The sequence below is a fragment of the Rhopalosiphum padi genome, chromosome 2 (assembly GCF_020882245.1).
Source record: "Rhopalosiphum padi isolate XX-2018 chromosome 2, ASM2088224v1, whole genome shotgun sequence".
In the NCBI taxonomy this organism is placed as follows: Eukaryota; Metazoa; Arthropoda; class Insecta; order Hemiptera; family Aphididae; genus Rhopalosiphum; species Rhopalosiphum padi.
Genome location: NC_083598.1, coordinates 60,805,011 through 61,048,803, shown reverse-complemented (window position 1 = coordinate 61,048,803; position 243,793 = coordinate 60,805,011). Strand labels below are relative to the sequence as shown.

General features: G+C 27.5%; 9 protein-coding genes across 14 annotated transcripts; 3 read left to right on the top strand and 6 right to left on the bottom strand.

The window, feature by feature from the left end:
* The first annotated feature begins 937 nt into the window (after positions 1-937).
* LOC132921504 (cytochrome P450 4C1-like) lies at positions 938-26,988 on the top strand. Of its 2 annotated transcripts, none has more exons than XM_060984562.1 (14): positions 938-1,096; positions 17,834-17,962; positions 22,331-22,557; positions 22,627-22,736; positions 22,951-23,041; positions 24,539-24,727; positions 24,793-24,862; positions 24,932-25,058; positions 25,144-25,225; positions 25,303-25,409; positions 25,477-25,545; positions 25,721-25,889; positions 25,954-26,139; positions 26,249-26,988. In XM_060984562.1, exons 3-14 carry the CDS (start codon positions 22,332-22,334, stop codon positions 26,431-26,433), a joined length of 1,611 nt encoding a protein of 536 aa, XP_060840545.1. In that variant the 5' UTR covers positions 938-1,096; positions 17,834-17,962; position 22,331; the 3' UTR covers positions 26,434-26,988. The 2 variants fall into 2 exon arrangements, with proteins under 2 accessions (XP_060840545.1, XP_060840544.1); XM_060984561.1 differs by lacking the exon at positions 938-1,096 and adding an exon at positions 6,708-6,862.
* A 15,337-nt stretch (positions 26,989-42,325) lies between these two features.
* Positions 42,326-71,362, top strand: LOC132919410 (uncharacterized). Of its 2 annotated transcripts, none has more exons than XM_060980996.1 (3): positions 42,326-42,878; positions 64,768-65,002; positions 68,596-71,362. In XM_060980996.1, the coding sequence occupies exons 1-3, from the start codon at positions 42,849-42,851 to the stop codon at positions 69,432-69,434; spliced, it is 1,104 nt and encodes a 367-aa protein (XP_060836979.1). In that variant the 5' UTR covers positions 42,326-42,848; the 3' UTR covers positions 69,435-71,362. The 2 variants fall into 2 exon arrangements, with proteins under 2 accessions (XP_060836979.1, XP_060836977.1); XM_060980994.1 differs by lacking the exon at positions 42,326-42,878 and adding an exon at positions 48,694-49,248.
* A 79-nt stretch (positions 71,363-71,441) lies between these two features.
* LOC132919409 (uncharacterized) lies at positions 71,442-78,966 on the bottom strand. The gene is made up of 8 exons (XM_060980993.1): positions 78,199-78,966; positions 74,918-75,217; positions 74,692-74,837; positions 74,514-74,610; positions 74,288-74,440; positions 73,668-73,843; positions 73,075-73,240; positions 71,442-72,474 (listed from the first exon to the last, which is right to left on the bottom strand). Exons 1-8 carry the CDS (start codon positions 78,661-78,663, stop codon positions 72,283-72,285), a joined length of 1,695 nt encoding a protein of 564 aa, XP_060836976.1. The 5' UTR covers positions 78,664-78,966; the 3' UTR covers positions 71,442-72,282.
* A 2,388-nt stretch (positions 78,967-81,354) lies between these two features.
* LOC132921646 (uncharacterized) lies at positions 81,355-91,056 on the bottom strand. Its single transcript, XM_060984783.1, is given in 6 exon segments — positions 81,355-82,378; positions 82,380-82,457; positions 82,800-83,035; positions 86,046-86,345; positions 86,802-86,944; positions 90,913-91,056. Coding segments are annotated over 5 exon segments (993 nt in total). The 5' UTR covers positions 86,856-86,944; positions 90,913-91,056; the 3' UTR covers positions 81,355-82,053.
* Positions 91,057-98,411: 7,355 nt separating this feature from the next.
* Positions 98,412-123,219, bottom strand: LOC132921381 (D-beta-hydroxybutyrate dehydrogenase, mitochondrial-like). The gene is made up of 4 exons (XM_060984377.1): positions 122,851-123,219; positions 113,448-113,832; positions 100,172-100,324; positions 98,412-99,233 (listed from the first exon to the last, which is right to left on the bottom strand). Exons 1-4 carry the CDS (start codon positions 122,917-122,919, stop codon positions 98,833-98,835), a joined length of 1,008 nt encoding a protein of 335 aa, XP_060840360.1. The 5' UTR covers positions 122,920-123,219; the 3' UTR covers positions 98,412-98,832.
* Positions 123,220-129,339: 6,120 nt separating this feature from the next.
* Positions 129,340-136,033, top strand: LOC132919287 (nuclear cap-binding protein subunit 1). Its single transcript, XM_060980723.1, has 14 exons — positions 129,340-129,672; positions 130,949-131,046; positions 131,259-131,444; positions 131,535-131,728; positions 131,793-132,186; positions 132,257-132,354; positions 132,442-132,681; positions 132,746-132,883; positions 132,951-133,054; positions 133,724-133,971; positions 134,089-134,267; positions 134,601-134,910; positions 134,971-135,084; positions 135,692-136,033. The coding sequence occupies exons 1-14, from the start codon at positions 129,630-129,632 to the stop codon at positions 135,803-135,805; spliced, it is 2,460 nt and encodes an 819-aa protein (XP_060836706.1). The 5' UTR covers positions 129,340-129,629; the 3' UTR covers positions 135,806-136,033.
* LOC132919288 (fructose-1,6-bisphosphatase 1-like) lies at positions 135,941-145,885 on the bottom strand. Of its 3 annotated transcripts, none has more exons than XM_060980726.1 (9): positions 145,728-145,872; positions 144,530-144,605; positions 138,165-138,408; positions 137,762-137,906; positions 137,282-137,388; positions 136,703-136,856; positions 136,481-136,618; positions 136,299-136,415; positions 135,941-136,216 (listed from the first exon to the last, which is right to left on the bottom strand). In XM_060980726.1, exons 3-9 carry the CDS (start codon positions 138,350-138,352, stop codon positions 136,037-136,039), a joined length of 1,029 nt encoding a protein of 342 aa, XP_060836709.1. In that variant the 5' UTR covers positions 138,353-138,408; positions 144,530-144,605; positions 145,728-145,872; the 3' UTR covers positions 135,941-136,036. The 3 variants fall into 3 exon arrangements, with proteins under 3 accessions (XP_060836709.1, XP_060836707.1, XP_060836708.1); XM_060980724.1 differs by lacking the exon at positions 144,530-144,605 and adding an exon at positions 138,574-138,673 and having other exon boundaries at positions 145,728-145,860; XM_060980725.1 differs by lacking the exon at positions 144,530-144,605 and having other exon boundaries at positions 145,728-145,885.
* Positions 145,886-148,500: 2,615 nt separating this feature from the next.
* On the bottom strand, positions 148,501-155,308 carry LOC132919289 (fructose-1,6-bisphosphatase 1-like). Its single transcript, XM_060980727.1, has 8 exons — positions 155,148-155,308; positions 151,090-151,333; positions 150,698-150,842; positions 150,273-150,379; positions 149,460-149,613; positions 149,232-149,369; positions 149,050-149,166; positions 148,501-148,971 (listed from the first exon to the last, which is right to left on the bottom strand). The coding sequence occupies exons 2-8, from the start codon at positions 151,275-151,277 to the stop codon at positions 148,798-148,800; spliced, it is 1,023 nt and encodes a 340-aa protein (XP_060836710.1). The 5' UTR covers positions 151,278-151,333; positions 155,148-155,308; the 3' UTR covers positions 148,501-148,797.
* Positions 155,309-182,471: 27,163 nt separating this feature from the next.
* On the bottom strand, positions 182,472-210,089 carry LOC132920873 (activating transcription factor 3). 2 transcript variants are annotated; one of them, XM_060983596.1, is made up of 5 exons: positions 209,902-210,089; positions 205,362-205,407; positions 189,177-189,881; positions 187,829-187,936; positions 182,472-183,901 (listed from the first exon to the last, which is right to left on the bottom strand). In XM_060983596.1, exons 3-5 carry the CDS (start codon positions 189,744-189,746, stop codon positions 183,368-183,370), a joined length of 1,212 nt encoding a protein of 403 aa, XP_060839579.1. In that variant the 5' UTR covers positions 189,747-189,881; positions 205,362-205,407; positions 209,902-210,089; the 3' UTR covers positions 182,472-183,367. The 2 variants fall into 2 exon arrangements, with proteins under 2 accessions (XP_060839579.1, XP_060839578.1); XM_060983595.1 differs by lacking the exon at positions 205,362-205,407.
* Between the last annotated feature and the right edge of the window lie 33,704 nt (positions 210,090-243,793).

The window sequence follows — 243,793 nt, the reverse complement described above, 5'->3', positions numbered from 1 at the left end:
AATAAAATATTAAAATGATATGAAGGTTTGTTTATTATGACTGTATAACATGTAATAATGTATCAGGGGTGGCTAATATGAATGTGCTTGCGAGTTACATGGATATATTACAATGATAACCTAACCTGATAAGGAGTGAGAATGATACAAATCATATTACATTAAAATATTAAAAAATCAATTTAATGTGACAAATTTTATATTGGTCCGGGATAGTAATTTTGCTTAATATGACAGTGTCTTTAAAAAATAAATTATCATCGTACATTGAAATTAACTTTAAGATTTTATTTTTTATTATGCTTCCTTAATAAAATAATTTTTGTTTTTATTAGAACAATACAATTTTGAATCAATATTAATGATCATTTTTTTAAATGTTAAATGTAAATTTATACTGTACAATGTTTACATTTTTTTTTAAATATTGTAATCGAGGTAAGTAAGATTTTAGTATGGGCATAAGTAATAATGAGATTTAATTTTAATTTAATTTTAGTGCATTTTAATATATTATGAATGCAAATGAAACCCAAAACTGGTATCTTAAATATATTCATTAAATTAACTTTACTACCTACGAAATAGTTAAGTACTGTAATAGGTTTATAGTAGTTTAAATATGAAATTAAAAATATAAGAAGGGTATGCTAGCGAATAAAAATAAAGAACTATTTTTTTTTTATTCAGTTGTTGTGTATTATGTAGTACTGAATAGTAGTGAATATTAGTATGGATAAATAAGTTAAGTTAAAAAAGATCTAAAATTATAATTTTATAATTTAAATTTCTATGCAAATAAATATTTTTAATTTTTAATTTATTTTTAAGATTTTTAATTATAACCAGTAATTTAAGTAGTTAGTAAAACATTGTGTAATATGTTTTTATAATGGACCGCGCTTAACATAGTTAGTTTAAATCTTAAATTGATTATAACTAAAATAATTGTTAACCTTATTGTCGTTATTCTGTGGTGTTGTGGTGCTATACCAAATGGAACAACAAGTACTTTGAAAAGAGGCAGCTAAAATGCTGAGACCTTTGTCATACTTAATCATAGTAATAGAACTTCAATTTCTTGGATCAACAGAAAGTAAGAAAAATAATATATTTAAAAAAAATATATATACCATCAATTATGTACCAACATACATTTTTTTGATATTCCTCAAAGATCATTAGCAAAATAATTGATAATGAGAAAGATTATAATCTAGAGCCATTTAGAGTTTGGATAGGATCATATCATTTCGGAATTGTTATTTTTTAAATTAGAATATGTACAAGTTATTAATTTTTTTATTTTATTATTTAAAAATATATCGAACTTTTAAAAATATTTTTGACAGAAATTACACTTTTTTTTATTAAATTTAAAATTTTTATAATCACTTGGACAATTGCCGCGAATCTTAGTACATTTTATAAATAATATAAAATTATTTTTTCGACATTGTGTGATATTTCTAAATAAGCTAAGACTTCAAATGGAGAGTTTATTATGATTTCTTGGGATGAATAATATGAGGCTTTTATGAGTATGGTGATTTCTTCACTGGCTCGGTTTGTGTTGTCTTATTTTCGTATAATATACTCGTATGTTGTGAATCCTATCAACGTGTTTTCTCTGTAGCACGTGAAAATTTGTTTCTTGTAGAGTCTATTATTCGATTCCGACCAAATAATAATAATTGTATAGATTATACCGGCTATAAAACTATATAGCATAAACCATTAAACCATAAAGTATAAATGATTAGATTAGATTTTATTTATAAAGTCACAAGAATTAAATTAAATGAAAAATATTATTGAACAAAAATAAAACACAAAAATTAACCATCTATTTGCAGGCCTAAAAAATTGTATCGCCGGCCGAGGGCTGCCGACCTCTGCTGACATATAATACATTTTTGGAAAATTTTGTTGATTATTATTTAATGTTCACTGTTTATTGTGTAGTGAGTAGTGACCATTTAAGTTCTATTATAAGATATTATAGGTTGTATTATTATTATTATTTTTTTTATTTTTATTACTTGTTCGTACTTTTAATTCGATTGAGTTATATAATAGTCTTCATTGTTTTTGAAAAATGAGCTAATCTATATTTGATGCTATTGTATTTTAATTAAATACTCACGAAATAATTAAAATCTATTAGTTGCAATATTATTCATAAATGCATAAAAAATATCTTTTTTCTTTGGTAAAAGTGTATGAATGCATTATACATTAATGCATAATATTACTTCCGTTCGAATACACAACTTATGTATAAATACTAAATGTTTCCTAGTGTTCAATGAGTAAAATCCAATTCTTGTTGTATCTATACAAAAATTTGATCACTGGGAGACTGAGACTATATTGCATAAGCCATAAACCTATAAGTCATATTACTATAACTTTATATAAATTATATATAAGTATATTATATAATATAGACTATAGAGCATTTAATATTCCCAATATTATGGTACATTATACTATATATTAGTATATTAATATTTTATAATTTTAGTTGATTATGTTTTGGAAATTAATTTGATTTGTTTTGTAAAATAAAAATTACAATTTAATTAATTTATTCTTATTAAATTTGTATGAATATAATATTGCTATATTGGTATTTTGTTTTTTAGGATATGCCCCTGCGTATAGGCAACACTATTTGCTTGATATTAATAAAACTTGCTGCTGATATTTTAGTTTTTTTTTTTTACTTTTTCAAATTGGAAAATATATTTTATGCAAATTACAGGTAATATTTAATAAGGTAATATTACAGGCCAATTGATATGAATATTACCGACTTTGCATAACATAGTAGTATTATAACTTATTACATAGATTACTTAATATAATAAAGTTAATACTTATACTAGCATTTTAATTACATACAATTATACGTAAAAGCAAATATTTATGATTATTATTGCTGTGAGATTTTTTTCATGAGAAATTATAGCTTATTCAGTACGAAAAATATAATGTAAAAAACATACATTTTACTGATAAAATGATTTAAGATGGTGACGAGTGTATCTGTATTTCAAATATATCTTTAGATTTAATTAAATGTTCCGAAATGATTGTCTTAGTAATTTCATAAATAATATTTGCATGCCAATTTTAAGTCTAGAAATTAATAAAATAAAATTATGTTTATCAAAAATATAGGTTTTGTGCACCTTGCTGTAAATGATTGTCAAATTGTCAGAAGTACTCTTAAAAATTAAATTCTAATAACTAATATTATTCCAATAATTTTTATTATTAAAATGTTGAGATAAAATTGTAAATATAATTATTATTATATAAATTATTTGTGTATTCAATTTATATACTGTAACGTCTGTAACATTACCATATTCAAACTTAGTATAACCAATATTGTTTACATTTTTTATGTACGTAGGTACAGCAATATATTCCACTATGGTAAACATAGTATTCTATATTTTTATTAGGGTAGCCAGTGTTTTGGTTTCTTGAAGTGGTAGTACAATAATTATTTAATTTACAAATTATTTTAAAGTTAAAATTTCCGAATATTTTTAATTTTCATAGCCTCTAAGGGGATTCAATACCGTGATTTTTTGTTTTTGTCTAACGCACGTGTAACATAGGATTTTAGACGGATACTTTGTCAATCATACCAATTGATCCAATGAAGCGATAAGAATTCTAAAAACAGATTTGAATTTGCGTTGAGTCTACTTGAAATTGACTTTCCCAGATTTTGACTTTTTGATTTTAACTTCTCCAAAAATTGAAATACGGCAATTTTTAATTACTCTAATTAACATAATTTTTTTAGGAATTTGGAGGAAAATATCAAAGCTGTGAGAAAGTCGATTTCAAATAGACTTGACGACAAATTCAAATCTGTTTTCAGAATTCTTATCACTTTGTTGAATCAATTGATATGATTGGCAAATGATCCGTCTAAAATCCTATGTCGCGCGTGTATTAGATAAAAACAGAAAATCACGGTATCGAATCCCCTTAAAATATATTTGAATATTTTTCATTAGTGCGAAATTACTGGAAGTAATATTGGAGCAACACATATTGAATACATTTTTTCTATAATAATTAAAAATCCATGATGAATTTTTTTTTTTATTAATTTCTTTATAATTAAAATATACATACAAAATTATAATTCATATTTTGTATTTATTTGCAAAGTGTGTAATATTTATTTTGCTTAAGTGTTTTACAATAAGAGTAGATGTATTTTTAAAATTAATTCCTTGTACTGAAGTCTAAAAATGAATTTTTATGAATAATTATGATACATTTTTGTTAGAAGAAGCCGGATTAATTAATAATAAATAATACATTTACAGAACGTCATAACTCATAATTGATTAGGAAATGTATTCTTCAATGTAGGTATTTTAATAAGAAAATTATTGTTTTACAGGCTGTAGATTGGCTATAAAAGATAACTATCCTCATCTGTTCGTTTTCCCGGTAATTTTAAGTTTATATGTTGTGTCTATTATTAATAAAATTAAAATTTCAATCATAAATTAATATATATTTAAAATAGTATTTATGGTTATTTTTTTCAAAAAATATTCGATGTTTGTTATTTAAATAAAAAAAACACATACCTAGGTGGCTACGTAGTTTGTATTTTTATTATTATTGCGTACTTATTTTTAAGTACTTGAAATTTTGAATAATTTGAACTTATTACAACCTGTTTGAATCCAATGTTTTTAATTATCTGTGTCTTCTCTTCTCAATAAATCATCAGAAAAATACATACATTAGATATGCATAATAATGTATTTTTCATTTGAATAAGAATTCATACAAAGATGTTTTTTACGCATATTTTTGTACGATGTTTTCAAAACCCTATTTTAATTATTTTAGTTATAACAACTATGGCGGAAATCACTAAAGCATTACTTCCACCTCAGTTGCATTAGTCTATTATAAAATAAAATTAGGATACAATAGATACAAATACGGATATATACAATATATGCGCCGAGATGGCTAGAGTCTGCGCCAACAATGGAGCCTCGTTCAGTTTCCTCGATGGTGCTGCAGCATCTGCACCAGTCGCTCCTTCTACAGCTCTTCCTTTTCACTCAGAATACCTTAACTATCATGTTTCCAGTGTACTTAATCATTAGACTGATATCATTGTATACATATGGAAATGGTGTCTTGTTGTCTCTCCATACTAACCAATGCCTATATTAAAAATTTATATTATTACTTTTAAAAAGGGAATTGGAACATAATCCATCCTAAGGAGTAAAAACTAGTAATTAAATCTACAGCATATAATGTGGTATGTATAATATGTTACGGTCCAGGTGGACAAATCAGTCATAGTTTACAATGCTAATACTAGTACCGGTAATGTGCATTTTAGAGTTATTTTATTGTGTTATATTTTATAATATCTTTTAAATTAAGGTATGAAGTGAGAAGTAGTAAAATTCAGAAATGTTAGGCACTGCTTCTTACAAGTTGCCTTTTATTAGTACTGTCACTTTAGATAATCAGGAATTTTTTAGGTATTCTCAGCGTAGGTACGCCACATGGCTATTCGTCGTCCATCAATAAGGAAAAATTTGTTTCGCAATTATTATTATCTTGAGATTTTATGTTGCCATATTTATCATAGCCAACCGAACACATATTGTCGTTTGTACGTGCAATTTAGTGCCATTTTATACTTGTGTGTGCTGTTTTAAAAATGGAAAATTATTTTATTAATCATTTATAAACCTAACATTTAAAAGAAATAAGATAAAAAAGGAAAATTCGTTTAAAAAGAAATACAATTTTATATTCAATAAAAATTAATATACATTAAGTATTTTCCATTTTTTTTTTTTTTACTTATCAAATTTTTTAATAACATATTAAGCAATTATAAAAATGTCAATAATTAATGTATTTATTTTGTTCACTTGGGACTTTCAGTTTTAGTCATAGTATACAATGTCTGGTCTATGTGATATAATTATCTACATGGCTTGAATAAATTAGACATTGTAAACTTTGTTTAGTCAGTGTTTCATGTTTACATCATTTATACCTACTATTTAAATTTAAAATGCCTTATAAATAGTTAAAAAGATATTAATATCAATTAATAAATAAATTAAATAATTTTTTATCAATATTTTAATAGGTATTGAAAATGAGCTTAGAAAAATTTAGTGAAAATTTCAAGTATTTACGGTTGCTTGTTTTTAAAAATAAAATCGATTTTGTTGAATATATTGGTTTTGCGTAAAAATACCAGTTATCCTCAATTTTGTTTTTGTTTTTCCCGATTATTTAAAAAATAATGGTAATTTTAAATATTGACCTCCCTAAAGTACAAACTACATTTCGCTCCACATAGAATCGAAAACGAATAACAAATAAAAAATGTAACCTTATATGTTAGGTTAGGTTTTATTTTATATTTTATTATTTTATTTTTACAAAATAACCTATTGTAGTTGTGCGGAAGAAGGTAGAGAAGTGGTCGATACAAAATATTTATGTTTATATTTTTATAGGTAGCAGTAGTAAATATGGGTTTGCATCAATTGCATTATGTTATACCTGTTGAACCGGTCACTTGCTAATAAATAACGATCCTTCAAATGTTTACGCACGTTATGTTTATTAACAAGGGCAATTTTTGTTCGTTTATTCGTGTACTTTATTTGACTGGATTACATTTAATAAATTCTTTACAATGATTCACTTTTATAAATGGTTAAAACATTTTAACCGCAAATTATAATGTTTAACCTTAAAACTTGGCAGTGTTACAAATAGGAATTATAGGTATAAGTACTTTGTTCCAAAAACCGTATAGCAGGTAACATATTTATGTATTTTATTTAATATTTATACTCAAAATTATAGATATTTGTAAAGTATTATCAAAAAAGACTATGACGATATTAAAAATAAAATTACAAATCAGAAAGACCGATAAATTATAATTTAGAGTTTATATATATATATAATTAAATTATGATTTTTTGATTAAAATAAATTATATTTGGATCCCACATTAAGATTAAGTTTACTTCATCATAATACAGCAGTAACTTATGAGAAGTAAAAACCTATATTAATAAAAACAGTAATTCAATATAAATAAAACTTATATTAAAAGATTTTTGTTAAAAATAATCATACTCTAATAATAATACGTTAAACGATAAATTAATTTTATAAGTAAAAGAAATCAATATACTTAAAATATTTTTAAAATATTAAAATAATATTACTGGACATTAAATGTTTAATTAATCTTTTTTTCTAGGTTTTTACTTGTTCATTTTACATATTATTCATATTATAAAAATATTCATATTCATATTTAATTATTCATATATATATATATATTGAATTGATTGATACATAACTTAAGGTCTATAGGTCAAATTCTTTTTTTACACATTTTTTTTATCTTTTTATAAAAAAATTCAAATCACATCATGGACTTTAGTTTTTTTTTTTTAAGAATACTGAAATAGTTTGTTGTTTTTTAAATTTGGTTTTAACGATCCAATTATATTAAATTTATTGTTACTTTAATTTTACCACAAGAAGTTATCATTGTTCAAAAAAAATTTTCATCAGCTTTATATTTTTATATTTTAACACAATACATTTTTGTGGCTGTAATAGTTAAATATAATGTACAGTTAATACCAAGCCTTACCTAACAAATATAATGTATTATTTAAACTTGGATTAATGATTAAACATTATAATAGTAGGCGATTTTATAGTCAAATTAGGTATGCAGAGTATTTTTTTTTAACGTACAGTATTTTTTATTTGATTTCTTTTTCGGTCAAGTTCTAGAATAAAAACAAAAAAGTATTCGTTTGAAACATTCATAAAAAAAAAAACACAATTAAATTGTTAATTTTTTTCATCATATTATAGATTCCTTTATTTTAATCAGAATTCTTATTTTATTTATCTCATGCTTAGATTTTTGAAGTCATCGTTATGGAATTTTTTTTTGTTTTTTTTTTTTATTTTATATAGGTTAGTCTCTCTTACTATGAATAATTTATTTTAAAGCTGAGTACTCATTTTGTAATAATTTTCAAAATATTTTACTTATTGGTTTTCAAATTTGTAAATCATTTTCCGTCTAGTACAAAAAATACAAGTGTATATTATATATATATATATATGCGTGTGTGTGTATGTTGTTATGTTTCTGCACGATAAGGCTATTAAGTACCTTTTTTTTAACCAAATAAAAGTTTTTAAACCGATAATTGATTATGAGCACACGGCACTTGGCATTCGCTGACCATAAATCTGATTATTTTATTTTTAAATCGTTGTAGAGGTCATACTTATAATAATAACAGACTTCGTTTGTTATTTTTTTGTTGAAGAATGTTTCGTCATAAAGTCAAAAAGTAAACTGTTAAAGTCAAGCGCATTTATATTATGTAAAAGTTTGAAGAAAACGTTGCGACGTATTACCCATTTTGGGCTGAATCGGCGTATGACGTCGGAGCATAAGAATTTTATTATTTTTATTTTCACTACAATATGAAAGTTTAAAAAAAAGGAAAATATGAATAAATAATAAAATTATTATAACTATGTAATAGATTGATAAAAAAAAATATGATATTATGTTATTAGTGATTATATTTTCAATAAAATCACTCTCTGTCAGTTTGTTAAATGTTAGTAATAATAATAATAATACTTGTCCGTATGGTGCAAAAAGACGTTCGTATAATAATTTTTAAATATGTTTAACATTTTAGAAGGGGTACTACGTAGCTGACTGTACGCACTTGTGTCGTCACCAATCGGTTCGTCTCGTCGCTAAGGCGTAAGCATTGAAACCTACACGTATTAACAAAATTGATAAAATCGAAATTACTTACCCATTACCCATATAGTAAGCGTTTCATCGTGGAAACCGGTCATCTTAACAATCGTCCGGTATGCAGACGCGGCGCGGGAAATAAATTCGGTCGACTATTTCGTGGTGAGGTTTAAGATCATTTAAAAACAAACAAAAACAAAAATTCACGTGTTCCGTGGCCGTGAAGTGTAGACAGTATACGCTTCGGGCGAAGACCAAGACAGAAAAAAAAACTCGTTATCACGGTGATTGTGTCTACAATATTTTATACTGCACATAGGGCTTTACCCGTGACTCGATAAATAATGACTTTAATTAAAATTCATAGGTATCAAATAAACTTGGATGGAAATGTAAATGATTATCAGATTCATAATACTTGACATATTTTATTTATTATAATTTATAATAATAAAAATAATAACCAGAACCCAAACAGTAGTTAGTTGTTTTTTGCGTCACAGTATATTTTTTACGGACGGATCAGTTGTGTTCTACAAGGATGCTGTATTAATGCTATGATGCGGTTTGTGTATGTATATATATTGCTACACAGCACTTACAATCTATAAACAACCGAACTTTAAATCATCATTAAAAGTTCAACAATAATTTATGTTATTCTCAGAAAAATAGTAATGTTTTCATGATTTGTGCCGATACTGGTCTCCGTTAACATTATCCCTAACAATTTAAATTAACAACTAGGATTTTTGTTCATTTTTGGAAAGATTACCGCTAAAGAAAGTTTATATATGAAAACATTTTGCATAAAAGCCACATAATTATTTTTTTCAAGGTTTTTGACCAAATTTTTTCGAAAACTTGTTTTGCTTAACAAATTCTCGTTTTACCTTTTAAATGACTTAGTATTTTAAATAAATTATCTTATTAACTTTTAAATGTTGATATTTGAATCTTATTGATAATAACAAAATAGGATTTAGTTAATAAGTTATTATAATATCTGAAAAAGTGAACATGAATATGATATTATATGTGTATTAGTATGTTAAATAAAATACAACGTTTAGCCGATAAGATAGAAAGAAAATGTCCCAAACGGCTAAATGTGTTCATACCATACCATTATTCTTATTAAACGGAATCATATAGTAAATTCATTAATTGAAAGAAATTCGCGATGTATGGTTAGAATATCGATCATTGTTGTAAATATTTACAAAAAATAGTGTACTATAAGAATAATTATATTTGTAATCTGTTGTTGGCCATATTTACCTAGATATCAAAGTGAATAACATAATTTTATAAATAAGATAATTTTCGTAAGATATACATATAATGTTCTTATTTATTACGCAAATAACACCTTACTTGTGTCTTGTGTACTTATATCATTTATAAAAAAAACCAGTTCGATCAAGTTAAATATTGTACTTATTAATATAAATACATAGGATTGTGTATTAGAATGAATGAGAGATTAAATTAACGAGGTCAACAAAAGTAATTGCGTTAACTTTTGAATCAGGATATTTTTATTATCAAAATATTATGATATTATACTTTGCATCAGTACCCGTGTAATAGTGTATCTTAGGTGATAATGCTTTACCTGCAGTAAAATTGTATAAGAACATGAGGGGGGGGAGGGCAAAGACTATGCTCTAATTTTCCAAGTCACAACTGTTATCATATAATAACTTACCGATAATTCTTAATGTAAGCTGTATACCTATATGATATGCACCATATTAGAAAAAAATATTTTTATTAGTCGTCGAATTACAAAATACATTTTTATTGATTACTATAACTATCCAAATAATACTGATTTCTTATTGTTTAAGAATATAGTATATTATAGATGGATATGGGCCAAGATGTACAATACTTTATAATGACGAATAGAAATCGGAGATACTTAAAATACAATTATATAACTATTAATTTTTGGAACAAAGCATTGATAATTGCAAATTAATTCCATCATATCCGTATTGGTATTGAAATAACTCCGAGGTGTTCAAATTGGGATTGGTAAATTGTGTCTCAAATGACCTTATCACGGTAAATTGGGCCCCCCCAAAAATGTTAATACGTTAAATATAGAACGTCAAATTTTATAATTATGATATAAATTAATATATATGTGTGGTTTTATAATATCATGCATAAGTCATAACATGTCATCGGTAAAAACTGAAATGATAAAGATTTAACAAATTCAAATTCAACATGATATATGATTCACAGCTATTTGTTGTACGCAAGGTGGTGGCTGAAAATTCAGTTTAAATATTTGGGGGAAATGTAGCAACAGGTGAGATATAAGTGTCTAGTATATAATCGCAAAATATCTGTATTTACTTATCATTTGGTTGTATGCCTATTAAATCTTCTATAAAACTTTTGCCAACTTCTTCAGGCCTTAAAAATGGCAAACCAAAGAAATATTTAAAAATATTGCTGAACTGTTGTATAAATATAAAACAATAACGTTTTAATTTTTTAATATTTTAGACTTAGTTGCACCAATGATTTATACCCGGGACTCAATTTACCACTTTCGAAATGTATACCAATTATCGGGGACCCGATTCACCAAGGCCGTTAAAATCGGGGAGGAAATATTAAAATATCAACTATTCAAGTAATAATAAAATGATAAAATAATTACTACAGTTTAATTGTGATAGACCACATAAAAAAATGAAAATTTCGCTAGTCCGTGTAATACTTACCTTTGGAATCAAAATACATGATGCTCTTTCGACAAAGAACTTACTTTTGGTTGTGTATTTATATTTAACCTTAGTCAGATACATAATACATGACTAAACCTCAATATCATGTTTGTACCTACATAGACAGATACTGAAATGAGTGACATTAAATTTAAATGATAAACTTCTTGCAAGTAATAATGATGTAATGATGTATTATTATGATAGTGTTGGATTTTCGTGCCATGCAAATACGTATATGTAAACCCACCAGTTATAAAAGAATAAATATATTAAAAAAAAAGTTTTCGTTTGGAACTCTGGTTGAAAAGTTTATCTAAAGAAATTCCAGCTCAAAGCCACGAAGTTTTTTTTTAATAAAATTCTGTTGGTACTTCATAAAATGTAAATGGAAATAAGATAAAAATATGTTTAGTGTATAGCAGACGGGTATAGAACAAAACCACGTACTTACTAATGACATCTAAATGATATAATAAAACCTTATGAAATTCAAAAAATCTCTTTTTAAGTAGCATATCTGATATAATAACATACTAAAAAATTATGGATTAGTCTAACCCGTGAAGGGCCATACTATAAACGTATATATTATATTATACCTACATTGTACAGAGCAGGTCACCGTGTTTAACTATTTTCCTTTGCAGGTAATAATATTGTGAAGAAAATAGAAAAATATTATAGTTGGTCTTATATATATATATATATGTAATAAAATATACTATATAGTACTTAAGTATTTTGCTAATTTTATTTCCTATGAAAATATATATATTTTGTTATTGTCAGTAATTTACCTTGAGAATGTTGTACGTCGATAACTAGTTATAATTTTAGTATGTATTCTGGTTTGTGACGATATTAATTTCAAATTTATATCTTAAATGTTTGTAGGAAGTATAATATAATATATTATGAAATATAATCTTAGACATTTTGGATTGTAAAAAAACAAATTAGAATCATATTAATATTAAATAGAGGTTTTTTTATACGCATTGGAAACAATATTTTTACCCTTATTTTATATACATTGTATGATTGAAATTTTAAAGTATTTTTTAAATTATTTTTACTTCGTATATTAATGAAAATTTGGCATAGTAATTTGTTGTATTTAATTTTTTCTATGCTTCCAATTTATAGTGATTATTTCTTTCTTTTAAATCCATTTTAATTTCAACTTTCAAGTTGCAAAAATTTCACAATATCTGTTTGGACAAATCTTTATAACTTTTTCTTTAAAGCTCTTAAATTCCTACTGTACGATATTCTGAATTTGTTTTCAATAAACATATAAATAGTTGTATACGTCGTAAACATTTTAAATTAAACTATTGATGTTTCATAGTTAAATTACGCATAAAATACTACTACTATAAAAATTATGGTTGTAAAGCTGAGTTTACAGTTTAAAGCTCTCTAAATTAGTCTAAAACTAAAAATATATTTATCAAATATTCTAAAAATTAATGTTTATAAACAGTATTATCCTAAAATGATGGGGGGGGGGGTTGGATTAATGTATGTACTACGCACAACTAAAATACAGCGAAACCTCCCTTAACAGATACCTCTAAATACCGAACATTCTATATAACAGATACTTTTATGGCATTTTAACTTTTGATTTTAATCATTTCTATTGTAATTTTGAGGAATTAGAAAATACATTAACATACGAAATGGCTTCGCGTCAAAATACGAAACAATCTAAAGTAACTGATTTTTTTAATATACAAGTAATATGTTAGTTTTAATTTTTATATTATCAATATTTTTTATGTTTTTACCTTTGCATTTTTAAAAATACATAAAAATAATCAAAATATAAATAAATTAAATTTATTATGTACCTATAATGTATATGAATAAACTATAAATAACTTTAAATTAATAAATCAATTTTTTTTTTATAATTTCAATTTTTTATTTCTCCCTCTAAATACCGGACAAAATTTCAGCGACCAAGGGTATCCGGTATTTAGAGGTTTCACTGTGTTAGTTTTCTGTGGAGTTTCTGATTCAATATGAATTATTAATCACCGATTACCGCTATATGTAGAAATTTAAAAACCATTGGAAGATACTAAAGGTATTAAAAATAAAATTTTACATATAATAATAAACGCGTAAGGTTAGGTTATTATGTATATGGTAACAATTTATTTGATATGTTTTTAACGAATTCAAATCTTGAAATATTTTTGTTTTCATATTTCAACATTTCTTGTCTCAAAAAAATATTGTTTCTATTGTTATTTTTTTCATTTTAATTACCGCTTTGCTATGTATTTTTATATATGTATCTATTTGAATGTATTTAAGTAAGCAAATCGGTAATCGATAATCATTAATTGGTGACTAGCCACTATACAGTACTTATCGAATGTAGAGACTTTTTATTTTTAAGTAGGTACATCGTCGTTATTTGTAAATTATTTTTTTGAAAAATATTATTACTTGGGACTCAGTTTACCTAGCACGTTAAAGTTTCCGGACTCAATTTACCTAGCCCCAATATCCACCCAATTATTTGGGACTCAGTTTACCACTCCCGGGTTCACGCGTGTAGTTAAATTCACAAATTCACGTAATTGCATACGTGAATTTTAATTTTGCATGAACACGTGAAATACTAATTAAAATTTACGTTGTGCGTAGGATGTACAGATCAACTCAAATATTTACGCCAAAAAATCTAAAAAAAAAAAAAACGATGGTCAAAAAATCCATGGCCGACATGTGCGAATACCTCTTGCCCATACGCATATATTTTCTACCGTACAAACAATTCGTGCCGAATACAACACACAATGTAAATATTTACCATAGTGGACCCGGCTACGTATTAATATGCGACTTTTGTAAACATTATTGGTTTGTGAAAGTAGGTAGCAATTGACAAATAAAACATCGGACTCAATAATTATCATAAAAATAATACCGTAAATAGATTCTGAAGTTAATACGAACCGTATTTGTTTGATAACCACTTAATATGTAATTGTTGATACATGCGTTATTATTATATTATATAATAACGAACATTTTTATAAATATAAAATAGCGTAATATTAATATTTTGATGGATTAAAAAAAATGTGGTTTAACTATTTTTATGTAACTTGGAAAGTTATAGTTTAATGGAGGGTTGCATGAATAATTACTAAACGCTTAATAAATCAATAGTACGCCTATGGTTCCTTAAACATGATTTAGTCACCTGTGATCCTATGATCGGTCAATTAAATTTTAATAAACCATAGAATTATCATACATTTTTTATGAAATCCAGAATTATGACCATAGTAACTAAAATTATTTATTTTAATATTAAAAATATATTTATTTATCTTTATGACTTAGAAAAGTTATAAATTCGGTACTTAATCGTATTTCATCAATTGACAATATTAATAGATAAGATCTAAAAATATATTAAAAGGTCAGTTTACTAGATTAAAATGTCAATATTTTAAAGATTAATTATCAAGACTCAATGTTGTTCATCATTTTAAAAAATGAATAACATAATCTTTTCAAAATTTGGCTTATATTGCATATTTAGAGAAAATCCTTTGTTTTTTCATTTTATTGAATTCTAATTACTGGCACCCATTTTACTGACAAAGGTTAATTAACGCTTAACCCGAAATTAAAAAAAATACTTAAACTATTAAACCATTATTTTGGTATTTAAAGATTAATTTATTAATATAGTTTTGTATTGAATATTTATGTTGTTTGTAGCCTTGGGCGATAATAATTTAAATTATATTAAGTATACCTATATAGATTTTAAATTACCATTTCATTGTGCCAAAAGTCAAGTTCAACAAATTGTTAATTATTTTAATTTTGAACCATAACACTGAAATGCGCCACTGTGTGGTATCTTCATCAAATTAACATATAATTTTTTTGATTTTATAACATTTATGCTCATTATATCATTAGATTGTACAATTAAAAAAGGTTTGCAGGAAAAGTAGGTAATAATGACTTTTATTGTACCGTTGTTTCAAGCTTTAAACCTTTTTATATACAACCTATATATTTGTATGTATGGTATAATATTAAAAATATTTTGAATTTTTTTTGAACTATTTATAGAAAATTGAAATTTTCGATTTGTTTATATATAAATATTGATAAAAAAATAATTACAAACAGTTAAAAATGCTTTGGTAATTTAATATATGGTTCCTAGTAAGTGTTTCATTACGCGTTTAAAAATGGGCGAAATTTTTTTTTACAAATTTTTATTGAAAAATATTCACTGCGTCAAAATTCCTGAAATTAAATACAAGACCCCTCATAAGTTTTCTAATAATATATTTATACAAATATTAAATATACATAGGCACAATTTTTATTATATGCATTTGAAGTTAAAATGTTGACGAAATTTGTCATTTTAAATTATTTCGTAGTTAGAAATGCATAAAGAAACTTTTTGTTTTATAATTAAGTCTTGAAAATTGTATACAAAATTCATTTGAATTAATTAATACTGAAACCATCATAAAATCTAAGATATATATAAAGATAATTGTTTTATAAATATTTTAAATTTAAATTTGGTTAAAATTACTAATTATTTAAACGATGATAATTATTATTCTGTTATAATTTAAAAGCATTATTAGTGGGAACTTAATGTTTATATACATATATTAATATTAATATGGATTTTTCTCTATGTTATAATACTTATAACATTTTTGATGCATTAAAAATTATCATCAATTTAGAGTATATGAACTTATTTTTACTGTATTATGGTATTTACGAAAAGACAATATTAAATTTGCCATTATATAAGTTGATATAATATGGCATACATTTAGCTATAAAAATTGAACACTTAAACATTTTGAACTAAAAAATAATTTGCCAATGTTTATAATCGATGAATGTATTGAATTTCAACGTTAACCTTAACAAGTGTTTGATAAAAAGGCTTGAAAATTTAATAAAAGGTTCCTTATAAGTTTTTATTATAGTTTTTATTGTACATATAAGGTGTATAGATATATATATATTTTTTAAGCAATTGAAATTCAAATATTGATAATATTCGTTTATAAAATGTTAAATTCTTATAGTTAAAGATTAAAAATGTAATATAAAAGGTTTCTTATACTATACTATAGACCAGCAGTTCCAAAACATTTTTGGTTGACGCGTCCCTAAAAATAAAAAAATGTAATCACGCCTCCCTTTAATAAACGAAACAATTTTTTTTATTATTTTATAGTGCTATTTTAGTACTTATAATGTAACAGTACAATATCAATTTTTACTTCGTGCCTCCCACGAGAGAGGTATGTCTCACAGTTTGAGAAACCCTGCAATAGAAAAAAAATCTAAAATATTTGTAAACAATTTTTTTTTATAAACAATATATGCTGAAATTGAGATAAAATTAGATATTAATCAAAGAATAATAGTTTTAGTTATTTTGTTGTAATTTGAAAATACTATAACTTAGAACATGGAACTTGAAACTTTTAGTCTAAACGTCCATTATTATATTTTATTATGGTACTCACAATGAAATTTCCAATTCAGTTTTATTTTATCAAAAATAATGGTTTAAAGTTTAAACCCCAAATTAAGCTTGTAACTTCCTTTGCCCCCTTGGATAGAACTAACGCGACCAAGTGGGCGATATCGCCCACTTTGAGAAACGTTGGCTTAAACCATATAAAACATGTTTTATTTTTATTTTAGAAAAAATTTAGAACATGTCTTTTTTTATTCAAATTAATACTATTATAGGTTTTTTAAAATACATAAATCATATTCGCAAATAATTTTGTAAATTAAGTTATTAATTAATTAATTTAATATTAATTTATACATAAATAAAATTATATAACAGATAAACACAAATACAATACAAATAAAATAGATTAGATAATTAGAATAGAAAATTACGCATCATAATATTATAATTTTTAAATTTTTTTTCTATCAATATGTTTTATAATATAGCTGGTCTATTAACTATTGTTTTGTGATTCTTTTATGACATCTGTCAATCAACCGTCATTTTATTTTATTAGAACAGAATAGAATGTATGTCTATTATTATTAAATAACCCAAATGAACTATTAAAATGTCTACTAAAATGTATTTTATTAACAGGGGGATATTTTATAACCCAATAAGTAACTGAGAGTTATATATTTTTTATTATATGAACAGGTTTCACTGAACAACTTACCGGCTACTGGCCTTGTCGTTAAGGTTGTAGGGGACATCTATTTGGAAATTTTCTACTTTAGTCGTGGTTGGAACATTGACGAGACGATTTCCTTCCTAGGACGTTGCAAAGTAAGTACACGTTATTATCATTTTTTTTTAAACTAAGATTACTAAATCATCGAAAGATTACCTAGTTTAAAACAATTTAACATAGTATATTAAAAATTAATTTTTCTTGTCAAACAGTGTTTTGAGTATTATTCTTATTATTATTTTTTAGTGATAATTTACTAAATTTATTTAATCTTTTCAATATTTATACTAAGAAAAATAATATTAACGGATCCTTAGCGTGCTATATTATAAAAGTATATTTAGTTCTCTATATTAATAACCTTACTATAATTTGTGCCGTGAATTATTTTAATTTTTCAAAATAATTTAATAGGTATAGTTTTTTTTAAATAAATTCACCTTGTAAAACAGTGTTTTTTGTTAAATTAATATTCTTATTATTATTCTTTTTAGTGATTATCTATTTAATTAAATTAATTTTTCAATATTTATACTAAGAAAAATTATATTAACGGATCATTAGTGTGGAATATTTTAAAAGTATATTTAGTTCACTATATTAATACCTAATTTTAATATAAACTGTGCCATAGATTATTTTAATTATTAATTAAAATCGTATTTATTGATATTCACTATTAAAATATAAAAAAAATGTTTACACACTGTTTGCATTTTTTGACGCAAAAAATTTTAAAATCCTGATACTCTGATTTAAATATATTTTAACAATATACAGAATAATAAAAATATTAATTGAATCTATAGAAAAATTTAAAAATTGATTTTTATGAAAAAAGTGAATATGTTTTTAATTGCCATTATGTTATGTATATACAAGTAAATTTTATAATTTATTTTCTAATATTTCTAATACTAATATTAATATTTGTATGATTAAATTGTTAAAATTTAACAATAAAAACAAAACAAAAAACGATTATCTATCATTAATGATATATTTTAACTCAAAATCACTACATTTTTAAGAAATGCCTATACATTATTTATTTATAACAGTTATTCAACTTTATTTTTATACTGATTAAAAATTAATTTAAATTAACTTTGATGATGTAATTTTACGTGATACGAAAATTGATCGTATATTAACTAACGCGATTTCATTTTATTGAACGACTATGAGAAGAATACAAATTATAGAAACTAATGACGAAATACTATAGTCTATATTTGTGTATCAAATAGTCGTGTAACACTTTCGATTTAATAAAGAAAAATGTATTGATATATTTATTCAAGTCTAGTACTTTTTAATTTTTGTACAAGATAACAATTCAGAAGTTTTATTTCAATATTGTCCATAAAATCTAATCTTAATGATTCCAGAGAAAATTAGTTAAACCGACATATTTCATAAATTTCAAGAAATTAAAAATATTAAATAAAAATAGGTTTGGCTTTGTAAAGATAAATTACTGCTAAAGCTTGATTCAAATCGTAGTAATAATTGCATTGTCGAATACATGTTTGTACTCGTATAAGTCTTATAGAGTAGAGACGTGGCTGTCTGTTATTTCCTAATATGCATAGTTTCGTTATTATTAGTCCCTAAAAATAGTTGTTCTCCTTTTACCTTGAAGAAGATAATTTTTGTCGTTGTATCGTCAAAGTAGTAATCGATTATTTCCAACAGCCTGTCTACCTTGTGTACACGTATAGGAATGGTAAGAACAACTTTTTGCGAACGTGTGCTTTGGAACTTGACAATTCATAATACCTACGCAGAGGTATAAAGATGTATTGATATTGATTATTAATATTAATGTACTAGTATATATATCCAAGGAATTTTGCGTACATAGATATCAGATTATTCGAATTAAATATCATAAACTAGAAGTTCACAATAAATACGAGTCGTTCTAGTTTTTCCAGTACACGATCAAGGCCATTAAATTTTAAAATAGTCTAAACTTCTTCAACATGGATATATTTCTAATGAAATATTGTTTGTTCAAGGTGGTTTAATTCACTTGACTCCTGTTGTCCTGTGTTTCAAATGTTCATTAGTGTGTGTGTAATCATTAAATGTAATGAAACAACTATTATTTTGATAACTATTTTAATTACGTTAGACGACCAATGTTGTTTCATTAAAACTTAGATGATATATATATCTGCATTTAAAATTGTATGTATAAGGCAATTTAGTCGAAGTAGAAGATACCACAAATAAATAATACATTTAATCTTTAAATTTGCAATTGTATAAATTATTTGTAATATAATGTGATTGTGGCTCGTTCTTTTAAGCAATGAAATTTAATAATATTTAAATTGTATAAGTTACTTATTTAATTTTATAAGATATATCAAAAAAAACTAAGGATAAGGTTACATATCTGTAAGAATTAAAATCTTTTAACAATAAAATTGATGTTTAAATGTGAATAATTTTATAAATAATTAAATTTACAATGCAATTTCTGAGTATGCTATAGTAGTAATAGTACAAAAGAAAGGCGAGCATCTGTATAGTTTCATTAAATTGTGCATTATACTGTGTAGGAGATATTTTAAAATTTAAAATTGGTGACAGATAATGATTACGAGTAAAGCTTTGTAGTTATATTATTTAGTGTTAATTTTAAGCGATCTTAAAAATGATGAAAACTAAAGATTATTGATATTATGTCATGAATATATAATATAGTTTAAAGAAGTTAAGGAAGCGCACCAGTGAAATATTCTTCTCCGTTTTAAGGTTTATATACGAGTATATACGTAGACGTAGAATATACTAAAGACTTCATTTCGTATTTCTTTAATTATGATTACACAATTTAAATAAAGTAAAAGCCATTGCCTATCATAACAATAATAAAGAATAGTATTTTATATATTTTATCAGTTGTTTATTTTCCAATAGATATTTTAATTTTATAATTATCAATAACTTTCCTAAGAATAAAAAATAAAAAATATTAAAAAACTTTCGGAGAAAACACATATAACGTAGTTATGTTTTTATTTGTATATGTTAATGTAGGTATCTATATAATTATATTAATTTTAACAATGCAATTGTAATAAGTGATTTACGGAGAGAGGTTTAAATTTTTAACTACCTATATAACACTTGTGTAAGATAGAGAAAGAAAATTATGCTGCTGTGCTCTAAAGAGTATTCAAATTTCAAGCAGGTATATAACATAATACAACTATGAATTTAGGCAAAATAAAAAAAAACGAATTAAACAGTTACATTGAGTTTTGCCTTAAATATATATTAAGATATGATATTTAATATGATCATACTTTTCAATTGAATAATATATACAAATTTGCACAAACTTAAAACGGCAATGTTTTCATCTCTGGGAAAATCAATTAATAATTTGAATCTAGAACAATATTTAGTAGTTATATAAATGTTTTTAAATGATATAAAAATTAAATATTGATAGTAATTTAAATGTATCTATGTTATAATTGTTTTAATAACATACAGTTCATCAAGTGTGGTAAAATAAACTTACTAGTACAGGTGAAATTCATATAAACATAAAATTAAAAGATATTATTTATTTTATGTATTCAATTTTATTTTAATTGATTGTTAATTAAATTAATATCAATGGATCAATTTAGGATTTAGAAAATTAAAACTTATTATGAATAAAGTTATAAATTTAAATAAAAATAATATAATTATATTATATTCTGCATGTGTTTTATTAAAAAAATATGGCAACTAAATAGATTTCAAAAAGACTTTAATTTACGTGATAGACAAAAGTATTGAAAACTTTAGAAAGAAAAATTAACAGCCGTTCGATGTATTGCAAAAAAATCAAAAACCACAAAGAGAAAAAATTCGTTTTAGATTCTAATTAGAGTGATGAAATTATGTATATTTATTTGACAATGATATTTGTTTTTTTATTATAATATTTAAAAACAGTTTTATTTTAATTATAGTATAATAAATGCTTAATCTTAAAATGCGAAATTGAAATCCGGAAGGAAATCGTATATTGTTGATACTAAGTAATGTGAAAATTCCCAGCACCTCTTTTAATAAACGAAAAATATTTAAAAAATAATTATGTTGAAACAGGATCATTTAAATTTTCAACAAAATTAATCTCGTTTTATTGTTATAATTAAAAAACGAATATAGTAAGCATTTTAAATTTTCAACAAAAATATTTTATATTAGAATTTTATGCATATAATACATTTTTAAAATGTGTAAATCTACGAAATATTTACACATAAAATAATAATTCCTTTGCAAATAGTTGATGTTATAATGTTATAATTTAAATAATATTTATTGTAAAAATTGTACTTAATTGCACTAAATGAAACTGTCGGTGTAAATAACATTTATAATTTTTTCATTGAATACACGTTTTGAAATTACTATGAATTTTATGTTTGTACTATTTTTAGTATGGAAGTGTCTCAAGATTTTCGCGCGACTTCTAAACATTCAGCGGGTGGGCTTCGAATGACAAGTACCGAGTTGACTGCCTATGCAATAATTTCTTTTATTGTGGTGCTATGGTGTCATTACAAATGGAACCGCAGACACTTCGAAAGAGTGGCTGCCAAAATGACGGGACCTCCGTCATATCCAATTATTGGCGCTGGGCTTGAGTTTGTTGGTACACCCCAACGTAAGATAAACAATAACAAATAAAAAACAATGAGAAATAATATTGACACTCGTTTTAATTTTTTTTCAGAGGTCATAAAGAGAATTATTAAACTGTTCGAAATCTATGGTTCCGAACCGTTCAAAGTATGGTTAGGTACATCTTTGGGCGTAACCATAAGCAAGCCAGAAGACGTACAAGTAATTATTTTAATAAATAATGTTTTATTTAAATGAATTAAAGAGATAAACTGGTTTGATGAAAACGCAAATTGAATAAGGGTGTGGGAGTCAGGAAATGAGAATGCATGTGCTATTTATTCTACAAGTAACTCAATAAATAATTTCCAGACGTGTCATAAAGCATGACGGAAATTCAATAGGTATTTAGTGTATAAAACCTGATTTGTTTCAGATAGTATTAAACAGTTCCAAGGCCCTGGAGAAAGACAAGTTTTACAAATTTTTCAAGAATACTGTAGGTGAAGGCTTGTTTTCAGCCCCAGGTCAGTATAAAACAGTGTAATCCTTGATAATTTGCGTGTCAATTTTATTTATACCTTCCATAATTGATATTTTATTGATAGATTGCTCTTGAAAAATAACTATGATGAAATAAACTCGCTGTCGCAAATTTTAATTAAGTGTGAAATAACAATTAGAACAACGTTATAAAAGTACAGTTAATATTTATATAAGTGCATATATTATAATTAATAATATTTACTATTATTTAACGAACAACGATGTACATAATTATGTAAAAGTGTAAAAATATGAATACAGAAATTACCGTGTATTGACTAACATAATACGTATCAAAAGTCTATATCGTGAACGTATACCATAGACGAATTTTTATTTTTTAAATCATCTATAACAAAATTAAAAACCTGTTAATGAGCTGAGGATTTGAATTAGTTTAATTTTTGGATTCCTAGTGTAGCGATGAATGATTAATTTTACAATGATGTGTACTTTTGTTTTTATGTTCACGATAAGTAGTTAAAAAAATGCTTTGATTTTAAACTTTGAGGGATATAAAATTGAATCTAGTCTGTACTTTAAAAAAGTTAAAATTAAAAATTCTCAGTAATTTTTTTTTTGTAATTAGGATAAACTAACAAAAAATTAAGGAAAAACGGGAATTTTTACATTAAACCAGTTTTTGACTAAATTGATTTCTTTGTTTGTTATAATTTATTCAAAAACGAATAACTGCAGAAACTTGAAATTTTTATTTGTCCACTTTATTTTTTTTTATATGGTATAATTTTGAATTTCGTTGAGCTATTTATAGAAAAATTATTGTAAGAAGAATTGTACATTATCTTATTATTATTTTATATGCAATTACGATTTTTTTTATAAATGTTGAATGATTATAATAATGATTTATGAATGTGTAAGAATACTTGAAAATTGAATAAGTTCTTAATGAGCGGTACATTACCCAATTAAAAAAATGTTGAAAATTTAGTCACAATATTTTTTATACAATAATGTATAATTGAATTCACACCAATTTAATAGTGACCCATTACATCTAATGTACAGCAAAGCGGTACCCACTTAGTATACTTTTTTTTTTACTTAAATGACGTATTGAATTAATTTGATTGCCATCGAGTTTATACTTTCAAAAATTTAAGATAAATAATATAATATGTAAAAGAGATAACTACTCAATTAGTTGAAAACTTATAAATTGCTACATCAATATTTTGTTGATAAAATAAGAATTTAATTTAATGAAATTTATAGTATTATAACAAAAAACAATAATACTTATAATAATATTGTGCACGTATGTATGATATTATTACATGTAAAATATTAGTGTATTTAAACTTATATAGACTAGAATCTTAAGTAATTCAAAATATATATTTATTAGTATTCAAATACTGAATTAATTAAAATCAATAGATCATTATTAATTATAATTTAATTTACATAGCAATTTATCCTATTAAACATAACAATTTTAAAAATGTTTTCAGTTCATAAATGGCGAAGACATCGACGTCTTATTACTCCAGTATTTAACGCCAATCTGCTCGATCAGTTTTTCCCTGTTTTTAATGAGAAAAACCGAATTCTTACTATAAATCTTAAGAAGGAATTAGGTAAAACTCAACCATTTGATCTTTGGGACTATATAGCGGATACCACTCTTGATATAATCTGTCGTAAGTATTTTAATATTTTAAATATGTTATCTATATTGGTATTTACATAATATTATTTACTTTAGAAACTGCAATGGGTTACAATCTCGACACACAATTAAATAATGAGTCTGAATTTGCTGAAGCATTAACAAAGTAATACAATGCAATGTATAAAATAATATAAAGAACATATTTTAATATATATAAGTTATTTATTTTTAGAGCATCAGAATTGGATTCGATGAGAATTTACAAACCATGGTTATATCCCGATATAATATTTTCAATTTATGGAAAACTTACGGGACTACACAAGGTCTACAAAACGTTGCACAAACTTCCAAATCAAGTAATTTTATAATTTTATATACATAAATAAACACATTTTATGCTCAGTATTAATATGTTTTAATAAATTATTTTTACAATTTTAGGTGATCAAGGAAATGAAAGAAACATACGCGGAAAGGAAAATAGAAAATAAAACTAACGCCATAAACGTCAACGATGGCGATAGTGAGTGATTCGGGACTAGAATAAAGTGTTATATTTTGAAACATACTGTTTTATTGTTTATTTTAATTATATTTTAGAAAAGCGATTAAAAGTGTTTTTGGACACGTTATTGGATCTGAATGAAGCTGGTGCAAACTTTTCTGATGAAGAACTTAGAGATGAAGTTGTGACTATGATGATTGGTGTAAGTGTAACTAAAAATAGTTAAGTGTGTAGACAATTTTTAAATATTAATGGCATATTAATTACAGGGCAGTGAAACCAGTGCTATTACAGTCTGCTTTTGTCTATTAATGTTAGCTATCCATCCAGAAATTCAAGTAAGTGTGCCTGTGAATTATAGTGTTTAAAATATTGAAACAGTATGGTTGAAAACATATACCATAGAACCATATGTAATATGTTCGAATTTTGTATGAGTTTGATTTGATCATAATTATCAAGTTAAAAATACATTATTGTATAAGTACTAATTGTTACTCTTTTATATCATAGGACAAAGTTTACGATGAAATTTATGAAACAGTAGGTGACGGCGACCAAACAATAACTATCGAAGATACTACTAAATTAGTTTACCTCGAACAATGTATTCGAGAAACTCTTCGATTATACCCTATTGGGCCGTTGTTACTTAGACAACTCCAAGATGATGTTAAAATTTGTAAGTGAATATTAAAATTGTTATATCATAGTAAATTACACGTTGTAATACATTTATAATTTAGTTTCCGGTGATCACACGCTGCCAAAAGGAACAACATGTATCATATCTCCAATATGTACGCACCATATGCCTGAGTTGTATCCAAATCCGTGGACGTTTAACCCGGATAACTTTGACGTTGAAAATGTTAATAAACGCCATAAATATAGTTTTATAGCTTTCAGTGGCGGCCCGAGGGGTTGCATAGGTAAAGTAACATATTATTGCTTATAAGTTAAACATTTAATATAACAACGAAAGCATAGTACATAATTTTAATATATAATATACGTGTATTTAATTTATTTAAATGACAGGATCAAAATATGCGATGTTGTCAATGAAAGTTCTAATATCAACGTTTTTGCGAAACTACAGTGTACATACAGATATTAAATTAAGTGATATTAAATTAAAACTAGATTTATTAATGAGAAGTGCTAATGGTTATCCTGTGACTATTCAACCAAGAGATAGAAGACCTACATATAAACAAAATTAGAAATATTGGAAGGACAATTTGTGATAGATAATATTATAATACATTATCAGAGAAAAAAACAAGATTAAGTTTATGAGAAGTTTGTAAATGGTTTTACAAAAGAAGTGTGTTAAATTAAATTTTGAAATATGTGTTATTATTTTTATTTATATTATTGACTTGTAATTTTATTTTATATATTTATTTCAAGTGTTAATATGTATTTTAGTTATAATATTTATCATGGAAATCGTATACAATTGTATAAAATCGTCAATAGATTGCTATTGATAGTAGCACCTTTTATTTTGTCGTCGTGTTAATAAAACTAAACTAAAAGGCCTAATTAAAACTGGTGGGTGCTTCTAATCTCAACTATGTGTATCCTATGTGACTTGTGTCCACCCTCAAATTATGTTTTACTTTACTACACTTTTCAGTAGCCGAATAACAAACACCAGGCCTATATATTTATTTCATCTGTTCCTTGTAGTCTTGTAAAAATAATACCAAACAATTACTGCGTGTATCTTAATAATAATACATTTTATTTATATATATATATATTCAAAATTACTTCAGTTTTCTATTTATTCTATGAATAGTATATTTAGTTAAGTCATATTGATATACTTATGTTCCATATGTTAAATAAACTATAATATTTTGGGAAAAATGTATTGTAATAGTACAATTAAGATTCATTTGCAAATGGACTATACTATTATACTTTATCATACTCATAATATTAAAAAAAATATATATATATTGTAAGTAATAAAAAACAATAATGTTTTTTATGGCCATATTCATTAATCATTATTCATCTTGTAAAGTAAACGTATTATTTTTCTTACATAAACTATTTTTATGTGCTTATTAAGCTTATTTAAATGCCTATTTCATAAAAAACTAAAAGCAATATTACATTCCGTAAAAAATAGTTAAAGATTCTAAGGCTACATTAAGTTTAATAATATATTTAGGTATTTATAATGAGTTAACGACGGAGTACTTTTGATACATTAACGATTAAGTATAAAGTAAAATATTTAGCAAACATAAATATAAATAAAAACTGTAGCTACATAGGTATTATTATACAAATTTAGGTTATTAGTCATGGAATTTTTTTTGGTATAAAACTTCATACCAAGTCTTAAAATTTCAAATTATATATTTGATCATTACAACAGACTGCACAATGACTGTGAGTTGTGACTCGCAAATTTAACACATTTTACTCCTAATATTTTATTTTACGCAATATAACTTTATTTCTATAAAATATGTTGCCTATACCGCTATACCTCAGGTTTTTTTGTATTTTAAATAATTTCAGCAATAAAGACCAATATTATAGCTGAACATAATATTTAGATTTTTTACATATTATAAGGCAAATACATGGAATACAACATATTTACAAACTTGTTGTCTAATTTATTACATTTTAGTGATTATCTATTGGACTTTTGTGCCGATTGATTCTAAGAGGTTAGTGGGAATGTTGGGTTATCTCTTAGGATGATACCTATATGGCAAAAATAAAATTGACTTTTTTATCGTTATTACGTGCTTATTTTGTTTTGGTAACACAACTAACCATGGATGCAATGATTGAAAAGTTTCAGAGTCAAAAACTTACTCCTTCACCCTAAAAATGTTCAAAACGTAGTATTTACCTAAAAACAGATTTTCGAGACCTCTAGAGGTAAATTTTTTATTAATCGCAATTAAAACTATTTCAAAAGGTAAGGTGACGTTTCGTCCAACGTTCTAACCTATTTGTAACTGTCTCATGAATACCCTTCATTTTTAAAACGACCTGAAATTAGTTTTTTTTATACGTCCACAGGTGGCCGTGGCCCATATGAAAAAAATAAAATAGATTAATGTATATAAATAATAGAATAACAGAGTAATAGAAATGATTATGTTTTTGAAAATTTAATTTATATAATTATAATACAAGTATGTATTATAGTAATGTCATCGGTTGTTGTTTGTGCATCACTATTGTTATTTTTCACTTTTTTTTGGAAGATAGTTGTGCACCGTTCGATTTTTGGGTTATACATAGTTTGCGCATGGGCTGTTAAAAAGGTCATACATAATTTGCGTATGAATATTATTTAATTATAGAACTAAAAAAAAGGTCTATACCGACTATACTCAAGAGTGCTAGTGGTTTTCTTACTTTGATCTTAAAATTCGCACATTTCCAAATTTACTCTCGTAATATTCAATTTTAAAATATTTTATAGCTATTTCTGTTTTAAAATATATAATATGTATAATATTGTATAGTTTATAAGTTAGCAATAACACGACGAGGTTAACAACTAAAGTGTACATGTGACCAATTGATTTTTATCACATGAGTATTTCAATCTGTATAGTAGATTGCTGGATAGTAAAACGGAGACCTGTCGAGTCATACGATTGTAACTATTACTGTAATGTGGTATCCATCCAATTTATTTTTAATTATTTGTTTATTGTATATATTTCTTACATATAACAATCGTTGAATTTTCAACTAAAAATTATTTTATATACCCTGCTATTTTTCAGAATATTGATACTCATTTGATTTACGATAATTTAGTGCAGCTAAAATGGACAATAATCGGTTGCTGTTGCGTAAACGATGTATGATATTTTGGCATAGATAAACAGACGATGCGTAAATGATATACGGCCAGTGAAATTTATGAACCACTACTTAATTGACAATTGTATACGAGAGGCTATTAGTGTGAAAACTCTTAGGAGGCAACTAGTATGTACCGTTCACCCCGACACCATAGCATAGTAGAGTAATCACACATACATATGAATCTGATGAACCCAAAGATGCGTGAAACGTGCAAAGGCTGTGCCCATATTTTGTTTAGAAGGGATACAACCAGAAATAGTGGGGAAAGAACCCTGTTTTAATTCTTTCTAGGTGACTGTACAGTGTCCTGCAACCGTGTTCCGACATGCATCAATGGGGCACGTCCGATGAGTTTCGTATACGTGTAAATAAACTTGAAAATTGTATAAATATAAACACTATATTAAATATTCGCGATTTATTTGTGCGATAAGACCAACCTATAAATTAGCTGAACGTGCTAGAAATAGTAAGTCTAAATTTTGTTCGTAAGAATGTAGGCCTGTTAAATTTAACTGCAATATATTATTTTATTTCGATTTTTGATGATAAATAATAAAATTAGGTTGAAAAACTTAATTTGTTATGAATACATATTGTCACTTATTTACCGTTCTAGATATCTTGTTCCTTTGTTTCTGGTCAATATTTTTAAGTAAGATTTAAGAATTTAACCATTTATATTATTAATCAGACCATGTTAGTTCCAATAGTTGTTTCCTTGTAATTATTCTCGTTGTCATATTATTCACATTGTATGTGTGTGTGTGAACTAAGATCAAATTGTTTGAAAACATATTATACGATTGTACATTTATTTTATAGAATATTTTTATTTGTCTTAATAAGAAATAAGAAGTATCACACACACACACACACACACACACACACACACACACACACACACACACACACACACACACTGCACAGTTTAAACGACATAGTAAGGTAAAATAAAAATGTATTTGAACGGATGTTGATGGAAGACATATTTTAATGCATAGTTTGGAGTATTACAGCTTAAATCTTCGCCTACAAAAACTAAATTATGCACAAATACTTTTCTCGGGACAGTATTATAGTGGTCTACTGTGGGCGAGGATCAAGTTTTTATTATCCTTATACATTACACATAGATTCTATGTTATAATATCAAAAATATGATTGAAAAATTATTTTGTTGGCGAATATTTTTTTGAAAAATATAAAAATAACAATTTAATTAGTGTATGAGAAAATAAAGTTTGCTACATTTAGTTTTCATCAATGCGTAATCCAGAGGTTAATATACAAATTAATGATTTATCATTTAATCACATATGTTACAACATGATTTTAATAGATTAAATTCCTTGTTAGTATTTCAACAACTTCTCAATAATATTCGGGAAGTCAATAAATTGCAATTGAAATACATAATGTAAATTTATTAAAAATTATTGTTTCATGTGTATAGGTCAATAAGAACTTTTTGGAGATTAAACGTGTTCCGGATAAATAAACGCGTTTGTCAATGCAATGTACGTTAAAATTGTATTATTATTTTGAAGGTCTTACACAAACTCCTACGTATGAATATGTACATATTTGTATATATAAAAAAAAAAAAATAAAATAACAATAATAACCATTTAACTGTTCTTTCTACCTACTGAATCAATGGTAGGCGTCTTGAGAATGGTTCAGGTCGTCGTACTGACATCTGCGGTCCCGACTGCAACCTCGATAGTGGTCAAAAATTGCCACAAGCATCGCACACACACAAAAAGTATTATAATATTATTATATATTGTAGTCTAGTCAACAGGTCTATAGGGTATTACCCTACCTATAGGCTATAATATATGCGTATTACCCTTTACGAACGTGTTTGAAATCGCTATAATAAGTAATTTCATAGAAATATACCTAACTAACCTTTAAAATATTAGTACTGATAATATTATTAAAGGTTTGTTGATAATATTTCTATAAAAATCCTATTATATAGATTCCAAACACGTTCGTATAGGGTAATACGTCGATAACATCGAATAATTTGTACGTAAATGCAGATCTTTGTAGATCTACGAGTATAATATACACAACCTGAACCAATTCCTATTACATTTAGTTGAATATATATTTATAATTAAATAAAATATTTTAAACGTAATGTTTAATTTATTTTCAATGTATGTATAGAAAGATCAAAATCAACCAATTATCCCATTTAGTATAGCAGTGAACAGGAAAGAATATTATGATTCTAACGTGGGATTCTATATAATTTAAGGGAAATAATTTTTAGGTTGTCAAGGTCAAATCGTATACCAAATATTTAATTTTTATTAAAATTAGTCTTTAATTTATTAGTCTAAATATCCACAATATATATAATATTACATATTGTAATATAATGATTAAGAAAGGGCTTCATCCGCATGTGATGTCTTCGTCTTATAAACGTACAACATAATAAAAACTATTTCACGCGAACAAGAATCACTAGGATAATAGTTCAAGTTAAACAACCCAATTTTTATACTATAAAAAGGAAAACGTTGGCTATGCAACACCGTTTTTATTTTTTTGATATCACCAATACGAAAAAAGTTCTTATCGTTTCAAAATCCAATTATTTTTGTATTTTTCAAACTTGAATAACTTATTTTGTAGTTCTGACATCGAAAAAATACGTAAAACAATATTGCACAGTCCAAAATCTTCTCATTCTAGAGTGAAAATTTGGTTGCTTAACCTGGACTATAGCTTGAGTGGTCCTTGCCCACGTGAAATGGATTTTACTATATGTTATACGTTTATGAGACGGAGTCAACGCATGCATGTGAAGTGTCGTCTTAATGACAAAATATTAATATTCATCAACTAATTTATAATTATACCCTGCAGCTAAAATATAATCATACACATTTAGTAACAGGTATCTAATCGTATGTTTAATTATGGAAAGAAAAAAAAATGTTATTTATGGCATCTTATATTCTTATCGTATCGGTTAATTTACACGTATCACATTTACATTTTACCACTTCTGTAATTCTACTACTTACTTTTCGAGAAGATTATATGTAATTACTAATTATAGTAAAAAAAAAAAAAATGATTTATGGAAACATAAGTAGAAAAATAAGCACTATAAAATATACAATTTATATGGTTACTACTTACTACTGGAATTCAAATATACTCGTATGATTGTTGTTACTTTGATAATTTTTCGGTTTTATTCAGTAATTTTCCTAATAAAAATTTAAAACTGACAAAAATATTATAAATTTATTAGAATTTCATCTTTTTTTCTAAAAATCAATTTTAGTACCATTATTTCCAGCGCCGAATCAACTCAAGTCCATTTTAATTCAAAGTGCTTATGTTAAAAATGTTTACATAGGTATTTAATTTGTAGAGTAAAATCATACAGCCCAAGCTTATTACCATGTAATCACACATTTTGCTTTAGACCGGACTGGTCCTGTTTATTTCTAATATCAGTAATAACGTTATACAATTGATACATTTGAGGGAATTGGACATCAATAGAAAATAAGGATCGGTTTTTAATTATAATTATTTGTTATATTTATCATTGCTCTAAACTGTAATATATCAACAGAAAATTAAATTCTAACACTCCTGGCTATGCAAGGGCTTAAAATTGTAATACAAGGATAAAGATAGGATTTACTCATACTGTATTTTCCTATGTTTGTCTTCGTAAAATATCAAAATTAGTTTTTAATAATTTTGATTTTTTTAACGATTATTTGTAATTTAAACTCATCGTGTATTTAAAAATCTAGACAACTCGTAATTGCTTAATATTTTATTGCTATGTTTTGGCCACGTACTTATAACGTTATAACCCGCAATCGGTCTAAAGTTAGATCCTCAACAGGTGGCCACAATAATGGTAAGTATTTCCACTTAGTCATGCACTTATGGTAAGTATTACGTAAAATATAGGATGCCACTATACTGTATACGTCATGAATCAAGACGCATTTAGTCTTCCGGTATTGACCAGTTACTCGACACGATACTCATCAACAATTGTATGTATATATTTATTATTTATTAATAGAAATAAATTACGTACGAGTTTTCCATATTTTGCATTGAATTTCAGTGTAATTGTTGTGACGATATAAGTACATAAATTGAAAACGTTTTCAGCACCTTTTATATGTAGACTGCTATAGATATTAAAGTTCTAGGTTGTAACTCTTCCGGTTTCCGACTATTACGATCAATGTTCTGCGCAATAAACTTAGGTTTGGATGACTGTGCATCACGTCTTTTAGTAAATGTAAAAGTTATTTATTTCTGTTAATTTTAAAACTTCCAATTTTTAACCATTACTCGGGTTGCTGGCATAATTATTAAACTATAGCTAAACATAAAATATTTTACTGAATATTTTTTTGGTGTTGTTTGAATAATAAAGAACTGGAATAAAGATATATGTTCTATATCACACTAAGTCTTCTGTTTGGACTGATATATCGGAAACAAACTGTTTTAAAAAGGTCGTATTGTTGTTGAACAATCTACATTTTAACTTACAGATATATTATTAGCGAAAAAACTCGATAAATAAATTAATACAAAATATTAAAAAATGAAAAAGTTATAGTATTTTTTTGTAGTGAGTACATAAACGGATATGTACTCACTTTTAACGCGTTTTGACTTAGGTCCCTCGAATAGCGGAATGACGCTATAACGAAATGAAGTTTTATACTGTACATAAAATAATATATAATATGATTCAGAACGCGACTCAAGTCGAGTTCGTCGAACCGATTGACAGATCGGCTGCTGCGGCGGTCAGTACCTATATGTATTTATAAACGCACAATCTCCTGTAGCTGTTTGTTGCGATAACCGTGTGTGTGTGTGTGTGTGTGTGTGTGTGTGTGTGTATCGTGTGACATAACATTGATTTCAAGAACGTGTTGAGGTCAGCCACCCACTCACCAGCGCATACCTATATATGTATATATATATATATTATAAACACCATGCCGTATTATTATTATTATTATTATTATTACTATTATTCGGTGCGAGCCCACTATTAGGTACTGTTGTCTAATATATCGCCCGGCACCACAGACGCGTGGCGCCCACTCCCGTGCCTGGCATTTCGCGACACATCGACCCCCGGCGGCAGTGGCCCGGTAATGCGACTTTATGACGTCTCTTCATAATATTATACACACAGAATATTTCATTAACATTATATTTTATTTTTTTATATTGTATATCATTTAAACCACTTCGTCCATAATAATATAATTGTATGCGCGTTTTGTAGTCTGCATTGTATTCGAAACGCCGTTTTCATCGGTGCACGCCGGAACACGCATCGTCCAGGCCGTCTCGTCGAAGAATTTATGTAGACATTACAAATTATTACCTACCTATATTAGTTTATATTATTATAATTATTATCCATACCCAATACAAATATTCTGCATAACATCATACGAGTATAATATCATAAACTATACGAATTATACTATAATCTTAACTTTCATATGTTATAATATTAAATATATAATATTATATCATACGACGTATAGTTATTGCATTAGTTCGACATAAAAAAAAAACGTATGCGGAGTTGCAAAATGAGTTAAATTTGTCTGATTTACACAAGATAAATTTTAAGTAGTAGAGTTTGATTTTTCAGTAATTTATTAAAAGTTGATTTTTAGAATTTGTATGTTCCTTAGAGCTGTAATCGAAATTAAATTAAAGAAGAAGTTAATTTAGTACTGCCTACTCAACTCCTGTATTGGTCCAATTTAACACGTGGGATAATCAACAAAAAATTGTAATAAATTATTGCTGTGTAAAACTTACAATTTTCCGGTGCAATTTAAACACAGTGTGGGTATAACTTCGCACACATGAAAACAAGTTCAAAAAATAACAACTGCAGTTATATTATGACTACATTTTTTTTTATAACTAACGAAAAAAAAACAAATTACGGGGTGATCGTTATTCAGTATGATTTCGTTCGACTGATTTATATGGATTTATTGAAAATTATATTATGCTATACTCGCATGTTGCATTTATATCAGACGCATTTTAACACATTTCCATACGGTTATTGGTGTTAGAAACACAATATTATTTTTAAATAAATAACAGTTTGCCGTTTTAAGAAATAATAATAAAAAAATTATAAGTAAAGCCTATAATAACGTTGCCATCACTAAATGGGTCAACTTGTCAATTTGATTTCTTAGTTCTAAGATATTATATACACATCACATTTGTTATTATCGTGTTTACCTGAGCAATTATAAATTTATAATATATGTATTAAATATTATATGATATATGTAAATATGTCCACAATACATACGTAGATACCTAATTGTATATATAATAATATATTAATAGACACCAGGCACGTGATTGATGGACATTTCCTCCCTAATAATGTCTCATCGTTTGATAATTATCTATGCACAGCAAATAATTTAAGTATTTATTTACAAAATAATTATAAAATATAATTGAAAGATCTTGCGTGATCAAATGTTATTTTAGAGCAAATTATTTTGGAATAATGGAAAACAATTAATGTTTTCATTGAAGTAATAAATATATCTGTGATATCTAAAAGTGTCGTAAATTTCACCATTTTTTTTTGTCCAAATTTTTTTTTTCTAAACAATCCATAATAAATTGTCTTTGTAGTAAAGCGATTAAGCAATTAATACTTATTTATCGTTCGAATACAATAGGTTAGGTTAAAGTATAAAATCGAAATATCTATTATTATCCCTAAAATAATCATTTCTTCTCGTTGTAAATAAAGTTTGTATTAATGAAGAGTATAAGATTTATTATATTTAGGTATTCAGGCACCTTGCCATTTCCTAATCCACGTTTATAAGAACAATATTATAATAATATATCGATTATTGATGTATAGAAGCATTAGAATTAATTTATTCTGTATATAATTTAACACAGGTCATCAAATACGTGCTATGTCGATTCAATATTTATTCATCTGTGTTTTTCTTAAATGTCAACAGCTCCTTTTTATCACATTTGGTAGGTACTATTTGCGTATAACAGGTACTTACTTTTTTGGGCAGAACGCGTGTGTGGAACTGTTAATTTTTGTGGGGGCCTGGCGACGACGACCGGGACGTTAACAAACAAACCTGGAGCTTATACTCGTATTTCCTACAATGGTGATGAATACATATTAATATATCGTATCCACAAAAATAATACTGTGATCTTAGTAACTATTTGTAATATTTAAAACTGTTAAGGTTTTTATATTGAATACGATTATAATTATTTACGTTTTAAGTATTTTTAAATACCTAATATAAAAGTCAAAATAATATATCTAGAATTCTAGAATCTAGATATTTATACTGTATGTGGTGAAAATATTGCTTTTATAAACTATAATTGTATGTATAGAAATATTAACAGTGTTTGAAATTCAAAAATATGTGAAGAATTGTTATTTTATACAATTTAAAATAATAAAGACATTTTTTAATATTTAAAACTGTGAAATTATTTTAGTTAGTTTAAAGTTTAGTAACGTTTTAAGGATTTATTTGTATAGTCTAAACAGACATATTTTAGCAGTTAATACTTAATAAGTATTTAATATTTATAATACAATTTATACAACCTAATTCTTAACATTTAAAATGAAATAAATAATTTATCGTTTTTTATAGTATCATTACAAATAAGGAATTGTTTTCGAACAATAAGTGAAATATTATATGTTGATTACAATGATTTTGGATCAATTTAACTTTGTATACACTTTTTTGATATTAGAAAGTTATAACTTTATGCCTCATTTGCTTAATGTGGCCATTGGCTACATATTATACCTATGTATGCTATGTATGTATGTTTATGGTTTCATAAAAATGTTTGGAAAGTTTCATTTTATTTCGATAATAATTTTCAATACCTTAAAATGTATTAACATTATAATATATTATCAGTTATTACATAATTTAAGAGTAGGTACCTACTATAAATAATATTTTTTCTCAGTATAACATGTAATAACTGAGTTTCAAAATTCAATGACTTAAACAAATAAAAAATTGACATTAAACTCTTTAGGTCTCGTAAATAAGTAGTTTTAATAATAAAATCTAAATTTTACTATATAAAACATGTTTTAGATTATTATCATTAATATAACAATAATATAAAAAATTTACAACAAAATCAAAGAAGCATAGTAAGAATAATCTTAAATAAAAAAATCACTAGAAGGCTCCACTAAATTAAATTATAAAATACTAGGTGCTCTGCCAATAAGGTTTTTTTTATAAAAAAAATCACAATACTTTTCATATTTAAGAAAATTGTTTCATTAATAATGCATAAAATAAATTTTAGTAATATTAGAGAACACAGAGCTTATGATCTATCTGTAAAATATTCTAAACATTTTTTAGTCAATATTTTGTTGACTACCTGGGTTCCAATTTTTTTTAATCAAAAGCCAATTACAACAAGAAAAGATATCCACTCCGGTGCATTAAAAAGGAGAAGAACATTTTATAGTTGGCTATTTTCTGTATTATAATTACGTAAAATTTTTAATAGAATAATTTACGTGTGTTGATATTTTTAATATTTTGTTAATAAATTTTATACTTTGTTATTAATTATGTAAATATATGTTCTTATTTAATCTGTATACGTATTTCCAACCGTAACTTATTATTATTATATAATTTATATATAATTTTTTTTCATGATATTTAATATATTTTAATAAGCAAAATTATAACTGTCTACAGGAACACAAGCTACGGTTTAAAGGAGCAGATATTATTGTATTTATATATTATATTATGTGTATTTTATATAATTAAATACATTTCTAATAAAAAAAAAAAAAAATGTATTATGTAATATTATTATGTAGAGTAAAATGTAATAATTTAGGTTTGAATTAGATACCTACTAATATTATTATCTGCACCAATTTAATATTTATAGGTAGGTATATAATAACTGGTGTATCATATTAATATTGCAAAGGTATGATAATTGGTATTTATTAATTTTTAGAAGTGCCTAAATCGCGCTTATAAAATATTGACCAACACAAAAATAAGATAGACACGAATCGATCAATAATATTACAACAGCTGAGATATTATATATAAGAGTAAATGCGATTATCTTTAAAACCACAATACTATATTATACGCGCGAATTGCACGTTTGGTAGCTTATAAGTTATAATCATAATTTTAAATCTGCGTAAGAAACTTACACAACATTTAATGCAATTTTATTGTACTATATTTTTTCGAAATATGTAGCGACTTGACAATATAATGGAATTAATGGTTTACGGGTAACAGAAAATAAATATGTTATAAAGTAATCAACAGTCTGCAATAACCAACAGGGCGTATCGCATATACCAGAACGTGTCCGTTTATTTGGATACCAAATAGTAGCCATATTTAAATTAATTAATATTTATTAATACCTGAGGGGTATAGTAATAATACTTTCAGAAAACAAGTGCTTATTTTTTTTCATGCACTCTATTTATAACCATAATTTCTTTCTTGGAGATAATATAATATCGCCGTCCATACGTCATTTCAGCCGCTATGACTTTGTTGGCGTAATTTGGAGATTGTGCACAATTATTTCTGCTTTTATCAAAAAATAGACGATTATTCTGTACGAGAATAATTTATTTTGAATCGATTAATATAAATAGTAATTAAGTGTTTATTTTAAAGGCATTTATAATATAAATATATAAAATCGAAGCCTCACAAAGTTATTGTTTTTGCAATGGGCCATTTTTGTCCTAAGTACGGCCCTAACGTAAATACTTATCTGATTTAACTGTCCTAAACGAATATTTACATGTATTTTTGTTCTGATGAATATGTTGCATGCATATACGATATACATATATATATATGCATATACGATATACATATATATATAGACTAGGATTATTTTGTCGCAGATACATATTTCCAAGTAAGTTTCATATTAGACGAGTATCAAAGTATTTAGTTTCGGACTATGAATAATATAAAATATAAGTGGCCATTTGAAAAACAAACAAAATTTGATCGGGATATCACCAAAAAACGTCTAACATGTGTGTAAAAAATATGCACTACGCGTATAAAATATGATTATTGCGCATGTAGGTTAAATATTCAAAAAAGATAATTTCTTATGAATCAATACTTCTCAAAATAATAATAAGTTTTTATTGAAACAATATTCATCGTGTAAATTATAATGTTATGTTTGGTTCATCAAAAGTATTACAATCATTAATCAATTAAATCAAGTATCAACTTTATAAAATGTATGCTTGGATCATGAGGTTAGTTTTGCATTTATATTGATAATTTTTTTATAAATGCAAATGACCCTTTTTTTAAACTAAATAAATGTAAATTATAAATATTTTGTTCTGTTTATTTTTACGCAATTATTGTTTTTCCAGTATAATAATATTACAATGATTATTTTTATAAAAAAACACAGTTTACTGACTACAGGTATTAATGCACTATATAGACGTAACATAATACAATTATTGTAGATACACTAAAAAAGTATGACAATCGCTCTAATTTGGTTTTTGCTTATATATCTTAAAATAATTTTACCTTGTTGACATATTTAAATTTAAAATAAATAAAAACGAAAAATATATATATTTTTTATAGAGTATATTTGTGAGAAACATTAATAATTGGAGATATATTTTTCAATTTTAAATACAATGTTTTAGCAAATACGACAAATTTAATTATTTATGGATTAATCAAATATTTTATAAATTATTATAATGGATAAACATTTAAAAAAAATATTGTTTTTATTCTATACAATATTATTCTGATAACATTACGTTATTTTGAAACCGTTAATCATATAATATGTAATACAATTAATTATAAGAAATCGAAAGTTGGATGAGTTTTCCTAATATAGGTATATATCCATTTTAACTTTAATTAAAAAATAACTTCCTTAGTTTTCTACGAGTTTATAATAAACTAAACGGAAGAAATCAAGCTAACTTTCTTGTTGTACGTGTATTGTATGTTTTAAATTAATAAAAATATACTTTTCAGTTGCAATTATAAAAATAACGTTAATTGAATACAATAATGTCAATAATACGTCAATATATTTTCTTACATTGCAATAAAATTATATTTTTTATATTTTTTTTGCCACTTTTTTAGTATATGAATTAAAATGAAAAAATTATAATTAACTGAAATTAGATACTTTAAAGTAATAATTAGTACTATAGTATATTTAAATATTAAAAAATTTAATTGACCGTTATTGATTTTAATAAGGTTACCTTGACGTGATAGAAATAGTGATGGAATGTCAACATACTATCATTAGACCTGTCAAAAAAACGAATAAATTTGCGACTTATTTGCTTTGTGACACTGTACATGTACACCCACGTAAGTACATCGTACAGAATGGCTTTGTATAGTATAATTATTATTTTTTCGGCCAACAAAGAATTAATTATATTTATTATGAATGAATAAATAAGTCTCTAGTAATCATTCAAGTACATACTTTAAATGAAATTATAATCTTAATATAGAGAAGAGTAAATTTTTTAGTCTATACCTATACTAAATCTGTATTTTTTATCTTTTTAATTATTTTTTATGTTTAAAGTGAAATAGCAAAAACTCAGAATTCAGTTCACTTAACTTTAACGCAATGGATGATAATTTAAAGTTGCGTCTTATCTATACATATTTTAATATTAATAATATTATTACTTCTATGGCTGTTAAATATAAGTCACCAATTACCATGAAACACTTTGAATTGATATTGTAAATATCGAACATCATATAAAATAATCTAAGAACATGAATAATAACAGTTAACAATGTATATATACCGAGTCTTTTATAACGGGTAAAGAATAAAAAGTTCATATTTTACCCGAGAAGATATTTTTAGCGCGGTACACTTTATTTTGACTAACATGATTGATGTTTGTGGTAAAGGTACATTTACCATGTTATTTATGCTTAATAGTATTCGCTGTACGCTTGATATAAAATACAACTGATTTAGTGTTTTTGCTCTTTGAATAGATGACAATGACGAATCATCAGTGTTTCACATAATATACAAAGGGGTATTAAATATTATATTATGTGTAATCCATGCAGATTTTTATATTATTATATACGATGATCTATAGAGGAAGGACCAAAGATATTGATTTAAATGGCACTAATTTATCTTATTAAGTAAGAGTAAAATAATAAATAAATTAGAACTTTTTACCTTGTGCATGTGCATATTATATATCATAAACATATAACTGATATAATGTGTTACGTATTTACCATCACAGGTCGTTTACAAGCGCGTAACTGATGGCTGAAATACCATTCGTTTACATGTATACATTAAAATAATAATATACCTATATAGTATATATAGGTAATATCAAAATAATATTATCATCTAATCCGTATATTAAGGAGAAAAATAATAATAATTATCGTCAAAGGATAATTCAGTGTAAGGCTTGTGGGACCAGCGATAAAAGTATATCGTATTATTTAAGTTATAAAGTTTTCGACGCTCTCGTGTATTCTTATTTCTTAAGTATCGCCCCCTCCCCAAATCGAGATATTTTTTAAACGTATTTATATTTATGGTTGTCCCAATATACGTTGTGCATTGTGTAAGTCCCCAGACAAAGACTGCACAGTTTCTGGTAATAAAGATACCTATTATAGTTACTCATTTCCCTCTGACCACTTTCTCTCTCTCACTCCTCTCCACCCCCACTGTATCAATCAAATAAAACGATAACTGTGCATAAGTTTTGTCGAATGGTCAGTGGCGGTGGCGGCAATAATATGTAACATAGGCGTTACGTCATGGTTGTACCCGCTGTTTCCTCGTGCAGTCGTTCCTACAGCCGCGGCTTGTATCCGTTTCATCAAATTCTCGTCGGCCGTCGTCGTGTGTTTATACGAAATATAAACGTGTTGCCCCGGGTCAAGTCGCGAGCGGACCGTTGTCGTCGGCGTTGGCGTTCATGTCTCTTTACTTTCTTTCTCTCTCTCTCTCTCTCTCTCTCTCTCTCTGTATCTATATCCATCGGAGCTGTTACTGTAATATGTATAAATATATACATATATACATGGCATTGTATTTTTAAGTAGTAATATCGACTAGACGGATAATATATTATTATTATATATGCGAATAGAGGTCAAGACGATAAATCGGCAACGACGGCGACGGTATTATCGGGTGTTATACAACAATAACAGCTTCCAGACAATAAAAAACAAAAACGATTATTTTTCCTATTTATTATATAGATTTACCGCGAGTGCTGGACATTCGCGAACCGGGCGTGCCCCTGCGTGGGCAGATATATCTCGAGTGGGCACGCGACGACCACAGCCGCTGGTTCGAAATGGCACACACCTGGACATCATACCGTCCAGACCGGTCGCGTCGCGTACTCCCGTGTCGCCCATGTGTTGTCATTTTTGTGTTAATAATCGCAATAATATTGTGTCATTATAGCGCGGTGTTGATGTTTGTGCTACCGCTGACCAGTGGCGTGTAGTATTATTATCCTCTTCGTCTTAGTTGCATCACTATATTGTTGTTTTCGTCGTTGATTACCGTCGGAAATAAGGAAGACTTAACAGTCGACGTCGAAATGGATTTCGGATTGTATGTCGTCGTAATCGTAAGTCAATATTTTATTGTTATTCTTATTGGGCGGGCATTTGTTTTTTATTTCCATTAATGTTTTGAACTTTAAAATTTTTTTTAAAAAACACTGGAAAAATGAATGCTAATAATTAAAAATTTGGAACCTTTAATTGTATTTTTTTATAATCATTCAGATTATTATTTTTAGACTTGTACGTAAAACTTGATCAATCATTTTTTTTAAATATTTAATAGATTTAATTTTATTTGAGGAAATCATAATTATATTACCCATAATACTGATAATTTAATTATTTGTATTTTCCTTGATCGAGTAAAGTTTGTTTAAGTGCATTTTTAACTATGATTTACACTGTACTTAAATATCTATCCTTTCTTCAATTGAATCAACCCTGATGGCAGTCATAAAGAAGCAAGTTTCAATTTAATTCAAAGTTTATAGTATTTTAAAAAAGTATTATCAACTCTTTTAAGTCTTTAAAATCTGAATAGTTTTAACATTATAATACCAATATATCAGTTGTATATCGTAATCGTACACATATTATTCTTATTATATTATATTATGAGCTTAATCTAGTATTCTATATTATACTTTTAAGCTTTAGAATGGTATTTAATTTTTTTTAAATTTATAAAATAAATTGAATACAATTTTTTTTTGGAATTTATAGTTTTTATGATATAATAAAAACCTGTATTTTTACTTACTACCTAGTCTAATTTATGAAGTACGTAATATTTATAGTCGTAATTGAAATTGATATTTGTCACCTACATATAGGTGGCATGAAAGAAGAACACGTTCTTCTTCTGTTACGTACACATTTTTCTGGGTTTTATTACCTATTTAGATATTTATATATATAATTAATAATAAAATGTATATTATGTAATTATGAGAAGATAATTTTATTGGTAATTAAATGTGTTACATCTTACATGCATGATGATGCATATTATATTTATTTCTCGTTAGTGCATCGCATAATACAATTGTATTTTTTATAATTTTAGCTATGTTAGGCCTTGACGCCTTGTTATATATCTGCCAACATAATGTATGTTAATTTAATAAATATATCTTGTTGGTCCTAGATAAGTATTATAATAAGTTACTATATACTTTAAGAAAAATTTAGTATTATTAATAATATAATAAAATATTTGATTAAATAAATCACCTGAGAGTTGAAATCTGACTTGTAATTTGTTTAGTTAACACTTATAAAATATAATCAATATTTTTCATGAGTAATTATTTTATATTTCAAAGTACTAATAGTAAAATAAAACGGATATTGATTAATTTTGTATACAATTTAGAAAACATATCACTAATTTCTCAATAGTTCTCTTTTCTCTTTAGAATATTATACATTTATTTATTGGTACATATATCTATTTCCATAGGGTATACTTGAAGTTCTGAACATTAATTAATTTGTAACGTTAGCTGTAGGCATTAGAGTGAATTTCAAAATAAATTAACAATGTAAAAGAAATATACATTACTTATTAGACTATTTAATTAAAAGTTTGACTAACAGTAATTCAAATAGTGTTTCTGATTTTAAAAATAATGAAGCTGGTCGATGTCTGATCAAATTATACTTGGACGACTATATTATTATACACAATTTAAAACAATCGGTTTATTGTTTACGTATGAATTCACAACTGAAATATTCTTGGAATGTTAATAAACTAATAATTTTAAACAAAGAATTAAATTCTCGTATTAAATTTCTATTGTTTCTCGATTTGTATAATTTTTTTTTGCGTTTTTGCAATCAGCTTTTTGCTAGTTAGTGCAAATATTTAATATTAGATATTTCATAGAACATAAATTTTATATATTTATATGTGTTGGTTCTAGATTTAATGATGCTTGATAGCCCGTTATACAAGCAAAAGTCCTTGGAACTATATTATAGTGTCCAACACGATCTAATAACTGAAACAATATACAAATACGTATGAGCCCTATAATACATTAAATACACGCAGGCCTGAAGGTTCACTTTCACCGAAACATTATATTGATTATTTATCATGAATTCATGATCTATTGCTACATTTCTAAGTTCTTTACAGCATAAATGTAATCGGTAAATCAGCTCTTATTACAATTTAAATCAGAAAAATTTAATAGTTTAAGGCATTAACTTCTTGTTTTCAACTTAAAGCAATTAACATATTATGTTATTATTAGATTCATTGTTTGATATGATATTATATATATGCCTACTTAAAAATATTAATTTACACGCGTAGAAGAGTTTAAATAGAAATACTTATGAATAGTAAATACATTTTTTGATTTAAACTTACAATTGCATTGGACATAGATTTTTTTTTATAAATTATCCTTGAAACGTTTCTTAATTTGGAACCCTGTGTTATGTATTCGAAAAATGTATTTTGTGTGCATTTTGATTCAATAAAGTTTCTGAATGAGAATACTTCAAGGATTTTCTCATTATTAGGTATTATAACCTAGGTATATTTACCATACGTTTTATTATCCCACGAACGCCATTCCTAAGCTCATTATTACTTTTCTGTTTGTTTTTGTATGATACATGTTCAATGGGATCGTCTTGAACACGGGTGTTTCTTGGAATAACAACGTTGAATGAAAAACATTTTGTCACCACATTTGCGAGAAAAATAACTTAAATCTGTTTTTTCAAGATACAAGGTCAACATAAATTAAGAGCATTTATTATTTTGCATCCTACTTTGCGAAACCGCCTCCAGATTATCATCCTACATATTTACCAAACACGCGGATCCCACTTTTTGACACAACGTGTTATTTAACATTGACATTGATACAATTTGATGTCTGTATGTATAATATAATAATAGGTAGTAGATACTTAATATCTTTCTCTATCTTTAATATTTAATATCTATATACAATTGAAATGAGTAATGAGTTGCAACAATGCATACACAACGTCTATGTTAGGTGCGTTCCGATTGTGTAATCCCTGCACAAGGACAATAGTATGGACAAGAAGGTGTATTTATGTTTATGATCTAAGTACATCTACTTAGGTCAATTTCCTTGATGATATGAAATTAATTTAGTTAATTTGTAGCAATGGATAATAAATATTTGCTGTAAATCAAACTAAGCTAAAATAAAGGTTAAACAATAGCAAATTATTTATGTATGTAATTATTATTTATTATAATTTACATTCCAGTATGTATAAGAATCCCCATTTCCTCTTAATCATTAGTTAACTACCTATTGGTTTTTCACTTTTGGCTACTTCCTACATTAATGAAAACATACCCATATTAATATCTGAACTAAGTATAGAACATTATTTTAAAGGTTTTTTATTTATAAAATTAATTTAAACCATTCTTTATCATGACATAAAATATCATTCGTTTTAAAAATGTTGGCAAATAAACTTTAATAATTCAGTAAAAATTATACCTACTTATAAATTATGAAAAATTTCAACTACGATACAAAAATATTCAAATTCGTTGAGTTGTTTAGAAATTTTCAGTAAATATAAACACATTTAGTGTAACTAATGCTTAATAGGTACATAAATTGCAATGCATTTCTTAACATCCAAACATAATATATTCATTATGATAATTTATAGGCTAACATAGAACCCCTATCACTATGCCTATATTATATTGTTTGAAACAATAGATTTGATCCGTGTTATTTTTTAATTTGATTATGGTTTTCTTTTTTTTTAAATAATTTGTTGCTAAATAGGTATCTGACAACTAAACTGATTTAAGAGTAATTTTTGTTAGGAACATGTACCGATAAAATGTGATTGTTCAATAATAAAATTCGACACACACGACTACCATATTAATTTCAAAAGCAAATAGAACTATTGTAAAATTATATTTATTTTGAATTAGTTGTAAGTTTTGGTACAGTACATATTTAATTTTTTAAGACTTATAGGACATAAATAAAGCTTAATATAAATTATTTATAAATATTATTGTATTACAGTATATAAATTGTATTCATTATCAATATTTGTGAGTTTGATTAGCTTATATCTCACAGGACTTTTAAATGTTGGTAAAAAGTGTAACGTATATAAGACCTATTTAATTCCTATTCCGAATATGTTTCTAAAATACTAATGTTTCAACAATATTATTGTTAAAATATATTTAAAATTTAACGAGTTGAAATATTCAAGAAACATTGAAACCTATCATTTTGTTGGCGCAGACGCATAATTACTCTCTAAGGGTGTCTACCATAGATATTTTGATATTCATACTATAACAATAATTATTACTATATATTATTTTGCAAATATAATGAGTTTTACGCTCAATTAGAAAGATCCAATTCATCGCATTGGAAACGGTCAATATATACCTATATAATAATATTACCATTCATCATGATTAGTATCTGCTCAAACTGTTCGTATTTATTGCTTTAAAAATTACTTTTTAAAATCGTTTATTTCATTGACATTATTTATGGAGAACATTTTAACGACGACCGGATAATCGCATGGTATTAGATAATCTCTCTTGGTACTTCCGCGGACAATATATAAGGAAACCACTGTTTGTTTTCTATAGATTGTGGTAAACTAGTAAATACCGCGGTCCGCGTGACCTCGTTAAGGCAACGACGGCACCTGTGTTCGGTGATGATAGTATTAGTTATAACGATCAGTGACCAATGACGGCATAGTTGATTACACCACAATAATCAATGGAAATCCCGAATTTGAAATTTCCAAGACATTGCAAGCTATCGACAAGTTAATATGATATATTAAAGTGTAACTTCCTATCATAACGGGTTATTTATTAACTTAGCTTAGTTGTGCAATTTATATAACTCAATTCATAACAATTAACGAGTTAATTTTATTTTAAATCCTCTAAGTTTAATACTTTAATGGGTAACTCGTATGCTAATTTATTCTGCTGTTGGTATTGATCATAATCTTGATGCGAATAAAATTTACTCATGTCAACAAATTAATTTTCGAAGCGTTTCGTAGCGAAATACTTAATAATATATCGATAGCATATTTTATTACTATATAATATATATACATATAGGTACTTATGTAGATATATCCCCATCACGTGACCCGGACACGAGGGACACGAAACAATCGTGGGGGAAAGGCAAATCCGATTCGCATAAAATGTGTGAAATAGCATAATTATACATTATTAATTGATAACTAGTTGATATAGGTAACTATAGGGTCAGACTACACAGACACTATTTCGTCATCGCGTCGTCGCACTGTAAATGAAAAAATGCATAACTATTTGTATAATAACTAATAAGTATAGGTTTTCTAATACATTTAAATACGTCTTTTTGTCGTTATGCAGTAATTACCTATATATAACTTATTTGTAATTAAATTTACATTTAATCTGGCATTTAAACGTACGGGGTAAAGATGCGTTCAGTGCGATGCATCCACTTCGTATTTGTTCGAAATGTAAATATATGACTATAAAGTATTTAAATAGCGATTACGGTGTAATGTTGTCGTCATCGAAAATATAGAGCGGACGACGAGACATGGATACCGCGGTCCTGGTTATGATAATAATATCATAACGTCATAATATTATATATAAATATATAGCCAATACATAATATTATTATATGGCGATGCAATCGGCCGTCGGAAGTTCCGCTTTCGATTTCCACTGTCGCGGCGACAGTAGCTGCGGGACGACGACGACGTGTTGTAGAGGGAACGGGCGATCGAGTCTGCGGGGACCGGTTCCGCGTGTGGCGGTCCGCCGCAGCGAGTTTGCGGCTTTCATTCGTCACGCGACAACCGTATAGTGTATAATATTGGTACGCGCGACGACGACGTCACCCGCGCACACGTCGCCGACGTTAGACTCGCGTCCCGTTCAATAATAACAATTTTCCGTTCGCGGTTCTGCAATTTATAAAATATATATATATATTGATTTACTCGGTATTGCCGGCCGTCAGTCGTCAAGACGCACGCGACCGGCTACACAACAGCACGTTTATTTCGGTATCATATTTTATTATTATTTATAATATTATATTATAAATAATAATAAAATAACAACAATATCGCCGTCCGTCGGGTACGTCTGTACGTTTCCGCCGTCGAGTGGCACACTATAATATAACCACTGTATACACGCGCACGTGGTATACCATTATATGCCCCGCACTTTACACGATTCGTTTTTAATGGGATCGCAATAGCCGTCCGTCAGTGTCGCTCCCGCAGCCACCAATTATGTCGACTCGGGCCCGTGATGTGACATCCCTCGCTGATGTTCGGCGTTCGTCGAGAGCAGCCCATTTCACGTACGTGTTCTACTGCGTGTTCCAGGTGAGTGAAAACGCGAGCGCAAGTTCGGTCCGTCGTGTACCCAACGCTGCACTATCATGTTATATTATCGTCACGATCGGATATCGCGACCTTTGTCGCACTAAAAACGCCTAAAAAAAAGCATGTATCTACTATAATATTTAAACATTACTTTTTACTTTTACGCCATTAAACCATGAAATATAATAATTTTTTTTTTTAAATTGTGGAGTCAACTTTACGAGTACTCTGGTTGCGAGTTAGAGCGATTTCGTTTATTCCTAATGACACTTGATCAATAATAAATTTTCCACAAAACAACATAGTAAACACTTTAACCTTAGATGTTTTATGACTTCAGTAGATTGATATTTAAACATTTTTAATTAAAGCTCGTAATAATATTAAACAATTTTGAAGTAAGTTGCAATTGCAAAAACATTTTATTTTCTTGTTATGTAAATTGGATATTTATAATTTTTTTTAAAGAATTATATCTGTATGCGTTATTAATAACTATTACGAAGTTAGAAAATCAATAAATAGTTTTAGAACTTAGTAAAGTTAAAATTTATTAGCATTTTAATTTATTAACATGAGTTTTTTATTTTTTTTTATTGTTACATAAATTTGAAAAAATAGCGGATTGGAGTATCACTTCTTTCTAACAAAATTATCGGGGATGAAAATTTTTATACATAAATATTTAACTGTAGTGTAATAAAACTCAAAATATTCTCAATAAATTAACTTATTTCAACGTAAAAAATAAAATAAAATTAATAAAATCAAAAGTTATGTGCGTAGGATAAAATATTACACTATTTTTATTTGTTTGGTTCGGTAGAAAATGGTTAATGTCCAGCCAGTATAAATTGTTTGGAACTACCTTTTAATATTATTATTAAAACTAGTCTAAGAACATAAGCAATAACCATGCAATTTGCTTGTTGGAAAAAATCGCAAAACTGATTAAATTTTAAGTAATAATAGTGTAAAAAAAATTTAAATGAGTAAAAAAAAGTTAATTATAATTTTTAAATAATAATAAAATAAGTTATAATTTTGAATAAAAATTCTATTTATAATTGTTATAGTTTAATATACAACAGTATGACTTGTTGGTGATTAATTTGTAAAATATGTCAATAAAAATTACTGAGAATTATTAATTTGATATAATTGTTATAATTTACATATTATGATGTTGTGTATTTTTGATATTTTATTTCAAAAAATTAGTTTTAACATTGTGACATTTAAGCATATTAAAAAATTAAAAATACTTTATAGTACTAATAAATAATTTGTACACAACGAAAAATCAATTATATATTTATATCTCTAAATTAGTAAGTACTTTACAAAGATCTCTTTTCGATTTTCTGTCATCTGTAAAATGTATTTATTTTACCTCTGATAGCATATGCTATTATTTTTGCATACTAGAAATCTTCATACAACTGACATTAAATATTTTAATATTCCATAGTTTAATATTTTTCACTATTTCACATGATGCATGACAATAGAATGTGACCATAAAAGTAAATCGTCATGTGAGAAAAAAAACATAACGATATGACGGTGTACCTATTCAGTTGTAATGTACTCACTCGGTGTATTGCAAGACAAATCATATGGTATGAACTATGAATACAAAATTATAACTTTCTAGTGACTTAGAAGACGGAATAATTTTTCGGAAAAGTCGATAGTTATTTATTGTACCTACGTCTTATTAACATCGATTTTAGAATTAATAAATATATTTTTCATTTTGATTGAGTAAATTCGATTGTTGTAAAACTATAGCATACCTATATATCATTATCATAACTCATAAAATAATGAATAGGATTTTTAATTAAAATCAGTTTCAATATGATTAATCTATAATTAATTTATTTTATTGTGATTTGTATAGTATTATAGTGACTTTTCTGATCGATTTAATAGTAAAAATTAGAAATAAAAGAGCTGTAGGAATTTATTATTACATAATTGAACACGTGCCTAGAGTTCTAGATTGTTGAGATAAAATAACTTGACCACCGGGATCATAATTTATTTAACTTGAGATGGTCAAAATCGATTATGCTCGAAACATTTTTGACTAATAATATTTTTAAGTCATGTAAAAATTATAAGACCAAAATATTTCCTTTTGCATTGTAAATGCATTCCAATTGATTCACAAATAATTTCCATTGTAATGTTAGTCAATTTTTGAATATACGTTATGTATGCAGTCGATATATTGAATCATTGATTTGAAAAGAATTTTCCTACATCGCCCTTGGGGGTATATAAAGTCGTATGAAATAATTCCAACAAATAGAAGAAGAAAGAATAGATATTTGCTACCAGCACTTATATATCTTATATAGTTATATAGGGATAAGTATTATTAATTATACATTATTAACACACGATTATATTCTACAATATTATTTTATTTCAATAATTGAAAGTTGACATTTGGTAATACATTAATCGTTTGTTAAAATAGGTACGTTAATTTACTTTTTGTATTAGGTAGCAGATTTTATAGTTTGTTTTTATCGTCATTATTATGAAGCATTCATCTGGTGTCCTATGATGATCGTGTGACATAACCACGTGAGATAATGACTCAGAGTCAGTCCAAAAAAATTACGTTTTGATGATCACAACATTATATTACAGCATCTCTTTCACCTCATACGTTCGTAATATTTAAGTAAACCATGTTTTACACATGAGCAATCAATTTATTTAAGCCTCGAGGAGTTTAGTAATAGTGTCCACACTTCATGCTATCCATTTAAACGGAAGTATACGCACGTAGTAATTTCGCTGTAAAAATAATTTTCTAAACTGTATTAAACTGATTTATATTTTTCTAGAATAGACGAATAGATTATTTTCACGAATCAATAGTACCTACCTATAATAATATGCTATGGTTCTAGTTTTGATTAAAACCAGGTTACATGAAATACACAATTTGATATGTTACGGTTACTAATTATTATTGCGCTTTTATTTTATTTTATCGTTATAATACTTAACTATAATAGTTTGAGTTCATTATTATGTCACCAATTTGAATTTATCAATTATAATAATACAAAGTTATATCTAATTATTTATTTAAAATCCTTGCTGTTTGTATATTTTTCCAACCACCGTGGTTCTTGAAATTATATCCTATAACTTACCACAGTATTTAAAAATGTTAAGTTCAACAATAGTAATAAATTATTATAGTTTATAATTTAAATAAAATGGATACCTGCAGTGATATTTTAAACTTTTGTGCTGAGTATTCCTATAATCCCACGTCAATTGGTCTCGTAAATTAGATTGACTGTTTCTTCTGTTGAGCTAAAAACAATAAAAACCAAATCTTTTGTTTTGGAAATGTTGCACCCGTAAGGTGTTTCATTTTGGCATCATAGGCAGGGCCTACGCAAGTGATGACCTTCGTCCTGCACGGTGGTCTGTCTCCATTGTAAACAAAAGCTGTCTCGGTTGGAAGCAACTAGTGATCGACGGCCTGGAACAGTAGGTGTCTCCTTCGGTGCACTAAATTAAGAACAAATTAAAAAATAATAATAAAACATTACGAGCAGTCGATTTAAGTTCGTCTCACTACACCGTAGATCGAGGACAAGGTCGGATCATTAAACTCGATCGACTTAAACTTAGGGAATGTAGTTTTTTTTTTATTATATATGACACTTCATGTCCGACGATTTTGTTGGGTGTGACTATTTATAAATAAGCTTTGAGCATAGTTTTTATTTTAATAACTATATTATGATAAATTAGTATTATGTTAAGTAGTTAGCTACCATAGTTCGTTTAAAATTTAAATGATGTGATTCAAATTAAATTAATATATTTCAATAAATTGAACTTTGCACAAGTATATATATATTCTTAAATTCAAATTTTTACTTTGATGTATTATGTATAATAATGTTGATTAAATATTAATGTACATTTTCGCACAGCATGAAATTGTACCTTTATACTTTCATTATCTTTGAACTTTTACGCGATTTTACTCATCTCTCTAATTCGTATTTTATCTCAATTAGCTGTAAAATATAGTTGGAATATTAAACATTTGAGTCACGACATTATTATTTTATTCAGAATAACTGGTTTAGTTTTAATAAATTACTAACTATCAATTATCTTTACAAAAAGTTTATTAATTACCCCCAGTGAATTAACTATGTATATAAATATACATCAAATACAAGTTCGAGGTCTTCTTTTATATTATAGTAATTAATTTTAAATTTTCTTTTTATTAACATTAGATATTTTTTCTTTTCATTAAGTATATTATATACCTGCGTATTCTTGAACTATAAAAGAAATATAAATATATCGATTCATTCTTAAATTTCATAATTTATAATTTATTATGCCTACTTTTAGGTAGTTTATTTACACAGATTAAGCAAATATTATAAAACAGTTCATATATACTTTTCTTTGATTGGATTTATATAAAAAACAATGTTAATTCATTTTATTGAATTTTCATAGTAAAAATCTTATAATACCTATAATCTTTAAAATAAAACCAATTATTAGGCCATATGTATAAACGATAATAAAAACTTTAATGTTAATTACCCGTTAGTGATTAATTACCTATATCATTATTAGCTTATTTAAAACCTCATTTTTTAATTAGAATACATTTGTTTTTCTATCAACTTCCTTTACTGTTTATTCCTTAAAATCACCTTGATGTTTTCCTTTATCTGTTTGAAGATAGAACATAATTATCTATGAATTTGGCCTTTTTTTTACAAATTAAAACAATTTACGATTCATGTATTATAGTAAAAATAAAAAAAGCATATAGTGTAAATCAAAAATATGATTTAGTATTTTTTTTCCTATAATTTCTGGTTATATAATGACTATAATGATGGTTTTGTACTATTTTTATGATTATTTTTGTCTCACGTCGATGTTGAACGGTACAATTACATTATGTTGATATATTTAGTGTACATATATCATAATGAGTACCTATATATTGTACTCCAAATTGATTTTCATAGTATGAGTGTTTTATGCTAGTGTTTATTGTTGTTATTATATCTTATTGAAAAATAAACTAACGCAATGCCCAATTTAATGTGTGTATAACGTTTCGCGGTTTCCGGTGATGTAGCACGTGCGGTACTGAAATCGAATAATATATAACATTGTAAATTATAGGTGTTATTTTTGATATGTTACCTGGATAAGTAAATATTAACTCTTTCGATATTATTTTTAATATTAGTTGTTTTATATTTAGTTATCATTGAGAAAAATATTTGATTCATAATAATATGGGGATCATTATAATAAGGAATTTTCTCACAGTAGAAAATTGCACTTTAAAAAAATAATTAAACAAGACAAATTGAATCTTAAATGAATGGTAGTAATTAGTTTTTTAGTTGTAACACAATAATTTTTATACCTCGTTTGGCCATTGGGATTTAACAGTTTGTAGAGAGGTATTAATTAATTCATTTATAGAGAATTTATTGAATGGTACAGAATAAATCCACGATAAAAATAATTGGATATAGTAAAGTTAAATATAAATACAGAATTAAAACTATTTTTTTAATGAGTTTGCATTATTTTGGATTTTTACTTTAAAATAGAGTATACAACGACTTGGAATAAAACTGATGCATATTAGAGTCATTCGTTATTATTAATAATAATTCTGTACTGATGAATATTTTTGGCGATTGAGCCGGTGCGAGGGGTCATGCTTTTACATAACTACGCAACATTGGCGATGGCCGATGGAGGAGTTAACATGAACTATTTGTGCAGGTCAAATTGTGTAGCCTATTATTATTACCCTCAAATCTGTACTATTGTCTTCAAATCAGCAGAATTTAATACATTTGCCTGTATATGACCGTATAGGTATGCTCGTATAATATTATATAGGTGTTGTAATAATGACCGTCGATCGTGGGCACGCGATTATAATATTATATACAGTGACGGCAAAAGAGGTAAAATGCGGAAAATATCATGTGGAAAAAAATATAAAATATACTGTCTTTTCTGTAATGGGCCATCGCGCGTTTGTACGCTAATAAAAATAATAACAGGTACAGCTGGTACAGGACAGTGTAAGCGTAATGAATAGAATTCTGTCGTGACTGAAGCTGAATTATACGCCGAGCACGCGATCCGCCGGTGTTCGCAGTAGTACACTGGGGCGCTTTGACCCGCAAAACCGTCGGTGAACCATATGATCGTATTATTACTACAATATTATTATGACGCATGTATAATATTATTATATTATATTGTTATGTACGGTCCCGTATGCATATGCGGCACCGTGATCGGGTTTGCGACATAACGTTCGTTTCCCTTTTTCCTTTTTTATTCTCAGCAACACATTACACGTTAATAATATTGTCCGTATTGCTGCTGCACAGTCGTATACTTACACGTATAGAATTGTAGTGTAATATTATGGCGGGAGACCGGTCAGACGAGGATATAATAATAATAATAACAATATATTACTATCGACTGCAGATGAGTGATCTAACTCGATATACATCGGTCGGACCTAGCAACGATGTCATTTCCGCAGTGTCTACCATGAGGGCAAGTTGTAACACGTCACTGTGCGTGGAACTCGAGAGCTCTGCACAAACGGACACACATACACACACACATAGGTACGCGGTATGACGTCTGTCGCAGACGACGACGACGAATTCGTTTCTATTCCTGCGGTGGCTTATTATATTATTGTATATTTGAATATTTAAATTCCAGCGCTGTGCGTTACCGCATTCTATCCAAAATATATAGGTATTATAATAATATAATAATATACGGTTGGTATATTTTTATATTCAGATAAAGTTAATGGAGGCAATATTTTCGGTTCGTGTTCGCGGCACACAAAATAGGTTTGTGTCACCTTCCGCGGTTACATAATATATGTAATATATATATATATATATGGTAGGCTTATTTCCAAAACGAAACGAAACCGCTTAGATGCGTTTGTGGAAGTCAGTATTATATAGGTATATGTAAAAAGAAATGTAAATTTTATTGTTGAAAATACGTGTATACACTACATACTGAGATTTTGAAACGTTTTACTATAATAAAGAACATACCATTAACGGCGGGTAAATGTATAATAACTGCATATCAGTAACTATATGGAGGAGCATACTAAATATTTTTGATTTTGTAATACCAAGTCAAGTTGGCATTCGATTTTCATTTCGTCTGTTTTGAAAATTCACATTCTTCAAAACTAAATATTTTAAATAAGTAAATCGGTACGACGATATTTAAAATTATTTACAATATTAGTACGATCAATTCGACGTCTTAAAATTAAGGACTCATTGTGTTTAGAATGAAGAAGAAATGTTGTCCGTTAAGCGAAGTAATTTATAAATGCTTTATTCCGGCGTGAAAACGAAACAAATACCAATCAAAATCCCGTACCTAATTATATCTATAGTGATAAAACCGTAAAAGAGTTATGGAGTATAGGTACTCACTATATACAATCAATGTTTACCGACTATAACGTTATTGCAGAGATTATATAAGAGTTTATAACACCCGATGTGTTAGAAATGTCAAAGGTGGTACAAGCTCATTGATGTATTATGTTCCGTAATCGTGTTGACAGGGTCGTCACACATGTGACGAATGATCTCGTACAGAGGTATATCAAATGATCATATTATATTAACTCATGACACTAATGGTATCCTTATTGATATGTGTAATACAAAATATTATACAGTTCGCATACAATGTAGACAGTTTGATCTTTAAGCTCTATTCTTTTGCTTTTTTTTTATCGTCGTCATCATGATTTGTCTTTGACTTTATAATAATATAATAAAATCGGTCGCCCACTGATTTTCTCGTAACTATATAATATGTGTATAATATTATAGTCTCTTTAGACGTATTAAAATGCTTTCGAAAAATGTTCAAGTCTTTGGTCTGATCATAATTTTACTTGGAATTTACCAGTTGGGGTTTAATTGAATTTATACACTGTTGATTGTAAATAATAACAAACACTTTTGCTCGACCTAAATTACAGCTAGTGAGGTCATACGAAATGGAAAAATGTCGAAAGATTGCGATAAATTACATAGTTGAAACGTTTATTTATTTAACGTTTTTGTTTATTGTATAATTTAGTACCTATATATTAGTCGTGATTCAAATCGAAAAACTTTGATTATTTTTATGCATTTGTAAAAAAATTCAGATAATTGTTAAGCAAATATAGTATTATTAATAAAAAAGTATACATAATATTAAATGATTTGCTTGTGATAGTTATATACGGTGCAGATCCTTGTTGTTTTACTATAAGTATTCGACTAGCAATATAAAAAGTCTAATAGTTTGCGCATTACCATGATGAATCTACATTATGGGACTATAATATGGGTATTATGGTTATTAAATTGTTTTATTGTGGAGTTAAATATGCATGACAGCATAATGCGTATACGTAAAAAAATACCGCCTGAAACGTAGGCACTAACTATCTAGTATATAACTATATATAGGTACTGTAATTTGGCATTTTTCATTACATGAATTATACATTATTATGACGACGGGTTTCGGTCTGATTTCTATTTAAATTCGATGTATAATATTATTCATTGACCGGCAGTTTGCCCGGGCAGCAGTGAACACAATAAAATGGCAATAGTGGCGTGCAACCGTCCTGCCAAAGTTGCATAACTACAATTGTGAAGGAAAGAAAGATAGAGAATCGCTCCGATGAAAAATCTAGTATCTAAATAAAACATGTTTATACTTTGTACTTAATGCTGCGACGACATTATACGCGTACACGCCTATAATATAATACTGCTGTGATGTAAATATGCTATTTTATTATGATACAATTTATTATTATAATATATCTATACGATTTGCCGCGTGTCTTATACATATTACAACAACAGTATTTGATTCCACCGTGCCCGTTTATAATAATCATAACCGTATAAAAGGCGTACGTCTTAGATTTCGACGGCGGCAAAAGTGACGTAAAAAAGTAAATAAAAATTGTCTTTGCTAACACGTGCGAATTCTCAATTAGGCGTGTCATGTATTTCGTGTCGTACACACACACACACACATATATATATATTTATGATAGAAATATAATATATAAGACGGGCGTGCGCTCGCGAGCGATACAATCATCATCGGGGCGGTAAACAATAGGCGCCCGCCGATCTCTCATGAATTATTCAGGACGCCTCGCTCCACTCACCTAAATACTTACATTTTCGCGCGTTCATCAAATCAACAGAAAAAAAAAATGAAAATAACGATAATGATTTTAATCGTGTAGAAAATACAGCCCAAATAGCCGAGTACCTGCGTCACGGTGTGCCTGTACTATACTTACCAACCTATAAAATATATATACACTGCAACATTATATAGGCAGGTATCACGCTTTATTATAACCGTGTGGTGTAGTAATGTACTTACTACACAACGACACTAATAAGATTAAATGCACGTGCAAAATATTGTAATTCATAACACTATGAAATATTGGGCACGTTGTCACATTCGTTCGCGCGTGGAGGCGCTTGAGTGTTTTGAATCGGACCCGAAACGAATCCGGTCGGTCACGGGAAGAACTTGACATCGATTATATTATATGTATATACGCGCGACGTGTTTACTTTTTAGTCTTGTGTTTTGTATACACAATATAAGTGTAGTTATAAACCTATTATACGCTCGATGCGTATAACAATCATTTATGTATGTGTACTACCCACCCGACTGCCACGAGGGTCAACTATGTATTGTGTATAGCTAAATAATAACTATGTAATATTTTTTAAAAAAAATAAACAATAATATTATTATTTTAATAATAACGTATAGTGTCGCTGCAATCAATTTCAATCGATCGCAATTGGTATTCGTCATTAAAAATTGAGCTACTTACTGAGACTTTTTCTTTTCGTTATTTTAATCATTCAAAAGATAATACTATCGCGTCACTGACGATATAATGTATGTATTATATATATATTCATTGCGTACATTATAAATATGTCACACTACATTGATGACGTTTTAGACAAAATGTATTCTTGACTTACGTTGAAAGTTCAACATGTTGTCAAGTAAGTATATCTATAATCGATGTATAAGTAAAGTCGGAACGGAAGTTTCTTTAACAAAATCGTAAACTGCTGTTATAATCACTATGGACGGCATTAGCAAATTTTTATTATAAATCAAATAATAATTAATATCATAACAAACAATCAACACGTAAGCTTAAATACTGCGTTATTTTTTAATGAAAATTTATTATCGTGATTCGTCACCCACGCATAATATTATATTATTGTTTCGTTTATACAAAACAAAAAAAATTATAAATATATATTTAAATATGATCGTAATTCGTTGCCATTTATGGGAACTCGAATAATATTATAAAAGGTGGGTAATTACGTGATGTCCATTATAATATTTTGCAATTAAGTTAAATATTACTAAATAGGAAATTATAATGAAGCAAAAAAAAAAAATAGTTTGGCCGACACAGACCAATGTTGAAATATTTACATCATGGTAGGTAGGTACTCGTTATGTTTTGGTTTCAAGAAATTTTAAAAACTTTAGATTAAATTGAAACTTTTAGAAATTGTTGTCCGAAAAAATATTTACATTTAGCCGCCGGACAATTATCACATTCCGTTCTTTTGTACGATGTGAATAAAATCATAATGTTAAATTAGATCGAACGTTGATTTTAAATGTGCGACGCGTTTCGAAATATAGTGTGAAAAATATAAACACGAAGTATAGATATATTATATAGTCTACTACCGAATCGGTTGCGACGACGATCGTGACCGTACTCGAAACTTTCTACTCTAGTCCTCTCACGGAAGTCGATGGTGTTTTTTTTTGTAAATAATATTGTTACGTTTTGACACCCGTGGTCCACAAGATTTTTCTCACAACACTCAAGCATATAATAATAATAATATATAAAAGTACATACGAGCACAGTATATAAGTAAAGTTGTAGAAATTGTTGGTGTTATTAAATTGCTACATTATTCTTTTCTTTCATAATTAATAGCTAGGTAACCATACAATATTAAATTGCATAAATTAGGACTATAACACTACATATTATTACTTCTCCTTTACAAAAAATAGTCTATACAATAGAGGTATAATGAAATAATATTATAACAGATGTGAACGAAAACCAAGTAAAAATTATCAATTTAAACACAACAATTTGCTGATTAACATTTTCGTAAACATACATATTATATTTTCAAGTAAATGTATTCTAAATATTTGATTTTCCACTCTCATAATAGTTTTGAATTTTAAAAGAGTTATAACACACGTAGTTTCTAGGTATATTCAAGTCTAGTTATTAATTTACTATACACTATTAAAGTTTTATTTACTCTTTGGTGTATACTTACGTTATTTTTGTGAATAATTTGGTACCTATACAATATTTAATATGTTCCCAAAATACGTCTGTGAATTTAACAAAAAATAAAACAATTAATTAATTTAACATTATTATTTCAATATATTATTTTGAATTTGTTAAGTTATTTAAATTGGATGACCTAAAGTATTTAAGAAAAATAATTCAACGTGGTTGAGTGGGATGAGACAACAGCATTAATGATCGAGCCTAAATTACGGTGTTTGAAACACGATATGTTTACAGTATTATTTTATCCATTTGATTTTTCTTATTTATTTATACACGTTCTTAAAATTAAATTTTATCAAATTGCAGTTATTTAACATTATAGTGATTATTTAAAATTTATCTCGTAACAGTAAAATAAAATGGTTATTTGAAAAAATATGTAATAATTTTAGATTTTTTTACGATCTACACATTGATTTCAACAAACTTGAACGATTACATAAAAAAATATGTTACCTAATTATAAGATGTCAATACTAAAATACGTATATAATTTACATACTATAATATATTATCGTGAAGAAGTTTCGCGACAAGTCCCTATCTAATAATATATAGTATAGTAATATTTCCTGGTATACATATTTTAATATATACTATAATATAATACACCTATAAAGCAGCATCTGCAGTAGCATTGCTACACAATATTCATGTAACATGCAAGTATGAACGTACGAAATATCCATATTATACATCTCCCATAAACGAAAATGAGCAAACAGAAATATCTATTCGAAGACTTATTTTTCTCGTGGGTGTGAAAATTAGTAATGAGTTCTTCTCTATTTTGTAAACCGGTGTAGGCTGAACATATTGACTATTACGAAATGTCGCCTTGCGGTTAATGTATAGCTATACTGCATGCTGTGAATAATATTGCCGGTGACGTAAATTGAACAAATATAATATAATAATTTATATTATATTATGCATATTGTGTACATAGGTGTTCCTATACTACTTTTTTTTTTATTATTTTTAGAAATGAAGATGAAAAGTAAATTTGTCAAAATTACGAAATCCCCAATATTATTAATTTGTGTAAGGAAATATAATTTGTGTAATTTATATATATATATATATATATATATATTCTATGTATAAAAAAAATAAATATTCGTGATTTTCCTTAAAAGGTAAAAATCAATTAATCATTTTCTTATTATTCATGACAATGGCTATGTATTATTATATCACTGCCGTAGTTGCGTATAGTAATAATTTTAGTTCCCAAACCAGATAATATAAACGATTTACGTTTGTACCAGAAACCATAACAAATTGTATTAGCTAAAATATAGGTCTCCTATACGTCGTATTCCATAAATTATAAAAAGGTAATACTTACTTAATATGTATAGAAATCGGGACTTCTTATGTTTTATATTTTTTTTTTGTGATGTTTGTAAAATATAAATTTGTTTTGTGAAATGATGAAATTATATATAAAAGCTTGATACTTTCATATTTCATAAAAAAAAAATATGGAATATTTAACAAATTTAAGCTTTTTGTAAAAAATATTTCTTTCATATATTATTATATACATATATACATTTTTTCCCAGTTTTATTTTTGTACAAAATTTTAGAACACTTTTCAGTAAATTTTTGAAAATTGTTAGTGCAATGAGTTCCAAGTCTTGGGAATAATTAATAATAAAAAATCAGGTAAGTAGGTACCGCTCTGTTGTTAATTAGGTGTCGAGTAGGACACTATTTGTGTTAAATTTTAATTCAACGATATATCATTGTATACGAAAAACGATTCTGAGCGGAAACGGTCTATCAGCCTATACCACCAAATAATGTTTTATTTAATATAGCTACTAAAGTCATTTATTATAATATTATGTTATATTATTATTAGTATTTAATTATTATAACACTATATATTCATACCATATTCTATCAACTTATATAACACAATATTTAAAACATTATTTTGTAAATATCGTAAAAATAGATTCAAGTATCTATAAATAGATAATATTTTAAAGAAATCAAAAAAGAAATTGCTTATAGTAAAATTCATAATGATATAAAATACATCAGTTTAAGATGATTAAGTTTCTACAAATAATGTTTTTAAATATATATAAAAAAAAAAATAATAACATTGTTATTTTATCGTTTAATTAAGTTATTGCACCCAAATTGGAACTTAAAATATCTATAAAAAAATAATGGTCTTTATACATGTTTTAGATTTTATACTTTCAGTATGAGCTACTTGTCTTATAAGAATCTTGTATTAAATTTTTAAAACAAACTGTAGAAGTTATTTAATGGTAAAACAATATTTCGTATTGACGTGTAACGTTAAAAACAATACTCTTATTCTAGTTTCTGAGGTTTTAATATTGAACATATTTTAAGAATTAAGTAAAGTTAATCTCTAGTATAAATTAAAAAAAATCAATTAATTAATTTTACTTACTAATTATTAGTATATTAGTAGGCAATGGGCTTAGTCAAAGATGTATTTAATTCATATTCTTCTTATTATTTTGTTAACTCTTAATAAGTACTTACTCTATGTTACGAATACAATAAACATATTACATACTAGTAAAACGATAAATATTATATTAAAATACATTTATTCGTTTTATTTAAAAAAAAAATTTATAAACAAACTTTTGAAATAGCTATACATATTTGTTTGTACGTGGATGAATTACAAGTTTAGTTCTCTTCAGTCTTGACGTATGTGTGTATTTATAAGTGTGTACGAAATGACACGTAAATCAGCTCCATTGACTATCGAGTGTATGAGTATACGCTGAATACACAATGAAACAATACGCATTCTCAGGTTTTAACAACATATATATATGTAATATATTTTTTCACTCTATGTATACAATTTATAGTCGCTTATGTTACTCTGAATAAATCGTAGTATACATTACTACTACTACACTATTACATGTCTACATAATACCATAACTTGTCATAAACCAGTCGACTGCAGTAAAATAAGATAGAAAAACTTCCATATGAATGTTTTGTATTTTCGCAGATCCATTTTACGAGTAGCGAGTACCAATACATAGGTAAATTTGAAAAACAACGCTCACTGTAACGTCTATAACTGATTAAAAATGTCTAATTATAGGTACTATTGGTATATGTAGTATATGTACATACAAATATTTTGTATATTATGGTGTGTATTAAAGTTCAAAAAGAATGAAAATATTGTAAATAAACGTAAACGTTAGGAAATGTACGTAGATACCTAGTATATGCATTTTAAAGAATAAGTTCTTTGACGGACAAATACCTTAAAAGGCACTGGACCAGCTATAGGCAAGAAAATATGTGTGTATGTGTACCTACCCATCAAAGGTATACTCGCACTACATGTTGCTTGGTTATGGTTTGCTTTGTCTTGTCCAGTCGGCTATACCATCCGCCCGTAATGTAATAATTATTATCATCAATAATTTGTGAGTCAAATGTTTATTGTAACCGGTTGATTAATATTATGTATCAGATTGGAATTTTTCGTATTGGTATAACCAAAAGATATCTATTGATAGAGGAATATTGTTGACTATTTCAGGATGAACAATATAATGTTTACATACTACACATAATATATTCATTAAACATGATAATGGCATAATGCTATTATTTTATTCTTGAAACGCATGTATAATATAACAAATTCTTCTTGTTTCATGTCGCTGAAGAGTCGCTAGTTCAGAGTCCGATACTCTATGTTGGGTAGAAGGTTCCTACGTCATCGTACATAATAAATCCGCCCGAAGTGCAAATTGATAGGTAGTGAGTGCAAATTGATGGTAGTTTGAATACAGTGTGTGAAGAAAAAAAAGTCCAAATATTTTTTGTATTATCAATCGAAAAACTTATAATTTCTGTGATACACAACATCCTATATCATTATTCTTATTTACCAACTATTAAACCAATTAAATATACGAATATTTTCGTTTTCAGCTTGCCATTTTGGGAACAGTAGCATCCAAAATTGATGGAGGATGGGACACGGAGCCAAACACACAATACCATATACAGACGGACGAGGGGCCCGAAAGGTATTTCAAGTATCAAACCATTAGTGGTCAGTACCGTAAAGAGAGGCGACTACAAGATGGAAGTGTGGTCGGAACTTACGGCTGGGTAGACGCAGATGGGTATTTGAGGCTTAACGACTACGTAGCCGATTCGAAGGGTAAGTCCGTGACGCATTCGGTGTTCAATATTTTTTCTTGTACTTTACTAATAAAATAAACAACACATTCCATTTAGAAATTAACGCAATATTTTGTAAGCGTATTATAAATTATATTTCTTGAATTCTCAATAAGCATAATATGATGGATTTACGTAATAGCAATAACACTTTTTTTTTTTTTTAAATCGTGACTAAAGTGTAATAATTTTATACTAAATTAGTTGAGTGTAATATATTATAATATTGTGTACTCTAAACTATAATGTATACAGTATAGTGCATACATTAGTTTTTGTGGTATATTTAAGACTGAAGTGTTGAAAAATATGTCTTACAACAATATTGCATTATAGAGCAACATTACATGTACGTTATGCAATTTCGTCAAGATCTTTTCGAGGCAATTCTAAACATAATTTTTGAGTCAGTTATCGTTCGTACTTCTTCACTACTTCACTACACATCGTAAATCTTTCATAGTAATGTTAAAAAAAAAAACGTGTTTTTGTATTAATAGTTACATAATTACATAAAAAAGTATAATTCTCTTATAATTTTTTTTGGGATCAAACATTTATGAAATTAGAGTAATCGACTACCATTATATGTACATGACTTGAATTGAACTGTTTCTTTTTTTTTAAAAATACCCCATAATTTGTTACCTGCTCAAGCCTTAAGTCGTATACTTATACTATACTTACTTTTCTAACATAAAAATATTTTTTTATTTTATTACACTATAAATTAATTTTACATTTGACACCAGTTTTTTATTTTATTTACATGCCTATAAATCATCAAAAATAAAAGCACGTTTTACTGTTTAATTAACAATAATATTGTAATTAATTGCAAATTATTAATTACTTAATGTACTATTATTTTTTAATTGTTACTGTATGTTTTAATGAATCAATTGCATAAAAACAATATCTGAAATAATATTGAATTATTCGTACATATTAAAGCAAATTTACAATATTAAACAGTACAAGAAAACGTATTATAAGATTTTAAATTATTACTTGAATTTTATAATATTTGTATACAATAGTTAGTAATTACACCTCAATGAAAAAATGTAACTCAATTTAAATCGGTATTAATGATAAAAATAATTAGGTGGCATATACTCTATATACACACACGCAGAAACTAACTACTTATTTTTTCGCGTAAGATATAAGTATACTGTAGGTATATTTATCATGATTGGATAGTCACAATTATTTAAATTTATAATCCTTATAAGTTATTCATCTTAATGATCTAAATAAATAATTTTTGTTTTTTTTATAAAACACGAGTTTCATTTATTTTCACAACAGTGTGTTGAAATGTTATAGTAAAAGTTATTAAATTACGCACTACACGCATTATACACATTTTATGTAAATTACAAAGAAACATTTTTTAAATGTGTAGTTATTAAAACAACAACATAAAAATTATTTTCCATGAACATAATAATGTGTAATATTATCAACCTATATAACTCTCGATTAAAGTTTTATACTAAAAAAACAATAATATAATTCAATTAAAAATTATTAAAATATTAATATAGAAATAGTATATTCTATAAATTAAATAATAAATTTATATAATATTTTTCAAATATCGATTACAATATTTAAAATTAAACGTTTCACGTCTTCATTAAAATGTATGATTAACTCTTTAATAAATATACATTTTTATTTATATATTTAGTATTTTTAAGGCAAGTAGGAATATTTTCAAATACTTCTAAGTTCAATGTAAAATCTATTGTTGCTATACATTTTTTTTATATGTACTTAAAAATTTTTTTTTAAAAGTATTTTGATTTACTTTTTATGTTCATTTAACATTTTACCAATGCTATAATAATAGGTAGGTATTAAGGACACGACCATTGACCAATTGACTTGTAAATAAGTTCACTTTGTATTCAAGACATGTCGATGGTATTATAAACATAGTCCTAAATTAAATTAAAAAATATCCTCAACAACAAAACAAATTATAGCTTTTAATACGTATTATTAAGTGAAAATAATATAAAAATAATAAAACATGTACAATATAATAATAAACTGTGGAAAAGTTATTTTCGTATCTAACAATACGCTACATCTATATTAAGATGATAAATTGCACATTTTTATAATGTTTAGAACAAAAACAATACATTTTAAATATCACATAAGATTGAAATAACTTAAAATAAATTAAAATATTTCAATCATTAAATAATAATAAACAAATAGAATTAATTAAAGGATAAATTAATGCTAACAGACATTAGACCCTTTACTATAGGCGCATACTAAATTGTTATTAAATTAAAAATAGTTTATTTCAATATTACAAATATAAATAATATCATTATTACCTACAGTAACAAATTCAAATTTTTTATAAACTTAAACTTGACTGAGAAACTCCATTTAAAAATTATGAGCGTATAATTTATTATTAAATATTGTAAGAATTAAAAACTTGCTTTTGATTGAAAAAAATAACAACGAGTAATCATCATTAACAATTTAATACAGATCACCGAGGAAATAAAATTAAACTAAAGCCTTAGGCTTTATAAACTATTTTAAGTCCCTTTGTTAATCCGCTTCTGTATATAATGTAAAAATAATGTTATTTTTAAATCTTACGTGTATATACTTAAATGCCTAAATATATAATCGGTAATAATATCACAAGTTAATATATTATGACCACTTTATATGGTACATACTAAAAATGGAGAACGTAATTTTAGTATTATATTGTGTTGCATGCGTGGGATGGGCGGAAACGAGAAAACTTGTCCAATATAACTATTAACTATACCTATTTTTTGACAATTTTATAACACTGCAGCAGTATTACACGGTTAAGTTTAAATTATAAAAATTTATAAAAAATATCTATTTAAACGTTTAATTTAAAAACTATTCAAATGATTGCCTTTTAAATAAAAATGTATTTAATGTATGCTTTATGTATGCTATAAAGATATACGAAATCTGTTAAATTTATGTGGATTTAAATCGGCGTTAAAAAGTGATGATTTAGAAAATGAAAAATTGTAGAAAAATTACAACTCTTGTATGTATTTATATAGTCACAAAACATTACATTTTTTTACTTAATCAAATTAATTAATTAAAATAATTTTCTTTGACTAAACAAAATCCAATAACAACAAACTATGATCGATGAAAGCAGTGTATGATTAACATTGTCTATGGCTTAACCACTAACTATAGTTAATACGTTTATGCTATACAACATCCTAGCCATTGCCCATTATGATGTACAGCCTATGCATTTAAATATATTTGCAACGTTTTTCAAACAGGAATGAAGCCTTTTAAACATTTACTATAATTAATAATAATAATTATTAATTCACACGACTTTGTTAAATTTTATGAAGATATTCTGTCTTTTGAGCACACCTATTAATCATATTTTAACAGTTCATAATAATATAAGCAATACAAATATTATTATTATTACACTTATACAATATAATATTTTCGGATTTTCTGAATTTAAATACGCGTCGAATAACCATTACCGTGTGTTTGTATGTGTCACAGGTTACAGAATAGTGAAGAACAAGAAGCTGTTCGTCGGCACCCAGACGCCCGTCGGACAGGCCGTTTCGGTGGCCAAGTACACGGCACCGGTGGCTGGCACGGCCGTTTCGGCGTCACCGTACCGGTCGGCCACGGCCACGGTCGTTAACCGGCCGGCGGCTGTCGTAGCGATCACCCCAGCGCCGCCCAGGGAATCGTCGTGGCGCGGCTCGCCGTTCGTGTATCCGTCCGACACTCAATCGTCGCCACTGCGATTCCCCGCGGGTGGTTCGCCACCGCGTTCAGTGGCGTCACAGTTCCGGCGGCCGCAGCCGAGCAGCACACCGTCGCCCGCCGCCGAATACTATTCCGTGCGGCCGGTGGACGTCAACTCGATCGCGGCCACCGGCGATAGCGGCGACGGCGACGAGGACGCGCGACGGCCTTACCGACGACGGTCGTCCTCGTCCACCACGGTCACGGCCTCGGCGTCCACGGCCGCGGAACACCAGCCGCTGTACGAACAACCGTTGCGGCCGCACACGTTCCGGCCGGCGTACCGGAAGGTGGTGGACTTGTCGGCCGGGACCACGCCGGGACCGCCGACGGAACAGTCCGAGTACGACGGCGTGTCGTTCGTCCGGAACGGCTTCAAGTACTACCTGCCCCGGCACTACCACGAGGAACAGTCGGACGACGCGGGCGACACGCGCGCCGGCAGCTTCGGTTACGTGGACCCGTTCGGCATCAGGCGGGTGGTCTACTACAACACGGCGCCCGGCACTGGGTTCGTGCACCGCAAGAACAACCGTTACGTGGGCCTGGACGCCGAGCCCTACGACCCGCGCCCGTCCCAGTGATCTACGTCCACGTAGGTCCGGTCCGGTCCGATCAATAGGTCGTCGCCGGGTTAGGTGGTGTCTGCACGTAATACGCGTGTATAATACTATTATACAGCAGAACCGTAACAAACCATAATCACGCAGCCGCGAGCCGGGGGACGCGCGCGCATAAAATAATATTGTAGTCGTGTGACCAGTGGCGTGTTTGGACCTAGGCACACATGTCCAACTCGAGGGGGCGCCGGGGCTTTTATAGTTGCATTAAAAAAAAAAAAAAATACCGGACAATTATTTTCATTTTTTTTTTTTTTTTTATTTAAAGTATATTTATGTTGAAAATAATTTGACTTTAAATACGGAAAAAATATTTCATAGCGTCAAATTCTTTCTCACTACCACTATATATTTTAATAGTTTAATCTCTGCGTTTAAGGAGACCCCTATACTTCCTATAGGCCTTAGGGCCAATACGTTTCATAATACGCCACTGGTTATATACACCGTTGCGTCATACACATAATATATACGTATATAATGTCGTATAGACGATGACGGTTGTATTATTATTACTATTATGCACACGAGCCATAACACAAAGTTTAGTTTAAGAGTACGCTTTCCTCCGGTGCAGCGACGCTCGTAGGTACCTAAGTAGTTGTAATGATGATTAGTGTTAATGTTTTATTTTTTTCTCTCCTCTTATTACTATTTTCTTTTGTCGCCTATATAATAATAATAATGATTTAGAACTTAACTATAGACGTAGCGCGTCGTTATATATAGAAAAACTCGCAATTTATTAGAATATTATACTACACACTCGGAGACTATAGGTGGGCGTGCGTTACGACTAGAGACTTGATGCGGACCGCACAGTAAAATACGTAATATTATGTGTATAATTATTTTCAATACATCGCCATTATAAAAAAAAAATAATGTCACCGTTCTTAACGGTGGTGATAACCAGTATAGGCTGAGTTTAGACTATATAAGCACTAATCAAAGTGCAGGATAGTAATTTATTTTAACTATTATAATAGGTGTTGCAGCGCGCAGTGTTGTATTAATAAAATGAGTAGATGAAACAGATTGACCGCCGATGACGATATTTATAATATTTTGTCAGTTGCTGAGAGTCAAAAATCGTTCTAAGGAATTATTTTATGATTTCGAATAAAACAATTCTTTTGTTTTATTGATAAAAATATTGATACAATATCCGTAGTGTATCTGAATGGTCCTAAATACATCACTGGAACGTTGCGGCACGTATTTTTGCATAAAATAATTCAAGTATTTTCATCAATCAAACGTTAATACGAATTACATATTTAAGTCTCTTTTTATAACTATGCCTCAATCTCGTTTATGTGTGCACAGCTAGTCAAAATGAGTATAACTTTAATTTTATTTATTAATTAAACGATCAATGTATTTTAATATCTGTTTTTCGAGGCTACTATTTTATACCGTAGATCCGCCGCATCGCCTGATCAGAATTATCGCGTATAATCATATTTGGTACTCCCAAATACTAGGTAATAGGTATTATCTATTCGAGTTAATGTATATTTTTTTTTTAACTATAATGATACATTGTCAAAACAGTTCTCGTCCGGTCTAAGCGGACTTGAAACAATAGAATCACCAATGTTGAAACCTGTGAATGTAATAGGTACGAATCTCACAGATTGCACAACTACGGGTGATTATTATAGCCATTGTGTACCACAGCCAATAAATCTATACTCCATTGTCTTCAATCGGCAACTGTTTGCCATAGTAAATTACACTTATTATATAGTATTATTTTAGAAATTCTTGTAAAAATGTGCCACGCAAGCGTGCTCAATGTTGAGCAAATATTAATTTATTTTATACGTTTAATTAAATAGTTATTGAATTATACTAATATGTTACTAATATACGTACAAATCAGCGTTTGTGATTTTTTTTTTTATATATATATATATAGAAAACATAAAAATAATTAATGATCATAATAATAAAAAAAAATAATAATAATAGTAATAAATATATATATAATATATTTAATATTTATAGATAAAAAAATATAAATACAAATCGTACAAGAAGTGAGTTTTGTTTTGCAAAAATGTTTTTCTCTTTCTTTCTTTTCCTATTGTACCTGAACGCTGGGAAAAAAATACGCGAATCTATACATACGACGAACGCACGTTTTATTGTATGCAAATGGTTATATATTTTATTGTGCACAACAGCTGTTACCAAGTAGAAAGTATAAGCGAAGAGTCTATTACAGTGTTTGAATGACCAAACAGGCTGTCTCCTATTTTTGGTTTGAAAAAGTAAAACAGGTATCCTAGCCTAAACTCATCATCATCGTCCTGTCGTTGGCATTCAAGATTTTTTATTTAACTTCATATATTATGTTTATATGATTATATTGCGCGATTGAGACGCATAATACGCTAAATAGTATTATTATCTATATGCAAAATGTGTGTGTAAAATATTCACGTTAAGTGATCTGACGTAGCAAAATAAACATTTGAATAACAATATATAACTTATCTTTTTTCCGAATACACTGAAGTAAAATCTGCTTGTACTCACATGTGTAATAGAACTTAAATAAAATATTACGATTAAAGACGGTTTATTAAAATTATTATTTCGTATGATAATAAACGTGCAGAAATTTAAGAGGCAGAATAATATTGTTAAAAATCATCGGGTCTTATTAATTATTATAGAGACGTACTTTGATTCGTTTATCCGTAATTACCCAGAATATGGTAATCACCTTAAAAGTGATGGCAGTTTAAGTAGATATTTTAAGTTACCTACATATTTCCTTTGTATATTTGTCCCTCCCCCCTCAATCGTAACAATTATATCTATCACCCTCGTAGTTGGTTCTGTTTTGTGTACACCCGAAAAATTCCAAAACGTTAATTACAACGCCTCTGGAGAATGGGTTGTAGTATTTGCCTCTGCTGTTTTTCAAGTACGTATACTTTTTATGGTTGATCATCTCGTTTCTGGTTAAATTCATCAATGCGTTGATACACTGTGTAGAACAAAAAAAAACACAAAAATATGTATTAATTAAAACGTCGGAGAAACTTTATCCGTAAATGCTGATACAGGTAAGCATATGAAATACATATAATTATATTATTATATATAAATAATGATAAAAAGTCCATGTTAATAGAATGTATGCTACTTACATATTTTTTTATTTTTTTGAAACATGGTTTGGAAAATCGTTACTTTATTAAAAAGCTAAAAATCTATTTTATAATTTTATAATATTTTTTGGTCAACTTTTACTCAAAATAGGGGATTTAAGCTTTTTTTTTAAGTTTTATTAAAATATATACAGTTTATAAAAATATGTAACGAATAATACAAATAGAAAATGCATAAAGCTAATTTAGTATAAATATCTTAAAAGTTAGATTATAAATTTCTTTAAAGTATTAAGAAATAGTATTTATGACGTAAATTTTAAAACTTAAGACTTAAGTAAAATTCTGATCGAAGTATGTAATACTATACATAATAAGCAGGTGTGTGTACACATGAGTAAAATCACATACATAGACACTCTATAGGTATTATTTTATATGAGTATATAATATGGGTATTATAGGTATATACTTACGATCGTCGCAGTCAAGGCCCAACTCAAAACACCAAACGCGAATGCTTGCAATAGTGCCAGGACGTAAAATACGTTAAACCCTTCCACGTTGATCGTGCAGCACACCAAGTAAATTATGTACGAACAATTCATGGCTAGACTGATGACGAACCAGAAGAACCATGACCTATGAACAAATCCAAATAAGCATATTCACGTTACACGTTAATGTAGGTCGGAGGGTAGTATTTTAATACACTTATGGTATATACCAAACTACCATATAACGGAATATTATATGTTTTATTGCTACAAAAAACTCAAAAATATAAATATACCAAACCAGAACAGTGGGATTATCTTTTCAATATTAAACAATAATGTTCTTATACATCAATGATTATTTCAGTATTATATTTCCATAAGAAATAAAATATTGGATTGATATACCACCCTAACTATGTAGAGATCAATCATATATAGAATAAATTAACATGAGTTTTGGATCTTGTATACGTTTCACTTCCTACTATATTTTTTACGTAGAACTTTATGAGCCCTTAAACTAACTAATCTTAGATTATAAAAAAATGAATACTTTGGTTGAACTTTACCTGTTACTAAGGCCAATGCAATTGATAACGAATTGACAGTGGTGGTCAAAATGTTGGACACATCTGTTGCACAGTCGGCAGTGTTTAGCTCGCAAGGGTCTTACGCAGCGACACGTGTGACAAAGTCTTGACAAAATATCTCTTTTGGTACCCATGTCACACGGATAAAACGGCAACTAAATAAATTCAAGACAATTTTTGAAAAATCAACAAAGTAACACGACTTCAGATAATATAATATATTTTTAAATTAATAATAATAATTATAGGTGATATGTATACATAGTAGTTAACCATAATTAAATGTATCATATAATTTTAATGTTGGTATAAATTAAGTGTATTTTAATATTCTTATTAAGCCATCATAGTATTATAGCTATCTTGTTTTTTATCTTTGAAATTAATATGATATTAAACACACCTTTATTATTTACATGTTAAGATTTCACGTAGATTTGTCACGTCATGTATTGTTACCAAATTCGGATACCGGTTTAATTTATATAATGCATTAATAATAACTAAGAATTTACATTTTAGGATACATAAAACAATATTTCTATTTACGAACTCCACACATAATATTGATAATGTTTTTATTCAATAAATATAATTACTTGTCTAATGGTTTGAATGTAACTCCCTGAATCGATTGGTAAGAATCCGGGATCTGATTGTTTCGTAGTAAACCAACATATCCACATGAAAATATTCCAGGCTATATACGTGTAGTGACAACCTCTCGTTAAGTTCCACGTAATAGGTACGATCTATAGTACAGCCACATAAGACTATTAAACATCGAGACATACATTTTACAGGTAATTAAAAACACTGTCTCACTCTATATATGTAAAGAGGATACCACCAAATCAAGAAAGAACACAAAAATAGCAGCAAAGGACCTTTTGAATACGCCGAACTTCCAAAAATTGCATTTCTGTAACAATAATATTCAGATATTTACGATACGTATTGTAAAAAAAAACTTTGAATCTGCAATGTATAATAATAGTCTTACAGCGCTTTGTGGAGAGGTACCATCCACTTCTTTCTCTTCTTGATCTCTTTGTTCAGCAGCCCTGCGATGTCCTCATATCTGTGGTTCACGGCTAGGCCTAATGGAGTTTTGCCGTTTTTATCCCTAGGTTGTAACGATATTTGACTCTGTAACGGCCAACAGACTAATGTCCATAAATCGGCGACTTTCGATCGATGATGTTTTTTTAATTTGTTTTTTTACGTACGTTCTGACAAAGTATTTCAACGCATTTGGCACTTCCGGAAAGAGCTGCCAAGTGCAACGGCGTTGACCCAAAATTGTCAGCTTTCGTCAGATCAGCTCCAGAGTACAACAACAACCTTATCAGTTCTGAGTGACCTTTGTACGAGGCCCAGTGTAATGCCGTGTCACCATTTATGTCGGTCAGGTGATGTAGAGCACCCATACCTAATAGGAAACTCGCCGTGGACGTTTTCCCAAACATGCTGGCTGTCATTAAGGGTGTGAGGCCTTTGAAGTCTGATACGTTTGGATTTACTCCGGCCTTCAAAACATACAAGAGTTACGTTTAAATAAATTTATATTTATCTTATTTTTTTTTTTCACTCACATTTTATATAACATCTAAACATTATATATAATATTTCGTATTTCGTTAATCATTTAAAATAATTGAATCGTGAGTCGTGATTTTTAAAACTTTTAATTAGTATTATGATAAATTACATATGTAAAAATATTGTTTTAAATAATATAATAGTGTAGTATATTATATTATTATTATGTGCTATAGTATGGGTTTGGTCTTAATGTTAATCTGTCATCTTAGTAGCATTTCAAGGTTCTCAAAATATCAACGATTTACATTCAAGATAATTATGAATGTTACGTTTTATTTGTATATACCTACATGCAAATTGTATTTTATGGGTCATGGTTTTTATATCATCGAATAATAAATTCTTCACAAAACAACAAACGTGGAATTACTGTACTACAACTATTAACTATAATTATAAATATTGCGCGGGTTACGTACAACTGTACAAGTATACCTCTTAATTTATATTGTCATAACAAATTATAGAAGATTATTGTCATTGATAGTTAGGCTATCAAAATATTTTCATCAGACTTATTAGCATAATAATACCTAACATTCAACAATCAACAATAGTTAATAAATGTTTACATACTCGTATTATGTAATAATAATATTTTCGAATTCCTAGCTGGGCAAAGCTAACTACAAGAGAAATATTCTATTATTTACAGTAATAATACGTAGTTTATTAATTATAAATTATAGAATTTCACTACTTTTTAGGTTATAAACAGCTAGGTTACTATATATAATGATCACAAAACTAATATTTTAACTATAGAAGAAAAATCTAAAAATTTAATATTAACGAAAACCACAGGTTCGCGTAGATTAGTCAAAATCGAGTCAAGTCAATAAATTCGTTTATTTTGTGAAGGTAATTCACTACTTTGATATATTTGTGGCCATAATTAATCTTTTAGGTACAATTATTAATAACAATCGAGAGTTAACGCCTGAAAAATCGACTGGAATTATATAAGTAGATATATTCAATACACATCGTGACGAAACGATCGATCATAAATATTATCTATTTAATGATACTTACTCTGTATAATGTATATTATGTATTATTTAAAGTATAACAAAGATGTAAAAAATAATTAAGTAGGTACCTATTAGAAATTTACTTTTATGAGCTATTATGAAGCTTATAAATGTATACAAGAGTTCACAATTTACTTAAAAAACACACGTACTTACGAGCGTATTTAATGATAATTTCACACGTTCTTAAACTCAATTAAAACAACAAAAAAAAACAATTTCACTTAAACAATATTTTCTAAATTTTGTTTATAGTTATATTGGTACCTATATTACTATTTTCGGATTGTATTGTAAATAGTTCTTTGCTAAACAATATAATATATGTATATATTCTAAACAATAATATTTAGGTATCAATATTAAATATAAATACGTAAATAGACATAAATTCTTAAAATTTTCACCTTAATGTAAAAATTTGTACATGACGCTAATATTATAATTTATAACACTTTTTATGATATAATTATTTTAAACCAATGGACCGTATGTTTACACACACAATATGACATAAAAATTGTAGATATTATCACATTGATGTTTATACAATTGCAGAGTAAAAGAAAAATATAAACCAATTCAACCAATTTCATTTTGTGCGGTGAAAAATCGAAAAATAAATATACTTCTATAGACCTGGGATTTTGAAAATGGATACAATAGTTACTTTTTAATATTATACAGTGATACTAAAAATAATTAACAAATTAAAAAGCTAATCTAATTAAAAATTTCAACTTAATCAGTTAATGTGTTCAATGTTCATTATTTTATTGTAAAGTTAACTATTTCCATTTATCTTTAAATATAATAAGGTATGTTAAAATCATGTTTGTACATATTATCTAATACTGCAGTTAAAATTATAACTAAAATGAAGCTATGGTCTTAATTTATAGCATTATGGAAAATATATCACATATAATTGCACGTATAATTTCAAAACCCCTTTGATAATAAAGATGAATTTTATAGAAGAATATATTTATAAAAAACGGTTAGTAATTTCTTATTTTTCATACCATGTGAAAGTTGGGCGTTCGTATAGCACGTGATCTAACTTTTAATAATACCTATAGTTGATGATCTATCAAATTTTATAAATATTTCTCAACAGTTGACTTCACACTTATTTTGCAGTATGTTGTATGTATTACATAATATTACTACTTCCGAACTATTGCCTCGATAGTCGATATCCTGTCGAAACATAATGAAGCCGTGGAGTGTCATCACTCATCATATAATAACAAAAAATGTATTCAATTTTTAATTGGTAAACAAAATGTTTATTGTAATCGAATATTATTATTTGTGATTGCTCATTTTTATTTCTTATTTAACGTTCGATTTATTTATATAATCCGTTAAAATTAATAAAAACCAGCTATAGTAATGATTCATTACTAATGAATAATATACTTTATATTATTCAAATTTTATGGCAGATCACTTACAATGAATTTAAATGATGGCCGAAAGTAACTCAAGCACTATGTATAACCCAGTCACTCGAGGGTGGTAATCAAAGCACGTTTTTCTAACCGAGTGAGTTAATAATTTCCTCGTATTGACTTTAAACTATACATAGATAACTATAGTGTAACATTTAAGTCGAATATTATATTGTACTATAATGTAGAATATCGTTTGACGTTAACAGTACAATATTGTTTACGGGTATCTATCGTGTGACTTGTCGTAACGTCGGCTTATGGCTCGCGAATGACTCGTGTGGATTTTTTCCGTTAACTCGCCCACACCCGTACCGCGATTGACGGTCCGGAAAGTGGGTGTGCGCAGCGACATGGTGTCACCCACGTCCATACAATCGTACGCGCGTATATAAACGATCATATTCTATATACCTGCAACAGCACTTGGACGGCGGCGGTGTGACCTTTGCGGCATGCCCAGTGCACCGGCTTGGAGCCCTGGATCCCGTAGCACGACATGTCCACGGTCACGCCCCTGGCCACCAGGTACCTGAGCACCTCGGCGTTGCCGTAGAGCGCGGCCCAGTGGGCCGGCGTGTAGCCCCATTCGTCTCGGAAGCTGAGCGCCTCGCCGCCGCACTTGTCCACGGCGAACTCGAACTCGTCGTAATCGCCGGCTTTGATGGCCTCCAACAGCGGCTTGTACCGTTGGTCCTCGGAGGTGTGCACGTCCAGCGAATCGGCCGAGCAACCATCGTGCATGCCGTCGTTGTTGTTCGCGTTTATGTCGTTGACGTTGTTGTTGTTGTTATTGTTGTTGTTGTGGTTGTTGTTGTTATTGTTGTTGTTACCGTTGCCGTTGCCACCGGCACTGCCGTTGCAACCGCTGCTCACCATGGTACGTCGCGCAGTGTTATCGATTTTTTCCAGCGTATCGCGTCGTCCGCCGAAGTAATAATAATATACAGTTATTTCGTGTAAAATCAAGTGCCTGTTATAATGCACACCTATCCACCGGCGATCGGGTAATAACGTAAAAATATTATAAAAAAACGCCAAGTACGACCGACTAACGAATTAACCTGAAGATAAAAATAATATAATAATGATACGAAATAATATACGTTTTTAGTGATTCGGAAACGAGTGTTACTCGCGGGTTCCTGCGCGCATTGCGCCGCGAGTCGTAATACGGTCGTGTGTCGAGGAGCGTGCGCGGATCGATTGTAAAGTATTCGTCCGCCGCCGCCGCCGCTTCAGTTTGACCATTTCACTACACGCCTATACGATAATAATATTATACAACGCAAGTTACCGTTGCAGTTCAAAATTATGACTTTAAAAAGCTCAAAAGGATAAAAAAAAAAACATATCAACAACAATAATTATAAATATATGAGCTACTTGTGCTTTGTGCAGGTCTGGTTAGTGCGGGGTGGGGTTACTCGACATGTTAAGATAATAATCACGACTACGGAGTATAGTCAATGTATTTGTTACCCCTCGTAGGAGGGTTTGAACTTTCGTAGTTTATAGTATGCGTTCTGTTTACAAAGTCCAGAATATTATAAAAGGCGATAGTGTGGGCAATTCTTATACCGATGCGACAGTTATATTGCCGTTAAAATTTATTAGGAGATCACTGTTACTAATAATAATATTATAATATTATAATATAATTTATTGAAGATTTTATTATATCACTGATGTTATAGCCTATAAATATTGTATATCTACTTATAACTGAGAATATAACTTTCGACTTCAGATTTAGATGCAGTATACTTATATATAAAAGCTTAATACAACTTTAGTTAACTTGATTAGTATAAAATGTGTATTAAATTAATAGATTCATAATAATATATGTTTACTATTTCGGTAAATAAGTTTTAACCAATTGAACTAAAAGGTATAATATATTATACATTTGCATAAAAATTAATTATAATTCCATTTATATAATTTAATTTTTAGCCAATAACTATAGCATGTTAAATGTAGTAATATTAAAAGTAAAATTAATTAATGCTAATATAAGTTAAGTATAAACTCGTATAGATCTATAAAATATATATCTAATAATATCTTATTATATCTATAGTAAACATATTAAGAAGAATTTCATAAAACTTAATTAACTAAGTTTACCACAAATTAAACACCTATATTACTAAGTCGTATTACTATTAAATGGCCAATAATATAGGTAATTAAATTCTTACAAAAACATTATATACATATACCAGGAACATAAACCATAAACAATATTAATAATAAAAGTCATAATTCTACCTATATAAGTACAAGTAAAATAATTGTTTGTATATTGAATTTCAAACTTTAAACTTTTCATTATTAACAGATACCTAAATTACTATTTTATATACACAACAATGCAATTTTCCAAATATTTAAATTAATTTTAAACTATGTATGCACATAATTCATAAACCTAAACTATTCACACAGTTCTACGAGTACTTAATATGCAACATTGACTTGTATAAACTATAAGTTAATAGCAATAAAATAGTTAATAAAATTAGTTATTTAATAAATAAAAAATTACCTTGAGTTAATTATATACGTATATGTCACAAATCAATTGTGAAGTCAGTGATATGAATGCTAAGTTATAAATATACATAATAATAATATATTATTTGTTATAAGACATATTGTCTAACATATTGTTCAACTCTTAAAATTTTAAGCTAATATAGAGAATAATATTATACCTATTAATTTGGTTAAAAATAAGTAACTTAGATTTGTAATGAAGACATAAGTCATATATATTTATAATGATTGTCAGATTGTGCATCTTTAAAATATTTTAAACAATAATCAAACTTTTTTAATTAAAATGCTGCCTACTATTTTTTTTTTTATAGTTACTGAATCACGCATTTATTTTGTGTCAATAAAGTCATTAAATTGGAGAATATTTATTTGCTAATTTTAATTTTATATTTTTAAACCATTTAAATTACCTATACAACATAAAAACAGTGAAAACACATTTAGTTAGTTTAGACAATTTAAACTTTTAGATAGTTATATTATTAATTTATTGATGTATGTAAAGTACTAAAGTGTAAAAATATTTTTAATTTAACGTATTGTTTTTAAGTAAATTGAAAAAATGAAGTTATTATAAAAGATAATTTATTTAGTTAAATTATTAAGTTGATTAAAATTAATATTTAGTTAGTTTAAATTATTAACTATAGTAATGCCCCCTTTTTAAGTAATTGAACTAATTATTGATTATCAGACATATTGAACAGAATAATATGTAATATTTATAGTATAAATGTGTAATAGTGTTATAGAAGTATTTTGAGAGTTTCAAATTCAACCTATTAAACAAAATAATGTTTCCAATTTTTTTTTTATTATTAACCTGAGTTATGATCAATGTGAAATAAATTCTATTAACAACTTTTTATTATAAAATTATGAAAGAAAAGTCACTAAAGGTATGTAAATCATGATTATTGTGCATTTTTTTGTCACATTCTTCATTTATGACCTTTCGTAGGTATATTATAATAAAAATTGAATAAGTACATTAAAACAAAATAGTTTCAATAAATTAACATATAATTATTTAATTCTGTATATAAATAAATTATAAATACATTGTTATGATATTATAATTTGCTGAGACTCGACATTATTCGAGCTTCAACATTATACAACTTAAGTTCCTTAATCATAAACATATTTAATTTAGATTTTGTATAATTATATAGTTATTTAATAATCCTTATGTAAGTACAATAATTATTACAAAAATAATATAAAATGTATTGCATAGGCCATAGGGACTGGTGTACAAATTAAATGTAATATATTTATGAGTATTATACGCCTAATGCATTTCTAGAGTGTCATTGCTTTTTCTTTTCCAGTAGAAACTAAAATAGCTAATAAGAAATAATATAATATAATAATACCTAATAAAGTGAGCTATTCAAAACTATTGCTTCTTTTTTCTTCTCTAGGTACTACTGCCAAGTGTAATTTTTTCATATATATTTAAGTCTAGTTATATAATATATAGGTATGATTATATTTTAATATTTAAATAATAAAAAATATAAATATTATAAGAATAATAGTCTTTTTTTATAAAAGTGTAACCTATACAAATATATGGGATAGAAAAATAGTTTTCGTTAATTAAAAATAATAATAAAAAAAATTAGCACGTCTGTCTCGTGGAATGCACGCAACCGTCTACTGCCCCAAGTCTAGTCTAGTGCGGCGATGACCCGTTTATGCAGCGTCCACCGTTTGGTACTGATTGGAATACGAAGGCGACGCGTACTTATTGCGATTCTTTTCAGACTCCTCTCTGAGTTGGTGTAACAGTGGCGATTCTTTGGAATTTTGGAACGATCCGGCCGCAAATTGCGTGTACAGTTTGCCGGGCGGTTCACGTTCGCTGGACTCTTCGACGTAACCGCCATCAGTGCCTCCCGAGTGTTGGTAATAAGTGGGCGATGGTGGTGCCGGTTGTGAGTACTGCGTGGGCAAAGATTGTGCAGCCGGATACTGAGCTGGCGGAGTAGGATACTGAGCTGGCGGAGCCGGATATTGGGGGCGGTGGCGCTGAGTACTGTGCTGAATACGGCTGAGGCGCCGTCGGATTCGGAGGATAAGACGACCACGGGACGAACCTATATCGTGATGTATGCAAACAAACTGTTGTAATTATGAATGATTTAAGTGTTTGATCAAGTGTGGTCGGAAAATTGAAAATGGTCTTTTTCTTGGAAACGTTTGAAAATAATCTCATCATAACTTAAAATATAAAGACGTATCGTCACACACTCATTTTCCGCCAATAAACCCTTTTTAAATAAATATATACTACATATTATTATACTCATGAGTTGGGATGATCGAATACTATCAATTATACTTTGTTAATAACAAAAAGGCTATCAAGAAACGCTTGATCGTTCAATTTATGAATTTCGTTCTATATAAAATTTGAATATTGTTGACACCAATCTCACCTAACTGGCGACGGCGCTGGCGCGGGGCCCGCGGGTATGGCGTATAGCGTGGTGACGAACACTGGTCCAGCTCGGAGGAGATCCACTGGGACTGGCGCTACAACCATGCCGACCGGGATTGACATGCGGTAACCACCGTGCAAGATAGTAACTGACTTTGGGAACGGTATGAGCGTCCGTTCGTCATACAAGTAGAATGGTTGCTGTAACTGCACTTGCACCGCGGGAGTAGCTTCCTGTAACCGTAATAATATTAATAACATTACAATACACACTAAACCTTGGAATTGACTTCGCTCATTCGTTTAATGTTTTTAAAATACAGAACGAAAATAAATTGTAAATTAATATTTTGTTTGATTTAAATTTATTTTGAATTGTATTCATAATTTTGATGAACTTCAAAACTTGAATTTTATTTAAAACAATAATTTTTACTTCATAATTCATAGTTGGCGGTATCAGTAGAAAACGTAAAATTAGAAAAATAAGTATCAAGTACCAATTAATTGCTGATTTTATCGGTGAATAGTGATCGCGATAGACAATAATATAGTATGTATATTAAATTAATTTAAATTCTGATTATTTTTCTTCTGGGTTATTTGTAGTTGTTACTTACTATTACTTTTCTCCGACTGAATAATAATACTCATCAACAATCCAATTTTTTATTTTTATAGGAAAAATTTATATTAGTTTATTTATGATACAAGTTATTTAACTAAAAGGAACACAATACAAAATTAACTAACTTTAGTTATATACATTTAGTATATAAAAAAATAATTTATTTATAGATAATTATAAATTCACAAATTTTAGTTTAATATTTATTTTAAATGAACTGTCTCATAGATACACGTTTATTCAATATTGTTGTGATGTCTACCATATATAAAAATTACCTAATATACAAGCAAGTAAAATGCAAGTTACTATTTCATTAGTGTCTCGTGTTCATAGAATAAGTAAATTGTCTTATTATTAAATAATAAATATAAAAAATATTTTTCACATTTTTAGTTTTTTTAATACATTTTTTAGCAAAATCTCTTTAGTTTTACCTTTTACTATTATTATGACATTATTATAAGTATATAATATGATATGATAAGATAAGATATGTGTTGTGGGGGTTAAGGGTAGATGCTTAGAAGTACCTATCTAAAATAATACGCATAATAATTTGTTTGAACAATAATACTAGTTACTAATATAATTTTTCACATAATTTAGTTTTTATGAATTTACACAATTTTATATTTTCATATTTTATAGTTTAGACGTTTAGAGTATTAAAAACTTGGCAACTAAAAAAAAGTAATAATAATAATAAAAAAAACATCTCATATTGAAATCATAAAGAGAAATAAAAAAAAATACAAACACTTAAAAGTGTGAGATTATATAATAATAAAATTAATAAAAAATACATAATTGAATGGTTTTTACGTATAAATTATGTTCTCAAAGCGATTTTCCAGTTTAATTATTCAAATATTTATCTCATATCAATATTATTACTATTATTACTTGATACTTCATCTAAATTCGATAACTGTTTACTATATTTTATATTATATTAAAATAATTCTATCATTGATTTAGGTTATAAAATATATTCTATTCTATAATATAATATTATAATATTTATAACCTAAATCAATGGTAATGTAATATAACATATACCTAAACATAAATCTATAAGAAGATAGTTTTTTGACATCATATTGTCATATATCAAAATCAATAAAGTAATAGCAAATTTCTTTATTATATTGAAATAACATAAAATTAAATGTGTATTTGAATAATTACACTTCTGAACGGGTACCTAAAAATGCAAGAGTACAAAGGATAATTAGTTAAATCAAGTCTAAAGAAATCGTTATTCTTTAAATAGCTAGACTAATAATTCCGTGAAATACTTTTTATTGTAAGCTTTATGGACAAAGGACGTGATTTGTTGCGGTTTAGTATGTGCTTGTGAGGTAAAAGTGTTTTATAAGTTATAACCCATTTATTAAGTGTACTCAACAATTTCGTAATCTTTCGCCGTTCGAAGTTCATACCGTTTTTTGTCCACTATTTATTTACGCTTCATAAATTTAAACAAACGAAATTTCATTAAAACTTTTGAAAAACTTGTCCTTACTGAATAAATTAAATATTATGTATCTACATTTAATTAGGTTGTATTTTTTTAACAATAGTATTTTTTATACACTTTCCTTTTTATAAAATGTTGTTTTCTTATATTTATTTTATAATATTTAATATAACTTTGAATATTTAGACCACTTATAATAGTTGTCAGTTCAAATAACCTAAACGGAATAAAAATCACCGTTAATCAAATATTCGCATAACATATCCATTATATTATATAATATTCTAGTAAACTCAAATTATATAATATAACTACAATAAACTATAGCCTATATATTTATCTAACAAATAATAATACTCTGAGCTAAAATTTAGGCCTATAGGGAAAAGAATTTTCTTGTTTATGATGATGGGCCTCTTGATTCCATACTTATTTTTTTTAACAATAATATGTTAATACTATAACAAGACGAACATTTGGTATTTGCTTAAGTATCTTAAGCACAATGTATAAGTATAAATAATATTTTAAATTATTATAGGTAATATAGTACTGAAATACCAGACCACGAACACTGCACACACTTATCCCGTTAAAAAACGCAAACAAAATATACTTCATACTTTAAAAAAAAAGAAAATGTTTTATTATCTTTAATTACTTTAAAGTAAAAAAAAAAATAGTATTTACTATTATTTAAATTGTATTCTTATGTATGAATTATTTTTTATATTTATCTCTTTATTTAAACTTGTTTCAGTTTGGCGGGCCTTAAAAATATTTCTATGTAACAAAAATACTACTTTTCACTCTTGTGTAACACACTTATATCAAAATTTAAACGATTCTATACTTGAATAATGTATTTTACTATCAGTTAATTCATTAAGTTATTATGTACAAATTTTTTATACACTAACAATCATCATTATTGCAATAGGTAAAACTTATAGTCGTTACTTTTTTTCGTACACTAACAAAATAAATATTATATAATACATTGTAAGTGATACTAAAATTACGGTTTTTATTGTTATTGTTCTGTATTTATTAATATATTATAGATTGGTTTAAGGAATTATCTAACTACCTAACCTAAGAATTATTATTAAAAACAAGTTTTAAATACTTACAAATGATTTTGTTAATGATTTACACATTATAACTGGTTCGGTTTTTGAAACACTGTCGATTTGTGGCCGATAAATCATCCTTAGATCTGAGGACGGCACTTGCACAACTGGAATTAGTACAAAGTTAGCCACATTCACGGGTCTTTCCGTGAATACAGCTAACGGCCTTTGAAACTCGGGTTCATAATTATTTTGGTAGTTGTCGTTTGACGGAGTTGGCCCGTACGATTTTGGTGGATCGGATCCCCAACATACGTCTACAGTGATCACGAACAAAACCACCGTCCGAAAAAGCATTTCCTCAAAAAATAATTTAATTGTTTAAAATCATTAATCAATATTTGAATGCATTAGTATAATATACGTATTATATGTATATATATTTATATTTAGTATACGTTGGAATGTTGCATTAAAATGAATTTACGATTGTACATAATATATCGCATAATGTAATATTACTTAGTACCTATAACCAATATAATATATTACTGAAACAACGTATCAACGTCTGAAATGTACTTAGCATAATGGTTATACCTACATATATATATATAGATTAGAGTAACGATTCTAAAGTAAATAATATAAAACTGTTTGATTACAATGCGTGCACTGTACACGAGAATCCAAATGATTATATTTTATGTTCGTTCAGGAAAAACGTGAACACCGTGATGGTTTAAAACGCGCGACATGCAGACGGTTGGAAAAAAAAATAGAAAGAAAAATAGCATGAAATCGAAAATCACTTACCTTCAGTGTTACCGTCACGTCGCGGCCGTGGGTCACCGTCATCGTATCACCCATATAACGACGTGCTTATGTGTGCACACGGATGACGTTGCGCGTTGTCTGAGCCTGAAGACCAAATGGTTCGATGTGCACCGAGTCACCGCCTATAAAAAGGACACGCGATGAGCTTCAATGGCAAAACGGTCGCGTAACAGTAGTATAAGCCGAGTACCTAATCATTGGTACCTAATTTATATATGTGTAGTACATATTACCTAGGTGTTCAGTATGCGCAAAGCGTGCAAAAGTAAAAGTTTTCCCGAAATTTAAAAATAAACGAAATGCGACAAAAGAAGCGAACAAAACGGTAGACTTGTAATATATATATGCACGTATGTGTATTGTAGTAGTATAATGTTCGCGCTTTCGTCGACCTTGCGTCGACATATATATTATACTGTATTCACGCATTCTCTCGAATTATAATGGCCACGAGTCTCTGGTATTTTTTAACAGAAAAATAATTATAATTTTGAGGTATATTGGTACATGATGCAGAAGGCATAAAAAACGACTTTAGCATTATTTCCCGGCTACGTTTGTACATATTATAGCATATAGAAGTATATTATATATTATAATAAAATATATAGGTAAATAAATAGGTTAGGTTATAAATACTTATGCACATAGTTGGTGATTATATATCTGTATTCAAACATCATATATGTGCATTGTGCATCGTTTCCAAATCACAGAAAAAAAACCTGTAAAGACGTCTTTTTGTACGTATTATTTTCCGATTTGTCGGCTTTTAAGTTTTACAAAAATAAATTAATAATATTATTACTATCGCAATATGGTCATTCGTCGTTTTACGCGTAAAATTCAATTACCGTTTACTTGTGCTGTTATATCGGCGTAGAGACATTTATTGTATATTATTTATTACTAGCACTAAAAATGTGGTTTTAGTATTAAAATAACGGTCTGGTTATAAATGTAATGCATATTTTAAATAAATTTATAAATTTAAGTAGTAATTGAATTGAAATATAATGTGCATGATCTATGAAGATATCTCTAAAAACCTAAACACTTTATTTAATAAAAATTATAATATATTATCTTTATATTATTATTATTATTTTGTATTATTTATTGATATTAGCTTTAAAGTTTAAATAATCTTATAAGTTATAACACACTTCATACTTTATACGCGTATAATATTTATATTGCTAGACAAACGAGTTGTCTGGATAGTCTAAATTGTTCGTCAAATACATACAATTGATATACAATTTTTTGCGTGACTAAATCTAATATGTTCAAGTTTTTAAATACAATTATTAATTTTCAAGACAAATTCGATTTGTTTATATGCTTGCATTATAATATTATATATAATAATTAATAGGTATACATAAAGTATAGAGTATTATGTACCTACTATGTATGTGATAATATTTTTTTTTATGTAAATCGAATTGTGAAGTTGAACAAATCTCGAAAACAATCATAATGCGAATGTGCGCAATGCATACGTTTAGACATATGTAAATGAATGCAATTTAAAATACATTAGGTATGTAATAAAATATACGGTCTCCGTCTTTTCCGTTTATAGTTTGTACCTACATAGTGAATAAACACCACGCGTACAATGATCAACGGATGAGTATGAGTAAGTATATATTTATTACGTTGTGCGCGTTGTAAGCCGATCCAAAAGTGGGATTAATATAACATTTATAATATATTATACGTAGGTACATTCTTTCTACAATCCGTTAAAGATATAATATAAGTATAGGTAAACACTAAGCATAGCGTCTGCGGTGGACGCGAGCATCATATATATATATATATTATTATAACGTTCATAAAGTATTATTGTGCTGTAATAGATAATGCGATAAAAAGTTGCAGCTTGAAAGAAATAAATAAAAATATGTCTAATCTGTACAGGTATGTGCTATATTCCTTATCCTACAAATGGACAATTATTATTATATATTATTAGATTTACAATTTGTTTCTCTACTTAACGAATATTATGTATAACATAATGTCGAGTGTTTGATATTTGCAGCAGTCGTTGACTGCAGAGGTCCTCGACACCGAGATTTGCCCACACTTTTATTACTTTTATTACTGTATACCTACATATAAATATAGGTAGGTATAACGTGCGACCTAATAGCTGAACGCATTATAGCAACACACAAATATTAAATGTTTTTATTTTTTTCGTACATGGGTAGGTTACAAGCAACAGTGATATATTTATAAAAATTTAAACATGCGTAGGACATACTCGTAATATTATTTATTATATGTATTTTATCGTAGGTACGTAGGTACAAAATGTATGCGTGAACGGACGTCTTTCCTGAACGCCGGAAAAATGATAAAAAATATAGATTTAAGCACCGGACATTGTGTCACGTCAGTGTCAAGTTGAAGGACACCACTGTAAATCGTATTATAATATTAAACGTGATGCCATGAATGTACAAGGAAATAGATAATTTTCTATTTATGTTAAAAGATCACACGAGATTATAATATAATAACGCGAAAGTTCATAGCCCATTGCTGCAGTAGTAGCTATATAGGGTGATCTAAGACTTTTAAAATCATATATACGTGCTTGGTCGGTGTATTGACCTCTATTATTACGTATTATTTTATATATATATATATAGGCCTACTCTTTACCAATATTAATGTTCACAAATATTCCAAAAACCAGTTTCTTTGAGATTTACGGTTAGTAATTATACACCACTTTATGATGACAGAATATATTTGGTGAAATGGCAAAAAGTCAACAAAAAACATACAAGAATATTTCATTTGGAATTCCAAAAATTTCGCGAAATATAAAATTTGCATTTTAAACTGTAAACTTGTATATTTTTGTTTATTGGGTACATTTAGGATGCATCGACGTCATTCTGTACATGTTTGGTCTTATGTAGGTATATATAATATAGGACATAGGTGGATAAGTATCTGTATGCTTTATATATTTTATATTAATAAGACAACTTATATTAATTTTATTATACCACTAAATACACCAAGAATAATATATTAATATTATTTCAATTGTATTAATGATTTACCTGTATATACATATATAAGTATACTTTAATAGTTTCAATATGAAACTAGATCTTAAATAAAAAGTATTAAAAATAATTTAAACATTTCATATTACTTATAAGTTATAGGTTTAAGTTGGTTTATATTTATAGAAAACAAAAATAGCATGATTATAACGCCTATTAAGTATTAATATAAATAAATTATATTTTATATTATTATAGGTGTTTTGTGTTTATAATTATAAATTATTAAGTATAGTCGGTAATGTTTATACAAATTAACTCAATAATTAATACTATTTTTATATTATTTAACATTATATATTTATACATGAATATGTTCAGAATTTCTTATTTATTTATTTTTTTGAATTGAAATATTAAAGCGATATCAAAATTCAATTGTATTATAATTGAACTTTATAAAAATATACATACACATATATGTTTTACCTTATAATATATTATATAGATATTATATTATTAATTATAAATGACAAAAATTGAATGCACTAAAAATTAACAACTATCAGAACAAATAAATTAAAAATGTTTAACATTAAAATGATTTAAAATTTTAATTAGATAGTCTTTATTTAATTTTTTTAATCATAGAGTAATGTTTACTTACGTGTCTATAAGATATACATATTATATGTAAGTAAATATATAAATAACTTTGTCACATAATTATATTATTTAGATTTGAAGGGTAATACTTAAAAAAAAAATGAAAACTACAAATTAAATTTTGCTAAAATATACTATACGCATTATTATAAGTCGACTTTTATTGAATCAACTTAAAAAAATTTAAGAATTTAAAGTTTGGAACATGTAATCGAAAAATGACAAATTTTCAAAGTAAAATTGTGTATTTATTTGTTTAGGCTTTTATGATTTATATTCATGTATAACATAGTTTTATCTGGATTCTCTAGTATGAACAATTAAATACATCATAATCAACTTTCAGTTCTTAATTATAATAAAAATAAAAATAAAATAAACATTACCTGACAACAATGTATTATGTTATAATATTATAGTACACTCCTCGGACCTGTTCATCTGCGAAAAATGTACTCACTAGTATCCAGAACCGGAACCAACATGAAATTAAATTCGAATTCGAATGATTCTCAGTTTGGCAGGTCACTTGTTCTACCTGACGCTCGCAAATACCCCCACTATAGGTATCATTTTGAAATGTTAGAAGATACAAAATTATAGTCATTCAGCAGTAGTAGGTAAATGAAAATAATGTTAACACTTAAATATGTAATTTTTTTTATCCATCCCGTTCTTGACATCAAATAAAATGTATTTATGTAAACCTTAAAACGAAATTTATTTTTAATCTGATTTAATGGCGTCGTGTGTTTCATTCAAAATTTACCAGCATCTCTCTATAGAAGTAAGTCTACTATAATTTAGTCTTGAACTTATGATGGTATTATTATTTATTAAATTATTATATCTATAATTTACCCATCATTTCTGATAAAAAAAAAATATAATGCATCACTACAAATATATATATATATATACAGTGTACTTGTTTGAATACAAATTTAAATAGATATCCATAATGCAATGTTATTAATGAATGCTTATATCGTGATGTATATTTTAATAAATACCTACAATATTTGTGTGTGAACGTCAAACATGTTGTTCTACTAAAACTTTATATTCCCGACGGGTCAATATCCTTTATAATATAATGTTATTATACAGCATACCAATTTTTAAATAGTGATCACTATTTTGCTATGTAATGTGTAGAGTTAATAGAATGTATTATAATGGATTAAGTATCGCTCTAGCCGGTTATGACACCATCGAATCGATAAATCCACTAACGAATATATAATATTTGATTGTATGGACTGTAGTAAGTAAAGTACCCATCTAATGTTTATATAGCAAATCTTATATTATTACTGTAATATTTTACTGTAAGAAAAACCGTATTTATAATATATTAGTTTATATTAATATAATGAATTATTGATATTATACTAATATTTTCAATTGTTGTAGGTATAAAAAGTAAGTATATGTTTATTTATTTTACAGCATCCTGTCCTCGTTGAAATAATATATTCATATATAATACCTATACAAGCAATAATTATTAGGTACTCACTAAACACGCATAGAAATAATGGATTTAATTTTACTTAGTCAATAAGGTGTTGAATGTATGAACTATGAATATTAAATTAAGATTTTAATGTGGTTTGAATAATGGAAACAGAGAGTTAAATTAAATAATATTGTTTAACAACACTATGTTTTAAATAACCAACAATTAAAAACATTTCAGAAGTAAATTATATTTAAATCAATTTTTGGTAAGTATTCAGTTTTAGTAATAATTATGTTGTTAATTTTACTTTCATTGAGAAATTGGATATACAAATCTTAAATTGAGTTTTCTGTAACTTGTATACAAAAGTGTTAAAATAACATTTGTATACCTAATACTAAACAATGGGTTAGATAACCTAACCTAGGTAAGTATTCAGTTTTAGTATAGTTTTTATAATGTTAACTTTTAAATGAATTATCCATAGAATCTATTGTTTATTGATAAAATGAAATTGCGTTTGCTTTTATTCCCTAAATACAATACTCGTTATTTCTATTATAAGCTTTTTATAATTTTCTGCATATACCTATTTGTGATAATTTTGAAGTGCCTATCTTTATTATAAAACAATGTAACTAAATTTTACTTACCTTTTGTTATTTTGTATTTAAAAATGTTTAAAAAAATGAATTATATAAATGACCATAATAAAGATACTCAAATAAATAAAAAATAAATTAATATAATTATTTTATTAATTAGTACGTTATTTGTTATAAATTTATAATTTTTTAAAACGATTTACTTTATTGTGTATATACCCAATACAACTATACTAATGTTTATAGTTTTAATTTTTTAAACAAACAATATTGAGAATGATGATGCACACACTTATATAATTTAAACCAATCTTGAGAAAGACTTCGATAAAGCAAATCTTGATTTATTAATAATGAAACTTAAGCTATAAAGAGTACATAGAATAACAATATACAATATATATTACTATCTTTGCTTAGATTGTTGTTAAAGAATCGAATTCAGATTATCAAATACACAAATTTTACTTCAGAAATTAATAAGTATAAATATTTTATCCATCGAAATTACTTGTTCTCTTTACTTTTTTTTTTATTGCTTATGAATAATGAATTTGATAAAATAAAATAGTTCAAATTGTAAATATTTGCATATTATAAATTGATTAGACAAATCAAATATTAATTTAATATTAAATATTTGGGGATAGTCGAATTGCACTTATTACCTACAAAGAAATGATCGAATTGCACTTGGATAAAAAAAAGGTAATGGTCGAACTGCACTGGGTAAAAAACAGGTAGTTGTTGAACTGCACTCGTTCAAAAAAAAGAGTGAAAATCGAAAACGCATGGAAATTTGTTACAAGTCGAACATGTATAGTAAAAACCCGTCAGACAAACCCGTTAAAAATATTACGAATCTTATGTTTACGAACGCTACGGGCTACCTTTATTTTTTAGCATTATAATATATTAGTTCGTTAATGCCATTTAGATAACGCAGATAATTTATTATTGTCGCCAAAACTTGACGAAAAAATCTAACCTAACTGGATAATACATAGTTATCAACAAAAATATAAGACTAATACTTATATTTTATACCGTGTACTATTTAGACCTATCACCTATGTAAACTACACTTTTACGTCGCTATGTAAATATGAACAATTTAAAAATTATTAAAAGTGATTGAGGCCGTGTCTTAACTGTGTAACAAAGTTATACATTTTACAAAAAAAACCATGATGGTGTTAAATGTCGTTGTACCCATTGTGATTGTCTTTCAAAACTATATATCTACATGGATGTTCTACAGTTATTTTTCGGTGTGAGTTAATACATAAACACGAAGAACCACTTAATTTACCTCAGAAAATGATTTACCCCTGCAAATTCAACACGGTAGATTGCTCTGAATTAATAGAAAAACGTCATTTTAAAATCATCACAATTTATTCCAGTTAGACTTATACATTAAATTAAGTTATTTTTTTTATCGAAAATATTAAAAAATTATTTGAAATTTTCATCTTCAAACATCCTAATGTACCTATACCAAATTAATTGAATAATATAGAATTTTTTAAGATTAAAATGCCTACATTGCTAATTAATTGTTTCTTTGTAATATTATGTACTATTATTGTTGAAAATTGTGGGTGAGCTATGAGCATACTTGGATAATAATCTTGTATAATATTAAAACGTGATGTTGATATATAATACCATATAATTAAGTAAATAAATAAACTACTTACATTTTAAATTATTTTTATATTTGAAATTAAATACATACAAATTATACATTGTTTTATTGGATATAATTTAATTATGTAAACGCACGAAAATATTGGAATACCGATATTTTATATTATATCTCTTAAATAGTATCGCATAACAATTAATAATATTATACATACATAAAGATATGAAAAATTGGAATAGAAATATTAATGTTTCTATCTGTTTAATTCTTTTTGAATTTGATTACTTTATTTTATAATTTATAACCACACCAATCCAGTCAAAGGTAAACAAGTTTATTTGTTTAAATCATTTATAAAAAATTGGATATGAATACGATTTATTCGCGTATAATAAATAATATTAAAAATATGCAGTAGAAGTATAGCACCATCATAGTGACATGACGTAGATATACATTTTTGATAAATGAAAAAAATAAAAACATTATTATAATACAATATAACTATGTATTTTATGTTAGCGTTAAAAAATAAAATGTAGTTATTTCATAAGCTCTCTAAGATTTTTCGGTTATATTATGTAGGTACATTGAAAGTAGTTAGGATACAATTATATTTCTGTCACCCGTAAACTAGTTCGTATTATCTTCGTTATTGTTAAGAGGTAATACTATACAATTTATTATTGTATTTAATCATTTATTTTAATACATCCATATTCAAATTGTCAAATTGTTTATATATTTTTTGTTTATTTCTATTTCAAACTGAATGTAAATATATAGAATTAATTTAATTTAAATGTAAATACTTTAACTAAAGCAGTTCATTAAATTATAAAATAACAGATTTTATAGTTTAATGGAAATCATCATGGTTTAAATATAAATTAATAAATAGCTATAGTTGGATAGGATATAAATTTGGTAGCAGCTATCAACTATTCAAATAATTATAACATTAGATTTTCACCCGAAAAATAATTATTTCTCCTTAAGCAATTTTTGATATATTATTGTATTTAAAAAATACCAACAATACATATTTGATATTTTCAACTAATAATTATATTATAATATTTTTTATTATGTGATAAAATGTTCAAACATTTTTTTATAAATTTTTTTTTATAAATGTCGATAAAAAATTATTTGTCGGCTTAACATTTTTGAAAATTTATTACAAGATCCTACAAAAATTATTCTTGTATCTATAAATAATATTAAACATTTATAGGCAATTTTTTTTTATATGCATATGAAATTAAAATTTTGACAAAACTCGTCAAAATTGCAAAATATTACTAACTATTTTGTAGTTAAGAATTCATAAAAACTTTTCTTTTTATACCTAAGTTTTGAAAAAATAATACAAGATTCCTCATAAACTTTCTATAATGAAACTGTAAAATCTAAAAAATATAGATACCAGTTTAATGACAATTACATTTTATAGACATTTCATTTTAATTAAAGTTATGTAGTAAATTTGAACAAAATTACTTATTTAAAAAATAAATAACGACATTAGTTATTTTGTTATAATTTAAAAACATTATTTGTGGAAACTTCAAACTTTTACCTATATATTATATTATCATAAATTGTACCATACGCGTAATGATATTTTTTATTTATTTTAAGATAATGTACATATTTATAAATATTATGAATCTATTTTTGCTGGTTAACAGTATTTACAGATAAAATTAAATTTCGAGTTATACACATTTTTATAGTATGGAATAAAAATATTCAAATACTACATAATAGGCATTATCCAAAAAAAAAAATTGTACCTATCAACCTATCCTAATACTAAAAGTAAAATAAATGACTAAGATTGCTATATTAAAAAAAATATATGGTGTAATAGACTTAGTGATGTAGAATGATAAACCGTTTTCGTTAAAAATAATTTTTCGTATACAATGATGTATCAATAAACTCGAATTTAACATCCACATAATAGTGACCCACTCAACATTTAGGTAATGTATAGCAGAGTGATACCCACTAGCCTACCTTTTTAACTTATAGTGTAAAATTAATTAAATTAAAATATTATTTCAAGAATTGATGTTAATTTAATTTCATAATTATAATTTAACCACTATAAATTAGTTGAACTAAAATTATCTTAATTATATATTTTTGAATGTTTGAATGAATAATAGGTACTGCCCTAAGATAATATTATTTTATTCACCAATGAAAAACATAACCAATGTATCAATTTAAATTTTTTGACAACATTTTTTTATCTTAAAATTATTAAGCTAATTTAAAACTTATATTATTATAATATTAAATTATATTTATTTATAATATTATTTTGACTATTTTCTAATTATTTTCAAACTCCTTAAATTTAATTATGATACAATATACATTACACTCTGATATGTTAGGTTATATTCATCATTTTTTTTTAAATAATAAGTAATATATTTTATTATAGTTGTATACCCAACTTTATCCGTGAAAAAAATGAACAATTTATTATAAATTACAAAACTGTATAAGTGTATCTCGGTTTAAATATATCTTAATTCACGAGAAATTCGGCGTTGGTTTACCTCACTTTGTGAACCAATTCTACCGAGATGTGCAAGTCGCATATAACGAAACCAAATGTATATATTAGTATTTAACATTTTCTATGCATGGAAACATTTTTAAAATATTCTGTGATATTTATAAGCTTTAATATTTTCGATTTTTAAAGCTTTTTGACGATTTTTGTCAAAATCGAAAACATTTTCAAATTATTTTATGGATAGTTTAAAATGCATAGTTTAATTTAAATATTTATACTAAAGATTTGAAAATTAAAAACAATATTTCATAATTTATTATTAATTAAATTAAAAGAAAAAATTGAGATTACTTTTTAAAATATTTTTTATGAACATCTAAAGTTTAAATTTTGATGAAATTGAATATTCACGCATTATATAATTTATGTGTAATGTATATAGACATAAATCAATACAATTTTAAATCATTTTATTTTGCGTTATTTTATATTCTAATTATTTCTCTTCGCCTTATATTTTGTTTGTTTTGTTAGCCATAAAACTAATGTGTTTCATGGTATTTTATTATTTTCGTTTAAAACTTTCTTTTTAAGTACAATTAAAATTTTGATTATTTGTTATCATGTAGATATAACATTTTAGTCATGACGTCGTTGTTTGCAAGTTCTGATTATCTGGTAATGATTTAAATATATTTTGAGAATAATTCCAAAAAATAATTATTACATGGTTGATCAGAAGCGGCTCCAGAAACTTAGTTCATAGAGGTAGAGCTAAGTCACAATATTCATAATAATAATATCATACCATAGTAAAATCTATTAATAATAATACTTCATGGTAAAGAACATAGGATTGAATTCAAATTTAACACTATGTCGTGTAACCTTTAAAATACGTATACATTATACAAGATCAATAAAATTATATCAATTGATTTTTTTTTTTATGATTATTCTGCTTTAGAAAATTTGTATACAGTAAAGATTAATGATTTTAAGTAAAGAGATCAGAATATTAAATTTATATATCGGTAACTATTGATACATTGATAATCCACATATCAAGAACTATTTTACAAAAATATTTTTTTCTGTATCACCTCAAGATTAGACTTTTCTGGTATACTCATAAATTCCACTGGCTTATGATTATACACTTAATATTATTTAAATTGATTACCAACACAACTAAATTTTGAATAGTTTTAGCTGTCTAAATCTCCCATGGTTTGTGTATATGTTTGCATAATGGATTTATGCTAGGTTACTTACAGACTTATATAAAATATAATTACTGGATTTGAAGTGCATTACTGCATTAGAACATATTTTACGATGGTACCTATTAGTTCTAATTGAATAATGCAAATAGTTCTTCAACTTAAAATGTTGCACATGTCCAATAAAACCATTCAAATAAAATATGTCTGTTATAAGCCAAATATTATTACACATTTTGAATACATTTATTCGATATTTTTATAACTATTGCTAAAGATGGTATTATTATTTTTAATAATATGAACCACGGGAAAAATTATAGGGTATCCACCTAATTGTTATAGCAACATGGCTATAATTATGACGGATTATGAACTTTTATGGTATAATAAGATTATTAATTACAATAGAAAATATATTATTTTATTTGATGATTGATACATAGTTCATAAAAATTAATGTATAATTCTTTTTAATTGTTTTACAATACCATTGCATAACAACGATAATTATACCTATGATATTTAGGCACGAATTGACGATACATTGGCGGAGTTTTGAATTAAATCAGTATGAACATTTATTTTACAATAATAATACAACATACAAATAATATTTAAAAACATATTATATAAAACTATACTGACCATTTAATAATGTTCTTTGGATAACATTTAAATATTTTATATTTATTTTAATGTTATGATAATAATATAAAACAGTTATGTAACTTTGATTAGTTTCAATTTCATTAATACCATAAGTTATAGTATGTCAGAATTTGTACACTATTTTGAAACTTTATCAAGGATAGGTATTTAGTTAAATATTTTCATAACCGACGTAACGTTCAGATTTCAGAATTCTTTTTGAAAAGTTATTATAATTAAACATCGATGGTTTTTCAAAAGCGTACACGGGTTTAGGATTGGACTCGAGTAGTGCGTCCAATATTGTGTGTATGGCATACTCAGGTAAAGTCGTTTTCATAAACATTTCATTGAGCGTTTGTTCATTAGCTTTGCCAGAAGACCGCACCGGTTCGAACATGTGTTCCGGCTGAATGTGATTTGTGTTTATAACGATTATATGTACACCCAAATCCTTTAGATCTTCCCTTAGCGAGGAACTAGCACCGACCACGGCATGGCGCGCAGAGTCAAATGCAGTCATCCCTTGTCGGCGTGGATGTCCGATAGATGTACCAAAGTTAATAAAACGACCTGAAAATACATAAAAATTTAAAAAAAAATTCAATATTATAAGCATTTATAAAGTGATTTCATTGTATTAATTAAACTAATCTATACTTAAGTGTGAACAGTAAACAATATTCATCATTTACAGCTAAATAATCTAATTAAAAATACGTCAGATATACTCAGAATTAAAAACGAATAGTTAAGTAGTCCAGGAGCTTCATGTTCTAAAAACGAAGGTATTAATAGGAAATATATTTGGATTTATTTATATGACGGAAATAGAGAATAATATAACAATATAAATATTGAACTCACAAAATATGTATAATATTTATGAATAACTAAAAATATCCTCTTATTTGTACAAAATTGAATAGTAGCATTTGGTTATGTATGGAAAGCCAATGGACAAATAATTGAACAAGTGACAGTATGAGAAATTTACAAGAAGCCTCTTGAGAAGTTCTTCAATGAAATATAATTAAACAGTAATCAGATATTTAGATAAGTTCTAGAAAGATATACAATTAGAAGATATAGCGAAGTCCTACTAAGTATTTGAAATAAGAAGAAACAAAATAATAAAAAGAAAAAAATAGCAACAATAAATATAAGAATGTAATACAAAATGTATTTAATTTATAATTAATTACAATGCGTTTGAATATATTTATTCAATTATTAACCAATTAATATTAATAAGATAATTCTTTTTGTGGTTATTAATGTTTTATCGCACAAACTAGGAGTTTATAAATCTCATTTTTTTTTCTAGACCATATAGTCATTATTCAGTATAATTCAAACAATACGCATTATTGTCAGTTTTAATATGTTAGATAAAATTATCATTTAAGAAAATTGCAATAAATTATTGAAATATTACGCAAATAAATATTAAAATATGCCATATTCATATTAGTTATAAAATAATTTTTGTTTAAATTATATTTGTTTACCTTTTTGGCTCACTAGTAGAGGATAAAACGTTCTGGCGGCCTTGAGTGTTCCAAAAACATTAGTCTTAAATAACGTCTCCCATTGGATGCTCTCCTGCATTTCGATTCTTCCCTTCAGGCACACGTCTGCAGTATTTATGACAGCCCATAAACCTAAAAACAAAATAATAAACTGTAAGAAAATAATATTGTTAAAATACATTAGTTATAGAAATTATTTTTTAGTAACTTGTTTGAAATCCTCGATAGATTGTAGTTTTATAGTGATGATAGTTTTTTAACTAAAAATACAGTATTTATGGTAGTGGAATATCATAACTTCTCCATAAAATATATTAAACATTTGTAAATCAATATCTGTTTTTACAGTTACAGTAATTTAAAATTTTATAAATATTTAAGCAAACAGTGTATATAGTATACTAGTATACATTGTATATTAATATGTGGAAACAAATCGTAATATTATTAGTATAATTATAAATTTCGATTATAAATGTATAACTAACATTTAAAATTCATTAAACATATCAGTGGTGTAGAGATCAGACCTCCCCCTCGAAGAAAAATCCTGGTTACGCCACTGAAACATCTTAGTTATGATAATATTAGCAAAATATTATATTATTTTGTTAGAAATCATTATTTTTAATGCGCATTTTTTTCATGTCCTTTTTATATTACAAATAATTGTTATTAAATTTAAAATTATAGGTAAGTACCAATTATATAAGTATTAAAGATTTTTAAATTAAAACACCCCATATATGTTGATATTTATTCATTTATTTATTGTACTTGCTATTAAAATACTTTCTGAAAAAAAAAACATATAAAATAACTTGAAAAATATAAAAAACCCATTTATACGATAAATTAATTTAAAATGACCATCAAAAAGTATCGATTATAAAAACCATTAGTTGAGATTAGTAAAAGTAAAGACTTAAGAATTCAAGGATACGTGCAACTTAATTTAGTCTTATAATACATTTGATTATTAATTTAACATTAATATTTTTAAATAACTGCAGTTGTTTATCTGAACTTGAATTAGTTTTATAAACGCTATGTACGATAATATACATGCCATATTATAATATGTAAATAGTAAATATGTGTACATTTAAAAGTAATAACTGCTAAATATTGACAATGAGTTGGTAGATAGGTTATTATTATTGATTCAATATGTATATTTATAACTTATAGGTAATTTATAAGTAATTACTAGTATTTACTAGTGAATGAATCAATTTTATAACATTTATAGTTATAATGTCATATTTAAAATTACCAAAAAATTATTGAAACCGTTTACCTAATACAATTTATTATTAATCTTTTTTGTAAATCCGTAAAAAAAAATCAATTATCGTGGTACATATTTTAATAACACGATAGATGATATCTGCATTTAATTAGCTTATAAAATTGCAAATAAATACTGCAAACACTGCAACGGTTACTAATTCATACGTATATTAATGTATCATAAATCATAATATTATTGTACGTTGGGTACGTAACGAGTATATCTCATATGACTTTACTATCGCCCTGATGAATGTATATTGTATATATTATATAGTATATTGTTATCCTTGTATAGTTGTTGTTTAATATTATTTGTACCTAAGGGTCGAGCAGAATGTTAATAGCTGTCACAATCACGTACGAGCAATTGGGCGATAGTCGCCGTTAAGAAAATAAGATAGCCAGCAAGGTTGCCGCTTAGAATGATAATAATTATTAATGTATAACTTGTTCACAAGGACTGTAGCGAGGTACGCCCGTTTGCTTAAATCTATCTCGGGCATACACATTCCTCCGCGTGACTGACATTACATACACTGCTTATAAGTAGTATTATACTGCAGGATTATATACATACTATATACTCGTATATATAATATATTATGTACTATTATATTATAGGCATTGCCAAAGAGTAGGGTATGGCATCATTATACTGATGCATATAGGTATAGGCTGAACAGACATCTGGCCAACAGAAAATAATAATGTGTGTACTGTATGTGTGTGTGTGTGTGTGTGTGTGTGTGTGTGTGTGTGATAGGGAGAAAAAGTGATTTTTCAACGTATTTACATAGGAAATTATACTATAAGACCTATACCAGCTATCTTAAATTATTCAACTCTTACGATGGCTTCATAAATCGTGTACTTTGTACATACGATACACATAATATACATTATAACTTATGAGGTACACGCAACACGTACAATGTACTTTACACATATTATATTGCGTAATAATATATAAAGATTTGTTTGTAGGACTATATTATACTTATCGTCATGGCGATGCTTTACAATGACTTGTCATGATAAAGGTTTAGAATGAAGTTAACTTCCTGTGCAAGGTTCGTTCAACGGTGGCAGTGTGGCACGAATCACGCGGTCGCCGGTCAGTATACCTACCGAGTTGTTTTTCTCTATCATCTCCAACCAATTATGGTTTGACCGTAAAATTGTAAAAACCACTGTTGTAGTACTTATTATCTATAGAACGTTTGACAACAAACAATAATTACTTCTCATTCAGACATTGTCAGGATGTGAAAACCTGAAATATTCGCGAAAAGACGTGTACCATTCAATATTGTCGTTCTACAAAAATAATATATATACATAGGTATAAACTATAAATAGTATACGAAATAATACAACGTAGATGAAAAAAATTACTCTAGGCTATCATTGTTCAAAATCCTATTTTCATTTCTTACATTATATATTATACACATGTATATTATGTAGTATATATATAACCACTAGCCATAAGAATATTTTGATAGTCATCAGACTAGTGTATAATATCGCTGCAGTTGTATATAATGCTCGTTATACGATCCGATATTAAAATTATTATGGTACAATAACCAATTGAACATTGACGTTTCATCAATAGGTATATTACCTAGGTACCTATCCATATATATTATCCTATCCGGCTATCCATTGACGTAGTATTTCGCAGTATACATAAATGTATATATTATATTATAGTGTAAATAAATTATAAGTGTGCATGTGTGCGTGTGTGTACTAACCTTCTAGTTATTAGTTAATACCTATATAGTATATTATATTAATTTTAAATAGTTACCCTACAAAAACTAAATAATTTGAAAATATATAAAAATCTAGTTTTATGAACTGCTTGTAATTTAATAGAATCAAGGTAAACTTTGTATCAGTAACGTAAGAATTTTTTATTCTATATAAAATTTAGGCGTAGTTTATATCATATTATATGCGATCACCAATTAGTACAATTTTGTTGTCATGAAAAAACTGTTTTGAAAGATATTATAAGAATTTAGAATCACGTTGTCCAATAATCAATATATTATATTATATTACATTATTGATGAATATTAATTGGTGTCTGTTGATAATTGATAGGTCTCAGTATTTTACAATTTCGTAAACAAGTTTACTGTACAGTAAGTGTTTGTATTTCTAAGATATAGATTGTTCGGTCCAATGCTGCTAAATTTTTCATGGTGACATTAAATTACTACACTTTAAAAGAATACTGTTAAAAATATATAATTATATGGTTGGTTAACCTTTCTCGATTTTAAAAATATATCTTATTAGTTTTAAATATTTACCATTATGTATTTGTGTGTATTTTAAGGTAGGTGCATTTTGTCAGTCTAAAAGTTATTACCTATCTCATACCTAACGTGACTTTTTTTAAGGAGTGTCGAAGACGCATTATATCATGATGCGGGCGTGTCTTATCCTGTAGTATATGAGTATAATATTGTTATTGTTTTTTTAATCGCATATGTACATTAAAAGATCGCCAAATCTCGAAAGAAAAAAAATGGTTGTTTAAAGTGTGTAATAAGTATATAGGTACTAATCTATTATAGGTACACGAGATTTTTAAAATATAACGGGTAGCTAAATATGTGGTTAACGGCAAATAATCTGGTTTAAAAATATTTTATGTATCTAGTCGATGCTCTCTCAGTCTCTCTTTATATAATATATTATAATGTTTATTTTTTTCTAAATCATACACGTTAAAATATGTACCGAATTTCAAATAATAATAATAATAGTAAAAATAGCTATAAATTTACCCAAATAAATGTAAATTTTGCTTAGAAACACATTCATATATTACGCTTTATATAGAAACAGATGAGTAAACATGTATAATATTCTTATACGAATAGAAGTAGATAGAAATAAGATTATGGTTTTGTGAAAAACTAATCGATTTTTGGATTAAAAAAAAAAAATGGTTACGATAAATTACAAAGACCCGCTATAAACACTATAAACAGTGCGGTATTATTATATTAACACAGCTAGGGAATATATAGGAAGTAATCGTAAAAGTCCAGATGATTATATTATGTACCTATATACCTATACCGATTGATTTGATACACTTTGCTTGGCCAGTCAACCGAATTCGATTAATCAGCCAATACCTATAATATTCATTACTTATTAGTACCCAAATTACCGCGACAACGTATATATTGAAAGACCATAGACAAACAGAATGTTTATGCATAAGATTCGGAATTGTGATCAAGAAAAAAAATAAACGTTAACTACACCGTATTATTTCGTCTATTGTTGTATAATTGTTAAATTCATCGTCCGTAAACAATTTATTGTATTTTTTTTAGGATAGCATAATATAATTACCACATGGTAGTGTGGTGTACGCTTATATTATTATTATATATATCTACTGATAGGGCTTATAATTAATATATAGGTACGTGTACTGGTGTGCATACTGTATTCATAACAATCATCTCCTATGTAATCACACGACCGATCTTTCGGAACACAAACACACACACACACACACACATAATCATTAATCTTATGTGATAATAAATATAAGCGTACTGTGTGCAGGCTCAATCGAAACGCAATATACACAACAAAAATTGTTGTATTACCTTCCAAAGAGAATGCACAAGGAATAAAAGTACTAATTAGTAATTATCGTAACAAATAGAGCACAGTACAACATTTTTTTTCCATTCTATTCTGTAATTATAATTTCAATAATATACGGTCGTGGACGTATCAGATATTAATATTTTATTGTATTCATAGTGTATACAGATATAAGATACATAATATGTATACCTACGATCATTGTATTACTTCTTCTAACAGGGCCGGTCACCGATGTGAATGACCGAGTAGCCTAACAGTACACAACATACCAGCACATGGTGCGGCGGTTGTCAAAGAGAAAGTATATATAGCGTTTCGATCGTGTAATTTTTTTTTTCTTGTCACTTTACTATTTAGATATTTTCTGTCATAATCTACGCGTGCGATATATGTTCATTATATATATATATATATATATATATATATTATATATGTGTATGTACTGTATACACACACATATAATATTATATCCTATTATTTAGAAAAAAAAATGTAGAAGTTAATGTGTCAAACTGTGACAAATGACATCATCTGTTAAAAGTATAATAATATAATATAATACCCATAATACTACACAAAATAACCAAACGAATAATATGCGAGACGAAAAAGATGAAAAATAGAAACACGAACATTTTAGCGTTTGTTGCAATATTTTTAAGAAGGGAAGATATCTTTTTTATTATTTTGTTTTTCCACATTTACAGAAACTCACATAGATCTAAATATTAAAATATTATTATGATTAATTGTTTATCGGTAGAAAAACATTATTTCCCAACAATGTTCTATGTTAACCCTAGGGTATGGTATGCCCTATATAAACATAACGCATATTTGCTCGTTAGCCAAATGCACTAGATTCCTAGTTACATAAACCAGTTGCTTCTGCTAAGAGCAAAACAAACTCGTTTTATAGTTACAAACGTTTACTCAATAGTGTAATTAAATTTTTATATTCAAGAACGTCAATATAGGTTAATACACGCAGATGATGAAGATTCCCATCTGAATGAAAATACTTCCTTTAGATGATTAATAATTGATTATAGTTACCTATATAGGTATTTACTATTTATTATTGTGTATATACACAATAATAAATAGTAAATACTAGTATACCATAAATATGTATAAATTACATAATATAATAACATGTAAATAAAACTAGAAATAAGTAAATTTTGTTCTAATTTAGATATTTTTGAAAAGTTATTTGAAAAAATCGAATTCACATCTATTGTGTGAGATCTAGTAAATACTAGATATTAGTAGTTATATAGATATGTGTATATAAAACAAACCAAACTTAATCTTTTTATTATATTATATTGATTTTTTATGTTTTTGGTATAATTACATAGCAATAGAGTGGTCCATATTAAATAATAAGCTATTAAAAATAAATTTGTATTATAATTATTAACGTACAACATTCTAATGTATTATTATTATTGTTATTGTTGTTAGCACATTTTTAGACTCTGTAAGCATCTTTTTTATTTTAAAATATTTAAATAAAAATATTATACAAAATCGTTTTCTATACCTTATACCGAATCATTTTCAGTATTTTATACTCGCACATAATAATGTTCACACATTAAGCTTAAAATTTGTTAACACTGCTGATTTCGAATAATCAGAACGAATCGTGTATCATATAATAATATTTTCCTTTTGTGTACGCGCATCAAAACAATAATTCATTGCATAATACTCGTTTTGAATCTTTTATGCCGTATGGATAAGACTAACATTTTACTGTAATAGAATGGTATTCAATGGCAATTTGCCAATAATTATAGTTTAATTTGTAGTCTATTTTATTCCATCACCATATGTCCATATCCATCATGTGCAGTAGAGTCTGACTTGTAACACCATCTATATTTAAATACGCTGTACACGAAACACGAATAGAACTACAAATTATTAGTGTGTGAAATTGTAAAATTTAATTTACTAATTTATAATATAATGTGTGTTGTACTACTGTGCGCATAACAATAAAATAATGAGATGGGTAATGTCGCTCTGTGGACAGACTAATTATGAATCTACTTATAATTTAATTATAATATTTTATTTATCTGTGACACATTTGTTTTTACCGTACAAAAAATTGAAGCTATAGTAAAACTATAAAAGTAAATTTTATAGTTTACAATTATAATAGGTATACAATGTATACTATACATTTTAATATATGGTTTTTAAAAACAATTAGAACGAAAATTATATTCAATCATTGGGATAATTTTTATCTTGTGAATGGTTTTTATCCTTCGTAAATCAGTGTAAGCAAATATACCAATCATATCTGTACTTTAAGTTGAACACTTGAGATTTTAGATCTACAGTACTTAACATAACATTTAATACCAGCAATTTATATATTATATCAAATTTAATAATAACATTGTGTCCAATATATTACAATATGGAACTTGAATCTTGATAATATAACATAAAGACTATATTGTATACCCACTTAACTTTTTCACATGTCATAATATTTAAAATTTAATTAGTGATAAATTCCTGATGTAATTCATATAGCAAGCAGATTATATTATTTGTATTGTTAAAAATATAAACTATACATGTATGTAGTTGTAAATTTATATATTTTTATTTGTCATACCATAATGTTATCTAACCGATGTGTCCGGTGGCCAATAAGTATATATCTTCATCAATGCGACATCACATAAGACGTACCTATCGTTGGTGGTAAATAATTTACAAGCATTTAATATAGTAAATGAATACAGTATCTCTGTAATTACAATTTCAATTTATCAATATTGAAACCAATTTATTCGAAGTTTTTTTTATAACATACATCGTGTTATCATAGTACGAGCATATTAAATATACAATATTGGTTAATTAAAAAAATTACTGCGCAGACTTGGTAAAATAAAGTATAAATTTAAATTTGATGATATAATACATAATGTGTTATAAATGTAATTAATAAATCACATTTATAATAAAATTTAATTTGTAACACAATGTATGTTACTGTGTTAGTGTGTTACTATTTTCATGAATATACAATTAAAAAAGTAACTCTATTTTGAAATTAAAGAAATTTTATTTTACACCTACTTGTACATTAATGTATGCAAAAAAAATAATAATTATAATATAAATGTGAACATTATAGCAAAATTGTTTTTAGATATCTATTGCATTATTTTATTGCAAAAATATGCAATTTAAATTTATAACTGACGATTTTTTTTTTGAAAACTTGTATAGTTATTATTATTTCTAATACTTCTTTAAAACCGTACGTCTCACAATCGATTACGCTGCTTACATAGAGAATGTGCGCATAAATATAATTTTCACCTCTATAATATTAAAATCGAGAAAGTCTCGGTTTATTCTTAAAGCAAAACTATTTTAACTGTCGTTGATCTCCGTAAAAGATTACATTTTATTAATAAACTGCTAAAATTTTTCTCGTTTTTCGACTTTCGTTGCAAATATTTATATCGATTTTTATATTATCACGTTTTACCGTGACATTATTGTTTTGAATAAATATTTATTTAAAGAAAAATTAAAACAATGACACTTAAATGTTTATGGTTGTTATTAAATAGCTACTGAATTTGTATTATTTTACATTTTTACTCGTGACAAATCATTCAAACTACCTATAAGGTGTATGAGAAAATATGTTCTCCAATTCATATCTAATTATAATATACGATGCATTTAATATGTACAAAAAACTACGATTTCAATACAAAAATATCTCTTTCAAAACGATTGTTCACATCACATAGTTTAAAATATACAATATTATTATAATGGTAGATAGTTTTCCATCAGTATGATTAAGTGTTTACTATTTTTATATTATATGTAAATATTACGGTCAATTATAATTGTAATTTATTTAAGTGCGTATTTTGTGTGATATAGTGATAGTAGTATATGTATAGATGTGAACTGTTTCGCGAATTATTGCAACTAAATTAAAACTTAAATAGTGTTTAAAACCAGATTACATTTATATTCTATGTGTTTGATTTCATCAATAAAAAATAAAAACAATTACCTATTTACAAGGACAAGGCGTGTCAGAAAAGGCGAGAACGTCGTGTTTAAAATTTAAGATGCGTTCGGCATTATTTCTATCAACGACAAAAATTATTAAGATATTTTCTACTCTCACTTTACGGATACGATTAATATGGATAGTTTGGTTTGTTCTAGCCAATGTAGGTTATAGTTAGTATAGTTATCATAATCTTTAGCCACGGACTTACCCATCTAGGAAATCTGTGATTTTGCTTGTTTTTTTTTTTATCAAATTATTAATTTTGTACAGTTGACAGTTAAAACATCATTTAATTATGATTTATGAAATTTTAGAAGCGTAAAAATTAAATTATATTTATATACGAGTATTATTTAAAATATGTTTTTTTCTACAAAATTATGAATTCAGTACGTATAATGTATTTTTATAATTTATAACATTATTATAACTTAAATTAAAATACTAACAAAAACGTAAAAAATTAAAAACTTAAATCCTAAAACAAAATTAATCTACGAAATATTTATATATAAATTAACATTTACTGTACTTTATATTATTATAAAATCAATTAAGATGTACTATTATTTAATATAATGTTGTTAATGAAAAATTCAGTAGATTCTTCAAACATAGGCACTTAAAAACAACTTTTACTTTAATTATAATTAGAATGATTCAAATAATAATATTTAAATAACAAGTTAACACTTAGTAATTACAGAATATAAGAACCCAAAACTTTATAAATTAAAAATATATTTAAGTTAATTGGTAATTGGTAGTTTAGTAAGTAAATATACTGTTATAAAAATCAGAATTATAATGATTATAAAAAACTACTTAAACTACTTATATAATATAATTACTGTTTTGAAAGATATAATTAAAATATATATAATATACATACAACCAATTAAATATTTTTTTGTGAACATCTTCGGATCTAAATGAGTTAATAATAATTTATCATTTAAATCTAAACAGTCTACAGTAGTAAAAATACTTTCTTTTCCTTTTTATTCCTATTATTAAATATAATATTATCAGCATTTAATAAGATCAACATCTGAATTTTAAATCATATATTTTAAGTATAACATAAATAATAAAATTACAAGAGACAGAATATTGATGTTCTATGCATGTTTTCTTCGATAGCTGAATTCTCGTTTCGTACCTCCCCGATTAAAAATAATAAATTTAATTTTACATTTTTATAGTTATAAATATATTTTATTAACGTTATTTTTTTTTTATGTATTTTTACTCCATTTTTCTTGTTATATGTAATTTTAGATTCTGAGTGGAGCGATGAATGTATTGATTTTACAATGATGTGTTGTTTTTTTTTTGTGAATAATATGTACACAATAGATACTCGATAAAATGGTTCAATTTTCACTTTGATGATGGTTTTAGATAGAAAATTGAATTTCTAATTTGTACTTTAGTCAAAATCCAAAATTCCCAATACTATTTTTCGTGGTTGAGAAAAACAAACAAAAAAATTAAGGAAATCAGGATTTTTTACGCTAATTCAATATTATTATTAAAATAATAAAATTGTTTTGTAACCATGATTACCACTATTTAGACAGTCTTCGTTCAGCATCGATTTTCCAATTATACAACGGATTACCTATTATTGAATTCGAATTTAACAAAATCCGTTATAGTAGTTTACTCAAAAGCAAGTTCTACTCAGAACTCGATACCAAATAAACAGCAAAGTGGTACCCACTCGCTTACCTTTTTATAATAAATTGTAGGCCAGTTTTTTAAAATTTTAGATTTAAAAAAAAATTTTTATATTTTTATTAGAAGGTTTTTTATTATTAGATCTACTGTGTTAAGATTTTAAAAAAATATATCAAGAATAATACATTTTCTATGTTGGATACTAATTAGGAAAATTGTTAATTATAGGTTAATGTAATTATTTATTTAACACTTATTTAACAAAAATCTCAATAATATTGTATTCATTTGTCATCATTATCACTTTTATATTATAATATTTTGTCGGCTTATTGTTTGTTTAAATAGGCATGCTATAAAATGTCATGACTGTGATTTTTATTTTTAATAACATTCTTTCCAGACGAATTCAATAGGTTTAATATTTTACAGTATATTTATCTTATATGATGCAATAATTATAAACGTAAATCTGTTTGATAAAGAAACGAATTAACAAATTATATATAGATCATATGTGGGTAGCTTAGTGTATAAATGAAGGCTATATTGTTATATTATTAAAGGCTTAAAAAATACGACACTGTGCCAATGTTCTTACACAAGACCTTGAACTGAGTAAAATAATTATCTACTTGTTAGAACTTTAATACACAACAGTATCCCTTTAAATTTTAATACGTTACTGTGGGAAGGTGTCATGTTAAAAACTAAAAATCGGTTCATCTAAACATTGAGTTGTCATATGTTAAGGCATATAGTTTGCTAGGCATTTTTGTTTCATGGTCGTTTATCAATTATTATTCAAAATCTAATTGAATACCAAACACGAAAATCTCAACAAATTATTTCAGCGAAACGCTTTTATTAGTATATTATTATATACCTACATCAAGTCATGTCAGGTTATACACTTTACTATGTGCACTTACATATTCATAAAAATCACGTTATTACCATAACTTCGTAAATACAATATTTTCAACATTCTGAAAGGATGGTACGTAACGTTTTTATGATTCGCAGAAATATCCAATTACATACTTAACAAATAATAATCATAGATTTACTCCATGACTTTTTCGAATAATATAATAGGTACTAAAATTTTAGTTATCGTTAAACTAAAATTCGATTTATTTTTATTATTATTACTTTGGAACAAAAATGACCTATTCATAAATTAATAACAATTTAGAATTATGTTGTAAGAATCAAATTATGCGCATTTACACAATTACGGAATATAAAAAGTGGATAAAATTTACAAATGTGTAGGCGTCTAAATATTAAAATATGTGGAAGTGCATAATATGTACATATAGCAACCTATATAATTTCATACACAATTTGTTCGCTGTAGTATACCTGTGTATATATATATTATACTCAAGTGAGACAACAAATATGTAACATTCCTATTACATTTCCAGATAAATATCTGTTTTAAACAAAATGTATAACGTTCAACTAGTCCATATTTCTCCAGAATTACGTGGATTCTACGTACATACAATTAGTTACTTTTATTATATAAAATATTAATGATATACTGAGCGCTATTATGAGTAAACGTAATGTAGTGATAAATGTAGTGTAGGCATGTATAGTGATGGTCACTGACCCATCCTATAGCCAGTGATTAATTACTAATTTCTTGTCAACATAATAATATATTTATTTCGTAACACTATTAACTTCTACTATCATTTTTTAACCACATTAATCATTAATAATATAATTACGTTGAATACATTTATACATAAACAACAATAATAAAATCAATTATTGTGTATTCGAATTTTAAAAATGTATTATTTGATTAGAAAAATAGTCAATGCACAAAACTTTTTTTATTATAAAACCATTTTATATTATCTATAAACATAAAAATTACAAAACTACGAATCATTGATCACATAAAATACCAGTGATATAATAACATTCTAAACACCACAAAATAATAACTGTACGATTATGTCACATATGACTTATAATCTTATAACATATTAAATACTAATGTTAATTATAATTGTATTTTGACTATTTTCATATGTTGCATAGAATGTTATGATTTAAATTTAATGGACAGACTTAGATTCTTAATTTTATTAATGTTAATTTAATTGCTTTTTTCAGACTAATGACTTATGAGTTATGATTTTATAAGTATTACATAGCTTCTAATCTATATTACTTTTTAAAAGTAACTTACCCGAATACTCGATATATTTCACATAAATGTAGGTTTTACACTATGTAATTTATAGTATTTTATACTCGTGGGTACATCAAGTTATATTCTACCTATATAAATACATAAGTGTACTAACAAGTTAATTATATAGTATTACCAGTATAGGCAATAATCTACTCACACAAGTATACACAACCTCCAGTCTTCCTCAACTATTAAGTAGGTCATCTACCATACTCCCGGAGTTTCTGAACTCAATATTTTTACCATTCGTTATCGTTCAAAGTTAAAAGTTTAAATCCATGAACATAATATAGAACATATAGAGATGATTTACTGACCGTCTTCCCCGGCGGGCAAATGCCTTTTGACTGTAACTACGGCCTCGTGCAACGAATCCTCGCGGGTCACGTCCAACGGCACGAACACGATCCCTCCTGGTGCCCGTTCCACGTCCGCGGTGGCAGATTCACGCTGCTTGACGCGCGAACGGAGCAAGGCACAGGCTCCGAATGATGGGCCTGATGGCAGCACCCGGTCGGATAACTCGGCCGAGTCCGACCGGACGTCCGGCTTGTGGCCGGCAAACACTCGAAAACCAGCGGCCGCCAACCGGTCGCAAAGCTGCAGTCCGGCAGATGTCTCACATGACGTAACTAGCACTGAACGAAGCGCCGGAACTGCGTCCACGGATTTCCTGCTCATTTTCCGCAACAAGTATAGCACCTACGACAACGACAAAGTCATTAAATAATATTCATATATTTATATAAATTACATAATACGTTATGAGGATACTAGTTTGAAAACTGATGGAGCACGCTCTTGGTAGAGACTCCAACATAGTTCCAATAATTAAAATATTACACTATAATCTTATACAGGTACTTTTCTGAAATATTGCTATGAATTCTTTAATTATAATAATAAATAATAATGAAATATCGGTAATTCGGTAAAGATATTATTCACATATCATTATTAATAAGAATTAATCTTAACTATAACCATTCCATAACTACACTATGACATATAGTTATACCTTAGCCCACAAGTCACAACATCTATACATTCTACTCTAACCCCAATGTACATTATATTACTTTTATAGTCCACTTATTTTTTTAAACTTTTTGTTGGATTAACTGGGTTATAACTTATAATGGATAGACTGCATATTACCTGCAGGTATATTAAATGTTGGTTAGATTGAATAAAAATATTAGTAAAAAAATATAAATAAATAAATTTAGTAACCGATAATGTAGCTAATTTCCAATATTATTTCAATAGAAAAAAAAGTTAAAAAATAATTATTAATAATAATAATAATAATAATAATTATATAATATATAATATATATTATTATTAATTATTATTTATGTATATATCAAACAACAATCACCCCATACAATTAATATATTCGTATTTATAATTAAATATGATGATATAATAAATTAATAACGTGTATAAAGAGAGACGGAAAACTTCTTCCGCTATATATTAAGCGATATAATTATATAGAACTCACGCAAACACATGTGGATACAATTGGTTTAGTTTAGATCATAAAGGTGGGTATATACATTTCATATTCAACTTGTTGGTACATCGATGCGTATATAGATACCGTAATCAGTAAACCGCAGTCGAAAACAACTTCGACTGTGTACTTTCACTCAATTACATGCAGCCACGCGGGAACATTTGAACTGATATATTGGATATCACGTTGGCAAATAAAAATGGGTTTTATCAAATTTTGATTTAAAAAAATTATATTATGAACGTACAATATTTATAATTCAAAAACTGTTCATACTATGTAATGACTAATGAGTAATGACCACAGTACCACACTTCACAGCCTATTTATATAAAATATAATTATTTAAATGTTGCTATTTGCAATGTAGTGAAATCCTACACAATTAAAATTAACAATTCTCTAAAATCAAAAACAGTTTGTTAGTGGTGAATCATTGAAAGTTATTGAATACAAACAATTTTATTTTTGTAATAGAAAATATTTAATTCTAATAGATATATTATCGTTTTTATTTATGTTTGTATTTATAATAAATAGAAACCGGATAGGAAGGGTACAACATAAATTCTTAAGTTTTGCTGCTAGAGTACTGTATGTTGACCACATACCCAATGGGCAATGACTATGAACCGGTACTTAAGATTTTAGGACTGTTAACCCTAACTGATAGACGTGTATCTACAAACCAAGTGTTTCTAAAAAAACTCAATAGCGTCTCTTTTGACTGTTCTGTATTACGAAGTCCATTTAATTTCAAAATCCCTAGCTTCCAGTCCCGAATAACTTTTTTTCATACCTCTTTGCATCATCAATTATTCATAATAGACCGATGTTCAGAATGATGCGTACTGCTAATGAGGATCCGTCACTTTCTTTATGTTAAAATTGTTGTTAACTACGTCTATAATTTATATTTATCTTGTGTATATTCATAGTTTTTCTGTGCTTTGGGGTCACAGCCCATTTTGTTAAAAAAATAAATCAAGGAATATGCATAGATCACTATTACATTTTTTTTAAATCACCATAAGGAATTATTCAGTATTATAGTTAATATTGTATTATAATACATCAATAGATTAACAGTTACTTGGTCTACGAGACAATTTAAAATAAAAATGTCTTTACTTTTTAACTTGAATCAATCAACGTTCAATGAGCCGTAATAAGTAAAGCGTGAATAAAGAGATACGGTGGTTAGTAAATACATACAATATACAAATTATCATGTACAGTAGTTAAAGGTAGGTTATTATAATATTTTCATTTGTCTAATGTACGTGTGAATGTGCGTCGCGCACTAACAAAGACGGTATTTGTTTCATATTATGATATTATGTTATCTGCAGCAGCTACGATAAATTATTATTCAACCACAGATAACAGATTTCTGAAATCTATTTTTTCGTTGCGAAATTTACTTTGATATTATATATCTATATAGGTACCAAGTAATCACCCAAGGACTGTATATAATTATATTTTTAAAGTTTTCATTAAGAGTTTCAACACTTGATATTTTCCGTGTGATACCACAAGATATTATTAAAGTAGATTGTTTTCTTAGAAACTAGATTTATTATAGCATGAAATTCAATAAGTAATTTTATCGCTATAGTTTATTAAATATAAAATCACAATATTTTGTTTTGATAACAGATAATGTTTGTCTTAATTATCATTATTTTAAAAACATTATCGTTTAATTGTATTATTACAGTATTAACTACCTATATATTTCATAATGTCTTAAACTCATAAATAAATATATTATAATGAGGCACCTATTATGGTTCAATAACAAATTTTAAAATACATACATTGAATATTTGTGCACATTACCACATGTAAACCATATAATATGTATGTTGTATGAGTACTTACTTACATGACATGAAATGTTATAATTGTTCTCGTAACCATATTAAAATGTAAGCATAAGCACTATGTTAAACTCCCCATTCATTATTGTAATATATAATATTAATTTCGTGTTAATTGAAAATAAAAAATAATACCAATAAGAGATATTTTATTTTAAAAGTAAGTTAGATATTATTATATGTGAACTGTTTACCGAGTGTCTGTGTCTAAAATTATGAATAACATCCAATTTTCTTATTGTATAGTTATTTGCAGATTGTAAATAATATTATATCAAATTTTTAATAACTAAAAACACGTGTTTAAACGTTTAAAATAAACGTAGGAAAGCGTAAAAATAAACAAAAATAAAGTATAATATTAATTATAAATTTCCAACTAGACACCGCCATACGATTTTAAACGCGTATAATAGTAGACAATGGTAGTTAGCCTGTATTGTGAGCAAATATATTTGAGTCAAATTAAACTGTGAAAATAATGATTGCACCTAACTATGATTATATTGTATAGTTAATTTAGTAGTGAATATCACGTTTTGCACATCGAATATCTTCCTATAGAAATAAACTTAATAAGCCAATTATTATTGTTTCCTAACCTAGAATATTCTATTAAAGAAAAAAAAAGACAAGCTCCTGTTCTCAAAAAGAAAACAAAACGTTCCGTTATACTCTATGCTTTTGTTTGTAAGTACCTATGCGGCTATGCGTTATATTGTAATATACAACTGTTTTGGCAATTGGTTTACATTATTAAATTATTAGTAACCCATGTAGCAGTCATGCTTTGTAATAGCTACACATTCAACTGTGGTAGGTATTCCACTTAACGATTTTATATTTTTATGTGAAAAATTGTAAAACATTTTTATCGACAATTAGTATTTATGATTTCAGTTCCAGTAGACAATAGTAAGTATAATAAATTATGTTTATTGTTATAATGTATATGGAAAAATGGCATGATCTAAAGAATAAAGAGACCTTACAATGGAACTATAGAAAAACTTTGAATTAAAAACTAATTTTATGTTATTATTGAAATTGTTTTTAAAATGTTTCTAGAGCAAATAATTAAATTAGTGATAATATATTATATAGAGTAACTGAGAATAGACTTTAAAATATGGATAAGCTTACGTATGAATTTGTAAGATATTGTATGAATAAAAACAAATTATAGTTCTAGCATGTAGATATCTACATAAAATAACAAAATGTTGCAAGCGCCAATCGCATGACGTTATCCAATAATTTATTAAACAATAAATAATTGAACAATTAATTACAATTTTTCTGATAAATATTTAATTTGTGGTCTATTTAGCACAATTAAAAGTTTCTTTTTAATAAATTATGTTAAAGTCATAACTATTGTATATATGACATGTACACATCAATATTTTAAGATATTTACTTAATTAAAGTTTTAATTAAATTCATAGTATAATTTTAAGTAATATTTAGAATAGTTGAGTAACTATACTAGGTTTTATAATATATTATATTATTTATAATTTATATTCTATATTAGAGTAATTACATTTTTTTTAAATTGTATACATTTAACCTTATTTTTAACAAGTAAACTATAGTGTTAAGAATCTGTTCAAGATTTCTACAAATACAAGTATAAAAATCATTAATTTACTCAATAAAAACAACATATTTACATAAATCATTGAAATCTAATTTAAATATTTAAGAATTTAATATTTTATTGAAAGTATTTCAGTATTCATTAATTACAAATATTATTGAAGTTACAGCTTTATTCCTATAATTTTGTATATATATATGTTATATAGCCATGTATGTGTATAACTTAATCATAAAAAAATCTTGTTTTTATTAAAACAATAATTAAGTATTCATTTTAAAATTGCGTCTGAAAATGTTGATATATTTTGTTTAATTAATTTAAAAAAGTTATATTATATTATATTCAAATAATTTTTATACAGCTATATTGTTATGTAAACATGCAAAAATATATTTTTGATTTGCTTTATCAATAAAACTTTTAATAATTAAATCAATTCCATATTACATAATAAATACCTAGCAGCTAATACCAGTAGTACTTCATCAACTAACAATAATTTTAGTGACACGAATTGTATTCATATGACAATAGTTATAACTTGTAAAATTTACTAGCAATTAACATTCCGTGTTGTCTTTTAGTCATTGGAAAGTCAACCGTAGTGAAATCAAACATCAAAATATTAAATATATCTACTGACTTGTATATGGAATTCGCATCATCATAATATATTCATTAGAGATTATGTACGTGTTTTTAATTCTACTATGGATAAAAATAACATTTTTCCAAGGTTTTTAAATTCATTATCATGGAAGATACATACACTACATCATTCAAATCATGTCTGATTAGATATAATTTGTATCTATTTAGTCACACACAGGTAGAAAAAAGACTATTAAGCTGTCATTTTATAATATTTTCTATTTTTAATGATTAAGATGTGCTATTTAGAAAGTGCTACATTATTTAAAAAAAATTAGTTATTATTAAAATAAAATATTAAAATTACGTCGATGATATAGACAAAATTTGAACAATCGACTGAAAATTTGTTAACACCATATACTTTATAATGTACATTGTACACTATGTAGGTACAGTACATTAATATATAAATCTGTGATTGGGTATTAGTCAAAATCGTTCAAACGAATAAAGAAAAAGGTTTCAAATAGTTCAACCGTTACTTCGTAGAGCGAACTTATAGTAATAACAAACTTCCAGTTCCATATTATTATCTTCACAGTTTATATCGATTCGAATTCGTATAATTATATATTCAAATACGATTCGCAATATTAACACGATAACGACATCGGTTGAATGTTCCAAAAAGGCCCTCAGTGTTAATAATTGGTGAGCGAATCTTGTAGAAAGCGTTTAAAACGTTCTCGTACACGCGTTTATAGGTATATTATATAATGCATGTACGAGTACCTACCAATATTATTCTTGCCAAGCCGAAGAGGCAAACCACGCGTCGACGTTTTATCGTAGATTATAATATTATATAGGTAGTTATACCCAAGTCGTTTATAATAAGTACAAGAATAATATAAAAATAAATCGTAAGCATGTGTAACCCGTTTTGTTATAAGCTGGTAGCGTGTTTTTTTTATAAATATACATACATATATATATATATATATTATTGATATCCCAACTCCGAGTTCCTTCGAGTAGTTGGTCACGACTTGAATGAAATGAGCAAAACACACACATAATAATATGGATAAAAACTACGTAGTATAGAGTGATATTATATTTATATATATGTGGAATAGTATTTAAACGTACAGTTACCTGTAATTATATTATACACGTATAATAGTGGTCCTTAACAACATATATCTATACTCACACGCTTATATGTTACGTACAACTGTGCAAGTGTAAATAGTTATTAACGTATTGAGTCCGATTATTTCATGATTATTATCGAATATTTGTGTTATATATATCCATTTATACATATTACATACACACCATAATAATATGCAATGTTTGCTTATTTTAATGACCCCGGAGTTATTATTTCTGGGTATATATATAATATATATAGTAGGTATAATATTATCACAGTAATATTCGTTCGCTTTTCTTTAAGAAAAATGAAGCGACAAAATATATTATACACCCTCCTTACGTTGATTTAAATATTGAAATTACTATGTTATTCATTCAAGTAAATAATATTATATTATATGTTATATTACATAATATAATTATTATTGTAAGTTATATATTTTATAATGTAGTTATATTTTGGTTGGAAGTGTTATTAAAAAATTGTTTTCGTCCTCAAATATAATGTATCGCACATGGAAATAATATATATACACATATGTCTTTGTCAAACGAAATTAATAGATGATACAATATGACATACAGAAATTTAAATGATATAGTATGATTAAATAATTAAATATTAACTATAATTTAACGCATTTGGCCTATAAATGTTTAAAGCCTATTAAAATAAAGTAATTAAATCCAATCATTTTATGTTAGATTATTAATGAAAATAAATAAAATATTTAATCCGTGAAATCCACAATTTTATAACTATAAAAAGTAAGAAGTATAGTTGTTTTAAATAATATAATCCAAATAATTCCTTAACCCAGTTACTAATATTAGGTCGCGTTCATTATATTATTTATATTAAATATAATACGTTACAATCACCCCACTCCCCCCCCACCCACCCCACCCCACCTCCCCGCCCCCCCCACCCCCCCCTCCGTTGTTGTTGTTGAGAGAGATCACGACACGACGATGTTATTAAAAACACATCAATTTTAAAATGATTTTAATAGACTTCTAGCTTTGTTCAGTTTAAAAAAATAGATTCAATCTTTTTACATATTTTATTATATTTATGATTCTATAAAGAACAGAGAACAAATATATATAAGTATAAACTGATTGTAGTTTTTTTCCTGTACAATTTTAAAAAACTACCAATCAAAATGTATGACGCTTTACTTAAGAGTATATAGTACTTTTTGAAGTATTGCCGTATCGGAAAATGACAATATCAAATTACATAATTGGAAATATATACACTTCACGGGTATAAATTGAATTTGTCAATACATCTAGGTGTGTAATGTGTACATTTTAGCTACTCGATAGTCTACGTAGACACGTATAGTTATTATGTGTGTACACGAATAATATTGAAAACATTTTTGTAACTATATTATGTACATAGTACAAATGTTACAATAGTAGCTATTACTAAATTAACAAGACTTAAAATCTTCATGTATCTTAATTATTACATAATATTAATATATAGTTTTATTTATGACATTTTAATTTAGTAAACAAAACTTTATAATCAATTTTACTTCTAAGATACTAGTATAGTCTACTAGTCTAGTACCAATAATACTTATACTTATTGTATAGTTCAGTCCTAATATTATTGAGTAACGACACCGCGATGTTAGCTTATTACTTAAAGAGGATGTCGTACAAAACAACTAACAACTATATAATTCATAACATACCAAAACACCCCCCCCCCCCCCCCCCCCCCCCCCCCCCAAAAAAAAAAACACGACAATAAGTCCTATTAAAATGTAATATTCTTATATTTTTCACCTAAGTTTTAGATATATAAGGTCGTTAATATTAAAGTAATTTTTATTCATTTAGCCATTTCCTGAAAGTCGTTGATAATTATATGCATGAGAAATTTTACTTAAAGTTATTTCTCATGGTTTACTCTGAATTGTCATCAAATATTTTATTTCAGTCAACCTCAAAACTAATCAGTATATTCCATATTTCCTTCTATCCAAAATTCAAGTCGACGAGTCAATGCATCATTAATGTATATAATATTATCCTGCAACTATTACGTATTACTATTCGTATTATAATTCACTACGTTTACTCGTTAAAAAGTAAAACTGAATTAAAAGTTAAAAATAAATATTACGTAGAGGCACATCGAATATTACAATTACAATTTACAAATATTTTCCATTAGTTCAACCTTAAGAATCTGCAGTTAACGGTGGTCAACGAGGATTTTTCAGACTATAAGAAGAGTAGTGGCATAGTCATGGATACTGAAGTAGCTATACAGCCCTCGTCTAAATTTCAGGAAAATTTAAAAATGTTTTCATTATGCTTTAAACGTATTCTAGCATTAAAATTGTTATTTGTATGATGATTGCTGTAAGAGTTTAAAATGTTTTATACCCACAGTGTTGGCATACCAAATATACCTGAAATATATTGGTTAAGTCACCCCTATAATGACGCAAATCTCCTAGAGCAGAGAAGCACTCCCCCCCTCTAAAAAAATAAAATAATTTGGTGGAAGTTATGTATTATGTTTATATGAAGTATCCTAGTGAATGTTATATACTTATATAATTACATAGTAAATATAATATTATATTATTAACACATAAAACTCGATTAATCATTGTGAATGAGTGCCTGGTGGTAAATTTTTAGGTTTAACCCTCGTGAAAAAAAAAAGATTTACACCATTGCTCTTCTTTATAGATAACAAATTATTAGCCGCAGCTTAAACCAAAATTCTGGCTATGCCTCAGGATCGCAGCAGTACCTATAGGAATGTTTATGAGCGGCTAAGAAATGAGCACACGTTTATGAACTTTTTAGAATCCGCATTTTTATATCATATACCTATTATATATTATGTATGTAGTATTTGCACGTGTGTATGCGTATATGATACTATACATATAGAGAAGAGTATAGGTACCCACCAGAGAGCACGCTATGCAACACAGGGCCAAAAGTTGCACGCCCAAAACCAACGCTGTCTCCTCGTCCATTATTATTTATAACGTATTGATGCGATAAAAATAATTATAATATTAATTAGGTACGTCCACGTACGACGGATTTACACACCACAGATCGAAAATCATTACATATTAAATAGGTTAAGTGAAGTTGAGTTACAAAATAAATAAATACAAAGATGCTCCGGTTTACACCGGACTGGTGACACTATAATAATATAAACGTATATAATACACGAACACACAACCGCGCAGTATGAGGTACGATACGCGCACTGCGCCCGGTCCGGAGACGTGTTTTTACGCGTTTCGTTTGCCGCCGCCGCCGCCACAAACGCGCGTGTAATAGAATGTTGCAGCAGTCGTTGTGCGCGGGAGATGAAGATTTCCGATTGTCATCGGCCGTATCCGATTTCGTACGTGTCCGATTGGCCGGTCACATAGAAAGCGGCGGAGGACGAGCTCGAGTATGCCTTTTAGGCGTAGGTAGTTTTTTTGTTTTATTTTATTCTTTCCGTCCACGTCCGTTCCCTTTAAAAAATTTTAATTAAAAACTAATCATTTCGAAGAGGAAAAAAACGAAGCTATAGCTTATACACACGTAACGATATAAATTGAAAGAAAAAAAAGATACTCTATATTCCATAATAGTTATATATATATACATACACTTACAACTGGAGTCTAATAAAAAAAAACCAAAGGTGTGAATGGATAAAATGTGTGCGAAACGCCTTGGATAGCCGCCGAAGACTTTTGACCCACTTATATTTTATTCACGCCGAGTGTCATATTCTATTATTGTAATATTATATCTCAACAAATACACTTCACTGTAGCTTAGTGTAATAGACCGGCGCAACATAAAAATAAAAAAATAATTATCTATTAAATATGTGATTTTAATACTAAAAAATTAATTAATTCAAAATGTATTTTCTTAATTCTGAAATATCAGTAGAGTATTATTTTAATGTAATTTAAGCTTCTGGCTGACTAATTCAATTTTGATTACATTTATTTACTGATTATATGATTTGTTGTTGCATATTATATAATTACTAATATTTTAACCTATTACAATTAATAATTATTAAATATTGGAAATATAATTTTATTTGATATCATAAATTTTATGACTAAATTTTTAATTTTGTTTAGTGTTTTTTTACACCAAGTTGCGGTAAAATGTTATTGTAAAGACATTAAATATTTGTATTAGCTCAAAAGTCAATAACTGAGTATAAACTAGAGATATCACTTTTAAGCTAGATGTTTGTTACTTAGATGATTTATTAATTCATCGTATTTTCTGTAGTGTGCACACTAATCCACTCATATGTAACAGAACCTACACAAATAACCGATTTCAGCTGAATGAACACTATGGAATGTATATAGTAACATAATTTATGATATACATGTTACAAGACATATTACCTATATGACAATGACACGCCATCACAATATCATGCGTAATTACAGTGTATTTCAACGCCTTTTGGCATTTGGTAAACTTCCCAATAGTTAGGTTATCTTTCATTGTTGCCACCTCGATCAATTGTTAAAGAAGGACGCGCGGAGTGATAATTCCGCTGCATCACGATTATTCGGAAAAAATATTTTTCAACAATATATTTTCACCTGTTAAAAAAGTTACATTATTTCCTTATTTATTGATACTAAATAATTACTAACGAAACTTACGAAACTAAAAAAAAATACTAAACGTAGGTGGTATACGAACAAGTCTATTTATTTATAAATGGCTAAACTCCACGAAAAATTGTAGGTTAACGCCGTTGAACATTTTAATTAGCGCATTCTGGTTCGTATATCCTATATATAGTATATAATAGTATACGTGCTCTACTATTTTTTACTTAAGATTTGCGAATAATGGCACTGGTTTTTATGTAGATATTATACGTGCGTCCGCCTTCTTGCGTGATGAAAAACAATAACGGTAATTAGTTTAAAAATTGTCAGTATAGGGCATAGGCTAAACAGTAAACAATAATCGTCGTATTTAATTATTTAAATAAAATAATAAAAATCGCACACTAGAAACTTTGGCCATATTATAGACTATATAGTACATTATACGTGTCATACGTGTATATTATAGCCTATAGGTTTATCATATAAAGCGATTTTTAGACCAAAATAAGAGTTTGTGGTTCATAGGTAGGTTGGTACGCAAAACAATAATATACCTACAAATATAACAGATATACGTACATTATATCGTAAAGGTATTATTTTTTTAAAATACCTACTAGAACGGAACGCATGCATCACATTTATTATTTATACATATACTCAATTTGATATCGGTACACTATATTATAATTTATAATTCTATACAACTTGTATAAAAATGTATAGTATGTACATCGTCGATCGATGTATCATCAGTGACATCATACATTGCAGGCTATAGCACTATAAATACGATACCTAACGCGTAGTACCTATACTGTCATGACTTCAATAATTCATGCTCTATTCTATTATATTTCTAAATTAATGGGTATAAACGTTTTCGTACGAATCGGAAGACGAATGCGTATTATGTTACAAGTAAATATTTTTTAAATGCCTGTTGACAAAGTGATTTTTTTTTCATAGAAATAAATAATGCTTATCGGTAATTTTTAGTGACTTATATTAATAAGTAGGGCCCAGATTTTAATGCAAAGTGCACAATTTTGTGGTTGATCTTAGACAATGCTTTCCAAGTACACAATTCACTTCATGCAACGAGTGTTTCAAAGCTAAAAAATTTAATTTGAATTTTTAGCTTTATTGAGTCATTTTGTTGGTTTTTAATGCATATTTGTTCAATATACTATACAAATTCTACCAGATTATAGAATATCTTTGGTGTTTGAACATATTAAACAATATATTATTGCGTGTATATTGAATCAATATATTCAATGTAATTCTCAACATTTAGTTAGTAAAATAGACTTAAATAGAAATTTAATTTTACAAAAATATTAATGTATATTTTAATATGTTTACCATTCTAATCAAATAATATTGCCCCAAAACATATGCGTGTCAACACTATAACAGCATCAAGTTAGTTTTTAATATTTTCAGATTTTTTTTTAATAGATAATTAATAATTATACCTTATTTATAAATTCTAAATTAAAATACCAAATCGTATAAAAAAAATATCGCATTTTTAAGGTTATTTTTGTAATGAAATACATTTTTAAAGAGCATTTATGGCTATTTTTAGAGCATATTTGTATGGTTTTAAGTGCATTTAAATCCGAGCCCTATAATAATAAGCTTTAAAAATAACACAGACAATAATCACAATATTACATGTAAATAAAATAATTAAGATGTATAATATTATTTTATAATTTACTTAGGTATAAGATTTACCATATTTATTAATTTCAGAATAATACAGTTAAAGAATTTGAAGACAATTTGTCACTCTCTAGTAATGAAATGTTAAATAATATGACATTCAAAACATGGGCACCATCAATATTATTATAATGCGAAGAATTGGTTGAAGATGTTGATCATGAAAATGCACATTATATACCCACCGTGATCCCTTTCATTTTAAAGTCATTAGAATTATTACCCTTATGGTCAAACGTTATGTGTAAAGCGTTTAAGTTTCCTGTAAAACTTGCAAGTAGTAGTGCACCCGAAGCTAGTTTTAATAATGTTGAACATAGAATATTTAAAGAGTTACCATGTCGAGTAGACGATTTTGTTCAAAGTCATTATTAGATTCTTTAGACGAAGCAATGATTTTATATGAAGCTAATGAATTAGAATCTGATAAAATCCAATGCAATACAGAGGAAAATATAGACGGTCTGATGAAAGAAAATAATGAAAAATCTGAGTTTTTATAGTACATAATAAGTTTTTTTTAAATTTTGGGAAAAAATTTTTTAATTTGTAAAAATTATGGTTTTAATATATTATATTATAATATGATAAATGTTTATCAATTGAATTTGACTAAGTCCGCAAAATGACAACATTTTACTACCATGTCAACTGTTTTTATTTTTTATTTGCTAAAATACTGGTTGTACGCAAAATCACTCAAATTATCCGCAAAATAATTTGTATAACAAAATTCAAAAAATCGCAAATGTACATGCTGTTGAATTGGAGCTAAACAAATGGGCTTGAAGCATCACATCGAGAATTTAATAGACAGTTTAATATATGCCATACCAATTGTTTTACTAAAATCAACAATTTGATAGTAATTCAAGAGGAAAAGTTTTTAAAGGTATGTAGTATTAAAAATATTTTTAAACATATTATAAGAAGATATATTTTAAAAAATATAATGAGTTTAAAGTTGACAAAACATATAAGAATCTTCTATATACGTACATATAGCCATTTAGGAGACCACCTATTTACTCATCAACGCCCAGCCCCCCCCGGAAAATGTAACCTCACCGCAAGATAACAAACCGCATGGAAAAATTGGGATTGCGATCACCAGCCAGTCATTTACAACCAGCCAAAGACCAAAAACCCCCACCCCCACATCGTCATCATCAATTCCCACCCCAATAAACCCTAAGGACCAATCCCAAAAATCCCTGTCACCCATCTCTAGTCCTGGGAAAACAACGTTTAACAACAAAAAACAGTTTGTAGACGACAATTTAAGCAAAAAAAATAAATCACAAATCTTTACAAACTACGTATTTAGAGAATTACTACTCCCTAGTTAACCAAATATTTTTAAAATACTAAAAATTAAATAAAAATTAAAATAATATAATATTTGTACTGTTACCTATATGTTACAATAACTATCTATGTAGACTATAGTACACATAAATGTATTTTTGTAAGACATAACATTTTGCAGTATTAATTTATACGAAGAAAGGATTTTTTATAGTCTAACAATTAATATAATACCGATAATAATTAAAATTGTTATAAATTTTAAGTTTTGATTGAAATTCATTATTTTAAATGGAAAAAATATTTGACAGGCTTTTTGCCAAAAATGGAAAATTTTAATAGAAATGTTAGACGTACACGAATTATATAGTAGATAATCTATATAATTTACTGAATTACAATATAAAATAGAGTATAATAGATAATATTTGTATCTGCATTTATTATGTATATTATGTTTATAAAGATAGTATAGATGGGTAATAAAGCATCAGAATAATCTTCTTTATAATAATACTTATAAATTATAATTATAATATGTCAATGTCTCTGTAAACTATCTTAATTTTATACCAATATGGCAATATCCATTGCTGATATTATTTAAGGGGTTCTGTATATGCAATTTTAATAACAGAAAAATTTAAAACAATACCAGACACCAGTATACCATAATATATTATGTTATATTATATGTTTTACTTGTGATCTTCCATATTATAAGTACCATTATTAAAAATTGTTATTCTGAAAAGACTTTTTACAAAATATTATATACTACTTTTTTATAGAAAACAAATAAAATCCTCAAGTAATTTCAAAGTTATCTGTTTAATTTTACTCAGCTCAGAAAATATTATGAAGAAACAATTAAATATTTTATAATATTATACAATTATATAAATTACGAGCATAAAAATTATTTTTTTTCTTTATTATATATTACACTTCAGTTTTCAGTAGCTTATTTTATAGTAATGGAGCCATGGAAAGGGGTTCAAAAAATGGTATATGCAGTCACACAAAGTTTGAAATACATTAGTAATTTAGTACTAATATAATTTTCAATATTTTTTGTACTGTCTAGAATCTTTTAAATATATTTTATTTATTATATTACTGAATAATACATTTTAATTCGGTCGTAAAGCATCATTAATAATAATTAATGATGTAAAATATGGTTAATTATTGGTAAAAACTAAATACATTTATATTTTTTATTATAATTTGTAGGTACTATTATCCTATCTTAGAGGAAACATGATAATACTACGTACCTAATGCATCAAGGGCGGATTCAGCATGTATTTACGGTCGGGGCACTTTTAAAGAAAAATTATATAATATAGATATAGCCCCCCAAACCAATATGATACAAATGTATGTTTGTTAATATGTATTAAATTTTAAACATGTACCTACTATTTGAGCTCTCAGAGGTTAGTAGTCGCTATCTAGCGGCTAATGATTACAATTTTACAACTACCGGTGTACTTTTATCATTAATTTAAACAATTGATAAGATGATTGAAAAATACTTTAAAACTTAATAGAGATTAATCTTAATAGAAATTGATTATACTTCAATTCCACGATTTCAATAATATATTAAATTTAAGTATAATATTTTCAGCTGCATAAATAAAATAATGCATTATTTATTAGATTTGGAATATATGATAATGAATATAATATGATAAAGATAATGATAACAAAGTCGGCCATTTTGCAGCTATTCGAATTCGTTTCTCGACGGATTGTTTATGTTTTGTGTTCGCCAATCGGCAATCGGTATTCGTTGTATTTAATTTTTTCTATTCGGCAATCATTATTTTCTGTTCTGTCTGCTGTGTGAGTGTATCAATTTAATGTTCACTATTCATATTTCACTTCTCTAGTTCATTGAGTTCATTCTATAGTTAAGTCAAAAGTCGTTCCTATTGATTAGGTACTGCTCACCAACATTTCAGCTACGGAAGCCTTTTTCCGCAGTTCTACTTGCTGATTGTGCTCCGTTGTGGTTTTAAAGCAACATGAGTCGCCGTCGAATCCACGACAGTTACGAAGATCTATATGGTAAGATATTTTTTAATTTTCTCACATTTTCTGACGTTGTTTCATCAACGTGTTAAAGAGAACCTTGTGTAATGATTTACTTCTCTCTAAATAAAAATGATAAAAATACAATTACTTAACTTATCGATAACTCAAGTCTAGTCACTGATAGATGGTTCCTTTACACAGTACTCATGCTTGTTTTTATTTCATAACAGTTGATAATATATCATATTTACTTTTTTTGCTAATATGTACAGATTGTGTATTTCTTAATATAAAAAGTATTGTAAATTCAATTGAACCAATTGTAAATGCGTTAACACTTTATGTGTGCATAACCTAACCATTTTGGTTGGTTTTTGTATCAGTACCAACATTTCAACCAACACTATTTAAATGCTCTGCTGTGTTTCATTAATTTTATGTTCAAAATACAAGTTTACAAATTATACATGATCAATGTACCTGCATGGCTTAAAAATCATATTAAAGTTCAAATTGTTGTACATGATAATATCTAATTTGTGGTACTTAGTTTTACAGGTTCTAAAATGGTGTATACATAGTTGATAGATCCTATAGTCTATAGGATACTATAACTGTATAGACACTGGTCCATACTGTACATATAGTATAATGACATTTAATAACTATTCTGTTTAGTTTAAATGATAAAACATACAGTAAAAAAGTTAGGACTTGAAAATTTTGAATCTATCTATAATTTCCGTGGAATATTTACATAAACTATTATTATCAAATACATTTAAAGCTTCATTATTACTTTGTTTTTAAAAATAATTGTCTTGACATAGGTACTATGTAGTGTATTTAACCAAGTCTAAAAAAATCAGGTTTACAATTTTCACTATATGCCACTTATAATGCTCTGATATTTGACTAATTTACACTCTTATTCTTGTCTTAAATACAATCAGGTACCTATTTAAGATTACTAGTATAAATGTTCAATCTGGGATATACCACATCTGTATTTAGAGACTTGATTTAAATTATCTTCTATGTATGATACACAATCTACTTACAATGTTTTATGTATGCAACCAATATTTTATATTGATGTTCATAAGAAAATTATGAAATAATATTACTTATCTTGAAATTACAATAAACTGTTGTGATCTTAAAAAAATTATAGATATAAAATTAATTGTTGTAGTTTATTATTATTATATAAAAATTAATTTATATTTATGTCTTTAAGTAGCATTTATTTATTATTTATTATTTATTTATGCATAAATAAATAATTTGTTTTTATTGTAATTTTTAGGTGCTGACCGAGGCTATAAAAAGCGTCGTCGTGGTGGTTCTGAAAGTAATGATTTAGAAGATAGATTGGAAAGTCTTGTTCTTAAAGTTGGAGAAAATGTAATTTTTAAAAATTATTAATAAAGCTTCTTATTAAACATAAATTTGATCAGCAATATTGAAGTAAAATTAGTTTTATTGTTGCTTATAGTTTATTCATTTAAATGTTTAGAATATTTAGATATTTTAAAAACTTTTTATAAATTATTTTGTTTAATTATTTTACAATATATTTTTAATAATTTCATTTTTTGATTTATTTTTACAAACAGACAACTAGCACAATAGAAAGTAATTTAGAAGGTTTGGCTAGTGTACTAGATGGTGATATACAAAACTTTAAGAAAAAAGTACTAAAATTATTAGTAGAATGTGCCGTTAATATGCCAGAAAAATGTACAATTTATTCAACATTGGTTGGCTTGTTAAATGCAAAAAATTACAATTTTGGTGGTGAAGTAAGAAAACTTAATAATATAAAATAGTATATTACTCTTATTGTAGGTACTGTTTTATATTTTAATCATAATTTTTTTTTGAAAATTTAGTTTGTTGAAAACATTGTACGTTCTTTCAAAGATAGTTTAAAAAATAATTCTTGGAATGAAGCTAGAGTAGTTCTACGTTTCATTGGTGATTTGGTAAATTGTCATGTTGTATCAGCTAGTTCATTTGTACAACTTATGGGTAGTTTATTGGATGTTACTAAAGAAGATGGAGTTCCTAATGTACGCAAAGATTGGTAAGTAAAAGAATATATAGCTAAAAATTACAATTATAATGGTTAATGTATTTGTTTTTAATAGGTATTGTTATGCCGTTATGTCATGTCTACCATGGGTTGGTAGAGAATTATATGAAAAAAGAGAATCACCTCTTGAAATGTTATTGGCAACTATTGAGGTATATTTGAATAAACGTCCAAAAAAGCATGTTAATATGCTGCGGATTTGGTCCACAGATGTACCTCATCCTCAGGAAGAGTACTTGGAATGTTTGTGGAATCAGATTAAAAAACTGAAACACGACAGTTGGACAGAGACTATTATACCAAGACCTTACCTAACGTTTGACAATGTTTTGTGTGAAGCTCTTCAGCATAATTTACCACCTATTGTGCCACCTCCCCATCATAACGCTTGTGTATATCCAATGCCATGGGTTGTATACCGAATGTTTGATTATACAGATGTCACTGATGTGAGTGAATAATTAATGACACATACTTTTAGATAACATTTTTATATTTTAAACCAATACATACATTTAGGGTCACATTATGCCTGGCGCTCATTCCATTGAACGATTTTTAGTTGAAGAACATCTACAACAGATCATTGATATGTCTTCTAAAAATAGAAAAGAATGGTAATATTTAACAAAAAATTATATACATATATATTTATTATTTAATAGAGTGTTTTGATTTATGCATTTATTTATTTTTATTTTTAGTGCAACTAATTTAATGAACTTTGTTCACAAAAACAAAGTTCCTCTAGAGTATTGTATCGTTGAAGTGGTATTCAACTTAATGTTCCACCAGCCCAAACCAAAGTATTTAGAAGTAATGTTTGGCTCAGTCTTTATTGAATTATCTAAATTATCAACAAACACAATGCCACTTGTACTGGCTCAGACTACAGAAATATTATACTCCCGCATAGAATCCATGCATGTCTGTGCATTTGATAGGTATGTTACATTGTTACTTACTTTTATTTGCCACTTTTAAACAAGCAAATGTATTTTTTTTTAGGTTTGTATCATGGTTTGCATACCATTTAAGCAATTTTAAATTCAGTTGGTCCTGGCAAGAGTGGGCTGATTGTTTAGCATTGGATCCAGAACACCCAAAACCAAAATTTGTGCGCGAAGTCCTTCAGAAAGCCATGAGGTACACATGTCTTGTACTAATATTATAACAATTATTAATTATTGAAAATTGCATTGGTTATTTTTAGATTATCATTTTATGAGCGTATGCGTGATATTGTGCCACCAGATTTTGAACCTTTATTACCAGAGAAACCTGAACCAAAGTTTAAATATGCAACTGAAAAATCTAGTATGATTTCAAATTTTTTTTTATTACAATATTTAACCCATCAGCAGACGCTTATGCGCATTTTGTACAATAGTTATAGATTTATCAACATAACTTTATCTACGTAGGCTGATTATTACTGGAATTTTTCCTATTCCACAATAACGTTTTTGCTATAAATACTTAACAATTGTTATCTTTTTTTATGTCTTTCAAATTATAATCAACGTATGTTTCAGTCAATTCCGTCTGATCGTACGAAATATGTCTCGCACCTAGTCATGATATTATTTTTTTGTTATACAAATAATATTTTCTTTTTTGTTTTTCTTTATATATTGTTTTAATTGTTAACTGATTAAATTAATATGACTGATATTAGTAATATTGCACATATGTTACAAGAATTATCTGGCAAAGAAGTAAACAACTGTAGAGAATTAGAAAGTGACAGCAATCTTACTGATGAGAATATTGATTACGATAATTTTGATAGTGATTAGGAACAGAATGTTTCCAAACAATATTTGTATTAAAAATAAATAAATTACTTATCTTTCATCGTAATTAAATATATTTGAAAAACATTCTCTAGTATAAAGTACGACACATGCCTGCTCGTGTAATAATACATAGTAGGCGCGCTGCCTATCAAAAGGTTAAAATTAATTATTTTATTTTATTTTTCAGTGTTACCTGGTCAGTTCTTATCCAACACATTACTTACTAAAATACGTAATAAAACAACTCCTGAAGATGTACTTGAAATATTAAAAGAGCCATTAATGTCAGAAAATGGAGAAATCATGGAACCAGCAGATATTGCCATCTCAAATCCAACAAAAATTGATGCTTTTGTTCAAACATTGTTGTTTATAGCCAGCAAGTCTTTTTCACATGCTTTTGCAGCAATCACAAAGTTCATAAGTGTATTTAAGGTATGCATTATTATATTCATATGATCTGTGTTTGAATAAATTGTTTCTGAACTGAAAAGTTTTTTGCATTTAAAAAATCATAAGTTATATATATAATTTTGAATTAAAATTATATAGGCCTTAGGAGAAACTGATGATGGACAGTTGCAAATATTAAGAAGTACATTTGATTTATGGTGTGCAGATCAGCAAATGTTAACTGTACTTATAGACAAAATGTTAAAGACACAGATTATTGAATGTTCATCAGTGGCAAATTGGATATTTTCAAAAGAAATGATACCAGAGTTTACCAAGTAATCTATTTATAGTGAAGTTGAACAGCTCATGAATTTTTTCATTGGTGTGAATGGGTGGATCCTAAATATTGTTAGTGCCATGGACTCTTTGTATTGTACAATTTATTTTATGATACTGAGAGGGTATAAATAATAAATATATAGTCCATCAAGTCTTTACAATGATTAAATTATACAATAAACATTTTTTATTTTTCATTGTTAAACAAAATATTTAAAAAAAAAAACGTGCAATGATTTTGATAATCACTTTTCATGAGCTCAGCTATAGTTTAATTTTTCTTCAATTACTTAAAATAGTTTTATTTTTAATACTCATCAATCTTTTAGGCTGTATATTTGGGAGATATTGTCATTGACCATCAATAAGATGTCTAGACATGTGGATCGATTGACCAGAGAATTGAATGAAGCTAGAGAAAAGTTACGAACAACTGCAGCAACATCAAATAGTTCAGACGACAGTGATACAGAAACAGAAAAAGCTGAGGCAAAACCTCGGCAATCGACAACTACATTTGGTGGTCAAGTTCCAATGGATGTAGATGACAATGTTACTGAAGAGATGGTTGAACGTATGGAAGAGAAACTAGAAATGGCACAGGCTGATCAAAAAAATTTGTTTTTGATTGTTTTTCAGGTATATTGTATGGAAAAATAGAAATTGTATTGTATTACTTAATGTATTTTGCTATTTCAGAGATTCATAATGATATTATCTGAGCATTTAGTCAAATGTGATACAGATGATAGACCATTTGACACATATTGGTATAAATACACTGTTGGACGACTACAACAGGTGTTTTTAGCTGTAAGTATAACAATTCACATATCATATATCTTTCAAGGTTCACTTACAAAATAATATACTCTTACATTCTTAATAATACTTAGCTATTATATTTAATTATATGGTCACATTCCCCCATTCTGGTGCAATATTTAAACATTTTTATATTTATAAAATATTACTTTCTATAATTTTTAAATTATTTTTAATGTTAATAGAAATTTAAAATGTTCAAAAGTAATTTTTAATAATTTAAATTAGTCTGCTTAGAAATATACTTGTTTAAGTAGATCTTAAATTTTAAAATATTTAATCAAAAATATATTAAGTATGTTTGATATGAAAAATATAACCAAAAATAGCTAATTTTATTCATAACTTCTAAGATATATTAAACACTTGTAAAAGTTGGTGAATAATATTTAGGATAAATTGTTGTTTTATATATCTGTTTACTTAATATAAATCAAAGTCCTTTTTAATCATAACAATTATTTTCCAACTATCCTCTTTTTTTTACAATAATTGTTATCAATTTGTAATTGTTGTTTATACTGATCTTGATAAATTTGATGTACAATTGTGTTTTATTTGTTTTAATTAAATTCCCATTTTATTTTGTTTTCAGCATCATGAACAAGTGCAGAAATACAGCAGTACCCTAGAAGGATTACTTTTCACTCAAGATCTTGACATACATATCCTTGAAGTGTTCCATCAATTTTTAGCTCTTCGTTCTTAAGTGCCAGCATTTGTGTTCTTGTATTCTTACAACATAATATAATGTTTTAGGTTACCTTAATATTATTTGTTTGTTTAATTACTTGTACTCAAAATCAGTTATGATTCTATTTAAATAGTAAGACAATTGGCAATAGTTAAAAAAAAGGTTTTATTACTGTATAACATTTATAACATTATAATATGTTCAATTCTTTTTTGTATAATAAATTTCTTACAAAAAATGTAAGCATTATGATTGATATATTTCTAAAAATTCGTTGACATCTTCTTTAGAACCTAAAAATACTGGGGTTCTCTGATGCAGGGCTGTAGGTTGAATGTCCAGTATGGGTATCTTACCATTGCTCGCTAAGCCACCTGCCTCCTCGATTATGTAAGCCATTGGGTTTCCTTCGTATAATAGCCGTAACTAGTAAAGTATATTATTAATTATACTCATCAGGAGACTAAAAATATGTTATTTACATTATTATAGTTTAATTAAATCATACCTTGCCGTTTGGTGATTGTTTTGTTGCCGGGTACATGAATATACCTCCATACTTCATTGTACGGTGTACATCCGCAACCATCGAGCCAACATACCTGGCACCATAAGGTTTACCGCACTGAAAAAACCATTAAATATTTATTGTAATTATTAAATCATAAAAACATAAAGACACAAAATTACCTGTGGATCTTTTTTCCTCCTCACATACTCGGTTACTGATTTGTCCCACAAATGTGAATACCCTTCGTTGATGCTATAAATGTTTCCCTTGCTGGGTATTTTGATGTTACTTTCGGTCAACAAAAACTCACCAATCGACTGTTATGAGATTTGTGTTTTAATAGAATCACTCTTATGATAATATCAAAATGTATTGTATACATTATTATCTTGAAAACTTACTGGATCTAACATGAAACCATTGACTCCGCTCCCTTTGCCCAGCGCCAACACCATCATTGTTGCGCTGCCATAAAGCGCATAACCAGCAGCTACCATGTTCCTTCCTGGTTGAAAAGCATTTTCTACATTTGTCTCGTTGCTATCGTTGGTTTTTCTGCAAGTTATATAATTTTTATTGTTAATATGATATTATAATATTATTAATACCTCCTCTACCCCCTGAAAAAGATCTAAGTATGGAATTGATTATGAATTTGTTGTGTGTCAGTAAAGTATGGAGTATTTTTTTTTATAATAATACCTGTATGCATTAAACACTTTATTTTAATAATAAGAAACAAAATGTACAAAGTTCGGATGGCTTTTCATAACTTCTGTAGGAAAAGCACATTTGCTTTTATTGTAATATTGTTTCTTTTTCCTAGTAAATTAAAGTCAATGACAAGAAAGAAGGATTAATAATAATAAATGGATACGGTCACGTGGATAATATTATGTTAAGCACAAGTATAATGATTAGACAAGTAATAATAAAATAATATTATATAAAAATAATTTATATTGTGAGTAGGTAGGTACTTGAATATTCCAAATATTGAACCGATGGACACAAGGCAATCAATGTTGGACGATCCGTCCAGAGGGTCAAAACACACAACGTATTTACCGCGTTTTTCAGTCTCAATCTGAAAATAAATATAAAAAATATAAACTTATCAGATGTTCTGAAGACGATCAGTATTTAAACATTTTAAACTTTAAACAACGCTACTACAAAGTAAACCCGTTAAAAGTACCCAATTAATGAATAAACAACGAGTTGTGTACATTGCGATATCGTGAAAAAAAACATTAACAACTTCTATGCGTGCCGAACTGCCGAAATCACTATTTACAAAGACTCACCACTCACGAACCCAATAAAGGTATACCCTCGTTACTCGTTAGATCGAGTAAATATACACAGAAAATACGTTGATGTCGATGACACTGTTGGCTGTTGGCACAACATAAAATGTATAATAATAAAAACAACAACACTGTAAGGGCGTAAAGTACCTCTATCACAGTCTCGTTTTCTTCGCTGACCAGCATGTGGACCGTAAATGATGACGCCAACATGTTGATGAACAGTTCGTTGCTTAGCACGTCCAGTTTTTTGACGTCTTCGCCCTGCACGTTAGTGGACCCGTCCATGCCGTACCTATACGTATACAACACGAGAAAACAGTATGAATAAGACGATCTCATTTATCAGTACTGAGTAAGTATCGTAACAAATTAATGATGTTTGGCAAGTCGATTAACACAATTAACTCGAGTAGGTAACTATTAACATGGCTTGGTTTTTTTTTTCAGTTAACTTTTAAACCGTCTAATTTTCATTTAAAAGTGTTGTGTTAAACTGATCATTGGACGACATGACCAACACTGGAATAAAATAAACATGGTTATTGCTTACAGGTGTGTCAGTCCGGCCCTTCGCACGGCAGAGCTGACTGCCTTGACAGCCGTCTGAATGCTGGTCAACAGTTGAGTCAGATCTCCGGTGGCTGACGGCACCTTTTTCTGTTCGGCCAACACGAACCGCGTGAGCGTCATGCAGTTGGAATCGAACGCCGGTGGCTCGTACTGCTGCTGTTCCGACATCGCAAAGATGGGTTTCAAACGGGGTAGTTTTGATACCGGACGTACGCCGAAATAATCTATATACATATGAAAACATTCGATAGCACATTATTTGGTTAGGGATCGTCAATCGCATTACTAAATTATCTCGTACATTTATTCGTATAATAATTAATCATTAAATTGTCATTATTTGGTTATTATAGTAACAGATTTATTTAATCGATATAATAATATATTACCGCAAAACGTGGTAAACCACCGTAAGCCCACCGCCGATCGCGACATTTACTGTTATTAAATATTTTTAATTTTTTCGCGGCTGACAATGCATCTCGACACCTATACAATTTTTATACATTTATACTGGTTATAATGATACCTATAGATATAATTAAAAAGGCGTCAATAACGACGTTCAATTAGAACTCCCATGATGGAGCGATGAAAAAAAAAAAAATTGATTGTGAATTAATTTTTTGTTGATAGTTAATTTTTCTCTTATTTTTTTTCTAGTAATAGTTTAATTCTTTTTAATCTTTAAACTATTGATAAATGTTAATAAATTAACGAAAATAATCTTGATTATATGGACGTAAATATGCTAGGTGTGGTATCTTCTACAGTTGTTTTCTGACTTTCTGTCCTCTTAGAATACCGCCATATTATAGGCATAAATTACCTATATTGGATTCTGAGCAAAGTGATAAATGTAGGTATGTATTGGTTTTACAGTGATGAAGCGTGTTTTTGTTTTATGCGTGAAGTCACTTTTGATTGTAGAAAAAATATTTCAATTTTTAATTTTGACGATGACAACATTGACAACTATCAGAGAATTTAATCGTTTGGTTATTTTAGGATTTCAATATTAAAAATTCTCTGTACTTTTCAAAATAATAAGAATTTTGATTTTTTTTCATAAATATCTATAAACAATTTATGATTGGTAAAAAAGCATAATGATTTCTTATAAATTTGAATATTGAAATTAAAAAAAAAAGTTGAGAGCAAATTTACAATAATTTTTTATGAACGTATAAAGTTAAAATGTTGATTGATTCTTTTTTGAACAACTAATTTTCATGTATTATTATTATATTATCCCAAAGATCACAAAAACTGTTTTTTTTTAATTAAGTGTTCATACAGATGACATGCTACATGCATTAAATGTACACAAAATTATAAGGTGATAATACCGATAATATTTTGGTAATAATACTAATGAGCATGAAAATAAAAAAACACAGAAAATAAAGCATAACGTAAATTCTTAACAAAAAAAAAAAAAAAAGGTGATAAAACATGATTTTAAAAAACACAGGTAATAATAGATAAGATTAATAATTGAAGAATGCATTGATTGGTTAATGAATTTTCTCTCGATCTTTTCGCCGAAAAATGTTTTTATCGTGTTTGTTAACAGTGCCATATTTTGGCGATGCACAGTGTACACAAAAGTTTGATTAACCAATATCTTGGAGAACACTTGATCTGGTGTTCGTAGTTTCATACCACCATTATGGAGAGTTGGGTACTTGGGTGTAACGTTTCCCGGGAATATTCGTTATTCGTGCTATCGTAAAATGTTTATAGTCTTATATAGAACAAGAAGAAAAGCTCGTTGGGGTGAATTTGCCAGAGGGCGCCGTATCAGCATGATTTATGTGTGCCCCCAAAATATATTTGATAAAACTATATTAATTATAAATATCAAGTTTCAGTTAAATAGGGGTACGTAATTAATGCTTAAAGTATATTCATTATTCAACATATCTTATATGTACTACAATTCGAGTATATTTAATATTTAAGTTCATATTAAACATGTAGTATACTATTTCGCGGTACTTAATACTTATTTATTCTATTTCTATAACTGAGTAGGTATATAACTTAATTTTATTAAAAATATTAATAATTTAAACAATCAAAATATTCAATTAAAAAGGAAAAGTGTTTACATAATAGAAGGCGGTTTTAAATGATTCGCAAATAATATCGACTGGTATTGTAGGTAGGTACATTCTAAAATATATTCTAGAATCTTAAAAATGAGCCGTGATAAAAACATGTGAAGTTTACGGCAGCGTTTTAAATAAGATAATGAAAAACGTATTAAATATTTTAAATTGACAAATAATGAGTAACTGTGTCAAAAGAAAAACACTAGATAAAGCTTACGGAAAACCAAAAATAAAATGTTGCCACTTTCGTTGAAACGGCTAAAACAACGGTATGCATAACATGAGAAATAAATACGTACCTATATATTGTGATGTCATCATTTATATTTTATACAATGATCGTAAGCGCTGCATTAGAAAAATATATCTGAATATTTACTGGAGTAAATTCAGTTCGATTCTTATCCTTAAGAATTTAATAAGTTACAGTGGTTTTTTCTTTGGCTTTATACCTATTATTTTTCCTATAATTTAAATAATTTAATATTACTATATTTTAAAATATAATATTCTATAGGTACTAGGCAGTATAAATAAATATCCTTTAACTCGCCGTTGTTGCGTTTTGAAGAATTATATGTATAAAATAAAATAATCTTTCTGTATTATTATTTACTATAAATTTAGTTCATACCTATATATATATATATATCTACTGAAGTACTGAACGTAAAATATACTGATACACGTGTTGATAATTTATGTAGTATATCCATGTACGTATAGCCGTAATAACAAAAATAAATAGGTATTAAATAATAAAAACAAAAACAGATAAATATTTAAATTTACGTGGTGTGTAATTTGGATGAGTAGTGATGGATAATGAAGCATCATCAAAACTAATACATAAATAAATAAAATATCTATAGGTTACGAATTACATAATTTATGTGAATTGTGAGTAGTAAAAAGTTTGGAGAGAAGAGTAATAGTGAGGAGTGGCTAAAATTTTTTCGTCGCTTACCCATCTATGAACTTTTATTATATCGAAAGTTGCTTGCATATTATATACTATTATATATATAAAGTCAATTGTCTAGGATTTTTTAGCACGGCGCTAAATCGCCTAAATGCATAGCCTGTATAAAATATAATATTTATTAATATATGTTTACCTACGATGTGTATTGCAGTGTACCTACTTACCTCATATTATTTTATCATAGTACCTATAGGCTATAATATGTGCTATTTGGTAAACAGTTTACGAACAATATATAACAAAAATGCGCGTGAATGTATGTAATATACATATTGCCTGTGTATAAATTAATAATAAATATGTAATATTATATACATAAGCTCTCAAGCTTATTAATTTCTGAATTTATTCAAACTTCAACAGAAGTTTTCAGATTCTTTTGGAGCGTGTTTTGTAGAATATTATACTATCACTTAACTGAAAACTATATTCCTACTTTATGTAGTCCCTGAAATAACTTTCCTATATAAATTTAAAAATGTATACATAATATAGTACCTATATACTGCAGCAATATTACCTATAACGTGAGTTTATTAAGAATATTAAATACTAGCCATGATATAACGACACAGCGCATATTATTCTAGAGTATTACTGCTGTAACTACCTACCAGTGATCATAATATCGTTTGATTTTATAAACTATTATAATATATATATATATATATATAGATTCTGATAGTGACGAGTATACGCGGAAGCAAAGATTGTTATTAAATATTTTATAAGTAATAATTTAGACTAAGATTAAAACTTGAACTCTAAACATTATAATCTTTTTAATAATTATTTTCTTCTACATATACTCGTACATATAAACTCTTGAATACTATAATAGTCTATAACAGTACAACCGTATTATAAAGGTATAAAGATGTCAGTGAAATATGTTTATAATAATAATAATTATAATGATAATATACTTAGTAGGCATTTTTTTTAATATATTTTTTTTTTTTGATAACAATTTTGTAAATAACAACAACTATAATAATATAGTCCAAAATTCATAGTACAATAACGCACTATATTTACGTGATTATTGATTGCTTATATAATATCTAGATATCCATATTGAATATACATAATATTAAGTTTAATGTATCCACGACGTTAGGTGAATCAGTAAATATCTCTAGTTATAATTTAAAGGATAATTCTATTAAATATTCTTTAACATAATTTCATCAACAAATAAATAAAAATAAGGCTAAGTAAAAAAGTATATCATATATAATGTAATATATTAATGCTGGATTAGTTTTTTTTATGTTTATGCAAGTGTGAGGTTAAATATGTTAGGGACTTAAGAAACATAATGAGTGTTATTAATAATTATATCTGAGTAATAAAAAACAACAATTTAAATGCTTGGATAAAGTAGGTATATTAAAATAAACGGTGAATACTTATATATATAGATGATCTTATATATGGATGGCACTTAATTAATCACTCTGTACAATGTATGTACAAAGTTGTATACATCATTGACGCTATTGCATACACGCTCGAATTTCTGATAATTCTGTAAGAATGTGTTCATTAAACTCTAAAAGTCTGATTAGATTTTCATTTAACTATAAACTATATATATATATATATAGGTTATCGATTTCATTTCGAACACCTTGAACAACAATTTAATGAAATTATATTACATTGTAGTGGTATATATTATAACGAGCATTATGTCAGCTAGTCTTCATAATATATAATATGTTTACATATATTATACCTACTGTATAGTTATAGACCATTTTCATTAGTGATACCCAACCTTTTTTCTTCAGCGGGCCAGTTTGGTAAACAATTATCATAAAGTAAGCACTTTATAATGACCAAAAACAATCACAATTAAGCATATCGTACATCATCTCACTCTCACATTAGTTTGAACCTAGGTCAAGGAGTAAAAAGAATTTATTTTAAATTTACTGAATTGTTAATTGTTAGCCGGCTTACGAATTTTGAGTAGAACTGGTAGATTTTTTAGATAATTTTTGGTTACTATAAGTTTTAAATTTTGAAAGATTATGTGTAAGTAGGTTATACAATAATATCATTAATAATATAATTTTATTTCCACTTCTTTTTTATTTTCAGTTGATGAAAACGCTCATGATAATGTTTCATTGTTTTGATTACTTTAAAAACTGTTTTTTGATATAGTGAAAAATAACTTTAAGCATGTATAAAGAAAAAAAATAGATTATAGGTACTAAAATATAAGGTCTATGCGGACAACTAAAGCGTTAAAACTAACAAGCGTTTCGTGTAGTATCTATACTATCGGTGTTACTATGTTATCGGTGGTTTTTTAAATGTGTTATTTTTGTCTAAACTCATTTGAAACTACACGACTACACGAGTATATCGACAAAATTGCAAAATATTATCTTATTTTTTCTATTATATAAAAATATGGATTTATACACAATTTACAATTTTAAATATTGTTTAATCATTTTAAACAGTTTCATGCTCTTATAGATCACTCATATGGTTCTGTGACCTATTTGGCTATTTGTATAACTGTATGTTGTCAGCATAAATGCATGATATTTTATATTTCGGACAATGACAGCAGTGTATGGTTAGCATATATTCCAAAGCAATAGGTATAAGCAATGCGGCTGTATGTGATGCGTGTATTTGTATAGAAAATATATATGCATTTATTAATATCCACATTCGATTAAAAGTTGCTTGAAGCAACATGCTTCAAAACTTTTTATTTGCTTTTATTTTTGCAAGATAAAATACAAAAAAAAAACAAATAAATTTGAACTAGACCAATTACATTTAAGTTGTTAGTCTTAAGTATTAAGTATAAATTTAGGAAAGAAATTTGAATCAATATAATTTTTTTCTTGTAGGAACTTATGGTTGTATTTTTTTCGCATTATAACTTCCGTTGCTATACAAATGGGCGTTTTTAACGTGCAATATATTTTACGAGAATTTAAATTCGCTCAAAAGTGACAACAGTGTACACCCTTTAATTACACCAATAAATATTGCATCCCCAACCAATTGTGGCCGTAGCTGTACTGTTATTACACCTTTGGATCTTCCTTAAGCTCCCAATGGGGTGCGCAATAATGCTTACTTTCGGAAACACTGGATTAAACCATAATGGAGAGTAATAATGTTATTAATTAAAATCAGTTCAGCGGCATATTACAATAATAAACCGATATTTTACTGATTATGAATATTATTATATTATGTTATTACCCAACGACACTTGACTGTGATAAAGGTTTTAGGTCACTGTGGCGCGGGTGTACGTTCACGGCCAAAGCATGCGGAACTGTAATAGTTAATAAAATTATAATTTATAATCAAGAATATTTTATGTACATTTTATCATCTATTTAATAACATTATATATAGACTTCGTTAAATATACTAGGTAAATGATCAGTATTTGTATATTAAGCTGTAATAAAACTATAAAAAAAAACGTTGTTATATACTGGATCTTATAAATTATGATCAATTGTAGTTTTCTGCACTGAATAGTGTTTGCTATAGTTGGGAAATATACTATTACTATCAGTCATCACCTACTCGATTCCACATAAGACATTTAAACGTAAATATCGGGATATATGATTTTAAATCCATTTTTAAATAATATTTAATCGTACACACAAATCATATAATATTATAGTTTTTTAGTTGTACATTATTGAGAAAAGTGCACACATATATATTACTGGAGAAATTAAAAATAAGATAGATTTTATCAGACCTTTAGGCTTCAATTTTTCTTTCTCGTTTCTTCATTATTGTGTCATAAAAAGATAGGAATATAATCGACTATAAACATATATATATATACTTATGCAATTTATGCTATACATTATGCGTTATTACTTTCTAGACAGCATACTAATGTGATACCTACTTACAATAGCCGTTTTTTTAAATATATATATGTATTATATTCGAGTCTAGAGAAAAAAACCCATAAATTTAAGGAACCGACGTGATTACAAGTGTAATCATTGTCGTACGTTTTAAAACTATTGCCAACAGCTGCACATTTTTTTCCACTAACTACCTCATTTATTTATATAGTTTTTCTTATCAGCCATTTTTGAACTTTTCTTAGGCTTATTATTTATATAAAGTGAATACATTAATTTGCTTTGTTTAGATCGGACTTGAGACATATAACGCAGACGGTATTAGGAACTACAGAACAAACAATTTCGTTTCGACTATGCGAAGACGAAAAAGAAAATCGTCCACTCTCCATCCCACACAAAACAGTGATGTCAATACAATTTTTCTGGCGAATTTTACACAGATTTTTATTTTCATGGATACACAACCAGAGGCATTCCAGCGTCACTCCCACAATAAGTCAACGGTGTCGTAAAGGGAAAGCGAGGGGAAACCTTTAAAAAAATGGTCTTGTTCTTACCTTTGGATTTACGACGAGAACTGTTGTTATTGACGTTTAAGTTTGTTGCAAAGAATCTGAAGACGATGCGGCGTATCGCTTGACACTAAGCAAACAACTGATTAGTGTGGAGAGGAGTGAGGACTGCGCCACTGTGGGGAGTGGAGACTATTTGTAGACGCCGTGAAGGTCATATAGCTTACGAACAAATACACACACACACACGACACACACACACGGAAACGTGAGCGCACGCATGCGCAACTATAGATACTTGTTTACAAAGATTACGTAGTAGAATAATATTATTATTATGCATACGTGTATTGCTATCTACGACACGTAAAAAATATAAATGGTAACAAATCAACAACTACATTTGGTGGTGAGTTCCAGTCGTTCCAAATGACAATGTTACAGAAGAGGTGGTTGAACAACGCGTGGATGAGACTAGTCTAGAAATAGCAATAACTGAACAAAACAGTTTATTTTTATTTGTTTTTTAGGTGTATACTACGTATATGGCAAAATGAAAATGTAGTGAACAATGTATTATGTTATGAACATATTATTATATAACAAAATTATAGAATACTACGGTCTGAGACATATTTTAGGTCGTGAGTGGAGTGAAAACATTCATCACTCCACTCACGACGATTTTACACTGTTTTTTTTTTTTGTATACCTGTAATTTATGTACTGTATAATGTTTCATTTTTAACTTTGAGAGGGGCCAATTTGCTAGCAGTAGTTCATACTTTTGAGAGGTTCAAATGATAAATTTACAGTAATTTTTCCGGCGATTTTGAAAAATATGATTTTGTGTTTTTGTTGTAACTCAAAAATGAATAACAGCAAATTCTTAGTTTTTTATAAGTATTTAAAATTCAAATTTTTGAAAACGGCCACCTAAGCAACTAGCATAAATCGATATTAAATTTTCTTTTTTTGTATTTTTTTTTTTTTTTTGCGAGCAAACACTAATCTATTAACATTGCCACTTATATTCAAAATCTAAACGAACTACTCCTTCCTTTGATATATTAAAAACATAATTATACAAAGTGGCCAGAATTACGGGTTTCCATTATATGTTAACTTTTTTTAATATATTTTTTTACGAATATTGCACACTCAGCTTAATTTTAAAACCCACACATTAATCCATTCCCTCAAAAAATATTGTAAAATGAAAAATACACAGAAATACAACAGCTATCAATAGGTATATCAGCAGCATACCTTGATACTCGATAGTAACATTTAATTTATTCGCTTGTAAAAATTAACTTATTTGTTATTGTTGTTTCAAGCAAGCCATTCCAGTAAATATTCACACCTAATTTGAAAATCATACGACATTTCTTTCCTCGAAAAATACAAATTATTCAATATGGCTAGAACTACGTTAAATATTCCATTAAATTTAATATTAAAAATTATGTTTTGCGAAATTTTTATTTTTAAAAATATATTGCACATCAATACGTCATAACCATAATCATACAAACTAAGATATAAAATAAGTACATTAAATACATACTACACTTTTTATCCCCATAAAATTATGTAAAATGAAAAATAGATAGAAACGACCATCGACATGTAATATAGGCAAATTTCCTATAAAAAAATTAATTTATTCGATAGTGAAAATTATGATTTATTATATAATTTTTGTTCAACGAATATACAGTAGTTAAATTATTCGCAAGAAAATGTATCTTTTTTTTATATTCAAACGAAACTCCTTTGTCCGAAAATTAAAAATATACAAAGTGATCATTAGATTTCTATTAAAAATTATCTTTTTTTAAATTACATTTCTTACTAATATATTATTTATATTGTAAGACAAACCTGTAAACATGTAAACTTAATTTTGAAATTCACAAAACAGTCTTTACCCCGTATAATTAGAAAAAAATAAAAATTAATAGAAACAACCATAAACAATAGTATCAGTAGTATCACCAGAATATTTCGTAAACATTTGTAGACTCTTATTTAACCAGAAAGATTCAAAAAATATATTTATATACATTTCTATTAATATGTCTGCATTAGAAAAAAGTAGTAATTTTTATTGTAAATTAAACATTTTATAACAATTAATCAAATTTCATCAAAAAGTCTGAAATTATTATTCTGAAAGATAAAAATCGTATATTAATAATATATAAAAAAAAAATTAAAATACAAAAAATATAGTATAAAATAAAAAAAATTGCCTATTTTATTTATAACCTCTTACGATACATTTAACACTTGCAAAAGTTGGAAAATAGTATACTTAGTATAAAATCTTATTCAAAATATCTGTTTGCTTAATACAATTCTAAGTCTTTACTAACTATTACTTTAACTTTCCTCCATCTCCTTCAAATTACTATCAATTTATCATTGTTTTTTTTTTTTTTTTTTTTAATTTTTCACTAATTGTTTTCTATTTATTGTTACTGTATATACTATATATACTAATTTTGATTAATTCAATATACAAGTATGTTTTATTTGTTTTGATTAACTTCACGTTTTACGAGATTTTGTATTTTGTTTTCAGCATCATGAACAAGTGCAGAATTACAGCAGTACCCAAGAATAATTACTTTTCACTCAAGATCTTGACATACATATCCTTGAAGTGTTCCATCAATTTTTAGCTCTTCGTTCTTAAGTGCATCTGTGTTCTTATAACATAATATAATGTTTTAGGTTACCTTAATATTATTTGTTTGTTTAATTACTTGTACTCAAAATCAGTGATAATTCTATTTAAATAGTAAGACAATTGGCAAAAGTTAAAAAAAAGTTATATTACTGTATAACATTTATAACATTATACTATGTTCAATTCTTTTTTGTATAATAAATTTCTTACAAAAAATGTAAGCATTATGATTGATATACGTCTAACAATATCAGTTTTGATTTTATTTGAATACTATATTATTTAAAAACAATTGGCATTAGTTAAAGAAGAAGAAAAAAGTCTAATTATTACTGTATAATTATTAATTGTTAAAACATTATGTATTCAATAATTTTTGTATAATATTTTTTTTTACGAAAAATGTAAGCGTTAAAGTTATATTATATCTAGATATTCTTTGACATCTTCTTTGGAACCTAAAAATACTGGGCATCTCTGATGAAGAGCTGTAGGTTGAATGTCCAATATGGGTATCTTACCATTGCTCGCTAAGCCACCTGCCTCTTCGATTATGTAAGCCATTGGGTTTCCTTCGTATAATAGCCGTAACTAGTCAAGTATATTATCGATTATATTCACGAGGTGACTAAAAATATTTTATTTACATTATTATAGTTTAAATCATACCTTGCCGTTTGGTGATTGTTTTGTTGCCGGGTACATGAATATACCTCCATACTTCAGTGTACGGTGTACATCCGCAACCATCGAGCCAACATACCTGGCACCATAAGGTTTACCGCACTGAAAAAACCATTAAATATTTATTGTAATTATTAAATCATAAAAACATAATGACACAAAATTACCTGTGGATCTTTTTTCCTCCTCACATACTCGGTTACGGATTTGTCCCACAAATGTGAATACCCTTCGTTGATGCTATAAATGTTTCCCTTGCTGGGTATTTTGATGTTACTTTCGGTCAACACAAACTCACCAACCGACTGTTATAATGAGATTGGTGTTTTTTAAATATAATCACTCTAATGATGATATCAAATTTTATTATATATTCTATTATCCTGACAACTTACCGGATCCAACATAAACCCATTGATTCCTCTCCCTTTGCCCAGCGCCAACACCATCATTGTTGCGCTGCCGTAAAGCGCATAACCGGCGGCTACCATGTTCCTTCCTGGTTGAAAAGCATTTTCTACATTTGTCTCGTTGCTATTGTTGGTTTTCCTGCGAGTTAAATGTAATGTTATTGTTATTATGTTTATTTTTTTGTGTAATATTATTGTAATATATGACAATGACCATTTCTTTATTTGTTAAGCTATTAGTTAGCATTAAGATAGGTTATGTCGAAGAGATTTGACTTAACTAAAATAATTAAATAGTTATAATTATTTCTCTCTACTGCACACATTTATTATAAATTATTATTATTTATTAATTTTAAGGGGATGATTTAAATATTAATAATATTTTCTAATATTATTAGAATGACAATATTTTACTGTTCTGTCTTTTTTTATTTTTTTTCCTATGCTACACTATTAAGATCAACAATATATATTTATGTTTATGATTATGATTAAATAGTATGTATTATGTTAGATTTTAATAACTATAAATAATTTTTGGGATATATTTATGGATAAACTTAAGATTTAATCCCTCTGAAGACCCGTAGATAGTATTGGCTTACAGAGAGCTTATTTAGTCGAAACATTTCTTAACGTCGACGACGCACAATCAGGCGTACAAAAATACTGTCTCTTTTTCATTTGTTAATGAATATTATATTTGTATCAGTAAAATATGGACCTTGAGTATGTTATGCGTCAGTATAGTTATTAATATTATGAAATTATAAATAGTATCATGTTTGTAAGTACTTGTATATTCCAAATATTGAACCGATGGACACAAGGCAATCGATATTGGATGACCCGTCCAGAGGGTCGAAACACACAATATATTTACCACGTTTTTCCGTCTCAATCTAAACACATAAATAGAAAATATTGAAAAACCGAATGTTTCACATAGCATAACTTAGAGTGCAGTTTTTTAAACTTTAATACACCTTTGATGCATATTAAAAGTAATTGATAAAATATAAAGAACGAGTTGTGTACATTGCGAAGAAAAAACATAAACAATTTCTATGCGTGCCGAAATTACTATTTAGCAAGAATCCTAGATATACCCTCGTTAGATCGAGTAAATATACACAGAAAATACACTGATGACACTGTTGGCTGTTGGCACAACATAAAATGTATAATAATAAAAACAACACGGTAAGGGCGTAAAGTACCTCTATCACAGTCTCGTTTTCTTCGCTGACCAGCAAGTGGACCGTAAAGGACGATGCCAACATGTTGATGAACAGTTCGTTGCTTAGCACGTCCAGCTTTTTGACGTCTTCGCCCTGCACGTTAGTGGACCCGTCCATGCCGTACCTATACGTATACAATACGAGAAAGTAGTATGAATAAGACGATCATTTATAAGTACTGAGCAGGTATTGTAACAAATTAATGATGTTTGGCAAATCGATTAACACAATTAACTCGAGTATTAATATTGCGTTGTTTTTTTTTTTTGAATTCCGTCTAATTTCTATTTACAAGTGTTGTGTTATAACTGATCATTGGATGACATGACCAACACCAACACTTGAGTAAGATAAACAGGGTTATTGCTTACAGGTTTGTCAGTCCAGCCCTTCGCACGGCCGAGCTGACTGCCTTGACAGCGGTCTGAATGCTGGTCAACAGTTGGCTCAGGTCCCCGGTGGCAGCGTGCACTTTTTTCTGTTCGGCCAACACGTACCGCGTGAGCGTCATGCAGTTGGAATCGAACGCCGGTGGATCGTACTGCTGCTGTTCCGACATCGCAAAGATGGGTTTCAAACGGGGTAGTTTTGATACCGGACGTACGCCGAGATAATCTATATACATATGAAAACATTCGATAGCACATTATTTGGTTAGGGATCGTCAATCGCATTACTATATTATCTCGTACATTTATTCGTATAATAATTAATCATTAAATTATCGTTATTTGGTTATTAGTAACGGGTTTATTTAATTGATATAACAATAATATATTACCGCGAAATGTGGTAAACCTTCGTAGGCCCACCGTCGATCGCGAAATTTAATGTTTTAAATGTTTTTTCACTTTGTTTTTTCGGCTGAAAATCACTATACCTATTGAGTTATTATAAATGTATACTAGTTATATAATATTAAATAATTATAAATGCGATGCATGTAAATAATATAAGATTCATATGCCGCCACACTAAACATTTTAACTCAGCACCTTGTATAATAACCCTTGATTCTGCTTTTATACGCTCAATTCTCGACTATGGGTCAACCATTCGAAATCCTTATCTCAAAACTGAAATAAAACTTTTTGAACGAGTGCAGAATCGCTTCCTTTAGCTATGTCGGTTTCTTACTAAAAATTGAACTCTCCCAACATTCATATCAACCTGTCATGGACGCACTTAATTTCTTTTCTCTCGAGGACAGGCGACTAATTGTGGATCGTACCTTCCTTTTGAAATTAAAAAATTAATTCAGAGTAAAATTGATGTTCCGTGACTTCTTGACCGTATTAGCTTTAGAGTTCCTACCACCAATACTAGATCAACTGAGTCCTTTTACATCCCAACTTTCCGTTCTAACTTTTTATCTAATGATCCTTTGGTTAGAGCTTTGCGCAGCTTAAATAATAATAAAGTTGATATAATATGGCCATAAGTTTACGTTAATCTATGTATTATCTATAATGTTATATATTTAAAAAGCCGATTGGAGTTCATATCAATATAAACCAATAACGTTAATTTAGAACTCGCTTGATGGAGCAAGGATAAAAAAAATAAAGAAAGAAAGAATCGATTGTAAATTGAGTTTTTCGCCGATGGTTCGGTTCATTTCTCTTATTTTTATAATAGTTAAATTCACTTTAATATAAATTGTATTGTTCAAGTTTTATTTAGTACGCTATAGATGCACTGACTATTTGATTTAAAGCGATAATAATGTATATAATATGATATTTGATATTTAATGTATGTTTATTAATGAGTGCTACAGTATACATAGGTACCTAAAAAATTATAAAATCATATAATATTATTTTCCACATTTGAGGTATAATAATCTCCAAACAATACCCTCAATGGCATGTTTGAATACATACATATTGCCCACGCGTATGAATATAACCGTTCACGAGTATGTTCAACAATTTCAAAGTATTATAATTTATAATATACACACTACACAGGTATCATTTTTTTGTTTTTATACAAGCTAAATTATAACAGTACAATGATAATATTCTAGAGTCTAGAGTAATATAGGTAGCTGCCAGTGACCATATCATTTGATTTGATAAACTACAGATTTTATTGTGATGTTTATTTACACGGAAATGCAAACATAGTTACTTAATATTTCATGTAACTAAGATATGAAAGTTTAAATTCTAAACATTTATCATTTTTGAGTAAATGTTTATAATTATTATTTTATTTTCCGTATTATACTTTTATACTCATACATTTTTAAATACTATAACTGTACTATAATGTATGTACATCACTATATTGTACAATGTACTTGACTGTCTTGACTTATCAGTTATCGCATTATTGTATTAATTATAAACTATACGTATATTATATACCATGATTTAACGATTTGGTATATTAAAAAATTAAGATGTCATAGCAGTGTGTTTGTAATAATAATTATAGTAATAATATAGTTTATTTTTTTTTTGTCGATTATACAATTTCATAAACAACATTAATAATATGGTCCAAAATTCAAGATTCATTACCTAATGCATTAATTACAAAATACAAATAGTAATTCTAACTATCAGTATCCGGATTCCGGGTGCTGGGTGAACCACTCAATATATCTAATCATAATTAATAGCTTTTAAATTCATAAAATATATAAATAGGTCTATGTGGAATAACTAATTATTTCCTACAAACGATGCATACTATATTATAATATATGTGACATGGTGTTATCAGTGGTTTTCCAACTTAATTTTAATTTTTAATATACAAAATATGTGTATTATATATTTATTTATTTATATTATATATTTATATGTAATAATATTACAAAATACAATTAATTAAATGTTGTAAAAATACGATTTAATAAAATCATAGTGTTATGAAAAATGTTTTATTATAATTGTTCTGTGACCTATTTGTAAGTATGTATGTATGTATGTATGTATATATGTATGTATGTGTGTGTGAAAGTATGTTACTGTATACTCGAAGGATACAGATGTATGTGTATACTGTCCGTTAGATTAGCAGTTTAGCAGGTTAGTTAGCCTTAGGACTATGCATATTATATTATGAGTGTATATGCGTTTTTATTGAAAATTTTATCCACATTCGATTAAAAGTGATTCCTAAACTATTATCTCTCGCTGCTCATTTAAAAAATACCTTAAAAAATCAACAACCCGCAAAACCCCCTTCTCACACAAAACAAAAATTTGAGTTTTAAACAAGCAGCTTTAAACACCCTTAATTATTCAATACTTATCCTCACGCCTCACCCCCCTACTAAGTGTGCTGCTTACTATAACTATTACTGTAAATACTATTACTATTTACTACACATTTGGATCTTCCGTAAGCCCTTAATGGAGTGCACGAGCGAATATAGATTTCTATACGAGATATATCTGATCAAAAATACATATATAAGTTCCTACACAATAAAAAAGGTACATATGTAAATTCCTACTCAGTAAAAAAAAGGTACGTATGTAAGTTCTTGCTTTGCATATATTAGTATATTACTATAAATAATTATTAAATAATTGAAAAAAAATTACAATTTATTTAATAATTCAATTTATAAGTTATCATTCTGATGATACTGTCATACATTTTAATATGTATAATAATTCATAGTTGTAAAAAATGTGTATTTTATATGGTTTATTTCGGACATAGTCATAATGGTTAATTTTGTTTGTAGAATACTCGTATAAGTTCGATGTATATACGTATCTTTTTCCGCTGTGTAGGAACCTACTAAGTACATACCTTTTTTTATAGCGTGTAGAAACTTACGGTTCTCCGAGTGCACGAGATATTACTTATTATATTAGGAAACACCGAATTAAACCATGGTGGAGTGTAATATTAATATCGTTATTATAATTAAGGTCAGTTTAGCAGCATATTACAATAACAATAATAAATCGATATTATAGGTACTGCGGAGTGCGGATAATGAATATTATATTATATTTTTACCTAACGACATTCGATTGTAATCGTCTTAGGTCAATTAAGCACAGAGATGCTCGTTCAAAGTTAAACATGTGGAATTGTAATAGTTCAATTACTCAATTTACTCATTAAATCAAATATTCTATATAATAAAATAATACTATGTAATATGCATTATAATTGTGAATATTTGTTCAACGTGACAACCTTTTTAAATGAAAACCGTAAAAATCACATTTTTAACCTGCCTACTATAGGTAATTATGATTACAATGCTACAGATAGTCTGCAGTGTAAAAATAGGAAGGAAAATGAAGTTCCGTAATATATAATAATTATTTGCATTTTGTATATTATGTTATATTTTTAATTATTATATATCTGAAAAAACATAGGCCGTAATTCAGAAGACATTAAATTTGGAAAAAATAAAACTGAAAAAGATTGTTCTTGTTTTTACCTTTGGATTTATGACGAGAACCGCGTTGTTAATTTGTTATCCTCGAAGTTGAAATTTGTTGCAAAGAATCAGTAGACAGTGCACCGTACCAATGAGCAAACGACTGATTAGTAAGAACTCTGCGACTTTAGAGAGTGGAGACTATTAATCTACAATTAATAAAATTAACACCGGGAGGGTAATCGCTTCGAATAAATGCACACAATAGGAGCGTGTGCGTGCGCATAAACAATTATATTTGTTTACAAAGATTACATAGTAGACTAATATTATTACGTGTGTATGCGTATGTATAATGAATAATATCGGATGTATTATGCAAATTGTTCGTAAATAATGACTTAAAAGTCTAATATCATGAAATATTAGACATTTAGCAGTAGTGACTTACAGACATATTTAATATTACGAATTACGATGTTTATTAATATAATTGCAAAGTAAAACAATATTTTATTGTAAAAGTTAATAAGGATTTTCAATAAGTACGATACATTTCAATTGTGAATTGTTTCACTGTGACCGCTATTTAATCAAATGGTTTGTGGTGAACTACCTAAATTGAACAAGTCACTACGGTGTTAACAGTTATTATATGGCTATCGAATATTCGAATAATTGAGAAAGTTACGCATACACTTTGGCCAAACGGTTGAGAACATTTAAAGTTAACAAAGAACTTATCTCTGGCCTTAACACTGCCGTATCATTTATTTGGTTATTGAAGGATTCAGTAATGTATACAAAAATAAAATGTAAAATAAAAATATTCTTGAAAAAAGTCTAAAAATGACGCAATGACTAATGAGTTACTTATATGTATATATTATATATCAGTTATAGCGGGATAGCGTGAGGCTGTTAAATATACTGTACTCTAAATATTTTAATTAATTACTTGCATTTTTATTTTTCACATATATTTATTATGAATGTTAAGTATTTTGTGCTTTTGTTTTATTGGCATTTATTTTTACCCTGTTCTACCGTAGTTATTTTCAATATAATTTCTGAATTTCTGATTGAGTTTCAAATAGAATTTTAATAGCAACATTTATTGTTGGATGATAGCTGATAGTATCTCATTCCGAAAAAATAATTTGTATTTTGTTATTTTCCATTATGTGGCGAATAAGAACATGCTAAATTATAATATATACAGATAAGTAGTTTACAAATGATAGTTGACGACTGCAGTCTGCAACGCCTAAACTGTCATTTTCTCCCATCTGGTATTCAAGTTACTAATAATATCCGGTAAATCCGATAAAAGTCCGATAACTGTCAACAAATTATGATGGTTCAATAACAATTATTAAATTTGTCGGAGAGATTTGAAACCTGTTCGGCGGACGGCGGTCGAGGTACGGCGATGAACGGTAGCCACGGGCGATGTACACGCGATGGACAGCGGCAGACGGTCGTAATAGCGCTCGGACGCCACCGCTGAGCTGTGTGGCACGACAGTTAAATACCGCCGTCGGTCCGACTGTCCGAGTAGCATCGTCGGGCAGTCGGCCGACAGGTAAATGCTTCGGTACATGCGGTGCTGCGAGATTTGCGACACTTGACGGCGACCGTCAGTCTTGACAGCGCATGAACGCACCGCATCGCGGTACCTACCGGTGCTGGGCCGACCGCGGTTACTCTCGAACGCGTGTATGCGCATGAATACCATAATATTTGTGGTGATGCACATCTGGCCGACGGAAGCATGGGACGCGGTCACGTTTTGCCGTCATAATCTATTTTTTTTCGACGGTTACCGTAACGTCAATTTATTCGGCGTCCCAGTCATCTGCACTCTGCGATCAGATCGCTGTACCTACTGACGTAATAATATGGTGGCCACTATAGTCGGCGGCTATCTCATCACTTCCTGCAGCAAGCTATCGTTGTGATCGCTGCTTGAGTTAAAAAATAAAATGTCTCGCAAAACTACGAGTATCATTGCAACAATTTTTTCTGATTTCGTTATTGTTATGTAATCGATATCACAAATTAAAACATTTTATATCATTATAATAAGTAAGTATTTATAAGATATGTAGGATAAAAAAAACTCTATGCTCTTCCGCCTCCATCGACCCCATCAAGGTACAGCACTGTACCTACAACCAGGTCCTACATTATTAGGTACATATTATTATTATCACCTGTTATAGTTAATATTCTTTTGATAATAACACATCACCATATATTCAGTGGTCGAAATAGCTCAAAACTAGTGGAGGGATGGCTAACAATTCAGATTTCCTCGTTTCATCATAGCATTCTTCACATCACTTTATTAAACTTTTTTTTTTATATATAAAAATCTAACAATTGATCGACTCATATAATATGATATACCATACACATCCACTTATCAATTATCAACAAAACATTGCTAAAATTAAGTTTAGATATTTTAGCACACAGCTACGTCCCTACTTATTATCATTAATTTTATTATTGTTCTGTGATATTTTATTTTATTTTTATTTGTAAAAACATATATTTTAAAATTTTAAACGCCAATTAACTTTAGTTAGAATATATTTATTAATTATATTATGTTATTGAATTTAAACATTGCTATAGATAATGTGATTGCGAAACGGCCTATACTAAATAATACAATAAGCCGAGCCGTAAGGTAATAAAACAATTATTTTCATCGTAAAAATTAAAAAAATTTTCTTCGATAAAAATATAATCCCAGTACAATAGTATAATTTAAATTTTAAATGATATAGTTTTAAAAATATAAAAATTTAAATAATATGTACTTCATTAAAAAAAAAAACAAATCTTAGAAAAATGTTATCAAGGCTAAATAATAAATATGGATTGGATGTTACATTAATTGGTAATAAAGACAAGTTTGCACCAAATATTCTTGATAGCAATGAATGTTTGCGTTTAATTGAAACAGCTATTAAAAACGCTAGATATATGGGAAAAATAAAATTAAAACGAATGGACGTTACTGCTTCTGAGTTTTACGTGTAAAGAAATTAATTTTGTTTAAATTTATATATAATAACTTTAATTATGTATAATATAATTTATTATATGAATTCTAATAACAGTAAAAGAATTATCACGTCATACACATATTAGGTTAAGAAATTAAAAATCGTTGGTAATTTTTCAAAATTTAAATACTTTGCTAAATAAACAAACGACAACGACGTCAAAACACATTCGCGTTGTCCTTATGTTATATTTTTGTGCCAATCAATCGATCGGAAATAGTTGACAGATGATATAGTTATACATTATTGTACATTTATTATTGTATAGTTCGCGGGAATATCCGACGTAGGAACGCGTATAATATCATATTAAACACGCTGACTTTACTTAACTGATTAAGTTAAAGTTTGTTAAGTTAATTTAGGTATTATTAGTGTTATTTAAAATGTTTCCATGTATAGTTCAATCGAAAAGAATGAAATATTATTATAATTAAAGAATAACACACCCAAAGTACAGTACAAATCGAAATCGTCGTTTTAAAATATTGTATCTATACTGGGGGCTAGTAATAAAAACATCGCAATACCCGTCGTCTGGGAAATGATCGAAATTCCCGGCACCGATGACGGACGAAATATATTTCGAGTTCATTTGCAACTCATATCGAGACCGTGGAGTTTGTCGACACAGAAAAATATGTTTAACTGTCACTCGTTCAAGACGCCGTAGTAAGCGATGACGTGGACTGCCCGCCCGGTGGTGATAGACGAGTCGAGCGAGGAAGTGCGTGTTCTGGCCGGTTTGCCTGATCCGCACGCGGCGGTGACAAACATAAGCGTTAACCCGCTACTCCATAGGCAGGACGACGGCGACGAAATCAGGTAAGGGGGGGGATACGAGACAGAGCACGTTTTCCGGCCACTCGCGGACAGGCGGGTGTCGCGTGCGTCGCGAGTTCGGTCGTCGATGCGGTCGACCACTACGACGGTTTGGCGGGTGCCCGACAGCTTTCGGTCCGTGTGCGGAACGATGGTGGACGTTGACGACGACGAACGGTTAGCGGTACCGACGTGGACAACGATCCGGTCCCAGCGGTAAACACCTTGTATATGCATCAGACGGCGGCGCAGGCGACGACTCGTCAAGACGGAGGCGGTGGAGACATTTTGGCACGAGGTGAGTGACGATCTATTGTTTTGAGCAAGGAACACGGACGTCAGCGGTGCCGGACCCGTGGAAACCGTGCGTTTCACAGGATCCGGCTGGGCGGGACTCCGGCTGCTACCGTGAATGACAGACGCGGCCGACTGCGGGACACGCCTGTGGCGAGAGGAAGAGCTTTTTAGTCGCGAGGCGAACCGAAGACGGCCGGGTCGCGTCCATCCGGTGGCCGCCGATTCCGCAGGCTCAAATCTTCTCCGCTCGCTCCGTGCCGTTTTGGTCTCCGTTGCTCGTCAAAGACGAGTCGCCTTCTGCACCGCCGTCTGACGCGCGCATGACATCGCGCACTAGCCGCTCGCCGTCAACCATCGCTCCCGCGGCCGAAGCTGTTGGGCCTCGCCTTGCCGTCTAGTGGTCGTCTGTTCGTGGGCCGGTCGGAAAACGATGCGGAGGTGACCAGTGGCCTGTAACACTTTGCATTTTTTGCACCGAATCGCCATCTCGTATCCCCCTCCCCCCGCCGAGTTTCGTGTCGTCCTGTCGATGTTTTATTTTCATTTTTTTTTATCATTGTTATTATTGTTTTCTTGTTATTCTTGTTCAAATTTTCATTTATAAAATGTATTATTTTACCAACTGTTAGCCCATATGGCAAATTTTTTTTCTGAAAATAATTTTTTATTTCATACATTTACACCGTTTCTTCTTATCAAAATGTACCTATTACATTATTGATAGCTCTTACGGCAAGTTTTTTTCTGTAATTAATTTTTGTTTCATTTGTTTAAACTTTTTTTATAATTAAAATGTATAATGTTGTTAGCCTTTTAGGCAAGCTTTTTTGTTTAAAGATAATTGATTTTTTTATTTATATCAATTGTTATATATACCTTGATTTATTATTAAAATATGAATAAATTGAAAATCATATTTACACAATGAATTACTGTTTTATTTTTTATTCATGAGTATTGAGTATATAAATTAATTATTAACAATTAACGACTTATAAAATCGTTAAAAAATGTTCAAAGCTTATTGCAAGAGATATTAAAAAGAAGATGCAGCAAATTAGGTTCAACAATTAATAGTAAGGACCATCGAGAAGAACACTACTTGTAAGAATACCCCGGAAAGACTGAGAAATATAAGCAACTAGATATAGGTACTAAAGAGTGTAGTAGTAGCAGTAGAATATGATGGATGAACAGGAATTTTCAAAATGGTTATAAGAATCAAGAATCCCTCTCCTCGAAATATAGGTGTATAATTATAGTACACTTACATCAGTGGCGTGCAGTCAGGGCAATCGAGGTAAGCGGCGCATGCTCAGATAAAAGTAAAAAGAAAAGGTTTGGTATTATAAAATGTCATTGCTCATGATTTAATCACAAGAATTTACAAATACAATAAATACAAACTTTAATATCATTTGTAAAAAAAAAATTAAGAAACTGTTTTACTGTATAGGCAACTTAATATACATAGTTAAGCGCTCAGTTTTTTCCAGACTCGACCTATGCTGTAGTATTAGAACGACTGGGTGTGGTAGATGGGGGTCACGACGATTTAACATGGTCCTCGAAATCTTTTGACGCAATTTGTTTAGCCACCGACACCGTCACATTATATCAGCGCGTTCTTAACTGGCATAGTTCGTGGTAGTCGGTAGAACGGCCACGACACGATTGCCCTCCGTGGCTCCGTCCTTATCGGCGGTACCTTTTTAGGCGTACGATTGCGCGCGCTATATTATTTTTACTTTTAAGCAACGTTATCAAATATATAAGTTAATACCTTAATGGTAAATACGTTTACCATTTCCAAAGGAATAATCAAACCAAAATCGAAGGAAGAATTACAAAACATTGAAAATTTGAATATTGTACACATACATTATAATATATAAATCATAAAACACCATAACATTTACTCAAGTATTTGGCCATAGTTGGAAATAGGTACGGGGCTTTAAATTTAGATTTAAATATTATATTTAAAGTATTATATCCACTTCTTTGAATTATTAACTTTTTTTATTTTGTGTTATTTACGTAAATTCAACGATATATTTTTAACGATAATTTTAAAATGATCGAGTTTTATGGCCGTTGCAACTTGTATCCTATTGAATGTCATTAAAATGTCTTGAGTGTTAGTTTTTAATAACTAAATCTTTAAATAAAACTAGAGAAACCAACGTGTAAAAACCGATTCATAGACCATAGTTATCAAAATGTAAAGTCCCCAAACATATTTGTAAATTACTAATTTACCAAATGATCAACACGTCTTATCTGTATAAGTTCTAAGATCAATTAAAAATAGACAATAATATTATATAAAATATATAAATTTTTGGGTCAAATATCAATTTCCCAGAAAATCACAGGTAAGAAAACAAAATTTAGGCGACAAAAAAGGTACCAAATCAAACCATTTTTCTTGAATGGTGCGATTGATGTTGGTACCGACACAAACCTAACCTATAACCTCATCTAGCTGATAACAGGTGATGACAATAATATGTAATAACTAATAACGCAAGACCTGGTTGTAGATACAGGGCGATGGGGTCTGGGTAGAATCATTGCCTCTGTTGGGTGCCCCGGAACGTCGGCAACCTTCGTTTCGAACATCACAATCGTTTAGGTATAGCCACTCGAACTGTTGTAGAAAGGGCATATTGATAAGTATCAATAGCAACGGTATTGAATTTCAATTAGGTCGACAGGTCGTAATTATACATCACTCAATAATGTTTTACCACTATTTTATACATAAGACAGCATTTATAGAACAAAGCATTATTATTATATGTTGTTTAACTATCATTGATTTATCACAGGTCTACAATTTTACTTCAACTATACGTTACGAGTGTCACTACACGGTGATTGCGGACTAAACATCAATCGTGAATCACGACAATAGACCTAAACGGCTTTGTTTGGACGTATTTCCACATTTTTACTGGCGTGACTTGTGAGCATAGACGTGACTAGATTAAGTTAGCAGTGGATATTTACTTCATATACGGCACAAAAAAAGAAAAAATACAATATATACATAACCATCCTTTGCATAGAATGCTTCGTCTACTCAATAACTTCCTAGGTCCGTGTACTTGATTATTTGAATATATATACTAACATTAATTATTTAGTGTTTAGTTATATTATACACTAGCATGTGATATTTATAACTGTACCAGAAATTTAGTTGGATTACACTATGAACACTGTATTGTACCTTTGTTTTGTCTGGGTGATCACTTATTTACTATTATTATTGTAATTTTTCTGTATTTACCTTGTTATTGTATCACTTTGAATTGCCGATTGGCGTTAAATAAATAAATATATATATATATATATATATATATATATATTACAAAAAAAAAAAAAAATGTAACACATTTAAAATAGCACACCAAAGATGCAGTTATAGCGAAACCGTTTAAAAATATAAACAGAGAGATTCAAATGTTTGTTACAGCCTTTCATCATACTAACAATATAAGACAATTTGTTTTTGTGCACACAAAATTGAATTTTTATTCAATATAAATAAATATACCGTATAGTACTATAGGCAAACTACAAAGTTGCTCATATACATAGCTATAACGGAAACTTCAAACTTAATATTATTGGGGAGAAAAAAATCGAATTTGGATAGACACGATACGTGAGGTTACGCGATGGCACGTCCTGATGTGAAGAGAATAAGTTCAGAATATATAATACGACTACTGGTAAATGTCGTCTCGATATTATACATTCTCACGGCCGGTCCGGTCCGGAACAGTGTCGCGGGTTCGTTTAATCGGTATGTGACAAGTGACAAAAAGGGACGATCTCAGAAAAAAAATCGTTTGGGGTTGTATAGTCTTCAAAATTGACGAATAGAATTTGAAATTCAAAATTTTTGATAACTTAAATTACTTTTAGTTAAATAAGTACTATTCATTTTTAATTTCTTTATTACCTTATGTTTCAATTTTTAGATGCAGTTAAATTTCAAGTAAGAAAACTAAAAATATCTAATTTATTATTTTTAATTCATATTAGAATGAAATAAAGTCAACAAACATATAAAACAGGTGGTTATTTTAATTCATCACTAATTATTTATTATTAAATTATTTTATAATGAAAAAAAAATATTATAATAAGTGCCTTCAATTTAATTTTTATACACGCAAAAATATTTATTTATTCCTATTATATAATTACTTGCATCAATTATATTCAATTTACATTTGCTTCAAACTTTTCTATGAGTCACTGACGAATATACTGTCACCTGACCGTCACGAGAAGAGCAGTGGACGGCGGGCGGCTATAAAGCGTGCATTACGTTATGCGTGATTAGTTTGCGGTGACGACGACGACAACCGCGTGAACACGATTGAAGTGGTATGCGGAATCGGTGGACGCCGGCGGCGTGACTAGAACGGCGGGATTCGGAGCGTAAAAGAGGTAGTCAGTGTACCGCCATCGTAGTACTATTTTGGTCCTGATGGTCAATGTTTAGTTTTCGCTCCGGCGCACCGTCCGTCATTCGGTCTGCATTCGGCGGCCGCCGATGTCTTGCTACCACACCCGGATATGGATTTTTCCGGATAGAAGTGGTATAAAGGGAAGTGATCAAAAACTTCATCCACTGACTGTCTGACCAGCTAAAAGCACATTTTTATTCGTGTATGCGTTAGGGAAAACAACGCATGCATCCAGCAGCCTAGCCATCTAGAACCGTGTAGTCTTTGTATTATATTATATATTATTTGCGCGTGTTCAACTGGTGCACGCGCATACGCCTAACACACCATCTGCACTATGCTACACACCAGCGGTTCCCCAATGTCAAGACCAAATTCAGCTGCAGTGCCCTGCTGTGAATTCCACGAAAGACAGAACAAACGAATACGCGTTGGTAACGATCAATTATTTATTATGAGCCGTAAGACGCGGTGTCCTTGAATGTGCTCGCTGAATCCCTTAGTGCACCGCAGAGCACAGTTTGGGAATCACTGCTATGTACGTAACACTTCGCTGCGCCCCTGAACAGTCATCGAATACGTTCATGTGCATTTTGATCATGTTATTCAGAATACACCACACTTGAGAATAATATAAAATATACCAAGTATATACTTATAAAAATATTCGAAATAACATTCTTGGAGAATATGTACAACACGTGTGTCCCTTTAAACCCTAACTATTGTCAATGTACCACTAAATTCAAAGAATAATATGAATACAATAATGTTATTTATGTTTAACATTAACCTTTTATGAAAATCTTTTATGTCGATAGCCCTAATTAATGTTAATGTATAGTTCTTTACTTATTTACCGAGTAAAATGAAACATATTTTTATCGAATACTATTTTGGTAGGACTTCATCGGTAGGTCGGTGCATATACATTGTATGCAATATCTATAGAAAACCGGTTGACAGACGGCTTCCGGATAATTAATCTGATCTGGGCAAACTATCCTCTAAGCATCAAGGGGATAATGATTTGTTAGAGTGTTTGACTATCTCTAATCTTAAATCACTAAAATTACCTTATCTTTAAATATAAATTTAATTTTAAGTGTTTTATTTTTATTATTACTAATCTTTCTTTACACCAAGTGCAATCTTATCTCATTAAAATGTTTATTAAATTAGTATTTTTCATATGTTATTATTTTTGTCATCCCATGCGGAAACGTGAAACCGAGTAGCATAATTTATTATCGCACAACGATTTTGTCATATACAGTGACTGATAAAATAAAATAAAATTAACCAGTCATTCCTATATTATCTGACAAATCTGAATTTTCAAATTCATCTAGATCCAGCACATTAACATTGCTATATGTTAAATCGTCGGCTACCGCATTCGATGAACCTGCCGAGACATTAGGCACCGTGATACCTGGAATGTTGTGGTTCATCGTCTTGAATATACCATATAATCCGAGGAGCGATATGACTTATATAATGAGCAACACCTACTAAAATAAATACTAATATTTGAAATAGTATAAACTAATGTTAATTAATTAATTCAGTATTAATTAAATGAAAAAATAAATAAATATCATTATGTAAAACTAATTGCGATTATGAGTAAAATTCTTATACCATGATTATTTTTCATATGTCTGGTGAGCTTAGATTTAGAATTAAACAGTGTGGCACTGGTGCATACAGGATAATTACTACTGAAAATATTTGTACATTATTAAATACATGTTAAGTAAAAACGTATAAACGAAAAAGAATATAGTAAATTATTTAAAAAAAATAATAATAATAAATAAACACTGAAATAAAATCATTAAATAGAAAAATAAAACACAGAGCGAACAATAAATGTGAGTATCACTGTAAAAATTATGAACTCTGAAATAATTATAGAGTAAAAGACGGGGCAGTATACAATGACAGAAGACCGTAGCACACTGACCTGCTATTCCATTTGAAGGTCTAACCAAGTATCTATTAGGCCATTATAGGGGTTGATCTTAAGCATTTTTGGTAGAGGTAAAATTTTGAACCAGAGATTACTAAAATATTATTTAGACATATACCATGTTAAATGCTTGATCACATGATATTTCCAAATCCAGTTTTTGTGTGTAACATTTCATTGGGTGGAATAGCTGTTATGTCACAAAAGATTGGGTGCAAGGGACAATAAATTATACAATACACAATACTCGAGGGATTATTTTCAATCGTTAACCTTGGTAAGCGGTCATTTTGTACAGTCCATTGTTAAAACAGCATAACGCGGATACTTTTTATTCTTATATACATAAAGTATATATTAATGTCTATGGTTATATAACTAAGTAGTAAGTGTATATAATGTAAAAATTAAATATAAAATAAAAAGTAAATCACAAACATTATAAAATATGGTATATTAACTACAAGTCAAAATAATCAGTTCTTTTTAATCGTTAGATTTTAAAAACCTTAACAAAATGTTCACAAAAATGCTTATATTTTGTATAATATTTAAGCACTAAGTAGTAACACATACCTATAATATTTGTGAAATATATGTACCTACTCAATATATTATTATATTATTGAAAAAAATATATATTTTTAACAATAAGAAATATACTATAGTTATTTAAACATATACATATAATGAAGAAATAACAATACAATATTTATATAGTGTGTGCTTACTGGTTCAGTTTGATTTGTAAAAATTTAGAATATACTTAGATTTACCAAATAATATTTAAACTTAATAAAATTGCTAATGACTTCAGTTTTTTTATATTATATGTATACTTTATATATAGGTATAATAATACAAAGTGTCCGCGTTCTGCAATCTAAAGTTTTACCTGACCGTTCAAAGTGTCCGCATTTCGCCATTTTAATGCTCGGCATTACAAAGTGATCTAAAACCGTTAACCTTAAACCGAGTAGTGTCAGTGGTTAGGTTATTTAGCTAACAATAGACAACGGTCACTGTCTGCACCGGGATACTTCTCCACATGATGTAAAATAAAATCCCTAGAGAACCGTGTTTATGCTGCATATATAATAATTTGAATGTTTAAAATATAACTAGTTAAAACAATAAACCAAATAAATATTATTATTTTAAATAAATGAAAAAGCTATGTTATTTATAAATACACGAGTTAATTATTATCATCTTTAAACTTTAATTGAAAATATTATGTTACAAAATTCGCGTTGCTTGATTAATTGTTTATTATTTTTCGAGCATAAATGCGAGTGTGTTCTCTATGAATCCATAAACCAACAATATCAAAATTATATTTATCTTCCACTCTGTTTTGATGTTCATCTTCCGTCCTTTATTATCAGCAATACTCCTACGCCTGTACATAATTTTTTCAAAAATATAATATTGTGTACATCGGATAATAATGATTTTTTATGAATATAATAATCGTGAGATGTCATTCATAACAAACACAAATTAATCAAAATGTATTATTCTATACGCTTTAATCGATATTTATCTACATGTCGAAACTTAGTATAACCTCATTTACAGGAGTTGAGTTATCAATAAAATTATCGTGCATTAAAATTCCCAACACACGAAATTCAAGATTGAGTATACACGTGCAAGTGATCCAGCATTTAACGCCCATTCCATAACAAAGGAGTTGTATTATGTCTCTATACAAATATAGAGTATGATATTCCTAGTAAAGTATGCGTATTTATGCATGTGAACACTTGATGGAGTGTTTATATTTCAGATTGGAGTATTATTTAAACCACTGAATATAATTTATATTCATTTTCAAATTAATAAATTTAATAGAGGTTTTTTTTAAAAAAAAAAAAAACTTACTCATTCTGAAAACTTTCTCCGTGTTTAGTGACAAGATCGTGGCGCGATAATAAATCATCCTCCCCGGTCTTACGATTTCTCACGGGAATCTGGACAAAAATAATAGCATATAAAAATTATTAATTCACTAATCATTTGAAATGAGATAGGGTTAGAAAAATTTTGGCGGGCCGGTTAATAAAATATGATCGCGACTCGTAATATTGGTCACCATTGCCTTAGTGCTTTAGAGGCTTAGAGGATAGTTTGCTCAGATCAGATTAATTAACCGGAAGTCGACGGTCAACAGGTTTTTATTGATATTGCATATAATGTATAAGCAACGACCTACCGATGAATTCTTACAAAAATAGTATTCGATAGCAATGTGTTTCATTGTACTTGGTGAATAACTAAAAATACAAATACATCAATATACATTAATATTAATTGGAGTTTTCTAAAAACGTTAAACATAAACAACATAGCTGTATACATATTGTTCTTTGAACAAGATGGTAAAAACTATTTGATAGTAGTTAGCGTGTTTACTGAAACACATCACGTGTTGTATATATTTCTGAAGAATATTATTTCGAATATTTTTATAAGTGTATTATACGTCTTAGTATATTATAATATTCTCAAATATGGTGTATTCTGAATAACACGGTCAAAGTGATGCACACATTCATCGATAGGTACGTTAACAATACATAAATGTACTCGTATTACCACGAGTGGTCTCTCGAGTCACTAATAAGTGGCAGGGACGTACGCAGAAAAAAGTTTTGGGGGTGTTTTTGAAAATCAGTTATAGAAAAGTAGCTACGTTCTAGATTTTTTTTTTTTTATAAACAAACGAAATTTTTTTATGAAAACTAGCTATACCTACTTCAGTACAATACCTACTTTTTTTAAATATAAACATTGATATAAAGAAAAATTTACAATACTAAATCTAATTTTCGCGAAGTTTTAGCCATTATGTTAAGAATATCTTCTCTAAGAATGTCAAGTCTTTTGGAGATTATAATCGTTTGAAATTCTTATTATATATATTGAAAAAATAAATGATATACATAAAAAATTAATTAGTGTAGATCGAGTGACGAGTGTTTGGTACACTCAAAACCATATATCGTTTTGGTGCGTAAAATTGTTCCGTTATGCTTATTATTATTGTTATCAATGACACGTATTGACGTTAATATCACATTAATAATATCACACTGATCCGATGTCAGTGATGTCACCACAGTATTTTGATACATAATAAATATATATATATCGTCACCATCACGGCCGCAGTCAGGATTATATATGTATAAAAGGATCTCGTTCAGTACCACCGTGTCACTGCAATTAGACATTGCCATTGCATTCAAAGGCATGTTGACCATTATTGGTTGTCAAATTAATGGATTGGTGCAATCCACGTCACACGAGATTTGTTTTTTTTTTTTACTTTTACAATATGCTGTTGAGACGTCTCCGACACCGACATCGTATTTTTGTACAATCGCATAATACCATTTGGGATTTTGATCGGCTGCTTTATCGGCGGTCACCGTATTATTTTTGTGCGTCTTCGATTGCGTTCGGCAGTTCGTCAGCCTCCGTCGGCCGTGTCGCGACAGGTAAACGTCGTACACCGGGACGTTTTTATTTTGACATGCGTCCCAGTGTGCCTGCACCGCTTCGTGGCAACTTACTCGACGTCAAACGCTTTAGTACGTTTTTAATGTTTTTATCGTCGTTGTCCGGCTTCTTCGCCGGCTGTTCCGTCGCCGCCCGCCAACTTTTATACCGTTTGTCGTTATACCTTGGTACGCGCGATGCGGTACATCCTCGCTCAAACTATACCGTTATCCATGACGTTTTGTGTCCATCAAGAAGCAGTCGGTCGCATTGTTACGTAACGATTAATTGTCGATCTCTCGTAAATTAGTAACGATTGCCGTAACTGCTACTGGTGCCGTTAATAAGGTAGCACCGTTGTCCACTCCGCGGTTCCGCTTATAATACAGCCACCGTGTCGCCGCCGGTCCGCGCGATCGTAAAAGGCGGGTGCCGTTCGACTGGCCGCCATGCACAGGGGGTCTAACGCGTCCATATAGCCGAGCATGCGACACCCGTGAACTCGTCACACCACGAGATGCCGGAAAACGCGCGTCGGCGACTTATCGCCAGATTCCGTGCCTCTTCTTTCTCGGGGGGTACCTACTCTCTGTCGTCCTGTCTCCGACGGCTTCAACTAAGAACTGCAATTCTACGTACGTCGTCGGTTCGTCGCAACTGCTGTATCTTCAATGCACGAGGTCATTGTATTGCGACAATGATAATATACGATTACCGATGATTTCATATGAGTTTTTGCATAACGTATAGACCCGTTAACGGTATTTACCAAAATATGTAGTCAGTCCGTCGAGACTGTATACGCTACTACGCTATAGCGGCCGAGCAGCAGTGGTCTCTCCTCGCGTAGCTGCATCCGCGGAAAAAGCGTTGCCCGCGATCTCGTCACTTTGCCGGTGATGGCCGGAGAATGTGCATCTGATTTGATGGCTTACCGCGCGCGACACCGATTTTCGCTCTTTCGCGTAACCCAACCACACTGCTGCTACTCGTGCAGGGGCCGACCGACGAGGTATTACACAAACATCATCACTATACCAGCATACGTTTATTAATATTATAATAGCCTATAGACAGTTAGAATAGGCGGTTCTGCTCTTTCCCAATTCTTCGACCGTCGTCATTTGGTTTATTTGGTGTCTACACTGAAAAAAAAATTGTTTGTGTCCTTAATTGTCAACTAAAGTATACAATTATTATCGCAGTTCATAAAAAAAAAAACTTATAAGCTAAAAAGCTAGCAACTATATATTAGTGATATAAGAATACGCTTTACTTATAGGTACTTCAAACTCAATAAAGGTACGAAAAATGTTGTGGCAATATAATATTGTATTTAATATGTCGAGTTGCCTGAATTTTTAATTATTTATTTTAAATAACGATAAACAAAATATTATTTAAAGAGCTATAATAATGGCTATAAAGCTTTAAAGTACAAATAATACAATTAACGTAGAAAATGTAAGTATGTATTTATTTTTTTATTATATGAAACTAATAAATTAGGTATTCTTACACAATTATGTGACTCATAAACTATTATTTTAATGTTATTTACGCATAAAATTATGTTATAGGTACCCTATTGCCATAAAGACGCATTAAGCAAACTTAGCAAACCTAGTCACAGCTAGTGTTGTAAATTGTATAATGTAAGTACTGATAAATAAATCTCGGCACTTATAAGGTCCAAAATCCTAACAGCCCAGGAGGCGATCGCCCACTTGCCCGTCGGCCCAATTCGTCGCTGTATTTGTGTGTTATCAGCCGACCGTGCAGCGTCGATGAACGGCAATGGGCGGTGGTGTACGCCGTACGGCAAGGGGCGGCGGTGTACGGCGTCGTTCGTTGTTTTGCAATAACGTCAGCAGAACTCCGTCTTACCATGGCTTTCCGGATTATCTTCCATATTTTGCCGATAGTGACGACCGACGCTGTGCTACGACTAATATCGTTATAGAGCCAGCCGCACCGCACTTCCCTCGACGCGCATTCTTCGCGTCATCAACTCGTCACTTTTTTAGTCCGTCTCCACCGCAATCGTTCGATGATATTTTCAAGGACTATTGGTCTGGCGCCTGTTGCACGTCGTGCTTCGTGGATTATAATAACTGCGACAACCTGAGTGGTGGCATATTTATTTCGACCATAGACTTATTTCTACTTTTTTTTAACTATAATATTTTAATTATAACTATATTTTTACAATAATAATATTTTTTTTTCAACTAATATACTTATTATTGTGTGATAATGAACAATATCATAATATTTAATGTTATGCTATTATTTTATATAAAGAATATTATTAATGTATCTATCTATGAATTCTTAAAGACTATAATAATATATTACTAAAAATAACTTATTTTGTTTTATCTTAATTATATTGAAACTTTTTGTGTGTTCTGAATGAAGTTTTAATATTTTCTTGTCAAATTTAAATATTGATATCTAGTTTTTATAAGCAAATAAGCTATTAATTCCTAATTTAACGAACAGATTATTATTTATCATTACCTAGTACTTGGATAAATTCAATTTATATAATTATTTATTATTTTATTTAAAATCTAAATATCATATTTGTTATTTTCTACGAAGAAAATTATTTGTACCTATAAGTTCCAACGACCATATACAGTAAAATATATTTTATATAAAATTGCATGCAATTCAAATATATTGCGCGTTCGATGGCGTTCAATCAATACACGTGTTACTATGCTCATGTATCTTATCTATACCAGACACGTCGTCGGTTTTGCTTCTGGATGTCATACTTTTAACATAACTAATGTCGTGCACTTTTATAATACCTTATCATATTATATGACGCAGGTCGCGCATTCCTTCCGTTTCTCATCATTTCCTTACGATACGCAGACGAAAAGTTTACTGTGACGTTAAAGTCGTACCAGCGCGATGGCATGGGATCAAAGCTAAACTTCAATAACCTTAACCAAAACCCCTTATTTTTAGTTTCTCTCGAAGACAACGGATCTGCAACCATACGCAAATTATTTAAGTATCAGTGCATTGAGCGGTGTGCTGCTGAATTAGTATACATAGGTAGATCATCTGGTCTGCGATATATGATTATGATTTAAAAATCTATACGCTTTTAAGTTTGCACCGTTGTTTTAAAAAATATACACAACAATAATGGACGAAATAGTTCGATACACGAGTGCAGTAATAAGAGCTAGACTATTTTCATATTCTGACCAGGTTAGTTATGCGATATAATCTTTGTTGTATAATTCATTTTTACGACTGTTTGGCCTGCACGAATGAAATTGAATCCCTACAGGTACAGAAATTATGCACACCTACATAAAAATATATTATATTATATTATATTAAAATAATAATAATAATATTCTTTATCACGGAAATAATATTCCAATTAATGTAGGCAAATACTCGAGTTTTTCGATACCGCATCGACAGTCATTAGCACATTTACCGATAAGACAACACATTTTCCATAATCGTAATAAAATAATACAAAAGTTATTAAAAATATATTGATATCCATTGTAAAATCTACGTCCTAAATTTTACAATTATAGTTAGGCTTCACTTTTTTTTTCTAGATGGGTTCGTTCATGACACCATAACGATGCTATTCGTGTCACACAAAACCAGAATAATCTTTAGACATAAGACATGTACATTGTATATAAAATAAATAAATAACTTTCATTGTAGAATCAATTCAATCATCGCTCTAGTTGGAATCTAAAACACACATCATGTAAAACGATTACATTCATAACTTCATTTACAATTTAAAAGTAATAAAATGGAATAGAGGGACAGTTGAGTAGGGATGATTTTTAATATTATCATTTTTTCTTTTTTTATAATATTTTAATGGCTAATTTGCAAATTTTAAAATATTAAGATTTACAAAATATTGGTACATTTTAAATTTTTCTAAGAAGAGCGATAAAAGTATTGACTTTACAATTATGTGTATGTTTGTTTTTATTAGTCATTATTCATTAGTAATAAATTATTACCTTGTAGAATAATTAAAAAGCTTCGATTTTCAACTTTAAAGATGGTTTCTGGTAGCGAATTGGATCTAGCAGGTATTAAGAACTTTAAGAAAGATCGTAAATAACAATTTTCCAGTAATTTTCTTAATAGTTAGTGGGGGGGGGGGTTAAGAAAAAAACGGGAATTTTGACATTTAACCGTTTTTGATAAAATGTAGAATGTAGGTATTTCTCTATTTTGATAAATATATATTGTTTTAATTATAATTATAATAAAAAAAACCGCAGAAACATGAAATTTTCATTAATACTAATGAAAATAATATGAATATAATGAAATAAAAATATAAATGAATATAATTTCAAAATATTTTGACTTTTTAAACTGTTTATAAAAAATTGAAAAATTAAAATTTTCTTTCTTTAAATGTCAATAAAATTGTTTTCGCTATTAAATATTAATAATATAATAAATCCAATTATTTCGGTAAATATTAAATCAACCTACAGTAAAACTTATAGTAATATAATTTATTCTAATAGAAATATCAAAAAATTTTCTTTTAATGATATATTATGTTGATAAACAGCCCCCGCTCATTATAATTTTTCGTATACGATTATTAATTAACTATTATTGAATTTAAATTTAACGCATTCATTGTAGTGATCCATTTAACAGTTACTGTAGGCACAGAAAATCAATATACTTACTTTCTTATCTTTTTGAATTAGTAGAACAAAGTTGGAGATATTTTCATATTTTCAAATTAAATTGAACAAATAGTTTTAAAAATATTAATATTTGTTGATTTAATATTATGAGTGTCTTACGTTCAAAAAACCAGTATATAGTAATCAGAACATTTAATGCACTTAAAATTAAGGAATATGGATTTCATTTCATATATTATTACTAATGATTCATTAGATACAAGTGCCTACGTACAATTATTAGATAAGTATTAATAATTCTATTGTAACATTTTTCTTCAAATTTTTAAATACTAAGTAACTAATCTGGTGTGAAACTATGTTGGGGGCTGAGGAAACTTGGTCACCTTTAAGTATTCTGTGAGACATTTTTTTTTGAAACACAATTAATTGAAAACAAATTTCGAAAGGTTCATACCAAAACGAAGGATAATAAACTATATGAGTGATGTGGTTGCACCTTTCATTAGTCCCATTAATTATAGTTACGACTCGCCTAAGGCATAACACATAAAAAAGTAATTTAACACATTATCGATGTATATTATAGAAAAATGGAGAAATACATAGTCGATTAAGTTTACGTTGAACTAATGATTGAAATTTTACGGTAGCGAGTGAAGAGTGAAATTTAGATTGCATCGTCCACTCCAAATAAATATAAATTTACTAAAATCGATGAAGAGATAATTTTTGGTTACATAATATTTTTATACATTTTTACTATGATTTACGTGAGAATATTAAACTATTTTATTGCACATAATTAAAGAAATGTTTTTAATAGAACCTGACTACCTGAGTTTATAAAAATTATCTTGAATGATCTAATTTAAAAAAATAAAAACTATGGATTCTATAATAAATAGAAAATATAATTAGTAGGTATAATATTATTATAAGTTATAACTGTATACACGTATAGATCTGCGTACAAACGGGTTCAGCAGATAATTCATAATATATAGAGCTGCAATTGCTGCAGTATATTTTGCATAGGGCAGTAATTTATATGGTTCTTTTTTTATTAAACTATTATTATAATTGCTTTATTTTCATATCTGTGTAAATATAATGCATATTGCATATATTATTATGTAATTAGTTTTAACTGTTTTAAGATTCAAAGTCAAAATACAATGAAATTTAATCAGAACAACAATCTTGTTGTTGACTATTTTACTTAATGCCTTGTTTATACAGATGTATTTTGTTACTCAGCTAAAGTTCATGTTGGTTTGTACAGTATTTTTTAGAATATAACAAATTTTATAACACTAAAAATATATATAAAATTAAGGGATAAATGATCTTTTCAGACGAAAAAAAAAGAAACTTTTAAGGTTACTACAATATGCTTGTCACATTTTAGTTTATATTGTGTACTACACATTATCTATTGTATTAATCTATTTTTAACTTAAGCTGCACATTAATTGAGGTGTACGGCGTGCAAAGGTATTGGTATGGTTGGATATAGAATATCAGAAAAATGGACGCTCGACTGTGGGTTATAGGTAAATTGCATATTATTATTCAAGAGGACTTGCTGCGTTGTCATAATTTTATAATTGATTTACTTTACACTTTCATAATATATTATGCAATTAAGGTGACTATAAAAGAGTTGGTGTATGTTATTCAAATTTTAAACTGTATAGTTATTGTAAAATATAATTTAACTAAAATAAAGTAATAGTCTATAGCTATAATGTGCATTATATTATACGAGGTGGGCTTCTGTGTTTTACTGTTTTTCTGCAGTGTTAGTTTAATGGGAAAACGCGGTACTCCTGTGTATAATAAAATCATGCTATAGTACTATAATAATATAAGACGTACACCTGTTGTATAATATAACTATATAGAATGAAGGGCATTTTTATCTGTCGCTGTTATTTTATATTAGTGCACGTCTCTTGTTCATCACGTCCATTTCAAAAATCGTTATTTATGGCTTAAATATTATGCGTTTATGAAAATGTACTTCGTTATTGTTTACATAAAACATAATACGAATACAAATAAGGACGAGTTTCTGGGAGGAATTCACGTGAATAAGTATATAAACCTAAAATAGAGTGTCGTAGTGAAAACGTTTTTGTAAATGAGACAAGAAAATATTTCAGTCGCACCACCACCTTTTATATTATATTTGCTCAGTAACGTGTATAGAAGTTTCCCCCTACTTCACAACGAGAATTGAATTCAAATTCAATGACAACTTTTTTCTACGGAAAATGTTTATAACCCTTCAATAAAAGTATTTTTACATAATTGTATAAATGCTGATGATATTTAAATGGTCCAAACCAAGTCTAATGACGTATTTTAATGGTTAACGGAATTACAGCAGAATCATTGCGTCTTTAATCATCGGCAAAGTCGGTTTGTGGACGACACCAGCTGAAAAAATTGACAATGATGAGTGACACATGGTGTAGATCCGCGTAAATTTTAATAATTTGTCTTATTTTAATAATATGTCCTATTATATTATTATTGCGTTTTTTTGTGATTTTATTTAGTACCTATTTGGATAAAGAAAATAATATACTATTGACATAAACACAATTTATTCATATATAAAAGGATTAAATTAAATATGTGCCTACATACGTTTATTTATAATTTTAATAGAATTTTATAAGTTCTGAAACTGTTAAACAGGAAAGAATAGAAATTAAGAATGTCACTAACAAAATACGACTGTTTTATGTGTTCCTTGATTTTGTTCATCCGATGTAACTAATATTTTAATATATTTTTTTAAGGGTATTGAAAGCGGAGATTAACATTTTTTGTCGAATACATTAGCAACATAAAAATTCAGAAGCATTTAGAGTGTTCTATTTCTAACATATCAATTTTTCAAGTGAAGCAATAAGAATTTTGTAAACAGAGTTGACTTTATGGTAATGTTCAGTAGAAACTATTTTTCTATTTTTGTTTTGTCTTCTTCAAAATATAACAACTTTTAATTTTTAATTTTTTAATAATTTAAGATTTATAGGAGAAGAAATAATAACTGCGGGAAAATCAATCTTAAGTAGATTTAACGAATAATTCATATCTGTTTTAATAGTTCTTATTGCTTTACTAGATTAATCGGAGCGTTAGAAATAGAACAATTCTATATTCTTATGTTTATTGTTTGTTAGGGCAAAGATAGAAAATCACTGTTTATAACACCATTATCTCAAAAAAATAGAAACTCATATATTAGAAGAAAAAAAATGTTAACAACACTGCATAAATTATCACACTATGTTGAAGTATAAACTAGTAGAGTAGATACTACGCCTTTACATCTATACAACAATAAACATTTCGCGCATTATAAACATTTGGCATGGTATATATTCTAAAGGAATAGAAGTGGTTACATGTCGCAAATAATTTTCTCCAGCTATGATTTGCTAAAACAAAAACACGTGGCACGTAAATCATAGTCTGATGCTGCCAAAAAAATAAAATAATAGTAGTAATAATAATAATAATATTAATTACTTTGACAGGTTTATGCTGTAAGAATCAGCATTTTAATATATCATTAAATTTTGGAAACCTTATGATGCCGCTTGAATCAAATTAACTTTTCTTTTAGTAGTTCCTATATTTATGAGATATTATATGATGTCTGCGAATGTGTTTAAAATAACCTTTAGGATTTTTTTTCGTGCCAACATTTTCGTAATTTTCGTTACGTCCGAAACGGTTTTTGGCAGTGTCATTATTGTGGTACAATCAACCGGTATATCTAGGCCTACCTAGAATGATTAATACAAAAATATGGCGTTGATATATTGCAATAAAATAAAATATTGTACATTTTTTTTTTACTGACACACTAGACGCATATACTAAATCATAATAAATTAATCATACATAGTTGAAATAATTTAATTGCACATTGATTTATTCACAATATACGATGTAATATTATTTAATATGCGTATTATGTTTGTGTGCATTATACATTTTCCAAATCTTAATGAACATTAGTGTATTGTAATAAACAATGAGTAGATATATGTGTATATTATTTTAAAGGCAATCAATCGACCATCAGTCATAATTGCATTTAAAATTGTAGTTAATACATTTTGAAGATTAAATTTTTAATGAATATTTTGTAAGAAAAATAGTGTATTATAATAATATAAAGCAATTATGTATAGCATTCTCCTTCGCAAATTAACAACACTTATTTGTTATTACGAGTATATTGGTAGAACGGGAAATTACTAATGTATCTTATTAATCATAATGCTTATCAATTATACATTTTTTATTCATATGTTATAATAATTTATAAATATATTTTTAAAAACAAGTCTTGTCAATAAACAATATATTGTTTTTACAGGGCCACACTCAAATATTGTTTGGCACAATAAAGAAAGCAAATGTTTAAAGTGTTTTAAATTGAATGTACAATGTACGTCTATATATCACACATCCACACCTCACTTCACCATTTTATACTATGGAATTTATTGTAACTAGACCAAAACTATACATTAACCTAAAAAAGTCAATGCCAAAAATACATTTGTTTGCCAAACGTCAAATCCTCATTAATACTTCTGTCACACGTACAAAAACATTATATGTATAAGTATATACGAGTTTCACACACGATGCAATTTCAACACCAATAATTGTGAAAAATATGCACTCGATTTATTATTAATACCATAAATCTTGTTAATCTCTGAATATATGTAACTATCTTGTTTGTACTTAACATTTATTATCTATAGATGAAAGTTTAAAATTATGGATAATTTTCAATTAAAATCAACATGAGTATTATATTCAATATTATATAATTGTATAAATCATAACACTTGTGTACAATAATACTAAGAATTTAAAATTAATTTTGTATTCCTCTTTAATGCAATACAGTTATTAAATAAACATTTAAAATAAAAACAAAAGTAATAAACAATTTACTTACATTTATCATTGGAATTGTATTTAATTATATTTAATTATAACGGGGACTTAACGTATGAATTTGTGTTCAGCTAGGTTGTAATTGTTTAGTAAAACAAAAACATATAATATATTTGTTATATTTACATAATTTTGAAATAATCAATACTATATTTATAAGGCAGAACAATTTTCTAAATTGGTCCTATTATTACAAGCATAGAAGCAAGTTTTAATAAACATTAGAAACGGAGTATAATACGACCTATGCGATGTTAAATTGCATATTCATGCGCCGTCAATAGATATTTTATTATTATGCAATTGTAAAACACGATGAGATTCTACGGATAAAATAATTTATAATATTTTGGGTTTACTTAAAAGTTAAAATATCTTAATTAAACTCTTATATATAAGTAACATAAACCAACAAAATACTATTTATATTATTATATTTAGTATCCATGGTCAATTTTAATAATAATTATACATTTGAAATATCATCAGGATAGCATTACCTGTATAATGCAGCGTTTAGTAATTACGTATACTTAAACTTAAACTATTATATATTTTAAACACATTCTTTAACTTATAGAAAATTGTGTGAATTGATATTATTTCAAAACAAAATTGTAGTTCATCGAATCTTATACAAAATAAAAATAATATTATGTTAATACGCAGTAATATTATATTACGTTTAATTAGTTTATTGAAATTTATTGCTTATATAAGTATGAAATTTCAACATTTATGCTACTAGTAATCTACATTGTGTATTTTTATAACTATATTTATGCAATAATTAGTGTACTGTTCAAAATTATTTTAAACATTGTAGTCGATAATATGATCTATTTAGAAACTTGTTTTTTAAAATGTAATTATGAAAATTAAATGTACTCTTGTTATTGTATAATAGATTATTGGAAAAATTGGATCAATATAATTCATTATTATTACTGTTTCCTATTTTTTTTTTTATTATGTGTTATTATTTAACCATAAACAAGTAATTATAATTAACTGACCTAACCTATATATTATATAATATACATCATAATTTAGTGTGGTAAATACACCTAAGTATAATTTATATGCATAATAAAAATTATAAAAAACTTGTTTAAACGATGTTTAAAAAAAAAAAAAAATTGAGATTGATTAAACAATATTTTATTAAGTACATGCTCATAAACGTAATAATAAACATTTAAAAATTATACTTCGAAAAATTGTATTTTATCACAATAACAATTTAATAAAAAACTGTTAAATTAGTGTAATAAATCAAATAACTAATTTATTGTAAGTAAATGTAAATATTTTTATTCAAATTTAAAATATAACATTATTATTAATTTAATTTTAACAACAGTTTGTTTATTATAATCCTGTTTAATTAATGTAAAAATAACGAGCGATCATATTGTCGAGTAAAAATAATTTATAATATTCAAATAAAAAACACGGTTTGAATAGTTTTAATATTATCTTGGAATTTAAAAAGTTTTCTTTTACATTCTTTCAGCTATAAACAAGAATCGCATAGTTATTATAAACATATCAGATATAGTTGAATTATTGATGTGTTGAAATTTCAACCAATGTGATGAATATATTTTCATCATTTATCGTCTTTATTATTGAAATTTAACATCTGGTAGAAAAATTCATTTTTGGCAAGTGGTTGTTTAGTTGAACGTAATTGGTCAGTGTAGATCAAAATGGATATTCAACGACATAAAGTAAAGTGTAGGGTATGAATGTATATCATGTGAATGCTTAAGGAAGGTGTGCAAACAGTTAAAATGAATGTAATTGACATTACATAAAAAATTAAAGATCCTTAAGACCCATATTGTCTGCATGACCAAATTTCTGGTAAATACGAATGCACTACAGTCTACATACAGACACATACACATTACGTTGTAAAATCGGATAATCATTTAATAACAGCTATAATATAATTTTTACATGCACAATAAATGTACTCAGTTTGATTAGAAGATACTTTATCAGTAGGACAGTAGCGCAAACAGGGGGCCTGTATAATATATATACATATATTTATTTATTTTGTACTTCTATACATGTTATTATAATTTAAATTAATCTCGATTTATTATCAACGATAAGAGATTATTACTTGATATGAATTCTTGAAAACAGTTCAATAATATAATTACAAACGTGGAGAATATATCTATGGTTACGTCACTAACAAACGTAATAACAATAAAATATAATTTAAGATAATAAAATGTAAGATTGATGGTATTAGTAAATTTTGATTAAAGGTGGATAATAATTATGATTTATTAGAATAATCGTTTATCAATGATTATGTAACTAAATTATTTTAGTTAAATCAGGAATATCATAATATCATAATCGAACCTGTTATACTTGAGACGGTGTATGTTAAAGCAATTTAATTTAGTCTATTTACAAAATATATCTGTCTTTTCTTAATATTATAATTGGTTTGTTTTAAATGTTATTATTTATTACTTAGCGGAACAATTGTAATACGTAAAGTAAGTACGACAAGTATACGGTAAGTTTACGACAAAGAAATTAAAAAATTACGAATTCCTTTAAGAACAATGAAATTAGAACATAAACAATAAACATATAATTTTATTTTAACTTCTTGAAATCTACGAGATCTAATATACGTGACAAATGAAATTTTAATTTATTATTTTCGTATGGTAGTCATAAATTATCAATAACACTACATAAAATATCATACGCCAAACAAATATTATTGACACATACATATTTTGTTTTCTCATAGTTTAATCCAAAGATAAAGAGAATTTGCTCAAAAAAAGTTCACAATGTAAGTATACCTATATCAACTAATTCACTAATGTTCGTTTAATGTAAAAAAACGAAATTAATTTTAATAAATACTTAAAAAATTGCTCCATATTTATGTCGAACCGGTCCTGTTAGAGAAAAAAACTAGTAAGTACCATCGATCAATCTGCAGTTTACTCAATTTGGCCTACAGTTATCAAATTCGAATTTTTCGTTTGTTCACGTATTCATAAACATATTATATAATTCTCTCTATATATTATTATGTTTATGATGTTTTTTAGATTTTTAAATTCTATAGATGGAATTATATCTAATCGATTATACTATTATGATTGTGAAATTATTTTTACATAGGAAAACTATTTTGCTAGTATGTCTGATAGGTACTTCTATTATAAATATTTAATACATTTTGGTCAGCCAACGTATCTGTTTTATTTTTAACGTATTCGGTCGACGGCTTGTATTATTATGACTTGAGATAGTAAAACTATTTGTCTAAAATTCTGCATCGTTACACATTCAGCTCAAAGTAAGAATGATACACGTGCGCGCGATGTCTGTCTGTAAAGTTTTGCTTATTATGAAAATAACAACTCGTGCGTTTTCGACGATAAAAATTACGAATTGTAATTAACGTGAGTGATAACAAATAAATAAAATATTAACATTATACAATAGGTAATAATAGTAATAATCGTAAATAATAGTAAATAATTATATTAATAATAAATAAATAATACAAAACAGTTCTGTAGTACAATGTTATATGAATACGTCTTAAATATTAAAAATAATAATAATAATAATAATATAATAATAATGGTGGATTTTCCACAGAGGAAATAGAAAATATCATACCCGATAATATAAAATATATAACGGACATATAATGATTTTAACTCTTTGGTTGCATTCAACGACTATTCGTGTATAATAGTGATCGATGCTGGAATTTATAATATATTTTATTCCCCGTGTCGAATACGTAAGAGTATACCGAATATATAATAATATTACGCATGTTATACCTACTAAATTACATCGAAACAGACATGTGCAGACTCCGCAAAAATATAAACAATACCACCACTCGTATTCAATAGTAATAATATTATAATATATAATTATGAATATAAAAATATAATATATATTTACTCATACGCATATTACGACATAATATATACGTATATGTTAGCACTTATAATAATTCCATGTAATCACATATATTTTATCTAGGTAACTCTATTACTCGTAATCAATAATAATAAAAATAAAATAAGAATATCAATAACAGTAAAATAATAATAAAGTAATAATATATTAACGGTGTAAAAATGTTTTTCGTCCGAATCCATCACACGCTCGGGAGGGTGGTGGGCTGCGTCAGAGTGCGTATTAAAATACGTGTATTATAGGTAGGTAGGTATATCATATAATTTCGAAGACTTTGTTTTATTGTATACGCGTGTAATGTATAATATATTTTTTTAAATGAAACTAATCGTAAAAACCTAACACGATAACATTTCGACGTTTGAAAATCGGACTTTGGTGGGTGGGCGTGAAAAAAAATCCTCGGTATACGCGTTTTAAAATATCAACATATACCGTGGTCGTAGTACTGATGACTCAAGTCGGGTGGTCCTCCGCCGGCAATCAAGTCTTTATTGTAATCGTACAATTCGTCCACGCAAGACGTGTAAACATTACCGACACCCCCGACGCCGACGATTGGATAGTGGACGGTGGCCATGGACGCGGCCGTCGTAGTGATCGGCCGGTGGTACGCGTCGGCGGGTTGGTCGGCCACCGACGGAACCGGCACGTAACTATTGCCGCCGTTGAACATGGTGTCCTTAAGCACCGGCGGGTCAACGGCCACGTGGCCGTGTTGACGATAAGGATCGTTTGCATAAGGTTCCACCGAGTACTGCTCTTGGAGCTGCTGTTGGTGTTGGTGTTGTGATTGATGCTGGTGGTGCGGCTGATGCGGCTGGTGTTGGTGTTGGTGGGGGTGCCTTTTCGCGCAAGGGTGCGCCGACAGCATCTTCATCAGTTCGTTTCGCTGCGTTTCCAGCTCTTGGATCTGTGATTTTAGGTCGTAGTTTTTCGTCTCCAACACGTTCGATTCCTGTGAACGTATACAATAGTCGGTATGAGTTAATATTAGACAAATCACACTTATTATGCAAATTATTACGGTACATTAGAACACGTGCTATAGTCTTATACCATACCAAAATAACGTCATGTAATATAATATCATAGGAAATACTTTGTGAAAAATATTGTAGTTTCCGATAATAATTTTATCTTAAAATAGTAAAATTACGAATTCATCGTATTGTTAAAACATCGATTATTTTCACCTCTGTTCCATTCGATCAGTATATACGTATACAATGCATACCTTGAATAGTGGTTTTATACGAACAAACTATTAACGCTACAATCGGAGTTTCCCGCGTAATAATAATTATAGGTATAGAATATTGCGAAACCTATTTTATATAGTAGGTATTATCATGATTCATGACGTACACTACATTCAAAAGACTACGATCGGTTTTAAGATGAGATGTGGAAAAGCTATTTAACGAAATAAAAATAAATACAATGAGAGGAATACATTTTTGATATTTTAGATTGGTATACTCGCAGAAAAATGTACAGCAACTGTAGTTTTAGTATATGTTTTAAATTGTTTTTGCGTATACCTAGTATAATGTAAATTTTTACGATTAAAATTTCGTTATAACTGCTATTTATATACCACGAAATATTAATATTATTACAGACGATTCAAATGCAAACGTGTTTCAATTCTCTCGATTTCAATTTTCATTATCAAGTCTACAGACCATATGAATTATATATCTTTATACCCAGGCGGTATGATTGGGTTTTGAAGTAAATATTTAAAAACTAAGTGCGTTTTCTCAAAGAAAGTGTTCCAATCCAAGTCAATCCAAAAATTATTGTTCGCGTAGCCACACGTCCGCCAGCAATATTAATTTGAGAATATTATTATACCCGTACGTCCGAAGCTCCACAGTTGAATTTCAAAGAATATTTGAAACGATAATTATTATATCCGACGTTTTGAAGGCTATACATAAACATATAACGTGTACTGTAGCGGGAGTACAGTCGGAATGAATATAGTGAGTTTCGAGACGTGCACAACGACTCTCGACCTTGTCTGTATTGTTTCAATCCTCAAAAGTGACCGACTCTTGTTCGGCATTGCGTTCGTTGTATATTATAGCGCAGGAGGTTGTTTTCAATTTTGTTAGGAATATATAATTGCTCAATCGAAAACGGTTTGTCTATTACAGCCATTTATAGGAACACAAGGCATATTATATTAGTCTACGTATTAGAAGATAAATATAATGCTGTTACATTTTGCAGCCAGGGTCATACAAACAAAATTCTCATAGTCGAAGGAGGTGAAACTCAAAAAAAATATATTTAAAATATGTATTGAATATTGACGTACTGAAATTCTTGATAATTGATTAAAAATTAAAAAAAATTCTAAAATCTATATGACGAATGAAAAACGATTGCCCAGTAATTTTTTTTATACTAAAATAATAAGTAAGATAGTAATGAATAATAATACGTCAATACTCAATATGTAATTCTAACATTTTTTAAGTTCTCTTATCATACTTGCCCTGAAATAAAATATGTATGGTTCACTAACATCACTAACATTACTAACGTTATGGCACACCATAATTTATTACATAAACATTCATTATAGTCAAAACGTTTTGTGTATTTTTAACATTAAAATATGTAATCGCAGTAAAATGAAATATTATAAATAGTTTATCCAGAGAACGATCCTGTCAAAGTACATATCTACTTATCGAAAGTTGATAAAATAAAATAAATAGTTAAAAACGTTAAAATGTCGTTTATCGTATTATAATTAATTGAAACATGAATATTTCATTGGACGTTACACAATAATATGTTTATCCTAATAATAATATTAGGATAAACAGGTTTAGTAAATCTGCGTGATTTTATTAGAGGTTTAACGAACTTTGATATAATACCAGTTTTATCAAGAGAACGTTTTTCTGAGAAAAAAATAACATTATCTCCTAGCCATGAGGTCGTTGGATAACGTAAGTCACATGCGGTATTCTGACGTCCATGAACTTTTTTAAATAAAAAAAAATTACGTTTTGCGCGGGCCTACACCGTAACAATCAAATATTGTTCCACAGCAAATAGATTTTCTAAGCGACCGTTTGAAAATGAAAATAAAACAATTCAAATAACTGACGACAAATATTTAAATTGCGATTGTAGGGTAAAACGTCATTATTCTAGGAGAAGATATGTTTTTTATTGTATGTCGTCAAATGGTTCATGCGCTAGGTGACCCGCCACGCGTATATCAAAACTCTCGAAATAGTTATGGGTATATAATATATTAATATTAAAGAAGGTATGTTTACTTTTTTGGTACTGCACTTCTCGGAATATTTAAATATATTATATTATTTCTTTGAAAACCCGCACCGAGTAATATCTTAAACATCGTAAAAAAAAAGATTATTAAAAGCCAATAGTTAATAATCCACAGTCACAGTTCTGCGAAAGATAAAGTAAAAAAAATAAGAAAAACAGAAAAAAAATGAATAGATAAAAGTACACAAATCGAACGTTTGCAGACGTGACGACGTTCGAGTTAAGGCACACGAGTACCTAAACGATAGGTAAAAATCGGAGTACGATTAAATTGTAACCCACTTTCGTGTGTGTGGTGTCATGTTCGTATTTCACACGTCACCGCGCCGTTAAACTATATATTTTTTAAACATGATATATATATTATACATAAACTGACTACACTCTTGTGTGCGCGCGTGTAATGCCGTGCCCGGCGGATGTGCAAGGTTTTTTTTTTTTTTTTTTGAACACAGTAGTCGAACGATTTTCGAATCAGATAGAGATGAATGCCTGACGTTTTCGGTGCATGTGCGATGCGCGTGTTATGACAACGACGATAATGATGATGATAGGTATATGCCTCCTAATAATATTTAGCCATTTTATAAACATATAAACATATAATATATTTATAACGTATTGTTGTTTTATAATAAATACGATTGTATTATGATTGACTACAGATAAAAACGACGAGACGAGTCAGTGCGAGTGCCTACGTTCATATTATAATTCATATGATATATAGACGATAAGGAAACTTTATTATAGGTACGCACGTGTATTTATAATACTAGTTTATTCGTTTTAAAGTCAGCCGATTTGTCTTATACTCGAACATAATAATAATATAACGGACGGTTTCCGGCGATGTATCGGTTAACCCTTTCTTATCCACGCACACGCCTGATCGATAACACGCGTATACATCGCCGGTACACTCGTCATGCACATCTATAATAATACGTATATAATATTTAATACTACACACGCGACTTCTTAGACCACAGCTCCCTCTCCAGCCTTCCCGAGATCGTAGTTTCACGTGACAGATAACCACGAATGTAAAATACACTATATACGTATATATATAACTTACACCATACGTGCTGTATATGTATATGTGTGTGTGTGTGTAGCAATCTGAAGAGATTCTATTTCCGACCAAGTCTCTCTCTCGCGATTCGGCGACACTCGTGTAGGCGTACAGCGCGTGTACAACATTATATACACGACCGATACACACCAGGATTTGTGACCGTAGGGCGACATAAATTTCCACACACACACACAATAATACACCGCTACCAGTACAGCTGTTACTATAACTTCTACTATACTACAGTTACTACTACTAATACTACTACTACTATACTACAGCTGGTTGAATGTGAGACAATGGACCTGGCGATGAGCCACGATCTTCACGACCCAACGGAGATTGGACGATACAATAATAACACGGTCGATATAATAAGCAATAATATATCCCCATCAAACACATATTATATTTTACGCATTCATTATGTACTTATTATATTAATATCGTAGGCAGAGTATAGGTACCTATACAGGTACTCACTTGCATCAGATTCGTAGTCTTTTCGCGTTTTTTCAGCCGACACTTGGTCGCCGCTATTTTGTTGCGTTCCCGGCGCCGCTTCCTCCGTTCTTCATCTTCGGCCGTGAGCTGTGCATACACATAAAAAAAAAATCGTTATCACATTTTCAATAACAGACTAAACACACCTATGGCACGCCACGCGTAACCTTATCACACGTTTACACGACGCGTGCGCCCGAGGAGTCCGTTCATATCTTAGAGTTCATATATATATAGTTATATTACTTACATAACATATTATTGTATTTATTATATTATACCTATACACTAAATACCTACACGAGAGAGAATTATCGTGAACTTTGTATTAATGATTATTCGCAGTGTATAATAATGTTACTGTATAACATTATGTATGTATTTAGTACGGATTCAAAGTGATGATTTAGGATGGGCCATTCATTTAAACGTATATCACACTAATGTTTTTGATTTAAAAAAATACCACATAAGTATTATTTTGAATGGATATATAGAAATATATTTTACGTGAGAAGAGTGGAGTTCATGATCACACTATATAGTCACCATACTTCAACACAGGATTGTCCCTGACGATGTCTCTATTTTCATCCAGTGTACGCGTACAGTGACAATTCAAATCTACAGAATGTTGCGATTATAATTCACGTTTGAGTAAAGTATAGGTAAATGCGATGTGCCTATATTTATATTATAATATATTATAAGCGCACATACCGTAACACCGTACGGATTATAAAACGGTCTTGAGGTCGCAACCCAAAAGAAGTCACTGCATCAGGCGCATGCGACTTGCATGTTAAACACAGACGGACACCATAATTATTTACTATTATTATTATTATTATTATTATTATCCATCGTCACACCGGCACACGCGTCAATCGCATTCTTTGGGTATTTATCGTAGGCGTACATTCGAAAGTGACGTAGCAGCGTTATCATATCTATAAGAACACGATTTGTACCGAGAAAAAAGGTCGATGGACGGAAAAAAATACTATAAAGACCGCGGTCGCGATATCGCACGCGTGCGCATGAATATACTGCAATATACTGCATACAATCTTGACTCGTGCGTGTACAATGAGATTAATGTAATAAATAACACATTTTAATACTATAAACGAATAATAATATAGTTTATTAATTTGTAGGTATTGACATTTGGTGCACATAAAAAGTATTGGATATTTGAGCCGATTGCTACCCCTCGTCCTATAGCACCCCATCTGAACGGTATGTAATATTAAAATATGTATTATTATTACGGGATGTGATAAGCCAATAAACGTGTTATTTATATTGATAATTTAACGCTTACTCCTTCGCCATGCGATGATACATCATCCCCGTCGTCATCGTCGTAATCGTCGTCGCCATGAGATTCCTCATCGGTCCGCCGTTTTCTCGCGTGCCCACCACCCGGCGACGATGCTGCCAAACCAGCTGATGCGGTAGCCGCCACGATCATCCCACACGCACCGGAAGTGTTCGGTCCGCCGATATCCACCGGACTTCTACCGGCGCATGCCGATGTCACTGTTGCCGTCACTGCGTTCTTCTGTTTAGACCGGATGACCATTTTCAGCTCCTCCTTAACCTTGAGACTATTACAGGGGTTCTGCATCCTGGCCGTCGGTGATACGGGGGAACACGTCGATATTGGGGAACACGTTGACACAGGGGAACATGTCGACACAGGGGAACATATTGAACCGGACGAGTCTTCGGACGCGAGTGACACGTTACCGGGAAAAAGTTGGAATGGGTCTGTCATGGACAGGATCGAGTTGATCACATCAGGCGTATTCGGGATCGAACAGTTATGTGATTGTAACGCGGCGACCGCAGTCTGACCGCCGCCACCGCTCCCGGTAATCGAGTAAGACATGACTGCAAAAGTGTTAAACAAATACAGTGTTTAATAACTCTGTACGGCGTTTGAAGATCGCGGTGATAATAATATAGGAATGCTGGTAGTATCCGATCTATATAACAGAGGTGACTGATATGCTTGATAGTGATCCTGAAAAATAAAAACCAATATTTTTTTAATACTCATCAATTACACAATATTTCATGCTAAATTTAATTATATTTACAATGATCACTCATTTTACTTTCAAATATATTAAATTCTTTTGATATATTCATTTTGGATTATTTAACATTTTATACTACTCCAATTTTTTTTTTTTTTTATATACCGTACTACTAATTAGCTATTTTAATTTAATTTATTAGCTCCCAGTATTAAATACGATAGCTTTCCCAAAAATAATATAAAATATTCTTACAAATTTAGTAAGACATTATATTCCTCCATTTAGAATTGTTTTTGTATGCAATAATTTATCATTGAATTAAAATTAAACACATCCATCACAGTGACTCTGATACACCAGAGCGTCTTTCTCGGGCGATTCTTTTTTATATAGAAACGTCACATGATCTGTACAGTTTTCTAGAGTGTAGTTTTACACATAAAACGATCTATACAATATTGAATATATAATAACAATTTTCTCTTAACCAAAGTAAGTACATGGAGTTAATAGTCAATTTGATTAAATATTCAAATTAATATGTTTTTTTATTCAACAGATATGCCCATTCATCCTATCACAAAAATAAAAATAAACAAGTATAAGTTTCCTCTTTTGGTGATCTATTGATAAATCAAAAATTACTTTGTACTTCAAGCTCTGTATATAACAACCAAATATATTTTTAATACTATAGTTAATATATAGTGTCTCAACTACAAACATAAAAGATATAACCATAATCATGAATTTATTATGCGAGATATTTTGTTGATTTTTTTTTAATAGTTTATTTATTTTTATTAATAAATACGAAAATTCCACTCATCCGCCTGCAATATACGAATATACGATAAAGTTATGTAGGATAAGTATTATGATTTCATGTATAAGATTCGTAGGTTTTAATAGTACGACTTTTATTAATGTTATGATTTTAGCTAAACGTCTACTATTATCATTTAATAGTGTATGCATAAATACCAATGTATGATGTTATGATAACAATATAATATTTGAAATTGCCGGTATATTATATACTATTTATGTATTAAAAACATAAAAAAAAATATTACAAACAAATAAAGTAGAAACAAAATACAAATCTTAAATTATATTTTAATGCTTTTACGTATAAGTAAACACTGTAATATACTTAACGATATTAAATCATGACGTAAGTAACTATTATACTTTTAATATAATATGATGCTAAATTGCGAATATTTTATCGACTTATACCAGTGAAAATTAGTAAGATTATAGTATAGAAATATACCTACATTATTTTTTTTTCGCTAGATTAAACCCGATAAGTTTTCAAACAGCCGTACAAATACCGGACTACTGCACGCGTGCATTAAAAAAAAAATCTTACGATAAAATAAAATAATCAGAGTGTGCATTAAATTATACACACATTAGGTATAACTATAGGTTTTCGTATAAATATAATACACGCAAACGACATAATGAGTTGGTAATGTACCTAAAATGTATAATAAAATATTTAACAAAAGGTTTCTAAAAAGGTATACTATTGCTGTGATGTGTATGATGCACGTATAACTAACCTTTTTGTACGTCAATTCTTCAAATAATCTACAAACTGTTATGGAAAAGTTATAGTAATACACAAAACATCGAATCAAGTTTACATTAGTAAAAATGTTCGTATACCTATGTTCGTAGAACCGGAATTATGTGTACATTTATTTTCGCAATAGGAAACTATAGGCGGTGAGTACCACTTGAAATGATTTTGGTTTAGCACGAAAACACATATTTTATGTTTACCTACATAATTTATATCACCGTTTATGCGTTGAAACATCTGGGTGACAAAGGAGAGTATTAGAGTTTAAAATAATAATTTTCCTATTATTTAAACTTCCTAATTTTCATGAAATATAATAATGTACGCTCTGACGAGAGCGTGCGAACGAAAGTATAAGATGAAAGAAAAAGTCATAAATTATGTTCTCGGAAATCGTTTTTTTTTTGGACCCTTATCGTTTTGCATGAACGTAGATGATGTATAGTTTTCCACTGCAAAATAGCCGCCACGCCGTCGATCTGCGATTAACGCCCACGCGCCCGCGCGAATACTTTACCGGAAGACGAAACGACCTGAAAAATATAGGATGATGTCGTCGTCGCAGAACTAGTCGTCATAGTACGTTATTTTTTATATTTTTTTAATTTTTTGTTTTAGGATTATTGCCAAGTTGTGTGTACAATATAGTACGACATACTGCAGTTATGGTCGTTGACAAACAACCGTACTCAACAATATTTCGCTAAAGCAGTATTAAATTTCACGGTAAAGGTGACGGTTTTTTATTTCGCATAAATTAAATAATGAATATGCAGAACAATAAAAAGTAATTATTCACGAGATGCATTATTATATTGTTATGAGTACGAGTTAACATACGAAATCTGTGATATATTCATATTATACACGTATGCGAGTAGATGTCATATAATAACATACTTTATTGCTTTTTTTTTTATATAATATACATTTCTTGTACCATAATTCATAATATCGATATACAATCGTTTTCTATACATATTCTACGTTATTATTATTATTATATATTTGAATATTTAGTTGGTTGTACCTATAAAGACATGGCGCTTTTTACGTTCCAAACTACAATGTGTTGGCGTATCCATGCTCTAAAATTATATACATATACACAAAGGATCTGCATCATGTGTACGGTAATTTGTACGTTTCAATCATTTCGAGAGAAAAAAAACTTGCAGTAAAAAAAAATAATAATAATAAAAAAAAAATTACTATCTACAACTGTATCGTATGACGTGGGATTCATATACTATACTCTATACGGCTATAATATTGCTTGTTTGTTGGGAATTCCGAAACTAAAATATGAAATAAAAAGCATAGAATTTCTACTGATATATTATTATGTACGTTTATGACATTAATAATGAGGTGTGGTACCAATCTATTTGGAATTCCAAACGGCTGTTTGTTTCTTTTATACGTGATATGCGAAAACTATAAGCTAATCGCATTTGATACCTATATATTAAAATCACATTGTAAAAATGTGTGAATGACAGATCCGACGTATTTACTATATCATAAATGATTCAATTAAACTAACTTATTGATTCGAAATGTTTAATAAATTAACTTCACGCCGCGTCTACAAGACCTAACCAAGTCACTAGAAGTAATTTCGTGGTGTGAGTCACTCGTTGCCGTTAAAGTTTATTTTGCATGTAATTAATATGTAGATATCGTGACCTGTGTGATTATAGATGTACCTACTGCATATGTACATGCATGTCAATATGTATTCGATTAATAATAACATATCGTTAGATATGTACACTACTAAAGCAATTTTACAGTTTATTACGACTAATGTTTATAATATGTGTAATATGTATGTATCTAAATAATATCGACTTTAATTAAATATTGAAGTTTAAATGTTCTTGACTATATGTTTTTAAATTGTATACAAGATAAATTATTTCATATTTTCTATAAATTATTTTAACACGCGTTTAATATTTTAATCTTTGACCTATATAGCTATATAAACTCATAACAAAACATAATATAGCAAACTATTGTAAAGTTAGCTATCTAAATTAATATAGCAATATTATTTTGTACACAAACACGCACAGACTTGATTTTCGAACGCAATAAATTATTATAATATTCTATGCGCGCGAAATCATAAAGCGTGCACCATGTATATTTATTCGTTTATTTAAATGATTACGATAGATACCTAATAATTTTCGATTGTATATTGTTAATTATAAAGTAAAATCTAATGGGCTCGCGTTTTTTACTCCAAGATAAAAGATTCGTTTGATCATAAACGTGTTATCGTAGAAGGTAAATTATTAATCACTTTCTTTCCATTAGGTGCAGTTTCCTAAGATGATAAGTAGGATTAATGTGAAACCATGGCCTCGATATGGGTAAATGCTCATCATCAATTGTATATAATTTGTATGTATAGTGCTATAATAGTGGGTGTGTGTTTATGTGTTAGTGTTAACACATATTTACTAATATACATATATATATATATATATATATATATATATATATACATCCATACGCATATTTAAATTAATTTATTAACATTCATGTTTAATCGTCAGTTGATATAAACACAAAGCTCATTGACCATAAAAATATTTGCACTCGATTTCGAACAAACTCTTTAAGCAATACTAAATTAAAATCGGAATATATTGTTGTATTGTATTTTTTTAATTCTTAGCAACATTTACGTTATATAAAACACCGATCGACGTTGGAAAAATTTATAAAACCACACGTGATCATAGTCATTGAGTGAAGTTCATAAATAAATTAAGCCAAATGTTACTTAAATGAATATTGCAGTGTTTCATCAAAGCGATTTATGTGGGAGCTTAGAAATTATTTATGATTATTAACTTTATGGTAATAAATAATAATAAAAAAAAAACAAAGAACTAATAACGACATTGTACACCTATCCAAGTGATTATCATAAATACAATTTATCTATACATTAAACTAAACAATGTGTAGTATATACTATTGAAAACTGTCTTTCGCAAATACGTGATACATCATATTGTGATATATTATGTGCATGCAGACTTTTACTATATTAGAGTATAATAGCAAAACATAAAACGTTTAAAACTAAAACAGTATATTACGCTCATATGGTATGTACCAAGTATACATGTACTTATTTCATTTTTTTTTATTTCGCAAACGAGGGGTAATGTTAAAACTGGAAATAAATAACAATTTTGGTTACTAACTACACACAAGTAAAATACACAATAACGCATTACATTTATGATTGTTTTATTTCGTTCTACATAATGATAAAAAGTAATGCACATTCGCACAATCTGCATCTACGAAACGATGTCAATTGGGTAAATTATAAAAATCATTTTCGTCAATAATAATTCGATAAAAAAAAAAAAACTCCATACGTTGATTGACGCGCACGTACCGGGTATAATGTGCATATTTTTATTATTATTATTATTATTATTATATTAGAATGTGGAAAGAATAAATAAGTGAGGATATTATTTATGCATATTTAATTTTTTTTTTCTTGAGAATTCCTAATTTTAGTAGGTGTAGTATCGTTAAACGGTCGTTTAATAATTAATTTGTTTGGTGTCCGAACATATACGTGCGCGGTGTTTTATAATGATATTATAGCGGTTTTTACCTATATTATTCGTAATATATATTATGGTAACCGTGAAAAAGGCGTGCAGTGTTAATCCTATAATATAAAACCACAAGAATGAAAAAAAAAAAAGGAAATTGTTACTTATCAAGACCACTTATTCTACAATATTTTATGTTAAACCCATCGTTTAATGAACGCCCTCGACATTATCGTATGTTAGATTTTGACGGGTAATAATAATTTGTGTATTGCGCGCGCTGTCCGATGAGTACACGGTACACGTAAACTTATTTTTCCCGGCGAACCGTCTCAGATAATATTAAAACCACGGTTATTTTTATGATGTTTTTTCCCTGTCCACGAGCCCGAACAACCTTGGCAACCATTCGACTTTGAGACGATCCAAGCGTTTCATCAAGTTGCACAAGACGTCCGGTGTATTATAATATTATATATATATTCGCAATCACGCATTTAATACAAATGCTTGAAGTAGGTATAATCCCACATATTATAGGGAGAAAATCGCTTTGCTATGTTACATTCCGTTTGATTTTTCCGATTTTTTTTTTCAAATAATTATTAAACCAGAAATTGTTTACCGGACGAATGGTTTTTACACGTCGTACGCGTATAACAAATAATAATAATAAATTAATTAGTTATATTATAATACGTTTTCTATTGAGTTCTTCAGATTTTGTAATGAAAAACACTCGCCGACTTCGACTGGTTCACACTTAATGACACAGAACCCGAGCAAACGTATGTAAAATCGACGAGAGAATTCGGTTTTACTTTTTTGTTTGCACGGCCTCCAATACGTATGTGCTGCGTTTCCGGTCACTTATGGACAACCGCCGTAACGAAATACTAACGCAATAATTATACGCTACACACATTTAATAGAAGCGCAGGCGCACCGAGTCACATACGCACGTGTTTATATATATATGTACTTTCAATACAGAGTGTTTCACTACAGTGTTTATCTCCTGGAAATAATTTTATATTTTTGAAATATGATTTTAGATGATCATAATAATTGTATTGAGTTATTATATAATTCATACTAATAGATAGTTTATTGTTTTCCGTTCACCTTGGCTCAAATAATTATGGACAGTTAAAATTCTTGTATTTTTTTTATTACAGAGCTATCATAAAACTTATAGAATACAGTATAGTACTACTATAACTAGGTAGTTTAAATGTTAATATTTTAAAAATTACAGAATGAATTCACATTACGTACATACGAATACTTTTATACATTTTAAGTAGTAGTATATTTAGAAATTTGGTTGATGCGTGGTTTTCATGGCGGGGCACTCTGTATACAACATACAAATCTAGTTGAGTGGGACACCACATGGGTTTCTGCGACTAACTTCTAGGCGCCTCTTTTGCATATATATATATATAAACATTACATTTAACTCAACTTGATTTTTATTTCTATAACTACAATACGGAAAGTAAAAAAAAATAAATAAATCACGAGGTTTGTTTTAATTTATTTATTTTACCACATGACAAAAACGTATTACAGACTACACAGTGGTACGGAGGATTTATTATTTTATAGTATTACGATTATTTTATAATAAATAAATACATAATATAATATAATATATTATAATATTATCACATGATTTTAACAACCCTATAATATATTGGTGTTTTTAATCGTGTGTATTGTAGTACAAGTACCGTTGCACAATTTTGATCATAGATATATTAATATAAATTAAAATCGGTTGTCCGTTTTTATAAACATACCTACGAAATCGTTCTCGCATACCGATATTGCACTGTACTTGTAATTTTATAAGCATAAAAAAAATCTAATCGTATTCTTAAAATATTTACTTGTATAACATTACAATTACATCGTATGTAAATCGTTAAAATTTCAAATCGGGTATAATATTTAACAATTTTTTTTTGTATGGTTCAACTCCTTATAATAAGTGCTTCAAATTTACGAATTATCTAATTTAGTTACCTATATATAAGTACTTATTACATATATAATCAATGGATTTAGAATTATCATTGTTTATACCTAATAACAATACTATAATATTATTATCATATATTATCGACAGAGTTATACTTATTAAATAACTTTTCTTTTTATACTTAGTGAATAAAAAGATCTTGAGTTTTCAATTTGCATGCAGGTTTGTGCCTGTTATCTTTACTCGTGTTGCAATGTACTATTAATCATTAATCACTTAGGTACTATATAATAATAAATCAACCGTTTAAATCTACCAAGTACACTTCAAATTTCAAATTTGTACGCAATAAATAATTAACACAAACAAACACTAAAAAAATACACATCCTTGCATTAAGTGCAGTTAATTTAAAAGATAAATGTATATATAATATATAAGCATATTACCTATAATTTAAATAATTATATGATTTGTAAGTATTAATATTATTAAAAAAATGTAATTAAATACATGGAAATGCACTTCAGTAAATGCATCGTTGCACAATGCGGGTGAATAATAATTGAGCAATACATTTAAGTAAACGCATTATAAAGGGTCCATTAAAAATTTAAAACAAATATTGAACATAATAACATATAACACCCGACTGTGTTTTTTATTATCATTATTATTATTATTTATTGAAGACTTTAACTCTAGTTGCGGACTTTTAATTGTTCTAATAATACAAATGCACGCCAAACAGTAAAATTAGTTTTAATTTTTACAGTTGTAGAACGTAGCAATGTAAAGTAGTAAAGTAATATAATTAATCAACATACGTGCACGACATCAACTGGTACATGTAAAATTGTAAAAATATATAGGATACTTTATAAGTCATAAAGTTGTTAACAGACTTCAAAGTGCACACATGAGAAAATGAAAAACACCGAACTCTACCAGTTCCGGAATTCTGATGACATATTTTTTTATAATCGTAAGTAAATATATTATATTATACCGTAGCGTAGCTGCAGTGTGCCAATATGTTATGTTTTGTGCCAATGTTACCTTGTCGTATTATTGAGTTCCCGACATATTTTATCGTATAATATATTTTTTCCGATACCTGTTTACGAGTATATTATCATTTAGTACTATCATAGCTCACGCGTCTTATACTACAGAAATCGGTGGTTTTTTTTTACTTTTATAGACAAACAATGATAATTGGATCATGTCTCAGTTATTAGTAAGACAAAAAATCGTTTAATCCTGCTGTCGACGATAAGAAGGATTTTTTATTTTATTATTTTAAGCGTGTCAAAGTCATACCGTGATGTTCCCACGCGAGCGTCCTGCTGTAGACAATGCGCAGCTCGTGTGACCCGAATATCGCACACGAAAAATAGAAAGAAAAAAAAATCAAACAAACAAATAAATAAACTCGCTATTACCATGACAAGACGATATACCTTCGCATCGTATATACCTAACCTACCTGCACTCGTGCTCACACACAAATACACACATGTATATTAAATAAATATATTTTATTGTTATTTATATATATATATATATTTCATAAGTTATAAGTACTTGTGTGTGTATGAGTGTGTGTATCAAGAGTCACGAGGAGCCGTGCCGGCCTTGGACTCCCGCGCGAAGACCGATCATAATATAATGATTGTCGGCGACGTCGGCGTGTGTGTTGCGAAAATTTCATTACCGTAGAAATTACCCATTACTTATTTCTTGCGCGCGTCAAATGAAAACGAAAGGCTCACGAAGAGCTTTACGCGATAGCAGGAGATTCCACTGACTGTGGTGTTTATATTTAAGCATCACACCACCACACCATATTATTTAGTCGTTTAATAGAAAAACAATAAAAGTGATTATTGATTACTTATGTCTGTGTGTGTTTGTATATGTGTGGTGGTCGAAGACGCCTGCGCAAGCATTATAATATTATCCGAAGAGACAACTGTTGCATAACTCTGGATTAAGAACCCTTCGGTATAATTGAGACCATCGCTCGTAGCCAAAAGTTCAAATGACCGAAAACGATTCGAGTGTATAGTATTTAAAACGATCTCACGGGAGCTATTGAAAGATGAACAACTCAAAGATAATAATATAGTATGTATATTATATTACAATAGCCTTTGATTGATAAATCTTTGAAATCGTTTGTGAAAACCTATCGATCCGAAAATTATCAAAACGCTAGACAACAATAGAAACGGAGAAAAAAAAATGAAATATTTAACGCTTAGATTATAATTATATAATACAATATAAATACAAAGTTCTATTATTGATTAAATGCTAAGCGTTGTATAATTATATAATACAAAATAAGTAAATCTGTAAAATAAACGTAATGTCGTACACACAAAATACTAAATAGTGATCTATTGCATTAGCCCTTCGAGTTACTTCTTCGAGTTATAAGACTTGGATAATTGTTAACAATTACATACACTCTTTTTATATATATATTATGTATATAAAAGAAAAACGACAATGCGCATATATATATATAGATTCGTAAGTACCCAGTCGTCCATTAGTTTGTTGGTACAGCGATTAGGAATGAAAGGTATTGGTTTTAAATACAAAACTAACGGCCCTCGATCAGTGTACGGTCGTACGGTTCGACGACGGGTGGCGACAAAAACAAAATAAACTCGTTTCGGCGTTGTAATAACCGTATACTGTAGGTATAATACTGCTCGTCTAAACTGCTGCTGGGTGTAAAGAAAGATAAAATTCCTCTGCATTTTATATACCATATAATATATTATACCGGCTAATATTTTTTTAAGGGTGGCGGTGAATTATTATCATTGTTTTTGTGATACGCGCAGTTATATATTTATATATATATATACTCGTATACAAAAACAATATACATACACCCAAAGTACCATATACTATAACATTATAATATATTATACGATAATAACCTTTTCTGTCGTACAGCGTGACTAGTGTTTTCGGGTAAAATAACATAAAAAATTATAAAATGTGTTGTTTATTGACAAAATTCTATACGACGACAGTCGAGCGTCATACAGCCGATCTATTAAGTTATATTCGGGCTAATCGGGTATTAGATATTATGTAGAATCAAAATAATATATTCCAGGTAATGTTAACTTCTTCTCTTTCTGGACAATGGTTTTGTATACAATAATATAATAATAGTATGTATATATTGTATACAAATTATAATATTTGATTAAATTATATTATTTTATGTTTAAATGTTTACATAAAAACGACGTGTCATTATTTATATCTTGCAGGCCTAAAAAAAATACTAAGTCAAAAGTATTGTATAAGATAATACGTAAATTATAAATTTCAAAACTTTCAATCAAGATAGTAAAAAATGTGTTTTTTTTTAAATTTCAAACCGTAATTTTATCTTGTTTTTTTCCTTTTCACAAAATGAAATTTGTTTAGGTAGTACACACCTATACGAGTTTCACTATGATTAATTATGAGAACTGTAAAATTAAAAAAAAAAAACATACAGCTTATAAAAAACAGATAAGGCAGTTAAAAATAACGTAGTTTAGAAAATGGTTAGCTTAATATCTGTTATATAGGTACCTATAGTTGAAAACTTCATATATTTATTAAAAAATCATTTATACCTATAGTTCTTTTTAAACAATCTTTTAATTTTCCTAGCAAACTTGCAGCATATTAGACAATCAAATTAAACAATCAAAGGTATCATCGCCAGAAATTACACCAAAGTTATTTTCAGACATACTTAAGATAATACAATTTATTTTATTAATTTTATCCATTTATTGATAAATGATAATAAAATAAATCTAATTAACTATTAATATTATTTATTCAATTATTATGATGTCATTATATCGTTATATCTATACATAAATATTAAACATGTATTAAATAATTATATGGGTGACTTGAGAGTGACTTTTTCATCTATTATATATTATTTTATTTTTTAGATTCTCACTATCTTATCTTTATTTTAATGTTTAAAACACTAAGTTTACCTTCACATAAGTTCTAAAACATTGGCAAAAACATGTTGGTCATTGGCTTATTTCATTATTATTTAAGTCTGTTATTGATTTCTCAACACGCCAACTTAACGTATAACTATATATAATATAAACATTATAAACTGTTCACAAAAAATTGTAACCACATAGTATAAAGTGATGTAAATGAAAACAAATCAAGTTAAATTAATTACTAATGGCACATTTCCAACGACCAAAAAGCAATGTGTTCATTAGTTGTCACGGCAATACGGGTAAATTTAAACTTCAAAACTGTACAAGTTACTGTACAGTTATATATCTACTTATGTACAATAACAATGTTACTCTAAAGCGAATATTATAAGCTTTTAATTTTAAGACCATTTATTGTGTTTCCGGCGCTGTTGCTCGCATGCCTATAACAACAATGCTGCAGGACGTCAGGTGTAGGCACCTATCTATAGCCTATAGTTAATTGTAATTTGCACACAGCGTCATTTATCTTAAGAGGGTTTACGCATTGTTTATAATTAATCGAAATCCGTGACCGTTTTTGGATTAAGTGGCCCTTGCCGATCGTTTGACGATGCGCGCGCGTGTTATATAGGTGCTTTTATGGATGCGAGGCACTGTAGAATGACTGTACAATTATTGTTTATTAAATTACATTATTGAAATATTAATCGTTTGATTTGCATTCTCAGAACAATCGGGGCGACCAAAGACATCGAGGCTAGAAAAAAAAAATAAAGAAAAAAAAAAAACGATTCCCCGGGATGCACATGCTGAATTCTCACGATCATTTGGTACATTTCACCGTTGTGCAGACGTGTGCGTCTGTGCGCCCAAAATTTATGGCTCACACATGCTCCAGTTTAATATTAATGATAAAGGAAAAAAAAAGAGAAAAATAATGTACATGGAACGATTCCAACCGGCAACGTTTTATCTTATACATTATATATATATATATATATATATTATTATTATTATTATTATTATATCCACACAGAGACTTTACAATACGTGCGGTTTATTTATTTATTTTTTTTATTGTATGCAATAAAGAAAATAACGAAAAAGGCAAACAATAGTATCGAGTTTAGAACAATGCAAGTTGACGTGCGATTTTTTTCACGAAAATATACGTATTCCTCTGCTGCACGATATCAAACTTGCTGCAGATCCCGGTCAACGTCACGATCCGGCCATAAAGATAATGACATTTTCAGTATACAGAGTGATTGCACTGAGTTTCAATGACCCGCGAGGATTGCGTATCATATTTATATCAAAATAATATACTGTTCGTTTAATAAAAATATTTCGGATCTCACTAGATATAAATTGTTCATACATAAACCGAGAAATAAAATATATCCATTATTTATTAATAAAAATAAAATGTTTTTCAATGAATCTAATATTTTTATATATCATCCGGTACAATATAATAATAAAAATATGTATATATATTATATATGTAGGTGGTGACTGCGCCCATTGCAACTGCATTATTCTGTATGCATGTCGTATATACATAGTATGAGGTCGTTCGTGTTAATTCTCGTCGACAATGGTTCTCGTGATTTTCAAATGGTAAATCAACAAGTTTAGTTTTTTATTTTCATTTCTGTTCCAGGAACACCCATTTGGTTTTATTATCGTTTCCTCGCCGATACGAGTACTGCACCGCGACACGTTCATCAGCGGATAACACGCAATATGAAATCGTCTACGCGTTCAAAATGCCGAATACTGCTGTAAGACTATCAACAATTTAACATCGCAAATAAAAAGTTTGTACTTCTTCATATGAATATATAAATTAATATTTAAAAACGAAATTTTTATGCTGAACGTTGAACGTCTTACCCGTGCAAGAGCTTTTTGAACATACAATTCATATAGATTTATCAAATTATTCATGCTAGTTTAGGCATAATACATGGTGTTTGTATTGGTGTTACCTACACAACATTATAGTGGAAATTAATACCAGGAAATAGAACGTTTAGGAAGTATTAATTAATATCGTTGGTATTAGAATTTAATTTCTTCTAAATAATTAAACGGCTTAATGTTTAAAATCTTAAAGGTCACAGTACGAGACCACTTTTATTCAATATCTATTTTTTAAACATTTACAGGTAAATGTAAAGTAGAATATAATATATTTAATATTGAATATCACGAATAACAATATTAGATAGGCAACAATATATATTTTCTTCTCAAACGATATTGAGTTAAAACGGCATATTATTTTATAGTTCTTTGAGATTGGTAAATAATAAGTATATAGGGAAAAGTGTGTGAGAAACTTGAACCTATTTAATTTAAAAAAAAAAATAATATTTGAATTAGATTATAATTAATTTAACATTTTATTGGATTATATTACGTTTTTCTTTTGTAAAATGGTATTTTAGGAAAAATATAAAATAATAGGTAGCATGTTATTCTTAGGTGCATCTTAATTAATATTTTTAAATTTTTTTATGATAAAATTGTAATTAATAACTTCTACGACTTTGTGACATGGAAATGCATTTAGTTTTTAGAGTTATATTTATGCCATTTAACTATATGAAACCGCTATTAGGTGTGGTTAGGATTTAAAGATTTACTCTACAAAGAATTAAGTAAAATAGTAAAATGTTGAACTTGAGCCAATATATAATATCCTATTAAACTAGTAAGTATTATTCTTTATTTTATGATAACTATCTGGTAGGATTCAGTATAAAATTAAGAAATTGATAGCACCAACACTAAATATTTGTGAGACTTATAAAATACTGCTTATATAATATACAGTTATTTATAGATATAATACCTACTATAAATAAAACTTTAAATAAACTTTTTTGAAAGTCTCCCATATTGAAAACTGCTAATATGTCCTATACTATTCTAAAGGCTTAAACAATAATTAAAACTTTAAATCCAAGGAAGTCAGAAAATAAAGATATGAGAATAACCGGGTGAATAATTGTTACATATAAAGATGCTTGAACTTAGCCTGATGCACTGCAGTACGATTAGATAATAGATATTCATATTGAAATTCGGGAAATATTAATTAAATTATTAAAGCAGAAAAAACAAGGCATATACGCTAATGTAACACGAATGTACCAAAAAAAAAAACAGGGACTAAACATATTTGTATTATTTGTATGGTACCTATAACTATGAAAACAATTATACCGCATATTTACCATACAGATAGTGATAGTAGGTTCAATGTTTGTATGGTCACCTCTTAAGTAGAATGTTTATTTGGGCACTCAAATTTCTGCCATCATGATTAGTATTATCGATAGATATTAATACATATTATATAACCGTTAATTTAAATATTAAGTCGTATTTAAAAAAGTATAGTTTAGGGTTTAAAATTTTAATAAGAACTCATACTAATTTAGTTGTTATTACAGGAATAAAAAAAATAAACTGTGGATATTAAACGCCAATTTAATAATTATTTACAAAAACAACCATTGAGTGTATTTATATAGTATATTAATTAAGAATAATTGTGATAAAAAAAAACAATGTTAAGACAAATAAATTGCACAAAAAAAAAAAATACTACAACAAGTCAAAAGCCATGTGGATTTGATAAACTTAAGTAAGATATGCAAGATATCTAAAATATAATACACGCATTACCATAAAGTGTAATAAGGAAAGATTTAAAAAAAAAATACTAAATCACATTTGATTAAGTTTAGTTACAAATAATTATCATAATTGTTGCTTATCGGTATTTTAATTTATATTTCTTGACATATATTATATACTACAAGGAGCATATCACGAAATTGCTTTCTTTGAAGAGTACTTAAGAGTTAACATTTATTTTCGACTCCTTTATTGGCTTTCATTTGGAACAACTTTTAAAACGTTAATAATTCAACTTCTTTGGAGCAATCATAATTGATTATCGCATTAAATACTTAGTGCATGTACAGGACTAGGAGTATATATACATAATATGTATACAAATACTATATAACAGAATTAATTGCTAAATCGTATAGGCACGTATGTATTAAATGTTTAGAGGATGATATTTGGATTTTGTCTTCTTTATAGATGTACAGTACAGTACATGTTATTTTAATAATGTATATACCTCCATTATACTGACCCCTACTATAGTAATATACTATATGTACCTGTATAGGTATTTAATATTCACTATAATTTCATGACTTACAATTTATCATTTTCCAACATACCCATATATAAACAAATGTAACTTTCGCCGTTAAAAATTGAATGGATCTGAAAAATTAACATAATTAGGTACATAAATTGTACATAAACTATTAAAATTTATTTACACAGAAACCCAGGGGAGTCAACAACGTAATAATAATAAAAATATATGTAAGGTATAAATGATCTGAATTTGGGGAGTTGTCAAGAGCTTTCCATTAATCTAAAAGCCAATTTTTTCAAATCATCAGTGAAAAAATGTATTTTTGTAAACAGCCGAGGTTTTTTTAGCCGTTGTTCCAATTTACTGCACGTATACCTCCTTAAGCCTACGCCCTCCGGTTACCATAAAACACTATATTTTAGTAGGTAGTTATTTCGTACTTTACATTGTGTGGTCTGAAATCTATCGTATTAACCTCAATACATATCGTAAATACTTTATACGTAATGCATGTATATATTTGCATGTAGATACGCGATTTACATTATTCTGAACATACTATATAGCATATAGATTATAGGTATATAGGAGTATAAGACATAGGTATATATTATGTTTATAAGCAATAAAAAAATTAAAAGACATAAACATCCAACTCAAATTTACGACCAAAATAACAAATATAGCAATATTTTTAAAATTTTAATATCTGATAAAACGATCCGATTATAATTGTATAATATATTATTGTTTATAATTTATATTGTTGAATAATATTTATGGTGATCTATGAAACTATATATTTTTTAAAATAAAAGAATAGTTAAATAATAAAACACACTGTTAACGACATACTTACTGACAAAAAAAAAAAAGAAGGTACATTTTAATCATATTTATTAATAAATATGACTCCTAAATATTAACATTTGTTCAGTTTAATTAATAGCAATGATTATTGTAATATACCTATATAAAAAAAATGTATAAACAGTATTAAATATTGACAATATTATATTAATGTCTGTGTATATACAAAATACTTATAAATTACGTATCAACATACAACATATTACTATTCAAGAATAAAATGTTTTTTCAGTTTTAATAAACCAATTGTTTTTTATCATTATAATATTGACCATAATATGAACTTAGCGTATTAAAACTAACAATACCTGTAATTTTATCAGATAAAGGTTTTTAACGTGTTATTATAAAAGGAAACGAAAAAACCGGTAAAATATTAAATTTAAATTAATGAACATATACATAATATACTGTAATATATTAATACCATTATTGATACAAATGCATAATACAATGTTATGCTGTAGTTATTAGTAAAATAGTTACTTAAATTAGTAATTATTAATTATATATTAAGTATTAAGACAGAAAACTATCTATAGAGATTTAAATCGAAAAAATATATATATATGCATTTGTCCACATAATTTTTCCATCCAAGCAAATCCAAGTAAATAAAAAAAAAATTAATTTGGGTTAAATCCCTTTTAATATTTTTAAATGTGATGAAAACAAAAATAATTGTAATTATGATAATTATGCTATAATCGAGGCTATAATAGACTCATACATAAAATAGGTATTTTTCGAAAATCCTGTATAAAAACATCTTGCTAATTTTAGTTATTTTAAATGCGTTTAGCATTCTGACAATAATATTGCTTGTGGACTTTATACGAACAAGTTATTCGGTACTTACATCATTTACAAAACTGTTTGCCGATTACTCAATATTTGTCATAATATTATTCAAAATAAACATATAGGGAACCTAAATTTATGGCGCAGTAAGTAATGTTTTAACGAATATTGTTTATGTTCATCAATTTATCATATAATATTTTAGTTAAGGACAATTAATATTAATTATCTTATTAGTAAGAATAGATAAAAAAATATATTTAAAACATATTTTTGGTTAGTGACCGGGGTAAAATATCAGCCAGTAGAATCAAACAATTTTACATTATATTATTTATATCATACCTATTAAAACACAAAATACATTTAATATAAATCGTAATTTTTACAACTTGAAATAACACGAGAAGTATAGATATGAGAAATTTTAGCCGCTATATATAATAATATGTTTTTAAAGGAGTAAAAAAATACAATATGTATTTGTTTAAGTAAACGAAATACAAGTATTTATTTTATAGATAAAAAATTATAGAATCTTTTCCCAATGAGTACTTAATTAAGTGTCAAAAATGATTAACAAATTTATATTTATTTATATATGTATTTTCGTTTTCCATAAATATCATGGTAAAAACTAGAAAAACTATAATGCAAAAATGTCTCGTATCTAATTATTCATATAAAAGTGTCAAATAGAACTGCAAAAAACAAATTAAAGATACCCCATATGACGAGACGTTAGATTTTTTTAAAGTAATAATGTGCATACAAATACTAAGTGTTAATTTATACCTAACTAATTGCACAAAGAAAAAATATTAATTATTTCACTTTCTCACCAATTTATAGAAAAGTTTATGTAGAAGAATGTCCAATACAAAAATACATGCAGTCAATATTATATAATCTAATATACATATTTAAATGAAAAATTATTATACCTCATAAAGTTTATATTTTGTAATACCTATGAAAATATTATAATAATGATTTGAGATTTACATATGATTATTATATCTATAGTTATATCATATACTCGTATACAGTGGTTCATTAAACATACTCGTCACTCTCATTTTTCTCTTTAATTATACATATCTGTATTTAAATTTTGATTTTGGGCTATTTAAGGAGTATTTTTTGAGAATATAAAATTCTTTTTTTTTATGAAAACCACTCTTTTTTACAATACAATATTAATTGTAGAATTTGTTTTAAAATTATATAATTTAAATGAGTAGTTTTTGAATTATTATACTTTGTTAATCAAAAATAGTAGGTACCTATACTCCATAACAAGTTTGGATGATATACCTAAATTACGGTAGTTTGAAATTATATTTGATGGATATTAATCTGTTAACATTTCATAATTTGTAAAAAGTATACAATAATAAGTACCTATAATAGCTTAGATTATTATTAATATATTATATTTCATATTTTATGTAAAATTATTTGGAATTATGGATAAATATTAAATATAAGTATTTTAAGTATATAAACATTTTCATAATTCAAAAACGTTTCGTTCGTACTTCGATTAACATACCTAATAATTTTCAAAAAAATAAATTTGCAGTAACAGGTGGTTCTCATTAAAAAAAAAAGTTTGTATCACTACAAGATAAACTTTTAATAGTATAAAAATCTAATTATTTGATAATATGGACTCTCGGTAAACCTGAATATTAAAAAAATCGGAAATTAAATTGACAGATTATTTAAAAGGAAGGGGGTTTAGCAGTACGTTTTAAATCACCCTACCTATATAAATATTTTAATACTAAAAATAAACAGTAAAAATGTGAAATATATTTTTAATTTTTATTTGTTTATTTGAAAGAGTCAGTCATTAATTTAGTAAATACTAAACAACTTATAATACATAAATTAAATGATTATCTGAGGCTGAAGCTTGCGTTGGCTAAACAATAGGCGCGTGCTATAATATACGTATAACGTCCTCGTTTTCGCGTAAAAGGAGTAAATCTAAAATAAATGCACTTTTATGTTTGAAAAGTCATATTATGTGTATTCATTTTAGTGCTGCAATGTATATTTTGTAATGAACTTGTTATAATTTTCATAAAAATATATGTGACTGAATAACGCGTATATTTGTTTAATATTATTTGCGATAGTTTTAGGTAAATTACGCTGATAAATTATCTACTTATATTATATACATATTTTTATAAAGGAATAATTGTAGTTTATCATTAAATGCGAGTAATTGCTTTTATATCAATTATGTCTACTGATAAACTTACCATCACATATACACAATATACATCCCCGAGTTCATTTAAAATACGTTTGTTAAAGGTTATATTTTGATGACCGCCGATCATGAATGAAAATTCAAATTATCGAGTTTATAAAGTTATACAACGAGTAACGACTGTCGAGAAATATAGTTAATTTCTTATCAATTAAAATATGATTAAAAAAAATATACCTACGTACAAATCGGTTCTTTGATATAAGTTGGTTCGAAAAAAGTATAACATGCAGTTACAAAATGATATATAGTTATCACATATTTTATTATTAATTTTTTTTTCATGTTAAATTTTGCAATAAACCATGCATTACAATAAGATATTATTAACTATATTTATACTAACCTATATACTTTAATATAATATTGTTAATTGTCAGTGATTTTGAAAGAAAATATTTATGATTTTATGTATTTAACTATAGGTTATAAAGCCTATCTAAATAATGTTATCTCAATAACTGGTTGAAAAAGGATCTATAATGAATTCTGTGTGTACCTCTATGATAAAGGTCGTATCGTGTGAATGATTTTTTAATGTAGGTACTCTCGGCGAAACATTTCCAACGTACCTACCTAATTTAAGAAGATTAGGACGTCGGTAGAAAACTTAAATAACGTCGCAAAATATAATAATATAAAATATAGTATTACTTACCGAATACGGTTTCGAACTCAAGTCGACCGGGCACCACTGCAGTAACGACGACAATAATCGTGACGTTGGGTAAACGGAATCGTACAAACAACAACGGACGCAGCATACACAGCAGTAACATTCGCACAAGAGAACGCACGTCGCCTCGCGACCATCGCGGAACTGAACGTATAACACTGATACTCGGGCACGCTGCCGGTGCGACCCGTCGTCGTCGTCGTCGTCCCCCCCCATACCCAGTCCCGCGCGGCTTTTCTAAATTTAGCGCTGACGTCAATTCCCGGCGTTCCGATTGGCCGACACAGCGGCCCGCCGGCCAAACCTATTGGCCGGGCGGCCCAGCCGGGGTTTGGCGGGCAAATTCGATTTTGACCGTTTCACGCGGCCGATTGTCACGTGCAAACGCACACGCACACGCACGCGCGCGAATCCAGTCCCCACTTGCACGCGCATCAAGGCCCGTAATCACTCTGCCCGACCACGTCTGTCGTAGGTACCTATAGTATTGATAACGATATAATAATAATATAATCTACCGCCGCTGAGAGTACCTACTTATATAGCCGTACAACAACAAACAACAAATAATAACAACTAAAGAAATAATTAATAATAGTAATAATATTAGTAGCATGTCGGTATGTATATTATATTGTACATCTATATACGCAATAGTATAACGATATATAATATGACGTATATATGTATAATGTAGGCTTATATATACCTAAAGCATATATGCGTGCGCAGACCTGAATTTGGGGGGGTGTCTACAATTTTTTCGGGCCCTTTTCTTAATTTGGGCCCTCTCTTAATAAGACATGTACATATTTTAATAAATATAACATATTATATATCATATATTTACAACATATTTTTGAAAAAATATCATTTTTATTCTAGTAACATTAGTTAAAATACGGAACCATATAAATGCTGTAGGACTTAAATTTTAGGGCCCCAATTACATGTCGGGGTCGGGGCGTGCCCAGGCACACCTGTAACCCCCCGTGCGCACACCTATGCTAAAGCGTGATGCGATATAGCTGATATAGGAATGAGTGTATAGTGTATAACAGTGGCGGCTATCTTAAAAATATAGGTGTAGCGAAACATAAGAAGTAACCACCCACCCTCAATAATATTTATCTATATAACATTCCATCTACTGAATAGTTTATTCGACTTGTTAAACAATAAATGAGTTACTATTACACTATTAAAATATTCCAAAGTATTATTTTGTATTATTCGCATACGAGCAATTACATAGACAACCCACCCCATCCAACTCTAATTATAAAGGTGTTGCAGGGGCTACACCTCTACTAAAGGATAGCTAGCACTGGCGTATAATATGTATATTATATTTACCTACATCGTATAGGTTTAGCTTTACATTGTTTATAATATGCATTATGCATATATACAATAATATATGATGCCTACCATAATAATATGTCTGCGCACGATTACGAAGCTAATCGCGATGACACCGACATGGGTAAATCCCGAAATCCGTTAATTTTCCTTGAACTGTAGAGGTATATTATACATAGATTTATTATAGGTTATCTATACTTATAGTTATCTACAAAAATTCATTGACAAAAAATAAACCGATATAATCGATATTATAATATTTAATTACCTGCTTATATATTATGTTTTTAATCGTTAAAGAAATATGCATAAAAATACACACTTTATAAGTATTTTTTTCTAAAAATATAATTTATATAAAAAATAAACATCGATCCTTTTAGTTTTTATACACTTGGAAAATAATTTATGCATTTCTAAGTAATAAACAATTCAAAAATTCTAAAAGTATTATACATTTAATTAATTAGAATTACTATAGTTTCGATTAGGCTATATATCGACTGGACTATATATTTAGGCAAATTAAATAATAGAATAATAAAAAATTACTATAGAGTACGTGCTTAATAATAAATTAATAAATATCTTAAAAAATTAATAATTAACAAACAAGGTATTATCTACTATCTATAGTAGTAATATATTAAATACTTTTTATACATTATTATTATTTATATTGCTTAAAGATGGCCCAGCCTAACCAAAATTAACAGTTTTAATTAAATATATAATAATTTTGGAATTTGTAAATTGATTTATAGGTACTTAAATTATTACGATATGAATGTATTATATTTTTCTATAGGTTGATATAAAAACTATAAAGAATCAATATTTAAATTTAATACATAATAATGGTATTCTATAATGTATATTATGAATACCACAGTTACAATTAACTATAAATTAAATAATATAATATTTATATACCAACGATAACTATTTAAATAAATTATGAACGATATATATATATCTATAATTCATCTATATCTACCACTATTATACATACATATTCGTACGTGTTTATCATATTTTTCAAAGCAATATGAGTTAAGCGACAAATTTAGTACTTACTATAATACTTGTATGATAATATTAACTATATATATTACATTAATATGTCACTGTATCAGTGACACTGTGCCGAGCGCTGTCAAGAATTTTGTTTTTGGTTCAATTTTTTTTTTCTGTACCAATGGTTCTTTTATAGTTCTTTAAGACGAATCTTAGATGCATTACTTAGCTTTGTCATTGCAAAGTTGATGAACACACCTATTAAATAATATACGCGAATGGAAAATTATTAAGTAAATACGTTGTATAGATTTATTATACATTAGTACATTACCTAATCATTTGAAATTGATACTACCGCTGAAAATTATTTTAGCGACATGTAAAATACAAGGTTTACTTTACATATAGGTACAATTTTTACACTTATGTAGTGATTCTAAACCAAGTCGACTATTTACATTAAACATATTAACTATAACTACTGAAGTTCTCAATATAACGAAATAATAGTAGTAGTTACTTACATCAACCATGGTTTGGATTCATCTAACTTAGCGACAAAATTGTGATCATTAGGTATAAAAATGTAGTTATTATACCTATCTCATATTTATAAATACATTATATATACATTTTTATTAATGCAGTAAAGTATCAGTCGCATTTTTGAATAAAGTTCATTCAACGAAATCAATTTTTAAACATTCATAGTAAATAACGCAATAATAAGAGCTGTCAAATGCAGTATCAATACTTTTTTTGTGTTTCTACATTTCAATTTATTAAAAATTTGTATTAAAGGCGAGTCGTGCACGCATAGTCAAATTATAGTCACGATGCATATATAGCGTCAGTATAGGCTAGCTGCACTGCTGTGTTGTATCGATGCAACGTATATACCTATTATACATAGTCTACTGACTATATTATACTAAACATATTCTGTATGCTATCTCTGTCTAATGTCTAGTCATCCATTACACTTACCATTATAATATAACTGTGATATATATGACAATATGGTCACTACTAAATACAATGACTTACAATTATATGTAGGTACTATTTTTGTTAACGTCATATCATTGAACTAACAATAAATTTACTTATTTTGACGAAACTACTGTATAAGCCTGGTTAACGCGATCAAGTGCGTGTTCCGTTATAAAAAATAATATAGTATTATTATTTATTAATTCGGCTCAATATTTTTTAAGTTAGCTATTTTAGAATGTTATTTTCTTCCCCGAAATCAACAACAGGTTGTCTAATGACGTAGTTATATAAATTAATTAAATAATTTATAATATATGTACATAAAGATAATAATTTATAGATATACCTTTATGTAATATTATTAGTATTATTATTGCAAGTCACAACCAACTTATCTGAAAAAAACTTGGATATTAAGTGTGAATATTCAGTGATTAAATAAATACACAATAATTATTATAATACATGTAGCCTAATTTTATTAATTCCTAAACATTTTGAATTTCCCTGTTTAGTACCTATTATTATAATACATATTAGATATATTTTATGCATTTCGTATATACCAATATATCACCACCATTAAGTTGGCCCAAAAGATAAAATATAATAACTATATTAGTCATTCCCTACAGGAAATATAATTATAAATACACTGATCACTTGACCTTTAAGGGGTAACATTTTGTTTAGCTTATTCGTTACATCCTATGTTTCATACATGCGCTCTTATTGCAGCCGTGTGCTATGTGTGAATATATGAATATGAGTATTTATGTATATATTATACCACTCACCAGGTTATGTAGGATAACGAGAGTTTTTCAACAGATAAATATAATTTATATTGAATCTTTGAACTTTCAGTCTAGGAAGGTATGTATAATATATACCCACCGTTGTATACACATCATATATAGCACATTAGCGCTTTTATACATTTATTAAATATCATTAAATTATATTTTTTTAGACAATCGCACGTATTTATGGTACGCATATTGTATGTGAGTAAATCTTTAATATGTCAAAATCGAGTTTTGCTAAATCGACGATGATGACACCACCGAAAATAGATTTTTCGTTCAGACTTGCGGAATCTGACGTTGCAAATCAATATATTTTATGCTATTATGAATATATATATATATATATTTGAATATTGTTGTATATACGGCGTATAAACAAGCCGGTCAAATATATACGATCCACCACCCCCGCCCGTGCAGGTAGTACGCGTCTAGGACTTGTATTTTATTACAATATTCTAACCGCGGAGACGAAAAACCGCTGCACGGACGTCGGACAGCGACAGTACCTATTCTAGGAAATTATTATAGTTTTTCATTTTTTTTTTTTGTACCCGATGTTTGTTTATAGACAAGAAAAAAAAATCGATTGTCGCGTAAGCGCGGATTTTATTTTATGTTTTTTTTCTAGCCATTACTCTTAAATACATGTTGCAAATACGGCTTGCATTGCAATATTAAAAACTCGACGATCGATTCGGACTGCTGTGTTTCACTATAATTTCAACGTGTGTGTGTTTTTTTTCGGATTAAAAATATCAACAAATTGTACGCTCTGGAGGAAAAATAATGAAGTCATTCAATGATATTATTATGATATTATATGTTTGATGCCTGCTGCGTTAGAGGTATTTTATTTCAAACTTTCTATACTCACATGAAAAACATTCTGAAAATGCACAATTTTCTACCAGCCACTTATCAAATCTACATAAAAATACTTAAATAATACCAATTAAAGATTATTTGTTCAATAATTAAATTAAAATTTTTAGAAAAGTATATTCTGCTACAAAATATTAATTTTAAACAATCGCCGAAAAATATAGTATTGTTATAAGAACCTAACAAAATTAATTTTTTTTCCCAAAATATGTTTATTGTACTTGTGGTGTATCCAACAAAAATAAAACCTTATTTTATTGTTCACTTAAATCGTTCATAAGAACTTTATATTGTAATGTGGTTCAAACGAAAGTAATCTTCTACCTCAAAATTTTTGTTAGTGGTACAGATAGGTACTCAATACTCAAAATTATATTATATAGACTAATTTTAATTTCTGAAATAATATATATTATTGATTATAAAATTGTATCTCAAGCTATTTATTTCTATTAAGATAAGTTCGACTCCAAATTGTAACCTCCGAGTCCCAATTACAGATATAAAATGTAAAAAAAATATTTTAAGACTGTATTCTGAAACAATAAATTATGTCAAAAGAGATGAAAGCAAGTAACCACTCTGCTGTACAGTAGGATTTGAGTGTACCTTATTTTTGAATAGGTCAATGTAATGGATGTGTTAAATTGAAATTCATCATTGCATACGAAAAACGATTAAAAATGGAAACGATGTGTCAGCCCATGATCATATAAAATATTAGGTACTATTACTTATTTATTAATATAGTAATTAATTTTATAATAACTAATATGATTTAAACATTTTAAACTATAAATAATAATTAATAATATAAAATTAATTTAAATGTTTAGAAATTGTTACAAAATATAATGATTTACGTGAAAATTTCAAATCCCCTTCGAAAAATATTTTTTAAAACAATCAATACATTTTAAATTTAAAATTATCAAGTTTAGATAATATATATTATACACGTGAATCGAGTTTTTTTTACCTCAAAAATAGTCAAAATATTTTTTTTTAATTTTACCATGTACTTTTAGAAAAAGTAAATACAAAAACGTTGTTGAAATTTCAAGTATCTAAAAATTTTTGTTTTGTGAATTACAACTAAATAAGAACATTTTTAGATCAGGTTAGGTTATAATATACTTTATATATAATACATAATATATAGTTGATATGATGTTGTATTTATAATATAGGTATACACAAATACACATACATATAATATACATATGTGTATCTGTGTATAAATTATACAGACATTTCAAATTGAATCACTGCAGAAATGTATTGACTAATTTCAATGGATTATATTTTGACAAGACATTTTAATTGTAAATTAATTTGAACGTATTCAGGAATATTTCAAAACTTTTGATTATACAATATTATATACTACTCAGGTTATTTCTATACAAACTAAATAATTTTAATTTCTAAAAGATGCATTAAGTAATATTCAAAATATTCCTCTTAATGTACTATACCGACACAAAAATATCCAAATATTCATAATAAAATATGTATGATAAAATATACTAGTAGTCTTAATGTTTATGATAGGTATATAATCTACTATACATATAATATTGATTTACTGTCTTTACAGATGATTATATTGATAAATTGCCTTAAAATTTTTTTCAAACATTATACCAAGTGAACAATAAATTTATTTTTTCTAATAATATATGCTCATCAATCGTGAGTATATCAGAAAGTCATAAATTCAACTATTAAAATAAAAAAAAATCTCTTTAATGATATCTGAACTCTAGTCGAATGACATTTGGAATTCAAAAATCACGAATAATATTATATAGGTACTCCACACAAGGCGTATGTAAGTTCCCACACAACACATATTCTATATAAAGTAAAATTCAACCATACGTAAGTTCTTACACAAAAAGCTGCAGTACATTATTAGTTTTCTACACGAGAAAAATCCCGTATAATAATATGTAAGTTTCTACATGAATAAAAAACATTCAAATTTTAAATGTGATATTTTTTACACACAAAAATATGTTCTTTATTCAAACTTTTGACTAAACATTTGAATGTAGTTAATGTGGTTAAAATTATTTTATTTATATTGTGTCGTGTCACATAAAAGCGTTTTTTAACCAATTTTTAATGATCTATGAGAAATGAATTCAACAAATTGGATTATTCATTCTATTAAATATAATACGTTTTAAAGATAAGCCTGTAGATATAGTTAGTATATTATACTTAAAATGTTATATATTATTATGTTTCACACGTCTTGCAAATACAGAAATGAATGCATTTAGCTGTATCTTCGCGTACACTATGTATATATATATACGAACTAATAAATATGAGTGTATTTTTATTCACATATGATACATATAGTACAGTGAATTTTTTCCTTTTAAGAACTTATCGCATTTAAAATATTATAAAAATAGTATTTTGTACTTCTATTGATACTTATTTATTCATAAGTCATTAGTTGTGATGGTTTTTCGTTGTTAATTTAAGTAATACTTAAGAATTTAGATTTTATTTAAACAGACGTGTTAGGTTAGGTGACTGAATAGTCGGTTCGATAAGAACAATTTCTATTATTCCAAAAATATGATATAATTTCTTAAAATATTATTTTGTTGGTTACTATTGCAATAACATAGTTATAGCATAGTATACTAAACAATTTATTAAAACTATAATATTGTACCCACATATTATATAATATAGGCATACGCATATGTATTTCCGAATGACAACGGTTTTTAATTGAATACAAAAAATAATAATAATACATTAACATGATAATATAAACATAATATGATATATAAATTATTATTATATACGCAGTTATAGAAATGCCAACACTTTCAGTTGATCATATTTTTTTTCCACTATCAATAACTGTATAAGAGTGACGAATAAAATGATAGGTACTCACTTTCGATCGCGGCTCTTTTTGGGTAGGTAAAATAATATTATATATAATTTTACATAATATATTTGTACAGAAAAAAAATTACAAATTCACTAAATAAAATAATTCAAATAATATAATAATCAGTAACTTTTATTTTGATATTAATGGCTTAAAAATAGAAAATAAAATAATAACTCAATAAGACGTATCATCGAGAGATGAGTGTTGTACGTAACATTGTAATAAAATGATTTGTGTGAAATTAATCATATTATTATACGTTAATAGGTACGTTAAAACTAATGAATATTAATTTTTGATTTAAACTGCAATATTAGAGTAATAGCCTATAGGAAAGTATAATATAATATATTTTATAAGCGAGTATTCAATACAACACAAAAAAATTCATTGACTGTTATATAATGGTGCTGAATGTGCACGGTTATTGAATACCATTCATTTAGAACGTTGATATAAATTGTCTTAGTCTTCAGACGCGTATTCCATATTTCAATATAACTAAACATAATATACATTATACGTCATGTATTATAATATGTATGTTTATTTTAGGTACCTACTCATTAATTAAAATATCAATAATTATTGTTCGAGCTAGTGTTCGTGTATTATATATTATGTTTGTACCTATATATTATAGATAGGCACATACGCGCCATCAAACCGAATAAAAAAACTGTCGCGATATTATCTCAATATAAAAAATGTCGTTATAATATAGGAATATAGGATGCACAGTAAGTATAATATCATAAGCCCAACATACCCCGCACATAATCAAGGAGAAATCCAATATATTATTTTATGTTTGCATACACGTCACACAATCCATAAAAGTCACAACTCATAAGACGTCATAATAACAATTTCTCTCGTATGGGTACCTATAATATATTTGTACAACTGCAGCAGCATGCGCGCTCGTGTCGTTTAATATGACGTGATGACAACAGCTATTCGCCATTAGTACCCATGTTTATACATATTATTATATATTTCTGGTATAAATGTATGTACTTATACGAATGTACTTATATACCTCTGAATAGTATCCAAAGCGAAATAACCGTATAGGTAATACATAAAAAACTCCTTTTTAGACTTTTAAATTAATAAGGCGAATTTGCGTTAATATAACGTATTAGGACTATATAATACAATAATATTATAAAGTTCGTACGACTGAATGATAATTATCCACAGCAGATATCGCGGCTTTTTATAATAATGTATTATTATGATCGCGTGTTCACGTACATAATATTATAATATTATAAAGGTGTACCTACGATTATTAAGAGTCATGACGCCCGAGAACCGGTTACAGTAAAAAGGAAAAAAAACATTTAATATCTTCGTACATGAACACCAAATACCTATTTCCGATATACACATTAAACACTCAAAAACTTTGTATATTCGACAATACAAAGTATAATTGTCATGGAACTTTGAACAATTAAACGTGTCAAAGTTCATAGTTTAATATAGTAGGTATGTACATATCATATTATGTATTGTAGACGCATCATAATATGGACAAGTTCTAATAAAAATTAAATAAACAAATATAATTGCTATTATAATATATTAACACTATATTCACATATAATACGTAATATTTTATATTATACAATAAATTAATCGTTGTTTATTAGAATCATTACAAAACAGCTATATAAAACGCGGTATTATACGATTGCATATCAAAATAAATTATCCTGTGTTTATTTTTCGCATATTTTATGATTCGAATTGTCTTATAATAATAATCATCATCGATGACATCACGTCCTGAGTCCTGACGGTTCTCACTTTCAAGTAAAACTAAAATCAAGACTATTTTTTCTATAGTTGTATTGTTTCAGTTGTTTTTTATTTTTCAAGAAAATGTTCTAACTACGTGGTTACTGGTTATATATATACATTTATATTATAGAAAAATTTTAAACAAAATATTGAGAATAAATTAAATGCATCATTATATATTTGTCTCTATTTACTGTGTACTTCACAACATGACACATTTACCTACATCATATAATATATATATCTATATGTACGTCCAATTTATTGAGATAAATTAGGTCAAATTTAAAAATTTCAATGGGTCACTACTTGATTAGTATACAGGAAAAATAGTGAGAAAAAAATAACAAATTAAAAATATTGAAGCAAAATTATTGAAACTGAATTATAGAAAAATAAATAAATTACCTTTGGCAGATAAAATTATATTATTTTTTAAACTTAGATAATCAAAATGCAGTTAATTACAACAATAAGTGACAACTGTCTAGACTCAAGGTGATATCCGTTATAAATGCGTTTAAAGAACTAATTGATTCACAATTCTACAAAGATAACGAAAACATTTTACAATCTCTTATCGACTACATAGAAGACAACTGTATATAGACAGTCAATCAGTCGGAGAAAAAGTTGCAAATTACTAAAATATTAAATTATATTTATTTTATGGAATTGTTACGAATTGAAAAGTAGCTCATTGTTAAAAACACCTATAGTAGTACAAATGTAAAATTCATAATTAAAAATTTATCTATAAAATTATGATGAAACACAATACCTTTTGTGAATACAATTAATGAAGATAAATTAAATTTCACTGTTTTGAATTTCGTAACTATGTAAATGTGACTTATTTTTTTCTCTATTTTTCCATTCACTATTTGGTTTTCGCCACTATGGCCTAGAATAATAATTAATTTATCCTAGTTAATTTACCAATGATGATCCACTGTATGTAGTTATACAATTTATTAAATTATATAATATTATATGCCTTTGAATATAATAGTTGTTTATTAACATATCTTGTGAATTGTATGTATGCCCAAAACTATAAGCACATTTATTTATTCTCGCGGTCAATGTCATATATTCTACATGCTGTACACAATAATACACATATATATTACATAAACGTATTACACAAGTTTTACTGTCTATGTATGCGTTTGTTTGGGATAAGTTTAGTTCTAACTGAGAAACATAAATAATAAACATAATTAACATTTCAATTAATATAATAAGTTTCTGGAATGTATTTGTATCCACGCACATCGCAGTTATTTTAAAAAAACGTCTGAATATATATGTTATTTTATTATTTATCTTTGCCGTTTCCATATACAGCATCAAAATATATTTTAGGATTTATACTTTATATTTACCTGATAAAGTGATATAATACTGTTAAGAGATTTTATCCAATTTATAGAACCAACTGTGATTTTACAGTTACCATTTTATACATATAGTCATATTATACAATTAAAACCTTACTAAAAGAACAAATGAAAGTATAAAAACAAGAAAATGTTCAAATACTTTGTTAAATATTAGAAGAGTTGAACATAAATGAAAATATATTTATAATCATGTCAAAGTATAGTAATAATGTTATCATATTATTATTAGTAATTTTTTTTAGCATAAAATCCTTATTTTTTCATATTTTACACTAAAAAAAAAAAAACATAATAATTTCTAATAATTTGTTATAAATGAATATAAGTATTTTCTACAAGCCAAAACATATGTTTAAAATATGTTTTTGAATAATTAATTTAAAAAAAACAAAATTTTATACTATATACCAATACAATGTAACACACAAATATGTTTTTTTTCAGTAAATAAAAAAAAATAACATCATTTTTAAAAATAAAGTTGTTTTATTATCTATAGAGGCACCTTAAATACTCAAAAAAGTAAAAACAAAACCTATTCAAAAAAAGTATATATTATAAATTGATACTTGAATAAAATAAAATAAACAACTATATTATATATAGTATATATTAATTGTTAAGATAGGGATATGTCATAACTCATAATTTGATCGAAAAATAAAGTATTCAACGTTTCAAAAGAGACACGAGGCCTAATGATTTAGAATTGATTTCACAATGACTTTATAGTTCAATATGATTGCAGATTGGTTCGATATTATTGGTAACTTATATTATAAATATTAATAGTGTAAATAATTCTTATTGTTCTTCTTATTATTATTTGAATAAATATTTTAGTTATATATATAATAGTAAGTTGTAATAGCTCTTATAACCGTTATTTAATTTACATTTATTATTTTTATGATAAAAATAGTTTAATTATGTAGCACGGAACTCGTTGATCAAACTAACAGTTATATACTTTTATTATAATTTGTAAAATATTAAAAGACATAAAGAACTTATTATAATAAATTAATATTTACCATTTTTAGGACTTTATTTGGACATGGTTGTCTTTTGTTTTGATGGGTAATGGCTGGTATGTTATTTAGTAAATAACAATAATTATCAATTTAAATATTGAGAATAGTTATACCACTCTATGAGTACTATGAGTACAACACATCTTAAAAAAAATAATTCAGTCTTTTCACGCAACCTAAAGGAATTAAAAATTACCAAATAGGGTACCTATTTTATTTAAAATTAATATAAAAATCTATAATACTTAAGCACTTGTATATAGTATATTTGAAAATCAATACCTTGCATTGATATATGAGAATAAATGATCAATAATTTGAAAAAAAGTGTACAAAACAATGACTTATCAAAATAATACAATTAAAATAAGCAAGTACGTATTTTATAATCCTTTAAAAGTTTTTATGTAAAATGTATTAAGACAAAAAAATTAAAAATAAGTAACAACAATAAACACCTCAGCAGTGATAAAAGTTTTAAGTATTTAACGATAAGATGTTAAATTGTATGTAGATAAATAACTATTATAAACACTTGAAACATATTATAACGTTAATAACCTTTGATGTCAAATGATCGATAAAAAAAAAAATTTGTTACTCAAACAAATTAAATAAAGTATATTATAAGTGGTTTGGTAGGTACAGTTTAATTGTTTATATTAAAACATATACCTACTCATGTAGAGGGTTACTTAACTTCCAACCTACAACATTGTTTAAAATAATGATAATTTATAATAAAATACTATCATTGGTGTTGTACATAATACACTATAAAAACTAAACAGTTAATATATAATTATATTTTAGTCGATCTGCGAAATGGGTAATGGTTACTGTCAGAACTTCTGAATGAAAAATATTATTAACTATTAAGTAATTATGCAGTACATGTAATATAACTAGTAATACTTAGAATAAAATTTAAAGTTAAAGCTGAAATTATCAAATAATAAAAAAAAATGTATATTATATGTACCTATTAATGAAACTCAATATAATCATCAAATTTGAAAATCTCTTGAAAATAAATTAAAATAAAATAAATAGTAGGTTCATAGATAATACTTATTGAAAGATTAATGTATTATACATAATATACTTTTGCAGTTTTGCACACACTTATTAATATTATAATCGATTGATATAGAATTGTGATTTGATTCCAAGTTTCAATGAGCATATTGCACAAAATTAAACAATTTTTAAATTTTATAAAGTCACAGAAAAATATTTAATTTATAAGCTGTATTTAGATTTTTGGTAAGTTCTTTAACTGTATAAGTTAACTAGAATGCTAAATATACAAGTCCCAGAGTATCAGATAAATAAAAATATTTAAAGAGTAATGAAAAATTTAATTCAAACTGCAGCCAAGATGAATATGTTAAAAATACCAAATCATCGGAATTTTTTTTAATCATAGTTATTGCATTTTTGTTTTATTATATTATCGTATGTACAATAATATTTTTAATAACATACGGAGAATGGGGAATCATAACAAATAAGTTTATTATAAATTTGTAGTTTTATTTTTTTTGAATGACTTTAATTTTTTTCTGTACCATTTAAAATAAAACGTAAAATAATATATTTTATTTACAAAAGAATATGTAGGTAGTTAAAAAATAATAATAATAATAACCGAGAATTAAATACATTTATTATGATATTTATGAGTAATACATGCATTAAAACGCAAACAGCAATTCAATTACGAACGTATTATTATAAAAATTAAGCACGACAAACAGCTATTCCTTGTAATAGTTGTAAATACGTAATGTTAAGACTATACCAGAGTATGTAGTACTATATTATACTTGATATAAAACTATAATAGTAAAAAATTCAAAAACCGTAGAATTAGAACATTACACTTATTTCTCAGGAATGACAATATATGATGTATTATTAAAACAAATTATCGTGATAATTAGATGCATATTTAACAATTCTTTACACAATATAATAAATTATTAATTATTTATTTGTCAGTTTGATGGCATCAATAATAATAATATTTAACAGCAACATATGATTATGTTTAAAAAATAAAACCATGAAGTAAGATTAATGAATCGCGAAAATATATATATTTAATAATAATATCTTAATTAGATATCAGTTCTTTGTGGAAATACTATGAATTAAAAAAAATATATGAATAATAAAAATTATATTATTTGATTTTGGCAGCATAATATCTCGTACGCCCTAACTGAGACTGATATACCTCTATATTGTGTTATTATATTACACATACACCGAACGGAAAAGAAATCTCGTAACTTAAATAATATTATATTATTGAATAGTATTTCGTTTTAAAACCTCCCGTCGAGCGAGTACTCGCGGTATCGATTATCCGTTTCTTTTATTTTTCTTTCTTCCCCGCCGATACGAATATTTATCACTTTATTATGTTTTTGAACGTGATCGCGGCTGGCATGAACAGGTTACAGGTCCGCGTGTAAAAGTGATTTTATTTCCCTTTACCTAGCGTATACTATGTTTGATCGCAATTGTGGGCGTTTATTTACGATTATTAAAATTATTTTTTTTTTTTTTTAACATATTTTTTCACACGTCGCGCATCGTCGTCTGCTGCGTTGTCTAAGTACTTAAGCCGCGAAAAACGCTAAGAAAATCTCTGGTCTCCTTCATATTATGTAATAAAATATAGGATATAGCAGATATTATTATTTTTTAATAAAACAGTCTACGATGTCTTAAAAGTAATCTTATAATAGTGTATATGATATATAATATATATATTTTGTAAGATAACATGAAAAATACATTTTTTTTAAAATATTTTATATTATAACTTTATATAGTCATGTGATAATGATATAATGTTACCATTATTGATTAGAATATGAATATCTTCGTTTTATTTTCTGTGTAGTATAAAAGACGTACGTTTTAATTTAAGCTACATATTTATTTTTACGTAAATGTGAAATAAAACTATCAGCACAAAGGGCACAATGATTATTACAATTATTGAGTCAGATGTTATCTGTATACGTAATTTTTTTAGAAATATTATTGCCAAATAAACGGGTGAAGACTTTCTGACAAGATCGCTGAGGTTACACATCATTATTCGTATCGATTTAAGTTCAGATTTGATTGTTGAAAACTTTAAAGGGTTGTTTAAAGTTTTAAACACAGTATTATGTGCATTAAATAAACAAACATAGAATATTTTGTGGCATCGATTCCAGATAATGCAACTGTCAGACTCATAACCAATAAAAGCTGTGTGACCGCTATCATCAGAATACCATCTTTAGGTACGTCGCACAAAATTTAACGGGCTTTCTATTATAATATATACAAAAATATATGCGTACCTTGAATAAACTAAAATATATGTTCATATATATTATTGCTGTTATATTTTTATTTCGATAGAAAAAACATTTCAGCATATCGAGCAATATAACATAATGATTGGTAACAGGTGATATACCTGACGAATTCACCAATAACAAAGCCTGAAATTTACAGTTATTCGGCTTGGTAATAAATATGCTGAAAGATTTATGACTTTAATCATGGTTCAAAACACCAGAGAAGCATGCGAAGGATACACGACAAGTAATAAACATAAATAAATAATAATTTAGTCAAGATTAATAGGATTTACGTGTTGAAATAGTATTCATGTGATAGGCATATATTATGTACATATGGTTACAATATTTGTGTGTGATATTAAGCAAGTATAAGAGGCCAGACATATGAAGAAGTCATCGGTGTTTCGATGATTTGCACCGGTTGTCGCTGGCAATGTGGAATATATTATATAATAAAGTTGAAGAAAGGTGGCAACTGGTAGTGAAGGCATGAAGACTGTCAAAGTATTGTTTGATTATTACAGTGGCGATTCTCAACTCCGAATTATGAGCATGCTCATTTATCATAATATATTATAGTATGACACATTCGTTCCAAAATTAAATATTTAAAAAAAACAGTTTTACTTTCAATATATCAAAGAATTATATTTTATATATTACAAGATTTTAATAATTTTTATCGAGTTACTCAAAATACCTAAGTTCCTTTCTCATTTTTTAATTTATAAATTAAATCAATTCTTCTACAATATGAAATAATGTACTTTTAGTACAGCATTAAAAACGGCAAAATACACCAAAACGAAAAAAAAATTATCATACTCGTACACTAGCTCGAACATAAATAATAAAAATCATTAACGAAGCGTAACTGAATGAGCATGCCCTGGGTGGTTAGATAATAACTGCGGCTGCTATAATAGAATGGGTTTTTGGAATAGCTGCTATTTTACAGCAATAACAAGCATTGTATAGCTTACTCACACAAATCAGAGCATGCTCTGTCCGTAAAAGTTACGATAAAATTATAATAAAGCACAGATAAGTATAACAGAAATATATGACATTTCTGTCATACATTATGATTTATTTAAAATACGTAATGTCTTAATATATTATTGACGAATGATGATAAAATTATTTTTGTATTTTTACTACTTATGTTTTTGTTCTTATGCAATGTATGTTTAGAATTTCCGGAAAATTTGACACTGAATTATTATAAAAAATGAGTAAATTATATTAAAGAACCGGAATAAAGTGGCATATTTACGGCCCAAAAATCAAGAAGAAAGAAAAATTATGAGATTTTAGATTACACACGATTTCAAGAATTGTTATAAGGGTTATTACTTATTATTATTAATTTCAAACAAAATACCATTTTTTTTATTCTTTTTAAATTGAAAAGTAATACATATTATATACATTTTAAGCATAGTACATAGAATAACCAATGACATTAATAGTTTAGTTATATTAGTAAGTAAATGCATATTATTGCTACATGAAAGTCTATATATATTTATCTTATACGTTTTAAAGGCATGTTTGAATATATGTTAATAGTGTTATCACGAAACTATTAACAATTATGATATATTTTTATATTAATAATTTATGAATTGCATTCATCTACAATTTTAGATCAACGTATGCGAGATTTATGTCTAAAAATAAATTAATAGTGTAATTAAATACATAAGATATTTTTCAAATACAAAACAGCCTGTGTACATTGCGTAGAAAAATAAAACCTATAGAAAATATTAGAATATTTACAAATCGAGACATTTAATGATTTAATATACAGCAATTCAATTATATAAAAAAATATAGGTAAACGATGGGTGGATTTATTTATGCAGATAATAAAAAATAAAATCGTTTACATTTTTCTTACTTTATTCTATTTAAAAGTTAAAATATAATCAAACTATTGAAGTATGTGTACTAGTATACATACTCAATTAGTACACAGCTAAATGATAATAAATAAAATAAAAAAATATAAAATTAATATTATTTTCATAGGTAGATAATATACTAAATTAATACTTTGATAAACGAAAAAGGAATGATAGAACAATAAGTATTATCAAATAAAAAATAATAATAACAATTATTAGATAGGTATATCTAGTAAAAGTTATTATTTCTATGATAATAAAATCATTGATAGTACTTATATATATATATATATAGTATGTATAAATAGATTAATTCCAGCAATATATTTTTACAAAATAGCATGGGAAAATATCTTATAAAAAAAAATTTAGATTTTATGTATTATATATTTGAGATATATTTAATGTTTTTTACCATTTTTTACATATAATAAAATTGTAGGTAATACTTTACGTTATTGTATTAGGTACCTGGTATCTACACAGATTCACTAAGAGATAAGGCAATTCTGCGGACTACGGGTAATTACAATTAAATAGAATGGGTTTAGCCTCTCCAACATAACCTTTGCAGTTGAGGCTTCGTAAATTATCAAAAAAGTGATGAATGACTGCATTGACAGAAATCTGTAATGCATTTTATGTTAACAAGATAAAATGTATTAAACTTGAAAATTGAACTTCTATTAACTAAAAACGAGCACCATTAGTGATAAAAGTCAGTTAAGAAAATGTACTCTACAAACTTTGTTCACTGTCTCATTAATCTTGATCAGCTTTATCAAGAGCTCTTAAAAGTTAGTTCAAATAACGTCAAATTATAGAACTGCTATGAGAAAATTAATCTGATATTATATTGTTTTGAAAATTGCCAAGTTGAATCCATTTCATTTGAAAAAAAAACATATAGGCTGGTATTCATTTAATACCTTAAGTAAGTACAAAAATTATAATATAATTATAAACGAATGCAACACATAAAATAATAAAATGATTATTAATAATAAGAAAAAAATATCAAGGAGTTAATTATTTAACTACGGAATAAGTGATACAAGGACAAAATCATAAAAATAATATATTTTAATGAAATCTTTTTGATCAGAATTATCTGATAAAAACAAAGAAACCCAATAAGAAATATTTTAAAACGTTAATTGGAATTAAAAATACATAAGTAAGAAGTTTAAGTGTAAGTAATATATAATTAGTGTTCTTTAAATATAAATATGTTTGACATAAATTTAATTCTACTGTCGACATTGCTAGATACCATTACCGAAATTAACTTTTATCTTTTTAATACAGTTTCTATTGATATTCAATTTAAATTCAAACTTACAGTAATGTTAAGTACAAAAAAAATATTTAGCTGTAAAACTTTTTAAACTTATAATATAGAACACTGCTTTAAAATATGAATGAAATTTACATTTTAATTTAAATATATCTATTGACTTGATATGACTGTGAATAGAGAAAAGCAAAAATTTAAATTACATAAAGTGTGTATAGTATGGATAATTAAATATTATTTAAAAATAGTTAAAATTTATACTCTATTTAGTTTAAAAGTTGATTTGTTATGTGTACTTAAGAAATGCTATAATACTCTGCAGTAATTAAAATTAAGTCATTCTGAAAATCACAGCAGGTTTTTATCCATGTGTGTAGAATTATATTAACAAACATTAACTTTTATTATAATACAATTAATGAACAATGTACTTACATTTTATTTAAAAAAAATATTTTAGATAATCACCAAACCGTGTAAAAATGTACTACACCTATGCACATTGTATATTAAGCGTATTATAGTTTATAATATTATACAGTTTTATGGGTAGTTTAAATCTGATGTGTTTGTGTCGTTTGATGTACATTGGACTACTTTTATATATATAATATCTTGTATTACCTATTATTAAATTCGATTGATTTAGCTAAAATTATTAATTGTTTTATAATTTAATACGTATTTTATATTAATTTTTTCTTCAATACTTTAGCCAGAGATATTTGCAGGGTTTGTACTTAAACATTTCTACAAATTATCTACTTTATTAATTGTAATAAATAACTATGTAACCCCCGCCTCCTCATAAATCTCATGAAATAAGTTGTATTGGGTATTTATTGGTATTTGAATTTTTGACAAATGAAAAAGTATCAATATAGACTAAAGATTTTTTTTAAGCTGACGGACGTGATATTTTTCATTTGGAGGGCGTTACCAAATTATGTATTACGACTAATCTCCGTTGTCCTTGTGTAATTTTAGAGATACGACATACCCGTTTCATACAACGCCAATAATGGATTTATAGAACACGAATACCTTGAAATTTTCAAAGAAAAATAATAAGATACCTACATATTATACTGTAGACCATTTAATATGTGTGATTACATTTTTTGATTTTATGAATTATAGATTATTCAAGTTTTAGAGAATAAGTATCTACTTAAATTTATTGAAATTGTGGGTTTGGGTGCAGTTATACACCTACAATTTGATGAAAAAATACCCCAAGTTATTATGTATTTATCAAAACTCAAAAGTAACTTCTAAACTTAAATAACTTTACTAGTTAGGTCAATAATCAAATAAAAACCATTGGAATAACCCATTAGGTTTTTGATTATTGTTTTATATTTTAGATGGTTGCTAACGATATTATATAATACCATTCTTTTGACTTGTTCCTAACTTATAATTATATAACTTTCATTAAATTTAATTAATTAATCATAGTAAACAAATAAACAATAGATATATTTACATACAATTTATTTAAGTTATTATTATTTTTAAGAAATTTTGTTGGAATTTTATTCGAAGAAATTAATTCCTAATGTGTTTTATACTATGTGGTGTATATAATTTTTATATTTATGATGAATAATAAATAGATTTAGATATGATTGAACAAAATAATATTTATTTTTTTATTTTATTTACGTAATCTATTAAGGCTTCAAAATCGATGGTTATTATCGTTACTTTTAGATTAGATACAAGTTATAAGTAAAACAAAATAACAAAAGTAATGTTTATATAAAATAAACATAATTTTTACTTATATAATATGTTTTAGGTTGTATCATTTTTAAAACATTATAACGTTCAGGGTGGCCCATAATGTGCTGACTTAATAAAACAAAAAGGTTGTAAAGAGTTCTTAGTCATAATATTTTTATAATACTAAACATAATTGATCATTTTGTATAAATATTAAATTTTTAAAGAAAAATAACACAAAACATTATTTATTTTTATTGACTTTCTAACAATAATAAATAATAGTGATATAAAATTTAAATGATTTTGTAATATATTTTATAACGCATTATGTAATTTGCATTATCGTGATTATTGTTATTCGAACAACAATGCAATTTATATATAATTGTCAATTACACTCACTCAAACGCATAAACCATTTTCAAGAATAAAACGTGAAGGTGTCATTGTAGTAACAAAAATCGCATGTATGGTTATATGAAAATATTATGATCGAAAACTATGTGCATTTTGAACGGTAAGGAAAATGTCAACTGTAATAAATGTGTTCTTTAATACCAAACGATATGTATGCATACATGTATGCGCATGCATTAAATCTGAAGAAAAATGTTTTTGCTATAATCAGATAAAGACAGGAGCTGAACAAGCAAACATACATAGTTCACCGCCCACTGTTGTCTGACGTCTATCATTAGTCACATCAAATATTTTTGAAACTTTTACATTTTCGCTACATACTCGTACATAGATCTTCACAAGTTTTAGTTGGTGTACTAATATTTTTGAATTCGTGCGAACCATACATACGTCTTATTGTAGTACACAATTGTTTTTTTTCTAACGAAATGTAGTCTATCTAGAGTTTTTTCTGTAAAAATAAATTCTTTAGTATAATATTTTGTATCTATGGACCACATATTTCAGCTAATAATTTTATATTTATGTTATTATTATATACATCAAAAAATTACAAATAATAATTTTTGTATGCGTTAAAAATTGTATTACTTAACTATATTATACGGATAAAACCGTGTCCGCTGAAATTTAAATAGTAGATACCTGTGTAATAAAACCCATATAATAATTAGATGAAAAAAAACTTTTAGAATAATTATTGTCATTATTACTATTATTATAGGTATGCACAATATTATTTTTTGTATACTGTTATCAAATATTAAGAATGAAATAAGTGAAACTTAAAATTAAAAAAAAATAATAATTAATTAATTAATTAATTTTTAATGGACTAATAACGGCATACGTACAGTGATACTATTTTACCACTATTCCCATACTAGTTTTAAATTACAGAATTATTTTACTTTATTAATTAATAACACAACTAAAAAAATATATTTATAACGGGTAATCAATTTTAAAAATTTTTATCTCAGTCATTAATTTTATAAAAAACATAATTTTATTTTTTGGCTTGAACAAACTTCTATTGTTTCTATTAATATTAGTTATTACCTATGTTTGTTTGTAATGACTAATAATTTTAAACTATCACGTTCGCGTTCATTTAAATTTGCATTTAGATGTAATATGTCACAAACTCTCAACTGCTGTAATAATCGGAAACCCACCGCAATTTCGCTATCGTATTTATTGCTGTCCGTGCAGAAATATTTCCAACAGAAGGTATGAAACTAGAGATGTGACTGACCCATCACGTCGATTTAGATAATTATTGAAAACTACCACAGAACCGCATGCTATTACTTAAAATATTAATTACAAATATATACACAGTGAATATTATACTGATTACTGATGTACGATATATACGATTATATAATGATACGATTTGGGTGGTGCAATATGGAAATTAGAAAAAATGACGTTTCCACGAACTGAACATGATATACTCAAAATAAATGTAATTATGCTTAAAAACTGGTATGTATTCTACCGTACAACAAAAATCTTAAATGTAATGCTTGAACGTTATTATAGGTCTACCTCATTTCAACTGTCGTTAAAATAAAAACCTAAATCGGACTACAATATAGAAAATACTATTTATCAGAACAGCTGATTCAACGAAATCGGCAGTTAAAATAAAATAGTCATATAATTATTATTCGTTTGATTAATAGCACAAATGAATATACAAAAAAATAATTAATTTAGAATATGTATACTTATACTTACTGTATAGTGAACATTTTAGGTTTTTGTGACTCAGGACGGCTATTAAAGCTTCTTAATCCTATCATTCTATAATATCAAGCAATATCAACCTTATTAGATACTATTTTTGATGTTAAAGATGACCATTTTATTACTACTCTCCTTTTTTGTCCATCAGAATTGTAGTTATAAATAAATATCCTATGGTGATAGGGAAAATTATCTATATAATAATTAATAAGACCTGTAAATGTATATGTTGCTAAATGCTAATAAATGAAATAATAGTAAAACAATAATGCAGACAATACTATTACTATTGTATTTAGCTTAAGCAATATTAATTAAATATAAATTATTTCTGACAAAATGGCGTGGACGTAAAAACCTTGAATAATATCTATTAACAATATAAACACATGTGCGAATTAAGGATTTTGGGCGAAATTGTAAATTTTATAAAATAAAAGTAATTAAGTAAACACTTTACATCAAGCCTGTAATTATTGTCACCAGCATGCAATTATTATATTCTAATAATATTTGTTAGTTCATAAAACACAAATTGAGTAAAAAACTCTAATAATATTAGGCTCGGTATTAGGTGCAAATGACAATCAATTGCAAATAGACGGGTTAAACAACTAAATGATCTAATTTACGAGTACGTCGTGCAAATGTTGATTTATTTATTTAAAAAAAATTAATTTGATATTTTTTGTCAAAATTTAACTTAAAATGATTATAACAAATAAATACCGTGTTTATGAATTCTAAATATTTTTAAATTGATTAAAAAAATTTTATGCAAAATCTTGTACTAAACATTCAAGTTATTTAATAAACCTTAAAGATTTTTATAAATGCTTTAAAATAATAAACAAAAAAGAAAAAATTTAAAATTCAAATGCCTATAAACAACTTAAATTTATTCTAAACACTTTTAAAATTACATTGTTGACTACATAAAAAATAATAGAATGTTGTTTTTTTTTAGATTACTTTTTAATGACTTATGATTACTAAGTTTGTTTTCAAATATGAAGAGTCATGACCGAGAATCACTTTGTTTATTGAGATTATATTATCGAAAAAGCTAAAAAAAATATTATATGTAAATTGTATATAAATAAATGGAAAACGATAAAAAATATAGTGAAAATTGTACCATGCATACAAAATTGTAATATAAACATTTAATACAATTTCCGAGTATCTACAGATATGGATTTATTAATTAATCACAACAAAATAACAAAATTGATTTTTCAAAAACTGGGTTTGCATAAAAATTCAAAGCATTTTCTAGTTATTTTTTAGGAGTTTTTTCTTCATTGAAATGAAAAGATCGGATCATTTTTATTGTTCTAAAAGGTGATAACAGATATAGAAATTTAAAAAAAAATGTAATAACACAATATACATATCATTATAAAATTAACGCATTTATAAGTCATGATTAATCACTATGCTCAGAATCTAAAATATCTATTGATTAGTTTTTTTCTTAAAAAAAGGTTTAAATAGTGAATTATACTTAAACTACGACTTTTAAAATTAAATGAAGTAAAAGGCTTTTTATGTAAACAATAAAACATTTAAAATTTGATTATGTGAACATAAATGATCAATAACTTCAATGTTGTTATTTATTAATTGTGTTACCTTATGTTTGCAATAATGATTCAAAAGACAACATTTCCGAACCTGAATGCTTAAATTTATTCTACTTTTAATTATTTTATTACTTAATATTGAAATTGTATTTCAGTATTTCGCAATAACTTAGCTTATAGATATTGTGTATAGTGTATACTAATGTTATCCTATAAACATAATTTAAATTAAATACTAAAAATTGGATTTATTTTTCATGACTCACGATTATACCAACATACGTATTTTATATTTAATAATGTAAAACAATATACAGTTTATTATTTGTACTTTCCATGACGTTTTTATCAACTTTATATTATAATAATCTTAATGATGGTATAATGTATATTTAATATCTCAATAATCAATTAATTAATGTTTGAAATAATGAGTTAATTAAATTAATTTTTTTTTCATAAATAATTCTAAACAAATATCACACGACAGTGTCGTATTCAATTAATTAACTGAATAAGTTTTTGATTATAAATTAAAACCAAATATTAGAGTAAACTAATAATTATTCTATAAAACGGGGTTTCATTACGACATTCAAAATGTGTTAACTAATCTTCACAAAATAATTTTTAGTAATATGACGCTATATTATAATTTACCGTGTCTTTAATTACGCTTTTTTTTGTATAGCGTACCTTTGATTATAAAATGTAGGTATTTAGCTATTTTAAATCAACAATACAGCAAAATCCCTGTATACTTAATTATAGGACATGCAAGCAGTCTTTGGTGATACATTGAACATGATAAAATTCTTCCTTTGAATTATAATGACGAAGCAACCGTGTAGGATACAACACCAGCTTCATGACTCATAACTTATTACCAAAAGTACCGATCTAACATTACTATGGTCTATGCATATATTATATACAATCTTAATTCAATAATTATTTCGTTTAGCTTTTGAGTACCTAGAGGTGTATGCTATAAACATTAATACACGAATATTACTAAAAAAAAACTATGAACAATCAGTTAACTCGGTCTTTTGGTTGAGGTTTCATTAAATACTTATACATTGTAGATACTTCCTTACATTTTATATACTACAGTTTTTGACAATTTTTTCTCGACACAATCTTTTTAGGACCTATACACTATAATATATTATAGTCTGCGTTTAATTGCCAATATTTTATAGATACACTGTATAAAACTTCGATGTTGTTGAAATATATATAAATAATATACAATAAATTCATGTTGAAACAATATTTTATTATAAACTGAAAGAAAATGTTTATGTTCCAACAGAAAAAAAATTATTTTCACTCCCTCGTTCTTTCGTTTTAGAAAGAGGCAGTTTCAATCTAAATTTTCCTAAAAAAAAAGGGAAAGCGGTGTAAACTGTAAAGCCGATAGCATCAGATCTATACGCGATAGACGTACTCTATACTCTATAGGTCTACCCGCGATGTGGCCTTCTTTGTTATAATATGTTTACCAGCGTATGTTATCAACCTTCCCGGCATAACCCCAAATTTTAATGATTTTGTGTTATTCTTCAAAATTAATTTTACATAATTTACAAATATTATTATAATAATATAATAGGTATAAACGTTGTAATAATATAAATCAATTTTCATCAACAATTTTTTTTTTGAAAAACGCCGCAGACAATGGCCAACCGTCAACGCAGAAAACCTTGATCACAGGGTAAATCTGGTACGATGGCAAGAAGAAATATGATATGTTTAACAATGAAATAATATAATAAGACTACGAGCTGGCCAAATTAGCTCGTTAAGCTTGTTAGTTAAAACAACGCCGCGGTTTAACGTGAGCGCCGCCCAACGGCCTTGTGTATAATACGTTTAACCGGCATGTAGCTCCTAACGATTCGTTTAAAACCTTTGACTGTCGCGTAAACGGCTAAACATATGTTTGACAACAACGACTTTAATTAAACTATAAATAAACACGTGAGAACAATTTAATATCTTATTATTATTATTATTATTATTTTTAATGGCATATTTGTCAAGAAAATTTAAACATTAAAATACATATTAACATTTTATGATAGGTACGCTATCATGTGAATATATTTTGACAACAATTCAAATTTGTTTTTATTAGATTTCGTAATACTTACAACAATTTAATATTTTGTAGTATTCGTAATAATTTATTATTAATGCGCGTGAATATTAAGCATCACCTTATTTTTAATTCCAGAGTTACATGATCTGCATTTCACATATTATACTTATTTATGTGTTTATATTCAATGTATGTATGTTTTATATAGACTATTCTATAGAGGTTAGTTGTTTTAAGTTTAACCAACGAAACTAAGTCGTTAATGAATGTGTGTATGAAAATATACAAGGAATAAACATGGGAAATAGATATAAGTAATAACTAATAGGTAGGTAGGTATATATTAATATTTCGTTTACATTGTTTTTCATTGGATTTAAAAGTTGATTGAATATATTATTTTAGTTAAGTTTAAGTATAATTTAAATTTATCGGTTATTACAATTATTTGTATTTAAATTCAATATGTATACTAGTGATAGCTGTTTTTTTTTATGGATTAATTTTTAACCTTAACTTAGAAAATAAAACATTTTACGAATTTTTTACAACATTTTCATATTTTTAAATTATTTTTGTATTAATTACACGACATAACAATATGAATAATTTGTATTTATGATATTTAACTCCTTAATTTTCCATACATTTTTTTATCCGTATTGGGCTGTATTCGTAGATTTTATTAAAAGTTAAAACCATTAATATATACGTATGTATAGGTAGATAATAGCTCAAAATTTTCGAGTCCTTGTATTTTATTTTATTTTTTTCTTCATTTTTAAGCTACATAATTGATGATCGACCTGTACGTGTACGCGACCTCGGGACCAAACGTCAAATTGAATGCCTGCACCGAAATACTGTATTTTGCCCATCCGATCGGTCACGTACCGGTAATTAATATTAATCTACAATATGGTTATGAAAATAATAGGCGATAATTAAACATGTCCACGAACACGACGAGACGTTCTCGCGAGGCGGTTGAACTTTGACGGCCTACTACGATGGAGGTGGTCTCTACGCCATAAAATTATATTATTATTATTATGTATTTTACCAATACACAATAGCGTTACATTAAACTACAGTAGTGGTTGACGTTATCAGACGGAAAGTAAAACTTATTTAGGTACGTGTAAACGATAACACTGTTGTCGAGACGCTTTGCAATAATATATTAATATCACTCACTCGAAATCGCTCGGTGCTCACCTATGATAAATATAATATGAAAATCGAAAATTATGACAATGATATTTTACTGTCTTACATATGTTTACTGAAGTAAATTTTCGTGTCAAAGTTGTGTGATAAACATTTATTATGATAATATACATTATACCATTCATACCTATACGTAGGTTTATCTCTCTCTCTCTGCATGGGAGGCATAAGCACACTCGTCTGCGAGACCTTGAGACTGAATCGGAAACACCGTGAATTACTTCGAAAAAAAATCAACGGCTAACCCGAGTAGTTCCTCTAAAAGCCTGAGACAAATTACTATAATCAAAAAAAAAAAAAAATACTCTATTATCAGCGGACGAACCGACCGTTAATATATTATATAATACTCACACAGCTATCATTATTTTCATCGGAACGTTTCAATTAAAAACACTCATCGTGCGCCCGTATAATACATATATATATATATATATATCGTACTATATGCATTATTATGTACGTTGTATTGTGTATAATTGATGTGTTTTTATGCCGCGACCAGCCCTGATCGTTGCCGTTGTCGTCCCCCGCACACATTACGCGAAAAAATAAGAAATGTATATTATATTATTGTATCGTCTGTCCGAGGTCGTTTCATTTGACACGGCCGGATGGTTAAAAAACGGGAAGAAGGAAAAAATACAATTAATTTTTGGTCGCCGATCGGTCTCACGCCGCCGCAAATACCGTTAACTACCGGAAACGAACGTTGAACGTATGTTCTCGTCTCCAGACTCTTCGCATTACTATAATATTATAGTGTGTTGTGTTGACTTATTCTTGGAGATAATAATTATTAAAAAAATAATAATAAAAATAATACGCATATTATGATAGCCCATTCAGAGTTGCTCACCTCTATTAATTTATTTACCTGTTTGTATTTTAGTATTTGAGCTATCGTATAATATGCATAAGTAATATAATATATTTGGCTAGGGATAGGTTATTTATGTGAAATTAGTAAAACATGAACCATCAATCTTCGTCTTGATCGTGTGTGGACATATATTTTATCGGTTTTACTCAAAACGAAAACTCCAAGGATAAGCAATTTATAAAATTGTATTTACTTCAACCGCGACCTTGTAAAGTATGATGAAAAATACCTTCTTGCGAGGAAAGTTAAATAAAAAATGTTTATTCCATTTTTAATAGATACCTACAAATTGTATTTATTTTTTTCGTCGAAATGTTAAACTATATGGGGTAAGTAGGTACATTGCTTACAAATATTAGTATTTAATATTAATATTCAAATAATACAAAATTCAGATATTTTATATCTATATCAACTAAAATAAAATATCAAAGGCAAAATTGATTTCTTATTATTGTTTATTTTTTGTTGAAAAAAATCTGTTGTTCCTTTTTCTGAATCTATGCATAAAAATATTCGTGTAAAATATTATAAACTATATAGTATTGCAAAAACAAATCAGCGTTATTCTAAAAATTGTTGATAAACAAATAAATAATAAGGTTAATCAATACTGAAACTTGATTCGACATTTCAGCATTTGCATTATTATTGGCGTGTTACAGACATTACAGTTGTACACATAAAAACAATTTGTATTTCTCTATTCCAAAGCTTCAACATAATATATATTTATATTATATACGTGTCATATGATTAACAGTAATACTAAATAAATATATTTTATAGAAAACCTGAAAGCAGCTGGGTAGTGTGTATAGATTATTTCATTAATTAGTTTATACAATTGTATTATTTTAATTAGATTATGTTTTTAAGTAGTTTTGAAAAAGGTTAGTGAGTATAGATACTGTATATATATAGATCTTTTAAATATTATTATAATTATTATTGTTCTTTACAATTAGGTATAATTCATTTTATATATCTTATAATAGAACATAATTCAAACTAGTACAGCTAGTAGCCTTTCATAATATGCTAATAATGCATCGCGATTCGCGGTAGTTTAATAATAAGTAATTCGAGATTGATATTATTCCGTATAATGTAATATACCATCCTCGCATTTACTTATAATACAATATTACAACTCAAAACCATTTAAAACCCAAACGGTAGAATTGCAAAAGCGCTGTGTTGCACTAAAATTCTGCATAAACCGTTCCAACAGTTTACAGTATTTAGCTGATGGGTATAGATTATAGATATATCATTTTGAATGAATAATTTGTCTACGCCTTAAAAAGCACGTTATAAATGAGTTATACTGATATAGCATACTAATGTCCATAATACCTACAACTTATTAAAAGTACGTTTTTTATGTAACGCTATTTCCTTTTAATGATTTTTTTTTCTTGTTATACATTACAATGTATTATGTAATAAATCAATAAACAGCTTTAACTAAGTATGCATGTGATGCGACGTGAAAATATTAAGAGTGCTTTTAATATAACATGATTTGAGTGTTATAATAAAATTATTCACGCATTGCATTGGTTTTACTATTCATATCGATTTTAATAATGTTCGCAAGATAATAATCCACTCTGCATCTTGGAACTCGACAATTTTGCTGTTTATTCTTGATATGGAACTTTCGTAAAGTTTTTATTTTTATCGAATCATGCAAAACCGAGTCTATATCGTCGCCGTCGTTTGAATAAAATCAGCTCGAAAATGTTGTTTAAACAAATGCGAAACTTTGAAAGCCCTGAAGCTACACATTGAAACAGATAAAACTAACGATTTATATTTTATTCATATAACACTATTAAGTCTAGTTAAATAATTTATCCAACATAAGCTGCAATAAGAATATTACAAGGAAAATATTAGATAACATTTACGGTTAGTTAATTTACTTTTTAATTTACGTGGAAAACATACATTATACACTATACATATTATAGTGTATTAACTATAAAATTAATAGCAATCGTTCAAATTTTGTTTCGAAACATTCATTTGAATATTGCATATTTTATGTCATTAAAAAACATTTTTACGCTTAAATATTTTAAATCTATTTTTGAGTTTCCAGAAATGTTAAGTGATTTCAGAAAATTTTGTTGTTCAAAATAAAATATCATAACATTCCAAAGTATCGTGAAGTTGACATCAAACCATAAAATACACAAAAGGTAATAGTTTTGGAAAACATTTTTTTTAATTATTCCAAATTAACAACATGATCTCACTTTATATCTCGAAAAGAAAGACTGAAGAATTTTTATTGTTCAACGAAAATTAAAATTGAAAAAATTAATTAAACGTAAAACAAAAACGATAATTAAATCCCCTTTTTTAGTGTATATTAGAAAATGAACCAATGATAAAATGTCAAAAACGTTTTCAAGTTCTAGTAAAAATAAAACGTTCCCCATTCAAACACACGCAATACTACATGATTGAATCCGCCCATCTATGACTTGCACACGAGATAAATACTTTCTCAGTAATATTATGTAAACGCAATTTTTGACATGATATTATGTTTTTTTAAATAACATTTCTGTGACACGTACCAGCCACTCTTACCTTTAATTTGATGTAATTTTATTTTATATATAATATATAAAGTTGGTGTGGAAGTGTCATTGGAAATGTGCTGAGACGCTTTATAATACTGTCCTGCAATCGTACAGAAAACTCACGTATGGTCTCTATTAATGAGAACATATTATAATGCACGAGTTACATGTATGGGCTACAGCAACGCGTGCAAATATACGAACCTCTCGCACACACGCGTGAGTGGACTTCAGCCGTTTCCACTAGAAGAACAGCATTTCCGCATCGAGCCGTCTAAAGAACGAGATAATTATGTCATTTTGAACTTTTCACGTTTTGTGACAATAGGTATACCTATACACACCACTTGTATTACTGTGTGCTTGTACGCTTGTCGCATTTTTTTCTACGCATTGTAACGTTAATCGTACTTGATATTTATACATACTGCAATTCAAATTTCAGACTCTTAAGGTAAATATTAATATATCATAGTGCAGTCTGTAAAACGAAAAAAAATTATAAAGTTTCAGAGCAGAGTAACATACGTAAATAATACTTTTGGCTAGTTGCCTTTAATATTAGAAAAATAATACATAGTGTTCAAAAACGATATTTTAGGTGTACGACGTACGTTTTATACACATTTTTGTTTGGTCCTAATCACGGATGGATTTAAGCTCGAAGAAAAGGTATGGAATAAACCCAAGGCATAACACATCCACTTATATAATACAAGCCATATAAATAGATTTAGGAAGGGATAGGGAACCTGCTAAGGTACAAGACTTAATAAAATATTAAAATACTCGGGACTGAAAAATATTTTTTTGCATTCACTTTAAATAAATTGAAATATATTTAAACTTAAAATAAATTGATCATCTTTTTTTATTTAATTTTTATATGTTTTTATATTTGTAGGTACAATACTATTACATATAAATATCTACTGTGATTTATGAAAACTACTTTATACTAAAAACATAAGTGTCAACGATTATTTATACGCGTCGACTGATGAATAACTATATTATACTTAATTTTTTCTTCCAATAGCCACATAACAACACTTATATTTATTTTTGTCACTAGTTTAATTATTTATTTTTACTGTCTTATACCTATAGTGACTTGTACGGTATTAATCTGAACATCGGCGTTCATACGATTATACGAATGATTAAATAGTTTTATAATTTATACCATTAAGCACATAAATAATAGTGACCAGTATTCAAAACAATTATATATAAATTTATAATATTTGAGTTTAAAATATCTAAAGAATATGGCTAGTAACAATAGTATCATTTATTTTTAATAAAATGATTCCATTGGTTATAAAAAACATAATATTAAACTGTATAATGTAAATGTAATAGTGATTCAACATTTTTGTTTCCCCCATTAGATCATATTAATATTCAAAATAAAGAAACATTTTTGATATGAAAATTTTTCTGTTTAGAAACGTCTAAAATTTTTTGTAAATTTTATAGTGTTTTATATTTTTGTGATTAATTTTAGAAATTCAAATGGAAACCTTTATTATTTTTGTAAACTTAATATGATTACATTTTTTTAAATAAGCTTTAGTGATTTAACAACTAATTAATGCAAAACTCTATGCTTGAGAGCAATTTAAAGTTTGATCAAAATGCAATTTCTAAAAACCATAAATCGTGAGATTGAGGAATTTTTTAAAAAAAGAAAAGTTTATTAAACCTAATTTTATGTTAGTTAAATAAATAGTAAATACACAAAAAGTAGATGACCATAATTTAAAATTTACTTCATTATAGAAAAATGTTAAGTTTTATATTTTATCTATATATTAAACTTATAATAGATAAATCTAAAAATTTAGTCACGATTAAGTGCATATCTGGTTTAAACCAGAGGTTTTTAAACTTTTTCCCCGTAGATCACGTGCCAATTTTTTAATTTTCTTAGACTCCTTATGTTGAATTTGTACAAATTAATGTAATGGTATTTTTTATAGCTTAAGCTAAGCTTTTCATTTGAATAAGAATTACTATGGAATGATCATTTTATAATAATGACAATATTTATTTAATTTTTTAATTATTTAAAATACAAATTAAATCTAATAACATAAAAAATACATAATTTTAATGGGAGGGGTGAGTCTGGTGCTTTGATATTAAATACTGTTTATCGTTTGCATTGTCGCACACGCGTTTTTTGTAAAAAATACGATGCGCACATTTTTGACTTAATAACTGTCGTGAACCCCTATTTATATTTCATACATCCCCATTTTTTTTTCGTTGACATGGACTTCTTGCAGGTCAGAATCGACCCCGGAGGGTTGATATAGACCATTTTGGGAACCTCTGGTTTAAACAAATTTGTAGTTAATTAAAATCCATTAGTAATAACTTATTACTAATAAGTTATCTTGTTTTTAAGTGTTTTGTAGGTATATTTTAATCCAATAATTTTATAACCAAACAAATCTACATGCATGTAGTAATAAACAGAAGAAAAAAATAAGAAAAAAATAAGCAAACCATTGGTTGAAATAAGTAGTACTAAAAATACAAAAAAAAATATTTGAAATTGTAATTATTATTTAAGAGGGTGTAATAGTATATTTTTCATGCATGTGAATTATCGTATTATAGTCACAAAAAAACTTCATTATTGTTAAGTTCACATAGTTGAAATAAATTTATCATAATTATTCATGATCTTTTGTAAAAATTATTTAGA

Bases quoted from the DNA above. Each gene is read 5' to 3' on its own strand.
- LOC132921504 (XM_060984562.1), top strand. From the start codon at position 22,332: ATGGAAGTGTCTCAAGATTTTCGCGCGACTTCTAAACATTCAGCGGGT. The intron at 24,728-24,792 runs GTAAGTATTTTA...TATTTACTTTAG, and splicing joins CACTCTTGATATAATCTGTC to AAACTGCAATGGGTTACAAT. The intron at 25,226-25,302 runs GTGAGTGATTCG...ATTATATTTTAG, and splicing joins AAACGTCAACGATGGCGATA to AAAAGCGATTAAAAGTGTTT.
- LOC132919410 (XM_060980994.1), top strand. From the start codon at position 49,153: ATGTCGACTCGGGCCCGTGATGTGACATCCCTCGCTGATGTTCGGCGT. The intron at 49,249-64,767 runs GTGAGTGAAAAC...TTTCGTTTTCAG, and splicing joins TGTTCTACTGCGTGTTCCAG to CTTGCCATTTTGGGAACAGT. The intron at 65,003-68,595 runs GTAAGTCCGTGA...TATGTGTCACAG, and splicing joins CTACGTAGCCGATTCGAAGG to GTTACAGAATAGTGAAGAAC.
- LOC132919409 (XM_060980993.1), bottom strand. From the start codon at position 78,663: ATGGTGAGCAGCGGTTGCAACGGCAGTGCCGGTGGCAACGGCAACGGT. The intron at 74,611-74,691 runs GTAAGACTATTA...TTATTGTTACAG, and splicing joins GTACCTCTCCACAAAGCGCT to AAATGCAATTTTTGGAAGTT. The intron at 72,475-73,074 runs GTAAGTATATAC...TGTTCTACACAG, and splicing joins GGGCCTTGACTGCGACGATC to TGTATCAACGCATTGATGAA.
- LOC132921381 (XM_060984377.1), bottom strand. From the start codon at position 122,919: ATGGACGAGGAGACAGCGTTGGTTTTGGGCGTGCAACTTTTGGCCCTG. The intron at 113,833-122,850 runs GTGGGTACCTAT...TCGTTGTCGTAG, and splicing joins GTTGCATAGCGTGCTCTCTG to GTGCTATACTTGTTGCGGAA. The intron at 99,234-100,171 runs GTAAACAAATAT...ATGTATTTTCAG, and splicing joins TCTACTAGTGAGCCAAAAAG to GTCGTTTTATTAACTTTGGT.
- LOC132919287 (XM_060980723.1), top strand. From the start codon at position 129,630: ATGAGTCGCCGTCGAATCCACGACAGTTACGAAGATCTATATG. The intron at 131,445-131,534 runs GTAAGAAAACTT...TTGAAAATTTAG, and splicing joins ATTACAATTTTGGTGGTGAA to TTTGTTGAAAACATTGTACG. The intron at 132,187-132,256 runs GTGAGTGAATAA...ACATACATTTAG, and splicing joins ATTATACAGATGTCACTGAT to GGTCACATTATGCCTGGCGC.
- LOC132919288 (XM_060980724.1), bottom strand. From the start codon at position 138,619: ATGTCGCGATCGGCGGTGGGCTTACGGTGGTTTACCACGTTTTGCG. The intron at 137,907-138,164 runs GTAAGCAATAAC...GTATACGTATAG, and splicing joins AGGGCCGGACTGACACACCT to GTACGGCATGGACGGGTCCA. The intron at 136,217-136,298 runs GTATGATTTAAT...ATACTTTACTAG, and splicing joins AACAATCACCAAACGGCAAG to TTACGGCTATTATACGAAGG.
- LOC132919289 (XM_060980727.1), bottom strand. From the start codon at position 151,277: ATGTCGGAACAGCAGCAGTACGATCCACCGGCGTTCGATTCCAACTGC. The intron at 150,843-151,089 runs GTAAGCAATAAC...GTATACGTATAG, and splicing joins AGGGCTGGACTGACAAACCT to GTACGGCATGGACGGGTCCA. The intron at 148,972-149,049 runs GTATGATTTAAA...ATACTTGACTAG, and splicing joins AACAATCACCAAACGGCAAG to TTACGGCTATTATACGAAGG.
- LOC132920873 (XM_060983596.1), bottom strand. From the start codon at position 189,746: ATGTCTTACTCGATTACCGGGAGCGGTGGCGGCGGTCAGACTGCGGTC. The intron at 187,937-189,176 runs GTAAGCGTTAAA...GTGTATGCACAG, and splicing joins TATCATCGCATGGCGAAGGA to CTCACGGCCGAAGATGAAGA. The intron at 183,902-187,828 runs GTGAGTACCTGT...ATACGTTCACAG, and splicing joins AGACTACGAATCTGATGCAA to GAATCGAACGTGTTGGAGAC.